Genomic DNA, 249,632 nt, shown 5'->3' on the forward strand with positions numbered 1-249,632 from the left:
TTCGTCAGCCCTGTCCGGCCCGTTCCTGCTCTCCGCACCAAGTCTGTGGTGCGCGTCGCCAGCCCAGTCCGGCCCATTCCTGCTCCCCGCACCAAGTCTGTGGTGCGTTTCGTCAGCCCTGTCCGGCCCGTTCCTGCTCTCCGCACCAAGTCTGTGGTGCGCGTCGCCAGCCCAGTCCGGCCCATTCCTGCTCCCCGCACCAAGTCTGTGGTGCGTTTCGTCAGCCCTGTCCGGCCCGTTCCTGCTCTCCGCACCAAGTCTGTGGTGCGCGTCGCCAGCCCAGTCCGGCCCATTCCTGCTCCCCGCACCAAGTCTGTGGTGCGTTTCGTCAGCCCTGTCCGGCCCGTTCCTGCTCTCCGCACCAAGTCTGTGGTGCACGTCGCCAGCCCAGTCCGGCCCATCCAAGCTCCCCGCACCAAGTCAGTGGTGCGCTTCGTCAGCCCGGTCCGGCCCGCTCCTGCTCCCCACACCAAGCCAGTGGTGTGCGTCGTCGGTCCGGCACGGCCCGTGCCTGTTCCACTGGTGCCTGGTCCGGCACCGGTCAGATGTGTTACGCCGGAGCTAGAGCAATCCGCTCCATCAGTGTGCAGTCCAGCTCCGGCCAGCGGGGCCAGACCGGACCAGGGGTACTTTGGGGGGTTGGAGAGGGAGTGGGGATCAGGCCCGGAGCCGGATCCGCCGCCAAGGCGGAGTGCCCACCCGGTCCCTCCCCTGTGGTATTTAGTTGGCGCGGTCGGTGTCCGCGCCTTTAGGGGGGGGTACTGTCACGCCCTGGCTCTGGGGACACTGTTATGTTGAGCCAGGGTGTGTAATTCTATGTTTGTATTTCTATGTTGGCCTGAGTGACTCCCAATCAGAGGCAACGAGTGTCAGCTGGTTGTCTGTGATTGGGAGCCATATTTAACTGTCTGTCTTTCACTTTGTGTTTGTGGTTTCTTGTTCGTGTTGGTTTGTGTTTAAACCGTAGACGTCACGTTTTCGTTTGTTGTTTTGATCGTGTGATCATTAAATAAATATAAATATGTTCACCTTCAACGCTTCGCATTGGTCTCTCCCTGACGATCGTGACACAAACACAATGCAATCATTTTGCAAAATAACACGAAAGATCCTTCGCAACATATAATATGACATCTTCACATTTAAAAGGTACTACAGCAATCTGTTATTCATTTACATAACGACAAACTAAACCATATCATCGCAGATTGCAAAAACATAATCCAAGTCTGACATTTAGAATGGAAAATATGAAATAAATTACAGAAGTATAATTGCTTGGTGTGATAGATACCGCCTCACCCACACAACACACACACACACACACACACACACACTCCTCTTCCCCTATCAATGGTGTTGTACAGGAGCTCCCATATTGACCAGCCCAGGAGGAGTGATGTCCCGTGCTGCCCCCTAGGCCTCATCAATCTAACTCTCTGTGTCTTTGGGCTAACCAAACCACACGCCTTAATGCTCATTTAAATGGCACAAAAATCACCATTGCAGATACATGGCCTAATCAGGATAGAGAGAGATACTCTGGGTAGAACTGGCTGGTCGTACTACAGCTAAGATCTAAAGGATAGGCCTAAAGGCGCTTTGCAGTCACATGCCAAGTAATTTTTTTCTCCATTGCACGACAGAAAGTAAATACAAGCACTGACTTCCTAAATGACCTCTCCGACTCCATGTCCAAAAGGGTTACAAAGGGCATAATAAGGGTTGACCTTGAGCTAGCTCCGGGTTCACACACAAACAGCACCCTACCAAGATGCTTTCTCAATTTACTAAGCTGCTAACAGAGCCACTCATTGGCAATAAAACCTAACTGCCCCTATTGGGGCAATAGAATGTGGTACTCAAGTCAAAACAGAACTGCCATCTCTCAGTGTGTTGTTATTTCTTCAATGGCTACGTCCCAAATGGCACGCTATTCCCTATAGGCCCTGGTTATAAGTAGTGCACTATAAAGGGAATAAGGTGCCATTCGGGAGACATCCAATGTGATCTCAGACAACATAAACATGAGTGATAGAACAGTATAATCCATGCGTAAGTCTTGTATTCAGCTGTGGATGTGGTTGTAAGGGCCAATATCTCAGACAGGATGGAATTTGTGATTGGTTTTATGGAACTACATTTACATTTTAGTCATTTAGCAGACACTTTTATCCAGAGCGACTTACAGAAGTAAATAGGGTTAAGTGCCTTGCTCACGGGCACTTCGACAGGTTTTTCACCTAGTCGGCTCGGCGATTCAAACCAGCAACCTTCCGGTTACTACCCTGAGGATGAACATGTAGCTTAACATCCAAAATCACCATCATTGTAGTCTTGTTTGGTCCGACTTACATGCTAGCAGGAGACTTCCAGTCTGGCTTGTTGTGAGACTATCTTAGTTGTATTAAAAATCAGTAAGTAGGCCTACACACCGTATTGAACTAAACTAAATTTGACTCTTGTAATCACCATTAGATGGTTTTATTTGGGGGGGGCTAGTAGGACTGTGGGATAAAAGCAACCTTGTCCTATAACTGTTCAAACCCTCTTGTGACAGGTTCATTGGCTTGAACCCCAGTCGTCACAACCCTGTGTCCCGTACTCTACCCTGGCCCGGCTGCTTCTCTAGTAAAACCCCAGCTGTGTCAACAGGTGGTGGAACAAACCTCCCATTTAAAACCACAGGTGGCCGGGAGCAGATAGGAGAGAGTAGAGAGATGGAGGCTAGAGGATAAACTAGACGTAGACATATCTAGAGAGAGAAGGACTGGAGGAGTTGTAAATCCAGAAACTAATTTACGCTGTTGAGCCAAAATGGAGTGTTTGTGGCTTTCACTTCCTGTGACTGTAGGCTACAAGGACACAAAAATAAAAAAAGAGAGATAAAAAACAACTTAGGCAATTATGGATAGCACACACACACACACAAACACACAGACACACACTCACTCACTCATTCACACACACACACCCACAGTCTCCTTCCTCCGCCACCAGTTTTCCCTGGAGATCTTGTTTCCAGACGACCGACTGACAGACTGTGTCCATCTGTGGTCTATCTCTTCCTCCAACATGTATTTTTCTCTCAAACGTGCCTTTCCTTACATAATGAGTACTAGTAATGAGTGGTGGCTATGTTTATTAGGTTTAGTGGATGGATGGACAGACAGAGAACATCTGTCCCTGGATCTGTTTCTCATCACCATGACCTTCTATAGGAGGTCATACAACGTTCACACAGAGGTCACAGCCATCAGTCACACAGTTATTTTATACTTACGTTTTATATTTATATTTGATCAGTATTTCCGAAGTTGTGTTTGCACATCCAGTAACAGGGTACAAAAAGTTAACTAATGAAAGATAGATAAAACACACTGTTGATTGGGCCCGAATAAAAGTTTAACAGTAAGCTATATAAAATGGCTTACTTACACACTAAATATTAGGCCTAAAATAAATAAAAGGTCCATATGTTCCGAGAGATAATCAACTGGTAGATTCAAAGTAGAGAGAGGAATGAATAAGTCTGACAAAACCATGTTCATATGTGTGCTTTGCTTTTAACTTTTTCCCCTCTTTGCCAAGATGTAGAGTCGTGAGGGTATTATAATATACATTTGCCTTTAATAGTAATACAATGCATAGACTAAAAGTTACAGTGACATAACAGTTGTTTTTCAGCCCTAAAATGCCAGCATCCTGCTAGCGTCATCCTGCCATCACTCAGAAAATGTATCTTTTGAGACAGAGAGGCAGAACATAAGAAGAACCAGACAAAGGACCCGTTTGCCACAGTCTACGACACATGAAGAGCATGCTGGGTAAAAGCATAAGGCTACGTCTCAAATGGCACCCTTTTCCCTATATAGTATACAGATGTAGGATCTTGAGGATTTGAGCCAGTTTGCTACAGCAGGAAAATAATCCTGCAGCAACAGGAAATGTGAATTATTATGTGGATTACAATTAATGGACATTTTTGTAGAGGTTGATACATTTTTCATAAGGGTAAATCAAGTCTGAAATGTAAAAGTGTTTTAAACCTAAAATACACTACAAGTTAAACATTTCCTGCATGGCCCATAGGGCTCTGGTCAAAAGTAGTGCACTATATAGGGAATAGGGTGCCATTTGAGATTCATTCTAAGAGTGCCCCCGGCAAGCCCAACTATGACAAATAGAGCTTTGGTTCGATACAAATTGAATTATTCAGACTCTTCAGGCTTACTGCTGGATGTGAAAAAGATCATTGGTTTGTGTTCTCATGTCCATCCTTCATGGTACGGCACAATGACAATGCCTAAGGGGAACGTAAGGTCACAATCAATCACCCTGTATAGCAGAGAGCGAGCGAGAAGGGGGAGAGTCTGTGTGTGTGTGTGCGCGTGTGTGTTTGTGTGTGTGTATTTGCATGTGCATGTGTGTGCACGTGTGTGTGTGTGTGCGTGTGTGTGAGGGAGATTCATCTATCAGCGCTGAGCGAAAACTAATCAGGGAGGAGTGTGTGAGTGTGTGTGTGAGAGAGAATGTGTTCTGCACTGTAGCTATGTGTGCACCTCAACAGGGTCGGTATATAGGGGAGAGGAAAGAGAAAAAGACTCAAAGTAAGAATATGATTAAATGACTATTACATGTCAATACACTTATAGTATACGACAATGGTATGTTATATCATGTCCCACTGAAGCATACAGTCATCACAGAGGTTCCGAGTGCCATTGTTGAATGTTGTATTCATCCTCAATTATTCAACAGCAAGGCAACCTGTTTCAAGGCTGCTGGGTAACCCTGACCTTTGGTGGTTTGACGTTCTCTGTTGCTGAATCTCACTGAAAAGAACATTGCATTTATTCTCCCACATCCTTACAAACACACACGTCACACTCTCTTTGTACTCGTATGTTCTTCAAAGGATCACTGGAGAAGGCCTCTTTAAATGATGCTACACTGGCTTGATTCCGTGGCCATGACCCACTGAAAGCATAGGACAGCTACACATGTAGGTGTACATAATACTGTATATAGGACAAAAGCATGGACAGGTAAGTGTACATACACTACATGTCCAAAAGTATGTGAACACCTGCTCGTCGAACATCTCATTCCAAAATCCTGGGCATTAATATGGACTTGGTCCCCCCTTTGCTGCTATAACAACCTCCACTCTTCTGGGAAGACTTTCCACTAGATGTTGGAACATTGCTGTGGGGACTTGCTTCCATTCAGCCAGAAGAGCATTAGTGAGGTCGGGCACTGATGTTGGGCGATTAGGCCTGGCTCGCAGTCGGCGTTCCAATTCATACCAAAGGTGTTCGATAGGGTTGTGGTCAGGGCTCTGTGCAGGCCAGTCAAGTTCTTCCACACCGATCTCGACAAACCATATCTGAATGGTCCTCGCTTTGTGCATGGGGGCATGTCATGCAGAAACAGGAAAGGGCCTTCTCCAAACTGTTGCCACAAAGTTGGAAGCACAGAATCGTCTAGAATGTCATTGTATGCTGTAGCGTCCAAACCCAGATTCGTCCGTCGGACTGCCAGATGGTGAAGCGTGATTCATCACTCCAGAGAACATATTTCCACTGCTCCAGAGTCCAAGCTTTACACCGCTCCAGCCGAAGCTTGGCATTGCGCATGGTGAACTTAGGCTTGTGTGCGGCTGATTGGCCATGGAAACCCATTTCATGAAGCTCCCAACGAACAGTTCTTGTGCTGACGTTGCTTCCAGGGGCAGTTTGGAACTCGGTAGTGAGTGTTGCAATCCAGGACAGAATTTTTTTTTTTTGTTCTGTGAGCTTCTGTGGCCTACTACTTCGCGGCTGAGCCGTTGTTGCTCCTAGACGTTTCCACTTCACAATAACAGCACTTACAGTTGACCGGAGCAGCTCTAGCAGGGCCGAAATTTGACAAACTGACTTGTTGGAAAGGTGGCATCCTATGACGGTGCCACGTTGAAAGTCACTGAGCTCCAGTACGGGCCATTCTACTGCCAATGTTTGTCTTTGGAGATTGCATGGCTGTGTGCTCGATTTTATACACCTGTCAGCAACGGGTGTGGCTGAAATAGCCGAATCCACTAATTTGAAGGAGTTTTGGCCATGTAGTGTAAGTGTCCCTAGCATAGTGTCTTTAGGACAAAAGCAAAGCAAAAGCAAAGTGTCCATACATTCATACATACAAAGTAGGTGTAAATAGCCTACGTAGGTTACATAGAGCAGCATGCTACACATGGAAAGCAGATCTCCCCAGAGCCGACATGAGACAAGTCATTTGTATTCTTTTGGTGGCACAGGGTGCATCAGTTCTTGACTCATCCTTAGAAGTTATTTCTCTCTCTCTCTCCCCTCTCTCTCTCTCTCTCTCGCTCTCTCTCTCTCTCTCTCTCTCTCTCTCTCTCTTTCACCCTCTCTCTCTCTCTCTCTCTCTCTCTCTCTCTCTCTCTCTTAAAATAGTTCTCAAAGCTGAGAATCATTTGCTGAGATCCCTCCTCCTTCACATAGTGAAGTCCAAAGCCTCCAGTATAGATTTCAGTGCTGAGGAGTGAAGTTGCTCCATGGGTATTCTCTGGGCTGTGAGGCTGTGAGCTGGAGATCAAAGAGGATCAGGCCTGATGATCTGTGTAACGTTTTAGATAGTGCTCAGGGCCTGCGGACCTGACTGGACTGCTCAAACCTGGTCGAAGGCGTGTCTGTGTGTGTGTGTGTGTGTGTGTGTGTGTGTGTGTGTGTGTGTGTGTGTGTGTGTGTGTGTGTGTGTGTGTGTGTGTGAGTGTGTGTGTGTTGTGTGTCTGTGTCTGTGCGTGCATGCATGTGTGTGTGTGCTACAGGCCTCAGTCTGTAGAGGTGATGGACTTTATCACAGGCATAATATAGCATGCATAAAATATGGATGAAACCAATGCACTGCTCAGTTACTTATACTGACACTCCACTATGACACATTCAATAGTACAACAGCCTACACTCTTAGAAAAAGGGTTCCGAAAGGGTTCTTCGTCTGTCCCCATAGGATAACTATTTTTAAAAGTTCTTGAAATGTTCAGTATTGACTGACCTTCATGTCTTTGCTTATTTTAGCTGTTCTTGCCATAATATGGACTTAATATAGGGCTATCTTCTGGCTGCCAATTTCTGATCTTCTGAGAACATCATTTGAGGAGTCGCCTGAAGCGTGAGAGGAATGAGAGATAGAGAAATACAGCAGTGAGGACAAGTGGCTACTATTCTCAACTGTGTGTGGTGAGCTTTCTGGCGCCCAGAGCTGCTGAGGCATCACCCAACTGGGTGCTACACAGAGTGGGAAAGGAGATGTCCAGTGGCTATATGACTCAGGCTGGTTCCCAGACTTGCCCTCTACAAGATCATCAGCAGACTCCATCACCATCATCTACCATCCTCTGACCAGCTCCCTCCGCTCAAGCCATAAACTGACCCTCTCCATCTTCGGAGGATGCAGCTTTCAAAGACTTGGCCTCTATTGGTTGATCATGATATATTCCTTGTTTATTTTTTTCTCTTGAAGCGCTTTGAGATTGTATGCAAAGCGCGTTTAGAATTGTATTAATTATTATTATTATTATTAGAATAAATAAGACAGACAGTCGGGTTGGCATCAGTGCTCTCTCTCTCTCTCTCTCTCTCTCTTTCTTCACAAATTGTTTGACAGTTTGAAGAATCTAAAGATGCATTTTTCCCTCATGATGTTCAAAGGTAATTCGGTCTGTCATTCCTAACGCACTTGATGATCGCAGCAACCCTTCTGAGAAGAGGAGAAAATATACATCAGCTTGACAGTCAGATAAATGACCGACCCCGTTTTCAGCTAGACACACACAGTCTTCAAACATCTCTCTATCTGTCTCTTTATTTATTTATGTCTGTCTGTATGTCTGATATCAACCCAGCTGGAAACAAAACTCTGTCTCAGTCTCAGTTAGGGGGACGGACCTGGTTTGAACTAGCCACCCCTTTGACTGATCTGTCACCAATTTTAACTAACGAGTTCATGCAAAATCTTCTTGTCATTCTTGATTAGTGCTGTAGATGAAGGGAGGGAAATTCTCGCCTTGCAGACCCTGATAATAGCAGGGAATCTCCCACTTACTAGTAGGAGGCCTACACAGACAGTTCCTAACCAGTCGTCACCAACAACAGTATAATCTCATGGGACAGTGATAACCCTCAACCACGGTTTGAATCAGCATCAACTGTTTATCATGAACTTTGTATCAAATGTGTTCAGCATCGAGGCCAATTCCAACAGATCAATGGATGTCAATGGAGGCTACTGTGCCAGCTAATCTGGTCACCAGTTAAATCACGTGGAGTTAATTGGTGGTTCTTGAATACTGTTATTTACTTGTCATTCCAGAAGGAGGAAGGGTTCATTGTAAACAGGTGTTCAGCGGAAACTGTGATCGACCAGACCACTCCTGCTGAGTGATATCACAACCTCATAATCAAACCCACCCGTTCTCTGAAAATTTGCCGGAATGATCCGGAATGTTAGGAATCTTCACCCGGCCCGGCCCGGGAATGTTGCTTTGAAGAGACTAGAGGGACCAGGCCTAATTTACATTCCAGAGTTCTGCTAGCCGTGTGGAGGACTCCTCTTTTTCCCTGGAGCAATCCTGAGAGGATTTCCAGAGAACTAGAAACTGGAGCAATCCTGAGAGGATTTCCAGAGAACTAGAAACTGGAGCAATCCTGAGAGGATTTCCAGACAACTAGAAACTGGAGCAATCCTGAGAGGATTTCCAGAGAACTAGGGAGAGAGGATTTTGCTGATGAGATGTAGGTAGCAAGAGTATACCTTTAGCTGCTGCATAGGTTTTTATTAAATCAACGACAATACTAGCCAATATTTGCTAAGGCATGTTTGCTCAAGTTTCTGCATCATCTGGTCTGGTCTGTCTCAGTTGTGGGAGGCTGAGCTGGGTCTATCATGTTTCAGGAGAAGACACAGATGCAGACAGTGTCGAAGTAACAAAAGTTTATTACAAAACAGGGGGCAGGCAAACGACAGGTCAAGGGCAGGCAGAGGTCAGAAATCCAGATCAGAGTCCAAAAGGTACAGAACGGCAGGCAGTCTCAGGGTCAGGACAGGCAGAGGTCAATAATCCAGGGTGGTGTGACAAGGTATATAACGGCAGGCAGGCTCAGGGTCAGGGCAGGCAGAGGTCAATAATCCAGGATTGTGTGACAAGGTACAGAACGGCAGGCAGGCTCAGGGTCAGGGCAGGCAGAATGGTCAAAACAGGGAAAACAGGAACTTGAGAAAGGCAGGAGCAAGGTGAAAACCGCTGATAGGCTTGACGAAACAAAACAAACTGGCAACAGACAAACAGAGAACCCAGGTATAAATACACTGGGGATAATGGGGAAGATGGGCTACAACTGGAGGGGTGTGGAGACAATCACAAAGACAGGTGAAACAGATCAGGGTGTGACAGGGTCGTATTCAATAGGCACCAAATGGATGAAAATAGACAAACAGGGAGAGGGACAACCTGGACTTGTCCAATGAGAAACAGAAATGTTTGTTTTCTGTTGCAAAATGTGTTAAAAGTTTTTCCATTGTGTGCCCTAATGAACACCACCTTGGCCTTCTTCCATAGACTGACAGGAACTTGTCATGTGACCATACAGGAAGTCCAGCAGTTGGGCAGGGGAAAAGGAAGGAGAAGCCAGAGAGAAAGAGAGAGAACGAGAAAGGAGAGGGTGGAGTAGGCTTGTTGAGATGGAGAGAGAGAAAGCGAGAGAAAGAGAGCGAGACGGAGAAAGAGCGAGAGAGATAGAGAGAGAGAGAGAGAGAGAGAGAGAGAGAGAGAGAGAGAGAGAGAGAGAGAGAGGAGGGGTGGGTGGGTGGGTTGGTGGGTGGGTGGGTGGGTGAGAGAGCTCACGGCATGGCTTGTTGATACAGTGGCAACGCTCAGCAATTTTTTTCCTCATTGACTGACTGAATGGAGAGGGGATTTTCAGGAACACATTGAATGGATCTGGCTCCACATACACTAGGCAGCTCACTTATCTCTGAAGAGGATTTTCTCTCTCCATCCCCCTCTTCTTTGGGGAGCGAGCGGAGAGGAGAGGGGGTACTGGGTATGGTGCCAGGGATGCCCCTCGCCAGACGTGGCGGATGGCGGATGGGTACAAACGCTTGGCACGGGCTGGCAGAGGATGTGCCAACAGCCTCACTGGCATCCACCTACTCCAGCAGTTCAGAGAGAGGTGAATCACATCTCATACTGCCACCAGTAAACTCTCAACACTCACAACAACCCACATACAGAATGCACACACACATACAGGCTTCAGTACATACATACATACAAACACACACACACACACACACACACACACACACACACACACACACACACACACACACACACACACACACACACACACACACACTGCAAGCTACATACAATATGCACACACATACACACACAGACATGTACACGTCCCACACACACACACACACACACACACACTGCAAGCTTGGGAGAAAAAACACAGTGATTTGACTGAAATATAATCCGCTGGAAATCAAAGCTAACATAAGCACTTCCTCGTTGTGAGAGTGATTGCTGCACATTGTTATTAAAGAGAGAAAGAAATGCAAGTGATGCTCAATATCTCAAGTTAGTCATCAGATTTGATGAGAGCAGGCTAAGTATGATGAAGATTATGAAACGCAGACATTCGACGATTCCAACAGGCATTACTACTACATTATACGGGTAAGACACACTTACCCATAATACATTAGGCTTATTACCCAGCCTAACAGTCACCACATTCTTCAGATGTTTCAGATGCACACAAACTGTGATGAGGCTGTCAGTGTCTCATTCAGAATGTGGAACGAAAACTGAGTTCTAAGTTCTAAGGATGAAGCAGGAAGAGGAGAGTAGTTAAAACTCTGACAGCTTTATTTAGACCTGCCGTAATTAACGGTCTCCTAGGTCTCTACAGAAACAGCTATTCCACAAAGAGGGAAAAGAGAGAATCACATCTTTGGAGTGTGTTCATCAGTTGTTAATGAGATTTATTCCGTTCGGTTCATTAAGGCTGGCCGCCTACATCATGTATAATAGAGGAAACATGACTCATTGTGTGTGTGTGTGTGTGTGTGTGTGTGTGTGTGTGTGTGTGTGTGTGTGTGTGTGTGTGTGTGTGTGTGTGTGTGTGTGTGTGTGTGTGTGTGTGTGTGTGTGTGTGTGTGTGTGTGTGTGTGTGTGTGTTTGAACAGGGTATGTAATTACCTCTAGAGAACCCCCAAGATGAGAAAGAATTAACTCATCAGAGAGGATGAGAGAGAGAGAAAGAGAGAGAGAAAGAGAGAGAGAGAGAGAGAGAGAGAGAGAGAGAGAGAGAGAGAGAGAGAGAGAGAGAGAGAGAGAGAGAGATAGACAGAGAGAGAGAGAGCGAGAGAGAGAGAGAGAGATGGGGGGAGTAGGAGAGAGAGAGAGGATTGTGGTAGTCATTTCTTGCTGTGGTCTTCAGTTTGTAAGCCTCCAAACTAAAGTACTGCATTGCACCGCTGCTCTGAATGTCTCAACAGCAGCAGCATCAGACTAGCCTAATTCTGAATCCAAATCTCCTACACACCCAGAGAGGAGGATGGCAGGAGGAAGAGAGGAGGAAGAGAGGAGGAAGAGAAAACGGTGACCAATCCCAACAGGATTGCAAAGTTACATCTACAGTTGAAGTCGGAAGTTTACATACACTTAGGTTGGAGTCATTAAAACTTTTTTTCAACCACTCCACAAATTTCTCGTTAACAAACTATAGTTTTGGCAAGTCGGTTAGGACATCTACTTTGTGCATGACACCATGAATCCAACAATTGTTTACAGACAGATTATTTCACTTATAATTCACTGTATCACAATTCCAGTGGGTCAGAAGTGTACATACACTAAGTTGACTGTGCCTTTTAACAGCTTGGAGAATTCTAGAAAATGATGTCATGGCTTTAGAATCTTCTGAGTCAATTGGAGGTGTACCTGTGGATGTATTTCAAGGCCTACCTTCAAACTCAGTGCCTCTTTGCTTGACATCATGGGAAAATCAAAAGAAATCAGCCAAGACCTCAGAAAATAATTGTAGACCTCCACAAGTCTGGTTCATCCTTGGGAGCAATTTCCAAACGCCTGAAGTTACCACTTTCATCTGTACATGTTAGGCCTACTGCTGCTAGGTAGCTCTCTCTCTGCTCTCCCCCTCCCCTCTGTCTGTCCTTGATTGCAGGAGTGAAGTCTGGTGTGCGGGAGTCAGGGTTCCAGCTGCAGCTCATTCACCATAATCGCCTCAGCCTTTAAGACCCGGTCAAACTTGCCACTCATCGTCAGATCATAGTCAAGACGACCATATTATTGGAACCTGACTCCTGCCTCCGCTTCACTCCTGCCACCACCATCCTGCTTTCCACTACCGGACCTCCCTTTTGGACTCACCACGGACACTAGGACATTACGGTACCACACCTGCTCTGAACCTGGATCTGTTACCCTCCCTGTAAACCTGGACTTGCTCTTCCCCTATTATTGGAAACCTGGACAAATTGAACTTTGTAAATAAACCTGTTAAACCTTCTCTGGCTCGGTGTAGTTGTCTGCATTTGGGTTCAAATCCAGTTAAATCATGACAGTATGATCTGACCATGATGAACCCAGCAGACAGTAGCTCGGATACCACCCCAGAGTGCACTCAAATTCGGACTGCCATAGCCAATCAGGGCATTTTACTTGGCCAACATGATACCCTGTTTAAGACTATATCCGAGAACAGTCAGGTGCTGCTTAATCAGGTTCAATTACTCACCAATCAAGTGTCTGCCCTTACTACCCAAGTTAATAATGCACCCCTCGTTCATGGCATACAAACTGCTCCTTCTCATGCTCCGCCTGTTTTTCCGGCTCCTACAGCCCAGATCAGAGAGCCTTTTGTTCCTGCTCCAGAGCGCTATGACGGGAACATGGGAACCTGTGGTGATTTTTTGACTCAATGCTCGTTGGTGTTTGAACAACAGCCCCTCACCTACGCCTCAGAAAGAGCCCGTATTGCCTACCTTATCAACTCTACTAGCGGTTCCGCTCGTTCCTGGGGATCCGCGGTCTGGGAGAGTCAGTCGGACATTTGCAACGCTTACGTTGCCTTCACCACTGAGATGAGGAAGGTTTTCGACCACCCCGTACGGGGCAAGGAGGCTGCTAAACGTTTGTTTTCTCTTCGGCATGGGTCTCGCAGTGTGGCGGAGATGGCAGTGGAGTTTCGGACTTTAGCGGCAGTGAGTGGTTGGAATGACGAGGCATTACAAGGAGTGTTCATTAATGCTTTGGCTGAGACCTTGAAAGATGAATTGGTGTCATATGATGAATCGCCTACGCTGGATAATCTTATTTCACTCACCATCAGGTTGGATAATCGGATTCGGGAGCGCCGCCGGGAGAGGAGTGGTAGTTCCAAGCAACCTGTCTGTCGTCAACCAACTCCTCCCCGCCTCTTCCCTACGGAGAAGGCCGAGTCTTCCCGAGTCGATACTAGGAGCACTGAACCCGAAGCCATGAAGGTGGGTCGTGCACGGTTGTCCTCAGAGGAGCGTGCACGTCATATTCAGGCTCGGGTCTGCATGTATTGTGGAGAAGCTGGTCATTTCGTTCCTTCCTGCCCAGTTCGTCCGGGAAAAGGGCCGGCTCATCATTAATGGGAGAAGTTTTGGTGAGCCGAGCAGCGGATTCTTCCTCTTCTCCCCGCATTCTGCTCCAGGCATCCCTCCAGTGGCAGTCCCAGGATTTCCCTGTTAGTGCGCTGGTTGACTCTGGTGCCGATTAAAGCTTTTTGGATCGAGAGTTGGCTCAACAAATGGATTTAGAGACTGTACCTATGGACCGTCCGCTGCAGGCTAAGGGTCTAAATGGACAATTGTTGACCCGTATTACTCATCAGACTGTGCCTGTTTGTCTCAGAGTGTCGGGTAATCATCAGGAGAACATTCAGTTTCACATCATTGACTGCCCACAGACCGCCCTGGTCCTTGGTATCCCCTGGCTCATAAGACACAATCCACACATTGATTGGGTGACAGGTAGAATTGTTTCATGGAGCACATTTTGTCATGTGAATTGTTTGTGTTCTGCTCAGACCCCTGCCAGCACTGTGCCTCAACCTCCACTGGAGTCCATGGATCTCTCTGCTGTCCCTGACGTGTATCATGACCTGGCATCCGTTTTCTGCAAACACAGAGCTACTTCTCTTCCTCCTCACCGGCCTTACGACTGCGCCATTGACCTCGAGCCAGGAGCCCCTCTCCCCAGCAGTCGCCTGTACAATCTCTCCCGCCCGGAGACAGAGGCTATGGAGAACTACATTCGGGACTCCTTGGCGGCAGGTATTATTCGTCCTTCCTCGTCACCTGTAGGAGCGGGATTCTTTTTTGTTGGAAAGAAGGATAAGACCCTCAGACCCTGTATTGATTTCCGTGGACTTAACAACATCACCATTAAGAACAAATATTCTCTGCCTTTAATTAATTCTGCTTTTCCCCTCCTTCATGGTGCAACTATCTTTACCAAACTGGATCTACGAAATGCGTATCACCTGGTGCGCATTCGTAAAGGTGATGAATGGAAGACTGCCTTCAACACACCCTTGGGACATTTTGAGTATCTGGTTATGCCTTTTGGTTTGTCCAATGCCCCTGCTGTTTTTCAGGCACTAGTCAATGATGTCCTTCGGGACATGTTGAATCGGTTTGTTTTTGTCTATCTGGATGATATCCTGATTTTCTCAGAGTCCTCCCAGGAACATGAACTGCATGTGCGCCAGGTGTTGCAAAGGTTGTTGGAGAACAAACTGTTTGTGAAGATGGAGAAATTTGAATTTCATGTGTCTGAGACCTCTTTTTTGGGTTACATAATAGCTCAGGGGGAGTTGCGGATGGACCCAGCTAAGATCTCTGCTGTCACGGACTGGCCAGCCCCCTCCACCCGCAAACAACTTCAATGATTCCTGGGGTTTGCGAACTTCTACAGGAGTTTCATCAAGGACTACAGCCGCATTGCGGCGCCACTCACCGCTCTCACCTCCATCTCACTACCGTTCGCTTGGAATGAAGGGGCCGAATCAGCGTTCAAAGAACTGAAACATCGCTTCGCCTCGGCTCCCATTCTGATGCAGCCGGACCCCGACCGCCAGTTTGTCGTGGAGGTGGATGCAGCCGACACTGGGGTAGGTGCGGTGTTGTCACAACGTTCTCCTGAAGATAACAAACTGCATCCCTGTGCTTTTCTTTCACGGAAACTTTCTCAGGCAGAGAGGAATTATGATGTTGGCAATCGTGAACTGCTCGCCGTTAAGCTGGCTCTCGAGGAGTGGCGGCATTGGTTGGAGGGGGCGGAACAACCCTTCATCGTTTGGACGGATCATAAAAATCTGGCATACATCCAGTCAGCGAAGCAGCTCAACCCCCGTCAAGCCAGGTGGGCACTATTTTTTGGGAGATTAAAATTTTTCTCTGTCTTACCGTCCTGGGTCACACAACGTCAAGCCTGACGCCCTGTCTCGTGTACATTCGGCTGTTGATACTGGTAGTAACCCTGAACCCATCTTGCCTCCTACCTGCAGTATTGCGGCCATCACATGTGACATCGAAGGGATTGTTAGACAGGCTCAACATCATCAAGCTGACCCTGGGAGGGGTCCTCCTAACCGGTTATTTGTCCCTGAGTCTGCTCGCTCCCAGGTACTTCAGTGGGCTCACTCGTCTCCCCTTACCTGTCACCCTGGAGTTACGCGGACCCTTGACTTTGTGCGACGGAAGTTCTGGTGGCCCAGGATGGAGGCGGACATTCGAGCCTTCATTGCTGCTTGTACGGTATGTGCACGAAGTAAGAACTCCACCCAGGCCAGCGCTGGTCATCTACGACCTCTGCCAATACCCAGCCGGCCCTGGTCGCACATTGCTATGGATTTTGTCACTGGACTTCCCCCCTCGTCTGGAAAGACTGTCATTCTTACTGTGATTGATCGTTTTTCTAAGTTCGCTCATTTTTTGGCCCTACCTAAACTGCCCACTGCCAGAGAGACGGCTGATATTTTGGTTGAACATGTGTTCCGCTCTCATGGTCTACCCACTGATACTGTCTCTGACAGGGGTCCCCAGTTTGTCTCCCAGGTATGGAAATCTTTCTGTAAAGCTTTGGGCATCACATCCAGCCTGTCCTCTGGATATCACCCCCAGACCAACGGGCAAGCCGAGAGAGCGAACCAGGAGATGGAGACCGCTCTCCGCTGTGTCACAGGGTCTAACCCTGGGTCATGGAGCTCCATGCTCCCCTGGGTGGAATATGCTCATAACACCTTGACTAACGCTTCCTCTGGTTTGTCTCCCTTTCTGTGTGCTCTGGGTTATCAACCTCCCCTGTTCCCTTCTCAAGAGAGGGAACTGGCGGTACCATCGGTGCAGTCCCACATGCGCCGCTGCTTCAAGGTCTGGAGGAAGGCAAGGGTAGCTCTGTCCCGAGCTTCGTCGTACATGCAGAGGCAAGCCAACCGTCACCGGTCCCAGGCTCCCGGTTACTCTCCTGGTCAAGAGGTATGGCTTAAGTCACGTGATCTTCCATTGAAAGTGGAGTCTAAGAAGATGGCGCCGCGTTTTATAGGACCGTTCAAGATACTGTCTATTGTTAACCCCTGCGCGGTTAAGCTACAGCTTCCTGCCTCCCTACGGGTTCATTCCACTTTTCATGTTTCCCAGATTAAGCCTGTGTCGGTTAGCCCTCTGTGCCCGCCCTCTCGTCCCCCTCCTCCGCCCAGGATCGTGGGTGGGGGTCCTGTCTACACTGTCCGGCGACTTCTGGATGTTCGCCGCCGGGGTCGTGGTTTCCAGTACCTGGTGGATTGGGAGGGTTATGGTCCTGAGGAACGTTCCTGGGTGCCCAGGAGCTTCATTGCGGATCCTGCTCTGGTCCGTGAATTTCATAGGTTACATCCCGATAAACCCTGTCGGCCGCCAGGTGGCGTTCGTAGAGGGGGAGAGGGGGGGGGGGGTACTGTTAGGCCTACTGCTGCTAGGTAGCTCTCTCTCTGCTCTCCCCCTCCCCTCTGTCTGTCCTTGATTGCAGGAGTGAAGTCTGGTGTGCGGGAGTCAGGGTTCCAGCTGCAGCTCATTCACCATAATCACCTCAGCCTTTAAGACCCGGTCAAACTTGCCACTCATCGTCAGATCATAGTCAAGACGACCATATTATTGGAACCTGACTCCTGCCTCCGCTTCACTCCTGTCACCACCATCCTGCTTTCCACTACCGGACCTCCCTTTTGGACTCACCACGGACACTAGGACATTACGGTACCACACCTGCTCTGAACCTGGATCTGTTACCCTCCCTGTAAACCTGGACTTGCTCTTCCCCTATTATTGGAAACCTGGACAAATTGAACTTTGTAAATAAACCTGTTAAACCTTCTCTGGCTCGCTGTAGTTGTCTGCATTTGGGTTCAAATCCAGTTAAATCATGACAAATCAAACAATAGTACGCAAGTATAAACACCATGGGACCACTCAGCCGTCATACCGCTCAGGAAGGAGACACGTTCTGTCTCCTAGAGATGAACGTACTTTGGTGCGAAAAGTGCAAATCAATCCCAGAACAACAGCAAAGGACCTTGTGAAGATGCTGGAGGAAACAGGTACAAAAGTATCTATATCCACAGTAAAACGAGTCCTATATCGACATAACCTGAAAGGCCGCTCAGTAAGGAAGAAGCCACTGCTCCAAAACCGCCATAAAAAAGCCAGACTGCACATGCGGACAAAGATCGTACTTTTTGGAGAAATGTCCTCTGGTCTGATGAAAATAGAACTGTTTGGCCATAATGACCATTTTTATGTTTGGAGGAAAAAGGGGGTGCTTGCAAGCCGAAGAACACCATCCCAACCATGAAGCACGGGGGTGGCAGCATCATGCTGTGGGGGTGCTTGCTGCAGGAGGGACTGGTGCACTTCACAAAATAGATGGCATCATGAGGAAGGAAAATTATGTGGATATATTGAAGCAACATCTCAAGACATCAGTCAGGAAGTTAAAGCTTGGTCGCAAATGGGTCTTCCAAATGGGCAATGATCCCAAGCATACTACCAAAGTTGTGACAAAATGGCTTAAGGACAACAAAGTCAAGGTATTGGAGTGGCCATCACAAAGCCCTGACTTCAATCCTATAGAAAATGTGTGGGCAGAACTGAAAAAGTGTGTGCGAGCAAGGAGGCCTACAATACTGACTCAGTTACACCAGCTCTGTCAGGAGGAATGGTCCAAAATTCACCCAACTTATTGTGGGAAGCTTGTGGAAGGCTACCCAAAACGTTTGACCCAAGTTAAACAATTTAAAGGCAATGCTACCAAATACTAATTGAGTGTATGTAAACTTCTGACCCACTGTGAATGTGATGAAAGAAATAAAAGCTGAAATAAATCATTCTCTCTACTATTATTCTGACATTTCACATTCTTAAAATAAAGTGGTGATCCTAAATGACCCAAAACAGGAAATTTTTACTAGGATTAAATGTCAGGAATTGTGAAAAACTGAGTTTAAATGTATTTGGCTAAGGTGTATGTAAACTTCCGACTTCAACTGTATATACTGTATATAGGCCTATACAGTGTATATTGTCAAATACATATGGTTTAGGCCAGAAAATCTGCCCTTTACACAACACACACACACTCGAACTCACACTCACACAACCTCTGTGTGACAGGTGTGACATGTAAATCCTTGGTGTCAATCAAACCCCTGACAGATATAGGCTACTGTATGAATTAATCATATAGCACACGTGCACTGTTATAAATACAGTATATGATTCATGGTTACAAAACGAAATACTCACATACTATTGGTTACAAAACTAAATACTCACATACTATTGGTTGCTGCTGAGAGTAAACTTTGATTATATAAAACTCACATTACTCTCATCAAAACATTTACACAACAGGAAAAGTAAACCACAGTAAACCTCCATTGATGGTTCTCAGCCTTCTATGCATGGCCTACATCAAGGAGCACGCTTGTTTTTGCAGCTGCAGTCCCATGAACTGATTAAACCAGACTGAATGCTGTACTCACAACAACGGTGAAACGTGACGAAATCAGTGTGCACGCAAGGCGAATTAACTTTAAAGATGTTGAACAGGATTGACATGACTGAAGCGAGATAAAAGGTGCTATCTGGAACCTAAAACGGTTCTCCGGCTGTCCCCGTACTGTAGGAAAACCCTACCTGGAACCTATCTGGAACCAAAAAGGCAGAGAGAGATTGGAGCGAGAGATGGGAACGAGTAAAGGGAGCGAGTGCTCTCTCGCTATAGTACGAGTCGTGTGCCTGTACCCATACTGCAGTTGCGCGTGGCTGAAATGCCAGAGCATTAGGTAACAAAGAGGATTATTCAGATGAGCATGGGAAGTAAATTGCATTGCTAATGAATACTGTATTTAAAGCAGAATAACATGCCCTTAAATTAACATCTGCTGAGAGGAGAAATCCCACCACACCTCCTCTCTCTCTCTGTCGCTCTCACTTTCTCTCTTTCCCTCCCCCCTTTCTCTCACTCTCTTTCTCTCTCCTTCCCCCACCCTCTCTCTCTCTTCTCTCTATTAAAAATAGTTCGAATGCAGGAGGGGGAGTGTAGCTCAGTAGCGGAACATGAACGAGCCAGTGATGGATCCACGTCTAACATAACCATCACACTGAATTAACATTGGCTTCTCGTCTCCCCTCAGACGCAGAGAAACGTGTCATAAGCATTTAATAGATGGTTTTGCAAAGAGGTGAGAAACATGCTTCACATGTTTGATTAATTCATCCACATCGCTTAGTGTAGACTACACTCTGAACTGAGGTTTTGTGGCATCAAAAAGCACTTGAAATTAACTCAATTGTAATCATTTGTAAGTCAACGCTGAATGACATTTAGGTCACAATAGCAAATTTCACATCAAGGACTATGGTAATAACTATGTCATTACAATATAATTACAATGTCATTGAAACAGAGTTAACGCCCTAGTAAAGATGCTGCTGCAATACAAGCCATGCTATACTCAATATAGCTCAGGCAATAGGAAGCTCTCTCAACCATTTATATGCAGATGATACAGTCTTATACTCAGCTGGCCCCTCCCCAGGTTTTGTGTTAAACGCTCTACAACAAAGCTTTCCTAGTGTTCAACAAGCTTTCTCTGCCCTTAACCTTGTTCTAAACACCTCCAAAACAAAGGTAATGTGGTTTGGTAAGAAGAATGCCCCTCTCCCCACCGGTGTGCTTACTACCTCTGAGGGTTTAGAGCTTGAGGTAGTCACCTCATACAAGTACCTGGGAGTATGGCTAGACGGTACACTGTCCTTCTGTCAGCACATATCCAAGCTGCAGGCTAAGGTTAAATCTAGACTTGGTTTCCTCTATCGTAATCACTCCTCTTTCACCCCAGCTGCCAAACTAACCCTGATTCAGATTACCATCCTACTCATGCTAGATTACGGAGACGTAATTTATAGATTGGCAGGTAAGGGTGCTCTCGAGCGGCTAGATGTTCTTTACCATTCGGCCATCAGATTTGCCACCAATGCTCCTTATAGGACACATCACTGCACTCTATACTCCTAAACTGGCCATCTCTGTATATCCGACGCAAGACCCACTGGTTGATGCTTATTTATCAAACCCTCTTAGGCCTCACTCTCCCCTATCTGAGATACCTACTGCAGCCCTCATCCTCCACATACAACACCCGTTCTGCCAGTCACATTCTGTTAAAGGTCCCCAAACACACACATCCCTGGGTCGCTCCTCTTTTCAGTTCGCTGCAGCTAGTGACTGGAACGAGCTGCAAAAAACACTCAAACTGGACATTTTTATCTCCATCTCTACGTTCAAAGACTCATGGACACTCTTACTGACAGTTGTGGCTGCTTCGCGTGATGTATTGTTGTCTCTACCTTTTTGCCCTTTGTGCTGTTGTCTGTGCCTAACAATTTTTGTACCATGTTTGTGCTGCTACCATGTTGTGTTGCTACCATGCTGTGTTGTCATGTGTTGCTGCCATGCTGTGTTGTTGTCTTAGGTCTTGTGGTGTCTCTCTTGTCGTGATGTGTGTTTTGTCCTACATTTGTCTTTTTAATCACAGCCCCCATCCCCGCAGGAGGCCTTTTGCCTCTTGGAAGGCCGTCATTGTAAATAGGAATTTGTTCTAAATTGACTTGTCTAGTTAAATAAAGGTGAAATAAAATACTAAATAAAAATAAAACATCAGAGAAAATTTTTTTGAGAAAGAAAACCAAGGCCACAAGGTGTACTATTTGTGTTTAACACACTCTTATACTTCAATTTCCATAATCTGACAACACTCAAGAACCAACGAGCCATAGATTTAATGAAGCAAAGCAAACACAGACCCTGATGCAATTTTTACATAAGGTTCACTCACTGACAACGTCAAAGAAATCAGTATGCCAGCTCAGTTCTGCCTTCCACTGAACAAGATATCTTCCATTCATTATTGATGCTATGTGAGGGGTGTGGGGAGGAGAGGAGAGGAGGAGGGGAGTTTTCCCCTCAAGGCACAGGAGGATTCCCAGAGCCGGGACTGCCATCAAAGCCTTCTCTCTCTCGCTCTCCTCTCTTTCTCATCCTCTCTCTCTCTCTCTCTCTCCCTCTCTCTTTCTCTCTTTGACTATCGATATTACATGGTTTGTCTTACTCATTTACGTCTGTTTTCCCTTCTCGTTATGATTTAAATTATACTGTGATTTGCCGTGTGCAATGAGAGATAAGATAATACAATGTTGCGGTGTCATTGGTATTTATAAAATACCTAATTAGGACGATGAATTAGCATATGTACAATCAAATATATTTTGGGAGAGTCTATATACAGTATGTTCAGTTACATCATATTTAGCCATGCTTCCCCTCATGAATTTATTATGTTACATGATACAGTAGGTAGCAAGGGTTTAATTTAGGAAACTACGATACAGAATAAGATAATAAAAAATTGCTTTTGTCTATGCCTTCCCTTCTGCCGACAGAAATAGGTTCGGAGATGAAGCCGTCACAGATCTAAATTCAAACCTTTTGATGTTTGACATCTCATTGTCTGACATCTCCCCAGCTCTACACTACTATCCTCTCCCCTCATCCCCCCTCCTCTGCTCCCCCTCCCCTCCCCTCCCCTCCCCTCCCCTCCCCTCCCCTCTCAAAAGAGCGAGTCCTCACAAAGCCGCCGGCCCAGATGGCATCCCTGGCCGTGTCCTCAGAGTGTGTGCTGACCAGCTGGTGGGAGTCTTCTCTGACATCTTCAACCTGTCCCTGTCCCAGGCTGTAGTCCCCACCTGCTTCAAGGAGACCACCATCGTCCCAGTGCCCAAGAAAAAAAGGTGACATGGCCAAATGAATATCGCCCCGCCACACTCACCCCGGTCATAATGATGTGCTTCGAGAGGCTGGTCATGGCCCACATCCAGGCCAGCATGCCAGGCACACTGGACCCACTCCAATTTGCCTACCGCGCCAACAGATCCACGGAAGATGCAATTTCCATTTCTATTCACATGGCCGTATCACATCTGGACAAGAGGAACACCTATGTGAGAATGCTGTTCATTGACTACAGTTCAGAATTCAACACTAATGTTCCCTCCAAGCTCGACACCAAGCTCAGAGCCCTGGGTCTGGACACCACCCTCTGCAACTGCATCCTGGACTTCCTGACGGGCAGACCACAGGCTGTGAGGATTGGCAACAACACCTCCTCCACACTGACTCTTAACACAGAGGACCCCCAGGGGTGTGTGTCCACAGCCCTCTGCTGTACTCCCTGTTCATCCACGACTGTGTGGCTTTGCACGACACCAACTCCATCATCAAGTGTGCTGACGACACCATGGTTGTAGGCTTAATAACCAACAACGACGAGTCAGCCTATAGGGAGGAGGTAAGTGGTGCCAGGACAACAGCCTCTCCCTCAATGACAGCAAAACAAAGGAGTTGATCGTTGACTTCAGGAAGCAGAGGGAACATCAATGGGACTGCTGTAGAGAGAGTCAGCAGTTTGAAGTTATTCAGCATCCACATCACCGAGGACTTGACATGGACCAACAACACCACCACACTTGTCCAAGGGGGCGCAACAGTGTCTCTACTTCCTAAGGCGGCTGAAGAAATGTGGCATGTCACCCACGGTCCTCACTCACGCACACATCCACACACACACATATACATTCATGCTACACACACACATCACATCATGTGTAACTTGAAACTGTAAGGGTTGGTGTGAGGTGTGATCCAGGTGCGGTGCAGGATAATCAGTAGGCAGTAGGCAGAGATGGTGAAACAAGGATCTTTACTGGTGGTCCCGAAGCCAGAATACAAAATAACGGATTTATCACGATAAAAGAAAGGCGGAGCAAATAAGTCTCCAAAACCGGCTGACAGCCAAAATATGAAATACTGCCTACGACTGAAACAAATAATGAAAGAGGGGGAACACTTCTCAAGTACCTGTACATAGGTGTCCGATCAGATACTGAGTAGTACTGCTGGACATAGAGAAACTAACAGAGAAAACTGAGCAAGGGAAAACAGGGAAGTGAGGGCATAAATACACAGGTGAACAGGTAGACACTGGTGACACCAATAGGATACCGATTGGTCCAGACTGTGAGTGAGGAGGTGCCTAAGGTAGTCGGAGGATGACACCTAGTGGGTCGCTCCGGAACTGCGACCCCCTCCTGTAACAGAAACAGATGTTTCGTCACCCACTTTTTATGTCTATGGGATCTGCAAACACATATTACAGGTAAGGACACGAAAAGTTGGTGTTCAAGCTGTAACTCTTGCATTGACAATGCTAGCTTGTGTTGTGTGAGAGACGAGACATCAATTCCTTATGAGGTCTAAGTTACGTGCATATGTATGGACGTTAACATAAAGAGACAACAGAGAGAGACACCACAAGGTCTCTGAAGGAGAGGCAATGCATAAGCAGCAGAACAAAATGAAAATGTCAGGAGAGAGAGAGGGGAGATCGAGAGAGAGAGAGCGATAAAGAGAGAGAGGGGAGAGAGAAAGAGAGAGACAGAGAGATAAAGAGATAGAGAGAGGGGAGAGAGAAAGAGAGGGGAGAGAGAAAGAGATAGATAAGAAGAGAGAGAGAGAGAGAGAGAGAGAGAGACAGACAGACAGACAGACAGACAGACAGACAGACAGACAGACAGACAGACAGACAGACAGACAGACAGACAGACAGACAGACAGACAGACAGACAGACAGACAGACAGATAGATAGACAGATAGATAGATAGATAGATAGATAGATAGATAGATAGATGAAAGAGAGCGATAGATAGAGGGAGAGGCAGCAATGAAACGTGAAAGGTGCCTTTAACAAAGTGTCATGAAGAAAAACAACTTGATTGATCAGCTTTTATCCCTGAGAGCACTTTGCCACCTACCGACTGGTCCTGGTAATCACATGTATTGTGGTAGAGTATAACCAATATATCTTATTATTCATTCTTTGAGATACATTGAGGATATGGAGTAGATAGATAAATGAAGAATCTATACATTTGACATTTTTCTTCCCTTACATTTTTTTATATACTCAATGTCAGAAAAATGCACCCACCTCTAATGTTTAAAATGCAGTGTTCATTTATTTGATTAATGTAAATAATGAATAATGAAGATGTATGTAAATATTACATAGCTTTGATTTAGGCACAAGGCTACACATGAAAGTACTGAATAAAAAAAGCAGGCAATCATTGAATTGCTGATACAATTAACAACATTATTAATGTAAGGGAGGACTCCAGGCTATTGCATCGCCAAGGTTTACTCCTTTGATACATTTCTTCATCTCATTAATATTGTATGGCTCAAGTCTTAATCATTATCCCCAATATACAACATCTTCATTACCAACCAGCCAAGGTTTGCAAGCTGCTTCGCTCACAGAACTAAGTTGGATGATACCACACATCATGAATTCCACCATGGAGCTACTAGAATGGGATTTCACATCATTCTTTGAGCCCAAAGTTCTGAACATTTGTTCTGTTGTACTCCACAGAATACAATGCTATGAGAACACTGCAGTTGAGAAAGATATCCTAATGTTGTAGCGTGTTAATTAAAAGATTCCAAAGTCAATCAGAGATCATTAACATAGTGCAGAGCATGTGCAGTGCAGCCACTTCAGTAGAATAAACATCAAAGGGTTTCAGCAGCAGGCATGAAAGGCATTGGAAATTAGCTTTGAAAAGAAGAGCAGCTAGCGCCAAGCCATGACTAGCCTACAGGATGAAGAGAGGAAGAAAGTAGGGAGGGAAGAGACTGCCTGGCTGGCTGATGGAGGGAAGAGACTGCCTGGCTGGCTGATACAGGTACTGCTGCCTCAAATTAAGTTGTTACCCAGCAGGCAGGCGGGGGGATGAGAGAGAAGGTGGGGGAAAGAGAGAGCGAGAGCGAGAGGGGGGGGGGGGGGGGGGGGTGAGAGGGAGAGATGGTTGAATTGAAAAAATGCCTTTACATCTTTCCCAATTGTGTCAGTTCAGAGATCTCACATGTTTTCTTTTGATTATGCCGCATGTTTTTTTATATTTCTGTGTTTCTAACACTGTTGTCCTCTATACAGGCAGTGTATGCACTTAGATTATAAACACATGGATAAATGCTATTCTTTCATCTTTCTAACATCCATTTACCCATGTCTTATTACATAATATGGATGCAGCATAAACATCTAACAATCTCCTCAGTTCAAATAATGAGCCCTATGTAGAGCACTTGGCCTGCTTATCTGCAATAGAGATTTCCAAAGCTCAGGAATCATATAAAAAGGCAAGGCAGTGAAGATGTCAGCCAGGCATTCAATGTTATTACATGGTATTACTACCATTACTCTTTCACTTATGACTGTATACAATTGGCCACTGCTGAAGAACTGGAAGACACATCATCATCATCATCATCAAACAAACTGTATCAAAACAGTCCATACTGCAGACAACACTAAGCAACTGCATGTGCTGTCAACAACAACAACATAAATGTCAGGCTAGCCTACTCCGACTCAAGCCAGGCATAGGCTATTTGCCATTTATAATAATATAATATGCCATTTAGCAGACGCTTTTATCCAAAGCGACTTACAGTCATGTTTGCGTATGGGTGGTCGCGAGGATCGAACCCACTACCCTGGCGTTACAAGCGCCATGATCTACCAATTGAGCTACAGAGGACCATAGATAGATCTAAGATATTCGCCTATTCCAGACTCAGCAACTATCGAAGTCAGACATCATCAGGTGTATTAAAGAAAGCCTTCCCCCGAGGCCATACTGTTACCTACTTCAGTCTACATTCTCCTTCACCGGGTGTGAACGGACTGGACAGGCTGAGCACCCACCAATACATCTCCACGACCGGCATATTTACTGTAGACATCGTCATCTTCACAGCTGACACGCTGTTAAACCGTATGACCACAGTAAATAAGTTCAGAGAATTGTTTCATTCACCGCCAAACGACATTATGTTGTGGTATAGACTATGCGACCAATAGGCCTATGTCAACAAAGGCAATTTGTGGTAGAAACATACAGTAGCCTATAGAACGGTGACAGGCACATTTGAGTATGTTGACATCGTTTTAAATAACTTACCCGCAGCCCGCCGCCACAGCGGTCATCCTCGTATTGTTTATTCTCCGGTTAATAGACAGTTTTTTGTCAGTTGGCGTTGTTCACCTCCGGGCTCACCTTTGCCCGACACCAGGACCCTTCACGCGTTTCAGCTACAGTCTAGAGCGCTAGGTGTCTCGTGCCTATGATTGCTGGCGCGAGGTGAACTAGGTTCTATGGCAAGCGGTATGTGGCTACGGACCCATCGACTCTCTCGCGTGTTGTTGCTGATGCTGAGCGCGAGACAGCACTCAGAGTCAGAGAAAAACAGGGGCAGGTACACAAGTTTGTCTCGAGTCAGCCTGCGAGTGATAGACAGTAGATGATTAAAACGCGTGTTCCGTTGACACGGTTACGACATAAATATTTAGGAGGCGCAGGTGTTTGTATAGATGACTGTAGTTCGCCGGCTCCTCGCCTCTGCCGGATGCCTTGCATCAGCAGCCAGACAGCCTACAAAGGTTGCTCGCCTTTTACGCACTGTTTAGTCAATCCGCGGCAAGTCAAACGCTGTAAAAGGATGTAACGCATCAATGAAAACCCTTTTACGCGCAGGGTTATCCAACACAGTGGTAAATTATTTGAGGTCAGAATGCCCTTGCCATTCGTTCACCTTTGGTCCGTTTCTACAGCTTCCAACAGTAGCCTACGACCTCAGTGGAAACCCATAGAGCAAAGGATACACAGAGGAATACATCTTAAAGGCTGTCCTTTCTATGTTTATGTCTGAAAACTTTGCAAAGGAATGGTTAATCTTCACACTGTATGAAATGACAGTTAGCCTACATAGAAAAAAGGTTATATCTAGAACATAAAAGGGTTCTATCTGTCTTATGGGGACAGCCGAATAACCGTTTTAGAACAACCAACTTTTTCAGAAATGGAAATACCTTCCATCTTTCTGCCAAGCCTGTCATTTTGAGATGCCCAGACTGATTTCATGCCTCTCAGTATGCAAATGTTAGAAGATTAAATAATGATCAAATGATCAAATATTTAAAACTTAAACTTCATCCCTCCCTGTCTAACCAGTAGGCTATAAGTCAGTGACACAATTACAGAACCAAGACACTTCTTCCTGGCAACAAGCCATTGTCCCCAAGATAATTAGAAAGTATACTGTACTCAACTACTACAGAGCAGGGCAGGGCATCAAGTTGAGATATATAATATGCTCAGTTTGGGTAAACCCTGCAGCAGAGTGGAGTAACCTGGGAATTCTACTCAGTAACAACGTCACATGCCCTCCAGAGGAGCTTATGGTGTTATTATATAGTTCAGTTGAAAGATTGGAGCGTGTGTCATTGTCTTGTTAATGTTCCCCCTCTCTTCCCCTCAGCCCCCCTCTCTCCTCCCCCACCTCTCCCCAACCTGCTTCATTCAGTGGAAATATATGTTTCCACTGTTATCTTCAGCACTGGGGCTGCGTGTGCGTTCTTCTTCTTCACACAGATATTGTCTCTCCACTCCTCTGCAGACAGGCAGAGAAAGGAGAGCGACGGAGGGAGAAAGGGAGAAAAAGGCAGAGCGATAGAGAGAGAGAGAAAGAGGAGCGATGAAGCGAGAGAGAGAGGGAGAGTGATAGAGGGAGAGAGAGAGAGAGAGAAGGAGAACGAGAGAGAGAAAAGGGAGAGATATAGATGGAGAGGAAGAGAAAAGAGAGAGATAGAGGGAGAGAGAGAGAGGAGGGGGAACTCCTCTTTTTGACACAATATCAACTCACAGCTTTAGATTGTATCTTTCCAATTCACAACTGAACCAGACAATTACCAGAGTGGCTTTATTCACACGGCCCTGACACTCAGTTAGTCTCTCTTTCACACACATGCACACACACACACACACACACACACACACACACACACACACACACACACACACACACACACACAAACACTCACACAATCACACATCCAACACAGCAACAGAAACAGTGCTAAGCCACTACAGTGCTAACTCACTAAGCCACTACAGTATCCACTACACGCACTAATCCACTACAGTATGCACTACACACACTAAGATCCACTACAGTATCCACTACACTCACTAAGCCACTACAGTATCCACTACACACACTAAGATCCACTTCAGTATCCACTCCACTCACTAATCCACTACAGTATCCACTACACTCACTAAGATCCACTACATTTACATTTACATTTACAGTATCCACTCCACTCACTAATCCACTACAGTATCCACTACACACACTAAGATCCACTACAGTATCCACTACACACACTAAGATCCACTACAGTATCCACTACACTCACTAAGCCACTACAGTATCCACTACATTCACTAAGATCCATTACAGTATCCACTACACTCACTTAGCCACTACAGTATCCACTACACACACTAAGATCCACTACAGTATCCACTCCACTCACTAATCCACTACAGTATCCACTACACACACTAAGATCCACTACAGTATCCACTACACTCACTAAGATCCACTACAGTATCCACTACACTCACTAAGCCACTACAGTATCCACTACATTCACTAAGATCCACTACAGTATCCACTACACTCACTAAGCCACTACAGTATCCACTACATTCACTAAGATCCAGTACAGTATCCACTACACTCACTAAGCCACTACAGTATCCACTACACACACTAAAATCCACTACAGTATCCACTACACACACTAAGATCCACTACAGTATCCACTACACTCACTAAGCCACTACAGTATCCACTACACACACTAAGATCCACTACAGTATCCACTCCACTCACTAATCCACTACAGTATCCACTACACTCACTAAGATCCACTACAGTATCCACTACACTCACTAAGCCACTACAGTATCCACTACACACACTAAGATCCACTACAGTATCCACTCCACTCACTAATCCACTACAGTATCCACTACACACACTAAGATCCACTACAGTATCCACTACACACACTAAGATCCACTACAGTATCCACTACACTCACTAAGCCACTACAGTATCCACTACATTCACTAAGATCCAGTACAGTATCCACTACACTCACTAAGCCACTACAGTATCCACTACACACACTAAGATCCACTACAGTATCCACTCCACTCACTAATCCACTACAGTATCCACTACACACACTAAGATCCACTACAGTATCCACTACACACAATAAGATCCACTACAGTATCCACTACACTCACTAAGCCACTACAGTATCCACTACATTCACTAAGATCCAGTACAGTATCCACTACACTCACTAAGCCACTACAGTATCCACTACACACACTAAGATCCACTACAGTATCCACTCCACTCACTAATCCACTACAGTATCCACTACACACACTAAGATCCACTACAGTATCCACTACACACACTAAGATCCACTACAGTATCCACTACACTCACTAAGCCACTACAGTATCCGCTACATTCACTAAGATCCAGTACAGTATCCACTACACTCACTAAGCCACTACAGTATCCACTACACACACTAAGATCCACTACAGTATCCACTCCACTCACTAATCCACTACAGTATCCACTACACACACTAAGATCCACTACAGTATCCACTACACACACTAAGATCCACTACAGTATCCACTACACTCACTAAGCCACTACAGTATCCACTACATTCACTAAGATCCAGTACAGTATCCACTACACTCACTAAGCCACTACAGTATCCACTACACACACTAAGATCCACTACAGTATCCACTCCACTCACTAATCCACTACAGTATCCACTACACACACTAAGATCCACTACAGTATCCACTCCACTCACTAATCCACTACAGTATCCACTACACACACTAAGATCCACTAAAGTATCCACTACACACACTAAGATCCACTACAGTATCCACTCCACTCACTAATCCACTACAGTATCCACTACACTCACTAAGCCACTACAGTATCCACTACACACACTAAGATCCACTACAGTATCCACTACACTCACTAAGATCCAGTACAGTATCCACTACATTCACTAAGATCCAGTACAGTATCCACTACACTCACTAATCCACTACAGTATCCACTACATTCACTAAGATCCAGTACAGTATCCACTCCACTCACTAATCCACTACAGTATCCACTCCACTCACTAATCCACTACAGTATCCACTACACTCTCTAAGATCCACTACAGTATCCACTACACTCACTAAGATCCAGTACAGTATCCACTCCACTCACTAATCCACTACAGTATCCACTACACTCACTAAGATCAACTACAGTATCCACTACACTCACTAAGATCCACTACAGTATCCACTCCACTCACTAATCCACTACAGTATCCACTACACACACTAATCCACTACAGTATCCACTACACTCACTAAGATCCACTACACTCACAAAGATCCAGTACAGTATCCACTCCACTCACTAATCCACTACAGTATCCACTACACACACTAAGATCCACTACAGTATCCACTACACTCACTAAGATCCAGTACAGTATCCACTACACACACTAAGATCCAGTACAGTATCCACTCCACTCACTAATCCACTACAGTATCCACTACACACCCTAAGACCCACTACAGTATCCACTCCACTCACTAATCCACTACAGTATCCACTACACTCACTAATCCACTACAGTATCCACTACACTCACTAAGATCCACTACAGTATCCACTCCACTCACTAAGATCCACTACAGTATCCACTACACTCACTAATCCACTACAGTATCCACTACACTCACTAAGATCCACTACACTCACAAAGATCCAGTACAGTATCCACTCCACTCACTAATCCACTACAGTATCCACTACACACACTAAGATCCACTACAGTATCCACTACACTCACTAAGATCCAGTACAGTATCCACTACACACACTAAGATCCAGTACAGTATCCACTCCACTCACTAATCCACTACAGTATCCACTACACACCCTAAGATCCACTACAGTATCCACTCCACTCACTAATCCACTACAGTATCCACTACACTCACTAATCCACTACAGTATCCACTACACTCACTAAGATCCACTACAGTATCCACTCCACTCACAACGATCCAGTACAGTATCCACTCCACTCACTAATCCACTACAGTATCCACTACACTCACTAAGATCCACTACAGTATCCACTACACTCACAACGATCCAGTACAGTATCCACTCCACTCACTAATCCACTACAGTATCCACTACACACACTAAGATCCACTACAGTATCCACTACACTCACTAAGATCCAGTACAGTATCCACTACACTCACAAAGATCCAGTACAGTATCCACTCCACTCACTAATCCACTACAGTATCCACTACACACACTAAGATCCACTACAGTATCCACTACACTCACTAAGATCCAGTACAGTATCCACTACACACACTAAGATCCAGTACAGTATCCACTCCACTCACTAATCCACTACAGTATTCACTACACACACTAAGATCCACTACAGTATCCACTACACTCACTAAGATCCAGTACAGTATCCACTACACTCACTAAGATCCAGTACAGTATCCACCCTACTAAGCCACTACAGTATCCACTACACACACTAAGATCCACTACAGTATCCACTACACTCACTAAGATCCAGTACAGTATCCACTACACTCACTAAGATCCAGTACAGTATCCACCCCACTAAGCCACTACAGTATCCACTACACACACTAAGATCCACTACAGTATCCACTACACTCACTAAGATCCAGTACAGTATCCACTACACTCACTAAGATCCAGTACAGTATCCACCCTACTAAGCCACTACAGTATCCACTACACTCACTAAGATCCACTACAGTATCCACTACACTAAGCCAGGATGAGCCACCAGTTTATCCTCTCATCTGAGCTCAATAATTACTCATCTGAAGTGCAGCCGCTGGCCGTTAGGTCCTGGCCTCTCTATCGACCAATGGCGTAGAATAAGAGGCCTTAGAGCGCTATCATGACAGAGTGGGCATTGATCCTGAGCAAACACATTGATAACGTGCGTGTGTGTGCGTGCTTGTGTGTGTGGTGTGTGTGAGCAATGTGTCTGAGGTTAACGCATTAATAACAACCCTCGATATAACCTGATCAGCTGATAACCTGAGAAAAGTGTGTGACTCAGAAGATCAATCAGCATCGCCAAAAGGTATAGAGAGGTAGGGGTGAGGGAGGTAGGAGAGGAGGGGTAGACGATACATGCCTGGGATTCGTTCGTGTGCCTTTATCTTCATCATTTTACAAATGCGCACACTGTAAGGCACCTCTATACACTACGCTGTACACCTCAGAGACACAGACACGGGTAAAGAAAGGATTTTTACTTCAACGTTCCATAATGGTCTTACAACAGTAAGCTTGGATAAATGCATTAATGCAAACAAGATAAGGTAAATCATTCAGCGGTTAGAGGTCAAGAGTTAAGATAGATAAGGCCCAGAATGAACCACATACCAGGGAAGAGAGTAGATCTATAGAGGGAGGAGGTGGGTCTAGACCGAGAGCATCTCCCTAGGTGGTAAATCCCCTCAGCATCGTTGCTGTGTCTGAAAAAGGAAAAGGTTGTGAAGGGGAGGGTTCTGTTGCTGTGTGTGTGTGCCATAGATGCCCATCAAGCTGAAATATGAAGGACATTAGAGCTAGCTTGCTGACTTCACACTCTGAGAGGGGGTAAAAAGATGTGATCTTGTAAATACTGTATATGCTATGGTAAAAAAAAAAAGGCAGAGGGGTTTAACAGTTTAAAACGGATGAGCTGACAGTGACAGGTAAGTGTTCAAACTCATATTTACAACATGTGGGGAAACCTGCACTAGAGGACATCTAAACCACTGCTGTCTGAGGGAAATATTCTCCCGCCAAATATACTTCTTGTAATTATTTGTTGGTGATTGGAACGGTGCAGCATGACGGGACAGAATATTTATCCTACAGCAGACTTACCCCACCCGGGAACCACACCAAAGTTATCTTCCCCACTTTAGGCCTCAGTCGATAGATGGACGGATGGCAGCGCTGTCAAATGGTGAGCTGTTAATAGGAGCTGGCTGGTTTCTCTCTGTGAAGAAAATGAAAATAAAACATGGACACATGGTTACTGTACAGTATGGTGAGGTAAGGAGTCAGCAGAAAGACCTACTGGGTCTATGTCTTGTAGAGAGTTGGTCAGGTGAAGATCCTAGGACCTACTGTACGTATATCCTCAGCGAATGCAGTACATGCACACACCCACACACACACACAGACGTCTTACCCGCCGACTGAAGCATCCATGAGACTGGGACGCCAATAAAAAATAAAAAATGAAGAATTCATCAGAAAAGCTAAAGGCATTGACTGGGAATATTCCCTTCAAACAGGTAGCATTTATCTTTCAGTCTCATCGTCCAGACATACACATCCATCCATCATTCATTTAGGAATGTTTTCTATATGTGCCACTAGAAATCCTGGTTCGAGTCCAGGCTCTGTCGCAGCCGGCCGCGACCGGGAGACCCATGGGGCGGCGCACAATTGGTCCAGCGTCGTCCAGGTTAGGGGAGGGTTTGGCCGGCAGGGATGTTCTTGTCCCATCGCGCACTAGAGACTCCTGTGGCGGGACAAGACTGTAACTACCAATTGGATACCACGAAATTGGGGAGAAAAAGGGGTAAAAAAAATAATTTAAAAAAAGATAAAAAAAGATATATATATATACAAAATCAGGACTGTTTTCTATATTTTCCAATGGACCCTATGGGAGGGTTGTTTTTCCGCCATATCTGACACTGTCTGTAGTTGATGATATTTTTCTAAAGCTTTTTGCTGAGAACAACACCTCTCATTGAAGATGGATGACTTTGAATGTTCAGCAACCATAGTGTGTGTGTGTGTGTGTGTGTGTGTGTGTGTGAGTGTGTGTGTGTGTGTACTGTAGGTCTATGATTTCTTATCTGTGACAGCAGACAGTGGTGAATTTATGTTCATGAGGCTTCCTGAGACAGTTCAATCCATCTGTGAGTACACACACACACACACACACACACACACACACACACACACACACACAAACACACACACACACACACACACACACACAGCTGGACGGGACTATTGAGGTCAAACTCAGGGCAGAGTGAAGAACAATAACACAGAACCGATAATACCAGACAGACAGTCCCTGTAAACGGTACTTATAGCGTTATTATGGAATCATCATGGTCATCATATGTTGGAAGGATATAGTGTGATGAAGATGGATCCATATGAAATACCAGCACTCCCTCTAGTGATGAAATGGTGTATCCATGAAATGAGACTAATATAGTCAACGTGGACAATACAGGTTATGTAAATGGTGTAATGGCATGCAGGAAAGCAGGCAATACAATGTTAGTTCAGCTGCTACTGTAGCTCCAAGTCAAGTTCTGGAAGGATTAGACTTCATTCAAGACATCAATTAGGTCAAATTATGTAATGGTTAGCAGTGGCCCATTAGGAACTCTAGATCTTGACATAGATACTTAGTATTCAGTTCCAGATTTCCCAGTGCTAGCAATTAATATCAGAAATGTATTTTTTAGCATTATATCAAATATTTGTGAATATATTCCACAGGCAAGTTGTACTGAAGACATAGTACCTTTATATCATCTAAAGATGGCAGTAGATGGTTTCATTTTATATAATTTGGCTGGATTTCAAGCACTGGAAAGTGTCCTACCAATTAAATAAGACAGTTAAACTACCAGTAATCATTCAGGACCAAATGTTTCGCAACCGCCTCCACATCCTCAATAGAAGCTTATCAACATGCCTGTGGGACGGAGAACAAGACATTGCCATAGAACTCTGCTATAAAGTGTCCCTCTTACCTCTCACCATTGTCAGCACATGGTGCAAATGCCAGCATCACACACAGACACAAACACACACACACTAACACACACATACACGGACGAACGAACGGACGGACGGACAGACGGACGGATGCACGCAAATGCACACGCACACATGACCACCAGCAGCATCCTATGAATCACTTCTTGAACATGGTGGTCGAAGCCAGGATTCCTTCCTGGGTCCTTAGTGACAGTGTAGTCGGTGTGAAATGCTGAATTTACTGTTTGTGTGTTTAAATTCTCCGGCCAGCTATTGTGATTTTGGTCTTGGAGAGCAGAGTGGAGAAAGAGAAGGGCTTTGATGTCCAGAGCAAAACTGGAACTGGGCCTCCATTTTCAGCCGGACAGCCCTGTGTGTAATGTGTTCCTTCACACTGTGGTCCTCTGTAGCTCAGCTGGTAGAGCACGGCACTTGAAACGCCAAGGTAGAGGGTTCGATCCCCGGGACCACCCATACACAAAAAAAAAAATTATGCACGCATGACTGTAAGTCGCATTGGATAAAAGCGTCTGCTAAATGGCATATTATTATTATTATTATTAGAACAACACTTGGAATGGGTGTGTGTGTGTGTGCGTGTGCGCGCGCGTGTGTGTAGAGGCCTTGGCCTGGGCTGAAAACAAAGCTCTCTTGGCCCTAAAGACTGGGTGTGTCCTGTGCCTATAGTCTTAAATCACATCGAAACTACAGTACTCCAATATTGTATAACACAATGTATTTATATGCTAGATACATAGGCACTTACACTGTAATTACAGTGTAGTAGACATTATATACTCCTGGTAATGTGGCATGGTAATGTGAGCACCAGTATTTTTAAGTGAAGTGCAAACATTGTATTATATATGGTAATGATGCCATTTACCTATAGGGTCACCCAAGTTAATCTACGTTCACCTTTACAGTGAACTGTAAAATGCCTCCTTAATTGTGTGTGTGTGCGTGTGTATGCCATTGCCACGTGTGTGTGTGAATTGGTCTGGAAGCCTCCATGTTGATTTTAACGCCGGGCGACAGCTCCCAGAGCAACGTTGTGGTCACCAGAGGGAGAGGGCACTCAGTGTGTGTGTGTGTGTGTGTGTGTGTGTGTGTGTGTGTACTCTGCAGCTGCAGCACTGATCCTTTATTTATAGGGGGACTGTGGATCAGGCAGAGGCTGGGTTCACAAGGTCGCCTCCCCCAGCACATTAGCCTATTTGTATTTCACATTGCTGCATGGCACTTTGACTGAAATCTGCACACACACACAGACAGACTCGTAGATGCTTGGTGTGTGATGAGGGACTCAACTTCTGCTACTTGTGAATTTCACATTTAGTACTTGTCTTGATGGGTAATAAAACATTCATATGGAGATGCCAGACTAGGACATCCAAGAAGACTATGAAGTAAAGTTAGTCCTGGAATCAGCCGTACTGACAACAAGTAGAAAGGCAAAATGGAGTGAATGACTTTCATGAATTGTGCTAGTGTAGCAGATCTGAAGTAGTGTCACCCTTGGCCAACCAAGACCATGGTTTTGGCAAGGTATTTGCCAGCACTCTAGCTTCGGGAGAACAAAGTGCTGTTGATGCCGAGGGTTTGCGTTTGACAAGGACAGGGCCGGAACTCATACATTACAGTTGGATCAACTCACAAGAGTAGGACACCATGTGTCCCAGAGATCCTGGTATGGATCTAAATCAGACAGAGGGGAAACAATAGAACAATGAGGGAGTAACAGAAGGTCTGGGGTCTGAGTTTAATTAACAAGCTCTTAGACCCTGGACTGATTACCTCCTGTATCCCTCCATGCCTCTTCCTTCTCAGGCAGACAACAACACCATAGAAATAGAAGGACCAGAACAGCATTCCGGCTCTGTTCCAATATCCACACTAGCATACCACAGAATAAAGCAATGTTTGGACATTGGAAAGTAGCCCATCTTTAAAGTAAATGTTGTGATGTGTGGACCGGTTTTCATATTGAGTGGACACATGCCAGCAAGAAAAAGCGGGACATCCTAGTAATGTTTCCCATTCTAGTCATTGCATTTCTATGAACAATACTCTGGACCATCCAGATCAAGAATCCCATTCACCTGGATAAATGAAGGAGGTTAATCAGTTCACAGCACTCTGTCACGACTGATAAATAGTTTGATTACTGCATGGATCTGGGCATTCTATGGACATCCTGGGATCGAACCCGGGTCTGTAGTGACACCTCAAGCGTCAGACCGCTGCGTCACTCAGGAGGCCCAACCCATGGGGTACTTTTGACCAGGGTCGATGGGGTACTTTTGACCAGGGTCAATGGGGTACTTTTGACCAGGGCCCATGGGGTACTTTGACTGGAGTCCATCGGGTACTTTTGACCAGGGCCCATGGGGTACTTTTGACCAGGGCCCATGGGGTACTTTTGACCAGGGCCCATAGGGTACTTTTGACCAGGGCCAATACAGTACAGGAGTTGAATCCCCTGTCACCATTTCAAGATTATTCACAAATGTTTTTAGTTCAAAATAACAAAAAGTGGGAAACCTAGACCTCTCTACCACTCTGACTTGGTTACAAAAAAATATGAGCTGGAACATATTTAATTAATAAAAAGGTAAGTCATCATGGTAGTAGTAAGCCATGTAGAGACATACAGTATAAAGACATTATTAACCGATTCCATGACACATGGTTTATGAACGGATACATAAAACGACGCCGGATTCAAAACTTTGAGTTTTAAAATTTTAATGATTATACAAAATTCTTGCGACCAATAGAATGTTAAATATATGGGGGATACAACCATCCCAGCTCTGCAGATTTTGCTACCAATAGACAGAATCATTAGATCATTTGTTTTGGTACTGATCAGGAATGGCTGAAGAATTGCAACATTTACCTGGAGCTAACTCTACAAATAGCATTGCTGGTTGTTTTGAAAAGTAATATTCAATCGATCAATAATATAATACTCTTAGCAAAAATGTTTATCTTTAATTTACAATCTTTAGAAACTATGAGAATAGAAAGGTTCAGAACTTTTGTGAAACATCACAGCACAGTTGAAAAACAAATGGCAAATAGAAATCAAAACTGGATGGTGTTCAGCGATAGATGGGAGGGGTTGAGTGTAGCTGAAGGGTGGAACTGAAAACAAATAAAGATAACTATTGTAAAATATAATGTGTCCGTAAAATGTATATAGTATGTATAAGCTGGAAGTAGAAGCCTAAGTGTTGTTGTCCATTAGCTTACTCCAATTAGCGGAGGGGTGGTAGGGTTAGTTAAAATAATAAAGTAAAAAAATATATATATATATATACAGTGAGGGAAAAAAGTATTTGATCCCCTGCTGATTTTGTACGTTTGTCCACTGACAAAGACATGATCAGTCTAATTTTTATGGTAGGTTTATTTGAACAGTGAGAGACAGAATAACAACAAAAAAATAAAAATAAACGCATCTCAAAAATGTTATGAATTGATTTACATTTTAATGAGGGAAATAAGTATTTGACCCCTCTGCAAAACATGACTTAGTACTTGGTGGCAAAACCCTTGTTGGCAATCACAGAGGTCAGACGTTTCTTGTAGTTGGCCACCAGGTTTGCACACATCTCAGGAGGGATTTTGTCCCACTCCTCTTTGCAGATCTTCTCCAAGTCATTAAGGTTTCGAGGCTGACGTTTGGCAACTCGAACCTTCAGCTCCCTCCACAGATTTTCTATGGGATTAAGGTCTGGAGACTGGCTAGGCCATTCCAGGACCTTAATGTGCTTCTTCTTGAGCCACTCCTTTGTTGCCTTGGCCATGTGTTTTGGGTCATTGTCATGCTGGAATACTCATCCACGACCCATTTCCAATGCGGGAAGGAGATTCTCACCCAAGATTTGATGGTACATGGCCCCGTCCATCGACCCTTTGATGCGGTGAAGTTGTCCTGTCCCCTTAGCAGAAAAACACCCCCAAAGCATAATGTTTCCACCTCCATGTTTGACGGTGGGGATGGTGTTCTTGGGGTCATAGGCAGCATTCCTCCTCCTCCAAACACGTCGAGTTGAGTTGATACCAAAGAGCTTGATTTTGGTCTCATCTGACCACAACACTTTCACACAGTTCTCCTCTGAATCATTCAGATGTTCATTGGCAAACTTCAGACGGGCCTGTATATGTTCTTTCTTGAGCAGGGGGACCTTGCGGGCGCTGCAGGATTTCAGTCCTTCACGGCGTAGTGTGTTACCAATTGTTTTCTTGGTGACTATGGTCCCAGCTGCCTTGAGATCATTGACAAGATCCTCCCGTGTAGTTCTGGGCTGATTCCTCACCGTTCTCATGATCATTGCAACTCCACGAGGTGAGATCTTGCATGGAGCCCCAGGCCGAGGGAGATTGACATTTATTTTGTGTTTCTTCCATTTGCGAATAATCGCACCAACTGTTGTCACCTTCTCACCAAGCTGCTTGGCGATGGTCTTGTAGCCCATTCCAGCCTTGTGTAGGTCTACAATCTTGTCCCTGACATCCTTTTAGAGCTCTTTGGTCTTGGCCATGGTGGAGAGTTTGGAATCTGATTGACTGATTGCTTCTGTGGACAGGTGTCTTTTATACAGGTAACAAACTGAGATTAGGAGCACTCCCTTTAAGAGTGTGCTCCTAATCTCGGCTCGTTACCTGTATAAAAGACACCTGGGAGCCAGAAATCTTTCTGATTGAGAGGGGGTCAAATACTTATTTCCCTCATTAAAATGCTAATCAATTTATAACATTTTTGACATGCGTTTTTCAGGATTTGTTTGTTGTTATTCTGTCTCTCACTGTTCAAATAAACCTACCATTAAAATTATAGACTGATAATTTCTTTGTCAGTGGGCAAACGTACAAAATCAGCAGGGGATCAAATACTTTTTTCCCTCACTGTATATATATATATATATATATATATATATTTACTAAAAAAATATATATGTGGGATTGGAAATGATGCAGACAATTACATGATGGAAGCCACAATCTATCTGCAATATTATAGCTGATCTACCCCCTAAAAAAAAAAGTCAAAAAGAAAATACATTATTAACATACTAAATTATATCAACAGCTGTCATTTGGTCATTAAATGTATTGGTAAAGGCTACTGACTGCAATATCCACCTTGAGACAGACAGACAGCCAGACAGACAGACAGACTAGACGCATGCAGTTGTTGGCCAATGGCTTTTTTCTCTGTGCGGATGTGAGTAGTTATGTGGTTTGACCTGTGGTTTGGGTGCTTTGTGGTTCTATAGCCCGCTGCTCTCTCCCTGGTGCCTCCTCTAGTCAGATCCTCCCTTTCTCTCTCTGCTGCTGTATCCTCCCACTTGTCTGTGTCCCAGACCTGGGTTCAAATACTATTTGAAATAATTGTAAATACATTAGCTCGGCTTGATTGAGCTTGCCTGGCGCAATTGAACCAATAGAAACATTTCAAATGTACAAATCCCACTCATCTGACACTCAGGTAGGCTAAAAATAAATGCATTAAAAAAAGTATTTGAAAAAATAAGGGTGCTTTGTGGTTCTATAGCACCATTTACTATATTTTAGCAGTATGCAAAGAAGTGGGATATGAGAAAGGAGGTTTCTAACCTCAATGGTATTTTCTGGTTAAATAAAGGTTAAATAAAATGAATACAAATAAATGTTACTATTTCTGTCGACTAAGAATGTATCCAATACTGAAGGATGTCATTATAGGAAGTTCAAGAGAGTCTGAATGCTTATCCTCAGGCCAAAACAAAACAACTTTGGGATTGGTTGGGGGCCCTCTCCAATGCACCATAAAACTTCACTTAATTTACTCTCCCTCCATCTCTATATTGAAGTTACTGGAAGTTACTGGAAGGAGTGGTTTAGGAAGTTCATTCAGTTCAGGCACATTAACGGTCAGCCCATACAGGACTGTAGATGCTGTTCAAGGACATGAATCTTTGATGCTCAAAGTCACTGATGCATAACACAGCAGAGAGAGATAGAGAGAGAGCAGACTACTCTATTCCCTAGTGCTTGGCTCAGGTCCTGCACAGCCACAGCAAGGCAAGAGCTGCATGCTTAGAGAAGGTACTAACCGGGGTAGCTGTACAGTAGGCTTTTTATAAGTGAGATAGTGAGTGAGTAAATGGTATTACTTTACATAACAGCATGGAATAAAGTGGTCTATACAGTAAGCAATTCAAAACATATACGCCACTGAGAGCAGCAAGATTTATGGACAAATGCTAAGCAGGGTCAATGTAATTTGCTACTCTTTGAGTGATGGTTTAACCTTTTACTGCAGTGGGCTAAATCAGGGTCACACAGAGTGATTCTTGGTAGTCTGAAACAAAAGTATACACCTCACACACGGTTAAATTTAACAAGTGACATCAATAAGGGATCATAGCTTTCACCTGGATTCACCTGGTCACTCTATGTCATGGAAAGAGCAGGTGTTGTATACTCAGTGTACATTTTACACAAGTGTCCAAAACATCCTCAGACCGTTATGGCAGTTAGAACGGCACCAAAAACGACCAACAACCGGACATCCCTGCAACATGTTAACACAGACTATATCATTAATGGAGGGGCACCTGTTTCAGTTTATAACCCCATTGACTGGTGTCTGAACTACTGCCTGCCTGCCTGCCTGCCTGACAGACAGTACTGTGTCACAGATACTTTACCAGAATTGATTGGTATCACAGGATGCACTACAGCACACCATGGCAAGGTTGGGACATATCGGACAGCAAAGAAAGACAGCCACTATCTAGCACTAAACCAGATAGATTACTGTAGATACCACTTTTATTACAGCCTAAGCCTAATGTGATTGGTTGATAATATATATAACTTTTAGCAAAGCCTACACTTGTGGTAATAAAGTAGATATAACTTTGTCATAGACTAAACCCAGTATTGTGTTATGTTTGAAATACACCCCCTACTATGAATAGTTAGAGGGTGTTTAGTGCTGTTGCAACACATTATATGAAGCCAAAAAGGGAAAATTGATTTAACTTGGAGATGGCAGCTGAGTCTAAGTTGTTTATGTTGGTAAAGTAGCCATGATTTTCTGCAATTGCTGCTTCATATCACCATGGGCCCATCCCAAATGGCATCCTATTCCCTATGCAGTGCACTACTTTTGACCAGGGTTCTGGTCATTAGTAGTGCACTATATATGGAATAGGGTGCCACTTGGGACACAGTCCATGGTATATTCTGCCTTGAATTCCCCTCACAGTTGGGGGGCATACTAAATGTAAAGGTTCACTGATTCTTCCAACCAGGTCAAGGTCCAAGAGAGAGAAATTGGGTCAATGTCATTACAAGTAAACCTACTACTGTTTATTCAGTGGTCTAGCCATGTACATAGTAGCCTACAGTTTGAAGAGAGGAGCATATTGATGCTATGAGATTAAAACACACGCACACATGCATACGCACACAGACACACGTCCACACAAATGTTAACTGATTCTTCCAACCAGGTCAAGGTCCAAGATAGATACATTGGGTCAATTGTCATTACAGTAAACCTACTACTGTATATTCAGTGGTCTAGCCATGTAGGTGCAGTTTGAGGACAGGAGCATATTGATGCTATGAAATTAATACACACACACACACACACACACACACACACACACAAAACAAACACACAGTCAGACACAGACACACAATATTATTTTGGGAGTAAGTGAATTCAATATTGTTAAAGTTATAACTGTATGAATATGCATGTTTTCAACTCAGGGTACACATCTGTCAGAAGACAGATGTAAACTAGGGGTGATGCCAGTGGAGGCTCCTCAGAGGACGAAGGGGAGGACTATCCTCAGTGAATTTTCATAAAAAATTTAAATAGTGAAACATTTAAAACGTTATCCTTTTTAGATAAAACTATACTAAATATATTCACGTCACCAAATAATTGATTAAAACACACTGTTTTGCAATAAAGGTCTACAGTAGCCTCAACAGCACTCTGTAGGGTAGCACCATGGTGTAGCTGGAGGACAGCTAGCTTCCGTCCTCCTCTGGGTACATTGACTTCAATACAAAACCTAGGAGGCTCATGGTTCTCACCCCCTTCCATAGACTTACACAGTAATTATGACAACTTCAGGAGGACGTCCTCCAACCTATCAGAGCTCTTGCAGCATGAACTGACATGTTGTCCACCCAATCAAAGGATCAGAGAATGAATCTAGTACTGAAAGCATAAGCTACAGCTAGCTAGCACTGCAGTGCATAAGCTGTGGTGAGTAGTTGACTCAAAGAGAAAGAAAGACAATAGTTGAACAGCTTTGAACAAATACATTTCTTCAAAAGTGAAGAAGCAAGAGAGAGATAGAGAGATTTCCTCATTTGTTTTCACTTTCCCTTTCATTTACTTAGCTAGCAAATGCAGCTAGCTAGTTTAGCCTACTCAAACACCCATCTCAAACAGAGGGATACTATGTTAGCTAGCTGGCTATGACTATACAACACAACACTGGAACTCTTCCAAGTCAAGGTAAGCTTGTGGTTTTACTAATTTATTGCCACTGGGGCCGCTGGTGTAACTGCTTAATGTACTGACTGTACACTGTAATGCATGATTGTAGCGGGTTTACTAATGCCATTAGCTGTATTAGCTATATTGACTATGACATTACTTTAGCTAATATTGTGACAATGATGTAGGCTGTGTGTAGCAGTTATGATATGGTTTGGCTTGGAAAGGTTTTTTCACCTGGTCACATACAGCTGATGTGTTGTGCATTGAAGTCCACAAGTAAAGGGAAAAGGTGAGAGGAGTATAGTGCGTAGACGCGAGAAGGAACACAATGTGGCTGCTATGAAAATGAACTGTGTGTACGTGTGATCAGGGGTGTATTCATTCCGCGGATTCTGTCGAAAAACGTTTCTTAAACGGAAGCAAACGGAACGAAACGGGGATAAACATACAAGAATTTGTCCAATAGAAACACTCGTTTGCAAATGTAATGATTACGCCCTAGATCAGATAGATGCAGGGAAGAGTGTGCAAGGTGGTAATGAATGTGTCACTGTGTCAATTTTCTATTTCGACCTGTGTGCACCTACGTTGTAAACTTTAATTCAAAGGCTAGGTTATAGCAACCTCATGATAGGTATAGGGCAAATTCAAGTAGTAGACTAAACCTATCGATGTTACATTGAGCTGGGTGAATGGAATATGAATGACAGTCATCCACTATGCTGTAATATAAATAAGGCCATGCTCATTAAAAAAAATCGTCCTCCCTCATCTTAAATGGCACCTTCAGCCACTAGGTGATGCTTGTTTTTTTTCCTGGCTGACCGATTCAAACAACAGCTCTCTGATTCGCCATAGCGATCAATCTGAGCGCTGCAGTTGTCAGTAGGCTACAATACGTTTTCCCGGGTCCATGTTGAAGTTCGTCAACCCAGACTTTCTCGCATACTCGGCTTTGTCGGGTCATTCCAGGGCACGCGTTGCATCCGTTCCACCCCGCTCGTCCCGCTCGCAGGTACAACGAACACCGACTACAGCCGCACACACTCTGTTAGAGAGGAATACACCCGCGGAGTGTCGGATAATAGCATTTCTGTGTGCCGACCTGCGTATGTGGTATGTTGCCCCATTTTTGTGTTATTCTTTGCTGCGTGTTTCGTATGTTGCCCCATTGTTGTGTTCTTCTTTGAAACGTCAATATTCCAGTGCAGGGAAAAAATGCTGTCAAAAAATGTACGTCGGTTTGTAGACATTCAAGAAGTCGCTAGACTGTTCATTCGTTTGTCGATAAGAAACACTCATTTTGCCTGACTATTGTTGATTTTCTATAAGCTCTCTTGAGTTGATGTTTGTTATTCAGGCTAATGGCGGTCTGATACCAAGGTTTTATAATGTGTGCGGATGTGAAATCATTTTGGGGCAGAATCGGCAGATTAATCTAGGTGTGCGTTTCGAATATCGTCTGTGTAGGCTACAGTTTGCATCAGAATTACAACTACTGCATGCCATTAGCCAATCAACAAGTATTTATAATGTTATATGGATTATTGTTTGTTGACCGTCTGTCTTTAGACACACACAGACTGGGGCGCTTTATAATTCAAATGCGCTGTTCAGAACATCTGGATAGCCTGCCCCAAATATTAACACAACTTTGTCACGCAGGCTATTGTCTAAGTTGGCAAAATACAATAGCCTATTGTCGCCTGACAATTTGATAGATGGAGAATGAATAATTAAGAATGGCTTAAGAATGGTTTTGTGTACGTTAATAGGCCTTATTATTGTGCTATTAAAACTGTCTTGTAAGAGAAAATATTTAATGTACAAGTGAAATGCCTTTCTTACAAGCTAACCCAACAATGCAGTAATCAATATGAATGTAGTACTAAAAATAACATAAGGTATAACAAAAACACACGAGAAATAGAAATAAGAAATATGTTGCCAATCACAACCAATGCTGAACTTCAAATGTTCAAAATAATATCCAATATTTATGAGTCATTCGTTCTTGAATCATATTAATAATATAAATCAGTTATGCATGAAGTAGCCTAACAGTAGGCTATTTGTCATTGGAGACACTGACCTATATAAGGCACAGACCTTTTATATGGAAAATAAATACGTAATTTAACCCTAGGCCAATGGCACAACACGGGAAGTCTTGAGAAGTTAAAGGGGCGAGGGAAAGTTATGCAAGGGTAAGTAGGAAATAGATGGTTGCTCTCATCGTATAGCTAATAACGTGGCTTCTGTCATGGCTGATACGTAGGGTTTTGATTGTCCACCGTGCAGGTCACCTAATAGCCTATTGAAGGCATATCAGTCATGTTTGGAAGTAGCCAATATATTGCCACTGTAACTTTATAATTATTTTGGGCTAAAACCCGTATGGGTAGTCCTTTGTAGCTTTGTAGCTCAATTGGTAGAGCATGGTGCTTGTAACGCCAGGGTAGTGGGTTCGATCCCCGGGACCACACATACATAAAAATGTATGCACGCATGACTGTAAGGCTTTGGATGAAAGCGTCTGCTAAATGGCATATTAATTAATAACGTTGCACCATTACTCATTCTTAGCCTAAATGGACTACAACGTGCTGTAAATGCGTTTTTCTTTCGTTGTGGAAAGCGAATTATGATTTAAACCTCTATTACCACTGTGGGTAGTTACAATGTAACACTATTTTGATCGAATGGTTACAATATTATGACACATGGATCTGATAAACATGTTCTGCAACCACGTATCAACGTGCCTCTGAATTAAATTGTCCTTCCAGAGATGCCGTAGATAGAATTTCGGGACATGTATCAGAATTCTCCGCTATCATGGATTCTGCCGTTCTGGCTGGGGGTATTTCAGGTCAAACGACAGCCTTCACAGCGATGCCGTGGGGAAATTGAAGTCAATTTGCGAACTGGTGAAGAAATTAAAAGCTGACCTGACGGTACGAGTAGATTTACAACACCTACATCGATTAAATATACATTAGTATAATTTGTGACAGGATTTAGCCCTAGTGTAAATTAACCGGGCTATAACCTAATGTAGCCCTATTGAAAGCACCAAAGCACGCCTACAGTGGATGCTTGATAGCCACTGGAATACGTAAATGTCCAATCCTTTCTGATCTGCAAGGGTTCAGTATTCAGGCTATTGAAACTTCGAGTTTGTTAGTTTGACACCGCATGAAAGCAGCCTTTTGAATGTCATCAGTTGGCCTGTACTATCAGTGGACTTGCAGGATAACTTCTGATAAGGGAGTGGTCGAAATGTACAAAGTTGTTGTCCGGAGGAAAATGGGGGAGGGTTTAGTGTTTTTTCATTTAGTCCAGGGGAGGGTCATGTAATTTGTAATTGATTAACAAATCTAACACAATGGTAAATCTAAGCACTGGTGGTAGCGCTATAGGTTCGGAGGGGTGTCTGTTGAACCAGCCTTCATTATAGTAGGCCTAGGTTAAGGGTAACCTATGGAGGGATTTGGGTATATATGAAATATGAAACAAGCAATTGTTACAGGGAAATAACTTCTAAATACGAGTTTTACCGGTATTCACTGAGGTTCTCATCTCGCGTTTCATGATGGGCATGGACACTTGTAGCCTACATAATGGAGGGGGTTTCACGCACCTCCAAAGCATGGCTAAAATAATGTAGGTCTGCCTACAATACATAAAGTGCATTCGGAAAGTATTCAGACCCATTTACTTTTTACACATTTTGTTACATTACAGCCTTCTAAAATTGATTAAATTCATTTTTTTCCTCATCAATCTACACACAATACCCCATAATGACAAAGCAAAAACAGGTTTTAGAATTTTTTTGCAAATGTATAAAAAAACAAAAACAGAAGTACCTTATTTACATAAGTATTCAGACCCTTTGCTATGAGACTCGAAATTGAGCTCAGGTGCATCCTGTTTCCATTGATCATCCTTGAGATGTTTCTACAACTTGATTGGAGTCCACCTGTGGTAAATTCAATTGATTGGAAATGATTTGGAAAGGCACACACCTGTCTATATAAGGTCCCACGGTTGACAGTGCATGTCAGAGCAAAAACCAAGCCATAAGGTCGAAGGAGTTGTCCCTAGAGCTCAGAGACAGGATTTTGTCGAGGCACAGATCTGGGGAAGGGTACGAAAAAAATGCTGCAGCATTGAAGGTCCTCAAGAACACAGTGGCCTCCATCATTCTTAAATGGAAGACGTTTGTAACCACCAAGACTATTCCTAGAGCTGGCCGCCTGGCCAAACTGAGTAATCGGGGGAGAAGGGCCTTAGTCAGGGAGGTGACCAAGTACCCGATGGTCACTCTGACAGAGCTCTAAAGTTCCTCTGTGGAGATGAGAGTACCTTCCAGAAGGACAACCATCTCTGCAGCACTCCACCAATCAGGCCTTTAGAGTGCCCAGACGGAAGCCACTCCTTAGTAAAAGGCACATGACGGGCCACTTGGCGTTATCCAAAAGGCACCCACAGTGAGGGAAAAAAGTATTTGATCCGCTGCTGATTTTGTACGTTTGCCCACTGACAAAGAAATTATCAGTCTATAATTTTAATGGTAGGTTTATTTGAACAGTGAGAGACAGAATAACAACAAACAAATCCAGAAAAACGCATGTCAAAAATGTTATAAATTGATTTGCATTTTAATGAGGGAAATAAGTATTTGACCCCCTCTCAATCAGAAAGATTTCTGGCTCTCAGGTGTCTTTTATACAGGTAACGAGCTGAGATTAGGAGCACACTCTTAAAGGGAGTGCTCCTAATCTCAGTTTGTTACCTGTATAAAAGACACCTGTCCACAGAAGCAATCAATCAATCAGATTCCAAACTCTCCACCATGGCCAAGACCAAAGAGCTCTCCAAGGATGTCAGGGACAAGATTGTAGACCTACACAAGGCTGGAATGGGCTACAAGACCATCGCCAAGCAGCTTGGTGAGAAGGTGACAACAGTTGGTGCGATTATTCGCAAATGAAAGAAACAAAATATCTGTCCCTCGGCCTGGGGCTCCATGCAAGATCTCACCTCGTGGAGTTTCAATGATCATGAGAACGGTGTGGAATCAGCTCAGAACTACACGGGAGGATCTTGTCAATGATCTCAAGGCAGCTGGGACCATAGTCACCAAGAAAACAATTGGTAACACACTACACCGTGAAGGACTGAAATCCTGCAGCGCCCGCAAGGTCCCCCTGCTCAAGAAAGCACATATATAGGCCCGTCTGAAGTTTGCCAATGAACATCTGAATGATTCAGGGGAGAACTGGGTGAAAGTGTTGTGGTCAGATGAGACCAAAATCGAGCTCTTTGGTATCAACTCAACTCGCCGTGTTTGGAGGAGGAGGAATGATGCCTATGACCCCAAGAACACCATCCCCACCATCAAACATGGAGTTGGAAACATTATGCTTTGGGGGTGTTTTTCTGCTAAGGGGTCAGGACAACTTCACCGCATCAAAGGGACGATGGACGGGGCCATGTACCGTCAAATCTTGGGTGAGAACCTCCTTCCCTCAGCCAGGGCATGGAAAATGGGTAGTGGATGGGTTTTCCAGCATGACAATGACCCAAATCACACGGTCAAGGCAACAAAGGAGTGGCTCAAGAAGAGGCACATTAAAATCCTGGAGTGGCCTAGCCAGTTTCCAGACCTTAATCCCATAGAAAATCTGTGGAGGGAGCTGAAGGTTCGAGTTGCCAAACGTCAGCCTCGAAACCTTAATGACTTGGTGAAGATCTGCAAAGAGGAGTGGGACAAAATCCCTCCTGAGATGTGTGAAAACCTGGTGGCCAACTACAAGAAACGTCTGACCTCTGTGATTGCCAACAAGGGTTTTGCCACCAAGTACTAAGTCATGTTTTGCAGACGGGTCAAATACTTATTTCCCTCATTAAAATGCAAATCAATTTATAACATTTTTGACATGCGTTTTTCTGGATTTTTTTGTTGTTATTCTGTCTCTCACTGTTCAAATAAGCCTACCATTAAAATTATAGACTGATCATGTCTTTGTCAGTGGGCAAACGTACAAAATCAGCAGGGGATCAAATACTTTTTTCCCTCACTGTAAAGGACTCCCAGACCATGAGAAACAAGATTCTCTGGTCTGATGAAACCAAGATTGAACTCTTTGGCCTGAATGCCAAGCGTCACGTCTGCAGGAAACCTGGCACCATCTCTACGGTGAAGCATTGTGGTGGCAGCATCATGTTGTGGGGATGTTTTTCAGCCGCAGGGACTGGGAGACTAGTCAGGATTGAGGGATAGGGGGGGGGGGTATACAGAAGACAGCCCTATTTGGTAAAATACCAAGTCCATATTATGGCAAGAACAGCTCAAATAAGCAAAGAGAAACGACAGTCCATCATTACTTTAAGACATGAAGGTCACGGAAAATTCAAGTGCAGTCGCAAACACCATCAAGCGCTATGATTAAACTGGCTCTCATGAGGACCGCCCCAAGAATGGAAAACCCTGAGTTTAAGTAAGAGGATAAGTTCATTAGAGTTACCAGCCTCAGAAATTGCAGCCCAAATAAATGCTTCACAGAGTTCAAGTAACAGACACATCTCAACATCAACTGTTCAGAGGGGACTGTGTGAGTCAGGCCTTCATGGTCGAATTGCTGCAAAGAAACCACTACTAAAGGACACCAATAATATGAAGAGACCTGCTTGGGCCAAGAAACATGAGCAATGGACATTAGACCGGTGGAAATTTGTCCTCTGGTCTGGAGTCCAAATTGGAGATTTTTGTTTCCAACCGCTGTGTCTTTGTGAGATGCAGTGTGGGTGAACGGACGATCTTCGCATGTGTAGTTCCAACCGTAAAGCATGGAGGAGGAGGTGTTATGGTGTGGGGGTGCTTTGCTGGTGACACTGTCTGTGATTTATTTAGAAGTTAAGGCACACTTAACCAGCATGGCTACCACAGCGTTCTGCAGCGATAAGCCATCCCATCTGGTTTGGGCTTAGTGGGACTATCATTTCTTTTTCAACAGGACAATGACCCAACACACCTCCAGGCTGTGTAAGGGCTATTTGACCAAGAAGGAGATTGATGGAGTGCTGCATCAGATGATCTGGCCTCCACAATCCCCCGACCTCAACCCAATTGAGTCAGACGGCAGAGTGAAGGAAAAGCTGCCAACAAGTGCTCAGCATATGTGGGAACTCCTTCAAGACTGTTGAAAAGCATTCCAGGTGAAGCTGGTTGAGAGAATTCCAAGAGTGTGCAAAGCTGTCATCAAGGCAAAGGGTGGCTATTTGAAGAGTCTCAAATATAAAATATATTTTGATTTGTTTAACACTTTTTTGGTTACTACATGATTCCATATGTGTTATTTCATAGTTTCACTATTATTCTACAAAGTAGAAAATAGTAAAAATAAAGAAAAACCCTTGAATGAGTAGGTGTGTCCAAACTTTTGACTGGTACTGTATGTAAATGCAATATTTCAGTTTTTTATTTTTTATTTTTAATACATTTGCAAAAATGTCTAAAAACCTGTTTTTGCTTTGTCATTATGGGGTATTGTGTGTAGATTGAGGAGACATAAAAAAAATATATATATGTATATTCATTTAATCCATTTTAGAATAAGGCTGTAACATAACAAAATGTGGAAAAAGTCAAGGGCTCCGAATACTTTCCGAATGCACTATAGAGGCAATAGTCTTAATCCCCCCCCCCCCCCCAATAATCCATATTACAACCTATGTGTTGTGATAATTGCATTGTTTGCTCTATAAATCCTGTTAATTCATATGTCTTTTGACCGTGATATACAGGCCTAAAGGCAGAGACAATAAGAAGACACAGTGGCATAATAAATTCAACTACACCTTTGTTTTATCTGTCCAGTGAAATCCAAAAAGCATATTGCATGAACAGCAGCAGACTAACTGTCCTTCAGCATGGTCAAGAAGTTAATGTTTCCGACATTTTCGGGCCACTAAACAACTATTGATTTAGAACCACAGAGAGTTACTGCAAGTCGCAAAGAAAACGGGAGCTGCCTCACGTCTGCTTAGTCTAACTAAAAGATACCAAAAACAATTTAGTCCAATCTACATCCAATCTGCATGTGTGTGTGTGTGCGCGTTCATGCACATAGAAAAACATGTAGATTCACCCTACTTGTAGAGAAACGCCAATGCCATCCTCCTCTCTTTCATGTTGACGAAACGGTCTATCACTCTGTCATACAGTACAAGCTTTCATTTTTTGTTGTCCTAGGCTACCTGGCTTAAATGCTTGCTCGCTAGCCTAACTTCCATTCATGGGCAACGTTAGCTAGTTAACATTAGCCTTCGACATCTAACAACATATTGAACTTCCGTCCTCTCAGGCCAGGGGCACAACAATGTATGAATTAATGGTTGGATCAGAATCGCCGTTATGATCATTGGCCAGTATGGAGAATTAAGTAAAACCACAAGTCCAAATCCCTATCTCCATCCATGGCTAATTTAGGAAAGGGACAATTATAGCTAGCTGGCTAGCTCGCCACCGTAGGACAACAACACAACGAGATGCAACAATTCAAGTTTTTCTGTCAATGACGTATGCTCTCAATGGGATTTGATAGGAGTGACACCAATTCCCTTTTTTTGGTGTGCCAGGACCATTCACAGTTTAGCTCGCTCAGTTTAGCTCAACGCTGATTGGCACATTTGTAATACTTTTCTTTTGTCAAGGGAGGCGAGATGCTCGCTGGTTTCCCTTGCCCTCAATGCTAAGGCGGCAACAATGTCATACTCGTTTGGACCAGACAGAATCAGATAGATGGCCTACACGTAGAGAGACAGAGGGGCGCTTTTTTGCTCCCTCGGATGCTATCTCCTGTGAGATACATTCAGCCTCTTGCGAATTTAAGGAAAATTATGAAACACAGTGACGAAAGAAAAATACTTTTTTTAGGGAAGCCTGGCTTACGTTGGCATCCATGAATACACACCACTGCTGTCCTCTGTTTTAGTGCTTTTTGCTAAATGAGCTGTACATTTTGTTTTTCTATTACAGATTCTTTAGGGTTGACGTACCAACTAACAATCTTTTTTTGTGTGTGTGTTTTTGTTGTTGTATTTACCCCCTTTTTCTCCCCAATTTCGTGATATCCAATTGTGATCGAATTATGATCTTGTCTCATCGCTGCAAATCCTCAACAGGCTCTGGAGAGGCAAAGATCAAGTCACGCGTCCTCCGAAACATGACCCGCCAAACCACACTTTTTAACCCTGAAGCCAGCTGCACCAATGTGTCGGAGGAAACGCTGTTTAACTGATCACCGAAGTCAGCCTACAGGTGCCCGGCCCACCGCAAGGAGTCGCTAGAGCGCGATGAGCCAAGTAAAGCCCCCCGGCCAAATCCTCCCCTAACCCGGACGACGCTGGGCCAATTGTGCGCCGCCCTACGGGACTCCCGGTCACGGCACAGCCTGGGATCGAACCCGGGTCTGTACGTGACGCCTAGACCGCTGCGCCACTCGCGATTTTAAAACGTTTTTTCCTTAATACTGTTTGGTAGAGTAACATTCTTAACGTCTGTTGGGTCTTCTGATATCTACAATTTGGACCCTTTCTCCCTATCCCCTCCTCGACCCCCTCCCCCCTACCCTCCTCTACCCTATACCCATTTCTTGGGACTGCACTGTTAGTTTGAATTCTATAATTGAATTGGTTGGAAATGCCCAGTTTAGGATTTCAAGTTGCTGTCTCTTTCTTCTCCTTGAAGAAGTTTCCCATTGTTGTTCTTGGAAAACAATCTTAATTCTTTGAATCACCACTAGAGCAGCTGAAAACGTATATTGAATGACGTTGAATAAATGTCTTATTGAGGTTGTTGTGAATGATTCCTAGAACACTCATGACTGGCGTTATGGCCTTATGCAGCCTATACCCCCTTCAAGTAAAGTGTTACCTAACTAGGACTGTTACCTATAGTCTTAAGATGTGCATCATGCTCTCCCTCTCAGATCATGAAGAAGATCCAGTTAACGGAAATCAATAAATCTGCTCCTCTTAAATTTAAAATTCCTTTGAAAATGCTTCTGATTTCGACCCTGATACAGTGGTTTCATTCATAATGTCAGTATGGTTCAGATGGTGGGTCAATTCCAGAGTTAGAATCTCATTATGTGAGGATGGTTTTCCTGGACTAGTTGGTCTTCTGTTTCAGACTCTTTATTCGTCTTGGTAGGGAATGCATATTGTACTTTTCTAGTAGTTGCATACAGGTCTTGACCTAAGCTTGAATCTGAACGTGATTAGAAACACAGATTGTGGATTTTGGAATCACCTTCATTTCAAAATACTTTTCATATCTACAGTGAGTAGAAGTTAGGCTATATTCATATTCTCTGATGAGAATACCTAAGGTATTTTGGTATTTCTTTACTAGCTGTCCACTGCCATAGGGTGCATCCCACAAGGCTCTGGTCAAAAGTAGTGTAATATGTAGGGACAGATAGTATGGAAGCCATAGACTCCCATAGAAAGTAGGAAGGGATCTACTATCAGGTAATGCCACCACTAATTGAGCAGCTGACCTAAGGACAGAACATGGTTCATTGATCTCTGTTCACGTCCTCTTAGGCCCTGTGGTCAGGTCACACAACAGTCCCAAATGGCACCCTATTCCCTATATAGTGCACAACTATTGACCAGGACCCATAGGTCTCTGGTCAAAAGTAGTTAACAATATAGGGAATAGGGCTCCATTTGGGACGCAGACTTTGCCACATTCTTTTCCTTTGACTTTAATGTGATAACTAACTTTGTAAACATTGTTGGATTTGTACAAGGACTTGCATGGTGTGCTACCAAGAGGTATCTTTTAAAATGTCTGCCCTTTCGAACCCTGCATGTGTTGTGTCAGGAGCAATTTGAGTGTAACGCACCGTTTAGCCTAATCCTGTTTTATTGAGGGGAAAACCGAGATGGAGCAAATTGGGTGCTACATGGTTGGTTGTTATTCCAGCTTTGACTGCAAAATTCTGGTAACTTTCCCCAAATTCTCTCGTTTTCCAGAAATCTTGGTTGGAGGAGTCTGGGAATTTCTTACTGTTCAATGCAAGAGCTTAAACTAACAATATTAGTATTGAATCATGGTTGTGATAATTGATTGTGTATATTTAAATGCATCAATGTTGCGGAAATGGTTTGATTTGATTGTGTATTTGTAGTGGTGATTGTTTGATTTGATTGTGTATTTGTAGTGGTGATTGTTTGATTTGATTGTGTATTTGTAGTGGTGATTGTTTGATTTGATTGTGTATTTGTAGTGGTGATTGTTTGATTTGATTGTGTATTTGTAGTGGTGATTGTTTGATTTGATTGTGTATTTGTAGTGGTGATTGTTTGATTTGATTGTGTATTTGTAGTGGTGATTGTTTGATTTGATTGTGTATTTGTAGTGGTGATTGTTTGATTTGATTGTGTATTTGTAGTGGTGATTGTTTGATTTGATTGTGTATTTGTAGTGGTGATTGTTTGATTTGATTGTGTATTTGTAGTGGTGATTGTTTGATTTGATTGTGTATTTGTAGTGGTGATTGTTTGATTTGATTGTGTATTTGTAGTGGTGATTGTTTGATTTGATTGTGTATTTGTAGTGGTGATTGTTTGATTTGATTGTGTATTTGTAGTGGTGATTGTTTGATTTGAAGGGTTGAGTAGACACTGTCAGCTTGTAGATACAGCACTGTGTATAGGAGAGTTGTCAGTGTTGATCTTTCACTGTGCTGAATAGCCTAAGCTGTGTCCCAAATGGCACACTATTCCTTATATAGTGCACTACTTTTGACCAGTCCTATGGGAGACTGGTACCTTAAGTCACACACATGGTACTCCAAAAGGGAGAAGGTTTACCAGACAACATGCCGGTTGTCTTAAATCTTCCAGGCCATGGGGCCATGGGGCCATGGGCTTCTTCGAAACAAAGCCCATGGCGTAGTGGTGTACTGTTGTTTCCTTGTTGATTTTTTTCTTCTTCTTCTTCCAAGAATTGCATGTGTTTTATTTCCATGAAGGGCCAGACTGCCTGGCTACCTTTTAAAGCAAAACATTTAAGACGGAAGGAAAGAAAAAATAAGGATTTTGTGGTTTTAAAATGTATAAATTGTTTTGAGAGTAAAGTAATAGTTTTACCAAATAAGCCTAGGCTATATTGTAAGCGAGGCTTGCCAGTTAGACCCAGGGTGGTTTTCAGTGGTTGCCGTCTTTCGTTTGCCTCCAGTGAACAAAGTAACCCTAAGCCATTTGGAAAGAAGCTTTGAATAAAAAGAAACTTGCTCAACCCTTGCATTAGGACAAAAAAGACTTGCTGTGTGTTGGTCAAATGCCTAAAGGCTGGATAGGGTGTGAGATTTCCAGCACGTCTTTTTAAACGGCACAGCCAAGTTCAAACATATAACTCCTGCATAGTTGGATAACTAAACTATTACCACCCTCATATTCCCATCCCATTAAAGCATACAGTGTCTGTGTCCCAAATGGCAGCCTATTCCCTATATAGTGTACTATTTTTGACCAGGGCCCATAGGGCTCTGTCAAATGTAGTGCAATATATAGTATCTCCATACAGTATCTCCTCAACCAACAGTAAATTATTGTTGTTTGTCTGTCCGCCCATGCTTTCTTCATCCATCCTTTCTCCATGTTAGGCCAGTCACTCTTAATGAAAGTCATAGTTACCAGTTTATTTCTCTGACTTGCAGTCTCTTGCAGTCTCACTCTACACACATAAACATTTCATGGGCTATTATGCGTCAGACAAGACTTGGATCCACCATGTCTATAATCAGTGGATGGATATCATGCCTAGGGAAACACAGCGTTCCCCACTACACCCTGCTCCATGCCACCTCAAGAGTTGTTGTAAGGGCTGAAGGTCTTCCTTCTAGGTCTGCTCAGACCTGGGTTCAAATACAATTTATTTATTTCAAATATTTAATGATCTTGCCTGGCGCTATGGAATCTATGGAATAGTCCGAAAAGTACAAACCCATGCAAACCCCTTATGGGCCTTGGTAAAAAATTGTGCACTTTAAAGGGAATAGGGTGCCATTTGGGACAGAAGCATTATCTCACTCTACCTCACCATCTTTGAGCGAGCTAAAATGCTCTCTCTCTCTCTTTTCTTCCATCACTGACTGGCTGGCTGCAAGCTGTGCTGTGTTCTAACTGTTTTGACTGTATTCAGGCTGCTAATGCCCACTAATGCACTACTAATGCCCACCTGGAATGATATTGCACTTTAGCGGAATTTAACATAGAGGCTGGGATTCAAACAAACAGAGATACCTGTGCTCTGCGATTGACTTTAAAAGGTGATTTCTGCTCCAGCTGACATTGGCATTGTCTTCAGCTAACAGCTTTTAATGCAGTGAGCTAAATCAGGGTCAAACAGAGTGTTTCTTGGTAGTCTTAAACAAATCTACTTTGAAACAAAAGTATACACTTTCAATTCTCGGGCCGACTCTATTCTCTGTGTATATAAATGATGTCGCTCTTGCTGCTGGTGACGCTCGGATCCACCCCTATGCGGACGACACCATTTTGTATACATCTGGCCCTTCATTGGACACTGTGTTAACAAACCTCCAAACGAGCTTCAATGCCATACAACAATCCTTCCGTAGCCTCCAACTGCTCTTAAACACTAGTAAAACTAAATGCATGCTCTTCAACCGAACGCTGCTTGCACCCGCCCACCCGACTAGAATCACTACTCTCGGCGGGTCTGACCTAGAATATGTGGACAACTACAAATACCTAGGTGTCTGGTTAGACTGTAAACTCTCCTTCCAGACTCACATTAAGCATCTCCATTCAAAAGTTAGATCTAGAATCGGCTTCCTATTTCGCAACAAAGCCTCCTTCACTCATGCTGCCAAACATACCCTCGTAAAACTGACTATCTTACCGATCCTTGACTTCGGCGATGTCATTTACAAAATAGCCTCCAACACTCTACTCAGCAAATTGGATGTAGTCTATCACAGTGCCATCCGTTTTGTCACCAAAGCCCCATATACTACCCACCATTGTGACCTGTACGCTCTTGTTGGCTGGCCCTCACTGCATATTCGTTGCCAAACCCACTGGCTCCAGGTCATCTATAAATCACTGCTAGGCAAATCTCCGTCTTATCTTAGCTCACTGGTCACCATAGAAACACCCACCCGTAGTCTGCGCTCCAGCAGGTATATCTCACTGGTCATCCCCAAAACCAACACCTCCTTTGGCCGCCATTCCTTCCAGTTCTCTGCTGCCAATGACTTGAACGAACTGCAAAAATCTCTGAAGCTGGAGACACTTATCTCCCTCACTAACTTTAAGCATCAGTTGTCAGAGCAGCTTACCGATCACGGCACCTGTACACAGCCATTATGAAATTAGCCCACTACCTCATCCCCATATTGTTATTTATTTTGCTAATTTGCACCCCAGTATCTCTATTTGCACATCATCTTTTGCACATCTATCATTCCAGTGTAAATATGAAATTGTAACTATTTTGCACTATGGCCTATTTTATTGCCTTACCTCCATAACTTACTACATTCGCACACACTGTATATATATTTTCTGTTGTATTTTTGACTTTATGTTTTGTTTACCCCATATGTAACTCTGTGTTGTTGTTTTTATCGCACTGCTTTGCTTTATCTTGGCCAGGTCGCAGTTGTAAATGAGAACTTGTTCTCAACTGGCTTACCTGGTTAAATAAAGGTGAAAATATATATACATACACCACACACACATGGTTATGGGCTTTAAAAAAAGAAGACACCATGTACCATGTCAGATATAGAGTTGAAATGTATTACATTTTGAGTTTGCATACCAATATTACACTTTATATACATCACAAAATACTGAAATATAACAAAACCGTTTGACATAGAAACACCAGATTTTTTGGCAAAATAAATAAATAAATATGTTTATTAATTATGAAATTATGAAAAATATGAATAATATTCCATCCATGAGCCCACTAGAGGGCATTTAGTCATTTCACTGCAGGAAAGGGCTACAAGTCTATAGCTGTGTGCAGGTCATTAAATCTGTGTTGGTTTGAATCCTGGCCTAAACCTTAACCTACTGTATGATGATCCTGCTTAGGAAAGCAGAGATACTTGTTGGGTTATGGGCCCTGGTCAAAAGTAGTGCACTATATAGGGAATAGGGTTCCATTTGGGACGTAGACACTGAATGCAAACCACTCATGGCTGCAAATCTTTTGTATCTGTTCCTGTGAGGTAAAGGAAGGGATTTGATCCAAGTTCTGATTTAGATAGTACAGTGTTTTGGAATGGTGTGATCATTAATCACATGAATCGCGGTAAGCGATCCGATATATAACAGGTCAGGTAGATACACGTTGCTTACTCCTGCAGGAGAAGACATATTATCCACCTGATTCAGCACATCTCCAGAGAGGCTCCTCTGTTTAGCTCAGTGTGGTTGTTTTTTCCTAAACGTGCCTATAGGGGAGTTTATGAATGTTGCAGAAAATAGACATTGGCCAGATGGCAAACAGACAGGCAGGCCGCTACAGGTAGCATCAGGTTGATATGTTAGGAAGGATGAGCGCACAGAATGCCCCAGAAGGGGTTGTACCTGATCTGTCTCCTCTCTGGGAGATGTGTCTCCTGGTGTGCCACAGACCTGTGTTCAAATACTATTTAAAATATTTTATATACTTTTTAACATTTTCTCTAGTCTGCCTGAAGTGGCAGATGGGTGGGGTTTAAACTTTTCTCGACTATTCTATTGGTTCCATTGCGCCAGGCAAGCTCATTCAAGCCCAGATAAAGTATTTCAAATGATTTAGAATAATATTTGAATCCAGGTCTGATGCAAACAGGCCCCCGGAAGGGTTTGGATGGCATATAGCAGGGGAGTTGAGCCACGGTTTGGCAGAGACAAGATGTTCTAAAAAATTAATGTTTGCTTGTGTTGACTGAATAGCGTAGTTTAATGACTGTCGGTTTCTGCACGGTGTCAGATGACGCAACAAACAACAAACACATGTCTGGTGCTGTACAGAACAGAACACACAGAACACATGCCTAGAACAGAACACACAGAACACATGCCTAGAACAGAACACAGCTGTATGAGGAAAGGACAGCATGAGAATGACGACTTGACAGCTGAGAAATGAAATTGTCTTGTGTTCCTGTGGTGTGTGTTTGTGTGTGTGTGTGTGTGTGTGTGTGTGTGTGTGTGTGTGTGTGTGTGTGTGTGTGTGTGTCGATCCTGGACAAAATGTGCAGCTTGGCAGCGAAGTGGCAGCTTGGCAGCTTGGCCTCTTGACTACCGACAGGCTATGTCAAAAGTAGTGCACTATGTAGGGAATAGGGTGCTATTTGGGAAACAACCTCAGATAGTCAACCCAGCATGTTCTCAGGAACATCTTAATGATTCTTACGATTGATCAAGATCACAGAAAAATGCTAAAGTGAGAGCTTTGCCCAAACAAAAATCTAAAGTTCTTCTTCTTTCTGCAAGCCTGGTACATGTTTGAACATTAACAATAATTACTGCATTTCTGGTTTGTTTTCTTTACAACGTACTGTACCAACTGATGTCATGTGGTCTGGAGGATGTACAGATGTAGGATTTTTATTTGATCACCCTGTTGTCAAATTAATATCCTACATCTGTATTGAAGTGAGGACTTAGATTTACATTTTAGTCATTTAGCAGACGCTCTTATCCAGAGCGACTTACAGTTCGTGAGTGCATACATTTTAATTTATTTTCATACTGGCCCCCCGTGGGAAACGAACCCACAACCCTGGCGTTGCAAGCGCCAAGCTCTACCAACTGAGCTACAGGGGACTTGTTGATTGAACTGGTAAGACCTGATTCACGCTTCTCATTTCTATTCCTGACGTTCTGTCTGTAGTGATATATACAGTACCAGTCAAACGTTTGGACACACCTACTCATTCCAGGGTTTTTCTTTATTTTTTACTATTTTCTACATTGTAGAATAAATAAATAAAAAATAAATAAATATGCCATTTAGCAGACGCTTTTATCCAAAGCGACTTACAGTCATGAGAATAATAGTGAAGACATCAAAACTATGAAATAACACATATGGAATCATGTAGTAACCAAAAAAGTGTTAAACAAATCAAAATATATTTTAGATTTTAGATTCTTCAAAGTAGCCACCCTTTGCCTTGATGACAGCTTTGCACACTCTTGGCATTCTCTCAACCAGCTTCATGAGGTAGTCACCTGGAATGCATTTCAATTAACAGTTGTGCCTTGTTAAAAGGTAATTTGTGCAATTTCTTTCCTTCTTAATTCGTTTGAGCCAATCAGTTGTGTTGTGGTAGGGTTGGTATACAGGAGATAGCCCTATTTGGTAAAATATCAAGTCCATATTATGGCAAGAACAGCTAAAATAAGCAAAGAGAAATGACAGTCCATCATTACTTTTAAGACATGAAGGTCAGTCAATCCAGAAAATTTCAAGAATTTTTAAAGTTTCTTCAAGTGCAGTTGCAAAAACCATCAAGCTCTATGATGAAACTGTCTCTCATGAGGACCGCCACAGGAAAGGAAGACCTAGATTCACCTCTGCTGCAGAGGATAAGTTCATTAGAGTTACCAGCCTCAGAAATTGCAGCCCAAATAAATGCTTCACAGAGTTCAAGTAACAGACACATCTCAACATCAACTCTTTCAGAGGAGACTGCGTGAATCAGGCCTTCATGGTCAAATTGCTGCAAAGAAACCACTACTAAAGGACACCAATAAGAAGAAGAGACAGACTTGCTTGGGCCAAGAAACATGAGCAATGGACATTAGACCGGTCGAAATCTGTCCATTAGTCTGATGAGTCCAAATGTGAGATTTTTGGTTCCAACCGCCGTGTCTTTGTGAGACGCGCAGTGGGTGAACGGATGATCTCCGCATGTGTGGTTCCTACCGTGACGCATGGATGAGGAGGTGTGATGGTGTGGGGGTGCTTTGCTGGTGACACTGTCTGTGATTTATTTAGAATTCAAGGCACACTTAACAGCATGGCTACCACAGCATTCTGCAGCGATAAGCCATCCCATCTGGTTTGCGCTTAGTGGGACTATCATTTGTTTTTCAACAGGACAATGACCCAACACACCTCCAGGTTGTGTAAGGGCTATTTCACCAAGAAGGAGAGTGATGGAGTGCTGCATCAGATGACCTGGCCTCCACAATCACCCAACCTCAACCCAATTGAGATGGTTTGGGATGAGTTGGACCGCAGAGTGAAGGAAAAGCAGCAAACAAGTGCTCAGCATATGTGGGAACTCCTTTAAGACTGTTGGAAAAGCATTCCAGGTGAAGCTGGTTGAGAGAATGCCAAGAGTGTGCAAAGCTGTCATCAAGGCAAAGGGTGGCGACTTTGAAGAATCTCAAATATAAAATATATTTTGATTTGGTTAACACTTTTTTGGTTACTACATGATCCCATGTGTTATTTCATAGTTTTGAAGTCTTCACTATTATTCTACAATGTAGAAAATAGTAAAAATAAAGAAAAACCCTTGAATGAGTAGGTGTGTCCAAACTTTTGACTGGTACTGTACATTACCATGGCACTTTTAGAAGTGGCATATACATTACATTATATGATGCATTACATTGCCACCCTTTGGCCTATACAGAAATACATTGGCCTGGTGTTCAGCAGTGTGTATGTTGGTAAAATAGGTAAGACTTGCCTGAGCCAGAATGGCCCACAGGACAGAAGCCTCCCACTGTGCACAGACGTCAATTCAACGTCTACTCCACATTGGTTCAATGTCATTTCATTGACATGGAAACAACGTTGATTCAACCAGTGTGTGTCCAGTGGGCTGTCTCCTGTTTCTGTAACGTGAGGCAGCTTGTACACGTTCACCCACTGGACAGGATGCGAGTTAGCAGAGCACTTTGCTTTCATACTACATTACAGCATGACTGGACTGTTGGATGAAAGACTTGCCTCCCACTCACATTTCTATTCCTACAGTTTTGTTTGTATAGTGGCATGAATAATATAGAAATATAATCTAAATCATTATATTTCTGTGGCATATACAGTGCCTTGCAAAAGTATTCAGACCCCTTGGATTTCTTCACGTTTTATTGTTTTCTTCTACACAAAATACTCTGTAATTTCAAAGTGAAAGAAAAAAATTAATATATTTATATAACTACACTGATCAAAAGTATATGTTTACATCCCTGTTAGTGAGCATTTCTCCTTTGCCAAGATAATCCATCCACCTGACAGGTGTGGCATATCAAGAAAATTATTAAACAGCATGATCATTACACAGGTGCACCTTGTGCTGGGGACAATAAAAGGACATTCTAAAATGTGTCAAGTTTTGAGAGAGCGTGGAATTGGCATGCTGACTGCAGGAATGTCAACCAGAGCTGTTGCCAGAGAATTTATTGTTCATTTCCCTACCATAAGTCGCCCCCAACGTCCTCTTAGAGAATTTGGTAGTACGTCCAATGGGCCTCACAACCGTAGACCACGTGTAACTACGCTAGCCCAGGACCTCCACATCCGGCTTCTTCACCTGCGGGATCTGTAGAAACTATGAGAATAGAAAGGTTCAGAACTTTTTTTAAACATCACAGCACAGTTGAAAGTATATGGCAAATAGAAATCAAAACTGGATGGTCTTCAGAGATAGATGGGAGGGGTTGAGGGTAGCTGAAGGATGGGACTAAAAACGAACAAAAAAAGATAACTAATGTCAAATACAGTGGCTTGCAAGTATTCACCCCCCTTGGCATTTTTCCTATTTTGTTGCCTTACAACCTGGAATTAAAATTGATTTTTTGGGAGTTTGTATCATTTGATTTACACAACATGTGTTGCTTTAGCAGTATGCTTAGGGTCATTGTCCTGCTGGAAGGTGAACCTCTGTCCCAGTCTCAAATCTCTGGAAGACTGAAACAGGTTTCCCTCAAGGATTTCCCTGTATTTAGCGCCATCCATCATTCCTTCAATTCTGACCAGTTTCCCAGTCCCTGCCAATGAAAAACATCCCCACAGCATGATGCTGCCACCACCATGCTTCACTGTGGGGATGGTGTTCTCGGGGTGATGAGAGGTGTTGGGTTTGTGCCAGACATAGCGTTTTCCTTGATGGCCAAAAAGCTCAATTTCTGTCTCATCTGACCAGAGTACCTTCTTCTTTTTGGCGAACACCAAACGTGTTGGCTTATTTTTTTCTTTAAGCAATGGCTTTTTTCTGGCCACTCTTCCGTAAAGCCCAGCTCTGTGGAGTGTACGGCTTAAAGTGGTCCTATGGACAGATATTCCAGTCTCCGCTGTGGAGCTTTACAGCTCCTTCAAGGTTATCTTTGGTCTCTTTGTTGCCTCTCTGATTAATGCCCTCCTTGCCTGGTCCGTGAGTTTTGGTGGGCGGCCCTCTCTTGGCAGGTTTGTTGTGGTGCCATATTCTTTCCATTTATGATCTGTACTTCTCCACAACTTTGTCCCTGACCTGTTTGGAGAGCTTCTTGGTCTTCATGGTGCCGCATGCTTGGTGGTGCCCCTTGCTTAGTGGTGTTGCAGACTCTGGGGCCTTTCAGAACATACTTTATTTAACTAATTATGTGACTTCTGAAGGTAATTGGTTGCACCAGATCTTATTTAGGGGCTTCATAGCAAAGTGGGTGAATACATATGCACCACTTTTCCGTTATTTATTTTGTATACATTTTTGAAACAAGTTATTTTTTTAATTTCACTTCACCAATTTGGACTATTTTGTGTACGTCAATTACATGAAATCCAAATAAAAATCCATTTAAATTACAGGTTGTAATGCAACAAAATAGGAAAAACAACAAGGGGGATGAATACTTTTGCAAGACTGTATACTGTGTCCGTAAAATGTATATAGGTTCAGAACTTTTGTAAAACAGCACAGTTGAAAATATATGGCAAATAGAAATCAAAACTGAATGGTCTTCAGAGATACAGTGAGGGAAAAAAGTATTTGATCCCCTGCTGATTTTGTACGTTTGCCCACTGACAAAGAAATGATCAGTCTATAATTTTAATGGTAGGTTTATTTGAACAGTGAGAGACAGAATAACAACAAAAAAATCCAGAAAAACGCATGTCAAAAATGTTATAAATTGATTTGCGTTTTAATGAGGGAAATAAGTATTTGACCCTCTCTCAATCAGAAAGATTTCTGGCTCCCAGGTGTCTTTTATACAGGTAACGAGCTGAGATTAGGAGCACACTCTTAAAGGGAGTGCTCCTAATCTCAGCTTGTTACCTGTATAAAAGACACCTGTCCACAGAAGCAATCAATCAATCAGATTCAAAACTCTCCACCATGGCCAAGACCAAAGAGCTCTCCAAGGATGTCAGGGACAAGTTTGTAGACCTACACAAGGCTGGAATGGGCTACAAGACCATCGCCAAGCAGCTTGGTGAGAAGGTGACAACAGTTGGTGTGATTATTCGCAAAGGGAAGAAACACAAAATAACTGTCAATCTCCCTCGGGCTGGGGCTCCATGCAAAATCTCACCTCGTGGAGTTGCAATGATCATGAGAACGGTGAGGAATCAGCCCAGAACTACACGGGAGGATCTTGTCAATGATCTCTAAGGGGACAGGACAACTTCACCGCATCAAAGGGACGATGAACGGGGCCATGTACCGTCAAATCTTGGGTGAGAACCTCCTTCCCTCAGCCAGACCATTGAAAATGGGTCGTGGATGGGTATTCCAGCATGACAATGACCCAAAACACACGGCCAAGGCAACAAAGGAGTGGCTCAAGAAGAAGCACATTAAGGTCCTGGAGTGGCCTAGCCAGTCTCCAGACCTTAATCCCATAGAAAATCTGTGGAGGGAGCTGAAGGTTCGAGTTGCCAAACGTCAGGCTCGAAACCTTAATGACTTGGAGAAGATCTGCAAAGAGGAGTGGGACAAAATCCCTCCTGAGATGTGTGCAAACCTGGTGGCCAACTACAAGAAACGTCTGACCTCTGTGACTGCCAACAAGGGTTTTGCCACCAAGTACTAAGTCATGTTTTGCAGAGGGGTCAAATACTTATTTCCCTCATTAAAATGCAAATAAATTTATAACATTTTTGAGATGCGTTTTTTTGGATTTTTTTGTTGATATTCTGTCTCTCACTGTTCAAATAAACCTACCATAAAAATTAGACTGATCATGTCTTTGTCAGTGGACAAATGTACAAAATCAGCAGGGGATTAAATACTTTTTTCCATCACTGTAGATGGGAGGGGTTGAGGTTAGCTGAAGAATGGGACTAAAAACTAACAAAAGATAACTAATGTAAAATATACTGTGTCCGTATTAGGGCTGTCCCCGACTAAAAGAGAGTCCTCTGTTCTTTCAACCAATCGATTGGTTGACATTTTCAAACGTGTATTTTTCCATATATAGACACATCCTATGTGTTTTAATCAAATCCGCTATATGCACTGAGCTTGTCTGATACTTTAAGCGCACTGTTTGATGAAATCATTTTGCACCCGTTATCTCTCTCTCCTCCCTGCTGCAGCGACCACCACAGAACATCAACAGTGTTTATCGCGCTCTCCGTGTTGCTGAAGCAGCAACATAATTACTGCCATTTCTGACTGAAAAGTTATGTTTCCGAAATCCCTAATTTGTTTAGGAAAAACATTCCCTATTCCCTCAACACTTGCTCTCTTTACGTGACACATGTATGCATTGCATGCACGTGACCAATAGGGCCTGACCTATAGCATATCATAATCACATAAATAAATTGGTTATAACAAACTCTGAACACCGTAACACATGACAGCAAAATGGATGCAGAGGACGTGACAAATAAACTTGAAACGGGGCAATGTTTACTGGTTGTGCAGGAGGTAAAGGGGAAGTCAGACGTGAGGAATACATTTGACTAGCTGTGGAAAATACTGGAGATCAAGAAAAATAAGGTATGGAGCAAGCACTGCGTGCATATTATATGTGCCAAACAGGTGCTGTTAGATTACAAAACACGTTTTCTGACCATTTGGAACAATGTAAACAACACTAAATAAATTCTAAGCCTACCAAAGAGTCTGTTTTAACGTATGTTTGTTTTTTTGTAAAGCTTTAATTACAGCAAAGACTAAAAACAGTCACATTCATTCGTGAATGCAATTTCTGAAATTGAATGGTTTAGGCCTATTTATTGTTTACGTCAATTATTCAATTGTCGCTTTGTTAATTTATTTTAAAACTAAAATGCTTGATTGCATTTCACATCATGAATGACTCGTATGCTGTGTGATGACATGAACGAATACAGTAGCCTATATGCTGTAAGTATTGAAATATAGGCCTAAGTTAGTTACGGTATTAAGACTAAACAGGATGCGTTCTTAGGCCTACAGCTCGGTGGTGGTTATCCAAGGCTGTTATAGTAAGCTTACTAATGATAATGACATTACTTTTTATTATAATGATGATCACAATAAAATAGTAATAATAACAATAAGAAGGAGATCAAGGAAAAAGGAGGGTTATTATTATTATTATTATAAATACTATTTTTCGGACAATTTGGAACAATGTAAACAACAGTAAATAAATTATAAAGAATACCAGAGATGCTGTTCTAATGAATAAAAGCCTTTATTACAGCATAGCAAAGATTATAAATTTGAAACTGTTGCGTGAGGCTTGGTGCTCACGGAATCAGTAGGCTATTAAACAAACACTTAAACAGGCAACAGAAGCAGGATCTGTCTTATTTCTGTAGATATATATAATTTATAAAGCCATTTAACAGTTAAGCTATTGATTATAGACCTAATTAAGTTGGGGTTTCTCTCTCCTCACGTTTCTTATACAATTAAGGCAAGGGCTGTTTTCTCGTCTCCTAACTCTGCTTTTACCTCCGTCGCATTGTTTCTGAACACCAATATGATGGTTAACTTTGCTATTATGCACATAGCAACATGGTCTAGGAAAAGGCGCCAATTCAACAGCACACTGATGTGTTTCAGAACCGCGGACAACGACCACTATCCAATGCGGGAGAAAGCACATTTGTTATAAAATAATATTATTTTTATTTGTGTTGCACCATTGTTCTTACATAATATAACCATATACAATTTCAGTAGCCCATGTCTTAGACTGATGGACTGTGCCATCCCCACGGCCTCCACAATGGATAATTCCATTAAGACAGGCGTGAATCAGACAGGTGTCTTGTTACACCATGATAAAAAATATATATATATACACTACCGATCAAAAGTTTTAGAACACCTACTCATTCAAGGGTTTTCTTTATTTTTACTATTTTCTACATTGTAGAATAATAGTGAAGACATCAAAACTATGAAATAACACATGGAATCATGTAGTAACCAAAAAAGTGTTAAACAAATCAAAATATATTTTATATTTGAGATTCTTCAAATAGCCACCCTTTGCCTCGATGACAGCTTTGCACACACTTGACGCCATTGGTGGTTTTAAAACAGCTACAGAGTTCAATGTCTGTGATGGGAGAAAACTGAGGATGGATCAACAACATTGTAGTGACTCCACAATAATGACCTAAATGACAGAGTGAAAAGAAGAATACAAATATACATAATAAAAATATTCCAAATCATCTTGTTTGTAAAAAGGCACTAAAGTAATACAGCAAAATTTTTGGGCCAAAAATGCAAAGTCTTATGTTTGGTTCAAATCCAACACAACACATCACTGAGTAACTGCCTCCTTATTTTCAAGCATGGTAGTGGCTGCATCATGGTATGGGTATGCTTGACATCGGTGAATACTGGGGAATTTTTCAGGATAAAAAGAAACAGGATGGAGCTAAGCACAGGCAAACTCTTAGAGGAAAACCTGCTTCAGTCTGCTTTACACCAGAGACTGGGAGAGGAATTCACCTTTCAGCAGGCCAAATCTACAATGAAGTTGTACTGATTGGCCAAGTTACAGTTTTGACTTAAATCTGCTTGAAAATCTATGACAAGACTTGAAAATTCTTCAAGCATCTTGACAGAGCTTAAATATATTTTTTAAGAATAATGGGCAAATATTGTACAATCCAGGTGTGCAAAGCTCTTATTGACTTACCCAAGAAGACTCACAGTTGTAATCAATGCCAAAAGGGGTTTCTAACATGTATTGGCTTAGGGAGCTGCTACTTATGCAATGACTATATTTTAGTTATTTAATTTCTAATAACCTTAATAAAATTATTCTTTTATTTTTTTCACTTTGACATTACAGAGTATTTTGTGTAGATTGTTGACAAAAAAATGAAAATGAAATCAATTTGAATCCCACTTTGTAACACACAGTGTGAAGAAATCCTGGGTCTGAATGCTTTTGCAAGGCACTGTACATTACCACCAATTACCCATTTGCTCCTATCCAGCTCTGGTCTGGTCAAAGGTAGTGCACTATATAGGTAATAGGTAGCCAGATACCTTAACTCCTCCACATAGTTTTTGAAATGAACCTCAGACTCCTTTGAGTCGCTATGCTTGACCTCTGTTGTTGCATGCCTTTCTTTGTTTGCTAAATCCATACCTTTGAATTAGTATTTGGAGACGTAGGCCTACGTAATCGGAGATTCAATTGGCAAATGCGCATTCGCGCTGATTTGCCATTTTAGAGGAACAGAAACTAGGAAAGAGTCTGTGGTTGTATTTGATTAATGTTTTATTAAAAAGTATGGATTTCAGAGAAAGGCATGCAACAACAGAGGAAAAACATAGACAGGGGTGCACGGTAAGGGTTTAAGAATGTAACTTTTTTAAGGATCGACTACATAGCGACTCGAAGGAGTCGAAGATTAATTTAATAAACTCTAGTCAGGAGTTGAGGCTCTTGGCTAAGGGAATAGGGTGCCATTTGAGAAGCAGCCATGGCCTCCATAATACAGTACAGCATGCAACTCTGAGCCAAATTCCATCTGCTCATTGGCTGGATGAACTGTGGGGTGCTGTAAGCTGATTGGCTGGCCGGGGTTCTACTCGCAGCTGTCAGAAGCAACTGTTTAGCAACCACACAGTGTAGAGACAGTAAAGCTCCTTGCAACGACAGGGGTCAATGCTGGCTGGAAGAGCTCTCTTTCTGCAATGCATGGCTGCCTGTCCTGCACATTGCAGACCTGGGTTCTAATAATATTTGAACAAATTTCAAATACTTAACACTCGGAGCGCCGGAATTCCATAACTGCTAGAATGGCCATGACGGTCATTCTGACCATTGATATTTCAATTGTGTAAATATTCCATAATAAATTGCTAAATTAACGCATTTATTATGTTCAAATAGGTCATAAGAAACCTCAGGACACCAATCTATGTTGAAACTAAATTCACACATATAATAATAGATGTGGCCTTAAGACAAGATTAAATTGGCAAGATTATTTTATATTATATGATTTTATAGTAAGAAGAATATAATTGAACTTAGCTGAATAAAATAGAAATGATATTTTTCCCATTCTGGAGCGAGTGCGCATATGAAGTGGCTATGTTGAGTGTAAAAGTGATGATTTGAAACAAGTCCTATAGCCTATGCTAGATTTAAAGTTATTTGGCAACTTTAGTTGTGAATGATACACACCTTAGAATGTCTTAGAAATCAAAACATATATGGGCTGCATGATGCGACTATAAGCTATTGATGATTTAAGAAAGTCACAAGAAAATCTTGTTCCTTGCCTCAGGCTGCACACGCTGTTCTCTCATCAACTGATCATTTTTTCACCCATCAGACTATTCTCAATTTAATCTTGTCTTTACTAATATGTCAAATTAGTGTCGATTTAGAATGGCCCATTATGAAATGGGCAGGAACAGGGGTAGAGGAAAAAAGACATGTCATCGGTATGCACTCAAACAGTGAGTGCAGGCCACTTTCCTGCCTGTTTGTTTTTCAATCATGCTGGGTAGGCTACTCCGGTTATTTCACTCCACCCATCAACCACTGTTTGAGGAGCATGCAGCCTCTCGCTGCGCGACAGATAATATTCCGCCCAAACTCTGTTTGCCATTGGCTCTTCAACCCTGTTCCTGCAGCTACCCAGTGCTTAATTTGGGAAGTGAAATGTGTTTGGGAACATCTATTGTAACATGTTTTCACGACGAATCATATTAATTATATGGATATTAAAAATGCCCTATTACTAGGCTATTCACAATCAAATACAAATTCACTATAATTGTAGGCTAACTCTGTATGCCGCCCTGCACAATCAATGAACCAACAGCATCGCCTAGGCATATACAGTGGGGAGAACAAGTATTTGATACACTGCCGATTTTGCAGGTTTTCCTACTTACAAAGCATATAGAGGTCTGTAATTTTTATCATAGGTACACTTCAACTGTGAGAGACGGAATCTAAAACAAAAATCCAGAAAATCACATTGTATGATTTTTAAGTAATTAATTTGCATTTTATTGCATGACATAAGTATTTGATCCCCTACCAACCAGTAAGAATTCCGGCTCTCACAGACCTGTTAGTTTTTCTTTAAGAAGCCCTCCTGTTCTCCACTCATTACCTGTATTAATTGCACCTGTTTGAACTCGTTACCTGTATAAAAGACACCTGTCCACACACTCAATCAAACAGACTCCAACCTCTCCACAATGGCCAAGACCAGAGAGCTGTGTAAGGACATCAAGGATAAAATTGTAGACCTGCACAAGGCTGGGATGGGCTACAGGACAATAGGCAAGTAGCTTGGTGAGAAGGCAACAACTGTTGCCGCAATTATTAGAAAATTGAAGAAGTTCAAGATGACGGTCAATCACCCTCGGTCTGGGGCTCCATGCAAGATCTTACCTCGTGGGGCATCAATGATCATGAGGAAGGTGAGGGATCAGCCCAGAACTACACGGCAGGACCTGGTCAATGACCTGAAAAGAGCTGGGACCACAGTCTCAGAGAAAACCATTAGTAACACACTACGCCGTCATGGATTAAAATCCTGCAGAACACGCAAGGTCCCCCTGCTCAAGCCAGCGCATGTCCAGGCCCGTCTGAAGTTTGCCAATGACCATCTGGATGATCCAGAGGAGGAATGGGAGAAGGTCATGTGGTCTGATGAGACAAAAATAGAGCTTTTTGGTCTAAACTCCACTCGCTGTGTTTGGAGGAAGAAGAAGGATGAGTACAATCCCAAGAACACCATCCCAACCGTGAAGCATGGAGGTGGAAACTTCTTTGGGGATGCTTTTGTGCAAAGGGGACAGGACGACTGCACCGTATTGAGGGGAGGATGGATGGGGCCATGTATCGCGAGATCTTGGCCAACAACCTCCTTCCCTCAGTAAGAGCATTGAAGATGGGTCGTGGCTGGGTCTTCCAGCATGACAACGACCCGAAACACACAGCCAGGGCAACTAAGGAGTGGCTCCGTAAGAAGCATCTCAAGGTCCTGGAGTGGCCTAGCCAGTCTCCAGACCTGAACCCAATAGAACATCTTTGGAGGGAGCTGAAAGTCCGTATTGCCCAGCGACAGCCCCGAAACCTGAAGGATCTGGAGAAGGTCTGTATGGAGGAGTGGGCCAAAATCCCTGCTGCAGTGTGTGCAAACCTGGTCAAGACCTACAGGAAACTTATGATCTCTGTAATTGCAAACAAAGGTTTCTGTACCAAATATTAAGTTCTGCTTTTCTGATGTATCAAATACTTATGTCATGCAATAAAATGCAAATTAATTACTTAAAAATCATACAGTGTGATTTTCTGGATTTTTGTTTTAGATTCCGTCTCTCACAGTTGAAGTGTACCTATGATAAAAATTACAGACCTCTACATGCTTTGTAAGTAGGAAAACCTGCAAAATCGGCAGTGTATCAAATACTTGTTCTCCCCACTGTATGTTCTCTCCCAGACTCATGGATAGAACTTTGGAGTGTAGCATAAGGTAACCAGTCCATAAAATATGCATAATAATACAGTCCACACTCAACGACAATTACTAGAATTTCTTTAATTTTGGAGTATAGGCTAGACCAATTATGTACCAAAGACATCTTAAATACGTTTTTTAAATGTTTTTCTGCGGTAGGCTATGTATTGTGTAATCACAATCATTATAATTCAGGGATTATAGGCATACACTCTAATATACGTATGGGTGTTTTGAATTAATCATCACCTTAGAAAGTACTGTCCATTTCGTTGCCTTTGAAACAACATACACAATGACCATATTTTCCACTCAGTTTCAACCAGTTAAAATTGATAAATCACAGCATGATACTGTTTTGATTATACTTTTTTTATGTGATTTTTGATTGCATTTGCATTGATGTCAGAGTGGTTAGAGGGACAATAGATCCCTGAGTACCAGGCCATTAGCGACCTGATGGTCATTAGCGAGTTGGGTACTACCAACGCATGTCCTGAGTGCATAAGAGGAGATTACTGTGACTCAACGGTGACGTGGAATTTGACTGTGGTTATGACTCAAACTGCCGGTGTGGCGATAATATGGTCACCGCAACAGCCCTAGGTGTTCCTAATGTTTGGTATACTCAGTGTATGTGTGTTGACTTTGGTAGAGCAGGGGAATGTTTGCGAAAGTATTCACCCCCCTTGGCATTTTTCCTATTTTGTTGCCTTACAACCTGGAATTAAAATAGATTTTTTGGGGGTTTGTATCATTTGATTTACACAACATGCCTACCACTTTGAAGATGCAAGTGTCACGCCCTGGCTCTGGGGACACTGTTATGTTGAGCCAGGGTGTGTAGATCTATGGGTGTTTATTTCTATGTTGGCCAGAGTGACTCCCAATCAGAGGCAACGAGTGTCAGCTGTCGTGGGTTGTCTCTGATTGGGAGCCATATTTAACTGTCTGTTTTTCATTCGGGTTTGTGGGATTTTGTTCGTGTTTGGTTGTGTATTGACCATTGACTGTCACGTCGTTGTTTTGATCGGGTGATCATTCTAATAAATAATATGTTCACATTCAACGCTGCGCCTTGGTCCGCTTCATCATGTGTCAACGATCGTGACAGAAAATCCCACCAAGATGTGACCAAGCAGCGTGTCCAGGAGCCATCGCCAGGGAGATCCCTAACAGATCTCCTTCGCCTCCTCGACTGGGTCAAGCCGAGTGAGGAAGAGAAGGGCTTGACCTTGTGGCAGAAGGGCGAAAGGCTGGCGAGGGACATGGAGACCTGGTCCACGGGTAGGGGAGACGCCCAGAAAAGTTTTAGGGGGGGGCTAACGCCGTGGACGACGGGGCAGCAGGAGGCCGCCAGGTTACGGGAGTCACTGGTCACCAGGGGGAGGGAGGATGTAGAGGCACGGCGAGAGGTACTGGCGTGTGTTGCCAGTCCGGTCCGGCCTGTTCCTGATCCCCACGTAGGGCCAGTGGTGTGTGTTCCCAGTACGGTCCGGCCTGTTCCTGCCACTCGCACCAAGTCTACGGTGCGCGTCGCCAGCCCAGTCCGGCCCATTCCTTCTCCCCGCACCAAGTCAGGGGTGCGCTTCGACAGCCCGGCTCGGCCCGTTCCTGCTCCCCGCACCAAGTCAGTGGTGCGCTTCGACAGCCCGGCTCGGCCCGTTCCTGCTCCCCGCACCAAGTCAGGGGTGCGCTTCGACAGCCCGGCTCGGCCCGCTCCTGCTCCCCACACCAAGCCAGTGGTGTGCGTCGTCAGTCCGGCACGGCCCGTGCCTGTTCCACCGGTGGCTGGTCCGGCACCGGTCAGATGCTTCACGCCGGAGCTAGAGCAATCCGCTCCACCAGTGTGCAGTCCAGCTCCGGCCAGCGGGGCCAGACCGGACCAGGGGTACTTTGGGGGGTTGGAGAGGGAGCGGGGATCAGGCCCGGAGCCGGATCCGGCGCCTAGGCGGAGTGCCCACCCGGTCCCTCCCCTGTGGGTTTTGGTTGACGCGGTCGGAGTCCGCGCCTTTAGGGGGGGGTACTGTCACGCCCTGGCTCTGGGGACACTGTTATGTTGAGCCAGGGTGTGTAGATCTATGGGTGTTTATTTCTATGTTGGCCAGAGTGACTCCCAATCAGAGGCAACGAGTGTCAGCTGTCGTGGGTTGTCTCTGATTGGGAGCCATATTTAACTGTCTGTTTTTCATTCGGGTTTGTGGGATTTTGTTCGTGTTTGGTTGTGTATTGACCATTGACTGTCACGTCGTTGTTTTGATCGGGTGATCATTCTAATAAATAATATGTTCACATTCAACGCTGCGCCTTGGTCCGCTTCATCATGTGTCAACGATCGTGACAGCAAGATCTTTTTTATTGTGAAACAAACAAGAAATAAGACAAAAAACTTGAGCGTGCATAACTATTTACCCCCCCGTTCTTCAAGGCAAAACTGCTCCAGCTCCTTCAAGTTGGATGGGTTCCGCTCGTGTACAGTACTCTTTAAGTCATACCACAGATTCTCAATTGGACTGAGGTCTGGGCTTTGACTAGGCCATTACAAGACATTTAAATGTTTCCCCTTAAACCACTCGAGTGTTGCTTTAGCAGTATGCTTAGGGTCATTGTCCTGCTGGAAGGTGAACCTCCGTCCCAGTCTCAAATGTCTGAAGGACTGAAACAGGTTTCCCTCAAGAATTTCCCAGTATTTAGCGCCATCCATCATTCCTTCAATTCTGACCAGTTTCCCAGTCCCTGCCGAATGAAAAACATCCCCACAGCATGATGCTGCCACCACCATGCATCACTGTGGGGATGGTGTTCTCGGGGTGATGAGAGGTGTTGGGTTTGCGCCAGACATAGCGTTTTCCTTGATGGCCAAAAAGCTCAATTTCTGTCTCATCTGACCAGAGTACCTTCTTTCATATGTTTGGGGAGTCTCCCACATGCCTTTTGGCGAACACCAAACGTGTTTCCTATTTTTTTGAAAAACTGGCCACTCTTCCGTAAATCCCATCTCTGTGGAGTGTACGGCTTAAAGTGGTCCTATGGACAGATATTCCAATCTCTGCTGTGGAGCTTAGTGGTGTTGCAGACTCTGGGGCCTTTCAGAACAGGTGTATATATACTGAGATCATGTGACAGATCATGTGACACTTATATTGCACCCAGGTGGACTTTATTTAACTAATTATGTGACTTCTGAAGGTAATTGGTTGCACCATATCTTATTTAGGGGCTTCATAGCAAAGGGGGTGAATACATATGCACGCACCACTTTTCCGTTATTTATTTGTTCGAATTTTTTGAAACAAGTTATTTTTTTCATTTCACTTCACCAATTTGGACTATTTTGTGTATGTCCATTACATGAAATCCAAATAAAAATCCATTTAAATTACAGGTTGTATTGCAACAAAATACAAAAAAACACCAAGGGGGATAAATACCTTTGCAAGGCACTATAAGTGTGAGATGTCAGCCATATAGCCTCGGCTACTAAGCACAAATAAATGTAACTCAAAACATGCTATTCTGTTCTTTTGAAATACATTTTCTTAGTATCATGTTTTTTATGACCATCCTAAATGAAATAATAATGGGTTTCTTTGTGATTTTGTATATTAAAGGGATTTGTTAGACTGGCACATATTGGTACTTGTCGAGGCCCGGAGATTCTACTGTTGAATATGCATACGGTCATTTTGACCGTCATGGCGCTTTGAGGTAGAAATGCTCAGAAAGTGTTTGTCTTTTAGGATATTTACACTACATGACCAAAAGTATGTGGACACCTGCTCGTCGAATATCTCATTCCAAAATCATGGGCATTAATATGGACTTGGTCCACCCTTTGCTGCTATAACAGCCCCCACTTTTATGGGAAGACTTTCCACTAGTTGTTGGAACATTGCTGTGGGGACTAGCTTCCATTCAGCTACAAGAGCATTAGTGAGGTCAGGAACTGATGTTGGGTGATTAGGCCTGGCTCGCAGTCAACGTTCCAATTCATCCCAAAGGTGTTCGATGAGGTTGAGGCCAGGTCTCTGTGCATGCCAGTCAAGAACTTCCACACCATTTCAGTATGGACCTAGCTTTGTGCACAGGGGCATTGTCATGCTGAAACAGGAAAGGGCCTTACCCAAACTGTTGGCACAAAGTTGGAAGCACAGAATCGTCTAGAATGTCATTTTATGCTGTAGCGTTAAGATTTACCTTCACTGGAACTAAGGGGCCTAGCCCGAACCATGAAAAACCATTATTCCTCCAGACCATTATTCCTCTTCCACCAAACTTTACAGTTGGCACTATGCATTGGAGCAGGTAGCGTTCTCTTGGCATCTGCAAATCCCAGATTCGTCTGTCGGACTGCCAGATGGTGAAGCGTGATTCATCACTCCAGAGAACGCGTTTCCATTGCTCCAGAGTCCAATGGTGGCGAGCTTTACACCACTCCAGCCAACACTTGGAGTTGAGCATGGTGATCTTAGGCTTGTGTGGCTGCTTGGCCATGGAAACCCATTTCATGAAGCTCCCGACGAACAGTTCTTGTGCTGATGTTGCTTCCAGAGTCAGTTTGGAACTCGGTAGTGAGTGTTGCAACCGAGGACAGATGATTTTTACGCGCTACGCGCTTCAGCACTCAGTAGTCCCGTTCTGTGAGCTTGTGTGGCCTACCACTTCAGGGGTAAGCCGTTGTTCCTCCTAGACGTTTCCACTTCACAATAACAGCACTTACAGTTGACTGGGGCAGCTCTAGCAGGGCAGAAATTTTGACGAACTGACTTGTTGGAAAGGTGGCATCCTATGACGGTGCCACGTTGAAAGTCACTGAGCACTTCAGTAATGCCATTGTACTGCCAATGTTTGTCTATGGAGATTGCATGGCGGTGTGTTCGATTTTATACACCTGTCAGCAACGGGTGTGGCTGAAATAGCCGAATCCACAAATTTGAAGGGGTGTCCACATGCTTTTGTGTATAGTGTATTTCAAAGTACTGCTAGAGTATAAAATACACATATTTAGGAAAAGTAATGGACAGGTGGGTTAAAGGTCTTTATTGAAATTAAATTATTGAAATTACAAAATGTAAAACGGTCCGCAATCTCTCAAAGCAAACACTCAAAGTATTTGAAACATCTCAAATAGTGATTGAACCCAGGTCTGCATGTTGCAGATACTGTACTATGAGATGAACGCATTAGAATGTCCTGAGGGAGATATATTTCAAGAGGAGTTCTGGAGTGACAACTAAATGTCAACCCCGCCCACTGTCCGAATCCTCCCACTCACAACTAATCACAACCTATGGCAGCCGCAGAGTTCGCTTCCTTTTCCCATTAGAGGAAGTAAGAAATATATGGCCAAAAAATGAACCACAGCTTGTTGTAACAATGAGAGTGTGATATATGTTTTAAGGGAGGTGGCGGCAGGTAGCCTAGTGGTTAAGAGCATTGTGCCAGTAACAGAAAGGTCTCTGGTTCAAATCCCCAAGCTGACTAGGTGAAAAATCGATCAATGTGCCCTTGAGCAAGGCACTTAACCCTAATTGCTCCTGTAAGTCACTCTGGATAAGCGTGTCTGCTAAATGACCAAAATGTATGTACTGCATGGGCAGTCTCAGACATACAGCACATCCATGGAGATGTTTTAGTGACCTGTGTTTTGAGACAGAGAGAGAGAGTGAGAGTAGGTGAGTGATTGTGTGTGTGTTCAGAGCTAGCTAGTCGTTTGACATTCACTGATTGCTTCCATGATAATCAGCAGTGGTCCTGTCCTGTCCTGTCCTGTCCTCTACACTGGGCCAACTTCCTGGTGAAGAGAGAGAGCGTGCCGTTCTGTATCTCTCCCTCTCTGGCTCTCACTCCCTCCTTTCTATCTGCTCAGTGCTGTTTCCATAAACACTCCATCGTAATGGCAGCAACCAACAAATTGTGGATACTGATAGTGTGAGTGAGAGTGAAAAAATAGACGGAGAGAACGTGATAGAGAGAGGGAGATAAATGGATAAAGAGAAAGAGTAGCAAAAAAAAGCACTTCAGCGTGAGAGAGCTACTTGTAATTGGCCGCTGCTCAACCCCCCACAGCCGGAAGCCCTTATCCCAAAGTACCTAGCCACTCCTTCACCACAATGACTTCAGAGGACGTCACAGCCAGGCCAACACTTACGATACAGACACTTATGATGCTTCATATGATGGGCCACTAGTCTAGCACTGATACATTTGGTCAGCATCCCAAATGGTAGCCTATTCCTTATAAAGTGCACTGCTTAGGGAAAAGGGTGGCATTTGGGACTTACAATGGTATCAGGTTGGAGCCAATCCAAAACATGCATGCCAATTCAATATTTATCCGTTGGAAATATAAGCTTCTAGAAGATGTTTCCTTTATGCATAATTCCCTCAAAGATAGGGAATTTGGCCATCAGTGTGCCCTCAAAAAAACTAAGGGTGCATGAAGCCTCTGGTATAAGGATATTGTAATCTAGGCTAAACCATGTGGGATTGATATTCCTTATTTACATATTTCACATTTCGTATTTCTCAGCAGATGACAAATGAAAGAAAACAGTCAAGCTGAGATAGTTTTAGAACAGATTAATTTGTTGTGGAACAAACTAATTGACCTCAGTTGGGCCTTTCAGAGCAGTTGGCAAAGTGTTAGCATGCAGCATTCTATGAAAGACTACGACGAGGCCTGTACCCTGGCAGAAAGATTATCAGGCCTGTTATGCCATTGTGTCTTGGTATCAGTGTTCCCATCGAATAATACACTATTACCTTAATATACTAATACCTTCACTATTGATGGTTACTTGACTTTTTCCACATTTTGTTAGGTTACAGCCTTATTCTAAAATTCATTAAATTGTTTTTTTCCATCATCAATCTACACACAATACCCCATAATGGCAAAGCAAAAACAGGTGTTTATAAATATTTGCTAATTTATTTTAAAAATGAAACGGAAATATCACATTTACATAAGTCAAAATCAAATCAAATCAAATCAAATGTTATTGGTCACATGCGCCGAATACAACAGGTGCAGACATTACAGTGAAATGCTTACTTACAGCCCTTAACCAACAGTGCATTTATTTTTAACAAAAAAAGTAAAAATAAAACAACAACAAAAAAAGTGTTGAGAAAAAAAAGAGCAGAAGTAAAATAATAAAAGTATTCAGACCCTTTAGTCAGTACTTTGTTGAAGCACCTTTGGCAGCAATTACAGGCTTGAGTCTTCTTGGGTATGACGCTACAAGCTTGGCACACCTGTATTTGGGGAGTTTCTCCCATTCTGCTCTGCAGATCCTCTCAAGCTCTGTCAGGTTGGATGGGAAGTGTTGCTGCACAGCTATTTTCAGGTCTCTCCAGAGATGTTAGATCGGGTTCAAGTCCGGGCTCTGGCTGGGCCACTCAAGGACATTCAGAGAATAGTCCCGAAGCCACTCCTGCGTTGTCTTGGCTGTGTGTTTAGGGTCATTGTCCTGTTGGAAGGTGAACCTTCGCCCCAGTCTGAGGTCCTGAGCGCTCGGGAGCAGGTTTTCATCAAGGATGTCTCTGTACTTTGCTCCGTTCATCTTTCCCTTGATCCTGACTAGTCTCCCAGTCCCTGCGGCTGAAAAACATCCCCACATCATGATGCTGCCACCACCATGCTTCACCGTAGGGATGGTACCAGGTTTCCTCCGGACGTGACGCTTGGCATTCAGCCCTTGGTTTCATCAGACCAGAGAATCTTGTTTCTTATGGTCTGAGAGTCCTTTAGGCGCCTTTTGGCAAACTCCAAGCGGGCTGTCATATGCCTTTTACTGAGGAGTGGCTTCCGTCTGGCCACTCTACCATAAAGGCCTGATTGGTGGAGTGCTGCAGAGATGGTTGTCCTTCTGGAAGGTTCCCCCATCTCCACAGAGCTGTCAGAGTGACGATTAGGTTCTTGGTCACCTCCCTGACCAAGGCCCTTCTCCCCCAATTGCTTATATAAACAGGTGTGTGCCTTTCCAAATCATGTCCAATCAATTGCATTTACCACAGGTGGACTCCAATCAAGTTGTAGAAACATCCCAAGGATGATCAATGGAAACAGGATGCACCTGAGCTCAATTTTGAGTCTCATAGCAAAGGGTCTGAATACTTATGTAAATAAAGTATTTCCGTTTTTTCTAAAAATTCTAAAAACCTGTTTACGCTTTGTCATTATAGGGTATTGTGTGTAGATTGCTGAGGATTTGTATTTATTTAATCCATTTTAGAATAAGGCTGTAACGTAACAAAATGGGGGAAAAGGGGTCTGAATACTTTCTGAATGCACTGTATTTAGTGCACTACTTTTGACCAGAGCCCCAGGCCCCATAGAGTATAGCTCTGGCTATACAGTACAAATAGATATTAGTATCAGGCTATGGATCAGGAGGCTCAGGGACAGCAAACCCTAGCCTGGTCATGTGACGATAAATACTGCAGTTGGCAATAGTAATGGGAAAAGTGACTGTTTTTACTGACTCAGATCTTTTCAACTCATTCAGTCAAAATAACTAATCTGTCACGGATCCCCCCGGTACTGCTGCTCATTCCGTTCACCAGCTCCGGAGGTCTACGTCACCGGCCTTCTAGGCTTCACTGGCCTGGATCATTACCACCAACCCCAGACTGTCTTGTCTCATTACACACACCTGGTTCCCATTCCCCCTGATTAGTATGTGTATATATGTTCCCTATGTTCCACATTGTCCTTGTCGATTATTGTCCCATGTCCGTTGGTCTCGTGAGTACCTGTGCTCTGTTGTATCGGCTTTCGTGCTACGTATTACTGTACATTGTATTACGGTTTACATACCGTGTCATTGTGCACTTGTTATTACAGGTCTTGTCCCGTGTATTATTTAGAGGTTTACACCTCGCTCTTTTGTTTGGGTTACATCCCTGTGTTATATATATATACACGTGTTTGTTTTGGGCTTCGTCCCTTTCGTTTTTCATGACGTACCTTATGTTGGGTAGAGAAATAAATTACGTATTCCTGGGTCTGTCTTCTATCTTTATACAACGTGACATAATCTTTTGACTCATTTCGTTCATTTGATTCAGTAATGCCCAGAGCACACAGGACCCCCTACCGGCAAACGATGAAGAATCATGATTCTACAAGCCTTTTAGTTCACAATAGGGGGCTTATTGGAACTGTCATTTGTGACTGAGAGTTATAAAAGTGTGCTTCAAACAATGTACATTTGTGATTGCTAGGCTTACAAATATAATTATTTATTGATACCTTTGAAACAAGGTATATTTGCGGCTGCAACCAGACTAGATTGTGAATGACTCTTGGCGGAATACAATTGCTTGACTGCAGCGAGGGAGATTAGCATAATATCGTTCGAACTGCAGCAGCCACCCAAAAACGATTTGTTCTTGAGTTCGAGCTTGTTGAGCAGAGGCTGGCTGTAGGTTATACCCTGACAATACAAAACATTAAGAACACCTGCTCTTTCCATGACTTAGACTGACCAGGTGAATCCAGGTAAAAGCTATGATGCCTTATTGATATCACTTGTTGAATCCACTTCAATCAGTGTAGATGAAAGGGAGGAGACAGGTTAAAGAAGGATTTTTAAGCCTTGAGACAATTGAGACATGGATTGTGTATGTGTGCCATTCAGAGGTTGAATGGGCAAGACAAAAAATGTAAGTGCCTTTGAAAAAGGTATGTTAGTAGGTGCCAGGCGCACCGGTTTTTGTCAAGAACGGCAACGCTGCAGGGTTTTTCACCTTCAACAGTTTCCTGTGTGTATCAAGAATGGTCCACCACCCAAAGGACATCCAGCCAACTTGACACAACTGTGGAAAGCATTGGAGTCAACATGGGCCAGCATCCCTGTGGAACGCTTTCGACACCTTTTAGAGTCCATTCCCAGACGAATTGAGGCTGTTCTGAGGGCAAAAGGGAGTGCAACTCAATATTAGGAAGGTGTTCCTAATGTTTGGTATACTCAGTGTATGTTTTGGTTCTACAAAGCTGTGTCCATCGATAACATTCAATAATCAATTAATTGCATTCATTCACCATGCGATCAATGATCAGTTCTAAACATGTATTTTACTTATCTATACTGCCTGCAGCATGATCTACAGTGCCTTGCAAAAGTATTCATCCCCCTTGGCGTTCTTATTTTGTTGCATTACAACCTGTAATTTAAATGGATTTTTATTTGGATTTCATGTAATGGACATACACAAAATAGTCCAAATTGGTGAAGTGAAAAAAAAGTTATAAAAAATAAATAATGGAAAAGTGGTGCGTGCATATGTATTCACCCCCTTTGCTATGAAGCCCCTAAATAAGATCTGGTGCAACCAATTACCTTAAGAAGTCACATAATTAGTTAAATAAAGTCCACCTGTGTGCAATCTAAGTGTCACATGATCTGTCACATGATCTCAGTATATATACACCTGTTCTGAAAGGCCCCAGAGTCTGCAACACCACTAAGCAAGGGGGCACCACCAAGCAAGCAGCACCATGAAGACCAAGGAGCTCTCCAAACAGGTCAGGGACAAAGTTGTGGAGCTGTACAGATCAGGGTTGGGTTCTAAAAAAATATCAGAAACTTTAAACATCCCACAGAGTACCATTAAATCCATTATTAATAAATGGAAAGAATATGGCACCACAACAAACCTGCCAAGAGAGGGCCGCCCACCAAAACTCACGGACCAGGCAAGGAGGGCATTAATCAGAGGCAATAAAGAGACCAAAGATAACCCTGAAGGAGCTGCAAATCTCCACAGCGGAGATTGGAGTATCTGTCAATATGACCACTTCAAGCCGTACACTCCATAGAGATGGGCTTTATGGAAGAGTGGCCAGAAAAAAAGCCATTGCTTAAAGAAAAAAATAAGCAAACACGTTTGGTGTTCGCCAAAAGCCATGTGGGAGACTCCCCAAACATATGGAAGAAGGTACTCTGGTCAGATGAGACTAAAATTGAGGTTTCTGGCCATCAAGGAAACATCTGGCACAAACCCAACACCTCTCATCACCGGAGGTTCACCTTCCAGCAGGACAATGACCCTAAGCATACTGCTAAAGCAACACTCGAGTGGTTTAAGGGGAAACATTTAAATGTCTTGTAATGGCCTAGTCAAAGCCCAGACCTCAGTCCAATTGAGAATCTGTGGTATAACTTAAAGATTGCTGTACACCAGCGGAACCCATCCAACTTGAAGGAGCTGGAGCAGTTTTGCCTTGAAGATTGGGCAACAATCCCAGTGGCTAGATGTGCCAAGCTTATAGACACATACCCCAAGAGACTTGCAGCTGTAATTGCTGCTAAAGGTGGCTCTACAAAGTATTGACTTTAGGGGGTGAATAATTATGCACACTCAAGTTTTCAGTTTTTTTGTCTTATTTGTTGTTTGTTTCACCCCAAAAAATATTTTGCATCTTCAAAGTGGTAGGCATGTTGTGTAAATCAAATGATACAAACCCCCCAAAAAATCAATTTTAATTCCAGGTTGTAAGGCAACAAAATAGGAAAAATGCCAAGGGGGTTGAAAACTTTCGCAAGCCACTGTATTTTCCTGCGCGTACATGATAGAAAGTCTACGGAGCTGCTGAGCCGGAGGAGCGCCTATTAATCCAGCTGTATTCATTGAGGCCAGCAGGTCAAATGAACGACTAAAATGAGCGAGTCACTCGGCTCGAATTAACAATGACTCTCGAGTCAGTAAAAAGAGTTGTTCAAAACGAACAAATCGTTTGAGAACTGCACATCACTAGTTGGCAAGACAGCACAAAGAGATCTGGAACCAGGCTAAGCAAACCCCTGTATACCTAACTGATTGCTGGAGTCTCTGTGTATGTGTCCTCAGAGAGAGGTTGTTAGACAGGCAGAAAGAAAGACAGAAAGGTTAGGCCACATCAAGGTAATTAGATTTGAAGGGGGCATTTAACCAATCAAATGTTGTACCCTGATCTGAAGGATGAAAGGAAGAGACGGAGGAGAAAACATGTTTTTGTTGAGGCTGAGGGCCTGAATTACTGGAGGGTAACTTTTGACGTCCTCCTGTCAGTTATCTGTTATTGTCACAGATCCCCCTGGTACTGCTGCTCATTCCGTTCACCAGCTCTGGAGGTCTACATCACCGGCCTTCTAGGTGTCACTGATCTGGTTCATTACCAACAACCCCGGACTGTCTTGTTTCATTACGCACACCTGGTTCCCATTCCCCCTGATTAGTATGTGTATATACAGTTGAAGTCGGAAGTTTACATACACGTAGGTTGGAGTCATTAAAACTCATTTTTCAACCACTCCACAAATTTCTTGTTAACAAACTATAGCTTTGGCAAGTCGGTTAGGACATCTACTTTGTGCATGACACAAGTAATTTTTCCAACAATTGTTTACAGACAGATTATTTCACTTATAATTCACTGTTTCACAATTCCAGTGGGTCAGAAGTTTACATACACTAAGTTGACTGTGCCTTTAAACAGCTTGGAAAATTCCAGAAAATGATGTCATGGCTTTAGAAGCTTCTGATAGGCTAATTGACAACTACCTTCAAACTCAGTGCCTCTTTGCTTGACATCATGGGAAAATCAAAAGAAATCAGCCAAGACATCAGAAAACATTTTGTAGACCTCCACAAGTCTGGTTCATCCTTGGGAGCAATTTCCAAACGCCTGAAGGTACCACGTTCATCTGTACAAACAATAGTATGCAAGTATAAACACCATGGGACCACGCAGCCGTCATACCGCTCAGGAAGGAGACACGTTCTGTCTCCTAGAGTTGAACGTACTTTGGTGCGAAAAGTGCAAATCAATCCCAGAACAACAGCAAAGGACCTTGTGAAGATACTGGAGGAAACAGGTACAAAAGTATCTATATCCACAGTAAAACGAGTCCTATATCGACATAACCTGAAAGGCCGCTCAGCAAGGAAGAAGCCACTGCTCCAAAACCGCCATAAAAAAGCCAGACTACGGTTTGCAATTGCACATGGGGACAAAGATCGTACTTTTTGGAGAAATGTCCTCTGGTCTGATGAAACAAAAATGTAGCCATAATGACCATCGTTATGTTTGGAGGAAAAAGCGGGATGCTTGCAAGCCGAAGAACACCATCCCAACCGTGAAGCACGGGGTTGGCAGCATCATGCTGTGGGGGTGCTTTCCTGCAGGACGGACTGGTGCACTTCACAAAATAGATGGCATCATGAGGAAAGAAAATTATGTGGATATATTGAAGCAACATCTCAAGACATCAGTCAGGAAGTTAAAGCTTGGTCGCAAATGGGTCTTCCAAATGGACAATGACCTCAAGCATACTTCCAAAGTTGTGGAAAAATGGCTTAAGGACAACAAAGTCAAGGTATTGGAGTGGACATCACAAAGCCCTGTCCTCAATCCTATAGAACATTTGTGGGCAGAACTGAAAAAGCGTGTGCGAGCAAGGAGGCCTACAAACCTGACTCAGTTGCACCAGCTCTGTCAGGAGGAATGGGCCAAAATTTACCCAACGTATTGTGGGAAGCTTGTGGAAGGCTACCCGAAACGTTTGACCCAAGTTAAACAATTTAAAGGCAATGCTACCAAATACTAATTGAGTGTATGTAAACTTCTGAACCACTGGGAATGTGATGAAATAAATAAAAGCTGAAATAAATCATTCTCTCTACTATTATTCAGACATTTCACATTCTTAAAATAAAGTGGTGATCCTAACTGACCTAAGACAGGGAATTTTTACTAGGATTAAATGTCAGGAACTGTGAAAAACTGAGTTTAAATGTATTTGGCTAAGGTGTATGTAAACTTCCGACTTCAACTGTAGGTCTCCATGGCCTCGGTGTCCACGTAGGAGAGGGGATAGATATCCTCTCGGGAGGACTGCGTCAGACAGCAGGTCAATAGCACAGTCCCAAGGGCGATGAGGAGGCAGGCGTGTAGCCTGGGTCTTAGAGAAAACCCGTTCCAGATCCTGGTATTCCTCCGGTAAATCCACTTGAGTGGCGTGGTCCAGACTTTCCACAGTAGTGGTGAGTGTCTACTCCGACTACGACAGGGATCTAGGACTGCCTCTGATTTTTGTTTTGTTTTTTTGGGGGGGGTAGATCAGCTTAATATTGCAGATAGATTGTAACTTCCATCAATGTAATTGTCTGCATCACTTCCAATCCCCCATACATATACATATACATACATACATACATACATACATACATACATACATACATACATACATACATACATACATACATACATACATACATACATACACATACATATCCTTTTTTAAAATATATTCCCCTTTATTACTTTCCAACCCCACCACCCTTTCCCTAATTGGAGTAAACTAGTGAACAACAATGCTTAGGCCTCTACTTCCAGCTTATAATTACTATATACATTTTATGGACACAGTCAATTTTACAATAATTATATTTTGTTTGTTTTTTCTCCTGAACTTCTTCTACTCTCAACCTCTCCGATCATTTTCATGATGTCCATCCGGTTTGCTTCTATATGCCATATCTTTCTAACTGTGCTCTTTCACAAAAGCTCCCAACCTATAACCTATATACCTATTCTGGACACAGTATGCTTACATTAATAGTTATCTTGTTATTAGTTGTTGTTAGTTGTTATTAGTCCCATCCTTCAACTCCATTCAACACCACCCATCTATCTCTTAACACCATCCATATAGGATTTCTATTTGCCATATATTTTTCAACTGTACTGTGATGTTTTACAAAAGTTCTGAACCTTTCTATTCTCATTGTTTCTACAGATTGTGAATTGAACATAAACATTTTTGCTAAAAGTATTATTATATTATTGATCGATTGACTATGACTTTTCAGATCACCCAGTAATGCTATCTGCAAGGTTAGCTCCAGGTAAATATTGCAATCCTTTAGCCATTCCTGAACCTGTGTCCAAAAACAAAATCTGCAGAGCTGGGAAGATTGTATCCCCATATAAATAACATTCTATTGGTAGCAAGAATTGTATATAATAATTTAAATTGAAAGATTCTAATTTTTGAATCCGGTGTCGTTTTGCGTATCAGTTCATAAACACTATGCCATGGGATCGGTACGTCAAAAATATCTTCCCAACTATTTTGCAATCTATATGGGACGGCTGTCAATCCTTTGGTCCTTAAATGAAACTGGTATACTTTTTTATTTATCACAGTTTTCTTTTAGTGATAGGTCTAAGGCTTTAATATTTAATCATTTCTGTCCTCTGAATTCATATTCATTATATAAATAGGCCCGTTTAATTTTGTCTGGCTTGCCGTTCCAAATAAAATTGAATATTTTTTTCTCATATAATTTTAAAAACTGTTCGCTAGGCGTAGGCAAGACCATAAGCAAATAGGTAAACTGGGATAATACTAAAGAGTTAATCAGAGTGATTTTTCCACAAATTGACAGATATTAACCTTTCCATGGTAGCAAGATCTTATCTATTTTTGCTAACTTTCTATTAAAATGTATTGGAGTGAGATCATTTATTTCCGTTGGGATATGTATTCCGAGTATACACACATCACCATCAGACCATTTTATTGGTAAACTACATGGTAATGTAAAAATTGTATTTTTTAGTGATGCAATACGTAATATAGTACATTTGTCATAATTTGGTTGTAGACCAGAGAGGTTAGAAAATGTATCTAGATCCTCTATGAGGCTGTGGAGGGATTCTAGTAGTGGATTTAAAAGAAAACATTAATCATCAGCGTACAATGACACCTTTGTTTTTAAGCCCTGGATTTCTAATCCCTTGATATTATTGATGGATCTGATTTTAATAGCTAACATCTCGATGGCCATAATAAATAGATATGCCGATAGTGGACAACCTTGTTTCACTCCTCTTGACAGTTAAACATTTTCTGATAAATAGCCATTATTTACTATTTTACACCTAGGGTTACTATACCTGATTTTGACCCATTTTATAAGAGATTCTCCAAAATTGAAATGCTCCAGGCGTTTATATATAAACACCAGTCGTACTTTGTCAAATACCTTTTCGAAGTCTGCTATGAATAGCAGGCCTGGTTTCCCAGATTTTCCATAGTGTTCTATTGTTTCCAGTAGTTGCCTTATATTTTCTCTGATGTATCTTCCATGTAAAAAACCTGTCTGATTAGAATGAATAATGTTCGACAATACCTTTTTTTATTCTATGCGCTATACATTTTGCTAGAATATTTGCATCACAACACTGATGTGTAAGGGGCCTCCAATTTTTTTAATCGACTGGATCTTTATATTTTCCACTTGTATCCTGTTTCAGTAATAATGAAATCAGACCTTCTTGAGTGTCTGATAATCTACCATTTACATAGGAGTGGTTAAAACATGCTAATAACGGTCCTCTTAGTATATCAAAAAAGGTTTGGTATACCTCGACTGGTATGCCATCCAACCCTGGAGTTTTCCCAGACTTAAAGTATTTAATTGCATCCAGAAGTTCCTCCTCTGTAATTTCACCTTCAAATGAGTCTTTCTGTATGGCTGTTAATTTTACATTATCAATAGAAAAAAAAATCTCTACAATTAGCTTCAGTTAGAGGAGATGGAGGCGACTGAAATGAAAACATATGCTTAAAGTACTTTGTTTCCTCCTTCAAAATATCATTTGGTGAATCATGGGTGACTCCGTCAATTGTAATCAGTTTCATTAAATTATTTTTGGTAGCATTCCTATGTTGAAGATTAAAAAAGAATTTGGTGCATTTTCCCCCATATTCCATCCAGTTTTATTTATTTTTATAATATATTACACTTGATCTTTCTTGAATAAGTTTCTCCATTTCTTTTTGTTTTTCCTCTAATTCATTCTGAGCCTCTATGTTACAGTTTTTATTGCCATCTATCTGTTCTGTTAGACCTTCTATTTCCTTTGTTAGTATAAACTCTTTTGACCTAAATTGCTTTTGTTTTCGAGATGAGTACTGAATTGCATGGCCTCTAAAGGCACATTTAAAGGCGTCCCATACAATAAGGGGATTTGCTGTACCTATGTTATGTCGGAAAAAATAAGTTATAAATTCCTTTGTCCTAGTTAAAAATAAATTATCATCCAATAGGATTTGATACAATTTCCAATATCCTCGCCCACGTGGAAATTCAGTAAGAGTAATGTATATGTCAATTATATGATGGTCCGACCGCATTCTGTCCCCTATCAACACTTTTTAAACTTTTGGTGCCAACGAGAATGACATAAGAAAGAAGTCAAGACGACAAGCTTGATTGAGTCTCCGCCATGTATATCTCACTAGATCAGGATATTTAAGCCTCCATATACAGTAGGGAGAACAAGTATTTGATACACTGCCGATTTTGCAGGTTTTCCTACTTACAAAGCATGTAGAGGTCTGTAATTTTTATCATAGGTGCACTTCAACTGTGAGAGACGGAATCTAAAACCAAAATCCAGAAAATCACATTGTATGATATTTAAGTAATTAATTTCAATTTTATTGCATGACATAAGTATTTGATACATCAGAAAAGCAGAACTTAATATTTGGTACAGAAACCTTTGTTTGCAATTACAGAGATCATACGTTTCCTGTAGGTCTTGACCAGGTTTGCACACACTGCAGCAGGGATTTTGGCCCACTCCTCCATACAGACCTTCTCCAGATCCTTCAGGTTTCGGGGCTGTCGCTGGGCAATACGGACTTTCAGCTCCCTCCAAAGATTTTGTATTGGGTTCAGGTCTGGAGACTGGCTAGGCCACTCCAGGACCTTGAGATGCTTCTTACGGAGCCACTCCTTAGTTGCCCTGGCTGTGTGTTTCGGGTCATTGTCATGCTGGAAGACCCAGCCACGACCCATCTTCAATGCTCTTACTGAGGGAAGGAGGTTGTTGGCCAAGATCTCGCGATACATGGCCCCATCCATCCTCCCCTCAATACGGTGCAGTTGTCCTGTCCCCTTTGCACAAAAGCATTCCCAAAGAATGATGTTTCCACCTCCATGCTTCACGGTTGGGATGGTGTTCTTGGGGTTGTACTCATCCTTCTTCTTCCTCCAAACACGGCGAGTGGAGTTTAGACCAAAAAGCTCTATTTTTGTCTCATCAGACCACATGACCTTCTCCCATTCCTCCTCTGGATCATCCAGATGGTCATTGGCAAACTTCAGACGGGCCTGGACATGCGCTCGCTTGAGCAGGGGGACCTTGCGTGCGCTGCAGGATTTTAATCCATGACGGCGTAGTGTGTTACTAATGGTTTTCTTTGAGACTGTGGTCCCAGCTCTCTTCAGGTCATTGACCAGGTCCTGCCGTGTAGTTCTGGGCTGATCCCTCACCTTCCTCATGATCATTGATGCCCCACGAGGTGAGAACTTGCATGGAGCCCCAGACCGAGGGTGATTGACCGTCATCTTGAACTTCTTCCATTTTCTAATAATTGCACCAACAGTTGTTGCCTTCTCACCAAGCTGCTTGCCTATTGTCCTGTAGCCCATCCCAGCCTTGTGCAGGTCTACAATTGTATCCCTGATGTCCTTACACAGCTCTCTGGTCTTGGCCATTGTGGAGAGGTTTGAGTCTGTTTGATTGAGTGTGTGGACAGGTGTCTTTTATACAGGTAACGAGTTTAAACAGGTGCAGTTAATACAGGTAATGAGTGGCGAACAGGAGGGCTTCTTAAAGAAAAACTAACAGGTCTGTGAGAGCCGGAATTCTTACTGGTTGGTAGGGGATCAAATACTTATGTCATGCAATAAAATGCAAATTAATTACTTAAAAATCATACAATGTGATTTTCTGGATTTTTTTTATAGATTCCGTCTCTCACAGTTGAAGTGTACCTATGATAAAAATTACAGACCTCTACATGCTTTGTAAGTAGGAAAACCTGCAAAATTGGCAGTGTATCAAATACTTGTTCTCCCCACTGTATCTACTAGTTCTAATGTATCCATGACGTTCACGATTTCCTTAAGAGCATGAGGGTGATTGTTTGTGGTGTGATTTCCTTTACGGTCCATTGAGCTATTTAAAACAGTATTATAATCCCCCACCATAATAATATTGTCTTGAATTGCTTGCAGGGTTGATAATGTATTATATACAGTGGGGGAAAAAAGTATTTAGTCAGCCACCAATTGTGCAAGTTCTCCCACTTAAAAAGATGAGAGAGGCCTGTAATTTTCATCATAGGTACACGTCAACTATGACAGACAAAATGAGGAAACAAAATTATGGTGGAAAATAAGTATTTGGTCAATAACAAAAGTTTCTCAATACTTTGTTATATACCCTTTGTTGGCAATGACACAGGTCAAACGTTTTCTGTAAGTCTTCACAAGGTTTTCATACACTGTTGCTGGTATTTTGGCCCATTCCTCCATGCAGATCTCCTCTAGAGCAGTGATGTTTTGGGGCTGTCGCTGGGCAACACAGACTTTCAACTCCCTCCAAAGATTTTCTATGGGGTTGAGATCTGGAGACTGGCTAGGCCACTCCAGGACCTTGAAATGCTTCTTACGAAGCCACTCCTTTGTTGCCCGGGCGGTGTGTTTGGGATCATTGTCATGCTGAAAGACCCAGCCACGTTTCATCTTCAATGCCCTTGCTGATGGAAGGAGGTTTTCACTCAAAATCTCACGATACATGGCCCCATTCATTCTTTCCTTTACACGGATCAGTCGTCCTGGTCCCTTTGCAGAAAAACAGCCCCAAAGCATGATGTTTCCACCCCCATGCTTCACAGTAGGTATGGTGTTCTTTGGATGCAACTCAGCATTCTTTGTCCTCCAAACACGACGAGTTGAGTTTTTACCAAAAAGTTCTATTTTGGTTTCATCTGACCATATGACATTCTCCCAATCCTCTTCTGGATCATCCAAATGCACTCTAGCAAACGTCAGACGGGCCTGGACATGTACTGTCTTAAGCAGGGGGACAAGTCTGGCACTGCAGGATTTGAGTCCCTGGCGGCGTAGTGTGTTACTGATGGTAGGCTTTGTTACTTTGGTCCCAGCTCTCTGCAGGTCATTCACTAGGTCACCCCGTGTGGTTCTGGGATTTTTGCTCACCGTTCTTGTGATCATTTTGACCCCACGGGGGGAGATCTTGCGTGGAGCCCCAGATCGAGGGAGATTATCAGTGGTCTTGTATGTCTTCCATTTCCTAATAATTGCTCCCACAGTTGATTTCTTCAAACCAAGCTGCTTACCTATTGCAGATTCAGTCTTCCCAGCCTGGTGCAGGTCTAGAATTTTGTTTCTGGTGTCCTTTGACAGCTCTTTGGTCTTGTCCATAGTGGAGTTTGGAGTGTGACTGTTTGAGGTTGTGGACAGGTGTCTTTTATACTGATAACAAGTTCAAACAGGTGCCATTAATACAGGTAACGAGTGGAGGACAGAGGAGCCTCTTAAAGAAGAAGTTACAGGTCTGTGAGAGCCAGACATCTTGCTTGTTTGTAGGTGACCAAATACTTATTTTCCACCATAATTTGCAAATAAATTCATAAAAAATCCTACAATGTGATTTTCTGGAATTTGTTTTCTCAATTTGTCTGTCATAGTTGACGTGTAACTATGATGAAAATTACAGGCCTCTCTCATCTTTTTAAGTGGGAGAACTTGCACAATTGGTGGTTGACTAAATACTTTTTTCCCCCACTGTATATTGTCAAAGAAGTGTGGATCATCATTATGTGGTCCGTAAAGGTTAATGAGCCATATCTGTTTATGGTCCAATAACATATTTAAAATAATCCATCTACCTTGCGTATCTATTTGGACAATTTGCACATTCGGATCGAAATTACTATTAATTAATATCATCACCCCTTTTGAGTTTCTTTGCCCATGGGAGAAGTATATTTCGCCCCCCCATTCCTTTTTCCACGCAACTTCATCTAGAATTGTTGAATGAGTTTCCTGTAAACAATAAATATTATATTCCTTCTCTTTGAGCCATGTAAATATTGTTCTTCTTTTGTTATTATCTACTAAGCCATAAGCCATTACAATATAAATGCCTATACTTATTTCACCATACATCATAATGAGATACAAGTTTCAAGTCTATTCATCATTATATATGTTTGTAAATGTACCAATAACAAATACCGTAATGATTGAGTGTCCATATAGCTGTACCATGATATTTGCATTGCTACTAAGTAACCCTCCAATTGTTCTCCACTAATTCCCCCGTTATTCCCCTCCCCATCCCAAGTTGAGCCGTCATCCCAGTGATCGGCATCCCACCCCCGTCCCTCCAGATCCCTAGGGCCCCGAGAGGCCAGGACCCATCCATCGAAAACTATTTAAAAATATATATCTATTCAAATATCTTGCATATCTTATTTTCCATCGTTATCAATTAATATGCGTAATAATGTCGGCAGTTCATGCGTAGGATTTTAACATATAACCCGGATTGCCATTGTATTACATTTCATTTTTGACAAGCAATTATTATTTTAGCAAACAATTATTGTGGTTCATCCTATATTCTCCCTAACATCCTTACCCCCTTGCAACAGATGTGGGATAAACACACACGCACATACTCACATACTCTAACACACTCAACCCCTTTCCTCCACAATCAACCATAAAATCAGATGCTCAACGGTTGTTACATCCCAGATGCCAACTCAAGAAAGGACCTGATTTACGAATGCATATACAGTTACAGCTGATTGAGAAAGCATGCAAGATTGAGCAGAAATTGAAAACAATGTGAGATCTGATTAATCTATTTAATCTATGTCAAGTCCTAGGTGATGGAGATCAGATTCACCCTCTTCACCTGAGACACAAACACTCTGGTCCCCCGTTGTAACCATTTTTCCCAAGCATCTTCGTGCAGTCAGACCTTTGATTATTTTGTGCCACCTGGGCCACAATGATAAGCCCCCTCTCTGATTGTCCGAGTGTGACCCCCTCCCCATGGGTTACTGCAGTCAGTGTTGCCAGCACTGCCACTACCTGGGTGGGGGTACCCCACTGGAATCCCCACCGGCTAGGTACAAGGTCGTCAAGGTTCTCATTAACAGCTTTGAGAATTTCCTTGTATATTATGCTCTCCCATCAGGGGGCTCTGGCTTTGTAGGACCAACCCTGCCAGGCAGGCTCAGAATCTTGAGGGGGTGGTGCTGCTCAAGTAGGTCTCTGACTGCATTTCTTTTCCTGTTTTGGCTGCATATAGGCAACTCACAGCAGGTCCATAAAACAGATGGGGACTTCTCTTTGGTGTATGGGTCGCTCAGGTGGGTGTCTAGGATATAGGGTTGGGGATCGTTCCATCATGACAGGACAATAAAAAATATATTAGATGTATACTATACTTTAAAATGTATATCCTTCATATGCACAAAATTGAAAACTCTCTCTCACAACCCCTGCTCACAGACACATGTTGGTTCTGGGATATGCAACCATTTCCTTTCTCACTCACTTAACGCCACACTTATTCAAACACCAAAACGCACACCATGCCGTCCATCACAATTCATCCACACATATCCCCACACTGTACCTTCTTGTGCTTGTTATCTTTTCTTGTAATACTGTCTTATCCCTTTATAAATTACTATACCTACTATAAATATGTTTTATTATTACAACCCCTACCATGACTAGTATTGGGTGTTCCATTATTCGACTCCTCTATTAGAACTTTCAGAATAGCCATGGAGTAGTCTTTGTGTCACGGAACATTTGGTTGTCAATATACAGTTTATCCACAACGAGAGCAACACGCTTCCCTTTTAATCTGTTTTCCTTGAAGATTGGGTACAGAACTTTGCGCCGTTCTGCAATCTCCCTTGGGAACTGATCATTCATGCCTATTTTCGTGCCAGCAAGTCTTTTTCCTAGGCTTTTAACCATTACTTTGTCCTTAAAAAAGGCAAATTTGGCAACAATTGGACGCTCATATCTCTGCCATCTTTGTCCGAAACGGTGTACACATTCGAGTTGGATTTTATCGACAGCCTCGAGTGGAATCTGCAGCGCTGTAAGAAAGAAGTCCCTCACTATTCTTTCTGTAATCTCTCCCTCCTTTTCCCGGATACCCGTAAGTACTAGATTTTCTCTCATCGATCTAGTTTGTATAGTAAGGCTTCTTCCTTGCTGAGCGGCCTTTCAGGTTATGTCGATATAGGACTTGTTTTACTGTGGATATAGATACTTTTGTACCTGTTTCCTCCAGCATCTTCACAAGGTCCTTTGCTGTTGTTCCGGGATTGATTTGCACTTTTCGCACCAAAGTACATTCATCTCTAGGAGACAGAACGTGTCTCCTTCCTGACCGGTATGACGGCTGCGTGGTCCCATGGTGTTTATACTTGCGTACTATTGTTTGTACAGATGAACGTGGTACCTTCAGGCGTTTGGAAATTGCTCCCAAGGATGAACCAGACTTGTGGAGGTCTACACATTTTCTTCTGAGGTCTTGGCTGATTTCTTTTGATTTTCCCATGATGTCAAGCAAAGAGGCACTGAGGTTGAAGGTAGGCCTTGAAATACATCCACAGGTACACCTCCAATTGACTCAAATGATGTCAATTAGCCTATCAGAAGCTTCTAAAGCCATGACATCATTTTCTGGAATTTTCCAAGCTGTTTAAAGGCAGCCAGTCAACATAGTGTATGTAAACTTCTGACCCACTGGAATTGTGATACAGTGAATTATAAGTGAAATAATCTGTCTGTAAACAATTGTTGGAAAAATTACTTGTGTCATGTCCTAACCGACTTGCCAAAACTATAGTTTGTTAACTAGACATTTGTGGAGTGGTTGAAAAACAGACTCCAACCTAAGTGTATGTAAACTTCTGACTTCAACTGTACGTACAGGAGAGGCTCCAGCAGGGTTTTATCCGCCCCTCTACGTCACCCCTCTACGTCTCTTCAAGCTTATTTTTTGTTAAGAAGAAAGATGGGGGACTGCGCCCCTGCATTGATTATCGAACACTGAACAAAGCCACCGTTAAGTTCAGCTATCCTTTACCCCTCATCCCAACCATCATCGAACAAATGCACGGGGCGCAGTACTTCACGAAACTGGACTTGAGGCGCGCCTACAATCTGGTACACATTTGTGCAAGCGACGAATGGAAAACAGCCTTTTCCATGACCACAGGGCATTACGAGTATCTTGTAATGCCCTTTGGCCTGTCTAATGCTCCTTCAGTCTTCCAGGCCTTTATTAACGAAGTGTTTTGGGACATGCTGGGATGGGGTGTAGTGGTTTATATAGACAACATTTTGGTCTATTCTGCTGACCGAGCCCAGCATGTCTCGTTAGTCAGGTCTGCGCTGGGAAGACTGTTGGAGCATAATCTCTATGTTAAACAAGATAAATGTTTCTTTTTCCAGTGGTCCTTTTTGGGCTACCTCATATCCACGGAGGGAGTGGAGATGGAGGAGCAACGCGTCAGCGAAGTCAGGTCATGGTCCATCCCCAACTCCGTGAAAGCAGTCCAGCGATTCCTGCGGTTCGCCAACTATTTCCGGAGGTTCATCCGGGGCTTCAGCACAGTGGTCGCGCCTCTTACCTCCCTGCTGAGAGGAGGTCCCCAGCGGCTTCGTTGGATGGCGGAGGCGGAGAGGCCATTCAAGACGCTGAAGGCACGCTTCACCACTGCTCCCGTGCTGGCACATCCCGACCCCTCACTCCCCTTCATCATCGAGGTGGATGCCTCCAAAGTAGGAGTGGGGCGGTGCTGTCCCAGCGCTCCGGAACCCCTCCAAAACTGCGGCCCTGCACTTTCTACTCCAAGCAGCTGAGCCCTGCCCAGAGGAACTACGACGTAGGGGACCGGCAACTCTTGGCGGTCAAGAAGGCTCTGAAGGCGTGGAGGCACTGGCTGGAGGGGTCCAATCACCCTTTCCTGGTGTGAACGGACCACCGCAACCTGGAGTACATCAGGGCGGCAAAGAGGCTAAACCCGAGACAGGCCAGGTGGGCTCTATTCTTCGCCAGGTTCCAATTCACGCCCTGTCTCGCCTCAATGACGCAGAGGAGAGGCAGGGAGAGGAGACCCCCATCGTCCCTCCGTTCCGTATCATCGCGCCAGTGATGTGGGACGTGGACGCCGACATACGGCAGGCCCTGCGTACGGAACACGCACCTGCACAATGCCCGGAGAACCGTGCCTACGTGCCCACGGGTGTGCGGGACCGCCTCCTTTCCTGGGCGCACATGGCGTCTGTGTCGGGTCATCTTGGGATAGGCCGTATCATCGCCTGCGTGACTGAGAAGTACTGGTGGCCCACCTTGGCTAGGGACGTCCAGGTTTACGTCTCTTCCTGCACCATCTGTGCCCAGTCTAAGACACCCAGACACCTCCCTTATGGAAAGCTCCTTCCACTGCCGGTTCCATCTCTCTGTGGACTTTGTCACTGACCTCCCCCCCTCCCAGGGGAACACCACCGTTCTCGTCGCTTGTCGCCTCCTTCCTCTGCCTGGTCTCCCGTCGGCCATGCAAGCTGCGGAGGCTCTTTTCACACATGTCTTCCGGCACTACGGGATCCCGGAGGACATTGTGTCAGACCGTGGTCCTCAGTTCACCTCACGGGTATGGAAAGCGTTAATGGAACGCCTAAGGGTCACGGTCAGTCTCACCTCCGGGTACCATCCTCAAGCAAATGGGCAGGTGGAGAGGGTCAATCAGGAAGTGAGCAGGTTCCTGAGGTGTTACTGTCAGGACCGGCCGGGGGAGTGGGCGGATTTTCTACCTTGGGCTGAGTACGCACAGAATTCCCTCCGCCACTCCTTCACTAACAAAACTCCTTTCCAGTGCGTGTTGGGGTATCAGCCGGCCCTGGCACCTTGGCATCCGAGCCAAACCGAGGCCCCTGCAGTGGACAAGTGGTTTTGGCGCGCTGAGGAGATCTGGAACACTGTGCACACTCGTCTCCAGAGGGCCGTGCGTCGGCACAAGGAACAGGCCGACCGCCACCGCAGTGAGGCGCCTGTTTTCTCTCCAGGTGACCGGGTCTGGCTCTCCACCCGGAACCAGCCCCTCCGCTTGCCCTGCCCTGCTTTTCATGTGTCTCTCCTCAGGCCAGTGGTGCCTGGTCCCCTCACTGAGGCTGGACCCAGTGACGCCCCGCCTCCTCCTCTGGACATCGAAGGAGATCTGGCGTATTCGGTCCGTGAAGTCCTGGATTCGAGGCGTCGGGTGGGGCGTCTCCAGTACCTCATCAACTGGGAGGGGTACAGCCCAGAGGAGCGAGAGACATCCTGGACGTTTCACTGACCAGAGATTTTCACCATCGGTGCCCTGACCGACCCGCACCGCGTTCCTGTGGTCGTCCCCGAGGCCGGTGTCGTCCCACTGGGGGGGAGGGGGATACTGTCACGGATCCCCCCGGTACTGCTGCTCCTTTCGTTCACCAGCTACGAAGGTCTACGTCACTGATCTGGTTCATTACCAACAACCCCGGACTATCTTACATTTCAGTCATTTAGCAGACGCTCTTATCCAGAGCGACTTACAGTTAGTGAGTGCATACATTATTTTATTTTTTCATGCTGGCCCCCCGTGGGAAACGAACCCACAACCCTGGCGTTGCAAACGTCATGCTCTACCAACTGAGCTACACAGGGCCTATTACTGTGAAATGTGTAAAAAAATTAAGTACAAAAAATATCACTCACATCTTGTCTCATTACGCACACCTGGTTCCCATTCCCCCTGATTAGTATGTTTATCTATATGCCCTCTGTTCCCCATTGTCCTTGTCGATTATTGTCCCATGTCCGTTGGTCTCGTGAGTACCGTGTATTGTGCTCTTGTTGTTTACGGGTCTCGTCCCGTGTATTGTGTAGAGGTTACACCTCGCTCTTTTGTATATATATACGTGTTTGTTTTGGGCTTCGTCCCCGTTGTTTTCCATGACGTACCTTGTGTTGGGTGGCGTAAATAAAACCCATAATACGTATTCCTGCGCCTGTCTACTAATCATTATACAACGTGACAGTTATCCTAATGTAAACTCTCTGGATTCCTTTCAGCATCCCAAATTGCACCCTATTCCTTATATAGTGCACTACTTTTGACCAGGGCCCTAGGTGCATTATGTAGGGAATAGGGTGCCATTTGGGACGCCACCCCCTTTTCTCAAATCCGGACCTCCCCTTCAAGCAGAGGATTGAGAAAAAGATGCCTGCAATATATGCATGTGATAGTCTGTAATGTCCTCCAATGTCCTGTCAAAATTCCGTAGTGGCTGACTGATTGGTTTGGCATCCAATGTCCTGTCAACATTTCATACTCGCTGACTGGTTTGGCATCCATGCACAGTGATTCCAGCGGAACAAAGCTGGAGCTAAGGCAGTCTGCTTGTTTGAAGTAAGGTTTTTTCTAAAGGGAACCCTTGTGGATATTTAAAGATGTCTAAAAAATGGATAGGTTAAAAGTGTTCTTTCGTTTTAGGCAGAGATTTGAAAAAGAGAGAAAGAATGAGAGAGGAGAAGGAGAGAGGGAGGAGAAGGGAGGAGAGCTGGGTTGCAGCAATGTTGAAAGAAAAGTCAATACAGGCCCATTCTTATACCTTTCCCAACAAAGGTATGTCCATATATCAACTGACCTCACAGAGCTTTGTTCCCCCGCCTCGCTCTCTCTCTCTCTCTCTCTCTCTTTTGCTCTCTCTCTCTGTCTCTCCATCTCTCTTTCTCCCTCTCTCTGTGTCTGTTTTTGATGATCAGAAGGGGACCTCTCTCTTTTCACATAATGAGTCCCTTTAGTCTGTCTTTCACTTCATTCTGATCATGGCACTCTCTGTCTCTCGTTGTGCTGAGTAGCTGTCTGTCTGTCTGTCTGTCTGTCTGTCTGTCTGTCTGTCTGTCTGTCTGTCTGTCTGTCTGTCTGTCTGTTTTTGTGTCTGTCTGTGCCACAGCTTCAAACACTACTTCCTCTACTGTCTAGGGCTGTCCCCGACTAAAAAAAAATCTTGGTTGACCAAGAGTTGTCTGTTCTTTAGACCAATCGATTGGTTGAAATGTTTTACAGTGTATTTTTCCATATATAGACACATCCTATGTGTTTTCATCAAATCCGCTATATGCACTGAGCTTGTCTGATGCTTTAAGCGCACTGTTTGATGAAATAATTAAGACACACAAATGACTAGAGGGAGTCCGACCGCAATTGATTTGATTGTGCCAGGCCGAGCTCAGACTTGCTGCGCTTTGTTAAAAAAAAGACAGCTAGTGACTGTGTGACTAGCACCCGTTGTCTCTCTCTCCTCTCTGCTGCAGCGACCACCACAGAACATCAACAGTGTTTATCGCGCTCTCCGTGTTGCTGAAGCAGCAACATAATTACAGCCATTTCCGAAATCCCTAATTTGTTTAGGAAAAACATTCCCTATTCCCTCAACCCTTGCTCTCTTTACGTGACACATGTATGCATCGCATGCACGTGACCCATAGGGCCTGACCAATAGCATATCATATTCACATCAATAAATTTGTTATAACAAACTCTGAACACCATAACACATGTGACAGCAAACTGGATGCAGAGGACGTGACAAATAAACTTGAAACGGGGGAATGTTTCCTGGTTGTGCAGGAGGTAAAAGGGAAGTCAGATGTGAGGAATACATTTGACTAGTTCTGGAAAATACTGGAGATCAAGAAAAATGGAGCAAGCGCTACGTGCATATTATATGTGCCAAACAGGTGCTTTTAGATTACAATATAATTTTTCTGACCGTTTGGAACAATGTAAACAACACTAAATAAATGATAAGCGTACCAGAGAGTCTGTTGTAACTTTTTTTTGCTAAGCCTTTATTACAGCAAAGACTAAAACCAGTCGCATTAATTAGTGAATGCAATTTCCGAAATGCGACGGTTTATTTATTGTTTACGCTAATTATTCAATGGTCGCTTTGTTATTTTATAAAACTAAAATGCTTGATTGTAAGTAAGTTACAGTATTAAGACAGGCTGTTCTAACAAAAAAAAGTTAAAGCCTTTATTATAGCATAGTAAAATAACAACATTTGTTCAATTGTTTTCCTGGCATGTTGTGTTTGCTTGAGGCTTGGTGCTCACGGAATCAGTAGGCTATTAAACAAGCACTTAAACAGGCAACATCTTATTTATGTAGATATACATTACCAGTCAAAGTTTGGACATACCTACTCATTCAAGGGTTTTTCTTTATTACATATTTTTTTTACATTGTAGAATAATAGTGAAGACATCAAAACTATGAAATAACTCATATGGAATCATGTAGTAACCAAAAAAGTGTTAAACAAATCAAAATATATTTTATATTTGAGATTCATCAAATAGCCGCCCTTTGCCTTGATGACAGCTTTGCACACTCTTGGCATTCTCTCAACCAGCTTCACTTGGAATGCTTTTCCAACAGTCTTGAAGGAGTTCCCACATATGCTGAGCACTTGTTGGCTGCTTTTCCTTCACTCTGCCGTCCGACTTATCCCAAACCATCTCAATTGGGTTGAGGTCGGGGGATTGTGGAGGCCAGGTCATCTGATGCAGCCCTCCATCACTCCTTCTTGGTAAAATAGCCCTTACACAGCCTGGAGGTGTAAGAAGGCACACCTGTTAATTGAAATTAATTCCAGGTGACTACCTCATGAAGCGGGTTGAGAGAATGCCAAGAGTGTGCAAAGCTGTCATCAAGGCAAAGGGCGGCTATTTGATGAATCTGAAATATAAAATATATTTTGATTTGTTTAACACATTTTTGGTTACTACATGATTCCATATGTGTTATTTCATAGTTTTGATGTCTTCATTATTATTCTACAATGTAAAACATTGCAAAAATAAAGAAAAACCCTTGAAAGAGTAGGTGTATGTCACGGATCCCCCCGGTACTACTGCTAATTCCGTTCACCAGTTCCGGAGGTCTACGTCACCGGCTTTCTAGGCGTCACTGACATGGATCATTATCACCAACCCCAGACTGTCTTGTATCATTACCACACCTGGTTCCCATTCCCCCTGTTTAGTATGTGTATACAGTGGGGGAAAAAAGTATTTAGTCAGCCACCAATTGTGCAAGTTCTCCCACTTAAAAAGATGAGAGAGGCCTGTAATTTTCATCATAGGTGCACGTCAACTATGACAGACAAATTGAGGGAAAAAAATCAAGAAAATCACATTGTAGGATTTTTAATGAATTTATTAGCAAATTATGGTGGAAAATAAGTATTTGGTCACCTACAAACAAGCAAGATTTCTAGCTCTCACAGACCTGTAACTTCTTCTTTAAGAGGCTCCTCTGTCCTCCACTGGTTACCTGTATTAATGGCACCTGTTTGAACTTGTTATCAGTATAAAAGACACCTGTCCACAACCTCAAACAGTCACACTCCAAACTCCACTATGGCCAAGACCAAAGAGCTGTCAAAGGACACCAGAAACAAAATTGTAGACCTGCACCAGGCTGGGAAGACTGAATCTGCAATAGGTAAGCATCTTGGTTTGAAGAAATCAACTGTGGGAGCAATTAGTAGGAAATGGAAGACATACAAGACCACTGATAATCTCCCTCGATCTGGGGCTCCACGCAAAATCTCACCCCGTGGGGTCAAAATGATCACAAGAACGGTGAGCAAAAATCCCAGAACCACACGGGGGACCTAGTGAATGACCTGCAGAGAGCTGGGACCAAAGTAACAAAGCCTACCATCAGTAACACACTACGCCGCCAGGGACTCAAATCCTGCAGTGCTAGACGTGTCCCCCTGCTTAAGACAGTACATGTCCAGGCCCGTCTGAAGTTTGCTAGAGTGCATTTGGATGATCCAGAAGAGGATTGGGAGAATGTCATATGGTCAGATGAAACCAAAATAGAACTTTTTGGTAAAAACTCAACTCGTCGTGTTTGGAGGACAAAGAATGCTGAGTTGCATCCAAAGAACACCATACCTACTATGAAGCATGGGGGTGGAAACATCATGCTTTGGGGCTGTTTTTCTGCAAAGGGACCAGGACGACTGATCCGTGTAAAGGAAAGAATGAATGGGGCCATGTATCGTGAGATTTTGAGTGAAAACCTCCTTCCATCAGTAAGGGCATTGAAGATGAAACGTGGCTGGATTTTTCAGCATGACAATGATCCCAAACACACCGCCCGGGCAACAAAGGAGTGGCTTCGTAAGAAGCATTTCAAGGTCCTGGAGTGGCCTAGCCAGTCTCCAGATCTCAACCCCATAGAAAATCTTTGGAGGGAGTTGAAAGTCTGTGTTGCCCAGCGACAGCCCCAAAACATCACTGCTCTAGAGGAGATCTGCATGGAGGAATGGGCCAAAATACCAGCAACAGTGTGTGAAAACCTTGTGAAGACTTACAGAAAACGTTTGACCTGTGTCATTGCCAACAAAGGGTATATAACAAAGTATTGAGAAACTTTTGTTATTGACCAAATACTTATTTTCCACCATCTTTTGCAAATAAATTCATTAAAAATCCTTCAATGTGATTTTCTGGATTTTTTTTTCTCATTTTGTCTGTCATAGTTGACGTGTACCTATGAGGAAAATTACAGGCCTCTCTCATCTTTTTAAGTGGGAGAACTTGCACAATTGGTGGCTGACTAAATACTTTTTCCCCCCACTGTATATGTGCCCTCTGTTCCACATTGTCCTTGTCGATTATTGTCCCATGTCCGTTGGTCTCGTGAGTACCGTGTATAGTGCTCTTGTTGTTTAGGGGTCTTGTATTGTGTAGAGGTTACACCTCGCTCTTTGTTTGGGTTAAATCCCTTTTGTATATATATATATATACGTGTTTGTGTTGGGTGGAGTAAATAAAACCCCTAATACGTATTCCTGCGCCTGTCTTCAAATCATTATACAACGTGACAGTGTGTCCAAACTTTTGACTGGTAGTGTATATGGATGATTTATAAAGCCAGGCACATTTAACAGTTAGGCTTTTGATTATAGACCTAATTAAGTTAGGGTTTCCTCTCTCCTCACTTTTCTTAGACAATTAAGGCAAGGGCTGTTTTCTCATCTCCTAACTCCACTGCTTCCTCCGCCGCATTGTTCTCAACACCAATATGCTGGTTAACTTTGCTATTATGCACATAGCAACATGGTCTAGGAAAAGGTACCAATTCAACAGCGCACTGATGTGTTTCAGACCGCGGACAGCGACCACTATCAAATGCGGGAGAAAGCGCATTTGTTATAAAATAATATAATTTGTATTAGTGTTGCACCATTGTTCTTATGTAATATAAGCATATACAATTTCAGTAGCACATGTCTTAGGGTGATGGATGTAGCCATCCCCACGGCCTCCACAATGAATTAGTCCACTCAGACAGGCGTGAATCAGGCTGGTGTATAGGCTACACCATGAAACAAATACATTTATTTTGCTACTGCTCTAAAGACATCTCGGTTGACCAACATCTTATCGACCTAACAATTGATCAGTTGACTAAATAGGGTCAGCCCTACTACCGTCTAACCTCTCTTATTCAACTGGCAAAGGTCAAGCAGAAAGGAAAAACACCACTATAGCGCATTAATAGCTGACTGGTTTTTTAAAGTACATTAACTAAGAACCTGTGTAGGCTAAGTGGTGAACATACAGGTTTGAACATACTGAACTGGAACTTATGGAACCTAAGGCTGTTTCTCTCAAATCCATACCACTTAAACTGGAACGGTCACTTTTTGTGCGTCCCAAATGACACCCTATTCCTTACATAGTGCACTAATTTTGACCAGAGCCCTATGGTTCCTGGTCAAAAGTAGTGCACTATGTAGGCAATAGGTTGCCATTTGGGACTACCCTTTTGCGTACTCAGCTATTATGCCAGAGTTCAAAGTCATTAGAAATAAATAATTGAGTTTGGAGTATTTGACTGGAATCCAAGTTGTGCAAGTTTGAAAAGAACTCTGTCCCCCGGCTTAGTGCCATTCTGAATTAGCGCCATACTGTTAGCTACTTATTAAGAGAGAGAGAGAGAGACTACATGTACAGTAGTAGATACGCCTTGTAACTAATATTCCTTTTCTCTATCTCTTTTCATGTGAATGGACCCCTCCTTTCCTCTCCTCTCCCTTTACTAACAGGTAAGTCCTTTCCTATAGAGTGAGACATCTGAGTGTGTGGATATGACTGTGTCTGTGTTTAGTCTCTTAGCTGAAGTGTGTGTTTGCATGCGTGTGTATGTGCATGCGTTTATGCGCTGTGTGTGTGTGTGTGTGTCCAGGCCTTACATGTATTGATGCGAATACAGGGCTCATCTGTGAAAGAGACCTCCCCTGTTTGTCTCTCTATCTGTCTGTCTGTCTGTTTAGGACTGTTGGGTGCAATTTACATCTGTCTCTGCTGTGTGTGGCGTGGCCAATCAACGTTACCACATCATTTCAATGAAATTACGTTGAACCAACGTGGAATAGACTCTGAATTGACGTCTGTGCCTAGTGGGCTTGGTCTCAGCATGACTCCCTGTCAAAGTAAAGGTTACAAAAAAAGAAAAGCATGCTCCTTGTATAATGCGGAGTGGACTGATGCTACCTCTGCAGTGAGGACTCAGTCAACTGAACAGCCTGGGAGGCAGTGGGCTGCTCTTCTGCACACCTGGGTTCAAATAGTACTTGTTTTCTTTCTTAAACTTTGAGCTTTACATTGAGCTTGGCTGAAGTGCCAGATAGGCGGAGACCTGGGTGTGTACTTTTGGGATCTATTCTGTCGGTTCCGTTGCGCCAGGCGAGCTCAATCAAGCATGATTAAGTATCTGAAAGAAAACAAATCCTAGTTCAGCCTAGATCTGGCCTACTAAACTGTGTTTATGCGCTTTATGGAGCATGGGCCGGTGAGGGAGACACACACACACTCACACACACACACACACACACACACACACACACACACACACACACACACACACACACACACACACACACACACACACACACACATACACATACACATACACACACACACACACACACACACACACACACACACACACACACACACACACACACACACACACACACACACACACACAGGGCTGGACGGACGGACTTCATCTTTACTTTTCAGCCCTCGACATCTCTTAGGTGCACTCACTCATACATACACACACACACACACACAATACACAAATCACCCCCTTACTCAGCCAGGTCAAGCAGGGTGAGGAGGGTTAGGGAGGGTTGCACCAAAACAACCCATCATGCTAGTCTTGGCTGAAGTGAGTGTGTGTGTGTGTGTGTGTAATGTATGTGCAGTCATGTGTAGTACCCGTCAAAAGGCTGTACGTACTGTCTCTGGTTTTATTTTGCATCATCGTTTCAATTATTGGTTCTGATGAAGGCCATTGGTGGCCGAAACGGCAACCTTTTTACCTTTGGTTTTTAATGGTGAGCGAGCGCTGCGCCTTTTCCTTTTCAGTGATGATCACATTTTTGGGTTGCACCTCGACTCACATTGGTTGAGCACCCTCCACTTCTTTCCATTTCTATTGTTCTCATAATATGTGGATGAGTTTAAAGGTAGATTAGCGACTACATATTCAGCACATGTGGGAATATTAATTTGCTCCAGAATGTCCTGCTTTCTTCCAATTATTCCAGTTGCCTGGGGGAAACTTGGGAGTGATTTGGGAAACGGAAGTGTGATTCCTGTGAATCAGTGACAGGATAGCACATAGCTTTAGGTGGCAGACACTCAAACTTTAGGGACTGGGACACACACACACACAAACACACACACACACACACACACAAACACACACACACACTGTGCCATGGCCGTGGAGGCTACAGAGCTCTTACATAAGAAGTCTGAGACTGTTGTGTCCCATCTCCATATTCCCCAGTTCACTCTTCTGTTCTCTCTTTCCTCTTTCCTTCTCTCTCCTCCTCTCCCTTCCTCCCTTCTCCTCTCTTTTTTGACTCTCCTCCTCTCCCCTCCCCTCTCCTCTCCTTCCCCTCTTATACTCTCCTCCATCTACTCTCTTCTCCTCTGCCAGGGACCAGCTAGCTCCTTCCACAGTTTATTCAACCGAGGGGTTTAGGTTTCATCCCCTAGATGCGTCCCATCACACCTCTCTCACATCTTAGTCCTCCCCCTCCAACCCCGCTCCACTCTTTAGGAAAATAAACACGTATCAATAAGTAAGTCTCTCTAAATACTGTTCGGGCCCCATGGCCCCCGGCGGTCCCTGGAAGTGTTTGCCTTGCTTTGCCTTGCGGGACCAGTCTTGGTGTTTCTTTACAGACTCTGAGTGCTGTTGATACAGGGTTTATATGGATTTCCTCAGATTTTCTTTGGGCCATGGTGTTCTGTACTGTCGTCCTGCCAAATGAATGGGAGATTACATTAGGAGAAAGTCATCATAGATCTGACAATGTTGAACACAGGGTGCGCTCGCTTACACAATCAGTTGTGAAATGGATGCACTGTCTGCTATCTTCCTACGAACGCACTCTTAGAAAGGTGCAAAAACAATACCTTGTCTACATCATGGATCACTGAAACGTATGCATGTCTAACGGATTACTCTAGATAGGAACAAAAAGGGCTTTAAAAAAACAGCAGTTCGTTTTAGTGACTGCATCCATCCAATTTGGTTAATTTAGGCCACGCCACACACAGCAGAGACAGATGTAAATTGTACCCAACAGTCCTGTACAGACAGACAGACAGAGAGACAGACAGACAGGGGTTATGTTTTAATCTGGCCCTGTTGAGTTCCCAGAAAGACAGACAGCCACAGATAGACAGACAGAGGTACTGTTTTAATCTGGCCCTGTTGCGTTCCCAAACAGACAGACAGACAGACAGACAGACAGACAGTTGAGTTCCCAGTCAGACAGACAGGCAGTCCAGGACACACAGTGCTGTTATGCCACAGACTGTTTTGCCCACGGAGGTCCTGTCAAACCCACTCTCTCTGCTAGGCTCCCCGTGGTGTGTATGTGTACTATGGCCATATTCAGAGTTATTTGTGTGTGTGTGTGTGTGTTTGTCTAGAGAGCTGTTAGTTTCTCGATCATTGACAACAGGAAACCAAATGAACAGCAGGACTAGTAGTATACCTGCTCAAGGAAAACCACTGGTACTTCTAGTCTAGAGGGAGAGTTAGCATGGCTACTGCTTCTTATGCTACACCAGTAGCAGTGATCGCTTCAGCTAATTATAAAAATGTATACTGATAATAGGCCCAATCAAATACAGTTGAAGACAATTGAATGGCTATCCAGAGAGCATTCAAAAGGAGTTTTAAGTGAGTCTTTATCATTGTTAACTCTATTACTGACTGGGTTTCATATTCATTCCTACATACTGTAGGTATAGTTTTCTAAGCTCCCACCTACTTCACAGCCTGCTGCTCAGAGACTCAGTCTGTGTCCCAAATGGTACCCTATTCCCTATGTAGTGAAATACTTTTGGCCAGGACCCATAGGGCTCTGGTTAAAAGTAGTGCACTATTGGGTACCATTTGGGAGGCAGCCCCAGCCTCCACAGCCCTCGCTAACAGGCTAACAGCCTGGGATCAGGAGATATACACACAGCCATTGTGAAATGTCCATGGCAAATTTCCTCGCTACGGTCTGAGCTGTGAACTGGTGAACTCAAGGAGTGAACTAGCAGAGTGAGCCCAGGAGAAAATCCCCCAGTGCCCTGACTAGTCCAACTGAATAGCCTGCGGGCCAACAGCCTAAGAAACGATCAGGTCGAGTCAATCAAGAGCCTGAAAACCCCTATGTGAAAACAACATGAGCCTGAACGTCTTTTTGTTATTTTTCTGATATGCTTTGAAAGAGCTGATGCCTTGAAACATTATCACAGACTTTGTGGTTACTTAATAGAAAAACAAGCTTAGAAAACACACATTTCCAACGTTAAGCCCCAGAGGGTCAAAACCCAGTCCATTTCTTACCCACACAGAAACAAAACAGGTTATCCAAAAATGTTATTTCCAAACACAACTCTTTCCCCTTAATGTTATGCTCTCCTGTTACAACCCTATGCTCCCCATCTTACTGCTTAAACTCATCTTACTAACTACTCAGGAAAGCATGCATTTGATTTAGAGTTGGAAAGAAGTCGTACAGCCAAGAAATTCTCCCACATAGATTGAAATACAGATCTAGATAGAGACAGTACCCACAGGGCACAGACGCAAATTCAACATCTATTCCACGTTGGTTCAACATAATTTCATTGAAATTAACAACGTTGATTCAACCAGTGTGTGCCCAGTGGGTACCAACTACTTTTAAGTAGAAGTCACTAAGAGGTTACCCTCTAAAGAATATCTCACGCTGAAATGAATGCAAATAGCAATGCATTCCTCAGTTTCCCATTAGGTTTATCAGAGAGAGAGGATGTTATGCGGATTGGTTTGAGATTTTTTGACAATTTGACTAATCAAATTCTCCAAAACAATATACAGTAAAAACAATGATAACATCAAAGTTATGCAACAATTTCAAAGATTTTACTGAGTTACAGTTCATATAAGGAAATCAATCAGTTGAAATAAATTCATTAGGCCCTAATCTATGGATTTCACATGACTGGGAATACAGATGCATCTGGTGGTCACAGATACAGTGGGGGAAAAAAGTATTTAGTCAGCCACCAATTGTGCAAGTTCTCCCACTTAAAAAGATGAGAGAGGACTGTAGTTTTCATCATAGGTACACATCAACTATGACAGACAAATTGAGATTTTTTTTCTCCAGAAAATCACATTGTAGGATTTTTAGTGGAGAACAATTGGAGGGTTACTTAGTAGCAATGCAAATATCATGGTACAGCTATATGGACACTCAATCATTACGGTATTTGTTATTGGTACATTTACAAACATATATAATGATGAATACACTTGAAACTTGTATCTCATTATGATGTATGGTGAAATAAGTATAGGCATTTATATTGTAATGGCTTATGGCTTAGTAGATAATAACAAAAGAAGAACAATATTTACATGGCTCAAAGAGAAGGAATATAATATTTATTGTTTACAGGAAACTCATTCAACAATTCTAGATGAAGTTGCGTGGAAAAAGGAATGGGGGGGCGAAATATACTTCTCCCATGGGCAAAGAAACTCAAAAGGGGTGATGATATTAATTAATAGTAATTTCGATCCGAATGTGCAAATTGTCCAAATAGATACGCAAGGTAGATGGATTCTTTTAAATATGTTATTGGACCATAAACAGATATGGCTCATTAACCTTTACGGACCACATAATGATGATCCACACTTCTTTGACAATATACAGTGGGGGAAAAAAGTATTTAGTCAACCACCAATTGTGCAAGTTCTCCCACTTAAAAAGATGAGAGAGGCCTGTAATTTTCATCATAGTTACACGTCAACTATGACAGACAAATTGAGAAAACAAATTCCAGAAAATCACATTGTAGGATTTTTTATGAATTTATTTGCAAATTATGGTGGAAAATAAGTATTTGGTCACCTACAAACAAGCAAGATGTCTGGCTCTCACAGACCTGTAACTTCTTCTTTAAGAGGCTCCTCTGTCCTCCACTCGTTACCTGTATTAATGGCACCTGTTTGAACTTGTTATCAGTATAAAAGACACCTGTCCACAACCTCAAACAGTCACACTCCAAACTCCACTATGGCCAAGACCAAAGAGCTGTCAAAGGACACCAGAAACAAAATTGTAGACCTGCACCAGGCTGGGAAGACTGAATCTGCAATAGGTAAGCAGCTTGGTTTGAAGAAATCAACTGTGGGAGCAATTATTAGGAAATGGAAGACATACAAGACCACTGATAATCTCCCTCGATCTGGGGCTCCACGCAAGATCTCCCCCCGTGGGGTAAAAATGATCACAAGAACGGTGAGCAAAAATCCCAGAACCACACGGGGGGACCTAGTGAATGACCTGCAGAGAGCTGGGACCAAAGTAACAAAGCCTACCATCAGTAACACACTACGCCGCCAGGGACTCAAATCCTGCAGTGACAGACGTGTCCCCCTGCTTAAGCCAGTACATGTCTAGGCCCGTCTGAAGTTTGCTAGAGTGCATTTGGATGATCCAGAAGAGGATTGGGAGAATGTCATATGGTCAGATGAAACCAAAATAGAACTTTTTGGTAAAAGCTCAACTCGTCGTGTTTGGAGGACAAAGAATGCAGAGTTGCATCCAAAGAACACCATACCTACTGTGAAGCATGGGGGTGGAAACATCATGCTTTGGGGCTGTTTTTCTGCAAAGGGACCAGGACGACTGATCCGTGTAAAGGAAAGAAAGAATGGGGCCATGTATCGTGAGATTTTGAGTGAAAACCTCCTTCCATCAGCAAGGGCATTGAAGATGAAACGTGGCTGGGTCTTTCAGCATGACAATGATCCCAAACACACCGCCCGGGCAATGAAGGAGTTGCTTCGTAAGAAGCATTTCAAGGTCCTGGAGTGGCCTAGCCAGTCTCCAGATCTCAAACCCATAGAAAATCTTTGGAGGGAGTTGAAAGTCCGTGTTGCCCAGCGACAGCCCCAAAACATCACTGCTCTAGAGGAGATCTGCATGGAGGAATGGGCCAAAATACCAGCAACAGTGTGTGAAAACCTTGTGAAGACTTACAGAAAACGTTTGACCTGTGTCATTGCCAACAAAGGGTATATAACAAAGTATTGAGAAACTTTTGTTATTGACCAAATACTTATTTTCCACCATAATTTGCAAATAAATTCATAAAAAATCCTACAATGTGATTTTCTGGATTTTTTCCCCTCATTTTGTCTGTCATAGTTGACGTGTAACTATGATGAAAATTACAGGCCTCTCTCATATTTTTAAGTGGGAGAACTTGCACAATTGGTGGCTGCCTAAATACTTGACTAAGTACTTTTTAAAAAAGGTAGGGGCGTGGATCAGAAAACCAATTAGTATCTGGTGTGACCACCATTTGCCTCATGCAGCGTGACACATATCCTTCGCATAGAGTTAGTTGATCAGGCAGTTGATTGTGGCCTGTGGAATGTTGCCCAACTCCTCTTCAATGGCTGTGCGAAGTTCCTGGATATTGGCGGGAACTGGAACGCGCTGTTGTACATGTCGATCCAGAGCATTCCAAACATGCTCAATGGGTGACATGTCTGGTGAGTATGCAGGCCATGGAAGAACTGGGACATTTTCAGCTTCCATGAATTGTGTACAGATTCTTGCGACATGGGGCCGTGCATTATTATGCTGAAACATGAGGTAATGGTGGCGGATGAATGGCACGACAATGGGCCTCAGGATTTTGTCACGGTATCTCTCTGCATTCAAAATGCAATTGTGTCCGTTGTCCGTAGCTTATGCCTGCCCATACCATAACCCCACCGCCACCATGGGGCACTCTGTTCACAACATTGACATCAGCAAACCGCTCGCCAACATGACGACGTACATCTGGTCTGCGGTTGTGAGGCCGGCTGGATGTACTGCCAAATTCCCTAAAACGACGTTGGAGGCGGCTTATGGTAGAGAAATTAACATTAAATTCTCTGGCAACAGCTCTGGTGGACATTCCTGCAGTCAGCATGACAATTGCACGCTCCCTCAAAACTTGAGACATCTGTGGCATTGTGTTGTGTTACAAAACTGCACATTTTAGAGTGGCCTTTTATTGTCCCCAACACAAGGTGCACCTGTGTAATGATCATGCTGTTTAATCAGCTTCTTGATATGCCACATCTGTCAAGTGGATGGATTATCTTGGCAAAGGAGCATGTAAACAAATTTGTGCACAGAAGTTGAGAGAAATAAGCTTTTTGTGCGTATCGAACATTTCTGGGATCTTTTATTTCAGCTCATAAAATATGGGACCACCACTTTACATGTTGTGTTTATATTTTGGTTCAGTGTACAATGGAACATTTTATGATTATGTTTTCTCGCAGCTAGAGAAAGGATAATGAGAGAGGGAAAGAGATGTTGTAGCCAAATGTAAAACATAGAGAATTATTCTGAGAGAGACAGAGAGGGAGACAGAAAGAGTAAGAGTGGTAGCAGGGTTGGAAAAAAGAGAGGCAGTGATGGAAAGAGGCAGGGTTATAGGGAAAGAGGCAGATGGGTGAGAGAGAGAGAGAGAGAGAGAGAGAGAGAGAGAGAGAGAGAGAGAGAGAGAGAGAGAGAGAGAGAGAGAGAGAGAGAGAGAGAGAGAGAGAGAGAGAGAGAGAGAGAGAGAGAGAGAGAGAGAGAGAGAGAGAGAGAGAGAGAGAGAGAGAGAGAGAGAGAGAGAGAGAGAGAGAGAGAGAGAGAGAGAGAGAAAGAAACCTGTGCGTGTTGGCAGTAGGACAGACAGGGGAGGGGAGAGGAGAGGAGGACACACACACACACAGGGGCAGAACAGGGGCCATGTGGCTGGCTGGGAGAGACAGGTACAGCCAGCGGTTACATAACAGAGCCAACAGGTCACACCACCTTAGCGCTCGTCATCACACTGCCTGCTGGGGATGGGGCTGCTGCCACACTGTGTGTGTGTGTGTTGCTCTGTACTGTACTGTCTGCCTGCTGAGGGCGGGGCTGCCACCACCACATTCCTTAAAGGTGAAGGCACACGACCCGGCAGAGAGAGAGAGAAGACGGAGATAGCGAGAGGACACACCATGGACGCTAGGAAAACCATCCAGCCATGATTAGAAACCCTTCCCCTAACCCCCTAACAACCCTCCGGCACACACGCACACACACACATCAACTAGATAGAAAGGCTAATAACTAGTAATGACCTGTAATGACGTAGGCCTACCCCAGACGTTGTATTGATATTCCGGGCGTTTTAATGCCCTATAGGCCAGGAGTTTTTCTGATCACATGACTTAACCAGGATAAACTCTAGGGTCTAGGCCCTGGTTATAGCCTACAACTAGGCCTTACTTATAAGCAAGCTGGGTACCTGAGTTTCCTGGGCCCAGAGTAACCCAGGCACAGTTCACGTGGTCAGGAGTAACTCCTAGTGCTAGGCATACCTGTCCCTTGTAGCTCAGTTGGTAGAGCATGGCGCTTGCAATGCCAGGGTTGTGGGTTCAATTCCCACGGGGGACCAGTATGAAAAAAGTATGAGAATGTATGCACTCACTACTGTAAGTCGCTCTGGATAAGAGCGTCTGCTAAATTACTAAAATGTAAGATGTAAAGATTATGTTGCTTTGAGGTTGCTGTGGATGTCACAAGTGATTTCCAAACGCCTGCAGGGTATCAGCGATTAGAAGCATTGTTTGTTGTTTGCAAATCAGATTGAGGGATACAAACGACGTCAACATCTCTACTAATCGCAGCCCATACTGATGGGAGATTCAGCTGAATGTACTTTTGAAGCGTTTGATTGAGCCTGTTTAGATTGAGCCTGTAGGGCTGTTGCGGTGACCGTATTACGGCCACACCGGCGGTCACGAGTCATGAAGGCAGTCAAATTCCACGTGACCGTTTAGTCACGGTAATTAGGCTTCTCCAAGCTCTGATGCTGCTGCTGGTCATTAGTAGCCTACCAAACTTGCTAACTGCCTGGTATTCAGCACCCTATTGTTCCTCTAATTAGTCTGACATCAATGCAAATCTAATCAAACACTTCATGAGAGTCCATTAGCTCATGTTGCGCAATATTTATATTAAAAAGAGGAGGATCCCATCAGCTTTCTATAGGCTATGTCTACTATATTTATTTCTCAACGTTCCTAATATTAAGCACATTGCTAATATTTACAACAGGAGTATAGCTTACCTGGCTAGCATGAAAATTAACCACAGGAAAAGTGTCCTCCATTCGCTATTTACGTGCATAGATGACATGTATTTTTTCCTGCTTCCCCTGTTTCAATACAGGTGCATGATAATGGTCCATTCTAAATCAAAACAAATTTCACACATATATTATTTAGTATATGTAAAGACAAGATGAAATCAAGAATAGTCTGATGGGTGACAATATTAGCCTATCACTTGTGAATTATATATTATCACTTGTGAATGATGCCCAGCATAAGAAACAATGCCTTTTTTTGCGACTTTTTCTAATCATAGTCGCACACCTCATGTAGCCTAGCCCATAGGCCTAACTAAAGTGGCCAAATAACTTCTTAAAATTAAGCACATTAATCTGCTTTACAAGGGGTGTAGAGCCTAACTGGCATACATAAGCAGCGCATGAGTTTCAAGTTTGGGGAAGATAATTTTCACCATAAAAATGCACCTTTATAATAAAAGCATTACATGCATAATTGCATTTACGGTCACTTTTGCTAATGGTGTTTTCCGCTAATGGAACATTTGCACTTATAGCCTACTACCATGTGCGCATTGCTGCACTTATAATGTGAAGAAATAGCCTAATAGTTTATCAACATTTTAAGCTAAAGGTTCTGATCTGTTGCATCAGCCACATTGCGTAAAAATGTTTTTTGATGTTAGTGGTTGTATTAATTTGGGATCTATTGCATCCCACAACTGTCCCAGACTATGTTTGGAATATTTATTTCTCGCACAGAATAGAATTTGTACTATGGGAGATAGTAGATTGACATAGGTTAGTGCTTTTGCTGTTCGTTAGGCCTACTCATCTTGTTGGCTGACGAAAAGTAAATGTGGACAATTCTTCCAGTATCTTCAATATGCACCTCGGAATTGGATAAGGACACGCGCAGTTGCGTCCCTGATGTGTCTGTCTTCACTTGTAGCCTGTGAGAAAGACCTGATCACATGATGGAGAGCCATGTGAGTGAGAGGTGATTCGGAGTGAGCAGCACTCAGGGAGAAGGGCACAACGGCCACTGGCCGCAAAAGGCATGGATTTTTTTAGGGTGCATTACGGCCACACAAAGGGGATGCCGCTGTGAAATTCTAGGCATTATCAAGTGCTTGTCAAATTGTGAATGAGTGACTGATGTAGTGTGTACAGCCTGAGCAAAAAACAAAGCAGAGCTCATGCCTTTCAAGCTACTCTTTTCCCAAAAATTATTTTATTTATTTCACCTTTATTTAACCAGGTAAGCCAGTTGAGAACAAGTTCTCATTTATAACTGCGACCTGGCCAAGATAAAGCAAAGCAGTGCGATAAAAACAACAACACAGAGTTACATAAGGGGTAAACAAAACATAAAGTCAAAAATACAACAGAAAATATATATACAGTGTGTGTGAATGTAGTAAATTATGGAGGTAAGGCAATAAATAGGCCATAGTGCAAAATAGTTACAATTTCGTATTAACACTGGAATGATAGATGTGCAAAAGATGATGTGCAAATAAAGATACTGGGGTGCAAATTAACAAAATATATAACAATATGGGGATGAGGTAGTTGGATGGGCTAATTTCAGAATGGCTGTGTGCAGGTGCAGTGATCGGTAAGCAGCTCTGACAACTGACGCTTAAAGTTAGTGAGGGAGATAAGTGTCTCCAGCTTCAGAGATTTTTGCAGTTCGTTCCAGTCATTGGCAGCAGAGAACTGGAAGGAATGGCGGCCAAAGGAGGTGTTGGCTTTGGGGATGACCAGTGAGATATACCTGCTGGAGCGCAGACTACGGGTGGGTGTTGCTATGGTGACCAGTGAGCTAAGATAAGACGGGGATTTGCCTAGCAGTGATTTATAGATGACCTGGAGCCAGTGGGTTTGGCGACGAATATGTAGTGAGGGCCAGCCAACAAGAGCGTACAGGTCACAATGGTGGGTAGTATATGGGGCTTTGGTGACAAAACGGATGGCACTGTGATAGACTACATCCAATTTGCTGAGTAGAGTGTTGGAGGCTATTTTGTAAATGACATCGCCGAAGTCAAGGATCGGTAGGATAGTCCGTTTTACGAGGACATGTTTGGCAGCATGAGTGAAGGAGGCTTTGTTGCGAAATAGGAAGCCGATTCTAGATCTAACTTTTGATTGGAGATGCTTAATGTGAGTCTGGAAGGAGAGTTTACAGTCTAACCAGACACCTAGGTATTTGTAGTTGTCCACATACTCTAGGTCAGTCCCGCCGAGAGTAGTGATTCTAGTCGGGTGGGCGGGTGCAAGCAGCGTTCGGTTGAAGAGCATGCATTTAGTTTTACTAGTGTTTAAGAGCAGTTGGAGGCTACGGAAGGAGTGTTGTATGGCGTTGAAGCTCGTTTGGAGGTTTGTTAACACAGTGTCCAATGAAGGGCCAGATGAATACAAAATGGTGTCGTCCGCATAGAGGTGGATCCGAGCGTCACCAGCAGCAAGAGCGACATCATTGATATACACAGAGAATAGAGTCGGCCCGAGAATTGAACCCTGTGGCACCCCCATAGAGACTGCCAGAGGTCCAGACAACAGGCCCTCCGATTTGACACATTGAACTCTATCTGAGAAGTAGTTGGTGAACCAGGCGAGGCAGTCATTTGAGAAACCAAGGCTATTTAGTCTGCCAATAAGAATGCGGTGGTTGACAGAATCGAAAGCCTTGGCCAGGTCGATGAAGACGGGGGGGCATGGGCAAGTTGCAGCGGAGGGTGCAGAGCTGGTGGCCGGGGTAGTGGTAGTCAGGTGGAAAGCATGGCCAGCCGTAGCAAAATGCTTGTTGAAATTCTCGATTATTGTAGATTTATCGGTGGTGACAGTGTTTCCTAGCCTCAGTGCAGTGGGCAGTTGGGAGGAGGTGCTCTTATTCTCCATGGACTTTTCAGTGTCCCAAAACTTTGAGGAGTTAGTGCTACAGGATACACATTTCTGTTTGAAAAAGCTAGCCTTTGCTATCCTAACTGATTGTGTATATTGGTTCCTGACTTCCCTGAAAAGTTGCATATCGCGGGGGCTGTTCGATGCTAATGCAGTACGCCACAGGATGTTTTTGTGCTGGTCAAGGGCAGTCAAGTCTGAGGAGAACCAGGGGCTATATCTGTTCTTAGTTCTGAATTTTTTGAATGGGGCATGCTTATTTAAGATTGAGAGGAAAGCACTTTTAAAGAACAACCAGGCATCCTTTACTGACGGAATGAGGTCAATATCCATCCAGGATACCCGGGCCAGGTCAATTAGAAAGGCCTGCTCGCTAAAGTTCCTGAGTGGCGCAGTGGTCTAAGGCACTGCATCACAGTGCTAACTGTGCCACTAGAGATCCTGGTTCGAATCCAGGCTCTGTCGCAGCCGTCCATGACCGGGAGACTCATGGGCGGCGCACAATTGGCCCAGCGTTGTCCAGGGTAGGGGAGGGAATGGCCGGCAGGGATGTAGCTCAGTTGATAGAGCATGGCGTTTGCAACGCCAGGGTTGTGGGTTCGATTCCCACGGGGGGCCAGTATAAAAAAAAATGTATTCACTAACTGTAAGTCGCTCTGGATAAGAGCGTCTGCTAAATGACTAAAACAAAAAAAATAAAAAAAATAAAAGTGTTTTAGGGAGCGTTTGACAGTGATGAGGGGTGGTCGTTTGACCGTAGACCCATTACGGACGCAGGCAATAAGGCAGTGATCGCTGAGATCCTGGTTGAGGACAGCGGAGGTGTATTTAGAGGGTAAATTTGTCAGGATGATATCTATGAGGGTGCCCATGTTTACAGATTTTGGGTTGTACCTGGTAGGTTCGTTGATAATTTGTGTGAGATTGAGGGCATCTAGTTTAGATTGTACAGTGAGGGAAAAAAGTATTTGATCCGCTGCTGATTTTGTACGCTTGCCCACTGACAAAGAAATGATCAGTCTATAATTTTAATGGTAGGTTTATTTGAACAGTGAGAGACAGAATAACAACAAAAAAATCCAGAAAAGCGCATGTCAAAAATGTTATAAATTGATTTGCATTTTAATGAGGGAAATAAGTATTTGACCCCTCTGCAAAACATTACTTAGTACTTGGTGGCAAAACCCTTGTTGGCAATCACAGAGGTCAGACGTTTCTTGTAGTTGGCCACCAGGTTTGCACACATCTCAGGAGGGATTTTGTCCCACTCCTCTTTGCAGATCTTCTCCAAGTCATTAAGGTTTCGAGGCTGACGTTTGGCAACTCGAACCTTCAGCTCCCTCCACAGATTTTCTATAGGATTAAGGTCTGGAGACTGGCTAGGCCACTCCAGGACCTTAATGTGCTTCTTCTTGAGCCACTCCTTTGTTGCCTTGGCCGTGTGTTTTGGGTCATTGTCATGCTGGAATACCCATCAACGACCCATTTTCAATGCCCTGGCTGAGGGAAGGAGGTTCTCATCCAAGATTTGACGGTACATGGCCCCGTCCATCGTGCCTTTGATGCGGTGAAGTTGTCCTGTCCCCTTAGCAGAAAAACACCCCCAAAGCATAATGTTTCCACCTCCATGTTTGACGGTGGGGATGGTGTTCTTGGGGTCATAGGCAGCATTCCTCCTCCTCCAAACACGGCGAGTTGAGTTGATGCCAAAGAGCTCGATTTTGGTCTCATCTGACCACAACACTTTCACCCAGTTCTCCTCTGAATCATTCAGATGTTCATTGGCAAACTTCAGACGGGCATGCTTTCTTGAGCAGGGGGACCTTGCGGGCGCTGCAGGATTTCAGTCCTTCACGGCGTAGTGTGTTACCAATTGTTTTCTTGGTGACTATGGTCCCAGCTGCCTTGAAATCATTGACAAGATCCTCCCGTGTAGATCTGGGCTGATTCCTCACCGTTCTCATGATCATTGCAACTCCACGAGGTGAGATCTTGCATGGAGCCCCAGGCCGAGGGAGATTGACAGTTATTTTGTGTTTCTTCCATTTGCGAATAATCACACCAACTGTTGTCACCTTCTTACCAAGCTGCTTGGCGATGGTCTTGTAGCCCATTCCAGTCTTGTGTAGGTCTACAATCTTGTCCCTGACAGCTCTTTGGTCTTGGCCATGGTGGAGAGTTTGGAATCTGACTGATTGATTGCTTCTGTGGACAGGTGTCTTTTATACAGGTAACAAGCTGAGATTAGGAGCACTCCCTTTAAGTGTGTGCTCCTAATCTCAGCTCTTTACCTGTATAAAAGACACCTGGGAGCCAGAAATCTTTCTGATTGAGAGGGGGTCAAATACTTATTTCCCTCATTAAAATGCAAATCAATTTATAACATTTTTGACATGCATTTTTCTGGATTTTGTTGTTGTTATTCTGTCTCTCACTGTTCAAATAAACCTACCATTAAAATTATAGACTGATCATTTCTTTGTCAGTGGGAAAACGTACAAAATTAGCAGGGGATCAAATACTTTTTTCCCTCACTCTGGGTTGGCCGGGGTTGTCACGGTTTCGGCCGAGGCTGCCTCTCTCCCTTGTTCGGGCAGGTTTCGGCGTTCGTCGTCTCCGGAATTCTAGCTGCCACCGCTGTATGTTTCATGTTCGTTTGCTTTTGTCTGTTTGTTTCCACACCTGTTTCTGTTTTGGCGTAATTAGTGTCCTATAAGTTTCTCGTTGTGTTTGTCTAGTGTTGTGTGTAATTATTTTCCGTCAGTTGTGTGTATTGCTCGGTTGAGCTTCTCTCCACTGTGCTGGAGTATTTTCGCACCTGTTTGTGCGCAGTTACCATTGTCGCACCTGTTAGTGTGCTGTTACTTTTCGCCTTCGTGCGTATTTTTCGCCTTCGGGCAAAGTTGTCCTTTTGCCTTAGTTTGGGCAGTAATACAAGCCTTTGGAATATCGTTCTGAGTCCTGCGTTTGATTCCACCATTGCACCTACAGCACGCCCTGACAGAATTACACACCATCAATGGAATCAGCAGGAGCCGAAGCAGCCCAGACGAGACTGGAGGCCCAGGTTCGGGACCAACAAGATCAGATCCTGCAGATGGGGACCGCCCTGCAGGAGGTGATTTCCACCCTCCGAGGCTGGGGTACGCCTCCACCGCCTCCCTCCCTGCCAGCACCATCGGCCAGCCCGCCCATTCCAGCGCCGGAACCTCGAGGAGTCCGACTATCTCTCCCGAGGGCCTACGACGGAACCGCGGCTGGGTGTCAGGGATTCCTACTCCAGGTGGAGCTATACCTGGCCACAGTGCACCCGGCACCTTCGGGGCATGAGAGCGTGTCCGCCCTGATCTCCTGCCTGGCCGGAAAAGCGTTGGAGTGGGCCAACGCGGAGTGGAGGAAGATCGACGCCACGACGATTACCTACGACGAGTTCTCCCGCCGCTTCAGGGCGGTGTTTGACCATCCCCCGGAGGGGAAAGCGGCGGGGGAGCGTCTGGTCTTCCTCCGGCAGGGGAGGAGGAGTGCCCAGGAATTCGCTCTCGAATTCCGTACTCTAGCGGCAGATGCAGGGTGGAATGATCGGGCCCTCATCGATCTATACAGATGTAGCCTACGAGAGGACGTCCGTCGGGAGCTGGCTTGTAGGGACACCAGCCTCTCTTTCGACCAGCTGGTCGACATGTCCATCAGGCTGGATAACCTACTGGCTACCCGCGGACGTCCTGCGGAGGGTCCGTCCATTTCACCCTCCAGCGCCTCCGAGCCGTGTCCTATGGAGCTCGGGGGCGCTGGCGCTAGAGAGAGGAGGAGTCGGCAGGCTAGGGGGTCCATCCACTGCACCAACTGTGGTCGGGGAGGACACACCGCGGCTAGGTGCTGGGGATGGCCTCCTAGGGGAGATGACGACAGGTCCCGCACTGGGGATTCCCTCCAGGTGAGTAGGCGCCCCACTCACCCAGAGCTCACTGTTGCCCATTTTTGTATGCCTGTAAGTTTTCCACAGGTAGCACCTCATTCCCAGCATAAGGCGCTGGTAGATTCAGGCGCGGCTGGGAATTTTATTGATAAAAAGTTTTGTTTAGCGTTAGGGATTCCCCTTATTCCTGTTGATGTTCCTTTCCCCGTTCATGCCCTAGATAGTCGTCCGTTGGGTACGGGCTTAATCAGGGAAGTCACGGCGCCTCTTAGGATGTGTGCGCAGGGGGATCATCAGGAGATGATTCAGCTGTTCCTGATTGACTCTCCTGCGTATCCGGTGGTGCTGGGCATGCCCTGGTTGAGTACCCATAACCCAGCTATTTCGTGGCAGGAGAGGGCTCTGATGGAGTGGTCTGCTCAGTGTGTGGGTAGATGTTTGGGCGTTTCCGTAGGGGCTACCTCGGTGGAGAGTCCAAACCAGGTGCCCGCATTGCACGTTCCACCTGAGTATGGGGATTTGGCTATTGCGTTTAGTAAGGCGAGGGCGACGCGGTTGCCACCCCATAGGCAGGGGGATTGTGCGATAGACCTCCAGGCAGGAGCTGCGCTCCCACGGAGCCATGTGTATCCTCTGTCTCAGGAAGAGAAGAAAGCTATGGAGATTTACATAGACGAATCTCTGAGACAAGGATACATACGGCCTTCCACTTCCCCTGCGTCCTCGAGTTTCTTTTTTGTGAAGAAAAAGGATGGTGGTTTGCGCCCGTGCATCGATTACCGTGGTCTCAATCAGATTACGGTGAAGTATAGTTATCCACTCCCGCTGATTGCGACCATGACTGAGTCGTTGCATGGGGCGCGTTTCTTCACGAAATTAGATCTCAGGAGCGCGTACAACTTGGTGCGCATCAGGGAGGGTGATGAATGGAAAACAGCCTTTAGTACCACCTCGGGCCATTACGAGTATCTGGTCATGCCATACGGGTTGATGAACGCTCCGTCAGTTTTCCAATCATTCGTGGATGAGATCTTCAGGGACATGCAGGGGCAGGGGGTGGTGGTGTACATTGATGACATTCTCGTGTTCTCGCCTACCCGTGTCGAGCATGTGGCCCTGGTGCGTAGAGTGTTGCGGAGGCTGGTGGAGCACGACCTGTATGTGAAGGCAGAGAAGTGTCTGTTTTTCCAGGAGTCGGTCTCCTTTTTGGGTTATCAGTTGTCTGCGTCAGGGGTGAAGATGGAGGTAGACCGGGTGTCGGCCGTGCGTAATTGGCAAACACCAACCACTGTGAAGGAGGTGCAGCAGTTTTTGGGGTTTGCAAATTACTACAGGAGGTTTATCCGGGGTTTTGGACAGGTGGCAGCTCCCATCACGTCTCTGTTGAAGGGGGGTCCGGTGCGTCTGCAGTGGTCGGCCGAGGCGGACAGGGCGTTTGGGAGGCTGAAGGACCTGTTTACCTCGGCCCCGGTGCTGGCGCATCCGGATCCCTCTTTGCCGTTCCAGGTAGAGGTGGACGCGTCGGAGGCCGGTTTAGGAGCCGTGCTTTCACAACGGTCTGGCGCGCCACCTAAACTCCGCCCCTGTGCTTTTTATTCTAAGAAGCTCAGTCCGGCGGAGCGGAACTATGACGTAGGGGACAGGGAGCTGTTAGCCGTGGTACAGGCTCTAAAGGTGTGGAGGCACTGGCTTGAGGGGGCTCAACACCCTTTCCTCATTTTGACGGACCACCGTAACCTGGAGTACATCCGGGCGGCGAGGAGGCTGAACCCTCGCCAGGCAAGATGGAGTATGTTCTTGACCAGGTTTACTTTTAAGATCACGTACATCCCTAGGTCACAGAATGGCAAGGCAGATGCGCTGTCTCGGCGGTATGACACGGAGGAGAGGTCCGTGGAGCCCACTCCCATACTGCCTGAGTCGTGTCTGGTGGCACCGGTAGTGTGGGAGGTCGATGCTGAACTCGAGCGGGCGTTACGCACCGACCCTAGTCCACCACAGTGCCCGGAGGGTCGGAAGTACGTTCCGCTCGAGGTTCGGGATCGATTGATCTATTGGGCTCACACGTCACCCTCCTCTGGACATCCGGGTATCGGCCGGACAGTGCACTGTCTTAGTGCCAAGTACTGGTGGCCCACGTTGGCAAGGGATGTGAGGGTTTATGTTTCCTCCTGCTCGGTGTGCGCCCAGTGTAAGGCGCCTAGACATCTACCTAGGGGTAAGTTGCTACCCCTGCCCGTTCCACAACGACCATGGTCCCACCTCTCGGTGGACTTTATAACAGACCTTCCCCTCTCCCAAGGGAATACTACCATCCTGGTCGTTGTGGACCGGTTCTCTAAGGCCTGTCGTTTGCTCCCCATGCCGGGTCTTCCTACTGCCCTACAAACTGCCGAGGCACTGTTTACCCATGTGTTCCGGCACTACGGGGTACCCGAGGACATTGTGGCTGATCGGGGTCCCCAATTCACCTCCAGAGTCTGGAGAGCGTTTATGGAGCGGTTGGGGGTCTCGGTGAGCCTCACCTCGGGTTACCACCCGGAGAGTAATGGGCAGGTGGAACGCGTAAACCAGGATGTGGGTAGGTTTCTCAGAACATACTGCCAGGACCGGCCGGAGGAGTGGTCAAGGTACGTTCCCTGGGCCGAGATGGCCCAGAATTCCCTACGCCATTCCTCCACTAACCTAACTCCATTTCAATGTGTGTTGGGTTACCAGCCGGTTCTGGCACCCTGGCAGCAGAGCCAGATCGAGGCTCCTGCGGTGGATGAGTGGGCGCGGCGCTCGGAGGAGACGTGGAACGCTGCACACGTCCACCTGCAGCGGGCCCTCCGACGTCAGAAGGCGAGCGCTGATCTCCACCGCAGTGAGGGACCGGTGTACGCACCTGGTGATCGAGTCTGGCTCTCTACCAGAAACCTGCCCCTCCGCCTGCCCTGTCGGAAACTGGGTCGGCGGTTTGTGGGGCCGTTTAAAGTCCTGAGAAGGTTGAACGAGGTATGTTATAGATTACAGCTACCTGTGGAGTATAAGTGTATTAACCCCTCGTTCCATGTGTCCCTTCTCAGGCCGGTGGTAGCGGGCCCACTCCAAGAAAATGAGATCTTGGAGACTCCTCCGCCCCCATTGGACATCGAGGGGGTACCGGCGTACTCCGTGAGGTCCATTTTGGATTCGAGACGTCGGATGGGGGGTCTCCAGTATCTAGTGGAGTGGGAGGGGTACGGTCCGGAGGAGCGGTGCTGGGTGCCGAGGAGAGACATTTTGGACCCGTCGCTCCTGACGGAATTCCATCGGGGGCATCCGACGCGCCCTGCTCCGCGTCCTCCTGGTCGTCCCCGAGGCCGGAGTCGGCGCACGTCTGGAGCCGCGCGTCAAGGGGGGGGTACTGTCACGGTTTCGGCCGAGGCTGCCTCTCTCCCTTGTTCGGGCAGGTTTCGGCGTTCGTCGTCTCCGGAATTCTAGCTGCCACCGCTGTATGTTTCATGTTCGTTTGCTTTTGTCTGTTTGTTTCCACACCTGTTTCTGTTTTGGCGTAATTAGTGTCCTATAAGTTTCTCGTTGTGTTTGTCTAGTGTTGTGTGTAATTATTTTCCGTCAGTTGTGTGTATTGCTCGGTTGAGCTTCTCTCCACTGCGCTGGAGTATTTTCGCACCTGTTTGTGCGCAGTTACATTTGTCGCACCTGTTTGTGCGCTGTTACTTTTCGCCTTCGTGCGTATTTTTCGCCTTCGGGCAAAGTTGTCCTTTTGCCTTAGTTTGGGCAGTAATACAAGCCTTTGGAATATCGTTCTGAGTCCTGCGTTTGATTCCACCATTGCACCTACAGCACGCCCTGACAGGGGTGTTAAGCATATCCCAGTTTAGGTCAAAAAGCAGTATGAACTCTGAGGATAGATTGGGGGCAATCAGTTCACATATGGTGTCCAGGGCACAGCTCGGGCTGAGGGGGGTCTGTAGCAAGCGGCAACAGTGAGAGACTTATTTCTGGAAAGGTGTATTTTTAGAAGTAGAAGCTCAAACTGTTTGGGCACAGACCTGGATAGTATGATAGAGCTCTGCAGGCTATCTCTACAGTAGATTGCAACCCCACCCCCTTTGGCAGGAAAATGTTGTAGTTGAGGATGGAAATGTCTGAATTTTTGGTGGCCTTCCTAAGCCAGGATTCAGACACTGCTAGAACATCAGGGTTGGCGGAGTGTGCTAACGCAGTGAATAACTCAAACTTGGGGAGGAGGCTTCTGATGTTAACGTGCAAGAAACCAAGGCTTTTACGGTTACAGAAGTCAACAAATGATAATGCCTGGGGAGGAGGCTTCTGATGTTAACGTGCAAGAAACCAAGGCTTTTACGGTTACAGAAGTCAACAAATGATAATGCCTGGGGAGTAGGAGTGATACTGGGGGCTACAGGGCCTGGGTTAACCTCTACATCACCAGAGTAACAGAGGAGGAGTAGAATAAGGATATGGCTAAAGGCTTTAAGAACTAGTCTTCTAGTGCGTTGGGTACAGAGAAAAAAAGGGGCAGATTTCCGGGCATTGTAGAATAGATTCAGGGCATTATGTACAGACAATGATATGGAAGGATATTAGTACAGTGGAGGTAAACCTAAGCGTTGGGTAACGATGAAAGAGATAGCATCACTGGAGGCACTGATTGAGTCGGTCTCCGCGTGTATGGGGGGTGGGACAAAGGAGCTGTCTAAGACAGGTTGAGCTGGGCTGGGGGCTCTACAGTGAAATAGTACAATAAGAAATAACCGAAACAGCAATAAGCAAGGCATATTGACATGGGAGAGAGGCATAAAGCGATCACAGGTGTTATTCGAGTGAGCTAAGACAACAGCTGGTAATGGCGACAAAGTTTGGGCTGAGGCTAAACATTAACAGGATGCAGTACCGTATAAAGGAACAGTCCAGCAGGCATCAGCAGTAGAGCTGAGTTATCATAAGGTCCGGTGAACAGCAATAGGAGAGTTCGGAGGTAGTTCGGGGGCTGCTACAGCACTGGCGAGCAAGAGGCCCGGCTTGCGTGTGATAGCGGGCCGGGGCTAGCAGATGGATCTAATCATCATTAGAGTCACATCATGCAGACTTACAATGTATAAAAAATCTAAACATATAGCTCAATGTTTGTAGAACAACTAAAGTTACTCTAAATTAAGCATATAGGAATACCTATTTCTTTGTTAACCGCTCAACACAGAATAGCCGCATGTGTGCACTCACTCAAATCGTTTGGAGAAAATATCCTTTCTATTTTATTCAGCTTTGTTCAATTGTATTCTTCATACTATAAAATAATGCCACGGAATTCTAAGCAAATCTTGTCTGCTAAATGAACTAGTGTGGCCCACAGCCATTTGGCATGGCCAGATCAGGACCTAACATAAGGACAACTCAGAGTATGCTATTCTGTTCTTCTGAAATAGACTACATTTTCTTCATATCATGCTTCTTTAGACCTGTCTAAAATAAATTGATTTATTGTGAAGGTGTAGGCCTTATTACATGGATTTTTTAGACTTTTTAAAATGTAGATGTTCCAAAGGTCTGCATCAGTGGCTTGTAGGCTATGTGTGAAAGCCAGGAGATGCTAAATGTGTTTATGTTAATTAACAGTCAATTAACGTGAGACCTACAGTTATTTGCTTGACAATCACCGGCTGACGAAATGTTGTGACCGCCACAGCCCTAGTTTAGAGTTCATGCCACATAGACGGGGTGTGCACTTTTGGGACTATCCCATTGGTTCCATAGGCACCAGGCAAGATCAATCAAGTGCTAGTTAAAATATTTAAAAAGTACAAATTCTATTTCAACCCCAGGTCTGCCACACCACAGAGTAGTGATAACTTTACGGCCTGTTTCCCTTTCATAGTTATTATTGAGTTTAGTTTGTCAGAGGTCCACACTCTGGGGTAGGTTGGCTAAAAGGCTAGCTTCACACCGTTAGTCTTTGGTTGGGTTTGGTGTTGTTAAACATAGTTGTCAGGAACACACGCCGATTTAGACTTGTTTAGCTCACAAAGTCTTTTTTTCTCTCTGTTGTCTGCTGATGCCAAGGGTTGTGTCAAAAACAAAACCAGTGGGAGAAAAAAGGGCTATAATGTGGATACAGCACATGGAAAAAAAACATTGGCGCCAGCCAAAAAACGTGTGCTGTGCTGCTTGGAAGTTGTGCTGCATTCAAGTACAGAATGAGAGAAAGAGGAGGAGAGGAGGGAGAGGCATAGAGGGTGGAATAGAGAACGAGGGAGGGAGGGAATGAAGGAAGGAAGTAGTGAGCAAATTAAAGAGGGAGATAGATAGACAGACATCTTGTTACAGTGTTTTCCTGAGTGCTTGGACCCCAGAGGCGATCGCGTCATGGTCAAACCATGTGGGTGTGTGTGTATGCATGCAGTATGCACATCATGTCATGTAGCTAGCTAGGCAGGCGACGGACTCAGCAAAGTGGCCTGGGCTGTCTTTCTCTTTAAGTTAAGTAATGGTGAGAGACTGAGGGAGAGAGGGAGATGGATAGAGAGGGAAATAGAGACCAAGAGAGAAGAAAGAGAGAGAGAGGAAGCATTCCAAAAACAAGTTAGAGCTCAGCCCAGCGCAATGCTGCTTTTAACAAGACTATTTTCTATTTAGGTTTTCATGGGTTGTGTCCCAAATGGCACCCTTTTCCCTATTTCCTACGGGCCCTGGTCAAAAGTAATGCACTATAAAGGGAATAGGATGCCATTTGGGAAGCACCCATGGTTTTAATTTGTGGCTCATAGTATTTTCTGAGCCTCATTTTCTCCCTCTTATTTTCCCGTTTTGTATTTCAGTCTGTTTGTCCAAAATAATAGCTGTAAAAATTGTCCTGGATGCTGTTTTTTGTTTGTACCCTACAACATCTCAAGCTGAAAGAGAGCGAGAGAGCTGTTGTGTTGTTCCAGACTTCAAGTTGTGTGTGTGTATGGATGTGTGTGTTTTCAAAGAACTGAACTCAACAAACAAACACATTTGACACAATAACTCAACTAAACTCCAATTGTCATATAGCTAAAGCATGAGGTTTTGGGGGAGAAAAATAACCATGACATGATGGGTGTAGTGTTGTTGGATTGACTTGTCAAACCTTCACCTTTGGCCTATGTGAGTTGTTCCTCTTGTTTACAAGCTGTTAGTTGGATAGCTGTTAGTTGGATAGATACTCTGGCTTCAGAGTAGCTCGTCTCCCAGTCATCTGTATTTATTAAAACGTCTTTATGGGATATACAGTGGGGTCCATAATGATTGGCACCCTTTATAAAGATGTGCAAAAAATACTAAAATAAATCATACAAATACTGAGCTATATTATTGTATGCTCCAAAAATGTGAGAAATTATATTATATTATCTGGAATTGAAGAGGGCAGTCCATAAGAGCAGACAAAGGATATGGAAAGATTATGTATGGATGAATGGTCTAAGATCCCTCACAATGTGTTCTCCAATCTCATAAAACATTTTAGAAAAAGCCTCAGTGATGTGATCCTCACAAGGGGAGGGTGCGCAAAGTATTGAAATAATTTGAAATCCTGTCTTTTTTTATATTACTTGTTAAACAAAATCGCCTTCTCTGAGCAATTGTATCAGTATAACATACAATATAGCTCAGTACAACTCAGTATTTGCATAATTTATTTTATACAGTCTTTTTTGCTCATCTTTATTAACCTTTTACTGCAGTGGGTTAAATCAGAGTCACACAGAGTGATTATTGGTAGACTTAAACAAATCTTAAACAAATACACCTCACACACATGGTTATGGGCTTTAAAAAAAGAAGACACGTGTAACATGTCAGATATAGAGTTGAAATATATTTAATTTTGAGTTAAATGGAAGTGATGTGAGCATGTAAAAAAAAAAAAAGGTCCAAACACCTGAAATCAAATCAACAAAAAGTTACTTAAAGGTGGTTTGGCCATAAAATAAAGTACATGCTCACATGACCCCATCACTTCCATTGATTGTTAGCTTGTGGAGGCTAAAGTCAGAAGAAGTTTGTAGTGGCTGCTTAAAGAAAACTGAACCATGGATTACAGTTTCTCCTGGCCCATAGACTACTTCCAGCTTATTATGCGATTTGTTAAGCACATTTTTACTCCTGAACTTATTTAGGCTTTCCATAATAAAGGGATTGAATACTTATTGACTCAAGACATTTCAGCATTTCATTTTTATTAATTTCAAAAATTTTCTACAAACAAAATTCCACTTTCACATTATGGGGTATTGTGTGTCGATCAAGAGACGGCACATACTGCAGCCCAGCTGGACACGGAGGTGGAGATCGCCCATACTACCGGCGCCATAATGCAGGAGGCCGGGAGTATGGGGGTGTTGTCTATGGGCCTCTCCTCTGTGTCGTACAGTCGTGACAGCGCATCTGCCTTCACATTCTTTGTACCCGGGATGTATGACAGAGTAAACTCAAACCGGGTGAAGAATAGGGCCCACCTGGCGAGGGTTCAGCCTCCTCGCTGCCCAGATGTACTCCAGGTTACGATGGTCCGTCCAGACGAGGAAAGGGTGTTTCGCCCCCTCGAGCCAGTGCCTCCACAATGTCAGGGCTCTGACTACAGCCAACAGCTCCCGATCACCAACGTTGTAATTCTGCTCCGCCGGGCTGAGCTTCTGGAGCTTTGTTGGCGTGCCTGAGCGTTGAGACAGGACAGCGCCTATCCCTACCTTCGGACGCATCCACCTCCACTACAAATGGTAGTGATGGATCGGGATGGGCCAGTACCGGGGCTGAGGTGAACAGAACCCTCAGGTTACTGAAGGCCCTGTCAGCCTCAGCAGACCAGCGGAGCCGGGACAGCCCACCCTTCAACAGAGATGTGATGGGAGCTGCGACCTTGCCAAAGCCCCGGATAAACTTCCGATAGTAGTTGGCAAAGCCAATAAAGCACCTCCTTTACCGTGGTTGGAGTCGGCCAATTACGCACGGCTGAAATGCGATCTCCCTCCATCTCCACACCTGAGGTGGTAATGCGGTATCCGAGGAAGGAGATGGTCTGCTGGAAAAACAGACACTTCTCTGCCTTGGCAGAAAGGTCATTTTCCAACAGTCGGCCCAGCACTTTGCGAACCAGGGACACATGCTCGGCGTGCGTAGCGGAATACACCAGAATGTAATCGATGTAGACCACTACACCGTGACCAAGCATGTCCCGAAACACCTCGTTCACAAAGTACTGGAAAACGGATGGAGCATTCATCAAACCGTACGGCATCACCAGGTATTCGTAATGCCCTGTGGTTGTGCTGAATGCTGTCTTCCATTCGTCCCCCTCTCGGACACGCACCAGGTTATACGCACTCCGGAGATCTAATTTTGTGAAAAAGCGCGCCCCATGCATTGACTCGATCACAGATGGGATGAGGGGCAGAGGATAACTATAACGTATTGTCCCCTTGTTCAATGCTCGATAATCAATGCATGGGCACAGACCTCCGTCTTTCTTCTTCACAAAAAAGAAACTTGAGGAGGCGGGCGAAGTGGAGGGACGTATGAACCCCTGGCGCAGGGACTCGGAGACGTATGTCTCCATCGCCTCCATTTCAGCCTGCGACAGGGGATATACATGACTCCTGGGAGGCACAGCGTCTACTTGTAGGTTTATCGCGCAATCCCCCCCGCCCCGATGAGGTGGTAATTTGGTCGCCTGTGTTTTGGAAAATGCGTGCGCCAAATCGAGGTGGAGGAAGTGTCTGGTTGCATCAACGGAAACAGCTGGGCACCTACCCTGACACTCTCGCAACCACCCCGTGAGAACCCTCTGCGGCCATGAAAAGGTGGGGATCTGTGTAGTGCTAACCAGGGAAGACCCAACACAACAGGGAAATCGGGGGACAAAAGAATAAAAAATGTGACGTGCTCTCTATGGGTCCTTTGGGTAACCATCGTGACTGGTGCTGTAACTTCCCTAACGAACCCTGACCCAAATGGTCGACTGTCAAGTGCTTTGATGGGCAGTGGAGTGGATAGGGGAACAAATTGGAATACCTAGACTTAAAGCTAACGACCTGTCCATAAAGCCTTACACTGGGAAACTACGGGATAGTCAGGGAAAGTGTCGTGTTTGGTGCAGTGTGCAGCAGAGGACTCTGACTGAGTGTGGGTTTGCGCTACCTGGGGTGATGCGAGAGTGCCCTGCCTGCCGCCTCCAGACCTGGAAGAACCCTGACAACAGCGTGCAGTATAATGTCCTCTTCTGCCACGAGTGACACTGAAGCTGTCCTCCTCCGTTCTCCCGGATCGCTAACCCACCCAGCTCCATCGGAACGGACTCCGAGTTGGGGGGGTGAAATGGGCAGGCTACTCCGGATGGCCATGTCCACCAGCTGCTCGAAGGTTAACATGGCATCCTGGCAGGCTAGCTCCCCTCGGACGTCCTCTCGTAGGCTGCACTGGAATCCGTCGATCAGGGCCCGCTTGTTCCACCCGGACCCAGCCGCTATGGTCCGAAACTCCAGGGCGAATTCCTGCGCGGTCCTCGTCCCCTGCCTCAGTTGGACCAGACACTCGCCCGCCTCTCAAGAGGCGAGCGAACTCTCCGTTGTTGTCCAACGCGGTTCCTCCTTCTCTCTAGACCGCGTTGGCCCACTCCAGGGCTTTCCCCGAGAGGCAGGAGACGAGAGCAGACACCTTCTCCCGCTCCAATGGAGCCGGGCTGATGTTCACGAAGTAGAGGTCCAGCTGCAGGAGGAATCCCTGGCAGCGGGCAGCCGTCCCGTCAAACTCCCTCGGTCGGGATAGATGAATCCCTCGGGGTGCTGGAGTGTGGGTGGCCAGATCCAGTCGCTCAGCTGGTCCAGACGGGTCGGGTCCTCTCCTCTCCAGGCGTTGGAAGACCTGGAGAACCTGATCCATCGCTTCTCCCAAGCTGGCGAGCATCCTGGAATGCTTGTGGACCCGTGCCACGACTCCAGGCATGGGCTCTTCTCCTGCTGACTCCGTGGCGGGTGTGTGATTCTGTGGCGTGTGATTTGGACGGAGTCAGGCGCAGGAGGGTAAATCACAGAATAAAGGTTTATTCCGTATATATGTTGATACAAAGTACGAGGAGCTCCACCGAGCTCATATAACCTCCACAATAAACAATCACACACAAAGACAAGGGGGCAGAGGGAACACTTATACAGGTACTGATGAGGGGAATTGAAACCAGGTGTGTAATAAACAAGACAAAACAAATGAAATGATGAGATGAGGAGCGGCAGTGGCTAGAATGCCGGTGACGACGAACGCCGAAGCCTGCCCGAACAAGGAGAGGAGGCAGCTTCGGAGGAAGTCATGACATTCTGAAAGCACTGTAGGTCCATAATCTTTTCTACATACTTTATATCTGGTTTTAGTCGTTTTAAGTTGACAAAAAATAAATAATAATAACTTTAAAGGAAGCTAAGCTTGGTTCCTATTCCCAGTGCGTATTCTGTATGTTGCCTGAGGCCAGGGTCTAATGCTTTGTGAACATATATTATTATTATTATTATTCTCTCTCTCTCTCTCTCTCTCTCTCTCTCTCTCTCTCTTTCTCTCTCTCTTCTTCCCCCCTTCCCCCATTTGTTTGTCCTCATTAGGACAGTGAAGAGCATTCTGTCAATATTAGAATCATGCTAGATGTACAGTGAGGGAAAAAAGTATTTGATCCCCTGCTGATTTTGTACGTTTGCCCATTGACAAAGAAATGATCAGTCTATAATTTTAATGGTAGGTTTATTTGAACAGTGAGAAACAGAATAACAACAAAACAAATCCAGAAAAACGCATGTCAAAAATGTTATAAATTGATTTGCATTTTAATGAGGGAAATAAGAATTGGACCCCTCTGCAAAACATGACTTAGTACTTGGCAAAACCCTTGTTGGCAATCACAGAGGTCAGACGTTTCTTATAGTTGGCCACCAGGTTTGCACACATCTCAGGAGGGATTTTGTCCCACTCCTCTTTGCAGATCTTCTCCAAGTCATTAAGGTTTCGAGGCTGACGTTTGGCAACTCAAACCTTCAGCTCCCTCCACAGATTTTCTATGGGATTAAGGTCTGGAGACTGGCTAGGCCACTCCAGGACCTTAATGTACTTCTTCTTGAGCCACTCCTTTGTTGCCTTGGCCGTGTGTTTTGGGTCATTGTCATGCTGGAATACTCATCAACGACCCATTTTCAATGCCCTGGCTGAGGGAAGGAGGTTCTCACCCAAGATTTGACGGTACATGGCCCCGTCCATCGTCCCTTTGATGCGGTGAAGTTGTCCTGTCCCCTTAGCAGAAAAACACCCCCAAAGCATATTGTTTCCACCTCCATGTTTGACGGTGGGGATGGTGTTCTTGGGGTCATAGGCAGCATTCCTCCTCCTCCAAACACGGCAAGTTGAGTTGATGCCAAAGAGCTTGATTTTGGTCTCATCTGACCACAACACTTTCACCCAGTTCTCCTCTGAATCATTCAGATGTTAATTGGCAAACTTCAGACGGGCCTGCATATGTGCTTTCTTGAGCAGGGGGACCTTGCGGGCGCTGCATGATTTCAGTCCTTCACGGCGTAGTGTGTTACCAATTGTTTTCTTGGTGACTATGGTCCCAGCTGCCTTGAGATCATTGACATGATCCTCCCGTGTAGTTCTGGGCTGATTCCTCACCGTTCTCATGATCATTGCAACTCCACGAGGTGAGATCTTGCATGGAGCCCCAGGCCGAGGGAGATTGACAGTACTTTTGTGTTCCTTCCATTTGCGAATAATCGCACTGTTTGGCGATGGTCTTGTAGTCCATTCCAGCCTTGTGTAGGTCTACAATCTTGTCCCTGACATCCCTGGAGAGCTCTTTGGTCTTGGCCATGGTGGAGAGTTTGGAATCTGATTGATTGATTGCTTCTGTGGACAGGTGTCTTTTATACAGGTAACAAACTGAGATTAGGAGCACTCCCTTTAAGAGTGTGCTCCTAATCTCAGCTCGTTACCTGTATAAAAGACACCTGGGAGCCAGAAATCTTTCTGATTGAGAGGGGGTCAAATACTTATTTCCCTCATTAAAATGCAAATCAATTTATAACATTTTTGACATGCGTTTTTCTGGATTTTTTTGTTGTTATTCTGTCTCTCACTGTTCAAATAAACCTACCATTAAAATTATAGATTGATAATTTCTTTGTCAGTGGGCAAACGTACAAAATCAGCAGGGGATCAAATACTTTTTTCCCTCACTGTATTTGCATGTAACAGTCCTGCTAATTTGTGGGCGTGTTGTGTTGTAGGGAGTGTTTTCTTCACTTCTACCAAGCAATCTGCAATCAGTACCGGGAGGTGTCTTTCACCTCTGCTAGGCATTTAGTGGTAGTACTTCAATCTCGCCTGTTTTTTCAGAGGCAGCTGTAAGCGGCAGTATTGGCAAGCGGCGGGGTTGTCACACAAACGAAGACTGTCGCCTGATACAAAGTTGTTCTGTGGAATTGTTCTGCGTAGTTATTGGAGGAAGGAAAGAAAGGAAGGCTCCACACCACTCTCTCACTTCAGTATCTTTGCTAGTTATTTTCTGATGATCTCATTTTGTTATTTTGTAGCTTTGTCATGTACAGTGCCTTTGGAAAGTAATCAGACCCCTTGACGTTTTTGATATTTTGTTACATTACAGCCTTATTCTAAAATGGATTAAATAAAAACAATTCCTCCGCAATCTACTCACAATACCCCATAATGACAAAGTGAAAACAGGTTTTTAGAAATGTTTGCAAATTTATTACAAATAAAAAACTTTAATCCTTATTTACATAAGTTTTCAGACCCTTTGCTATGAGACTCGAAATTGAGCTCAGGTGCATCCTGTTTCCATTGATCATCCTTGATGTTTCTACAACTTGATTGGAGTCCACCTGTGGTAAATTCATTTGATTGGACATGATTTGGAAAGGCACACACCTGTCTATATAAGGTCCCACAGTTGACAGTGCATGTCAGAGCAACAACCAAGCCATGAGGTCGAAGGAATTGTCCGTAGAGCTCCGAGACAGGATTGTGTCGAGGCACAGATCTGGGGAAGGGTACCAAAAATGTCTGCAGTATTGAAGGTCCCCAAGAACACAGTGGCCTCCATCATTCTTAAATGGAAGAAGTTCAGAACCACCAAGACTCTTCCTCGAACTGGCCGCCCGGCCAAACTGAGCAATCGGGGGAGTAGGGCCTTGGTCAGAGAGGTGATCAAGAACCCGAGGGTCACTCTGACAGAGCTCTAGAGTTCCTCTGTGGAGATGGGAGAACCTTCCAGAAGGACAACCATCTCTGCAGCACTCCACCAATCAGGCCTTAATGGTAGTGTGGCCAGACGGAAGCCGCTCCTCAGTAAAAGGCACGACAGCCCGCTTGGAGTTTGCCAAAAGGCACCTAAAGACACTCAGACCATGAGAAACAAGATTCTCTGGTCTGATGAAACCAAGATTGAATGCTTTGGCCTGAATGCCAAACGACACGTCTAGAGGAAACCTGGCACCATCCCTATGGTGAAGCATGGTGGTGGTGGCAGCATCATGCTTTGGGGATGTTTTTCAGCGGCAGGGACTGGGAGACTAGTCAGGATCGAGGGAAAGATGAATGGAGCAAAGTACAGAGATATCCTTGATGAAAGCCTGCTCCAGAGCGCTCAGGACCTCAGACTCAGACTCAGGTTCACCTTTCAACAGGACAACGACCCTAAGCACACAGCCATGAAAATGCAGGAGTGGCTTCGGGACAACTCTCTGAATGTCCTTGAGTGGCCCAGCCAGAGCCCAGACTTGAACCCGATCTAAAATCTCTGGAGAGACCTGAAATAAGCTGTGCAGCAACACTCCCCATCCGACCTGACAGATCTTGAGAGGATCTGCAGATAAGAATGTGAGAAACTCCCCAAATGCAGGTGTGCCAAGCTTGTAGCGTCATACCCAAGAAGACTTGAGGCTATAATCCCTGCCAAAGGTGCTTCAACAAAGTACTGAGTAAAGGGTCTGAATACTTATGTAAATGTCATATTTCAGTTTATTTATTTTTTATAAATTAGCAAACATTTCTACAAACCTGTTTTTGCTTTGTCATTATGGGGTATTGTGTGTAGATTGATGAGGGAAAAAAACAATTTAATCAATTTTAGAATAAGGCTGTAACCTAACAAAATGTGGAAAAAGTCAAGGGGTCTGAATACTTTCCGAAGGCACTGTATGTGTGGGTTTCCCATCCCAGTTCACTCCTCTCCCTGTAAGTTTTACAGACGCTCCCCACCCCGTGGCTGCAACCTTTCTAATTTAGTGTACTCTGCACGCACAACCAAAGTGGAATTCCTAATCTCCGGCAGCATTTGAAACTGCCGATCTGCGGTCAATAAGGCTAAATTCATCCCGGCCTATATTGCCTTTCAGTCCCTACACTTTTTGGCCCTGACAGAGTCATGGATTTCCCCAGAGAACACTGCTACTCCAGCTGCTCTCTCGTCATCTGACTTTGTTCTCTCATAGTCCGAGAGCATCTGGTTGTCGCGGTGGCGGCACAGGGCTACCCATTTCTCCTAAGTGGAAATGTTCTCTCTTCCCCTCTCTCACCTGTCTACCTCCTCATTTGAATTCCATGCTTAACATTGTTGTCATTTATCGCCCACCAGGTGCCCTTGGAAAGTCAATGAGCTTGACACCTTGATAAGCTAATTTCTAGACGATGGCTCACCACTCATCGTACTGGGCGACTTTAACCTCCCGACGCCTGACTTCAATTTACTTCTTTCCACCTCTTCCTTTCCACTCCTTTCCTCTTTTGACCTCAACCTTTCCAGTCCCCTCCCACTCACAAGGCAGGCAATATGCTTGACCTCATCTTCACTAGAGGCTGTTCGCCTACTAATCTCACTGCAATCTCCCTCCAGGTCTCTGATCACTACATTGTTTCCTTTCCTCCAAACCCACCCACTCAGCCCCTACCCAGATGGTCATGCACCGCCACAATCTTTGCTCTCTCTCTCCCGCTACTCTCTCCTCTTCTACCATATCCTCTCTTCCTTCTGCAAAATCCTTCTTCCTCCTGGCCCCTTTTCTCCCAGCCTGCCCGACCTTCCCCTCCCGCTCGTGGCTGAGTGACTCACTGCGTGCTAACAGAACAGGGCTGCGGGCAGCTGAGCAGAAATGGAGGAAAACTAAACTTCCCGGAGGACCTATCTTCTTTCCACTCCCTCCTCTCTACCTTCTCTTCCTCTGTATCTGCATCTAAAGCCACTTTCTCTCACTCTAAATTTCAAGCTTCTGCCTTCAACCCTGGGAAATACTTCTTCACGTTCTCCTCCCTCCTTAATACTCTACCTCCTCCCCCTCCCTCCCCCCTCTCTGCGGATGATTTTGTCAACCACTTTGAAAAAAGGTTGACGACATCCGCTCCTCTTTCACTCAGCCTACTGAGTCCCCTGCTCCCACTCAGACATAACTACCCTACGCCTTGACCTGTTTCTCCCGTCTCTCTCCAGATTAAATCCTGCGTCTAGTGATGTCTGAACGCCCGATAGCCTGCCCATTCAACCCCCTCCCCTCCTCCCTTCTCCAGACCATCTCTGGAGACCTTCTCACTTCCCTCATCAACTCATCACTGACCACTTGCTGCATCCCCTCTGATTTAAAGATGGCCAGAGTTACTCCCCTCCTCAAGAAATCAACACTCGACCCATCTGACGTCAAAAACTACAGACCCGTATCCCTTTCATTTCTTTCCAAAACACTTGAGCATGCTGGCTCTGACCAACTCGTTATCTCTCTCAGAACAATCTTCTTGACCCTAACCAGTCAGGCTTTAAGGTGGCTCACTCAACTGAGACCACACTCCTCTGTCACAGAGGCTCTCCGCTCTTCCAAAGCTGACTCTCTCTCCTCTGTTCTCATCCTCCTATATCTATCCGCTGCATTCGACAGCGTGAACTATCAGATCCTCCTCTCCACCCTCTTAGGGTTGGGCGCCTCAGGCTCTGCACACTCCTAGATTGTATCCTACCTGGCAGGTCGCTTCTACCAGGTGGCATGGAGAGGATCTGTGTCTGCACCACGTGCTGTCACTACTGGTGTCCCGGAAGGCTCATTTCTTGGCCCTCTCCTCTTTTCTCTTTACACCAACATTGACAAAACGGAGCTGCTTATTCTCCCGGGAAAGGCCTGCCCGCTCCAAGCCCTCTCCATCACGGTTGACAACTCCACGGTGTCCCCTTCCCAGAGTGCAAAGAACATTGGTGTGACCCTGGACAACACCATGTCATTCTCTGCAAACATCAAAGCAGTGGCTCGCTCCTGCAGGTTCATTCTCTACAACATCTGTAGAGTACGACCTTTCCTCACACAGGAAGCAGCGCAGGTCCTAATCCAGGCACTTGTCATCTCCCATCTAGACTCCTACAACTCTATGTTGGCTGGGCTCCACGCTTGTGCCATCAAACCCCTGCAACTTATCCAGAATCCCGCAGCCCGCCTGGTGTTTAACCTTCTTAAGTTCTCCCATGTCACCCCGCTCCTCCGCACACTCCACTGGCTTCCAGTCGAATCTCGCGTCATCTTCAAGACCCTGTTGTTGCCTATGGAGCAGCAAGGGGAACTGCACCTCCTTACTTTCAGGCTATGCTCAAACCCTACATCCCTACCCAACCTACATTCCACCACCTCTGGTCTCTTGGCCCTCCCATCCCTATGGGAGGGCAGCTCCCGTTTAGCCCAGTCAAAGCTTTTCTCTGTCCTGGTACCCCAATGGTGGAACAAGCTTCCCCCTAAAGTCAGGACAGCGGAGTCCCTGCCCATCTTTCAAAAACGTCTGAAACCCTACCTCTTTGAAGAGTATCTTAAATAACTCTCACGGCGCCCTCGAGACACTTCTCTTTTCCCACTAGCACTGACTTTGCAGATAAATACTTTGCTGAGGGAAAATGTACTTGATACGATTGTGATGTGTGTCTCACCTAGCTATGTTAAGATGAATTTGTTAATTGTAAGTCGCTCTGGATAAGAGCGTCTGCTAAATGACTAAAATAAAAAAATGTATTGTTTGGAATTGGGACATCAAATTTACATTGAAACCATCGGGACGTCATTTTTACAATGAAATCATGTAGGCCTATGCGTCCAAAATGGCTCCCTATTCCATATTTAGTGCACTACTTTTGATTCTATGGGCCCTGGTAAAAACAAGTAGTGCACTAACCAGGGAATAGGGTGCTATTTCCAAACTGCACCCTATTCCCTATGTAGTGCACTAATGGAATGCACAAAATAAGGGAATGGGTGCCATTTGGGATGCAGACCATATGTTTTCTTCTGTAGTTGTTATTTTGTTTTGCTGAAGTATTACACACATGTTGATTGGCTATTCTAATTATATTTGAATAATAATAATTTATAACATTTCTATAGCGCTTTTCATAGCAATCTTAAAGTGCTTCAAAAGCAAAAAAACAAACAAGCAATACATCATCATGAGTAGCCTAACTATAGTTAGGTCAACCAATAGAGGCCAATTCTTTTGAATTCATGCATCCTCCAAAGATGGAGAAGGGACAGTTCATGGCTTGATCAGAGGAAGGTGGTCCGGGAGATGGTTGATGAAGAGTCTGGTGATGATCATGTGGAGGGCTACTCTGGGAACCAGCCTAAGTCATGTAGCTACTGGACTTCTCCTCCTTCACAATGTATGGCACCCACTTAGGTGATGCCTCAGCAGCTCTGGGTGCCAGAAAGCTCACCACACACAGTTCAGAGTAGTAGCCAGTCATCCTCACCATGAGCCCTGTGCCTCAGCACTGCATTTCTTTACTGCATCTCCCATTCCTCTCAAGCTTCAGGTGACTCTTCAATAGATGTTTTCAAAAGATCAGGAACCAGCAGCAAGGTGAAACAAAAAAGTTGGTACAGTGTCCAGATGCATCATTCAAACAAAAACAATTAGAGTTGACCTGCCAGTCCATCTGCAAATCTGTGGGTCAAAACCACTGGAAATATGCAACAAAACTCAGTGTTATCAAAAACAAAACAGCTGATTAAAAAAACACAAAATTTTAAACACAAATTATTAAATATGTACATATTTACAGGAGCTCTTTGCTTAGGCTGCTGCTAGGGCGCCATGGCAACTACCATGACAACAACCCATATACAGGTTGAAAATTGCAGATTTGGTCACTGACAAGCCCCTAAATTGGAACGCAGTGGCTGTACAGTAACATTCTACCATGGTTATGCATATGCTTCTCATATTTCTTCTGTTAGAAACATTTCAATTTGGTCCTATCCAAATTTAAGTAAGTAAGAGCTTCACTGTTAGTCTACATCTGTTGTTTACTTAGCATGTGAATAAAATGTGATTAATCCATATATGCGAAAGGGTTAACAATGTACTTGCTAACACTTTAAAGTTTACATGAGCGAGATAAAGAGTAGTAGTCTTTACTAGAGAGAGACAGAAACAGAGAGACAGAGAAGTAGTGAAACTTTTTTCCCAGAGGCTTCCAAGAGGCTGTTGTCTCCAGCTGTGGAGCAATGTGAGCTCAGGGTCTAAGACAGAGACAGAGACTGGCCCAGTCCACTCCTCTTCTGAGAGAAGAGGGGGAAAAGAAAAGAGAGAGAAAAAAAGCTGTCCTGTCCCCTGCCAAATCTTTATGGTTCTAGAATCCGTGGAATTCCGCCTGTGGTTTTGTAACCGATGTGACATCACATTGTTTATGAGTTTATGAGTTTGATATCTTCTTTAGCCAACTTTCTTCACATAGGTAGTGAAATGAATTCTGTGTAGCTGTCAAAAGGAGCGTACTTGGTAGTTACTGGAGAGCTAGGGTAGCTGTGCCTGTGACTGTGACAAGGTTTGGCAGGTTTCCTAGCTAGCTAGGGCTCGGCCAATGTGGTATCCAGGTTTTAGCACCGGCGCTGCTGGAATGGACCATTCGGGGGATTGCTGCCCTATTTGCAGTTTGGCAACCTATCACAGTCTCCTGGAGACCTCTGGGACAACAGAGAAGACCATTCTGAGGAGGATGTAGGGGGTGTGAGGAGAATAACACATAGCATAAACTTTCTCTCTCTCTCGCTCTCTTGCTCTCTCTCATCAGTCTCTGCAAGACTGTAAATACTGAGTACAGTATGTGTGAAAGTGTCATGGGTCTGACTTCAGCAAGTTACTTGTAAAAAAGTTGATTTAATCATTTTCACGATGTTTGTTGTTTTCTGTCTCTACTTTGTTGTGTTGTTTGGAGAATGGCATGGCCTGGCTGGAATGCCACAGTGTGTGTACTCAGGATTCAGACCGCTTCCTGTGGCTCTGCCAAGAAAATTCCTGTACTGCAAACCAACGCTAGCCACTGTCTTTCTCTCACTCTTTCTCTCTCTCACACTACTCTCTCTCTCTCTCTCTCTCTCTCTCTCTCTCTCTCTCTCTCTCTCTCTCTCTCTCTCTCTCTCTCTCTCTCTCTCTCTCTCTCTCTCTCTCACTCACTCACTCACTCACTCCATCTCTCTCTCTCCTCCCTCTCTCTTCCCTTTCTCTCAATCCTCTCTCTTGCTCTCTCTCTCACAAACTCCTCACTCTCTCTCACTCATATACTACTCCCTTGTCCTCCTTTCTCTCTCTCTCTTCCTCTCCCTCCCTCCACCCACTGACTTTGGGAAGCCTGCTATTTACAACAGACCAGTGGTGTGTGTGTGTGTACCTAGAAAAGAAAAAAGAGCCCAGGTGGCCTGAAGAGTCAGAATTTACTCACTGTTTATGTTGTTGGTGTTTTAGCGGTATATCTATATGGCTTTATGGGGCATGCACTATGAAAATAGTAAGGCCCTTTGTTGCACTGATGTACCCAATAGAGCTGGGATGATAAATAAAAAATTATCGACACCGACCATACCGATCACATATCGCAGGCATTTTGCTGATATGGTTAATTGCGATAATAGTAGCCTAAACTAGAGAAGTGTTAAGTTTGAAATTAAATGTTTTCTAATATGGGTGATTGTTAATGGGAAATTGAGGTCTACAACAATCAAACTAGTAGTAGAAGTATAAAGGGTAATAAAAAAAACTGTGGTGCACTTTAATGTTATAAACTTTGTTCTATTTATCGTTATTGCATCAATTCAGGCAATTTATCGTGATATTGATTTTTGTCCATATCGCCTAGCTCTAGTACCCAAAATAAAGTTCCCATGCATTTTAAGCTATAAGTATATATATAAAGGTGAAGCTTATATTGTTTTATATGTCTGGTGGTATTTCATAAATATGAATTAAAGGTATACATATGTGTGTGTGTGTGTGTGTGTGTGTGTGTGTGTGTGTACACTACATGACCAAAAGTATGTGAACACCTGCTCGTCGAACATCTCATTCCAATTCATCCCAAAGGTGTTCGATGGGGTTGAGGTCAGGGCTCTGTGCATGCCAGTCAAGTTCTTCCAATACGATCTGGACGCTTTGTGCACAGGGGGCATTGTCATACTCTCCCGAGTGGCGCAGTGGTCTAAGGCACTGCATCGCAGTGCTAGCTGTGCCACTAGAGATCCTGGTTCGAATCCAGGCTCTGTCGTAGCCGGCCGCGACCGGGAGACCCATGGGGCGGCGCACAATTGGCCCAGTGTCGTCCAGGGTAGGGGAGGGAATGGCCGGCAGGGGATGTAGCTCAGTTGGTAGAGCATGGCGTTTGCAACGCCAGGGTTGTGGGTTCGATAAAAATAATGTATGTGCTAACTGTAAGTCGCTCTGGATAAGAGCGTCTGCTAAATGACTAAAATGTAAAATGTAATGCTGAAACAGGAAAGGGCCTTGCCCAAACTGTTGCCATAAAGTTGGAAGCACAGAGTCGTCTAGAATGTCATTGTATGCTGTAGCGTTAATATTTCCCTTCACTGGAACAAAGGGGCCTAGCCCGAACCATGAAAAACAGCCCCAGACCATTATTCTTCCACCAAACTTTACAGTTGGCACTATGCATTGCGGCAGGTAGCGTTCTCCTGGCATCCGTCAAACCCTGATTCGTCAGTCGGACTGCCAGATGGTGAAGCGTGATTTCATCACTGCAGAGAACTCGTTTCCACTGCTCCAGTGCTTGGCATTGTGCATGGTGATCTTAGGCTTGTGTGCGGCTGCTCGGCCATGGAAACCTATTTCATGATGCTCCCGACGAACAGTTCTTGTGCCGACGTTGCTTTCAGAGGCAGTTTGGAACTCGATAGTGAGTGTTGCAGACGATTTTTACACGCTACTCGCTTCAGCACTTGGTAGTCCCGTTCTGTGAGCTTGTGTGGCCTACCACTTCGCAGCTGAGCCGTTGTTGCTGCTAGATGTTTCCACTTCAAAATAATAGCACTTACAGTTGACCGGGGCAGCTCTCTCTCTCTCTCTCTCTCTCTCTCTCTCTCTATATATATATATATATATATATATATACAGTACCAGTCAAAAGTTTGGACACACCTACTCATTCCAGGGTTGTGCAAAGCTGTCATCAACGCAAAGGGTGGCTACTTTGAAGAATCTAAAATACAACATATATTTTGATTTGTTTAACACTTTTTTGGTTACTACATGATTCCATATGTGTTATTTCATAGTTTTGATGTGTTCACTATTATTCTACAATGTAGAAACTAGTAAAAATAAAGAAAAATTAGTAGGTGTGTCCAATCTTTTGACTGGTACTGTATACATATATAATAATACAATCTAGTTAATGGTATTAGTTAATCACGATTAATCGAAATGTTTGAATTTGCAAAAATGTGGTCCTAAATAAATATTTTTTTATTTAAAAAGCAGTGCATTGGGCCTCCCGAATGGCGCAGCGGTCTAAGGCACTGCATCGCTGTGCTAGAGGCGTCACTACAGACCCGGGTTTGAACCCAGGCTAGGTTGCAGCCGGCCGCGACCGGGAGGCGCACAATTGGCCAGCGTCGTCCGGGTTAGGGGAGGGTTTGGCCGGCCGGGATTTCCATGTCCCATTGCGCTCTAGCGACTCCTTGTGGTGGGCCCGGGCGCGTGCATGCTGACTTCGTCGCCAGTTGTACAGTGTTTCCTCCGACACATTGGTGCGGCTAGCTTCCGGGTTAAGCGAGCAGTGTGTCAAGAAGCAGTGCGGCTTGGCAGGGTCGTGTTTCAGAGGACACATGGCTCTCGACCTTCACGAGTCCGTACGGGAGTTGCAGCAATGGGACAAGACTGTAATTACCAATTGGGTAGAATAAATATACATATTGATAATATAAAGCGGTGCATTGAGTTACAGGCATACTATGCTTTGATTGTAAGGGATGCAAACACAAAATAATTTGTATCATAATGTTTTTAATAGCATTTTCACCGTAAACAACACAAAACTCAATGTGACATACAACTATTAATGCTATCAATGTTCTTGAAGTTCAACACTTGCGCAAGCACACACACACAGTCTGTATTGGTAGGCCAGATCACCATGGCGATGAGTCAGCCTACACGGAGGAGGTCAGAGCGTGGTGCCAGGACAACAACCTCTCCCTAAACGTCAGTAAGACCAAGGAGCTGATCGTGGACTATAGGAGAAAGAGGGGAGAGCACACCCCCATCCACATCGACCGGGCTGTTGTGGAGCTTCAAGTTCCTTGGCGTCCTCATCACTAAGGACTTAACATGGTCCACACACACCTGCACAGTCGTGAAGAGGGCACGACAGCGTCTCATTCTCCTCAGGAGGCTAATTTGGCATGGGCCCTCAGATCCTCAAAAGGTTATACAACTGCACCATTGAAATCATTTTGACTGGCTGCATCAGTGCTTGGTATGGAAAATGCACTGCCCTAACCGCAAAGCCCTATAGAGGGTGGTGTGGACAACCCAGTACATCACTGGGGCCGAGCTCCCTGCCATCCAGGACCTCTATATCAGGCGGTGTCAGAGGAAGGCCTGAAAAATCGCCAAAGACTCCAGCCACATTTACATTTAAGTCATTTAGCAGACGCTCTTATCCAGAGCGACTTACAAATTGGTTTATTCAACTTAGGATAGCCAGTGGGACAACCACCACTCGGGGATGGGGGGTGTAGAAAGATTACTGTTAGACTATTCCAGGTATTCCTTAAAGAGGTAGGGTTTCAAGTGTCTCCGGAAGGTGGTCAGTGACTCCGCTGTCCTGGCGTCGTGGGGGAGCTTGTTCCACCATTGGAGTGCCAGAGCAGCGAATAGCTTTGACTGGGCTGAGCGGGAACTGTGCTTCCGTAGAGGTAGGGGGGCTAGCAGGCCAGAGGTGGATGAACGTAGTGCGCTCGTTTGGGTGTAGGGTCTGATCAGAGCCTGAACGTAAGGAGGTGCCGTTCCCCTCACAGCTCCGTAGGCAAGCACCATGGTTTTGTAGTAGATGCGAGCTTCAACTGGAAGCCAGTGGAGTGTGCGGAGGAGCGGGGTGACATGAGAGAACTTGGGAAGGTTGAACACCAGACGGGCTGCAGCGTTCTGGATAAGTTGTAGGGGTTTAATGGCACAGGCAGGGAGCCCAGCCAACAGCAAGTTGCAGAAATCCAGACGGGAGATGACAAGTGCCTGGATTAGGACCTGTGCCGCTTTCTGTGTAAGGCAGGGTCGTACTCTGCGAATGTTGTAGAGCATGAACCTGCAGGATCGGGTCACCACTTTGATGTTAGCGGAGAACGACAGGGTGTTGTCCAGGGTCACGCCAAGGTTCTTTGCACTCTGGGAGGAGGACACAATGGAGTTGTCAACCTTGATGGCGAGATCATGGAGTGGGCAGTCCTTCCCCGGGAGGAAGAGCAGCTCCGTCTTGCCGAGGTTCAGCTTGAGGTGGTGATCCGACATCCACACTGATATGTCTGCCAGACATGCAGAGATGCGATTCGCCACCTGGTTATCAGAAGGGGGAAAGCCATAGACTGTTTGGCTCTCGGACCAAAAGGCTCAGAGACAGCTTCTACCCCTAAGCCATAAGACTGCTAAAAATCCAGACAGCTGAATAGTCAATTATCTGGACTATATCTTCTATCGCGTCGGCAGAACAACTCCATTTACCTGTGACTGTATTCATGATACAGCACCGCCTCTTGTACCTTATTGCTTAATTAGTCACAAGTGCTTTTAAATTTACACACTTAGTGAAAATGACATTCGGTAGCTACTAACTATGCTTGTATAACTTTATGAGCTGGATTTGCCTGTCTTTGCAATTCATTTATGTTCATTTTCGCTCGTTAGCATTCAGCTAACAGTGTCTATGTGATTTTGCTATTATTTTGTGCTAATTCTGTTAGCATTCTGGTAATAGAGGCCCAATGGCTTTTCCATTGTGTCGGTAATACCGTAAATCCCGGTATGAGAGAAGGACGGTATGACAATATGAAAATCTGGATACCGCCCAAGCCTACTGAGCACCGTGGGTGGACGCCCTAATGGGTTAAGTACCCAATGCATATGGGTCCGGTAAATTTCTCAAATGGCCAGTACATTTAAATCTTTCCAGTCACGTTGTCCGGCGCCAGATTTTCCTAACAGAAACTCTGATATACACACATGTAATACCGGGTCGGACACCCCTTTGCCTCCAGAACAGCCTGAATTCTTTGGGCATGGACACGTTAGTCAATTGCTATCAAGGGACCTAACGTGTGCCAGGAAACCATTCCCCTTACCATTACACCACCCCCACCAGCCTGTACCATTGACACTAGGCAGGATGGGGCCATGGACTTTGCTTACACCAAATCCTGACTCCGCCATCAGCGTGACAAAACAGGAACCGGGATTCGTCGGACCAGGCAATGTTTTTCCACTCCTCAATTGTCCAGTGTTGGTGATCGCGTGCCCACTGGAGCCGCTTCTTCTTGTTTTTAGCTGATAGGAGTGGAACCCGGTGTGGTTGTCTGCTACAATAGCCAATCCGTGACAAGGACCGACAAGTTGTTCATTCCGAAATGCCGTTCTGCACACCACTTTTGTACTGTTATTTTCCTGTTCGTTGCCTGCCTGTTAGCTTGCACGATTTTTGCCATTCTCCTTCGACCTCTCATCAACGAGCTGTTTTCGCCCACAGGACTACCACTGACTGGATATTTTTTGTTTGTCGTACCATTCTCAATAAACCCTAGACTGTCATGTGTGAAAAGCCCAGGAGGCTGGCCATTTCGAGGCATTCAGTTACTGTTTGATTGAACGTTAGAACAGGTAAAACCAGTGACTTAAGCGACTTTGAGCATTGTGTGATTGTCGGTGCTCCGGATCCAGTATCTCAGAAACGGCCACCCTCCTGGGAGTTTCACGCACAACAGACAAATAAAACAATATAAGCTTGACCTTTATAAATATACACTATATTAGGGCTGACCCCAATTAGTCGTCTGGTAGATTGTTTGGTCGTTAGGCAATTGGTCGACCGAGATTGTTTTAGTCGAGCAGTGAACTAATCCATTGTGGAGGCCTATACTAAAAGCCCATTTATGCTTGATTCGAAAATGTGGTCGGAGGCTTCATCTGGATTGTGACGCAATTGCGGAGCCTCCAGAGGTATGCAGAGGCCAAATCGAGCTCTGTACCGCATCGCCTTGCGCCTCCCAAATTTTGTAACAATGAAGAGGGCTATGTATAGCTCTGCATTGACTTGATTGGTTGACCGTAGGTGGGGGCAGTACATCCTGTATTAACACAAACTCACTTCCTTGACAATAGCTCTGCACTACTCAGCGAAGCGCAAGAAGTATGAATACCCTGTCTTCTGCTGAAGCCATTCTTGACTTGACTTCTGCTGAGACCATATCACCATAAATTCTGCATGGCCAATGCAAATGTAGGATTGACCATGCACCCAGATGCACAATGCACTTCTCTCTCAGGAATGCGCTCTCTCCCGCCAATTTGTGCACATTCATTGTTTCATAACATCATTTGATGTTTGATTGTTAGTGTATATCAATTCCCCATTACATATATCACCAGTAGTACATTTACTGTTAATTCCTATAATTTCTGATCTACAATGTTTGTTACTTTGGTTACGGTCATTTATTTTAATGGATTCATTATTATTATTCCAGTCTTCCTGTTCTCATTGTCGGAGTGGACACATTGTTTGCAGAGTGCACAACCTATGCTACACTTGTGAGAAACAAGTTTTGGTTTATTGAATACCATTGACGAGTTCTGTCAATTTAGTCATTGTCTTTTGTTTGGATCACTCCTGTCAATGTTGAGTAAAGACGTGCACGCATAGAAGTAGACCTATAGGCATATTGTCACGTCTCCTCCCGTTGCTCCCCTCCGGCGCTCTGATTCGCCGGTCTACTGAGCCACCGGTCTGAGCACACCACCTCGGCAACACCGGAATGGAAACCCAACGCACCCTAATCACCTCCAGCGCCCCTGCACCTCATCATCTCATCACCACCCCTATTTAGCCCTGGACTGTTCTGGATGATGTGGTGTGTGATTGTTTAGCTTCGTGTCGTGTACTCTATCTTTGTTATTTCTCTTTGTCATTCTTAAGTCAACCTTGACCTTGTTAATTTCTGCGTCCTGCGTCTTCGTATACTCAGTACCCGTCACAAATATAAATGTGCCCATTTGGGGATCTGATATTATTTCTGATTGGCTTAACGCACCACCACTAATGACCTGTGGAGCTTCTCAAAGTAATGTTTTCTTCTCCTCAAACAGCAAGCAAACAAAGTCTGTTTTTACATTTATTGAGAATTACAATAGTTCCTCAATGTATTTGAAAAATCTTTCCAGCTCTCTCCCTTTTGATAACCACTCAGCGCGAAAGGGAAAAATGTAATGCTCTGATCCAGTGGAAACGTCATAAAATAGACTTCTTATCAGTGCTTGACTTGGACTGAAATAGGTTCCGGTACTCATTTTGGGTGCTGGTACTGTCCGGGTTTGGCCGGAGAAGGCCGTCATTGTAAATAAGAATTTGTTCTTAACTGACGTGCCTAGTTAAATAAAGGTTAAATAAAATAAATACAAATATTTAGGTGCAGGAGCTCCAGAATACTTTTGAGCTAATACACTCAGCTCCGGTGAGCTCTTGCCCAAGACAAGCACTGCTTCTTATCCCTTGCGCAAATAGCCTACAGCTGTGTCTGTCCTGAGCTCACTGGCGCGGGAAACTCTGTGGGACCAGATTATTTTATACAATGTTGCAAATTCGCTAGTGCACATTTTGGGCCAGACTCAAGTTAATAGTTGAGACAGTTTTTCAAGTTCGTTGCAGACAGGCCATGTGTATCCAATGTGATTTATAGGATATTTATTTTTATCAGGATGTTTTCAACCTGCAGGTTGCAATGTTTTTATTTGTTGGCTTTATGTAGGCTATTTTTACATAGTTGGAAATGGCAATATAAGTTACTTTTTAGGTTTGTATCATTTTCATTTATTTATTGGATAGAATTTTGATTAACCACATGACGGTGTTTTTGAGATATGAAGACGTTATTCTAAATTAAATTAAACTGTTTCACGAACATTTGCATATGAAAACCCTAACTGGCATGCAGATCGGTAGAAATGGTAAGATAAATTGGCATTCCACATGAGAAAGGTTGCCGACTCCTTGTGTAGCCTATTACAGGCAACTTCAGGAGAGTAATGGCAGAATCTGCGAAAGACAGCAGGAGCGGGAGGAGAATAGTTGGGTCAGGTTACGTTTTTACAATTCTGGTTATCTAGATCTCTGGCGCCCTCTTGAGGCATCAAACCGTAAGCTTAAAGCATCAGACAAGCTCAATACATACAGTGCATTCGGAAAGTATTCAGACCCCTTGACTTTTTACACATTTTGTTACGTTACAGCCTTATTCTAAAATGGATTAAATTGTTTTTTCTCCTCATCAATCTACACACAATACCCCATTATGACAAAGCGAAAACAGGTTTTTAGAAATGTTTGCACATTTATAAAAAAACAGAAAAACCTTATACATAAGTGTTCAGACCCTTTGCTATGAGACTCGAAATTGAGCTCAGGTTCATTCTGTTTCCATTGATCATCCTTGAGATGTTTCTACAACTTGATTGTAGTCCACCTGTGGTAAATTCAATTGATTGGACATGATTTGGAAAGGCACACACCTGTCTATATAAGGTCCCACAGTTGACGGTGCATGTCAGAGCAAAAACCAAGCGGTCGAAGAAATTGTCAGTAGAGCTCCGAGACAGGACTGTGTTGAGGCACAGATCTGGGGAAGGGTACCCAAAAATTCTGCAGCATTGAAGGTCCCCAAGAACACAGTGGCCTCCATCATTCTTAAATGGAAGAGGTTTGGAACTACCAAGACTCTTCCTAGAGCTGGCCGCCCGGCCAAACTGAGCAATCGGGGAAGAAGAGTCTTGTTCAGGGAGGTGACCAAGAACCCGATGGTCACTCTGATAGAGCTCCAAAGTACCTCTGTGGAGATGGGAAAACCATCCAGAAGGACAACCATCTCTGCAGCACTCCACCAATCAGGCCTTTATGGTAGAGTGGCCAAACAGAAGCCACTCCTCAGTAAAAGGCACATGACAGCCCGCTTGGAGTTTGCCAAAAGGCACCTAAAGGACTCTCAGACCATGATAAATTATTTTCTCATATACACACGGCTGGGATGCTGTTTTAGCCAATCAGCATCCAGGATCCAAACTAATTGGTCTCATGATGTGACGAGCCCCCTGCAGCGAAATCGGAACCATGTGATTGGTTGCAAACAACATCCCCTTGCTGCCTCCTGCTAAAACACAAATGCTTAAAAAAGCCCTTGTAGTGTGGAAGTGTGTGGAAGTGTTTACCAGTTTAGTTGGTACGTCTTAGCGGAAATACGTTTATTTTCGTTTGCTCAACCCTGAGACAATGACTCGATGCGATGGCAAAACATTTAACAATACGCATTTTCACAAACTTGCATCAGACACAGGAACAGGATGCCATGTAAGATACCTAGACTCGCTGAAACTAGCAGACCTGATTTACCCTCGCCTTTACAAAGCATGCACTGTGGTGATTTGGGTGCTCTGTCAGAGTGGGGCGGATGCACACTTTTGATGAGATGAGGGGAGGGAGGGAGGACAGTGGCAAGCGGACATTGTGATGCTGTCTGTTTCTGTAGTGCTCTCACACCAAGCTACCCCACTCACACCACCCTCTCCTTCCCCCTTCTCTCCTCCCACCTCCACCCCCTCTCCTTTCCCGTTCTCTTCTCTCCTCCCCCTCTCCCTTTCCTCTCCTCTCCCCTGTTCACCCATCCTCTACTGCTGCAACAACAAACAAAACAACGTTTTTTTCTCTGTCATTCTGTCCCTGAAATTGTGGATGAAAACTAGAAAAAAAACGTTTTTCAAAGCAGAGCGGAGAGCTGTTTCTGTGAGCGCGCTGATAACAGTCCTCATCTGACCTGCACTCAGACTGGCACAGTGGAGGGAGTGAGGAAAGCAGAGGGAGAGAGGGAGGGGGAGTGAGAGCGAGAGTTGGAGAGAGACTGAGGGGGCGGGGCCCGGGGAGCCAAAGGGATTCATGCATTTTAGACAATTCTGCGCTGTTTATTTTATCTAGTGTTCCAATGTTGTGCGTTCTCCACACATGACTGGTTCTCCCTCTCCCTCTGTACTCTTATCACTCTGGGGGTTAGTTCAGGAGCTTAGTGCTACACACACACACACACATCAACACACATCAACACACACCCTCTTACACATCAAGTGGTTCTGTCTGGCTTGCTGCAGTTATACTTCTCTTTTGCGGCACCATGGCATCCCTCCACCCCTCTTTTCTTTCTTCAATAAGATCTGCTTCCCCCGTCTATCCGCGCTCTATCCTTAGGGGAACCTTTTTTCCTCTGCTATTCATCCTTTGGAGCACCTCAGTAAATATAATTACAGTAGATTACTGTCATGCCACAATTCAACCAAGTGGATGAATACACTACCCTGTTCTGTTTATTGCCCTCTGCTGAGGCTGGTTATAAGCATTTAGGAATTAAGTCGCTTTTTTCCTAAGTACTGTATTAGTAGCTACACGGTTCATTCAGGATTACAGTTGTACTATAGTGTAATGTATTTCTTCACAACACATTGTTGCCCATTCATTCGGGTTTGTATTGACCCTCTCTAGCACTGACTACATATTAAGAATAATAGACATGTACTGCCATTCATCTGGTTCGCAGAAACATATTCTGTCCTTCTAGGAAACCTGTCCGTCTGCCCGCTGTAGCAGCCGCCACATGATCTGTCTGTCTGCCCGCTGTAGCAGCCTCCACATGACCTGTCTGTCTGCCCGCTGTAGCAGCCTCCACATGACTTGTCTGTCTGCCTGCTGTAGCAGCCTCCACATAACCTGTCTGTCTGCCCGCTGTAGCAGCCTCCACATGACTTGTCTGCCCGCTGTAGCAGTGTGGAATCTTTGTAGGAGAACAATACAAAACATACACATACAAACGACAACATACAGACGCTCACCAACATCCATAACATCACCCCTGCCCAGACCCACCTGCTCACACCCCCATCTCCAGCTTCTGCATTACTCTCCGCCACATGGCCTCAAACTGCACCATTTTGTTTTTCTCCATCGCCCACACACTTTGAACATTTTAGATAGTAAAGCATTAGACCTTTCCATTCTGTTAATGATGGAGGAATGTTTGATTTCCAGTTTTTAATTCTATGTTTTTTCAAGATGATTGACGATAAAAGTATTGTCCAACCCATCGGTTATCTCACCGCACCCTCATATGTCATGTCTTGAAATATGAGTTCTGCTTTTAATCACATGTATTTGTTGTATAATACGCTACATGACAAGCTGGGTGTCAATCGAGCGTGCGAGCTTGTGTGTGTGCTACATGACAATCTAGTCGTCAATCTCAAGAGGAAATAACAGCTTTAGGACACAGCCTTCTAGCCAAAGATTATATACAGAGAGAAGCCACAGAATGTACAGTAGGAAACTCTTTTAGACTCTGAGTAATATGGGGTTGAATCCTAACTGTAGATACATGTCGGTCTTTGAAGAAGACATTGAATATTTGTTGTGCAGATATATGCATATATATATATATAGTCTTTATCTACAGTAGTATATTCAGTTCTTATGGAAGAACTTGGATGTGACATTTGATAGCTAAAATGAATAATTTCAATGTCTTTACAGAATCATTGTAGACTCAGAAATTGACTTTCAAAGAATGCAAATTGATATATTATTCCTATTCTATGAAATTACATTTTGCTTGATGAAGAACTTTAAAGCCTGGAGTGTTTTTAAGTGCTGTGCATCAGATGAACGAGAATGAGAGATGAATGCCAAGCTCTCCTCTGAATCATTGAGTCAACCTTTCAAATATAACTCAATCACCATGGAAACGAGAGAGAGAGAGAGAGAGAGAGAGAGAGAACTTTGTGGGATGTCACGTGTCCAATTTATATCAGTACACTAGTAACAACTTAATCATTATGAAACTTCTATTCGATCAAATAAGCCACACGTAGCAAATAAGCCATTCAATTTTGTGTTAACCAAATTCGACGCTCTCTCATTGACCTCAATACAAAAACTCCTTGGGGGAAAAAAATGCCACCTGCTGGAGAAGACAGATTTTGGGCCCAGTTATCCCTTCGCTTTTTCCTCTCTGGTTTAGCGCAGAAAACGTGGTAATTCACTATAATGACCATAATCCATTGCGCGCCTACTTGTCCGGTCTGTGTGTTTCTTTTACGCCTGCTAGGTTAGTGTGGGGCAGACACGGAAAGGGAGAGAATGTGCAATTGAGAGGGCAGTTGCTTTGCGAGGTATCTCTACTTGAAAATTAGGATCTAAGTGATTGATAGTTGGTATTCAGCAGGCATAAAAGTATGCCTTATTTACTTTGAAGAATTACTAAAATTGTGATTTTGTCAGTCATTATAGGCAGCAGCTTTATAGAGATGAGATGAGTTGGCATTAAATAATAAAGTCATCAAATAAAACAAATTTAATATACCCAACAACTGAAATAGAGTGCATTCGGAAAGTATTCAGACCCCTTGACTTTTTCCACATTCTGTTACGTTGCAGCCTTATTTTAAAATGGATTAAATTAAAAATGTTCCTCATCAATCTACACATAATACCCCATAATGACAAAGCGAAAACAACGTTTTTGAAATTTTTGCAAATTTATAAAAAAAATAAAAACAGACCTTATTTATATAAGTATTCAGACCCTTTGCTATGAGACTCAAAATTTTGCTCAGGTGCATCCTGTTTCCATTGATCATCCTTGAGATGATTCTACAACTTGATTGGAGTCCATCTGTGGTAAATTCAATTGATTGGACATGATTTGGGAAGGCACACTACTGTCTATATAAGGTCCCACAGTTGACAGTGCATGTCAGAGCAAAAACAGAGCCATGAGGTTGAAGGAATTATCCCTAGAGCTCTGAGACAGGATTGTGTCCCCAAGAACACAGTGGCCTCCATTATTCTTAAATGGAAGAAGTTTGGAACTACCAAGACTCTTCCTAGAGCTGGCCGCCCAGCCAAACTGAGCAATCGTGGTAGAAGGGCCTTGATCAGGGAGGTGACCAAGAACCCGATGGTCGCTCTGACAGAGCTACAGAGGTCCTCTGTGGGAATGGGAGAACCTTCCAGAAGGACAACCATCTCTGCAGCACTCCTCCAATCAGGCCTTTATGGTAGAGTAGCCAGACGGAAGCCACTCCTCAGTGAAAGGCACATGACAGCCCGCTTGGAGTTTGCCAAAAGGCACCTAAAGGACTCTCAGACCATGATCAATTATTCTCTGGTCTGATGAAATCAAGATTGAACTCTTTGGCCTGAATGCAAAGCCTCACATCTGGAGGAAACCTGGCACCATCCCTATGGTGAAGCATGGTGGTGGCATCATCATGCTGTGGGGATGTTTTTCAGTAGCAGGGACTGGGAGACTAGTCAGGATCGAGGGAAAGATGAACGGAGCAAGGTACAGAGAGATCCTTGATGAAAACCTGCTCAGGACCTCAGACTGAGACGAAGGTTCACCTTCCAACAGGACAACGACCCTAAGCACACAGCCAAGACAACGCAGGAGTGGCTTCGGGACAAGTCTCTGAATTTCCTTGAGTGGCCCAGCCAGAGCCCGGACTTGAAACCGATCAAACATCTCTGTAGAGACCTGAAAATAGCTGTGCAGCGACGCTCCCCATCCAACCGAACAGCGCTTGAGAGGATCTGCAGAGAAGAATGGGAGAAACTCCCCAAATACAGGTGTGACAAGCTTGTAGCGTCATACCCAAGACGACTCGAGACTGTAATCACTGCCAAAGGTGCTTCAACAAAGTACTGAGTAAAGGGTCTGAATACTTATGTAAATGTGATATTTTCAGTTTGTAATATTTTATACATTTGCAAAAACTTCTGAACCTTATTTTGCTTTGTCATTATTAGGTATTGTGTGTAGATTGATGAAAAAACAACAACGATTTAATCAATTTTAGAATAAGGCTGTAACGTAACAAAATGTGGAAGAAGTCAAGGGGTCTGAATATTTTCCGAATGCACTATTTTATTAAAGTAAAGTAATGTGAATAAATTATGGTTAATAAGTGATAAGCAGTAATGAGCAGTCACTACCTTCATGGGACTTTTATAAAATAAAAAAATTTCTGTGTTACAGCATTCAACCCACATAATACATAGTGCATTTAATGTTTAAAACAATAATCGAAACCTAAATCGAACAGACCATAAAGCACTAATCGCTCGGCACAACAGTAACGGCAAAAAGACCTCGCCCACTTTAATAACTAGATTTGATCAGACATTACACACAGATAAATATTGAGTCATGAGAGAGAGAGAGAGAGAGAGAGAGAGAGAGAGAGAGAGAGAGAGAGAGAGAGAGAGAGAGAGAGAGAGAGAGAGAGAGAGAGAGAGAGAGAGAGAGAGAGAGAGAGAGAGAGAGAGAGAGAGAGAGAGAGAGAGAGAGAGAGAGAGAGAGAGAGAGAGAGAGAGAGAGAGAGAGAGAGAGACCCTAGTGAAAAAGAAGGGGGAGAGAAGTGGAAAAGTTATTGTGGGATCTGATCCCCTCCTCCTTTTCTTTCTGGGGAAGTATTTATGATTACATATGTTCAACACCAGAGGTTAAGGAAGTCATAAAGCATCTCTGGGAGCTTCAACCCTCTGCTTCTGCATATGTGTGTACGTCATGTGCGTCACTGCGTGTGTGTACATCCAGCGTGTCACTGCGTATGTTTCTTCATATAATCTATGCTTTTTATTGCCTTGTAATGCTAGATGCAATGTCTTAATACAAGTTACTTTTAGTGCCAGTACTCGAACAGTAGAAAGTGTGAGGTGCCAGTACTTGCAGGTTTGCGGCGGCCCAATTCATTAGGAAGTGGTATTTGTGTGTGTGATAGTGTAGAGTTCCATGAAAACGGATGACGCTTTCCTCCCTTAAATAGAGATCTTTCCAAAACCTTTCCATCCTCGCTGTCCCTAATGTATTGTTTTTGAAAAATGTTCTAAAACTATTTGTTTGGTAGTACATTTATTTGTTTATGCATGTGCTTCAGTGGAGGCTGCTGAGGGGAGGACGGCTCATAATAATGGCTGGAATGGAGTCAATAGAGTGGTATTAACCACATGAAACCACGTGTTTAATGTGTTTGATACCATTCCATTGACTCCATTCCAGCCATTATTATGAGCCGTCCTCCCTTCAGAAACCTCTTTTGGACTTATTTGAATATAAAATGTTTTACCACTGTTATGATTGATTAAGAGACAGATAGTGTTGATACGTTCTCGTTCTTCCAGGGTTCTGTCTGGTGGCGATCGGCAGCTCCTCAACCCGGCCTGGAGAGAGTGAGACTCCTCGGCTCCCTCCCTCCCTCTGGTAAGAATGGCCTTTTGTCAAACAGCTAGCCAGCGTCCAACACTTCACACACACAGCGTCTCATAGCATGCCAGGGTCTGCTCTGCTCTGCCAATACAGAGAGGACAGCGGAGATCACAGCCGTCAGCTACACTTCAGCCCATCTCTCCGGCCTCAGCTAAACAGCACACACAGACATTCAAAAACAGACACAGGCACATGCAGAGATGTGTGTGTGTATATGTGTGTGTGTGTCAGAGGAGGCTGGTGGGTGGAGCTGTAGGAGGACGGGCTCATTGTAATGGCTGGAATGGAATAATAATTTTATTATTGACTTTATTTAACCAGGGGAACCCATGGAGACCAGGGTCTCATTTCCAATGGTGCCCTGCGAACAACAGTTCAAGCAATGTGAGCAACAATTCAAGCGTGATCACTACAAAATTACAGTTAAAACATTTAAATAAATTACGTTACATTCAAAATGCCAGTGGAAACAAATATACAGTGAGGGAAAAAAGTATTTGATCCCCTGCTGATTTTGTACGTTTGCCCACTGACAAAGACATGATCAGTCTATAATTTTAATGGTAGGTTTATTTGAACAGTGAGAGACAGAATAACAACAAAAATGTTATGAATTGATTTGCATTTTAATGAGGGAAATAAGTATTTGACCCCTCTGCAAAACATGACTTAGTACTTGGTGGCAAAACCCTTGTTGGCAATCACAGAGGTCAGACGTTTCTTGTAGTTGGCCACCAGGTTTGCACACATCTCAGGAGGGATATTGTCCCGCTCCTCTTTGCAGATCTTCTCCAAGTCATTAAGGTTTCGAGGCTGACGTTTGGCAACTCGAACCTTCAGCTCCCTCCACAGATTTTCTATGGGATTAAGGTCTGGAGACTGGCCAGGACCTTAATGTGCTTCTTCTTGAGCCACTCCTTTGTTGCCTTGGCCGTGTGTTTTGGGTCATTGTCATGCTGGAATATCCACCCACGACCCATTTTCAATGCCCTGGCTGAGGGAAGGAGGTTCTCAACCAAGATTTGACGGTACATGGCCCCGTCCATCGTCACTTTGATGCGGTGAAGTTGTCCTGTCCCCTTAGAAGAAAAACACCCCCAAAGCATAATGTTTCCACCTCCATGTTTGACGGTGGGGATGGTGTTCTTGGGATCATAGGCAGCATTCCTCCTCCTCCAAACACGGCGAGTTGAGTTGATGCTAAAGAGCTCCATTTTGGTCTCATCTGACCACAACACTTTCACCCAGTTCTCTTCTGAATCATTCAGATGTTCATTGGCAAACTTCAGACGGGCATGTATATGTGCTTTCTTGAGCAGGGGGACCTTGCGGGCGCTGCAGGATTTCAGTCCTTCTCGGAGTAGTGTGTTACCAATTGTTTTCTTGGTGACTATGGTCCCAGCTGCCTTGAGACCATTGACAAGATCCTCCCGTGTAGTTCTGGGCTGATTCCTCACCGTTCTCATGATCATTGCAACTCCACGAGTTGAGATCTTGCATGGAGCCCCAGGCTGAGGGAGATTGACAGTTTTTTTGTGTTTCTTCCATTTGCGAATAATCGCACCAACTGTTGTCACCTTCTCACCAAGATGCTTGGCGATGGTCTTGTAGCCCATTCCAGCCTTGTGTAGGTCTACAATCTTGTCCCTGACATCCTTGGAGAGCTCTTTGGTCTTGGCCATGGTGGAGAGTTTGGAATCTGATTGATTGATTGCTTCTGTGGACAAGTGTCTTTTATACAGGTAACAAGATGAGATTAGGAGCACTCCCTTTAAGAGTGTGCTCCTAATCTCAGCTCGTTACCTGTATAAAAGACAACTGGGAGCCAGAAATCTTTCTGATTGAGAGGGGGTCAAATACTTATTTCCCTCATTAAAATGCAAATCAATTTATAACATTTTTGACATGCGTTTTTCTGGATTTTTTTGTTGTTATTCTGTCTCTCACTGTTCAAGTAAACCTACCATTAAAATTATAGACTGATCATTTCTTTGTCAGTGGGCAAACGTACAAAATCAGCAGGGGATCAAATACTTTTTTCCCTCACTGTATGTATATATGCATATATATATATATATATATATATATATATATATATATATATATATATATATATATACAGTTGAAGTCGGAAGTTTACATACACCTTAGCCAAATACATTTAAACTCAATTTTTCACAATTCCTGACATTTAATCCTAGTAAAAATTCCCTGTCTTAGGTCAGTTAGGATCACCACTTTATTTTAAGAATGTGAAATGTCATAATAATAGTAGAGAGAATGATTTATTTCAGTTTTAATTTCTTTCATCACATTCCCAGTGGGTCAGAAGTTTACATACACTCAATTAGTATTTGGTAGCATTGCTTTTAAATTGTTTAACTTGGGTCAAACGTTTCGGGTAGCCTTCCACAAGCTTCCCACAATAAGTTGGGTGAATTTTGGCCCATTCTTCCTGACAGAGCATGTGTAACTGAGTCACGTTTGTAGGCCTCCTAGCTCGCACACGCTTTTTCAGTTCTGCCCACAAATTTTCTATAGGATTGAGGACAGGGCTTTGTGATGGCCACTCCAATATCTTGACTTTGTTGTCCTTAAGCCATTTTGCCACAACTTTGGTAGTATGCTTGGGGTCATTGTCCATTTGGAAGACCCATTTGCGGCCAAGCTTTAACTTCCTGACTGATGTCTTGAGATGTTGCTTCAACATATCCACATAATTTTCCTTCCTCATGATGCCATCTATTTTGTGAAGTGCACCAGTCCCTCCTGCAGCAAAGCAACCCCACAGTATGATGCTGCCACCCCCGTGCTTCACGGTTGGGGTGGTGTTCTTCGGCTTGCAAGCCTTCCCCTTTTTCCTCCAAACATAACATTGGTCATTATAGCCAAACAGTTCTATTTTTGTTTCATCAGACCAGAGGACATTTCTCCAAAAAGTCCCCATGTGCAGTTGCAAACCGTAGTCTGGCTTTTTTATGGCGGTTTTGGAGCAGAGGCTTCTTCCTTGCTGAGCGGCCTTTCAGGTTATGTCGATATAGGACTAGTTTTACTGTGGATATAGATACTTTTGTACCTGTTTCCTCCAGCATCTTCACAAGGTCCTTTGCTGTTGTTCTGGGCTTCATTTCCACTTAGACAGAATGCGTCTCCTTCCTGAGCGGTATGACGGCTGTGTGGTCCCATGGTGTTTATACTTGCGTACTATTGTTTGTACAGATGAACGTGGTACCTTCAGGCGTTTGGAAATTGCTCCCAATGATGAACCAGACTTGTGGAGGTCTACAATTGTTTTTCTGAGGTCTTGACTGATTTCTTTTGATTTTCCCATGATGTCAAGCAAAGAGGCACTGAGTTTGAAGGTAGGCCTTGAAATACATCCACAGGTACACCTCCAATTGACTCAAATTATGTAAATTAGCCTATCAGAAGCTTCTAAAGTCATGACATCATTTTCTGGAATTTTCCAAGCTGTTTAAAGGCACAGTCAACTTAGTGTATGTAAACTTCTGACCCATTGGAATTGTGATACAGTCAATTGTTGGAAAAATGACTTGTGTCATGCACAAGGTAGATGTCCTAATCGACTTGCCAAAACTATAGTTTGTTAACAAGAAATTTGTGGAGCGGTTGAAAAACGAGTTTACAACCTAAGTGTATGTAAACTTCCGACTTCAACTGTATATATATATATATATATATATATATATAGTGGGGAGAACAAGTATTTGATACACTGCCGATTTTGCAGGTTTTCCTACTTACAAAGCATTTAGAGGTCTGTAATTTTTATCATAGGTACACTTCAACTGTGAGACGGAATCTAAAACAAAAATCCAGAAAATCACATTGTATTATTTTTAAGTAATTAATTTGCATTTTATTGCATGACATAAGTATTTGATACATCAGAAAAGCAGAACTTAATATTTGGTACAGAAACCTTTGTTTGCAATTACAGAGATCATAAGTTTCCTGTAGGTCTTGACCAGGTTTGCACACACTGCAGCAGGGATTTTGGCCCACTCCTCCATACAGACCTTCTCCAGATCCTTCGGGTTTCAGGGCTGTCGCTGGGCAATACAGACTTTCAGGTCCCTCCAAAAATGTTCTATTGGGTTCAGGTCTGGAGACTGGCTAGGCCACTCCAGGACCTTGAAATGCTTCTTACGGAGCCACTCCTTAGTTGCCCTGGCTGTGTGTTTCGGGTCGTTGTCATGCTGGAAGACCCAGCCACGACCCATCTTCAATGCTCTTACTGAGGGAAGGAGGTTGTTGGCCAAGATCTCGTAATACATGGCCCCATCCATCCTTCCCTCAATACGGTGCAGTCGTCATGTCCCCTTTGCAGAAAAGCATCCCCAAAGAATGATGTTTCCACCTCCATGCTTCACGGTTGGGATGGTGTTCTTGGGGTTGTACTCATCCTTCTTCTTCCTCCAAACACGGCGAGTGGAGTTTAGACCAAAAAGCTCTATTTTTGTCTCATCAGACCACATGACCTTCTCCCATTCCTCCTCTGAATCATCCAGATGGTCATTGGCAAACTTCAGACGGGCCTGGGCATGCGCTGGCTTGAGCAGGGGGACCTTGCGTGCGCTGCAGGATTTTAATCCATGACGGCGTAGTGTGTTACTAATGGTTTTTTTGAGACTGTGGTTCCAGCTCTCTTCAGGTCATTGACCAGGTCCTGCCGTGTAGTTCTGGGCTGATCCCTCACCTTCCTCATGATCATTGATGCCCCACGAGGTGAGATCTTGCATGGAGCCCCAGACCGAGGTTGATTGACCGTCATCTTGAACTTCTTCCATTTTCTAATAATTGTGCCAACAGTTGTTGCCTTCTCACCAAGCTGCTTGCCTATTGTCCTGTAGCCCATCCCAGCCTTGTGCAGGTCTACAATTGTATCCCTGATGTCCTTACACAGCTCTCTGGTCTTGGCCATTGTGGAGAGGTTGGAGTCTGTTTGATTGAGTGTGTGGACAGGTGTCTTTTATACAGGTAACGAGTTCAAACAGGTGCAGTTAATACAGGTAATGAGTGGAGAACAGGAGGGCTTCTTAAAGAAAAACTAACAGGTATGTGAGAGCCGGAATTCTTACTGGTTGGTAGGTGATCAAATACTTATGTCATGCAATAAAATGCAAATGAATTACTTAAAAATCATACAATGTGATTTTCTGGATTTTTGTTTTAGATTCCGTCTCTCACAGTTGAAGTGTACCTATGATAAAAATTACAGACCTCTACATGATTTGTAAGTAGGAAAACCTGCAAAATCGGCAGTGTATCAAATACTTGTTCTCCCCACTGTATATATTTGCGGGGGAAAAAATATATGGGGGATTGGAAGTGCTGAGGAGTATTTCTGTCTGGAATAAAGCCCTTTTGTGGGGAAAAACGTATTCTGATTGGTTGGGCCTGGCTCCCTAGTGGGTGGGTCTGGCTGCCAATTGGGTTGGCCTATGCCCTCCAAGGCCAATCAATGGCTGGACCCCTGCCCAGTCATGTGAAATCCATAGAATAGGGTTTATTTATTTCAATTGACTGATTTCCTTATGTGAACTGTAACTCAGTAAAATCTTTGAAATTGTTCCATGTTGCGTTTATATTTTTGATCAGTATAGATTGAGTCGCCATAGTCAATTACTGGGAGGAGTGTTGCTTGAACAATCTTCCTCCTATTTTCAAAAGTGAGACTATACAGGAAACCAATATTTACTCTCAACTTTTTAGTCGGCTTATCAATGTGTCTTTTAAAGTACAGCTTATCGTCAATCAAAATACCTACATACTTATAATGGGGGACTAGATCAATTTGGGATCCTCTAGGTACAGATACGCAGGTCTTTAGGGTAAATTTGACGAGACCTGGAGAAATACATAAACTTGGTTTTATCACCATTTAGCACTAATTTAAGATCGGTGAGCGATTCTTGAATTGGATCAAAACCAACCTGAAAGTTGTGAATGGCCTGCTGCACTGAGGGAGCATGGGAATAAATAACTGTGTCATCCGCATAGAGAAGTTAAGCCCCTGATATTATTATTCAGGGCGAAATCAACATTATTAATGTAAATAGTGAACAGTAAAGGGCCTAGTATTGAGCCTTGTGGCACTCCTTTGGTTATGTTAAGAAAATTAGACTGAACTCCATCAGCAGACATTGACTTCTGTGGTGCAGGTAATTTTTTAACCAGCCGCAGGCCTCTTTATCTAGTCCAATTTCAGAAAACCTACGTAGCAGGAGTGCATGATCAACCATTTTGAATGCTTTCGACAGATCAATATAAAGGGCAGCACAGTGGTGTTTCCTGTCTAGTGCGTTAACTACAGTATATAATGTATGACTAGGGAAGCAGCCAAGATGGTGCTGTGTCCTAGCCTAAAGCCTGACTGGTGAGCATTCAGAATACATTTTCTATCTAAAAAGGACCACAGAATTGACCAAGAGTTCTAATGTTTTCGCTAGACATTCAAGTTTTGAGATTGGGCGATAATTATTAAGATCGCAGGGATCACCACCTTTGTAGAGTGGGAGAACATGGGCCGCCTTCCACACCTTAGGAATAATACTCAAGAGAATGGATTGATTAAATATGTGTCAAGGGCTCCACAATCAGAGATGCATCAAGCTGTAGAAGACACAGGTCAAGCATGTCTGCCCCAGTGGATTATTTAACATCAATAACTAAGAGAGCGTCCAGAACTTCCCTAGTAGTGACTTGCCGAAGAGAGAACAGTGGGTCTCCATTTACAGTAGCAGGCAAGTCTGTGATTAACATTTGAATTAAGAATAGGACAGTGTATGTCATATTTTGACTAGCATGGCAAATAACTCTCTTATAGAGAATGAGGAAAAACAATAATGTGTATATAATAATTGATCATCAGAGATGAGCCTGTGTCATGAAGAGTCTTTTCAGAGTCCCCTTTCAAATAAATGGTCTGCTGCAATAAAATATTGGTTAAACGTGTCAGTTATTTTGGTTTTGTCTGTTATAGTATTGGCGTTAAGTAGAATCTCATTGGGACGAGAGGTGTGGCTGCATCTTTTTAGTGATTTAATAGCCTTCCAAAACTTAGCAGGATCGCCACGAGGGTCAGAAATGGAAAGAATGAAATAGATTGACTTAGCCCTTTTTATAGAAGTAGTACATTTGTTTCTAAGTTGTCTGAAGGTCAGCCAGTCAGCAGAGCTACCAATGTGTCTGTCTTGCTTCAGACCAAGCTTTGTTCCTTAGCTGAATTAACTCAGCAAGTTCTGGCATGAACCATGGGTTGGCGCTGTCTTTATTTCGTAATCTCTTAATTGGAGCATGTTTATCAGATACATAGATAAACATACTAGCGAATGGTTCAAGGGCAAGTTCGAATGGTAAAAGTAATGTAAGAACCCTTGCTCATGGAAGGGTTTAAAGTTTCTCTTAGTGATAAGGCGTGGATTAGTTTTAGGCAACTTTGTGTTTCTGACACAGACTATGGGACAGTGATCACTGAGGTCCATAGCAATGACACCACTAGTTCTGTATTTATGAGGGTTATTTGTAAGTATGAGATCAATCAAGAGTTGATTTAGCAGGATTCTTTATATTGAAACGAGTGGGCTCAGCAATGAGTTGGACTGTTCATATCAATACATGCTGACTTAAGACAATCAGATGAGGGAGTAAGTCAATCGAGGTTCAGATCCCCCCCAATATCACTATATCAGAATAAATGGAACGGAGTCAAACGTGGTTTCCATATGTTTGATGTGTTTGATACCGTTCCATTAATTCCATTCCAGCCAGTACAATGAACCCATCCTCCTATAGCTTCTCCCACCAGCCTCCTCTTGTTTGTGTGCTTGGGTGTGTGCCTATGTGTGCATGTGTTTAAATCAGTATTTGATCTATGCTTTCTAGGAAGTAGGAACCATATTGGGCCTGTTCAGGAAGGGGGAAAACATTACAGAACTCTTAGATAGAAATGTCTTCAACAGACATGATTATCTACCATGTAGAATAGGGAACCGGTACCATGCCAGCTCTAGTCATTACATTTCTACGTACATTTCTTTCTGCAACATATGTTCTGAAGTTTGAACGATTCATCTCTCTGAGTAGAATACACCACCTGGTGTGTTGGGTTCACACACACAATGACTGGGTGGCGGGGTCAGGTAGTTCTCCTCAGTCTCTGAAAGACGAGGCCTGCCCAGCCAACTTCTTTATTCAGACCTGGGCTGCTACCTAGAGAACATTAGACCTGGGCTGCTACCTAGAGAACATCAGGCCTGGGCTGCTACCTAGAGAACATCAGACCTGGGCTGCTACGTAGAGAACATTAGACCTGGGCTGCTACCTAGAGAACATTAGACCTGGGTTGCGTTCCAAATGGCACCCTATTACTTGTGATGGACTACTTTTGACCAGGGCCCATAGGGCCAGTACGGACGCAGGTCTAGTTTAGGGCATCTAGAAAGGGCGTCTCCAACTTCAAATATTTTCATAATTATTTAGGTAGGATGTGGAGGAGTTGGTCATATTATAAAAAATGAATGATCTCAAGAATGACAACTTTATTACAATTTAATTCACTTAATATCTATCTCTAGGGAAATCTATCGCTATGATCGACAGTCTGGTGGAATTCTGTTCATCACAACTGGAACATTAAAGTTGTGCTCTTCCAGAACACACAGCAGGGTTTCTCTCTGTATACTGCATGAGGCGATTGTGGTGCTTTGGTGTGTTTTACCTCAGTGGGCCAGCACACAGACAGGCAGACAGACAGACACACACACACACACACACACACACACACACACACACACACACACACAGAGACTGTGTGTTTTTCCTCTAGTGGTTCAGCTTCATCTTAATGTAATGTGATAAGTGCAGTCCGGGCTGCCAAACGAAGTAACTCAGTGGATTAAATTATCAGCCAAATTGTTTTTAATGAAAACACCATCTGGTGGCCTTTATTGTGTGTGTGTGCCTTTATTATGGTTCCTCCGCATTGCCATGATGATGATCGGGTTCATATTAAATAACACTCTTCGATCCAAGCTTGGTAAATTAGCTATCAGAACAACAAGACAAGACTTCCTCTCCTTGTGTAATGTTTTCTGTGATAAAGCTTGAAGTCCGCTATCAAAGGGCCATGTTAGATAAGGGGCACAACAGATGGTTATGAAGGCTCTGAGAATACAACCATTTATTTAATTAATTTCATGATGCATGATGACATTTTGCACTAATAACTAAATAATGCGTGTAATCTTTTTCTGTGGTGCTTAGAACTCAAATAAGTCTTGACTAACTAAATGGGAATTTATTGCAGCTAACATCCACCGAGTGCACCATTTCATCTGATTCAGCTTGTTTCCACCTCAGTCCCAAACCCATTTCATATTAGCAAAAGCTTTTACTGCATGGGTAACAGGGATGTGCAGGAGTCTTAGGTAGTACATAAAAATTGACAAAGAATTCATTTGTACAGATTACTTGGTTTTCCCAAGATTTCATTTTTTTACCATTTGTGGGCAGTTATTCAGGACTTATTTCATATGTTGTTATGGCTAATAGTGTCTGGCGAAATGACTAAAATGTAATGCATTGTAAATGGACCATGTCTGTTGGCCAAGCGTCTCTCTCTCTCTCACTCTCTCATTCTCTCTCTTTCTCTCTCACCACTGTGCTTTGGTTGCTGAGATATGTTTATGTTTATTTTTAGATGGATATATTGGTAACCTACCCAGAACATTTCAAAACCTTCAGACAATCTCCAGGGATTTTATCCTTCTGCACAGATTTCTAAATTAATAGATAAATAAAATAAATTGAATATTATTACTTTTTGATCAGCACTGTTTGACATTTCAGTGACACCATAACACTTTTCAAGCCATTTGAGACTATTTAGACTATGTTTGTTGTACTCTGCTGGGTCCCTATCAGGGGAAAGCAAGTTAAAGGTGAATTGCTGGTTGGTGAATAATAGAAGAGTCCCATATAGTGCTGTAGCACCACTGGCATCCTTTACATGTAGCTCTCTATTTCAACATCCATCCTTTACACGTAGCTCTCTATTTCAACATCCATCCTTTACACGTAGCTCTCTATCTCAACATCCATCCTTTACACGTAGCTCTCTATCTCAACATCCATCCTTTACACTGTTACGCCCTGGCTCTGGGGACACTTGTATGTTGAGCCAGGGTGTGCATTTCATTTGTTTATCTAGTAAGTGCATTTCTATGTTGGCCAGATTGGTTCCCAATCAGAGGCAACGAGTGTCAGCTGTGGCTGGTTGTCTCTGATTGGGAACCATATTTATACAGGCTGTTTTCCCACAGTTGTTGTGGGATCTTGTTCGTGTTGGTTTGTGTTTGACCATTGACTGTCACGTTATCGTTTTGTTGTTTTTGATCGTGTGATCAGTATATAAATAAATATGTTCGCATTCAACGCTGCGCCTTGGTCCTCCTCTCTTCCCGACGATCGTGACAGAAGATCCCACCAAGACTGGACCAAGCAGCAAGTCCAGGAGCCATCGCCAGGGAGATCTCTAGCGGATCTCCTTCGCCTCCTCGACTGGGTCAAGCCATGTGAGGAGGAGAGGGGCTTGACGTGGAAGCAGAAGGGCGAGAGGCTGGCGAAAAGCATGGAGACCTGGTCCACGGGTAGGAGTGAAGCCCATAAAATTTTTAGGGGGGGGCTAACGCCGTGGACGACGGGGCAGCAGGAGACCGCGACAGAGCGGTCCAGCGGGTTGGCAGAGGAGGCCGCCAGGTTACGGGGGCCACTGGTCGAAGAGGGGATGGAAGGTGTAAAGGCACGGCGAGAGGTACTGGGGTGTGTTACCAGTCCGGTCCGGCCCGTTCCAGATCCCGGTGTAGGGCCAGTGGTGTGTGTCCCCAGTACAGTCCGGTCTGTTCCTGCTCCCCGCACCAAGCCTACGGTGCGCATCGCCAGCCCGGCCCGGCCTGCTCCTGCCCCTCGCACCAAGCCTACGGTGCGCGTCGCCAGCCCAGCCCGGCCTGTTCCTGCCCCTCGCACCAAGCCTACGGTGCGCGTCGCCAGCTCGGCCCGGCTTGTTCCTGCTCCCCGCACCAAGCCTATGGTGCGCTTCGCCAGCCCGGCCCGGCCTGTTCCTGCTCCACGCACCAAGGCAGGGGTGCGCATCGTCAGCCCGGTCCGGCCCGCTCCTGCTCCTCACACCAAGCCAGTGGGGTGCGTCGTCAGTCCAGCACGGCCCGTGCCAGTTCTCCACACCAAGCCAGTGGTGGGCGTCAGCAGTCCGGCACGGCCCGTGCCTGTTCCACTGGTGCCTGGTCCGGCACCGGTCAGCTGCTTCACGCCGGAGCTAGAGCAATCCGCTCCACCAGTGTGTAGTCCATCTCCGGCCAGCGGGGCCAGACCGGACCAGGGGTACGTTGGGGGGGAGTGGGGATCAGGCCCGGAGCCGGATCCGCCGCCAAGGCGGAGTGCCCACCCGGTCCCTCCCCTGTGGTATTTAGTTGACGCGGTCGGAGTCCGCGCCTTTAGGGGGGGGTACTGTCACGCCCTGGCTCTGGGGACACTTGTATGTTGAGCCAGGGTGTGCATTTCATTTGTTTATCTAGTAAGTGCATTTCTATGTTGGTTCCCAATCAGAGGCAACAAGTGTCAGCTGTGGCTGGTTGTCTCTGATTGGGAACCATATTTATACAGGCTGTTTTCCCACAGTTGTTGTGGGATCTTGTTCGTGTTGGTTTGTGTTTGACCATTGACTGTCACGTTATCGTTTTGTTGTTTTTGATCGTGTGATCAGTATATAAATAAATATGTTCGCATTCAACGCTGCGCCTTGGTCCTCCTCTCTTCCCGACGATCGTGACATACACGTAGCTCTCTATCTCAACATCCATCCTTTTCATGTAGCTCTCTATCTCAACATCCGTCCTTTACATGTAGCTCTATGTCTCAACATCCGTCCTTTACATGTAGCTCTCTATCTCAACATCAATCCTTTACATGTAGCTCTCTGTCTCAACATCCATCCATTACACATAGCTAGGTTCACTTCAAATAAATGCATGGGTCAACTACAGTGTTTTGTGTGTGTGCATGCATGTTTGTGTGTGTAATGTGTGCGTTCATGCATGCGATGGTACTTCTCTCATGTTGCCCAGTAAGGTGTTTGGAGGGTATCCAAAGGTGTGCTGTTTCGATGATGTCAGTGAGTGGCATGTGATCCAGCCAGCCGAGCAGGAAGTTGGCCCTGGAGGAAAGGAACTGTGGTTGTGTGTCAATAGACTAACGTGACTTCCTCTCTTAGGCTTCCTCATCTCATTTCCTTCAGCTGCACTGATGTGAAAGAGCTGGAATTATGAAAGCAAATACTGGGTAGACAATACATCTACCATAGTGATTTCACCTGTCCTATGTTTTCAGACCAGTGTAGATGAAGGGAAGGAGATGAAGCCACAGTAGACTAATGAGACACACACTCTGTCTTCGTAAGCTGCAGTCTCCTTCCCTGTCTGGCTGGGAGGATCGTGTTAATTTGCGTAAGGCGAGTATGCAAGGTGTCAGGGCATGTGAACACTTGACTAAACTGCTTGGAGTAACCCTGGATTGTAAACTGTCATGGTCAAAACTAAGATGGGGAGAAGTCTGTCCATAATAAAGCGCTGCTCTGCCTTTTTAACAACGGCATCAACAAGGCAGGTCCTACAGGCCCTAGTTTTGTCGCACCTGGAGTACTGTTCAGTCGTGTGGTCAGGTGCCATAAACGGAGACCTCGGAAAATTACAATTGGCTCAGAACAGGGCAGCACGGCTGGCCCTTAAATGTACACAGTGAGCTAACATTAATAATATGTATGTAAATCTCATGGCTCAAAGTGGAGGAGAGATTGACTTTATCACTACTTGTTTTTGTAAGAAGTGTTGACAAGCTGAATGCACCAAGCTGTCTGTTTAAACTACAAGCACACAGCTCAGACACTCATGCATACCCCACAAGACATGCCACCAAATGTCTCTTCCCAATCCCCAAGTCCAGAACAGACTATGGGAGGCGCACAGTACTACATAGAGCCACGACTACTTGGCAGCAGCTAATGGGGATCCTTAATAAATACAAACACACACACTCGCTCACACACACACACACACACAGATTGCCCCATCATCAAGGCTCACTCCACATTATTTGTTTTCTTTCTCTTTTTATAATAAAATAAATACTATTTGTCCCTCTGGCTTTTCCAAGAAATTCTGGCATTAAAATGATTCTGTCTGTAAAATAAAGATGTGATTACATGTATGAGCTGCCTCCACCCATCCATCTCTCACTCTCTCTCTATGAGGATTATGTAACCCAGATGTGTAATCGCTGTCTGTTCTCTGCTACTCTCTGTGGTGGGTCAGTGTTTTTGATGGTGAGCTGGACAACATCACAGTGTGCAGAACCCTGCTGCAATGTAAAGTCAGGATCAAGTACATTTACCACTCACATTTATCATCTGAGCCTGTATTCATAAAGCACATCAGAGTAGGACTGCTGATGATCTAGGATCAGTGCCCCTCTGTCACATGTAATCTTATTCATTAGAATCTAAAAGGCAAAACTGATCCTAGATCAGCCTTCCTACTCTGAGATTCGTAGGGGTAACTCTTCTTGACATTATGATGGTGTCATTCTAACTCATGGAAGACCTTGCAGCTGGTTAGATGATACTGTACTTTTCATTGATACTTTTACTTTGCTTATATCCTTCCCAGACTAATGTGATAAGAATATTTTAGTTCTGATAACTGCATGAACATACTATAGCACTACTTCAGGTGGATACTGTGTTATGTATGCAGTGACAATTGCTAAACTGTATTTTGTATTCCACCACGTTAGGTGGCCCACTCATCCCAGCCACTGGGTGTGTCACAAATGGCACCATAAACCCTATATACACTGCTCAAAAACAGTTAAACAACACAATGTAACTCCAAGTCAATCACACTTCTGTGAAATCAAACTGTCCACTTAGGAAGCAACACTGATTGACAATAAATTTCACATGCTGTTGTGCAAATGGAATAGACAACAGGTGGAAATTATAGGCAATTAGCAAGACACCCCCAATAAAGGACTGGTTTTGCAGGTGGTGACCACAGACCACTTCTCAGTTCCTATGCTTCCTGGCTGATGTTTTGGTCACTTTTGAATGCTGGCGGTGCTTTCACTCTAGTGGTAGCATGAGACGGAGTCTACAACCCACACAAGTGGCTCAGGTAGTGCAGCTCATCCAGGATGGCACATCAATGCGAGCTGTGGCAAGAAGGTTTGCTGTGTCTGTCAGCGTAGTGTCCAGAGCATGGAGGCGCTACCAGGAGACAGGCCAGGACATCAGGAGACGTGGAAGAGGCCGTAGGAGGGCAACAACCCAGCAGCAGGACTGCTACCTCCGCCTTTGTGCAAGGAGGAGCAGGAGGAGCACTGCCAGAGCCCTGCAAAATGACCTCCGGCAGGCCACAAATGTGCATGTGTCTGCTCAAACGGTCAGAAACAGACTCCATGAGGGTGGTATGAGGGCCCGACGTCCACAGGTGGGGGTTGTGCTTACAGCCCAACACCGTGCAGGACGTTTGGCATTTGCCAGAGAACACCAAGATTGGCAAATTCGCCACTGGCGCCCTGTGCTCTTCACAGATGAAAGCAGGTTCACACTGAGCACGTGACAGACGTGACAGAGTCTGGACGAACGTTCTGCTGCCTGCAACATCCTCCAGCATGACCGGTTTGGCGGTGGGTCAGTCATAGTGTGGGGTGGCATTTCTTTGGGGGGCCGCACAGCCCTCCATGTGCTCGCCAGAGGTAGCCTGACTGCCATTAGGTACCGAGATGAGATCCTCAGACCCCTTGTGAGACCATATGCTGGTGCGGTTGGCCCTGGGTTCCTCCTAATGCAAGACAATGCTAGACCTCATGTGGCTGGAGTGTGTCAGCAGTTCCTGCAAGAGGAAGGCATTGATGCTATGGACCGCCCGTTCCCCAGACCTGAATCCAATTGAGCACATCTGGGACATCATGTCTCGCTCCATCCACCAACGCCACGTTGCACCACAGACTGTCCAGAAGTTGGCGGATGCTTAAGTCCAGGTCTGGGAGGAGATCCCTCAGGAGACCATCCGCCACCTCATCAGGAGCATGCCCAGGCGTTGTAGGGAGGTCATACAGGCACGTGGAGGCCACACACACTACTGAGCCTCATTTTGACTTGTTTTAAGGACATTACATCAAAGTTGGATCAGCCTGTAGTGGGGTTTTCCACTTTAATTTTGAGGGTGACTCCAAATCCAGACCTCCATGGGTTGATAAATTTGATTTCCATTGATAATTTTTGTGTGATTTTGTTGTCAGCACATTCAACTATGTAAAGAAAAAAGTATTTAATAAGATTATTTCATTCATTCAGATCTAGGATGTGTTATTTTAGTGTTCCCTTTATTTTTTTGAGCAGTGTACTATAGTATATACAAAACAGAAAATAAATAGGGTGTTATTTGGGATGCAGAAACTGAAATATTGGTGGTTTATCTTGAAGCTTGAACTGTGTCGGTTGTGTCTCAATCAGAGGAACCTTTTATTATTGAAAGAAAGGCCCATTGAAAATGTCTATTCCTAAATAGGTATCACCCTGATGGGTTCTCTTGTACCTGTATGAAAGCATCCATTGACTGAGACACGAAAGGCACTTATCAAGTCTTTTAACCATCACATCACAGATTATTAAAATACTTGACTCTGTCATTGATTTAACAATCAGCTTATTTCAAACTAAACAAATAGGCAGCTCATTTGAGAGACACATATTGATATAGAGTGAGTAAGGGAGGTACAAAACCACATGGCTTGGACAGATAGGTGACGGGAGAGGGAGGAGAGTGGAGACCGTGCTCTCTTTCTCGCTCTCTCGCTCTGTCGCTCTCTCTCCAGCTGACTCAGGCCTGCGGTGTGTGTGTGTGTGTGTGTGTGTGTTCAGAGCCATTAGTATCACTGTGGTAATTCAGGACTCTATGTGCCCAAATTATAATTAGACATTCACAAAAGCGCTCAACCAAGTGATTTTCTTTTAAAAAAAGGCCATCTGTGGACCAAGTGTATGTGTGTGGGTGTATTCAGACAACGCTCTCTGTCTCTCTCACACACACACACACACTTCGAGCTTTATCACACAAAACATTACACAAGGAGAGGAAGTCTTGTCTTGTTGTTCTGATAGCTAATTTACCAAGCTTGGATCGAAGAGTGTTATTTAATATGAACCCGATCATCATCATGGCATTGCGGAGGAACCATAATAAAGGCACACACACACACACACACACACACACACACACACACACACACACACACACACACACGTTGTCCACCCACTGCTTCCTATCTCTATCTAACCCAGACTGATCTCTCATTTATCGCTGCTACTTTGAATGTTCATCAGCCTGCTGTCAGCCACTCACACACGTGCACATACACACACACACACACACACACACACACACACACACACACACACACACACACACACTACAATAGACAACTTTCCATAAGCCCCACTACAGCCAACAAGCACTCCCCAGCTACCTTTGATAAGGCTACAATTATTGACCTGATGCCAAGTTGCATGTAGATAGATTAACATGTTATCCTTAAAATGATGTAATAAACTGAGTATAAGTGGATGGATGCACACCCCACGCCCAGTCACCCATCATGCACTTCACCTCCAGCCAGCTGTTCTCTATTGGAGGGGGGTATGGGAGGAGGGGTTGAGTTGTGTATAGCAAACATGCACACAAAGATGGCACCTCTAAATGACTAAAATGTAAAATGTAAATGTACAATTTGCATACACATGCAAAATAGATTATTGCAATAGATGGATGTCTACTAGTTGCTTATGACACGTAATGGCACCTCATTATCAGTCTGGCCTGTGTGGAAAGAGAGCATCACTTATGTTGGGTTAAGACGGTCATCTCACTTCTTGATGACATAAATGCATTAAGCGATATGCAGATAAAGGCTAAATACATGGCCTGAATGGACCTGATGTTCAGAAACAGTCTCAACTCATCAGCACAGAGTAGGACACACACACACACACACAATGTGGTAAAACCGTGCACAGGAAAAGTGTGGAGGCTATCATCTAAGACAGTTCACTTCCTGACATCTCAAGTTTCACTTCCTGATATCTCACTTATAGTCTCTCGCATGCTAGGCACACACACACACACACACACACACACACCAACAATGCTACACACACACACCAACAACTCTATACAGACACACACACACGCTCGCAGGCACACACACACATACACACTAAGGATTAACACGGGTAACCTCATCCTGGGACTGTCCCGGGAATACTCTTCACACTCTTCAAATTACAAAATCAAATTACAAAACGTACCCCCAATGTCGCACTAATGCAATTCCACAAAATACACATGTGCAGCAGCAGATTGGCAAAAAATCTAATAGCACATTATCCAAACAGGTTGAAGGATGGAAGGCTTTAGCCTAGCGTATTTACTTCACACAAAGTCGCCATAGATTCAAAGCACACACATAATTGACACTGCTGGACTGCACACAAGACCCGAATGCAGTTTAGAGTTGTCATCGGAACTGACAATTTGATCCCGGTCCGACGCAAGCCCGGTGAGCTGAAGCCCGAGCCCAGGCCTGGTCCAACATCACAGAAATTAAATGAGCCCGAACCCGAAAAAATGCCAGATTTCTAGAAATCAGTAGGCTATATTGATTTAAACTGGTGTTGAGAACAGTGCGGCGGAGGTGGGTGGCAGCAGAGTGAGGAGATGAGGATATAGCCATTGGGCCTAGAAAAAGCACAGAGAGAGGAACACTCACCTTAGTTATGATCAACTGAATGATGAACATATTGGAATAAAGTAAGCTAATGCAATTGAAGGCATGTATCAAATTCTTGCTTATACTGAAACTCATATACAACCATTATACTACTTTCAAGCAGTAGTCGTGTGTGGACACCTAGATTATCATTGGGACAGCGCCATCACACTGCTTAGAGATGAGCGTGTGGGACTCATCTAGATAAATCAATCAATGTCAGATCTTTGTTTTCACTGAATCTCCGTTTATATATTTGGTAACCATTAGGCTGGGGAAATGTTAGCTAAATTGCTTGATAATACAGTGGATGAACTACAAGCACGTATAACCTACCAACGGGACATTAAAAAATGTAATATCTTATGTTTCACTGAGTCGTGGCTGAACGACGACATGAATAACATACAGCTGGCGGGTTATACACTGAATCGGCAGGATAGAACAGCAGCCTCTGGTAAGATAAGGGGTGGCGGTCTATGTATATTTGTAAACCACAGCTGGTGCACGATATCTAAGGAAGTCTTGAGGTTTTGCTCGCCTGAGGTAGAGTATCTCATGATAAGCTGTAGATGTAGCGGGTGATTTGGACAGAGTCAGGCACAGGAGGTGTAAATCACAGAATAATGGTTTATTCTGCCAATACAGCGGTTCACAGCAATGTGTAAAACAACTACAGTGCGACTTAACGGCGCACTGGGGAAAACAAAACACACGGGTGAATATCCCAGCGATAAAGTACATAATGCTCCACCGAGCTATCGACACCTCCACATGGAAACAATCACACACAAAGACATGGGGGGCAGAGGGAATACTTATACAGGGACTGATGAGGGGATATGAACCAGGTGTGTGTAAAAACAAGACAAAACAAATGGAATGATGAGATGAGGAGCGGCAGTGGCTAGAAGGCCGATGACGACGAACGCCAAAGCCTGCCCGAACAAGGAGAGGGGGCAGCTTTGGAGGAAGTCGTGACAGTAGAACACACTATCTACCAAGAGTGTTTTCATCTATATTCTTCGTAGCTGTCTATTTACCACCACAAACCGATGCTGGCACTAAGACTGCACTCAATGAACTGTATACGGCCATAAGCAAGCAGGAAAATGCTCATCCAGAGGCAGCGCTCCTAGTGCCTGGGGACTTTAATGCAGGGACATTTCAATCATTTTACCAGCATGTTAAATGTGCAACCAGAGGGAAAAAAAACTCTAGGCCACCTTTACTCCACACACAGAGACGCGTACAAAGCTCTCCCTCGCCCTCCATTTGGCAAATCTGACCATAATTTTATCCTCCTGATTCCTTCTTACAAGCAAAAACTAAAGCAGGAAGCACCAGTGACTCGGTCAATAGAAAAGTGGTCAGATGAAGCAGATGCTAAGCTACAGGACTGTTTTGCTAGCACAGACTGGAATATGTTCCGGGATTCTTCTGATGGCATTGAGGAGTACACCACATCAGTCACTGGCTTTATAAATAAGTGCATTGATGATGTCGTCCCCACAGTGACTATATGTACATACACTAACCAGAAGCCATGGATTACAGGCAACATCCGCACTGAGCTAAAGGGTAGAGCTGCCGTCTTCAAGGAGTGAGACTCTATCCCGGACGCTTATAAGAAATCCTGCTATGCCCTCTGACCAACCATCAAACAGGCAAAGCGTCAAAACAGGACTAAGATCGAATCGTACTACACCGGCTCCGATGCTCGTCGGATGTGGCAGGGCTTGCAAACTATTACAGACTACAAACGGAAGCACAGATCTCTATTGCGTTCCACACTGCTCTTTCACACCTGGACAAAGGAACACCTACAGTGGGGAGAACAAGTATTTGATACACTGCCGATTTTGCAGGTTTTCCTACTTACAAAGCATGTAGAAGTCTGTACTTTTTATCATAGGTACACTTCAACTGTGAGAGACGGAATCTAAAACAAAAATCCAGAAAATCACATTGTGTAAATCACATTAAGTAATTAATTTGCATTTTATTGCATGACATAAGTATTTGATCACCTACCAACCAGTAAGAATTCCGGCTCTCACAGACCTGTTAGTTTTTCTTTAAGAAGCCCTCCTGTTCTCCACTCATTACCTGTATTAACTGCACCTGTTTGAACTCGTTACCTGTATAAAAGACACCTGTCCACACACTCAATCAAACAGACTCCAACCTCTCCACAATGGCCAAGACCAGAGAGCTGTGTAAGGACATCAGGGATACAATTGTAGACCTGCACAAGGCTGGGATGGGCTACAGGACAATAGGCAAGCAGCTTGGTGAGAAGGCAACAACTGTTGGCGCAATTATTAGAAAATGGAAGAAGTTCAAGATGACGGTCAATCACCCTCGGTCTGGGGCTCCATGCAAGATCTCACCTCGTGGGGCATCAATGATCATGAGGAAGGTGAGGGATCAGCCCAGAACTACACGGCAGGACCTGGTCAATGACCTGAAGAGAGCTGGGACCACAGTCTCAAAGAAACCCATTAGTAACACACTACGCCGTCATGGATTAAAATCCTGCAGCACACGCAAGGTCCCCCTGCTCAAGCCAGCACATGTCCAGGCCCGTCTGAAGTTTGCCAATGACCATCTGGATGATCCAGATGAGGAATGGGAGAAGGTCATGTGGTCTGATGAGACAAAAATATAGCTTTTTGGTCTAAACTCCACTCGCCGTGTTTGGAGGAAGAAGGATGAGTACAACCCCAAGAACACCATCCCAACTGTGAAGCATGGAGGTGGAAACATCATTCTTTGGGGATGCTTTTGTGCAAAGGGGACAGGACGACTGCACCGTATTGAGGGGAGGATGGATGGGGCCATGTATCACGAGATCTTGGCCAACAACCTCCTTCCCTCAGTAAGAGCATTGAAGATGGGTCATGGCTGGGTCTTCCAGCATAAATCCCTGCTGCAGTGTGTGCAAACCTTGTCAAGACCTACAGGAAATGTATGATCTCTGTAATTGCAAACAAAGGTTTCTGTACCAAATATTAAGTTCTGCTTTTCTGATGTATCAAATACTTATGTCATGCAATAAAATGCTAATTAATTACTTAAAAATCATACAATGTGATTTTCTGGATTTTTGTTTTAGATTCCGTCTCTCACAGTTGAAGTGTACCTATGATAAAAATTACAGACCTCTACATGCTTTGTAAGTAGGAAAATCTGCAAAATCGGCAGTGTATCAAATACTTGTTCTCCCCACTGTATGTGAGAATGCTATTCATTGACTACAGCTCAGTGTTCAACACTATAGTGCCCTCAAAGCTCATCACTAAGCTAAGGACCCTGGGACTAAACACCTCCCTCTGCAACTGGATCCTGGACTTCCTGACGGGCCGCCCCCAGGTGGTAAGGGCAGGTAACAACTCATCCGCCACGCTGATCCTCAACACGGGGGCCACTCAGCGGTGCATGCTCAGTCCCCTCCTGTACTCCCTGTTCACTCATGACTGCATGGTCAGGCATGACTCCAACACCATCATTAAGTTTGCAGATGACACAACAGTGGTAGGCCTGATCACCGACAAGGATGAGACAGCCTATAGGGAGGAGGTCAGAGACCTGGCCATGTGGTGCCAGGACAACAACCTCTCCTTCAATGTGATCATTACAAAGGAGATGATTGTGGACTACAGGAAAAAGAAGAGGACCAAGCACGCCCCCATTCTCATCGACGGGGCTGTAGTGGAGCAGGTTGAGAGCTTCAAGTTCTTTGGTGTCCAAATCACCAACAAACTATCATGGTCCAAGCACACCAAGACAGTCATGAAGAGGGCACAACAAAACCTATTACCCCTAACGAGACTGAAAAGATTTGGCATCGGTCCTCAGATCCTCAAAAGGTTCTACAGCTGCACCATCGAGAGCATCCTGACTGGTTGCATCACTGCTTGGTATGGCAACTGCTCTGCCTCCGACCGCAAGGCACTACAGAGGGTAGTGCGTACGGCCCAGTACATCACTGGGGCCAAGCTTCCTGCCATCCAAGACCTCTATACCAAGTGGTGTCAGAGGAAGGCCCTAAAAATTGTCAAACTCCAGCCACCCTAGTCATAGACTGTTCTCTCTGCTACCACACGGCAAGCGGTACCGGATCGCCAAGTGTAAGTCCAAGAGGCTTCTAAACAGTTTTTACCCCCAAGCCATAAGACTCCTGAACATCTAATCAAATGGCTACCCAGACTATTTGCATTGCAACCCCCCCCCCCCCCCCCCCCACACCCCTTTCACACTGCTGCTACTCTCTGTTTATTATCTATTATCTATGCATAGTCCTTTTAATAACTCTACCTACATGTACATATTACCTTAATTGCCTCGACTAACCGGTGCCCCCCGCACATTGACTCGGTACCGGTACCCACTGTATAAAGCCTCGCTATTGTTATTTTACTGCTGCTCTTTAATTATTTGTTACTTCTATTTCTTATAATTTTTGTATTTAATGTTTTTGGGGTATTTTTTTGATTTTCTTTCTTAAAATTGCATTGTTGGTTAAGGGCTTGTAAGTAAGCATTTCACTGTAAGGTTGTTGTATTCGGCGCATGTGACAAATAACATTTTATTTTATTTTATTTGAAATTGAGGTGAGTGCTAATGATGAGTCCCGTGTGCCTCAGCTGGTAGAGTATGTCGCTTGCAACTCTAGGGTTGTGGGTTCGATTCCCACAGGGGACCTGTCATGTCTGATAATCAATCAATGTGATTCTGTTTCACTGAATCTCTGCCTGTATATTTGGTTAATTGATCTCTGGTTGGACAGGTGGAAGTGGTAGCTCACTTATTTGTTCGCTCATCTATCACTAATCCGAAACATTTAGCATGCAATAATGTAGCCTAAATCAAGTGTAGTATGTATGTATTGACTCACGTAGTAGCCTTATATAGAGGCTAGGCTATTTTCCTATCGTCCCAATCCCACTGAAACCCAAGATCCTGACTCCTGTCTCTCATGAAAATTCCTAACTTTATTCCGTAATCCATAGGTTGCATTATCAAAGCACGTCTCGCTTATGCATGTCAAAATCTGTACATGGTGGCGCAGCCAAGACGGCAATGTGGCGCAGCGACAATCTTATTTTGGGAGAACCCTGGGTGACCATATCTTGGTTTTAAACCCTTTAATAAATGGGCACTTCTGATTTTAGTGGTATTTCCCGGGACTCACGGCATAAATAGGAGTTATTCCCAGTATTGAAACTTTGTAGATTTTCTGAAAAATATGAATCCCTAATACACACACACACACACACACACACACATTGACATGGACACACCAGCCAGGTCACTCAAGATCCACTGCGAAATTTCCATCCATCCAGGTAAGCAGGACGTCAGGAGATTACTTCAAAACGGGACACTAGGGGCAACAGTGAGCCCTATTACCGTCAAGTAGTCTTGGGGTTTGCTAGGGCGTTGTGGACGGGGATGGCGGATAAGGGTATGAGGGTTGTGTGTTCAATCCCAGTGCTAAGCACAAATTTTTTGTTTTGGGGGGTTTCAACCTATCCCAAACCTTAACCCTTAACTTAACCATTCAGAAGGGATGCTTACATTTAACCATGGAGTTGTTTTTGTTACAACATGTTATATAGTTGACCTGAACCACTTTCTGTGGTACGTAAGAATGTGCGTGTATCTGTGTGCGTGTGTGTGTGTTGTCATTGCAGCTCTCTGATTCAGAGATGTGGCTTTGCATTATCAAAGCACGTCTGGCTTATGCATGTCAAAATACCAGGGGCACAACTTTCACTGGGGATGGGGGGAACATGTCCCCTCCACATTCAGAAATTGCATTTTTGTCCCCCCAGTTTTATCATTGGAATGTGATACAAAACGAGGCAATGGTGTGCTTTAGGACCATGTGGACGCCTCCTAGCGGTCGGATAGGCTGTTTGGAGTGTTTATCAGACTGGATTAAAATATATATTATTATATATATATATTATTATATCCCCCCCCCACTTCTAAAACCAAAGTTGCGCCACTGCTAAATACTGCTATAACATTTCCCGTGCTTCTCTGCGCTGTCTTGTATTGCTGCCCATATGTGAATGTGTGATCAACAAAAGTTATGTGAGGAGATATGGATTTCTTTTTTTACAGAGTTGGTCCCCGTAAAGATACCTTGATATTTAAACAATTTCCTCTCTACATCTCCCCGTTATTCATGAGAATATCTGTTATCTGTATAATCATCAACTACATTTTGCCAAATAGGAGGTATTCTGGTCATTTGACTTTTGTCTGACTGCCGTTACAAAGTTTGTATGATTGGACAACGTTCTGGCCAACTCGGGGTGCGCTCTGTGCGTCGCGATAGCCAAGGCCTACTGCTGAACTATACTATACAACAGCCATGATCTTATCGTTATGTGCTGTAGCCAAGTCTTCTACACAGTATGGGACCATAGGCTACATCTTCATATATATCGCAGTCTCTCTTTCTTTCTCTGTTGCGTGTTCTCCCTGTTAAGGCTTTAAAGCTGTGTTTGTGTGTGTGTGTATGAGTGTGTGTGGTTCCAGAGGGTTGCTGTTCCATCTATGTCCACAAGGTATCGCTGTGGGAAGCAGCGTCATGTCTAGGGGACACTTGGCATAGGAGACCTGTTCCTCGGGGGGCCAAGACTGTGACCTATAACAACAACAGAGCTGAATATGACCTGAAAGGCATTCTACTAACAAACTCTACTGCAAAGTTTTCTCTGTTTGAAAGAGCAACTGAGTAAACAGACTTTCCCGCCGCAATAGTTTTTGTCAGCAGACAGTTTGCTTTGCATCACTTCAGTATTGGTTGAGATGTTGGGATCATCATACATAGCCTATATACACAAAGTATGCCTTCTTCAGCAAATCTAACAAATCTAACAAAACCCTTCATATGTGTTTTTCAGGCTCCAATGGTGTAAGCCGATGCATCACCGTGGGGGATTCTGACATTCAGCACACAGGTGAGAATAAGTGCCATCAGAGACACTCGTCTATATATGACTCTGGGTACCTTCTGTATTGTCAACAATGTCATACTGAGCTCATAGAAACTGACTGGGAATACAGAGAGCTAGAGAGGTGCGTTTAGGTGCTATGTTTTCTGGGAGTTTTCTATGAGTTGTCCAGGTAATCTCCAGCTCTAGCTCTCCCTCCAGCCCAGGCCAGTATCAGAAGGCAGTGGAGGGTATGAGAATGATGTCTAGGCCCTGAAGCCCAGCAGCATGTCAGGTAACACTTTTAAAATACATTGAAGTATTCATCTGCCTCTTTCATCTCTATAGGAACAGTCTTTTGGGGGGGCTGTGTCACAGCACAGAACAGAATGCCTCACTCGCCTGGGTTACTGCATTAAATTGAATTGAATGTCATCATCAGGGCTTTTGACCCAGGCGAGTGTGGCATGCTGTGCTGTGCTGTCCTGTGCTATGCTGTGTCCTGTGCTATGCTGTGCTGTCCTGTGCTATGCTGTGCTGTCCTGTGCTAAGCTGTGCTATGCTGTGCTGTCCTGTTCTGTGCTATGCTGTCCTGTGCTGTGCTATGCTGTGCTGTGTCCTGTGCTATGCTGTGCCGTCCTGTGCTAAGCTGTGCTGTCCTGTGCTGTGCTATTCTGTGCTGTCCTGTGCTATGCTGTGCTGTCCTGTGCTATGCTGTGCTGTGCTGTGCTGTCCTGTGCTATGCTGTGCTGTGACGCTCACAAAAAGAGACTGTTTCTGTTTCTAAATGCTTTCTGTTTCTCATTTCTAGAGCAAGGAGACAAATGCACCACCCCCCGCTGGAAACATGAGGCCATGCAAAATGGTACAGTTCTATTCCTCCCTTTCGACAATTCTATCTGTCTATATATCTACATCAGTGGAGGCTGCTGAGGGAAGGACGGCTCATAACAATGGCTGGAACGGAGTCAATGGAATGGCATCAAACACATGGAAACCATGTGTTTGATGTATTTGATACCATTCCACTCCTTCTGCTCCAGCCATTACCACAAGCCCGTCCTCCCCAATTAAGGTGCCACCAACCTCCTGTGATCTACATAGTACAGCTACATTCCTCCCTCTCATTCTATCTGTCTATCTATCTACATGGTACAGTTCTATTCCTCATTCTCATACTTCTCTATTCTATACTGTCTGTCTGGGTTGTGGGGTTACAGTAAAGTAGTGTGTCTCGACTCAGGCATGAGGTACCCTCCACATTATGCATTTGTTCATGATGGGGCTAAGGGGGAAAAGTCTTACATTGGGGGTAGTCCGACAACATTGAAGAAACACTGCACTAAAGGGTGCACTCAGAATATATTTATTATCATTGGAGAATGACATGTACAGTGAGGGGAAAAAAGTAGTTGATCCCCTGCTGATTTTTTACGTTTGCCCACTGACAAAGAAATGATCAGTCTATAATTTTAATGGTAGGTTTATTTGAACAGTAAGAGACAGAATAACAACAAAAAAATCCAGAAAAACGCATGTCAAAAATGTTATAAATTGATTTGCATTTTAATGAGGGAAATAAGTATTTGACCCCCTCTCAATCAGAAAGATTTCTGGCTCCCAGGTGTCTTTTATACAGGTAACGAGCTGAGATTAGGAGCACACTCTTAAAGGGAGTGCTCCTAATCTCAGTTTGTTACCTGTATAAAAGACACCTGTCCACAGAAGCAATCAATCAATCAGATTCCACACTCTCCACCATGGCCAAGACCAAAGAGCTCTCCAAGGATGTCAGGGATACGATTGTAGACCTACACAAGGCTGGAATGGGCTACAAGACCATCGCCAAGCAGCTTGGTGAGAAGGTGACAACAGTTGGTGCGATTATTCACAAATGGAAGAAACACAAAATAACTGTCAATCTCCCTCGGCCTGGGGCTCCATGCAATATATCACCTCGTGGAGTTGCAATGATCATGAGAACGGTGAGGAATCAGCCCAGAACTACACGGGAGGATCTTGTCAATGATCTCAAGGCAGCTGGGACCATAGTCACCAAGAAAACAATTGAAAACACACTACGCCGCAAAGGACTGAAATCCTGCAGCGCCCGCAAGGTCCCCCTGCTCAAGAAAGCACATATACAGGCCCGTCTGAAGTTTGCCAATGAACATCTGAATGATTCAGAGGAGAACTGGGTGAAAGTGTTGTGGTCAGATGAGACCAAAATTGAGCTCTTTGGCATCAACTCAACTCGCCGTGTTTGGAGGAGGAGGAATGCTGCCTATGACCCCAAGAACACCATCCCCACCGTCAAACATGGAAGTGGAAACATTATGCTTTGGGGGTGTTTTTCTGCTAAGGGGACAGGACAACTTCACCGCATCAAAGGGACGATGGACGGGGCCATGTACCGTCAAATCTTGGGTGAGAACCTCAGCCAGGGCATTGAAAATGGGTTGTGGATGGGTATTCCAGCATGACAATGACCCAAAACACATGGCCAAGGCAACAAAGGAGTGGCTCAAGAAGAAGCACATTAAGGTCCTGGAGTGGCCTAGCCAGTCTCCAGACCTTAATCCCATAGAAAATCTGTGGAGGGAGCTGAAGGTTCGAGTTGCCAAACGTCACCCTCGAAAGCTTAATGACTTGGAGAAGATCTGCAAAGAGGAGTGGGACAAAATCCCTCCTGAGATCTGTGCAAACCTGGTGGCCAACTACAAGAAACGTCTGACCTCTGTGATTGACAACAAGGGTTTTGCCACCAAGTACTAAGTTATGTTTTGCAGAGGGGTCAAATACTTATTTCCCTCATTAAAATGCAAATCAATTTAAAACATTTTTGACATTAGATTTTCTAGATTTTTTTGTTGTTATTCTGTCTCTCACTGTTCAAATAAACCTACCATTAAAGTTATAGACTGATCATTTCTTCGTCAGTGGGCAAACGTACAAAATCAGCAGGGGATCAAATACTTTTTTCCTCACTGTACTATTGAAAGGTATCTGACCCTATTGAACTATTTACTCAATATTATCTAATAGGCTGACAAATTTATATTTCATACAGTTGAGGTAGAAGGAACAGTCAGAACTTCAGTGACATTCTAAACCTCTGTGTAGCAGATCACATATGAATTAGAGATCCAATCATTAAATAATTTCCCCATTTCAGATGCACCTTGATCTTCCCTTTCATTCTTGGAAAGCTGTGTGTATGTGTGTGTGTCCGCTGGCCTTACTGACAGAGATCTGAACTCAATAGTAATGTCTGCGTGGGAGAGAGATAGCGACATGTCATGCCAGCTGGGTACTCTCTGTATCTGTGTTTTATTCACATGGAAACGTTCAGGCTGAATATGGAAACAGACAGGGTTTGGTTGGGTCCTCTCTGTCACTGTTTAAAGAGGAGAAGCTCTTCTGCACACTGCGCTTGAAAATTATCAAATATATATTTTTTGTGCCAACGTTTCAGCCTCACAGCCTTAGGCAGAGCCATACATGTTACGTGTGTTACTGTTACCTGGCAGAAGATCAGTGTGCTTGATGAGGTCAAAGGCATTCACATGTAACTAATTTTGCAATGGGTAACATAGAGGGGTACTTCTGTATTGTTGCCGGGTAAAGTAATCTAGTTGTGTGGTTCTCTCTTCTACAAAAATGTATTTTACCCTGAGGCTGATAGTGTGCTTAGTTTGGGTTCTATTTGATGAACCCATTCAACCCAATACCCCCCCCCCCCCCCCCCTCACACACACACTCCCCTCCTTTAGTGCTCCATTTTTAGGTTCTGTTTTGAATAATTCAGTTCTCTGTCTCTCATCCGGATGGATGCGGGACACAACATGCCAACTGTGGTTCTGTCTGTCTGTTCTGTAGCTCTAACTGAAGCCTTTTGAATGTCTGTCTGTCTCCCCTTCTCACTCTCCATCTCTCTCTCTCTCCCTCTGTCTCGCTCTCTCTCTTGCTCCTCTCTCTCTCTCTTTTGTTCTCTCACTCTCTCTCTCTCTCTCTCTCTCTCACACACACACACACACACACACACCCACACACACACACACACACACACTAGCCCTGGTTGTTTTTAGGCAAATGTCCTGCCTGGCAGTAGTATCAGCCTAATTCTCTCCGCCTGAGGAACGACTCATTTGGAGGAATGTTTATTAGACGTGACACCGAAGCGTTGTCGTGTGTGTGTGTGTGTGTGTGTGTGTGTGTGTGTGTGTGTGTGTGTGTGTGTGTGTGTGTGTGTGTGTGTGTGTGTGTGTGTGTGTGTGTGTGTGTGTGTGTGTGTTAGTGTCCATTCAGACAGTTGTAAGAATGTGTATTAGACGTGACACCAAAGCGTTGTCATATCCGTCCTCCTCTGTACTCTCATTAGAAGTGACAGCACGGCTCTCATGACCTTACTGTTCTCCTCTGATACTTGTGGCCACGGAATTAGATGTAACTTGTAAAATATGTATAGTTATATTATATTGCAGTATCAACCCTTCGAGGTTGTTCAAGGGCTTGTCATTTGGACTTTTTTCCTAATAGCTTTGTCTTATAAGCCAGATCTTTTTTCCCCAGATAATTTTGTCAAGGCATCAGTTAGTCATTCACTGTATCCCAACTGGTAGTGAAGGACCTTGAGCCCAATGGAGATCTGGTCAAAAGTAGGTAATTGGGTGTCATTGGGGCACATAATTGAGTCATTGCGTCATACAGTACGTCTTGATAGGTGATTAACAGTAAGGAACAGGAGAAGGGGAATGGGGGGTGATGAAGAGTCTGGATTCAGATTTATATATCCCCAAAATTAAAGTTTTTCTGGTCGTCATGACTCATGACTCATTCTGCTGTTGTTTTGTTGTCCATTTGGTGTACAGATGTCAGATTAGCATTAGCACATATTAATACATATAAACAGACAGTGTAAGAGACAGTTCACCCAAATTAGAAAATAACATATTTGTTTCCTTACCCTGTAAGCCATGGTTTGGTTTTGGTTACCTGGCCGCTGTCACCAACCGCTAACCTTAGCACTTTTGTCCAAATATCTGTACAAGACAATGTATCAGATAATAGCATATTTAAAATGTCTTAGTGACTTTATTGAGCTACACAATCAGTTTCCGACATGTTGGGTGATTTGGGCCTGAATAGCAGTATTGACTACTAGCATCTGCTTGTCATTAACTATGACACCATGGCCTGAGATTCACCAAACAACATAATTCCTCTTCTGAGAAGGCATCCTCCTGTGAGCACGTGGATAATATGCAGACATTTCCCACTGAAAAGGTATCTAGCAGTAGTAGATCTAGTACTAGTAGTAGGTATAACTCTGAACATGATCCGGCAGCACTGTGCACTGTTGTGGCACAAATTACTTTATGGATAACCAACTATGGAACTTCAAATGATCACACTAGCTACCACTAAAATATATGTTTAGTTTAGTACTAGAAAATATTAAAGTGTCATTAGTGGTATAAAACAACAAGCAGAAAGCCCCAGGAAAAGACCATCATCCTCTTGTTATTGGATGTTAACACCCCTGACACCTTGTGAGCTAATATAGTGATAAACCTAAGACTTTTGACCCACTCACTTTGGGGTGAACACTGGAGTGTTAATTGAGAATCATTGAGGCTCTCCAACGGTTTGCCTCGGCTCACCCCGGCCTTGTGAGGGGAAGGATGCCCGGGGGCCTGGTGTTAACCTGGTGTCCTCCTCAGGTAACACGGTGTTGGACAGGGACATCTGGCTCAGGATAACATGTCAAACCAGGCCCTATCCTTGCAAGACTGAAGCATGCCATCTGAAAATTGCTGTTGACCAGGTTTGAACCCTCTGAGACCTCAAGTGATCGATCAGGGAGGGAATATATTAGGGAAAATCCTCCTTCGGCTTCCAGTATCGACAGGTGCTGAGGAACGAGGTTGAAGGCTCTCCCTGGAGTGTTGCTGTTGAGAACATGGATGGACTGGACTGGACTGGACAACCAAGGTTGGGACAACCAAGGTTGGGCCGTGGGGCATTACTACCAAGAGGATATAATAATATCCATAGATCCGCAGACCTTTCTGTGAGACCTCAGAAATACAATAGAAATAGCATAAAAGCCGAAATGCTTATCCTTGAATGTATTAACCTATGGGAAAAACAGTCACCTCACCTCTGTGGACCAGTTAACAGTTCAACCCTAGCATTATCACTGGCAATGCCTGAGTCTGGAGGAGCAATCAGACTTTCTCCAAAAATGCTCCCTTGCTTTTGGTGAGTTTTGAGTAGATATTAGCGTTTATGTTTAGAGTGAGATATTTAATTGTTTCATTATTTAAAAAAATATAAATATATATTCAGGAGAGATTTACATTTAGTGAAAGAGCGATTTTATGCTGTTTATAAACAAATACTATATCTACGGTGTGTGCATGTCATCTAAGATTGAAATGATGCCTTTGCAATACCGTATTTGATTGTTGAATGACTGGCTGTTTTGGTGATTGGGGTTTTAGTGGTAAGCAGCTCGAGCTCTTTGAAGGGACTGTAGAGTAGATGGAGTCGTCAGAAGAGTGGATGCAAAAAACTCTGCTCTCTGTAACATTTATTACTCAGTAACAGTTACTTAGTACCATTAAGATGTGAATTGCATGGTGGTGCAACACAGTAGACCAAATTAACTAATTCATTAACCTATTATTTGAACAGTCAATTAAGTAATTTAATCTTGAAGGATCTGTCTAGATTCATTACTATTGAAACATTCTAGAGAAAAATGTATTGAGTCAACATAGTTTAGCAATTTTTATGTTGTTAGTGAAAAGTCATTCATGTACACAGCTTTGGTCTAATTTTAACCCAGATTTCAACCACAAATCAATAATAGGGTTTCAAGGTTTTGATTTAATTCATGTTTGATGGCAACTCAGGCAAACAAAACCGAATATAGATCAGACGTCTTTTGTGTTTCTGTAAGAGTTATATAGTTAATGATTATGTTATATACTTGGCAATATTGGTCTAGAAAGTATGCAATCCCAAAGGAAACAAGTTGATCAATGTGAAGTATGTTTATGGTCTGTTTCAATTCAGTGTAAAACTATCATTCATTTCTATGTTCTATAGTCACTTATCTTTTTTGTGTATAATGTATTTAAACTTTGTCTAAATTCCTCTTTCTGTTTCTGTCTCTATATGTTGTCTACTGCTAACAGCACCATATCACCAAGTAAAATTATGGTTATATGTAAATGTACTCAGCGAATAAAGGTGATTCTGATTCTGATAAGATTTGGGTTGTATAACGCACCCAGACATCAGGTAAAAAAAAAGGTCTAGCTCTAAACCGATCGATTCCTCCGATTAAAAAATAGTTACACTAGATACAAATAACATGAAAAAAAGACAGATGGAAAAAAAAGGGAAACAAAACACCCCAAACTGAGAATAATACACTTATCTAGAACAGATTGCAGAGTATTGACTGGAGTTATAGTTTCTGATAGACGCTTGACAGTTTCTGTCTCGAGTCCTCTAAGAAACACGAATGAGATTAAGGGCCACGGAGGACTTCACCTCATCAAAAAGTTAAACTGGTATCAAGGGCCTCTTTAGGAGCAGATTTGCCTCAAAGGGCCTTACTTTTAGCAGCTGTTATGTGTTGATCCTGTTGCAGTCTTAGCCACAGTCGTCTGAGCCCAACTCCGGTGGTGTGTCACTGGTTACGATAGGATGGCTGGTCACGTGTATACGTATGTTCAGAATCTCCTTATATGCGCTTTTATCTCTTGATTCATTAGTCTAGTAATTAAAATATAGAAATTGTTATTTTGTTTGTAAATATGATTGCATTTATGTCATGAATAATCTAAACTTATTCAAGCTTCAACACGTAAGGGATAATCAACCAGGGGCTATGCGTTCTCTGGAAAATAATGAACAACATGGAAGATGTGTTCCACAACGCGCTAGCAGAGTGGAACTAACCTTCCACAGAGTTGTATTATTTTCCAGAGAACGCATAGAGCCCCGAGTTGATTATCCCTTTTATACCATGGCTATAATTTAACACATTTACCGCTAGAAATGTGTTCCACATCCACTGAAGTAGTTACCAAGGTTACTAGAGAGCTACAGTAGTTGCCTTGCTAACCAAACCATCAGTCCTAGGTTGCTATTATGAAAATTGAATACAACAATGCCAATAATGTTTTCAATTCAACTTCTGCTTTCAAAAGCAGCTCAAACAGAACATGTAAGAATGAACTATAGCCATTGAATTCTACCGTGCAAATATACTGTGCGTTATAGGGAATTATACAACGGTCTAATCCTGGATGCTGATTGTCCACATTCCAGCCGGTGTCTATTCCACCGGCTAAAGCTATGACGTTGAAATGCCTATTTACTCTGTTCCATCTCACTACACAATCCACTGTCTCATCAGCTCAGCCAGGCAATTTATAAACTTTATCTCCACTATAAAAATCATCTAAACATTATCTCCCATTTCTTTTAGACTAGCATTTGGTTTTCAACAGCGGAGATTTGTATAAACCTTGCTGTCTGTCTCTCCGACATTTGCAATATTGTTTCAATATTGAAATTCGATCTCCAGCTGTCCCATAGTAATGAAAGTGTTGGGAGTTGGGACGAGACAGACAGGCAGGCAGCGTTTCTCAACCAGTCGAACTCATGAATCAGCTGGCATAATTTGTATGGATATATACAAAGAAATGTCAATAGAAAACAGGTAAAACAAAATGAAATGCAGCTAGTTTGCAGTCTTTCCTGCTTCAGTTTGAAGTGATTGTGTTAGCTGTGTTGTTGGCTAGCTACTCTGAACAACAGTGTCCTGACGAGAGAGCACATTTTCTATGCCAGGCAAAATTGTGCATCATTAGTTCATTGTTATGTATGTATCCAAATAAATGTCACTTGAAAACAGCTTAAACAAACGCAAATGCAGTGAATTTGCTGTTATTCTGGCTGCACTGTTTCACGTGACTGTAAGTTAGCCGTAGTTGGCTAGCTAGCAAGCAAGGGATAAGAACATTGCCAGCCAGTATGGCAATGGAACATTTAGAACGAATGGGTCGCGTCCATAGATACAGAACAGAAAGACTTAACGACTGGGTCGCGTCTCTGGCAACCGAACTGATAGAACAAACAACCAGCCGGCTTGGGTAGCAACCTTAGATTTGTGTCGGGACTATATCTCATGGGACGATGAAAATATGTAAATCGACTTCGCCTCGGGCCTAACAACACCCGTGCCAATATATCCTCCAAACACCGGCTTCTCTGGCATTATCACTTAAATAATGCACGCTCTAGAATGCCGTTAAAGCCAATCAGAAAGAATGCATATATTTCAATATTTCTAAATTGAAACCGACCGAAAAGTGTGCAAAATAATCAATGGTCAATTATGTAAAAACATTATGCCCCAAATGATACATTTACAATTATTTGTGGTTATTAGATTTGAATGAATTAGATGCAATAATGTATTAAATCTTAATAAGTACGCTGAACAAAAATAAAAACTCAACATGCAACAATTTCACAGATTTTACTGTTACAGTTCATTTAAAGAAATCAGTCAATTGAAATAAATTCATTAGGCCCTAATCTATGGATTTCACATGACTAGGAATACAGATATACATCTGTTGGTCACAGAGACCTTAAATAAAAGGTAGGGGCGTGGATCAGAAAACCAGATATAAACATTTACACACAAAACATCAGAAACTAAATAAATAAAATATGTAACGGCCATCTTTGTGACAATATTTGATTAATATAATGATACATTATTTATTCATATAAATAAAGAACATTTTTGGGAAACAATGGCTAATTAACAAATCAATTTCTTTAAGATTTGAATTCGATTATTTCTAAAAAATGTTTTGCTTGTAAATGGGGACAAGGTGAACCGCAGATTAAGAAAGAGCTCTGTGTAGTCCTACTTTATATGCTATTGGTATTTTGTAGGGCAGGATGCTTGGTGGTCATTGCTCAACTAATGATAATCAATTTAGGTGTTTTGTTTTTTTGACTGACTTGTTTGGACTTAATTGATATAAAATGTATTTATTCTCTCAATTTGAAATCCCTAAAACATAGCTCTTATTTTTCACATGTAGACATCTAGCAATTATTTGGCCACTAGACCTAATGTTAAGTAAAACAAATTCAAATGTTAAACTGAATAATATAAAAACGGTAAAACGCTACATGAAACTCTGATATCGTTATTTGGACCTTATTATTATTACATTATTATTATTTTTGAAACTCAAAAAATGTCTAAGATGTTTGTGGTTGGTTGATGATTTGGGTGAGTTACTCGATGCTATTATTAAATTGTTCCGTTTTCAATCTTTTTTTTCTTTTTTTTTTACCAATGTGTGTTTAAGGCACATTGACATTGACCTAAAATCTAAATAACTAAATAAGATTAAGAAAATAACCCGGCAACATTTAGTGTGTTCTCATAAAAAGTAACATTTGTTTGTCTACACAATCATATCTTAGCAAGAAAATAACCTTAAGTTTGATCAAGCATATGTTTTTTTACTTAATTATAAAATATCGGTATCGCCTTCCCCTCTGCCATATTTGCATCAAGGTGGTTTGGCACTTGGCGCCTCCCATTGAAATTCAACTTGTTGATCAAGCTATATCAGAGTATCAGAGAATAAATATTTTTATTTATTTATTATATTCTGACTCAGAAGATCAACACCAGAAGATTTGATCATTTTATATTGATCTTGAACCATTGCACTTAGCTACTCTAATATTAGCATTCTAATACACTTGTTAAAGGTAATTGCTAGATTATAATCAGTAATTAATGTAACTAGTGGAATGCAGTTGTTTCTAATAAATTATAGAAGTTTCTGATGTTTCACTGACCTAGTAAGCAAGTTGTTTTTAGCTGGGTTGTGTTGTCCATCATGGATTACAGTGTGGTGATCATCTTATTAAATTAACCCTTGTAAATTAACTATTCTATTCTAGTCTGAAGTGAAGTCTAAGTTTGACTTTACTACCAGTGAAAAGTTTGTTGAAGTGGGATTAATGTTGATTGATGTTAATTAATGTTTGTTCAAGAAAGACAGGTGTTCTGAGTTTATGCGTGACATAAATGACTGAAATAGGCCTAAGAAGGCTAAACCCGATTATTCCAAGATTTTAACTGTAATGTGAATGATATTGTTGATCATCCAGATCTAATTGTCAAATTAAATTGACTCCTCAGGTGTTGACGAACCAAACCAAACTAAACTTCTACCGAGACTGTCAGCTACTACTTATTCATATAGAAAAGTATTTCGGATTATTTTGTTATTTTGTTCTGTCTTTGTTGTTAACTTCCGCCAGCGGCACAGCACCATATGTGTATGACTAGGTGGTGGTGGTTGGTGAGACACAGCACCATATGTGTATGACTAGGTGGTGGTGGTTGGTGAGACACAGCACCATATGTGTATGACTAGGTGGTGGTGGTTGGTGAGACACAGCACCATATGTGTATGACTAGGTGGTGGTGGTGGTTGGTGAGACACAGCACCATATGTGTATGACTAAGTGGTGGTGGTTGGTGAGACACAGCACCATATGTGTATGACTAGGTGGTGGTGGTTGGTGAGACACAGCACCATATGTGTATGACTAGGTGGTGGTGGTGGTTGGTGAGACACAGCACCATATGTGTATGACTAGGTGGTGGTGGTTGGTGAGACACAGCACCATATGTGTATGACTAGGTGGTGGTGGTTGGTGAGACACAGCACCATATGTGTATGACTAGGTGGTGGTGGTTGGTGAGACACAGCACCATATGTGTATGACTAGGTGGTGGTGGTTGGTGAGACACAGCACCATATGTGTATGACTAGGTGGTGGTGGTTGGTGAGACACAGCACCATATGTGTATGACTAGGTGGTGGTGGATGGTGAGACACAGCACCATATGCGTATGACTAGGTGGTGGTGGTTGGTAAGACACATCACATCACTCAAGGCTTTAATCGGCGAGAACATCACCATCTTGTTGCTGTCTGTCTGTTCCACTTCTAGGATTTACAGAGTCAGATTAGAAACCCCACGTCGTCATAAAGCTCCTGCCCCATTCGGCTGAGAGGGCACTGTGTGGGTGGGGTGGGGCCGGGCGAGGACGGGCGGGGCAGGTGCTAGATGTTGTACTGTAGGGGTGGGCCAAGGACTCGGTATATAAGACCCATTCTACCAAAGTAGCCCCTACCTGCTCCGTACACATCTTTCTTATCGTCTCCATATCAATCGTTTAATTATTCATTTAGACGACTTTAACTTAACGCTGGATTAATTACACTTAGCGCTGAATCGATACGTAACATTGTCTCCAGTCTTTTTTTTTGGGGGGGGGGCCTTCGTCAACCTTTTGTATGTGCCTACCTGCCTTCGGTGCAGTTGTTGGCTATCATGAACTACTGCATGCCTGACATGTATGAGATGCCTCATGGCGTGGGCGGTGGCTACCCGTTGCAGGGCGGTGGGGAATACTGCATGTATGGAGGTGATGGTCCCGGGGGATACTGTGAGCCCCAGCCCATGAACCCCATCCACCCTCCCTGCATGGAGCAGGCTTGGCCCCCAAGCCAGCCCTATGCCTGCTCCTACCCAGGACCCAACCCTGTGTTCAAAAGTGAATACTGCAACATGGAAGTGCCTCTCAGCCACTACCACCACCAGCCTGACTACTATTCTGAGGGGAAGTCTGACTTCTCCCACATGCAGTGGATGCAAGAGGTTAACAAGAAAGGTAGGGAATTGGGACTAGGGAGTAGCGCTTATGGCAGTACAACCTAGAAGTAACTAGGGATAGTGTGATGGCATGACAAGCTGAAAGGTAGGGACTAACCCGGTGGCGTGATGGGGTGACGGCCTGACAGCTTGTGTTGGAGTGCAGTTGTAGAGACGTGCGACAGGTGCACAAATATCTCCTGTTGATTGACTACATCTGACCTGATATTGTTGTATTGTATGTAGTGTGTAACGGTATTTGATGTATGTTAGTCTAGTTTGGCTTGAACAGTGCTTTATCTCGTTGCAAACCGCTGCAGTGTTGAACCTTGCTTGTATGTGTATATATAATATCGCAGTGACTCTTGATACACTATAATCGTAGTGATTGTGATACTATATGGTTATTAACACCGGAACACTGAGGTCTGTGAGTTTATCGGTTGGTAAGTCAAACCATTAGCACAGTTTGTAGTTATGTACTATATATTTTATTTCAAACTGTTGAAGTTTAAAGGCAAATTCAGGCCACCAACATATAACGAGTCCATGGACTTTGAAAAACTTGTTGACAAATGTATGAATTGACTGTCAGTATGTCTCTGCATTTTATTGTCCTGAACAGTGTTCTTAGCGTCTGTCATAATGGTTTGCTACGGGTGGATATTAATTGTCTTGACGACCTGAGCTCCTTCGATCAGGCTTTAGTTTGGACTAATTACAATAAATCCAAGTTGACCTAAGGTTTCATACCGTGCCAGAACTGACCTTGAGCCAGAGGACCTGTTGCATTTTGTGCTTTGTGTGTGTGTGGTGTGTGTGTGTGTGTGTGTATTGATTGCTGGTGCAGGGAGCAGTCCTACAGACAGGGTAACAGAAGGCTGGAGCGTGCCGGTTGATGGCTTGGCTCTGACTCCCCTCGACTCGTATTTATCATTTATTGACCCCCCCCCCCCCCTACACGCTTTAGGCCCTTTTGGAGAACTTTGTGTTGAAATGATTGATGTGAATCTTAAACACAACTGTTGGAATTCACCTCTTTGTTTCTAAGTTGCTGTGTCTAAAAAGATCATGTTCAGTGGTCTGCTTGTGGTCAGACAGTAGTAAATGAATACAGGCATTCCTGGCATACATAATTGGTTGTTTCTGAATGCTGTTTGTATTCAGGTAATTGTGTACCTGTTAACGGATCGTCACTGGCCTATATGGTATGTTTACATGTTATATATTTCTTTCCTGTTAGGGTACATCCCTAGTTACCTGGACAAGGACGAGTTATGTGTGGTATGTGGGGACAAAGCTACAGGATATCACTATCGCTGTATCACCTGTGAAGGTTGCAAGGTAATAGCAACACTGGACATATGTAATGATAACATGTAATAATACCAACACAACTCCCTAACATGGTTTCACTAGTATCCATTAAAAAGGAGAAATTCAGTTGATGGAAAGAGATGATAATTTAATTCAAAGAAATATTCCATTACCACTGCCACCAACCTGACATTAGACAGATAGAATGTTGCAGATCATTGTGTTCCAAACATTACCTTTCAAACATTCCTTGTATCTTTTTTCCAAAGGGTTTCTTCCGGCGGACGATCCAGAAGAACCTGAACCCGACGTACGCGTGTAAGTACGAGGCGAAGTGCATCATCGATAAGGTGACCAGGAACCAGTGCCAGGAATGTCGCTTCAAGAAGTGCATCACTGTCGGCATGGCAACAGACTGTAAGTAGAATTCTGCTTAGTTGAGTTCCCCAGAATAACTTTTATAGAGGATGTTCCCTCTTCTAGAGTGAGAGAGAGATGTATATTAATGTAGCCTAATATTAAAGTTTTCCTATTTAATTGAGAGGACATTCACTACCACTCCTATAGCAGCAAAAATAATAATAATAATAATAATAATAATAATAATATTCATGAACTAACTAGCACTACTTCTGATTGGTCAAAAAAAGTGTCTCTATACAGTTGAAGTCGCATGTTTACATACACCTTAGCCAAATACATTTAAACTCAGTTTTTCACAATTCCTGACATTTAATCCTAGTTCCCTGTCTTAGGTCAGTTAGGATCACCACTTTATTTTAAGAATGTGAAATGTCAGAATAATAGTAGAGAGAATGATTTATTTCAGCTTTTATTTCTTTCATCACATTCCCAGTGGGTCAGAAGTTTACATACACTCAATTAGAATTTGGTAGCATTGCCTTTAAATTGTTTAACTTGGGTCAAACTTTTCGGGTATCCTTCCACAAGCTTCCCACAATAAGTTGGGTGAATTTTGGCCCATTCCTCCTGACAGAGCTGGTGTAACTGAGTCAGGTTTGTAGGCCTCCTTGTTCGCACACGCTTTTTCAGTTCTGCCCACACATTTTCTATAGGATTGAGGTCAGGGCTCTGTGATGGCCACTCCAATACCTTGACTTTGTTGTCCTTAAGCCATTTTGCCACAACTTTGGAAGTATGCTTGGGGTCATTGTCCATTTGAAAGACCCATTTGCGACCAAGCTTTAACTTCCTGACTGATGTCTTGAGATGTTGCTTCAATATATCCACATAATTTTCCTTCCTCATGATGCCATCTATTTTGTGAAGTGCACCAGTCCCTCCTGCAGCAAAGCACCCCCACAGCATGATGCTGCCACCCCCATGCTTCATGGTTGGGATGGTGTTCTTCGGCTTGCAAGCCTTCCCCTTTTTCCTCCAAACATAACGATGGTCATTATGGCCAAACAGTTCTATTTTTGTTTCATCAGACCAGAGGACATTTCTCAAAAGAGTACGATCTTTGTCCCCATGTGCAGTTGCAAACCGTAGTCTGGCTTTTTTACTCCGGTTTTGGAGCAGTGGCTTCTTCCTTGCTGAGCTGCCTTTCAGGTTATGTCGATATAGGACTTGTTTTACTGTGGATATATATACTTTTGTACCTGTTTCCTTCAGCATCTTCACAAGGTCCTTTGCTGTTGTTCTGGGATTGATTTGCACTTTTCGCACCAAAGTACGTTCATCTCTAGGAGACAGAACGCGTCTCCTTCCTGAGCGGTATGACGGCTGCGCTGTCCCATGGTGTTTATACCTGAGTACTATTGTTTGTACAGATGAACGTGGTACCTTCAGGCATTTGGAAATTGCTCCCAAGGATGAACCAGACTTGTGGAGGTCTACAATCTTTTTTCTGAGGTCTTGGCTGATTTATTTTGATTTTCCCATGATGTCAAGCAAACAGGCACTGAGTTTGAAGGTAGGCCTTGAAATACAATTGACTCAAATTATGTCAATTAGCCTATCAGAAGCTTCTAAAGCAATGACATCATTTTCTGGAATTTTCCAAGCTGTTTAAAGGCACAGTCAACGTAGTATATGCAAACTTCTGACCCACTTGAATTGTGATACAGTGAATTATAATTGAAATAATCTGTCTGTAAACAATTGTTGGAAAAATTACTTGTGTCATGCACAAAGTAGATGTCCTAACCGACTTGCCAAAACTATAGTTTGTTAACAAGAAATTTGTGGAGTGGTTGAAAAACGAGTTTTAACGACTCCAACCTAAGTGTATGTAAACTTCCGACTTCAACTGTACAGTGGGGGAAAAAAGTATTTAGTCAGCCACCAATTGTGCAAGTTCTCCCACTTAAAAAGATGAGAGAGGCCTGTAATTTTCATCATAGGTACACGTCAACTATGACAGACAAATTGAGAAAACAAATTCCAGAAAATCACATTGTATGATTTTTTATGAATTTATTTGCAAATTATGGTGGAAAATAAGTATTTGGTCACCTACAAACAAGCAAGATTTCTGGCTCTCACAGACCTGTAACTTCTTCTTTAAGAGGCTCCTCTGTCCTCCACTCGTTACCTGTATTAATGGCACCTGTTTGAACTTGTTATCAGTATAAAAGACACCTGTCCACAACCTCAAACAGTCACACTCCAAACTCCACTATGGCCAAGACCAAAGAGCTGTCAAAGGACACCAGAAACAAAATTCTAGACCTGCACCAGGCTGGGAAGACTGAATCTGCAATAGGTAAGCAGCTTGGTTTGAAGAAATCAACTGTGGGAGCAATTATTAGGAAATGGAAGACATACAAGACCACTGATAATCTCCCTCGATCTGGGGCTCCACGCAAGATCTCCCCCCGTGGGGTCAAAATGATCACAAGAACGGTGAGCAAAAATCCCAGAACCACACGGGGGGACCTAGTGAATGACCTGCAGAGAGCTGGGACCAAAGTAACAAAGCCTACCATCAGTAACACACTACGCCGCCAGGGACTCAAATCCTGCAGTGCAAGACTTGTCCCCCTGCTTAAGCCAGTACATGTCCAGGCCCGTCTGAAGTTTGCTAGAGTGCATTTGGATGATCCAGAAGAGGATTGGGAGAATGTCATATGGTCAGATGAAACCAAAATAGAACTTTTTGGTAAAAACTCAACTCGTCGTGTTTGGAGGACAAAGAATGCTGAGTTGCATCCAAAGAACACCATACCTACTGTGAAGCATGGGGGTGGAAACATCATGCTTTGGGGCTGTTTTTCTGCAAAGGGACTAGGACGACTGATCCGTGTAAAGGAAAGAATGAATGGGGCCATGTATCGTGAGATTTTGAGTGAAAACCTCCTTCCATCAGCAAGGGCATTGAAGATGAAACGTGGCTGGGTCTATCAGCATGACAATGATCCCAAACACACCGCCCGCGCAATGAAGGAGTGGCTTCGTAAGAAGCATTTCAAGGTCCTGGAGTGGCCTAGCCAGTCTCCAGATCTCAACCCCATAGAAAATCTTTGGAGGGAGTTGAAAGTCCGTGTTGCCCAGCGACAGCCCCAAAACATCACTGCTCTAGAGGAGATCTGCATGGAGGAATGGGCCAAAATACCAGCAACAGTGTGTGAAAACCTTGTGAAGACTTACAGAAAACGTTTGACCTGTGTCATTGCCAACAAAGGGTATATAACAAAGTATTGAGAAACTTTTGTTATTGACCAAATACTTATTTTCCACCATAATTTGCAAATAAATTCATTAAAAATCCTACAATGTGATTTTCTGGATTTTTTTCTCTCAATTTGTCTGTCATAGTTGACGTGTACCTATGATGAAAATTACAGGCCTCTCTCATCTTTTTAAGTGTGAGAACTTGCACAATTGGTGGCTGACTAAATACTTTTTTTCCCCACTGTATATACACTACCAGTCAAAAGTTTGGACACCTACTTTTTTTTATTTTTATTATGTTTTACATTGTAGAGTAATAGGTAAGACATCAAAACTATGAAATAACACATATGGAATCATGTAGTAAACCAAAAAGTGTTATATATATATATATATATATATATATATATATATATATATATATATATATATATATATTATATTTCAGATTCTTCAAATAGCCACCCTTTGCCCTGATGACAGATTTGCACACTCTTGGCATTCTCTCAACCAGCTTCACCTGGAATGCTTTTCCAACAGTCTTGAAGGAGTTCCCACATATGCTGAGCACTTGTTGGCTGCTCTTCCTTCATTCTGCGGTCCGACTCATCCCAAACCATCTCAATTGGGTTGAGGTCGGGGGATTGTGGAGGCCAGGTCATCTGATGCAGCACTCCATCCCTCTCCTTCTTGGCAAAATAGCCCTTACACAGCCTGGAAGTGTGTTGGGTCATTGTCCTGTTGAAAAACAAATGATAGTCCCACTAAGCCCAAACCAGATGGGATGGCGTATCGCTGTAGAATGCTGTGGTAGCCATGCTGGTTAAGTGTGCCATGAATTCTAAATAAATCACAGACAGTGTCACCAGCAAAGTACCCCCACACCATCACACCTCCTCCTCCATGCTTTACAGTGGGAAATACACATGCAGAGATCATCCGTTCACCCACACCGCGTCTCACAAAGACACAGCGGATGGAACCACAAATCCCCAATTTGGACTCCAGACCAAAGGACACATTTCCACAGGTCTAATGTCCATTGCTCGTATTTCTTCGCCCAAGCAGGTCTCTTCTTCTTATTGGTGTCCTTTAGTAGTGGTTTCTTTGCAGTAATTCAACCATGAAGGTCTGATTCACACAGTCCCCTCTGAACAGTTGATGTTGAGATGTGTCTGTTTCTTGAACTCTGTGAAGCATTTATTTGGGCGGCAATTTCTGAGGCTGGTAACTCTAATGAACTTATCCTCTGCAGCAGAGGTAACTCTGGGTCCTCCATTCCTGTCGTGGTCCTCATGAGAGCCAGTTTCATCATAGCGTTTGATGGTTTTTGCGACTGCACTTGAAGATTTTTTCAAAGTTCTTGAAATGTTCCATATTGACTGACCTTCAGTTCTTAAAGTAATGATGGACTGTCGTTTCTCTTTGCTTATTTGAGCTGTTCTTGCCATAACCCCCCCACCTTGTCACAACACAAATGATTGGCTCAAATGCATTAAGAAGGAAATAAATTCCACACATTAACTTTTAAGAAGGCACACCTGTTAATTGAAATGCATTCCAGGTGACTACCTCATGAAGCTGGTTGAGAGAATGCCAAGAGTGTGCAAAGCTGTCATCAAGGCAAAGGGTGGCTATTTGAAGAATCTCAAATATAAAATATATTTTGATATGTTTAACACTTTTTTGGTTACTACATGATTCCATATGTGTTATTTCATAGTTTTGATGTCTTCACTATTATTCTACAATATGGAAAATAGTAAAAATAAAGAAAAACCCTTGAATGAGTAGGTGTGTCCAAACTTTTGACTGGTACTGTATGCTCCAATCTACCTGAGAGATCTGCTAACTGAACTTGATGACTGTGCCTAGCCTGCCAGGTGGCTCATCACGGAGAGCTGCTTAACCTGTCTATTTCAGAGTACAGAGATAGAGAGAACTAATGTCATGACTCAACATAACAGATATAGACTGCCAACCTACCTCATTCTTAAATGTTACTCTTTACAAATACTCTAAAAAGCTAATTCATTCTTAGATCCGAAAAAGTCCTGTTTTATTGTGCAATTTCTATAATTTCTATAATGTTATCTCTGTTTTTACTTGAATTTGTATTATTATTTATTTATTGACAGATACTTGAAATGACGGATATTATGATAATATCAGTGTAAATATCAGAGGCAGAGTGCATATGATTTAAATTGTATCTTGTATGTATTGTAAATTGTATTGGGCCATACTTGCGTACATTAGAAAATTGCATTTCTTAAAATAGGTCAACTCTGCCACCAGAGGGATACATGTAAAATGTATCCCTCTGGTGGCCGAGTTGACCTATTTTAAGAACTGCCAGTGGTTTGTGGAGAAAGAGTTTAAGATCTTTGATAAGCTGAAATAATCACAGCCACCTGGTTAGGTTAGCATAGGGCTAACGTGTTCCAGGTTATCTGATGGGACCAGCTACAATGTAGCGTTCTATCACGTGACACTGTGTCATCGACTTTAATTGGCTGATGCTTAAACTTAACCTTGAAACTTTGTATGGCCCCTATGTGTTTTAAATTGTAGACTTACTTTCTCGCTTCTTTTTCGCTTGATACTTGACAAAACCCCTCCCTTCCTCCCTCTTAATCCCCTCCTCATTCGGGACTCCTTGCCTCCCTCTTTAACCCTCCCTCGCCCTACCACTTCACCCTTCCCCCTGATCCCTAACCCCTCACCCTCCTCCTCCTCCCCTCCTCTACCCCACTCCCCTCCCAGTGGTGCTGGACGACAGCAAGCGGCTCGCCAAGCGGAAGTTGATCGAGGAGAACCGTGAGCGGCGGCGGAAGGAGGAGCTCCAGAAGACGGTGTGGGACCGGCCTGAGCCGTCCCAGGAGGAGTGGGACCTGATCCGCATGGTCACCGAGGCCCACATGTCAACTAACGCCCAGGGCAACCACTGGAAACAGAAACGGAAGTTCTTGGTGAGACGTCTCCTCCGTGGCTGACAGCATCTAACAAACCATGTCTGTTATGTGAAACATTCCCAGTTCCCACAGTCCCTCTCTTGTCCCCTTCCCTACCTCCCATCCCATCCCCAACCCACCACTGTTCCCAACGTTAATATGTCCATGTTTTTTGTATCTCCTTGTAGAATGGGGAGAATTAGCTGGACGCTGGAGAAAATGTATTCCTCAACGCAGCAGACACTAATTTAAAATGGAACAATCGATTCCTCTTGTTTTCTTCTTTCTCTCTCCTTTCAAGCAGTGTTCTTTAATAATCAAAACAAATACTTAAAACGAATAACTGTTTCTATCTCTCGTGCTTTCTCTCTCTTTCACTCTCTCTTTGTGTGTAGTGTAGTACTTACCTTATAATTTCACTCCTCACATTTTAACCAATTTATTTTATTTTCCATAAAGTCTAATCCTCTTCTGCAGATTGAAGTCTGTCTCAATTTCTTTGACTCTATCCTGGAGTTTCCATGTAGAGAGTACACAAGGCCTAGGCTATGGACTGTTGAGTAGGCCACATATATAGAAAGATTGAATTGTAATTTATTTAATTGAATTGTCATTTATATATTTATTTAGTATTAGTAATAGTTCCAGATTTAGCTAAACAGCTCATTTTCATCCGTAGTTCCTGTGCAGGCTATATTATTATATAGTATTATATTCGTATTGTAGTATTATATTATGCTATATTATCATAATGTAGATCAGCTTTGATAATCATCAAAATCATCAACTCATTTGTGAGCCTTGACATACAACAGTATAATTTTGATCTGAAAAATTAAAAAATTTAAAAGGTTGAAAGAAATTGGAACCTGAATACCTATAATTAAATATCAGTTTATAAGTATAAAACAAATGCTTCAGCCTGAGCCTAAATCTTGTCATGGAAACTCCACTATGCATTTTGTGTACTACTCACCTGTTTTCTTTCTCTGCACTTACTTGTCTGTCATCTACCTGTCCTCAGTTCAATTCAACTTTTTTTTTTTAGTTGGCTTGACACGGGTTCCTCATTGAAACGTTCTTCACAATCTCTGTTGATTGTCCAACAGGTCGAGGAAGCAATGCTACTTAATGAAATAACTTGTAATTTATTCTATACTTCTGACCAGAGTGCAGTGGGGGTGAAGGAAACCAAGGTAAGAACTAGTAGACAAAATATAATACTGAGTTTAAATACTATCAATACGCTTCTCAAATCGCACCTGCTATAGCTAGCTATTATATTATGGGCTAGTGTTAAAATTCAGCCGAGGCTGCCCCTCCTCCTTGCTCGGGCAGGTTTCGGCGTTCGTCGTCACCGGCTTACTAGCCACTACCGCTCCATTTATCATCACTCCATTTGTCTTGTCTTGTCTTGTCAATCACACACACCTGGTACTCTTTCTCTCATTAGTCTGTGTATAAGTGTTCCCTCTGCCCCCTTGTCCTTTGTGAGTCATTGTGAGAGTGAGTAGCTCGGTTGAGCTACGCTTTCCTTGTATGTAGCCAAGGTGGATTTTCCCTTGTGCTAGTTTCGTTTTTGACGCTTACTGCGCTCTATTCATGTACACTGAATAAACTCTGGATTTCTCGTGTTTTTACCTCCTGCACCTGACTCCGTCATTCACACCTCATCACATAATCACTCACCCGCTATGGAGTCAGCTGGAGAAGAGTGCACACCTGGAATCGTGGCATGGGTCTAGGAGCATTCCACGATGCTGGCCAGCTTGGGGGAAGCGATGGATCGGGTTCTTCAGGTCGTCCAACGCCTGGAGAGAAGAGGAACCGATCTGTCGAGACCAGCTGGCCAACCAGATCCAGCCACCTACATCACAGCACCCGGAGGGATCCAGATATCCCGACCTCGGGCGTTCGATGGGACGCCGGCTCTGTGTCAGGGATTCCTTCTCCAACTGGAGCTGTACTGCTCCAGTGTCAGGCCGGCGCCATCAGATCGAGAGCAGGTGTCCGTCCTCATTTCCTGCCTCTCGGGGAAAGACCTGGAGTGGGCCAACGCGGTTTGGAGAGAAGGAGGAGCCGCGTTGGAGGACTACAGGGAGTTTGCCTGCCTATTTCGGGCGGTTTTAGATCACCCACCCGAGGGTCGAGAGGCGGGTGAGCAGCTGGTCCACTTGAGACAAGGGACGAGGACAGTACAGGAGTTCGCGCTGGAGTTCCGGATCCTGGCAGCAGGGTCCGGGTGGAATGAGCGGGCCCTGATCAACCAGTTCCGGTGCCATCTACGGGAAGACGTCCGACGGGAGCTAGCCTGCAGTGACACCAGTTTGTCTTTTACCGAACTGGTGGACATGGTCATTCGTCTGGACAACCTGCTGGCAACCAGAGGACGTCCTGGATGAGGGCTGCCCGTTCCCGTCCCAACCGACGCGGATCCAGAGCCCATGGAGCTGGGTGGTGCCGCGCACCGAGAGAGCGGAGGACGACAGCGCCAGTGCCAATCGGTAGGCACGAAGGGACATTCCACCACACGTTGTCGTCAGCGCTCTTTTGGGTCAGGAGGCGGCCGGCAGGGCACTCTCGCATCACCCCAGGTATTGAGCACCCACACTTGTTCAGAGCCCTCTGCTGTGCACTGTACCCTACCCATATACTTTCCTGATTACATGAGAGTTCCCAAGTGTAAGGCACTAGTAGATTCAGGCGCAGCTGGGAACTTTATGGATAAAACTTTTGCACGCCGCCAGGGCATTTCATTAGTTCCCCTATCCATTCCACGCCCCATCAGAGCACTTGATAAAGGAAGTGACAGTACCAGTCACCATGATCACACAGGAGACGCATTGTGAGCAGGTCACTTTCCATCATTGAGTCTCCTGCTTTCCCTGTGGTGTTAGGTATTCCGTGGCTAGCACTCCACAACCCCACTTTCTCATGGCCGCAGAGGGTTCTCACGGGGTGGTCGCGAGAGTGTCAGGGTAGGTGTATGGGTGTTTCCGTTGGTGCAACCACGGTGGAAAGTCCAGACGGTGCCTCCACCGTGCGCATTCCCCCCGAATACCATGATCTGGCACAAGTTTTCTTCAAGAATAAAGCAACTAAATTGCCACCTCATCGGGTGGGGGATTGCGCAATAAACCTTCGGGTAGATGCTGTACCTCCCAGGAGTCATGTGTATCTCCTGTCGCAGGCGGAGACGGAGGCTATGGAGACATACGTCACCGAGTCCCTGCGCCAGGGGTATATACGTCCCTCCACTTCACCCGCCTCCTCGAGTTTCTTTTTTGTGAAGAAGAAAGACGGCGGTCTGCGCCCGTGCATTGACTATCGACCACTGAACAAGGAGACGATTAGATTTAGTTATCCTCTCCCCCTCATTCCGTCAGTGGTTGAGTCATTGCATGGAGCGCGCTTCTTCACTAAATTAGATCTCAGGAGTACGTACAACCTGGTGCGTATCTGAGAGGGAGATGAGTGGAAGACAGCATTCAGCACAACCACGAGGCATTATGAATACCTGGTGATGCCCTATGGTTTGATGAATGCTCCCTCAGTCTTCCAGTCCTTTGTGAACGAGGTGTTTCGGGACATGCTTGGTCGCGGTGTAGTGGTCTACATCGATGACATCTTGGTGTATTCTGCTACGCGCGCCGAGCATGTGTCCCTGGTTCACAAAGTACTGGCCCGACTGTTGGAAAATGACCTTTATGCTAAGGCAGAAAAGTGTATGTTTTTACAGCAGTCCGTCCCCTTCCTCGAATACCGCATTTCTACCACAGGTGTGGAGATGGAGGGCGACCGCATTGCAGCCGTGCGTAATTGGCCGACTCCAACCACGGTAAAGGAGTTGCAGCGCTTCCTTGGCTTCGCCATCTATTATCGGAGGTTTATCCGGGGCTTTGGCAAGGTCGCAGCTCCCATTACATCTCTGTTGAAGGGTGGGCCGTCCCGGCTCCGCTGGTCTGCTGAGGCTGACAGGGCCTTCAGTAACCTGAGGGAACTGTTCACCTCGGCCCCGGTACTGGCCCACCCTGATCCATCACTACCGTTCGTAGTGGAGGTGGATGCGTCCGAGGTGGGGATGGGAGCAGTCCTGTCTCAACGCTTGGGCACGCCACCCAAGGTCCGCCCCTGTGCGTTCTTCTCAAAGAAGCTCAGCCCGGCGGAGCAGAACTACGGCGTTGGTGATCGGGAGCTGTTGGCTGTTGTCCGAGCTCTCACCGTGTGGAGACATTGGCTCGAGGGGGCGAAACACCCATTCCTCGTCTGGACGGACCACCGTAACCTGGAGTACATCAGGGCAGTGAGGAGGCCGAACCCTCGCCAGGCCAGGTGGGCCCTATTCTTCACCCAGGTTTGATTTCACACTGTCATACATTCCGGGTACGAAGAACGTGAAGGCAGACGCACTGTCCCGGCTGTATGATACAGAGGAGAGGCCCAGAGACAATACCCTCATACTGCCAGACTCCTGCATTGTGGCGCCGGTAGTATGGGCGCGGATATAGCGCAGGCATTACGCACAGATCCATCTCCACCGCAATGTCCAGCTGGGCTGCAGTACATGCCTGCGCTTATCCGTGATCAACTGATCTACTGGGTACACACGTCACCCTCCTCTGGTCACCCAGGTATCGGTCGTACAGTGCGCTGCCTGCCCGAAAAGTACTGGTGGCCTACCTTGGCTAAGTACGTGAGGGTGTATGTTTCCTCCTGCTCAGTGTGCGCCCAGAGTAAGGCACCTAGCCACCTCCCAGCGGGTAAGTTAAAACCTTTACCTGTTCCACAACGACCATGGTCTCATTTGAGTGTTGATTTTTTAACTGATCTGCCTCGCTCTCAAGGGAACACCACCATCCTGGTCGTTGTGGACCGCTTTTCGAAGGCCTGCCGCCTCCTTCCTCTGCCCGGTCCTTCCACGGCTCTGCAAACTGCGGAGGCCCTGTTTACACACGTCTTCCAGCACTACGGGGTACCAGAGGATATAGTGTCTGTCCGAGGTCCCCGGTTCACGTCAAAAGTCTGGAAGGCATTCATGGAACGTCTGGGAGTCTCGGTCAGCCTGACCTCTGGGTTCCACCCTGAGAATAATGGGCAGGTGGAACAGGTAAATCAGGATGTGGGTAGGTTCCTGAGGTCCTATTGCCAGGACCGGCCGGGGGAGTGGTTGGTGTTCCTGCCATGGGCAGAATATGCCCAGAACTCTCTCCGCCACTCCTCTACGAACCTAACGCCATTTCAGTGTGTTTTAGGTTATCAACCGGTTCTGGCACGTTGGCACCAGAGCCAGACCGAAGCTCCTGCGGTGGATGACTGGTTTTGGCGCGCGGAGGAAACTTGGAACGCTGCCCATGTTCACCTCCAACGCGCCGTGCGTTGTCAGAAGGAAAACGCTGACCGTCACCGCAGTGAGGCCCCCGTCTTTGTACCGGGGGATCGGGTCTGGCTCTCGACCCGGAATCTGCCCCACCGCCTGCTCTGCCGGAAGTTGAGCCCGCGGTTTGTAGGGCCGTTCAAAGTCCTGAGGAGAATCAACGAGGTTAACTGATTACCGTATTAACCCCTCGTTTCATGTGTCTCTCCTCAGGCCGTTGGTGGCTGGTCCTTTGGACAACGAGGGGGCACCGGCGTACTCTGTCCATTCCATACTGGATTCGAGGCGCCGGGTGGGGGGCATTCAGTACCTCGTGGAGTGGGAAGGGTACGGTCCGGAGGAACGGTGCTGGGTCCCGGTGAGGGATATCCTCGATCCCTCTCTGTTGAGGGACTTCCATCGTCGCCATCCGGCTCGCCGTGCTCCGCGTCCTCCTGGCCGTCCCCGAGGCCAGGGTCGGCGCGCTGCTGGAGCTGCGCGTCAAGGGGGGGGGGTACTGTCACGAATTCAGCCGAGGCTGCCCCTCCTTGCTCGGGCAAGTTTCTGCGTTCGTCGTCACTGGCTTACTAGGCACTACCGCTCCATTTATCATCACTCCATTTGTCTTGTCTTGTCTTGTCAATCACACACACCTGGTACTCATTCCCTCATTAGTCTGTGTATGTGTTCCCTCTGCCCCCTTGTCCTTTGTGAGTGATTGTTCATTGTGAGAGTAGCTCGGTTGAGCTACACTTTCCTTGTATGTAGCCAAGGTGGATTTTCCCTTGTGCTAGTTTCGTTTTAACGCTTACTGCGCTTTATTCATGTACACTGAATAAACTCTGGATTTCTGTGTTTTTACCTCCTGCGCCTGACTCCGTCATTCACACCTCATCACAACAGTGCTGTATATGGGTCATTCAAATTGGGGTTTGAAAAGAAAATCTAATTTGGATCCTATTTCTAGACATACAGTTGAAGTCCGAAGTTTACATACACCTTAGCCAAATACATTTAAACTCAGTTTTTCACAATTCCTAACATTTAATCCTAGTAAAAATTCCCTGTCTTAGGTCAGTTAGGATCACCACTTTATTTTAAGAATGTGAAATGTCAGAATAATAGTAGTTATTTCATCACATTCCCAGTGGGTCAGAAGTTTACATACACTCAATTAGTATTTGGTAGCATTGCCTTTAAATTGTTTAACTTGGGTCAAACGTTTCGGGTAGCCTTCCACAAGCTTCCCACAATAATGAGATGTTGCTTCAATATATCCACATAATATTCCTTCCTCATGATGCCATCTATTTTGTGAAGTGCACCAGTCCCTCCTGCAGCAAAGCACCCCCACAGCATGATGCTGCCACCCCCATGCTTCACGGTTGGGATGGTGTTCTTCGGCTTGCAAGCATCCCCCTTTTTCCTCCAAACATAACGATGGTCATTATGGCCAAACAGTTCTATTTTTGTTTCATCAGACCAGAGGACATTTCTCCAAAAAGTACGATCTTTGTCCCCATGTGCAGTTGCAAACCGTAGTCTGGCTTTTTTATGGCGGTTTTGGAGCAGTGGCTTCTTCCTTGCTGAGCTGCCTTTCAGGTTATGTCGATATAGGACTTGTTTAACTGTGGATATAGATACTTTTGTACCTGTTTCCTTCAGCATCTTCACAAGGTCCTTTGCTGTTGTTCTGGGATTGATTTGCACTTTTCGCACCAAATTACGTTAATCTCTAGGAAACAGAACGCGTCTCCTTCCTGAGCGGTATGACGGCTGCGTGGTCCCATGGTGTTTATACTTGTGTACTATTGTTTGTACAGATGAACGTGGTACCTTCAGGCGTTTGGAAATTGCTCCCAAGGATGAACCAGACTTGTGGAGGTCTACCATTTTTTTCTGAGGTCTTGGCTGATTTATTTTGATTTTCCCATGATGTCAAGCAAAGAGGCACTGAGTTTGAAGGTAGGCCTGAAATACATCCACAGGTACACCTCCAATTGACGCAAATGATGTCAATTAGCCTATCAGAAGCTTATAAAGCCATAAACTTCTGACCCACTGGAATTGTGATACAGTGAATTATAAGTGAAATAATCTGTCTGTAAACAATTGTTGGAAAAATTACTTGTGTCATGCTCAAAGTAGATGTCCTAACCGACTTGCCAAAACTATAGTTTGTTAACAAGAAATTTGTGGAGTGGTTGAAAAATGAGTTTTAATGACTCCAACCTACGTGTATGTAAACGACTTCAACTGTATCTACAACTCACACACTTTTTGTATTGCATATTTTAAATAGTTTCCAGAATTCCTTACCAGGCACTAAATTATTCACTACCGAAACAGTGAAAAGTTGCAGTTAAGGGAGAGCCATGCACAGTATTGATAATTTGGATTAACCTTCTATTACAGATTAATTTGAGAAGTGTAATACAAAATGTGCAAAATAGTAAAAACACGATTTTTAACCTGACTTTCAAACCCTTTACAATTCATTTAGAGAAACATTTCACCATCAATGTCAGGCTCTGACCAATGGACAATTTCCCCTGTCTTCACAGATCAAGCTTCTCGCACACTTTGGCTGCGTTTACACAGGCAGCTCAATTCTGATATTTATTTAACTAATTGGTCTTTTGACCAATCAGATCAGCTCTGAAAAAGATCTGATGTGAAAAGATCTGATGTGATTGGTCAAAAGACCAATTAGTGGAAAATATATCAGAATTGGGCAGCCTGTGTAAAGCAGCCTGTGTCGTACACACTTTGGCTGATTTGAACATGTCGCTGTGTAACTTTTGTGGGGGGAGGGATTAGGCTGAGGAACACTGTATACCATATCTTAACTGACTTGCCTAGTTAAATAAAGGTTTAAAAGAATTACAAAAATTAGACCTCTTGGCGTAACGGTTAAGGTATTGGCTTGACAGTCGCTGGACCTGGGTTCGAGTCCCGGTCTGGGCTACCCCCCGAATTCACTACAATATCATGTCCTCCATTTAAAGACAAAATAAGTGGTTTCGTCTAATGCAGTGCATTACTTTGACTTTGACTTCGAGAGAGAAATAATGATCTATGTGTTCAATGTAGATTATCATATCAAATGTTTTTTTCAAGAGATGTAAAGAAATACAATGGATTAACAATCAAGTGTCAATTACCGAAACAATCATGTCAATACCAAAACTAAGCAAATTGTTTCAGTTGTGACCGTTTCAGTTTTGACCATTTAGACTTTAATTAATCCCCATAGATACCATATGGCTAGCTAGCTATCTTTTGGACAGTTGTACATCCAAAAAACATATATTTTATTCCCAACACCATACATATATTTTTTTTATATTATATGTTCGGTATTGACACATCATGGGGCCATGATGGAGAGGGATGCAATCCCATTTCCTGGTTATAATTGTAGGGATGTGACTTAAGTGTTTCAGTAGCGACATACAGTACAAAGTGGGCAATCTTTTTCTCTCAGAGAAAGAAAAAATATATATTTTAAATAAGAAACTAAACTAATTAGAACAGTATCTTTCAATTTAATAATAAAACAACTCAATATGTTCTAGTGAAATAATAGTGTAAAAAATATTACAAAAATCATGGATTGCTTTATTTTCAAACATGAATTTTAGGAGTCAGGGTGGAGTACAGCCACCTCTCAATAGAAATGGGAATATAAACCATGACTTTGTACTATATTAATTTAACAATATGTGTGTTATTGCATTGGCATGAATTAGAATAGATCATGATGTTAATAAATGTCTTAAGTTTGAAGATGATCTTTTTTAAAATCATTTTTTGACTGGGGACAGCAATTTGAACCACTTCTCTAGAATGATCCATATAGCTTTAAGTGCTGTGTATACAGTATGTAGCTAGTTCTCCGCTAGCTGTGACAGTTGAAAGGCATACAGTGGAGAAGGACTCTTAAAGGGATAATGTTATTATTGTGTTTTATTATTTAATCAATATGCCTATTGATTTAAAGCCAAAGCAACGGAAGCTGGGGGGTGCTGTACACAGTGCTTTGTCCTCTGCTACTCAACTCAATCTGGGCTCTTTGCTTACGCGCTCACTCTATAATATAATAATAATAATATGCCATTTAGCAGACGCTTTTATCCAAAGCGACTTACAGTCATGCGTGCATACATTTTTGTGTATGGGTGGTCCCGGGGATCGAACCCACTACCCTGGCGTTACAAGCGCCGTGCTCTACCAGCTGAGCTACAGAGGACCACTCTACTCTCTCTAGTGCTCTTATGTCACTTCTGGTCAGAAGGCAAGTAGTTGAATATGTTATAATAATAATAATACCGTATCAGTGGATAACCCTAGTCAAAGACTCTGCCAACTGAGGATGAGAAAATTAATGGCTTGCACTTTGCACTATCCCTCCTTTTTAAGTTTCCCTACTTTCCTCCTTTTCCCTCCTGAACAACGGTCACAGTGGAAACGCTGTCCACTTTGTTTTCGTGTTATGCTGTTATACTCGTTGACCTGTCTCACACTTAGAGGAGAAAGAGGAGAACGTGTTGTGTTGTGTGGTCTGTTTGTCTATCTTTCTAGCTGCGTCTGAGTTATCACCCTCCTCCCTAGATAGTACACTACTTTTGACCTATGTTCAAAAGTACTGCACTATATAGGGTGCACCCTATTTCAGACGCACCCTCTGTCTTGTGGTCTTTTAGTAGTCTGTCCCTGTCTAGCCCTGTTGAACGTACCTACATCCTCCCTCTTCTTCTTGTCATTTCAGCCCGAGGACATTGGTCAAGCACCGGTCATAAATGCACCTGAAGGGAGCAAAGTGGACATAGAAGCCTTCAGTCAGTTTACAAAAATTATCACCCCCGCCATTACCCGAGTGGTGGACTTTGCCAAAAAGCTGCCTATGTTCTGTGAGGTACGTAAGTAAGCAAGGTAGTTTTACTTTATTGAAACTGAAATAAAAAATTAAATTATTATCAAGCTATATATATTTTTTTTTTGGGGGGGGGTTCATATTTTTGTTCTCTTTTCATATGATTGATTTCCTAATTATTTATCATTGAGGATGGCAATAAAGATATTGGTTATAAAACACAATAACTTAAACAGAAACAAACTCAATTTTAAAAAAACATCAACAACATAAGCAATTTCACTAAAATAAAAAATTAAAAGAGAGAAAATGTTCAAACAAAAAATGTAAAATGAATTCAATATTTTAGTTTATAGTTAAATATAAATTGTGTGAATTATGTTTTTGTTTAGTGCTACATTTCTACTTGTCTTTCATATAAAAAAAATCAAATACCTTAATACTAAAACAGAAATAGAAATGGTCTCAACATGTAAAGCTAAACAAAATCAACATAATTATTAATATAATAAACTAAATTGAAATTCTAATGAATTTGGGATGTACAGAGTTCAGTTTGTAGTAAATGCTAACACTACTAATATATGTGAACATAAACGTTCTAACATAATTTCTGGAGTTTTACCTCTCCTGTGCATTCTCCTATTTTCCCTTTTAATTCTTACAATCACATCAGTCGTTCATCTTTTATGTGCAAATAAATCAATAAAAAATCTATAACAATGTTTGCTCTCTGTGTTTGTCTCTCTCCTTCCAGCTGCCTTGTGAAGACCAGATTATCCTATTGAAAGGCTGCTGCATGGAGATCATGTCTTTACGGGCGGCCGTTCGCTACGACCCCGAGAGTGAGACGCTGACGCTTAACGGAGAGATGGCCGTGACCCGCGGCCAGCTGAAGAACGGAGGCCTGGGTGTGGTGTCGGACGCCATCTTTGATTTGGGCGTGTCGCTGTCGTCGTTCCACCTGGACGACTCTGAGGTCGCTCTGCTACAGGCCGTCATCCTCCTGTCCTCCGGTGAGAGAGAGACAAGCTTGCCGGCACACACACACACTTGTTGCGTCACCACACTACCAGACATCCGGCCCTTTGTTTTCTCTACACGCAGGCTTATGGGTTATATCACCACCATGACAAATACACCTTCTAAAAGTGTTTTAAAGGGCGAGGGGGTCATGGCCATTGAAACTGAGGGGCCACAGTCCAGCAGCAGTTTTAACCACTTGTAAGCTGACAATATAGAAGATATTGCTTTTTTACGGATAGTTAATTCAAATATATCCTTTAAAAGGTGCCACATAAAAAATTGGGTGAATTCTAAAACTTCTATAAGAGTGTTCTTTAATATTCTATTTCGTGTAGTTTTTTTGGTATAATTTGGTAATGACCTGCCATTTTAATCTTGAACTATTTGGCAAGATGACAAGTAGGTTACATTACAAGTAGTTTAGGAACTTGTAGGTAATAGGAATATATTGTGGGTGAGATGGAAAGAGAGCGGCAGGCCCCTGAGTTCAAACAGATAGAAAATTGGTCTAACAGCACACCATATTAACCCCTGTCCCATGTGTAGAAAGAGGATTTACATTAACGGTATATCATGAAACGTACATTACACATCTATAATCACACATGTAGCTTTAGCGGTATTATGTGCTAATAGATGTTTATACCATGGCATTTTTGAATACTTGTTTCTTATTGGCTTGAAGGGCATTCTAGAGTGTGCATTATTTCCCTATAACACACAGTATATTTGCACGGTAGAATTGAAAGGCTATGGTTCATTCTTACATGTTCTATGTTTGAGCTGCTTTTGAAAGCAAAAGTCTAATTGAAAACATTATTAATCACAAAACCCACTGATATTGCCGACTACTTTAATGATTTTTTCATTGGCAAGATTAGCAAATTTAGGCATGACAAGTATATCTGACCAAATTATGAAAGACAAGCATTGTACTTTTGAATTCCATAAAGTGAGTGTGGAAGAGGTGAAAAAATGATTGTTGTCTATCAACAATGACAAGCCACCGGGGTCTGACAACTTGGATGAAAAATTACTGAGGATAATAGCGGATGATACTGCCACTCCTATTTGCCATATCTTCAATTTAAGCAAAAGTCATACCGCTACCTAAGAATAGTAAAGCCCCCTTTACTGGCTCAAATAGCCAACCAATCAGCATGTTACCAACCCTTAGTTTGACCAGATACAATGCTATTTTGACATTATCGATCATAGTCTGCTGCTGGAAAAACTTCTGTGTTATGGCTTTACACCCCCTGCTATATTGTAGATAAAGAGTTACCTGTCTAACAGGGTGTTCTTTAATGGAAGCCTCTCCAACATAATCCAGGTAGAATCAGCATTTCCCCAGGGCAGCTGTCTAGGCCCCTTACTTTTTTCAATCTTTACTAACGACATCCACTGTCTTAGAGTAAAGCCAGTGGGTCTATGTATGCGGATGACTCAAGACAATACACGTCAGTTACTACAGCGAATGAAATGACTGCAACACTTAACAAAGAGCTGCAGCTAGTTTCAGAACAGGTGGCAAGGAATAAGTTAGTCCTAAATATTTCTAAAACTAAAAGCATTGTATTTGGGACAAATCATTCACTAAACCCTAAACCTCATCTAAATCTTGTAATGAATAATGTGGAAATTGAGCAAGTTGAGGTGACTAAACTGCTTGGTGTAACCCTGGAATTTAAACAGTCATGGTCAAAACATATTGATACAACAGTAGCTAAGATGGGGAGAAGTCTGTCCATAATAAAACGTTGCTCTGCCCTCTTAACCATACGTGTTGCAAGAAAGCTAGCAAGAAAAAAGAAAAAAAAGCTAGAAAAAAAAGAAAGCTAGAAGAAAGCTAGCAGTGGGAATGTTCGTGGAATACTTGCTAACAAAGTGCAGTGGAATTGTATGTGTATACTGTCTTAAAGTTATTTATTGGCAATATGTCACACAAAGAAATCTACTACTCAGACAAATATAACGACGAACACTATGAATACAGACATGTTGTGTTGCCGCGGGAGATGGTGAAACAAGTCCCCAAATCCCACCTGATGTCTGAGGATGAGTGGAGGCGAATGGGAGTGCAGCAGTCTCTTGGATGGGTGCACTATATGATCCATGAACCTGAGCCTCACATTCTGCTGTTTAGGCGACCACTTCCGAACTTAGGAACATTACAATTGGCTCAGAACAGGGCAGCACGGCTGGCCCTTAAAAGTACACGGGAAGCTAAAATTAATGATTTGCATGTCAATCTCTCATGGCTCAAAGTGGAGGAGATATTGACTTCATCACTACTTAATTTTGTAAGAAGTGTTGACAAGCTGAATGCACCAAGCTGTCTGTTTAAACTACTAGCACACAGCTCGGACACCCATGCATACCCCACAAGACATGCCACCAGAGGTCTCTTCACAATCCCCAAGTCCAGAACAGACTATGGGAGGTGCACAGTACTACATAGAGCCATGACTACATGGAACTCTATTCCACATCAGGTAACTGATGCAAGCAGTAGAATCAGATTTTAAAAACAGATAAAAATATACCTTACGGAACAGCGGGGACTGTGAAGAGACACACAAAGGTACAGACACACGCATACGCACACAAGCACTAGCACACACACTCTACACACACGTACATTGTAATATTGTTGTATGGTGGTATTATACACTTTCTATTGTAGATATGTAGTGATGTAATAATGTTATATGATGTACTGTTTCATATTTTGTTTTATATGTAATGTAAGTGCCTTAATGTGTTTGGATCCCAGGAAGAGTTGCTGCTGCCTTGGCAACAGCTAATGGGGATCCCCAATAAATACAAAAATACAAATTGGCATTGTTGAATTCGATTGTCATAATGGCAAGCTAGGACTGATGGTTTGGTTAGCTAAAAAGCTTGAAAATAATGCAACTCCGTGGAAGGTCAGTTCCACGTCGTTCATTATTTTCCATAGAACACATAGCCCGTCCTTGATTATCCCTTACTTATTATTTATGATATACACTTACAGTAACTTGTACACAATCAATATTGAGATATATATATTATATATATTTATTCATATACAATAAATTGTTAGCAAAGAGCCTATAGGCTTACCACATAAACCCAACAGCCAGCCTCCTGTGAGACCTGTAGCAAAACAGTCAGTAAGCAATGAAACAGTCAGCAAAGGCAGTAAGTCAGTGTCTGCCATCCTGTTTTCATGTTTGATTAACCACAGTCAGTCACACGTCAATACTGCAATTAAACAATCAGTAAACCTTGGTAAGTATGTAAAACAGTCAGTAAATCCCAAAGCCAGTAAGTCAGTGTGTGCCGGCCTGTTTTCATGTGTGATTAACCACAGTCAGTCACACGTCAATACTGCTGTTAACTTCCACCAGAGTTTTTTTAAAACCCATTAAGCCAATCTTTCACATAGCGATTATCAGGGATTACAGAGCCCACCCTTGGAAAGGCAACCATCTAATGATGAGACTACAATAGCCGTCCGGGAGATTGACGTTCAAAATCAATAGCTTTGTGCTGGGGCCACACATCTCCCTCCCTCCCTCCGTCTCTAAGACAATGCCTTCTCTGTTCTGTGAAGCCATCGATCTCCTATTATATCCCCATGCACAGATTGTCTGCATTTACTTTTATAGTTGTGAAATCAATGGCAAATGCGAGCCAATCTGCTATTCGTTCTAATAATTCTGTAGCATACTTACTCAAAACTCAATACTTTTATAAATCGAAAGTTCTGTAAATCTATCGCACATGCAACCCCTGGAGTGATTAAAACAAGCTAGCGACAGATTACAGGACATCCGATTAATACAAGTATTGAGTTTTAAAGGTATAGAGTCTATCTCCAATGAGATGGTGTTTGTACATTAGGGTTGGATTAGTATAAAAATGTCTACGCGACAGTACTAATATACAGTACAGTATGAAAACTCATCCTTTTTTTCCTTCTGTCCATCTCTCTCTCCCTCCATCCCCAGACCGTCCGGGGCTGACCAGCGTGGAGCGCATTGAGCGCTGTCAGGAGGAGTTCCTTCTGGCCTTTGAACATTACATCAACTACCGTAAACACAAGGTGGCGCAATTCTGGCCCAAGCTGCTGATGAAGGTGACGGACCTGCGGATGATCGGGGCGTGCCACGCCTCCCGCTTCCTGCATATGAAGGTGGAGTGCCCCAACGAACTTTTCCCCCCACTCTTCCTGGAGGTCTTTGAGGACTGACGGACAGACGGAGAGATAAACGCGCACACACACCATGCCGAGGTGTGTGTGTTTGTCGGGGTGTGTGTTTGTGGGCGCCTGTCGGGGGCTACGACAGTGGGCCTCAGAGTGGCTCTAGGCATCTTGGGACACGTTGTTGGAACTCTCATTAGCACTACTGAGTCACTTCATTCCATAGCTTAGGTATAGCCTAGCTTCTCAGCCTAGGTCTTATGGATTTCACCATCCCTTACGATGCGGGTACATGTGAATAGCATTTTCTTTTGTTTTTTCTTTTGTAAATGTTTCACTTCTACTCAGTTACTTCTCTATAGGTTTTTTGTGTTAATTGTACAGTCAGTCAGTCGGCTTATTGGTGATTATGTCTAGTTGTTGTCGTCGACAGCGCTCGTTAAGTCAGTCATATGAACCATGCAACGTGTAGTGTTTAATTTTAGTCCAGTTTAATACTGAGTACTGACTCCACCAATCCTGAGAAGGTCAGTACTGTACGAGACAGTGACAGACAGCAGAAGCCATTTAACCTGCATTCCCTTCCTTTTCGTATTCTCTTCCTACGAGACTTCCCCAGTCAGAGGATGTGTAGTAGCTTTCATATAGGTGTCCCTCTGGTGCTGGTCTTCTGTGAGAGCTAGATATATACCTGCTCAGTGCTGCCATTCTGCAACATTCAAATACACTCTTACTGTATTCACATCATTCACACCATAGAAATATAAATAGTAGAACAGACATTCTCATTCCAGTCAATGTTCTGTAATGGGATGGCTATTCTTATTCTAATGATGTTTCTATGATTCACACCACAAGCTCCACCTTGAGTAAACCTAGGCACATTTCAAAACAATGGCAAGGCACAACACTAAATAACTCATCCACGTAGAAAGAGCTAAAAGACGGCTTGTTTCTCCTCTTCTCCATTAAACCTAAATGATCAGGACAGATATAAAAGCACACTTTCACATGAAGTCAGGAAAAAGATTAAAGCCATTCTATAACTATCTCTTTTTTTGAATGATGCCACTCATGCAGTGCCCAAAAAATGAGGGAATTCATCCAATCGTTTTGGATTGTTTCCCGGAACCAGGATGCATGTTCAAACCTGATCTGATCAGTGACTTCTTCTAGAACATAGAACATGCTTCCGGCTCTCATTCACGTTCTAGAGTGTAGACACGCATCATGAAACAGAACGTTATTGAAACAGAGAGAATGTTCTTGTTGTTGTCACTATGGCCTGTAGTTCCTGAGCTGCAGATGGACAACCCAGACAGACAGACAGATAGACAGACAGACACTGAGCTGTGATGCAGGCAGAACTTCCTCCTGCTGTCTCAAGATCCCATGGGAACTATTGAACTATTGATGTTAATGTGTCATATTATATTCTCAACATGTGAGTTACAGTAAGTGATCATGGTGATGATGCTTCTATAAGGACTTGTTGTTGCTATGATACTTGCTAATTGGCTGATTCATGCCTGTATGAATGACATGTGGGTGGAGTCAGGGGGTCAAACCCTTCCTATGTTGACCACAGTCAGTGGAATTCTGAGTCAGAGGAGAGAATCGCTGCCACTAGGGGTGTATTGGTACACGTATTTATACCGAACCGTTCGGTATGTGGACCTCGGTTTGGTCCGGTCCGCACTGTGAACCCGAATGAATACATAAAACAATATTTAAAAAATTAATACTAGGCCTATAGGCAATGCTTACGCTGCGTTGTATGCCTCTTGAGTAAATCTGAGCTGAAAAACATGTCAGGCTATTCCGTTAAAACAACTAGAGCTTTTGCACACGTTGTAGGCCAATCAAAATGAGAATCTTAATTGGCGCATTTCAAACTGTTCTTTTGTGAGGCGCAGCATCGTCGTTTAAATCTCCAGTTTGGGAAAATGTTGGCTTCCCAGTAGATTACAACGGCGATGGACAGAGAGTATATCGCCACTGCTCAACGAGAATAGCCTATGCAGCTGCCAACACCTCAAACATGTTGACACATTTACGCCAACATCGCCCCAGTATTCCTACCACCCGAGCAAGACGGAAATGAAAAAAAACACTAACACAACTTCGTCTCTTCATTCAAGCAGCCATCCGCAGCTGATTCTGACTGGTCCAAAGACATAAGAGCGATAGGTATGTTTATAGCCACGGATATGCGCCTATTCTTGGTGGTTGAGAATAGGGGTTTCAGCACCTCATGAAAGTGCTCGAGCCACGTTACGAAATTCGCCCTCGCACCCATTTCAGCAAACAGATATACCCGCTCTATATAAGCAAGCTAAAGCCAATGTTGTCCATGAATTGCCAATATAACCTGTGTTGCGCTTACTACAGATGGATGGACCTCCATGGCAACAGAGAGCTACTTAACAGTGACAGGCCATCACATTACCCCGGAGTGGGAAATGAGAAGTACCGTGCGACAGACACGCCCCCTTTGAGAGTCACAATTGCACATATTTTTCTCTTTGTAAGAAAACGTTATACATTTACATTTTTTCTATATACCATGTCTGAGCCATATTTACATATTGATTTCACACGTATATTGCACTTTTTAGTGTTGTTGATGAGTAATCGTGTGTTTTCATTTAAGAAAATAGTGTTGGTATTTCTGATCGTGCTCTCATCAGGCATTATATAACTCCTGATCATATATGGAATCAGGAATACCAACACTTTGTATTTTCTTAAATAAACAAAAATTAACTACAGTAACTGTTGGCATTTCATTTTCCCCGCTGTACCGAAATCCAACCAAATCGTGACCCCAAAACCACAATACATACAGAACCGTGGGTTTGGTGAACCATTACACCCCTTACTGCAACATTAATTTAATTTAAAACTTTTAAAAAACTAAAAAGATGATACATCAGCAAGGTACAGAGAAAAACTTGATGAGATTGACAAATATTCTCTTTATTTTGGTTGTATATTTCAACAAAAAAACGTATGATATTGTGGTTTGTTTGCAACAGGTATAAAAAAAGACTGCGTCAAAATCCAACTATTACAAGCTTCACACTTCTCCTCAAAGCAGCTTGTGTTTTCTCTGTAAAAGTGATGCCTTTCATAAAGCAATAGACTTTGCAGTGTTTGAATGACTAGGACCTCACAATTCACACAGTTAACAATGCACAGACAATCAGAGAGAGACAGACAGGTAATCGGAAACAGGACGTGGCGCAGGGTCCAATTACTTCCTGGTTCACAAGTTGAACGGGGACACGGGCTAAGTCAGTAGCCCTGGAATGAGTTTTGACAATCAGCATTTTTCAGGCAATTCGTTTGAGAAAGGCAACAGCAGCGCAGAATGGCTAATCTTGATCACATAATGAGTAGTTATTTGTGATGCAAGGTGATTTGTAGTCGATCTCAAACATGCACACTGCCGAATGTTACCTTATTCCACAAGATACTTCTTAAAGCGCCAGTGTGGTATTATCTCTCGAAAGAGTGGTCACTCTTAACTCAGTTACAAACCAATAACAAATGTTGCACCAATAGAAAAGAAGCTATTTTACAGTACTACAGAGGATAAAAGGATGTATATTTTCAGACTGCAGAATTTTTTTACAGATATTGTATGAACATTTAACTGTTTTATGTAAATAAATGGAAAAAACAATCTCTCAATTTCATTGCAAAACCACAACGACATACTGTTTTAGATTTAACTACGTGAACATCATGAACTATAAGATTCATAGACAGATTGAAGTGTTAGTTTCACCTTGACAAAATATTGGTTGGTTACTGTATGGAACTATATCAGTGGTGGCTGGTGGCACTTTAAATAGGGAGGACGGGCTCATTGTATTGAATAAGAAATGAAAAGTGGTCTCAAACGCAAACATCTGGTTTCCATGTGTTTGATACCATGCCATTCACGTCATTCATTATTATGAGCCGTCCTCCCCTCACCAGCCTCTGAACTATCAGGAAAAAGACTGTGAATAAAGACCAGCTCCATTTCTGAAAGCGTCACAAATATCAGCCAAGCAAATCCGACTCACAAATGATTTACTTGTGTTTTCTTGTCTTATTGTTTTAGCAGACAAATACCAACAATTCGTGGTTCATGATGTAGTAAACGTTTATCAATGATATCCAGAATATTGGATGACAAGTATTTGTAGAGAGAGTGAGAGAATGTACTTAGTGTGTGGTGTTAGTCTAATTGATTGAGAAGGAGTCTGTGGGTGTAATGTGTTTTTGTACCAAATGTAAACATGTTGCACACAGTGTTGCCTATTGAGTTGAATCTGACGTGTTTTGGACAGACAGTGTTTTGACTTGGTTACCTTGGAAGAAAAGACAAGTTGAAATAAAATAAAGATAACTATGAATTTGGATGCTCATGATGCCATTTGCGCTTAATGTGAATTGGATCTTGAGAATAAAGGGGGTTAAGAAAATGTCATCTGAACAGTTTCTTCTAAAACGTCTCACACGCACACCACGGCAGCAGGTAGTCTAGCGGTTGAGAGCGTTGGCCTACTAACCAAAAGGTCACTGGTTCGAATCCCCAAGCCAGCAAGGTGGAAAAAATCTGCAGTTCTGCCCTTGAGCAAGGCAGTTAACCCCCAACAACAAATGCTCCCCGGGGGCCGATGACATCGATTAAAGACACATTTCGGTTGAATGTATTCAGGTGTGTGTACTGACTAGGTATCCCCTTTCCCAAAGGACAAATTGAAAATCGCTCACAGAAAAGGAAACTAACAAAAAGTCACTTCGACAACCAAAACAGAAAAGGTTTCAAAAGGGGCGTCCACTGAAAGTTGACAAGCAACAAATAAGGGGTTTCTAAAGACACCCACCATGAGTGCCCATTAAATTTACCTCAGCGAAGACAAACTAAACGCGCAAATGAAAACAAACCTCTGGCTTACTAACGTGCAGTGTTGCTCTCCCAACATCTCCTCGCCAGCAGGACTTAAATACCAGCTGGGCCAGCACAGGTGAAACACATCCTGACTAATGTGATGACTCGCCAGCACAGGTGTAACACATACTGACCAAGGAGGTGACTCCAATCAGCGCATGCCTCAGTTAACACGCTAACCAACTTCGAAACAGAGAAACCGAAACCTGTAACACACACCATTTTTGGATTATGTTTTCGACAGTAAACTATATACTGATCAAGTTATTGCAGTGAAGATAATGTTTAATGACAATTCAGTTCATGAGTCAATGTGATAATTGTGCAAACACCCCACCATCCATGAAAGGCTCAGAGCCCCTAAAAGCCTCTCTCTTGAATGAAACTGAAGTGCTAGGTGTGGGATCTTAATTTGATCCTTTTCTCACAGCATGAAAATAATCCTGCAGCAACAGGATATGTGAATTATTGTGTGGATTATAATGAATGGGCATTTTTGTAGGGGTTGATGCATTTTTGGTAGGGGCAAATCAAGTCTTGCATTTTAAAGTGGAAATTACAAACTTTAGAAGCCTTTTTAAACCGTGAATACACTACAAATGTGCATTTCCTGCACAACAGGGTGGTCAAGTTATGATCCTACACCTGTACACATTGCCAAGGCCACAGGATACTTGTTTTTCTGCCTTTTTTGCCCTTTTCAAACCCATCATTAATTCAGTGCTTTGCCTCGGTCAGTATGAAACCTAAGGTAGATTCAGACCAAGCTGACATGAGCTAGAGCCCAGATTTGATAGGGGTCATCACTTTAATGATCTCAGCCATTTCACCCAGGTCATAACAGGCATAGACTGGGTTAGTTGAAAGCAGATAATTAGGATGCAGTTTGTATGTGTGTTTGTAGTGTGTGTGTGTGTGTATGTGTGCGCGCATGTTTGTTAAAGTATTTGTGTTCTTTTGTAGAAAGTGGAAGGACTAAGGAAGGAAAGGGCATGGTAGACACACACCAGTTTAATTTCTCACTCAGAGAAGTGTTGTTTTTTCAAAAGCCGTAGAATTAAATCCTCAGTTATGCTGTTGTGGTGTTTCCTACTGATGTTTTAACTTGATGTCAAAAAGGTCAGAGGTCATTCCATGTTTAACATGGAAAAGTGTAGATAATCCCAAAAATGCAATTATTACATGCAAACAACACAAATACACTACATGACCAAAAGTATGTGGACACCTGCTTGTCGAATATGTCATTCCAAAATCATGGGCATTTATATGGAGTTGGTCCCCCCTTTGCTGCTATAACAGCCTCCAATCTTATGGGAAGAGTGGATGTTGGAACATTCCTTTGGGAACGTGCTTCCATTCAGCCACAAGAGCATTAGTGAGGTCGGGCACTGATTTTGGGGGCGATTAGGCCTGACTCGCAGTCGGGGTTCCAATTCATCCCAAAGGTGTTCGATGGGGTTGAGGTCAGGGCTTAGTGCAGGCCAGTCAAGTTCTTCCACACCGATCTCGAAAAATCATTGGACCTCGCTTTGTGCACGGGGGCATTGTCATGCTGAAACAGGAAAGGGCCTTCCCCAAACTGTTGCCACAAAGTTGGAAGCACAAAATCTAGAATATCATTGTATGTTGTAGCATTAATATTTCCCTTCACTGGAACTAAGGGGCCTAGCCCGAACCATGAAAAACAGCCCCAGACCATTATTCCTCCTCCAACAAACTTTACAGTTGGCACTATGCATTGGGGCAGGTAGCGTTCTCCTGGCATCCGCCAAACCCAGATTTGTCCGTCTGACTGCCAGATGGTGAAGCGTGATTCATCAATCCAGAGAACGCGTTTCCACTGCTCCAGAGTCCAATGGCGGCGAGTTTTACACCACTCCAGCCACCGCTTGGCATTGCGCATGGTGATCTTAGGCTTGTGTGCGGCTGCTCGGCCATGGAAACCCATTTCATTAAGCTCCCGACAAACAATTATTGTGCTGACATTGTTTCCAGAGGCCGTTTGGAACTCGGTAGTGAGTGTTGCAACCGAGGACAGACTATTTTCACATGCTATGCGCTTCAGCACTCGGCAGTCCCGTTCTATGAGCTTCTGTGCCCTATCACTTCACGGCTGAGCCGTTATTGCTGCTAGATATTTCCACTTCACAATAATAGCACTTACAGTTGACCGGGGCAGCTCTAGCAGGGCAGAAATTTGACGAACTGACTTGTTGGAAAGGTGACGTCCTATAACAGTGCCACGTTGAAAGTCACTGAGCTCTTCAGAAAGGCCATTCTACTGTCAGTGTTTGTCTATGGAGATTGCATGGCTGTCAGCGACGGGTGTGGCTGAAATAGCCGAATCCACTAATTTGAAGGGGTGTCCACATACTTTTGTATATACAGTGCATTCGGAAAGTATTCAGACCTCTTAACTTTTTCCACATTTTGTTATGTTACACCCTTATTCTAAAATGGATTAAATCGTTTTTCCCCTTCATCAATCCCCACACAGTACCGCATAATGACAAAGCAAAAACAGGTTTTTAGAAATGTTTGCAAATGTACAAAAAATTAAAAACGGAAATATTAAATTTATATAAGTATTCAGACCCTTTCCTCAGTACTTTGTTGAAGGACCTTTGGCAGCGATTACAGCCTTGAGTCTTCATGGGTATGACGCTACAAGCTTGACACAGTTGTATTTGGGGAATTTCTTCCATTCCTCTCTGCAGATCCTCTCAAGCTCTGTCAGGTTGGATGGGGAGCGTCACTGCACAGCTATTTTCAGGTCTCTACAGAGATGTTTGATCAGGTTCAAGTCCTGGCTCTGGCTGGGCCACTCAAGGACATTCAAAGACTTGTCCCGAAGCTACTCCTGTGTTGTCTTGGCTGTGTGCTTAGGGTCGTTATCCTGTTAGAAGGTGAACCTTCGCCCCAGTCTGAGGTCCTGAGCGCTCTAGAGCAGGTTTTCATCAAGGATTTCTCTGTACTTTGCTCGGTTCATCTTTCCCTCGATCCTAACTAGTCTCCCAGTCCCTGCCGCTGAAAAACATCCCCACAGCATGATGCTGCCACCACCATGCTTCACCGTAGGGTTGGTGCCAGGTTTCCTCCAGACGTGTCGCTTGGCATTCAGGCCAAAGAGTTCAATCTTGGTTTCATCAGACCAGAGAATCCTGTTTCTCATATAATGAGAGTCCTTTAGGTGCCTTTTGGCAAACTCCAAGCGGGCTGTCATGTGGCTTTTACTGAGGAGTGGCTTCCGTCTCGCAACTCTACCATAAAGACCTGTTTGGTGGAGTGCTGTAGAGATGGTTGTCCTTTTGAAAGGTTCTCCCTTCTCCACAGAAGAACACTGGAGCTCTGTCAGAGTGACCATCGGGTTCTTGGTCACCTCCCTGACCAAGGCCCTTCTCCCCCGATTGCTCAGTTTGGCCGGGTGGACAGCTCTAGGAAGAGTCTTGGTGGTTCCAAACTTCTTCCATTTAATAATGATGGAGGCCACTGTGTTCTTGGGGACCTTCAATGCTGAATAAATATTTTGGTACCCTTCCCCAGATCTGTGCCTCGACACAATCCTGTCTCGGAGCTCTACGGACAATTCCTTCGACCTCTTGGCTTGGTTTTTGCTCTGATATGCACTATCAACTGTGGGACCTTTTATAGACAGGTGTGTGCCTTTCCAAATCATGTCCAAACAATTGAATTTACTACAGGTGAACTACAATCAAGTTGTAGAAACATCTCAAGGATGATCAATATGTGTGTACATATATACAGTGGCTTGCACCCCCCTTGGCATTTTTCCTATTTTGTTGCCTTACAACCTCAAATTAAAATTGATTTTGTTGGGGGGTTTGTATCATTTGATTTACACAACATGCCTACCACCTTGAAGATGCAAAATATTTTTTATTTTGAAACAAACAAGAAATAAGACAACAAAAAGTCTATACTTTGTAGAGCCACCTTTAGCAGCAATTACAGCTGGAAGTCTCTTGGGGTATGTCTCTATAAGCTTGGCACATCTAGCTACTGGGATTTTTGCCCATTTTTCAAGGAAAAACTGCTCCAGCTCCTTCAAGTTGGATGGGTTCCGCTGGTGTACAGCAATCTTTAAGGCATACCACAGATTCTCAATTGGATTGAGGTCTGGGCTTTGACTAGGCCATTCCAAGACATTTAAATGTTTCCCCTTAAACCACTCAAGTGTTATTTTAGCAGTATGCTTAGGGTCATTGTCCTGTTGGAAGGTGAACCTCCGTCCCAGTCTCAAATCTCTGGAAGACTGAAACAGGTTTCCCTCAAGAATTTCCCTGTATTTAGCGCCATCCATCATTCCTTCAATTCTGACCAGTTTTCCAGTCCCTGCCGATGAAAAACATCCCAACAGCATGATGCTGCCACCACCATGCTTCACTGTGGGGATGGTGTTCTCGGGGTGATGAGAAGTGTTGGGTTTGCATTTTCCTTGATGGCCAAAAAGCTCAATTTTAGTCTCATCTGACCAGAGTACCTTCTTCCATATGTTTGGGGAGTCTCGCACATGCCTTTTGGCAAACACCAAACGTGTTTTTCTTTAAGCAATGGCTTTATTCTGGCCACTCTTCCGTAAAGCGCAGCTCTGTGGAGTGTACGACTTAAAGTGGTCCTATGGACAGATACTCCAATCTCCGCTGTGGAGCTTTGCAGGTCCTTCAGGGTTAGCTTAATGGTGCTCTGTGGGATGTTCAAAGTTTCTGATCTTTTTTTATAACCCAACCCTGATCTGTACTTCTCCACAACTTTGTCCCTGACCTGTTTGGAGAGCTCCTTGGTCTTCATGGTGCTGCTTGCTTGGTGGTGCCCCTCGTATTGTGGTGTTGCAGACTCTGGGGCCTTTCAGAACAGGTGTATATATACTGAGATCATGTGACAAATCATGTGACACTTAGATTGCACAAAGGTGGATTTTATTTAACTAATTATGTGACTTCTGAAGGTAATTGGTTGGACCAGATCTTATTTAGGGGCTTCATAGCAAAGGGGGTGAATACATACAGTGAGGGAAAAAAGTATTTGATCCCCTGTTGATTTTGTATGTTTGCCCACTGACAAAGACATGATCAGTCTATAAGTTTAATGGTACGTTTATTTGAACAGTGAGAGACAGAATAACAACAACAAAAATCCAGAAAAATACATGTCAAAAATGTTATAAATTGATTTGCATTTTAATGAGGGAAATAAGTATTTGACCCCTCTGCAAAACATGACTTAGTACTTGGTGGCAAAACCCTTGTTGGCAATCACAGAGGTCAGACGTTTCTTGTAGTTGGCCACCAGGTTTGCACACATCTCAGGAGGGATTTTGTTCCACTCCTCTTTGCAGATCTTCTCCAAGTCATTAAGGTTTCGAGGCTGACGTTTGGCAACTCGAACCTTCAGCTCCCTCCACAGATTTTCTATGGGATTAAGGTCTGGAGACTGGCGAGGCCACTCCAGGAGCTTAATGTGCGTCTTTTTGAGCCACTCCTTTGTTGCCTTGGCCGTGTGTTTTGGGTCATTGTCATGCTGGAATACCCATCCACAACCCATTTTCAATGCCCTGGCTGAGGAGGTTCTCACCCAAGATTTGACGGTACATGGCTCCGTCCATCGTCCCTTTGATGCGGTGAAGTTGTCCTGTCCCCTTAGCAGAAAAACACCCCCAAAGCATAATGTTTCCACCTCCATGTTTGATGGTGGGGATGGTGTTCTTGGGGTCATAGGCAGCATTCCTCCTCCTCCAAACACGGCGAGTTGAGTTGATGCCAAAGAGCTCGATTTTGGTCTCATCTGACCACAACACTTTCACCCAGTTCTCCTCTGAATCATTCAGATGTTCATTGGCAAACGTATTGATGGCCATGTATACAGTGGGGAAAAAAAGTATTTAGTCAGCCACCAATTGTGCAAGTTCTCCCACTTAAAAAGATGAGAGAGGCCTGTAATTTTCATCATAGGTACACGTCAACTATGACAGAGAAAATGAGGAAAAAAAATCCAGAAAATCACATTGTAGGATTTTTAATGAATTTATTTGCAAATTATGGTGGAAAATAAGTATTTGGTCAATAACAAAAGTTTCTCAATACTTTGTTATATACCCTTTGTTGGCAATGACACAGGTCAAACTTTTTCTGTAAGTCTTCACAAGGTTTTCACACACTGTTGCTGGTATTTTGGCCCATTCCTCCATGCAGATCTCCTCTAGAGCAGTGATGTTTTGGGGCTGTCGCTGGGCAATACAGACTTTCAACTCCCGCCAAAGATTTTCTATGGGGTTGAGATCTGGAGACTGGCTAGGCCACTCCAGGACCTTGAAATGATTCTTACGAAGCCACTCCTTCGTTGCCCGGGCGGTGTGTTTGGGATCATTGTCATGCTGAAAGACCCAGCCACGTTTCATCTTCAATGCCCTTGCTGATGGAAGGAGGTTTTCACTCAAAATCTCATGATACATGGCCCCATTCATTCTTTCCTTTACACGGATCAGTCGTCCTGGTCCCTTTGCAGAAAAACAGCCCCAAAGCATGATGTTTCCACCCCCATGCTTCACAGTAGGTATGGTGTTCTTTGGATGCAACTCAGCATTCTTTGTCCTCCAAACACGACGAGTTGAGTTTTTACCAAAAAGTTCTATTTTGGTTTCATCTGACATTCTCCCAATCCTCTTCTGGATCATCCAAATGCACTCTAGCAAACTTCAGACGGGCCTGGACATGTACTGGCTTAAGCAGGGGGACACGTCTGGTACTGCAGGATTTGAGTCCCTGGCAGCGTAGTGTGTTACTGATGGTAGGCTTTGTTACTTTGGTCCCAGCTCTCTGCAGGTCATTCACTAGGTCCCCCCGTGTGGTTCTGGGATTTTTCCTCACCGTTCTTGTGATCATTTTGACCCCACAGGGTGAGATCTTGCGTGGAGCCCCAGATCGAGGGAGATTATCAGTGGTCTTGTATGTCTTCCATTTCCTAATAATTGCTCCCACAGTTGATTTCTTCAAACCAAGCTGCTTACCTATTGCAGATTCAGTCTTCCCAGCCTGGTGCAGGTCTACAATTTTGTTTCTGGTGTCCTTTGACAGCTCTTTGGTCTTGGCCATAGTGGAGTTTGGAGTGTGACTGTTTGAGGTTGTGGACAGGTGTCTTTTATACTGATAACAAGTTCAAACAGGTGCCATTAATACAGGTAACGAGTGGAGGACAGAGGAGCCTCTTAAAGAAGAAGTTACAGGTCTGTGAGAGCCAGAAATCTTGCTTGTTTGTAGGTGACCAAATACTTATTTTCCACCATAATTTGCAAATAAATTCATAAAAAATCCTACAATGTGATTTTCTGGATTTTTTTTTCTCATTTTGTCTGTCATAGTTGACGTGTACCTATGATGAAAATTACAGGCCTCTCTCATCTTTTTAAGTGGGAGAACTTGCACAATTGGTGGCTGACTAAATACTTCTTTTCCCCACTGTATGTGATTTCTTGAGCAGGGGGACCTTGCAGGCGCTGCAGGATTTCAGTCCTTCACGGCGTAGTGTGTTACCAATTGTTTTCTTGGTGACTATGGTCCCAGCTGCCTTGAGATCATTGACAAGATAGTGTAGTTCTGGGCTGATTCCTCACCGTTCTCATGATCATTGCAACTCCACGAGGTGAGATCTTGCATGGAACCCCAGGCCGAGGGAGATTGACAGTTCTTTTGTGTTTCTTCCATTTGCAAATAATCGCACCAACTGTTGTCACCTTCTCACCAAGCTGCTTGGCGATGGTCTTGTAGCCCATTCCAGCCTTGTGTAGGTCTACAATCTTGTCCCTGACATCCTTGGAGAGCTCTTTGGTCTTGGCCATGGTGGAGAGTTTGGAATCTGATTGATTGATTGCTACTGTGGACAGGTGTCTTTTATACAGGTAACAAGCTGAGATTAGGAGCACTCCCTTTAAGAGTGTGCTCCTAATCTCAGTTTGTTACCTGTATAAAAGACACCTGGGAGCCAGCAATCTTTATGATTGAGAAGGGATCAAATACTTACTTCCCTCATTAAAATGCAAATCAATTTATAACATTTTTACATGTGTTTTTCTGGATTTTTTTGTTGTTATTCTGTCTCTCACTGTTCAAATAATCCTACCATTAAAATTATAGACTGATCATTTCTTTGTCAGTGGGCAAACGTACAAAATCAGCAGGGGATTAAATACTTTTTTCCCTCACTGTATGCACACACCACTTTTCCGTTATTTATTTTTTAGAATTTTTTGAAACAAGTTATATTTTTCATATCACTTCACCAATTTGGACTATTTTGTGTATGTCCATTACATGAAATCCACATAAAAATGGGGGATGAATACTTTTTCAAGGCACTGTACGTGCGTGTATACTGTGTGCCTGTATGTGTTTGTGTGTAATATGATTTGTTTGCCCTTTCTGACATTTATTTTGACTCTCTATTTAATCTCTCTGCCTGGATGTTTCTGTTCCTAGCAGTAATCCTCAGACAAACCAGAACAGACTAAATAAGATGTTCCATATAAAGAAAAGAAATCCCCTTCTTTCTTTATAGACTCAGTCCTATTGAATTACTAAACGGAGGCTGTTTTTGTCTATTTTAGATAATTAGGTAGAGTGGAAAAGTGAATAACGTGTGACGCACAGAGAGAGACAGGGAGGGAGGGAGGGAGAGAGAGAGGGAGAGAGAGAGAGAGAGAGAGGGAGAGAGAGAGAGAGAGAGAGAGAGAGAGAGAGGGAGAGAGAGAGAGAGAGAGAGAGAGAGAGAGAGAGAGCTGCTGCTGTTTTCAAATGTCAGGGTTCAGTGAGTGGAATCAAGCAGAATATTGGGCTAAAGCTCTACATCACACCGAAAATACCACCTTTTATCAAAATGGCAGGACATAAGCATCATCAATTATGATCAAATACTAAGTCATTATGTTGAACTAAGACTAAATAAAGCTACGTTTTGTTCAGTGGTTCATCTTCTATAAAGAGACTGACACAGACAGCTACAGGATCAAAGATTCACCTTGTATCTCCTGTGTCTGTAAAAAAAACGATTCTGTCGACGGTTGGTTATAAGAACAACACTGCTCTCTGCTGGTTGAAGGTTGTACCAGGCCCAGGGATAATGTTGTTGTTCTAGCAGGGTTGCAGTCAATTATCAATTACATTCAATTCAATAATTAGATTTTGTACTTGAATTGTTAAAAATTTAATATTAAAAGCTGACTCTGCAAGTAAATTAAGTGTAAGAATTGCTATCAAGAGATAAGTGCAATAAAAAGTCTGATTCCTTTTTATAGCTATAACCAGGTTTCCATCCAACCTTTTTATGAGAGTAAAGTAGGCTACATGTCGGGGGAAAAAAGTCACGACAGGCCTGATGGACAGTTCATTTGTAGGTAAACTTTCCAAATGTCAACAAAACAAAATACGCTAGACAATGTGTGATCTTTTTGTGTCTGTAAAATGTATTATGCGAGAAATGGTGGTAGAAACGCTTTTATGCGCAAATAGATGTAATAACCATCATATGAAATCGAAGTAAACTTGGAGTCAGTCACGCAATGACGTGTGGTCCTCCCACTACGACTCGGGAAAGCATTCAGTTTATTATGCTACAGATTAAATCATTTATGATATACTTCAAAGGGTGATGAAAGTGAAAGGTGATAACCTTCCCAATAAATAGCGTCATATTCTGGTGTTATGATGATCGATGCTTGGCTGCCGTTTAACGAATAAAAATAATCTTGCTCTTTTGTCCATAGTAATCTCATTCACTATACCCGCACTGAATCTGCGAGTTGTTGGCTAGAGCGCATGTGCCAATACCAGAGAGGGCACATTCGCTATATAACACCATTTTTTGGGTGACAAAACCATCAGCCGAGTTGAAAATGCGATGGAAACCAAACTTGTATTTTTTTATCCGGTCCATGGGAATTTAACCGCAAAAGTTATTTTATGAGTACTATGCCCGACCCGAGTTAAACGCGCGTAAAAATAACTTAATTCCCTTTTTATGCACTTTTCTCTCTATGCATATGCTGACCTTGAGAGTAGCATGCTATTCACCAGCTATTCGTTCGGGGTGGAGATCTAAGAAATGAAGGTGTGGCGGAGGTGTCCTGTTCTGACCTTGATTTAATTCCCTCATATTTCCACAACCTTTACGCGCGAGAAAAGCATGAATAAGGTCTAGCGAACCTGCCGGTTGCAAGTGGGAAAAGCATCTTTCTTTTCCCCCGATAGAAATAACATAATTCTCCATACACTGTAATTTATAAATGGATAAGAGCAATTGATAAGAGCTCATAATTTGAGTGGATGAAATTTGGACACCCAAACTATAGGCTTCTGTAGGGCTGAACATGCTGAGTTGATGTATGGCTTTAGAATGTTTGAATTATAGCCTATGCCCGGGCTTTTTTCCGTTTTATTTTACAATTTGTATCATGTTAAATATTATCCACTATCGGGAGCCACCGTCAGTAATGCCCACATACATTTATAACTGTCACTTTAGTGTTAGTTTTCTTCAATTTGTAGTTTACATATTTTATCATTCCATTCTGTTTACCTTTCTTTCCTTTGTCACGTCCGTGTAAATTGTTCATGATGGTCGCTAGCATTAGTGGATCATATTAGGCTAAAGTATTAGTGACATTTAAATCATTATGGAACTCAGACCACACATAGACTGGCGCACGGTTCACAACGACTGGACCATTGTAATACAGTTCCATGATTATGAATCAAACCACTGTCTTTTTTTATTCATCAATATATTTCGTGAGTAAAGGCTATCAAAATCAGTTTTTTTATGATTCATACATACTTTCCTAAACTTAAAATGTGCCTAAATAATCTACAAGATCAGAGTATTTTTAAATCTACCAGTTGGTGCTGAAACGGAGACGAAGATGCATAAATGGCATTATTTCATTGATCCCTATTTTCTGAACGCGTTCTCTCGATGTATTTTAGACTGTCGACAAAATTATAATTAAAGGTACACCGTATTTAAAGGGATGGCTTAAGAAAGGGATGGCTTAAGATAAATGTACTGAAAACCCTACTGAATAAAAACTTCATGAGACAATCTGTTGGCCAGCAAGTGGGAGGGTTTTCAGCTGTTGAATTAGATTTATTCAGCAAGGGAGCCACACCTGCAAAGTCAGATTTAACCTTTCATAGCAGGTTAGGAGAATTTACGCAGCAGGTTAGGATAATTAACGTAGCAGGTTAGGAGAATTAGGTTAAGATTAGGAAAATAGATAGGCTTAGCTAAAATGCAAAAACTCCTGAAACCCCATGACCCCTGCAAAGCCCCTTCAACGACTGAATAAGGTAAGTCTGAATACCAAATATTGAGAAGTGCGTAGGAAAGGCATGCATAGAAAAGGTATACATTCCAAATTCTGAATTGGCCCCTAGGTCATCACGCACAGCCTTTAATTCGCAAGTCAAATAAATGGAAACGCATCTTTGGTGGGAAAATGAACTAATTGTTTTATATACGGATTTTAGAATATTCGCATGAAAATCTGTGGAAGATTGGATGTAAACCTATCTAATGGGATGGAAACGTTCATATTATTGAGGAACTAAACACTTTTGGAGACATTTTTGTTTAATATTGGCATCATGTAGAACTGTTATTCATAAGCAAGATGGTTTGCATGCGCCAAAAGATACAGTATACCTGTGTTGTTACACAACCTATTGTGCATGAACATAAAGTAGGGTTTTACATGTGTTTTGCATAATAGTTTGACATATGAGGCTACAAAGGTGTGGCTTTGGGTGTGGAGAACCATTGATACAGTGAGGGAAAAAAGTATTTGATCCCCTGCTGATTTTGTACGTTTGCCCACTGACCAAGAAATGATCAGTCTATAATTTTAATGGTAGGTTTATTTGAACAGTGAGAGACAGAATAACAACAAAAAAATCCAGAAAAACGCATGTCAAAAATGTTATAAATTGATTTGCATTTTAATGAGGGAAATAAGTATTTGACCCCCTCTCAATCAGAAAGATTTTTCAGGTGTCTTTTATACAGGAAATGAGCTGAGATTAGGAGCACACTCTTAAAGGGAGTGCTCCTAATCTCAGTTTGTTACCTGTACAAAAGACACCTGTCCACAGAAGCAATCAATCAATCAGATTCCAAGACCAAAGAGCTCTCCAAGGATGTCAGGGACAAGATTGTAGACCTACACAAGGCTGGAATGGGCTACAAGACCATCGCCAAGGAGCTTGGTGAGAAGATGACAACAGTTGATGCGATTATTTGCAAATGGAAGAAACACAAAAGAACTGTCAATCTCCCTCGGCCTGGGGTTCCATGCAAGCTCTCACCTCGTGGAGTTGCAATGATCATGAGAATGGTGAGGAATCAGCCCAGAACTACATGGGAGGATCTTGTCAATGATCTCAAGGCAGCTGGGACCATAGTCACCAAGAAAACAATTGGTAACACACTACGGCGTGAAGGACTGAAATCCTGCAGCACCCGCAAGGTCCCCCTGCTCAAGAAAGCACATATACAGGCCCGTCTGAAGTTTGCCAATGAACATCTGAATGATTCAGAGGAGAACTGGGTGAAAGTGTTGTGGTCAGATGAGACCAAAATGGAGCTCTTTAGCATCAACTCAACTCGCCGTGTTTGGAGGAGGAGGAATGCTGCCTATGACCCCAAGAACACCATCCCCACCGTCAAACATGGAGGTGGAAACATTATGCTTTGGGGGTGTTTTTCTGCTAAGGGGACAGGACAACTTCACCGCATCAAAGGGACGATGGACGGGGCCATGTACCATCAAATCTTGGGTGAGAACCTCCTTCCCTCAGCCAGGGCATTGAAAATGGGTCGTGGATGGGTATTCCAGCATGACAATGACCCAAAACACACGGCCAAGGCAACAAAGGAGTGGCTCAAGAGGACGCACATTAAGGTCCTGGAGTGGCCTAGTCAGTCTCCAGACCTTAATTCCGTAGAAAATCTGTGGAGGGAGCTGAAGGTTCGAGTTGCCAAACGTCAGCCTCGAAACCTTAATGACTTGGAGAAGATCTGCAAAGAGGAGTGGGACAAAATCCCTCCTGAGATGTGTGCAAACCTGGTGGCCAACTACAAGAAACGTCTGACATCTGATTGCCAACAAGGGTTTTGCCACCAAGTACTAAGTCATGTTTTGCAGAGGGGTCAAATACTTATTTCCCTCATTAAAATGCAAATCAATTTATAACATTTTTTGTTGTTATTCTGTCTCTCACTGTTCAAATAAACCTACCATTAAAATTATAGACTGATCATTTCTTTGTCAGTGGGCAAACGTACAAAATCAGCAGGGGATCAAATACTTTTTTCCCTCACTGTATATGGTTGTAACACCTGCCTAGGAATATCAACACTAAGGTTAGGATTATGTTTTGACATAAATAGGCTACAGTATCGCTTCATGTTTCCCCTAATGTCTTTCTCTCACTGCTGATTGTGGCCAATCCCCAAACTATTTTTCAATTAAATACTGGTTGAGTGTATCCTGAATACAAGTTCTAGGAAACAAGCTCTTCAAGTGGAAGTCAATGGAACTGGATCTGTGAAGGACTCACGCTTGTCAAGTTGATTTCTAAATTCACCTTATGATAGAAAATTATTATTTTTAAATAACAAAAAAATGGTAAAGTGGTTGTCCCACTGGCTATCATAAGGTGAATGCACCAATTTGTAAGCCGCTCTGGATAAGAGCGTCTGCTAAATGACGTAAATGTAAATGGCAGTGAGATTTAACCTGAGTAAATGTTGCCTATGTTATTGGTTCTTAAAATTGGCTGATCATTCTTGGACTGTGGAGAAAAACCCACTGCAAAGGAATGACAACACTATATACAGATATGTTCATATTTTATATATAGGTCTTTATATATAGAAATCTATGTATACTGCAATGCTTTCAGAGAGGAGAAAACAGAGACGGTCCACAGGGTAGGTCAGTGATGGAACGATGCACACGTGATTGACAGAACAGAAGCAGAGGATGATGGATGATGAAGAGCAGGCGAGTTGGTAGAAAAGAGAAACTAGCAGTCTGAAATCATCAATCAATCAACCTCATAACGGACATTGTCATATGGAATCCCTGCAACTCAATTGATTACAGCCCTGGCAGTCCCTTGCTGTTATTTACTAAATGAAATTACAAACTCGTGTAATATTACAATCATACTATATTTGAATAGAATCTACCTATTTACATTACTTCATAACTAAATCTGTAGTCTGTGTGTACAGGTTTTAAAAGTATGGTAGAGGACAAAAGTATCAGTCTATTCAAGTTTAGTGGTCCTCTGTTGAAATAGTGGTATAATATTTGCTGGTGTAGCAGAGTCCAACTGAATGACAAAAACATTCCTACAACATTTCTCTCCCTTCCTACAACCACCGACCCTACAGCAACATGACACAAGTTTGCATAGCCAACATGTGTTTATGTGTAATGACTGATTTTGTGTATTTCTATGTCGTACACCAATTGGTGCCTAGCCTGAATGGGCTTAGAAGACACGATATCAAGTATGTGTGCACAAAACAACATTTTTACAGTAAACAAATTAAATGCATTTATCTAATAAATTAATTTTAAACCGAAACGGTCACCTAACAATTTGCACCAAAACAAAAAATAATATGAAATGGGTATAACACATCTAAAACAAAATGTCTCCTTTTGACATGGAAATAAACAACTAAAATGTCTCCAAGTGGAGATATGTTGAGGAGTCGATAGGTTATATTGGTTACCAACGTTAACCTTTGGCAGTTCGAATAACCTCTATGTATTTCTGACTTCCTGTTTGTTTGCTCTCCTATTGCTCAAATGGGAGGTCTATAACAACACCCTATAATGATTAAGTGATGGGACCATGTCTGTCAATGATGGACTTCAGTTAGTTCATAACCCTACATAATTACCTACAAGAACATTTCATGATTTACAACATAACCCTCCTCTTAACAATGATAGCTTGTAACACAAACACCACAGGAGGCTGCTGAGGGGAGGACGGCTCATAATAATGTCCGGGACAGGAGCTAATGGAATGGCATCAAACGCATGGAAACCATGTGTTTGATACTATTCCAGCCTTTACCACAAGCCCATCCTCCCCAATTAAGGTGCCACCAACCGCCTGTGATATACAGACATACAACTGCTGCACCATCAACACAAACTGTAAGCTTGAAATAAGAGCTTCCTCTCAACAAATAAAGACGTTCAATCAAAGCTCTTCCTCGCGTGACTAGCTAGGGCCACGAGACAGACATGACGTAGCAGCGTTTACCCTGATTACATAGGTCTATCTATGCTTTTACCACATTCCACTTGTCACTCAACACAGTGTAGAGAGGAGACTTAACATTTCTCTGTAGTCATTCATTGTCAGTTTACTTTAAACTAGAGGGGTTGGAGTTGAATTAAATAGCCCTAACCCACCTTTGGAATCACCCTCTCTTTTTAGGCAATAAGCACAACATCCTTCTAGATTAGTCTGCCTAACCACAAACATACACCCAAGGTGTAGAGCGGGGCTCTCGAACCCTGTTCCTGGAGAGCTAGCTTCCTGTAGGTTCTAACTCCAATCCCAGTTGTACCTAACCTGGTTCAGCTTATCAACCAGCTAATTGTTAGAATCAAGTGTGCTAGATTAGGGTTGGAGTGAAAATTTACAGGAGGGTAGCTCTCCAGGAACAGGGTTGGGGAGCCCTGCTGTAGACGAGCTAAACGAAAAGTCTAAATAATCAGTCACATATCATATTGCACAAACAATGCAAAAATACACATCCACACAATGTTTATAAAAGGTTATTCTCTAAGGGTTGTACAGCAACAAACATGTCCTACACAACACGCGCACACACAGAAACAAGACAAAGAAACATAACACATCCATCTTCTGCTTGTGTCTGTGAACGTTATTACTACACCAATAAAGGCCTTTTAGGCTTACAGTACGCTAACTTTTTTTGTGAACAATTGTTTTTCATTGGGTCACAAGGGCACAGTACGATAACTTTTAAGACTTAAGCCTTTCCCCTCCCTCCCCTTTAACCGTGACACATTTGCCCACTAGTTCGACTTGTTCGTGAAGGAAAAAGATAATGTGAAGTAAGTAGCAGAATAAGAGGGTTCTCTTGGAGGTCAGGGTTCATAGTTCATTGGGGTAGCTGGTCGAGGTGTGTCAGGGTGTATGGAGAAATGGGCTTTGTGGTCCACAGCCACAGGCTTCAGGCCCAGTGTCCATGGTCATATACATTAGGGCACAACTTAGCAAAAGGTTTTGCAATGGGGGGAAATAAACAAGCATTTCTTATTGGACAAGGTCAGGTGGTACCTCCCCATTTCAGTAAATATTCTTCCATTTGGTGCCTAATGAATACACCCCAGGTTCAGACCTTGGTTCTGGTCTAGGGATGGACCTTGAAGGCCAGCAGCTTCTCAGAGTGCATGTTATTGAGGGAGTGGAGGTCGGGCAGTCTGAGGAGCAGCTTGGTGAATATGGCTGACTCGTTGGGGTGGTTCTTAGTGATGAGGCCCCTCAGGTGCCGGATCAGAGTCTCCTGAAGAGCCTCCACAGAGTTCACGTTCTCAATCCCTGAGCGATCTAGAACACAAAAACCACAGTAGAACGTTATTAGACTTGGTTCCTATACTTTTCTCTGATCACCATGCATCCGGTATGTCTCTATGACAGGAAGCTCGATCAACTGATATGGATAGAATATGTTAATGAGGAAGGAAACACTCACTATAATACAACGCATGCTTTCAAACACAAAAAACATAGATAGCTACACTACTCTCTTGGTAAGAAGCCATACAGTACCATAACAACTCACAGTATTAAGTCGGTTTCTATAGGAACTATAAGAAAGTCTATATAAAGGGACAGGAAGTGCGAATCCCGTGAGTGGGGTCACAAGGTCACAGGGCGTGAGCCTACCGGCAGAGATGAGGACGACAGCGGTGAACAGGCTCATCTCCTCCTCACTGAGGCCGAGCCCCATCAGCTTGTCGCTGAAGTCCATCATGGAGGTCAGGAAGTCGCCGGCGCCCATGGCTCGTAACGTCTCCACACTGTACTTGTTACCACCCAGGAACGTCACTGTGCGGTCTTTCACGTCAAACAGGGACGCAAAGCGCACCACTAACACCTGGTGAAGTGACAGCAGACACTAGTTAAGTCTGGGTGGATCAACTGCATTTCGAAGATAGCCTTTTCAACTGCATTTCGAAGATAGTTTTTTTTCTACTGTTTTCATTCACGTGAGACAATGGATAAGGGGTAGAGAAGAGAACACAATACGAGTGAGTGTTCTGAGAGTGGTCTTTACCTCAAAGGTACCAGCCTTGAGCAGGTTGACCTGGTCGTGTTGGGAGAGGTCTCTGAAGCCTGGGATCCGCTTGGCAAACTCCACCACCTCCCTGACGGCCGGGGTGAAACTGTGGCTGAACTCCTCCCAGATCCCATGGCCTGACTTATGGGGGTTCACATGGGGAGACGTGTTCATGGGACACAGCTGAGGACAGAGAGAGAGGAGATGGACTTGGGTTAGAAGGAAGCACACGCAACATATCAGTCACATACTTATTAAAAATGGTGGACAAGGCGAGTTCCCCCAAATAAATGTGTTACGTTAACACAATCTAAAAGGTGTGAACACACCCCCTCTATAGATCAAGTGTGGTGTCCCACAGGGATCGAATCTTGGACTTCAATTATTTATAGTTTACATTGACGATCTGCCAAATGCATCAAACTGCTTTCTCAAGTGCTTTGAGAATAAAGTGTTATATAAATGTAGTTGATCATTAGATTCTATGATAGACAACATAAATATTATATTAACTATAATATATCATACCCTCCTTCTCCATCTGTCTATCTTGGACTCACCAGATGCATCCTGTTGCCCCGGCTCCACAGTGGTCCACTGAATCCTCCATGGGAGTTGGAGGTGGCCTGGCTAGTGCTGTTGTTGCCTCCTCTCAGGCCATTGTGGGCGTAGGCTGGGCAGTGGCCACTAGGGGAGCTGGTGGGCAGTCTGTCTCTGCTGTAGGGGCAGTGGTTCTGGCTGGGGGTGGTGGTGTGGTCCTCATGGCGATGGTAGCTGTCAGGGCCCTGAGGCCCAGTGTTGGTGGGCCTCTCCTGAGCCTGGTAATGGGCCTGAGTGGCTGTGAGAGGGACCAGGTCATTTTGGTTCTGGTTCTGCTGGTTCCAGGCCTCCTGCTGGTTCTGGTTCCTCTCCTCCATCCTCTTTCCAGTGTCACTGACATGTTGCTCCGCCCCTGGGGAGGTTAGCTGGGTGTCGGCCTGGGACTGGGGGGAGGGGCTACCTTGCTCCTGGTTGTACATAAAGGTCTCCTGGTGGGCCCGGGTCACCGAGCCAATCACATCCTCTGACACGCAGTCTGAAGCACTCGACGGAGACACTGAGTTAGGGCTGGGATTTGTATTCATGGCGACCGCAGGCTCGCGGTCAGAGCTGGTCTCCTCAGATTGGTTGGACCCGGGGGAAGCGGCGGGAGAGGTGGAGGAGGAAGAGGCGGAAGAGGCGGAGCCTAGGCCAGAGTCAACATATTGGGGGCGGGGCTCCATGGGGCAGGCTGGCACCTGAAGCTGATTTGCCAGGGGGAGGGGTGTGTTGCCGTGTAGCTGGCTGTTATTCATCATGTTGTTCATGGCACTCTGCATCTCTAGTAGCATGCGCTGCTTCTCACGCTTTGGGATGCGACCAAAACGCACAGCTAGGGAGGAGACAACATTTAGAAATGGTCTTTGCCAAAATATATGCTTGTCTACAGATTATCAAATACTGTAAATCCTTGTTTGAAATCTAACAAACCGACTTCTTTCTTCATCTACTTCTTTCTCAATCACATATTTATCTAACCCATGACAACCCACGATAACGGTAATATACCATGTATTATTGTGACTGGAGAGGGGATGTAGTTAAAGAAGGTAATAGAAACGTACAATCCTTGGACATGCCGACCAGCAGACACTTCTTGAAGCGACACTGCTGGCAGCGGTTCCTGTTGATCCTCATGATGGCACAGCTCTCGTTCTTCAGGCACTTCTTATACTGGATGTTCTGCTGGATGCTCCGACGGAAGAAACCCTAGAGACACACAGACAGACACACTGGTGAGTCAGAGTTTAGAGTCTAGAGTTATATCCGTGTTGGGGGGATTTTGCACTTTGTCCATTTGTATGCTGAAAATCTAGAATATATTATTTCTATGAATAATACATTATTTGATATCAAATTTGGCCATTAAAAAAATGAACCCCCTACAACAGAGTGCATGACGCCTCTCGGTTTTAGAGGTTGAAGAGGAGTTTTTTTATTTTTATATTGCAGATAGGTTGTGGCTTCCATCAATGTAATGGTCTGCATCATTTCCAATCCCCCATACAGTGGGGGAAAAAAGTATTTAGTCAGCCACCAATTGTGCAAGTTCTCCCACTTAAAAAGATGAGAGAGGCCTGTAATTTTCATCATAGGTACACGTCAACTATGACAGACAAATTGAGGAAAAAAATCCAGAAAATCACATTGTAGGATTTTTTATGAATTTATTTGCAAATGATGGTGGAAAATAAGTATTTGGTCACCTACAAACAAGCAAGATTTCTGGCTCTCACAGACCTGTAACATCTTCTTTAACAGGCTCCTCTGTCCTCCACTCGTTACCTGTATTAATGGCACCTGTTTGAACTTGTTATCAGTATAAAAGACACCTGTCCACAATCTCAAACAGTCACACTCCAAACTCCACTATGGCCAAGACCAAAGAGCTGTCAAAGGACACCAGAAACAAAATTGTAGACCTGCACCAGGCTGGGAAGACAATCTGTAATAGGTAAGCAGCTTGGTTTGAAGAAATCAACTGTGGGAGCAATTATTAGGAAATGGAAGACATACAAGACCACTGATAATCTCCCTCGATCTGGGGCTCCACGCAAGATCTCACCCCATGGGGTCAAAATGATCACAAGAACGGTGAGCAAAAATCCCAGAACCACACGGGGGGGACCTAGTGAATGACCTGCAGAGAGCTGGGACCAAAGTAACAAAGCCTACCATCAGTAACACACTACGCCGCCAGGGACTCAAATCCTGCAGTGCCAGACATGTCCCCCTGCTTAAACCAGTACATGTCCAGGCCCGTCTGAAGTTTGCTAGAGTGCATTTGGATGATCCAGAAGAGGATTGGGAGAATGTCATATGGTCAGATGAAACCAAAATAGAACTTTTTGGTAAAAACTCAACTCGTCGTGTTTGGAGGACAAAGAATGCTGAGTTGCATCCAAAGAACACCATACCTACTGTGAAGCATGGGGGTGGAAACATCATGCTTTGGGGCTGTTTTTCTGCAAAGGGACCAGGACGACTGATCCGTGTAAAGGAAAGAATGAATTGGGACATGTATCGTGAGATTTTGAGTGAAAACCTCCTTCCATCAGCAAGGGCATTGAAGATGAAACATGGCTGGGTCTTTCAGCATGACAATTATCCCTAACACACCGCCCAGGCAACGAAGGAGTGGCTTCGTAAGAAGCATTTCAAGGTCCTGGAGTGGCCTAGCCAGTCTCCAGATCTCAACCCCATAGAAAATCTTTGGAGGGAGTTGAAAGTCCGTGTTGCCCAGCGACAGCCCCAAAACATCACTGCTCTAGAGGAGATCTGCATGGGGGAATGGGCCAAAATACCAGCAACAGTGTGTGAAAACCTTGTGAAGACTTACAGAAAACGTTTGACCTGTGTCATTGCCAACAAAGGGTATATAACAAAGTATTGAGAAACTTTTGTTATTGACCAAATACTTATTTTCCACCATAATTTGCAAATTAATTCATTAAAAATCCTACAATGTTATTTTCTGGAGAAAAAAATTCTCAATTTGTCTGTCATAGTTGACGTGTACCTATGATGAAAATTACAGGCCTCTCTCATCTTTTTAAGTGGGAGAACTTGCACAATTGGTGGCTGACTAAATACTTTTTTTCCCCACTGTAGGTAAACTGGGATATGACTAAAGAGTTAATCAGGGTGATTTTTCCACAAATAGACAGGTATTTTCCTTTCCATGGTAGCAAGATATCTATTTTTGCTAACTTTCTATTAAAATGTATTGTAGTGAGAATTTTTTTTATTTCGAGATATGAATACTGAGTGTGTCCACTTCACCTTCAGACCATTTTATTGGTAAACTACACGGTAATGTAAAATCTGTATGTTTTAGTGTTCCAATATGTAATATAGTCCACTTTGGTTGTAATCCAGAGAGGTTAGAAAAATTATCTAATTTAGATCCTCTAGAGGGAGGTTGCAGGGAGACTGTTACTTGTTAGGATACCATACCATTATGTCACCAAGCCCTCTCTCACCGTAACTATGATATTGAGGCACAACATGATGCAACATTGATTAGGTGTGTGTTCTCACCTTGCAGCCCTCACAGGCATGTACCCCATAGTGGAATCCAGATGCAATGTCTCCACACACCTTACACAGCAGCACCAAGCCATTGATTTCTGAAAAAACATCTCATCAGCACCAACTGAGGAAATACCTCTTTCAAGTAAATTCAATAGACTGTATTCATCCCCAAAGCCAAGGGACAATTACTGCAAGCAAATAGTAACTGAATAGACATTCAAGTTATTGCACAGCAGAGAAACCACTCACTAGTAATGTCGCATTTTGCAGTGGAGGCCGAGCGTCCAGTCTTCGCAATAGTGTGGGCCAGCGGGAGGGTGAGACCTGCCATGGTTAGGGACGTGTTCACCACATTGCCCTGGCGACAGCTGTGGGAGGAGTTGTAGCTGCAGTCATTTGAGTCACTATGACATGACTCGGGGCTGGAGGAGCTGATGTACGCTATTACACCCCCTAGTGGAGAGAGAGAGAGACATGATGATGAGGCTAATAGTTTCACAGAATTAAATCTCAATGGCTAGGGCTGTCTACTGGGGTAGCAGAGGTTCAAGTTACACAAAGAACAATGCATTTACATGACCTTATAAATAGAGTGAGTGTTTGAAAGAAATTTGAATTAATGTTGTTTCGGAAAACATTTTTGCATACCGAAAGATCTGGAAATCGTACAGTCCAAAAACGATTAAACTTATTCCAAAACAAAAAAAATCTTAGCATTGAATTATTCCATAATTAAATAGTGCTGCCCCTATTGACTACAACTATCAGTCAGAACTGCCCCCACTCCAAACTACCATTAACAACCTCTAGTTTCAAAGCACTCTGTTTCCCTGATTCACATGTTGCAATCAAGTGACACTGACGTCGCCTTTTTCTCCTATGGAAACCAAATCTGATCCTGATTGGACCATAGCATAGAGAGGCTGGCTTATACTCGTAGCCTAGTGCCTACCCATAATTCCCTGGTGCCGCAGAGTAGCTCTGAGCCAGGAAGAGGCTGACCACCCGCCCAGTCAAACAGCTCTGTTTTTTCAGCTCAGGCTGACCTGCTTTCTCTCCCTCCATTCTGGTTAGATAACGCCCCTGTTACATAATGTAGGTTTCAGCAGGGTGTGTGGAGAACAGCCTGGATACACTGCAACTCACACACATACGGCTCAAGATGGACGCTCATCATCATTCAATCAAATCACGAGGCCGGGCCAACATTTACGGATTAATGCCTGCCAAATGTTGTATGTTGTCTAATGGAAGTATAACCTATTGTGATGTGTTCATGAGTTGGTCGTCTGTAAATTCCTTGTTGCTCGAACTTCATTACAGAAGAAGTTTAAGCAAAATCCTAAAATAATCTCAAAAGGCACAACTGCCCTATTTTCAACATTCTTAAAAAGCATAAGAAACCCATAGCAATCCAGATAAGGGTCACTTACATAATGGATAGATGATTAGGTGGTCCTCTGTAGCTCAGCTGGTAGAGCACAGCGCTTGTAACGCCAAGGTAGTGGGTTCGATCTCCGGGACCACCAATACACAAATATGTATGCACGCATGACTAAGTCACTTTGGATGAAAGCGTCTGCTAAATGGCATATTATTATATTATTACTGTATTATTATTAGGTTGTGTAACTCTTCGCCTAATTATCAATTATAATTTTACTTGACTCACTGATGACGTTACTTTTTGGAAGCCACCCCCACGAGGAACAGGCATGTTTTCTCGAGATACCCAGTGGTAGAAAACTGCTGCAAACCCTATAACTGCATGCAGTTTCACGTGTATCCACACCAGCTCGCAGGGCAGGATCTTGGGCAAAATTATGCAATGTTTACTTCACAGCGCTTCTCCACCAACCAGAGGATGCTAGGGGAGCGTTTAAATACAAAAGTATAGACGTCACAGCGAACCTCAACCACAGAGAGAGCGTATACAGTCGCACATGGCTAGCGACAGGTCCATGTGAGAAAAGGGACCTGCAACACTCTTCCAGCCTACTGATTCTGAAATAACAACACCCTCAATGACACTCCTAACCCACTTTAACCCAGTTTGAATTAAGGCTGATTACAGTAAGAAAGATCGGACATTTGAGCAGTTTACTTTACTGCAAGCCATTTGCTTATGTTTTGATTCAGAACATCACGCAACCCTTTTAAATCAGGATACTGACAAGTAAGTTTAATCTAGGTTACATAAACAAATGGAATACACTATCAAGATGCAATGTCACAAACAGTTATTCTGTAGACACTAAAATAGGCTATAGGCCTACACATACATATTTATACAGTTATTCTGTAGACACTAAAATAGGCTATAGGCCTACACATACATATTTATACATGAATTGAGCAGAATATTATCATTTTACCTGATTTTGTAGATCCCATGTCCTCTGAATTAAATCCCCTTCTTGCAACCTGAAGTCTGATGACGTGTTAGCTTGTTTTCAGCAACTCTTTAGGTCGCTGGTTGATACTACTGATCAATGAATTGAAGCATTCAGAAAGTTGTCAGCAAACGCAAGTAGGCCTACTAGTTTCACAGATGACATCTATAGCTCAACAGCAACTGTTGCCAATCAGACTGATTTCGCACCGTGATATTTTACGATCACCACCTGTCCAAACAATTCACATAAACTAAAATGTATCAGTTTTGTTTAAAAAACGCCCCGAATCAAACCATAGATTGTAGCCAATTTTGTCGCTTCAGAATGAATCGAACGTTGGGAATTCCGTATCTTTTTAATTTCGTAGAGCGCTCCAAAAAGCTGTCCGTCGGATGTCTCTTTTCTGCAAGCCCTAAGCCTATATATAGCTAGAGCGTAAAAATATGTATTTTCTTCAAGGAAACGATAGCAAAGCGTAGAAAGTTATCCTCTGTCAGAGAGATTCGCTGGATGACTGTTCCGAGTAGAGCTCTCGACTCAAGCTGCTATGCCACCATTTGACCCATTTCAGCGGCTCCTCCTACCCTAGTCTAGCGCTGGTGTCAATGGGCAAGTTCGTTTTGCATGGCTCGGTTCCCCAGGTGCGTGGCGATTTCGCTTAAGGACCAATGGAATGGTCTAAAATATACAGACTCCTCTCACCCGGGCACCGGACCATGCAAAACGAACTAGCCCAATGTAACCCACTGACACACTTTTTACAGTTCAAGGTGGGGGGATGGTGGAAGCAAGGGCACTAAAGGACAGCATCACCCCCATGTGAGCATCCCACCTAAAAATTGGAGGACAGTGGACTGGAGGCTGGTGGAGGGAGAAATGAGGAGGAGGGGCTCTTGGGGTTTCACATGGAGTGAATTCATAAAGAAAAGTAGTGTCTATTGACACAGAAGCAAAGAGTGCATATTTAAAAATACTATCCATCTTGTCTCAATGCCACTGTTAGCAATGCACATCCTTGACAAGTTCTCAGACACAAAGCAGTGTGAGGATTTATTGCTGATAGGTTCCAACGTTTCAGAAATGGATTGGGATTTATTTTATTGTTTGTCTATAGTATAGCATCAAAAAACATAACATTTCTCCAACATATTGAATGCACTGAAGCATAAAATCAGAAATGATTA

The 249,632-nt window shown here is 43.8% G+C and overlaps 3 protein-coding genes across 7 annotated transcripts; 2 read left to right on the plus strand and 1 right to left on the minus strand.

Moving 5' to 3' along the window:
- The first annotated feature begins 45,029 nt into the window (after positions 1 to 45,029).
- On the plus strand, positions 45,030 to 223,270 carry LOC311132637 (thyroid hormone receptor beta). Of its 5 annotated transcripts, none has more exons than XM_084165885.1 (12): positions 45,030 to 45,282; positions 158,477 to 158,555; positions 183,407 to 183,463; positions 183,659 to 183,731; positions 184,248 to 184,301; positions 197,472 to 197,572; positions 197,815 to 197,962; positions 203,948 to 204,153; positions 205,245 to 205,331; positions 214,260 to 214,406; positions 215,122 to 215,380; positions 219,389 to 223,270. In XM_084165885.1, the coding sequence occupies exons 4-12, from the start codon at positions 183,725 to 183,727 to the stop codon at positions 219,628 to 219,630; spliced, it is 1,251 nt and encodes a 416-aa protein (XP_084022011.1). In that variant the 5' UTR covers positions 45,030 to 45,282; positions 158,477 to 158,555; positions 183,407 to 183,463; positions 183,659 to 183,724; the 3' UTR covers positions 219,631 to 223,270. The 5 variants fall into 5 exon arrangements, with proteins under 5 accessions (XP_084022011.1, XP_084022012.1, XP_084022013.1 ...); XM_084165886.1 differs by having other exon boundaries at positions 45,030 to 45,181; XM_084165888.1 differs by having other exon boundaries at positions 45,031 to 45,282; positions 205,305 to 205,331.
- LOC311131809 (cyclin-dependent kinases regulatory subunit 2-like) lies at positions 217,309 to 218,989 on the plus strand (the record flags this gene model as incomplete). The annotated part of the gene is made up of 2 exons (XM_084164940.1): positions 217,309 to 217,604; positions 218,967 to 218,989. Exons 1-2 carry the CDS (start codon positions 217,328 to 217,330, stop codon positions 218,987 to 218,989), a joined length of 300 nt encoding a protein of 99 aa, XP_084021066.1. The 5' UTR covers positions 217,309 to 217,327.
- Positions 223,271 to 238,514: 15,244 nt separating the features above from the next.
- On the minus strand, positions 238,515 to 248,966 carry LOC311132634 (nuclear receptor subfamily 1 group D member 2-like). The gene is made up of 8 exons (XM_084165882.1): positions 248,428 to 248,966; positions 246,302 to 246,505; positions 246,059 to 246,147; positions 243,583 to 243,727; positions 242,500 to 243,350; positions 241,937 to 242,122; positions 241,546 to 241,756; positions 238,515 to 241,206 (listed from the first exon to the last, which is right to left on the minus strand). Exons 1-8 carry the CDS (start codon positions 248,444 to 248,446, stop codon positions 241,010 to 241,012), a joined length of 1,902 nt encoding a protein of 633 aa, XP_084022008.1. The 5' UTR covers positions 248,447 to 248,966; the 3' UTR covers positions 238,515 to 241,009.
- Between the last annotated feature and the right edge of the window lie 666 nt (positions 248,967 to 249,632).

Source organism: Coregonus lavaretus (assembly GCF_964263955.1).
Source record: "Coregonus lavaretus genome assembly, chromosome: 7".
Taxonomy (NCBI): Eukaryota; Metazoa; Chordata; class Actinopteri; order Salmoniformes; family Salmonidae; genus Coregonus; species Coregonus lavaretus.

Bases quoted from the DNA above. Each gene is read 5' to 3' on its own strand.
- LOC311132637 (XM_084165885.1), top strand. The intron at 184,302-197,471 runs GTACAGTTCTAT...CTTTCCTGTTAG, and splicing joins ACATGAGGCCATGCAAAATG to GGTACATCCCTAGTTACCTG. The intron at 204,154-205,244 runs GTGAGACGTCTC...ATTGTCCAACAG, and splicing joins AACAGAAACGGAAGTTCTTG to GTCGAGGAAGCAATGCTACT.
- LOC311132634 (XM_084165882.1), bottom strand. The intron at 246,148-246,301 runs GTGAGTGGTTTC...ATGTTTTTTCAG, and splicing joins TGCAAAATGCGACATTACTA to AAATCAATGGCTTGGTGCTG. The intron at 242,123-242,499 runs GTGAGTCCAAGA...CTCTGTCCTCAG, and splicing joins GGGGCAACAGGATGCATCTG to CTGTGTCCCATGAACACGTC.